General features: G+C 35.6%; 3 protein-coding genes across 5 annotated transcripts in view; 2 read left to right on the top strand and 1 right to left on the bottom strand.

Annotated features, from left to right (window-relative positions):
• Window positions 1-55654: 55654 nt before the first annotated feature.
• Window positions 55655-194300, bottom strand: CCDC102B (coiled-coil domain containing 102B). Of its 3 annotated transcripts, XR_015288260.1 has the most exons (7): window positions 193883-194300; window positions 177531-178151; window positions 175470-175678; window positions 170765-170873; window positions 151703-151807; window positions 136456-136595; window positions 132551-134179 (listed from the first exon to the last, which is right to left on the bottom strand). XR_015288260.1 is itself a non-coding variant. In XM_086893795.1 (6 exons), the coding sequence occupies exons 2-6, from the start codon at window positions 178134-178136 to the stop codon at window positions 58739-58741; spliced, it is 1119 nt and encodes a 372-aa protein (XP_086749921.1). In that variant the 5' UTR covers window positions 178137-178151; window positions 193883-194300; the 3' UTR covers window positions 55864-58738. The 3 variants fall into 3 exon arrangements, 2 of the variants coding, with proteins under 2 accessions (XP_086749929.1, XP_086749921.1); XM_086893795.1 differs by lacking the exons at window positions 132551-134179; window positions 136456-136595 and adding an exon at window positions 55864-58828; XM_086893803.1 differs by lacking the exons at window positions 132551-134179; window positions 136456-136595; window positions 151703-151807 and adding an exon at window positions 55655-58828.
• Window positions 194301-227664: 33364 nt separating this feature from the next.
• TMX3 (thioredoxin related transmembrane protein 3) lies at window positions 227665-257176 on the top strand. The gene is made up of 16 exons (XM_023921137.2): window positions 227665-227811; window positions 228031-228085; window positions 232474-232513; window positions 233537-233660; window positions 237143-237188; window positions 238170-238250; window positions 239111-239210; window positions 239465-239542; window positions 241749-241815; window positions 243798-243896; window positions 245821-245878; window positions 246577-246630; window positions 246953-247009; window positions 250384-250513; window positions 252677-252745; window positions 254130-257176. The coding sequence occupies exons 1-16, from the start codon at window positions 227763-227765 to the stop codon at window positions 254394-254396; spliced, it is 1374 nt and encodes a 457-aa protein (XP_023776905.2). The 5' UTR covers window positions 227665-227762; the 3' UTR covers window positions 254397-257176.
• A 19977-nt stretch (window positions 257177-277153) lies between these two features.
• The window catches only part of LOC111924855 (protein-glutamine gamma-glutamyltransferase 5-like), a 15637-nt gene continuing 4432 nt past the window's right edge, over window positions 277154-288358 (top strand). Inside the window, exons 1-11 of the mRNA XM_086893769.1 lie at window positions 277154-277955; window positions 280233-280412; window positions 280734-280976; window positions 281939-282057; window positions 282594-282722; window positions 282960-283137; window positions 284074-284206; window positions 284906-285009; window positions 285112-285354; window positions 286822-287148; window positions 288018-288175. Of these exons, the coding sequence (XP_086749895.1) occupies window positions 277949-277955; window positions 280233-280412; window positions 280734-280976; window positions 281939-282057; window positions 282594-282722; window positions 282960-283137; window positions 284074-284206; window positions 284906-285009; window positions 285112-285354; window positions 286822-287148; window positions 288018-288175 (1821 nt within the window). The 5' untranslated portion in view covers window positions 277154-277948. The remainder of the gene's footprint in view (window positions 277956-280232; window positions 280413-280733; window positions 280977-281938; window positions 282058-282593; window positions 282723-282959; window positions 283138-284073; window positions 284207-284905; window positions 285010-285111; window positions 285355-286821; window positions 287149-288017; window positions 288176-288358) is intronic.

Raw genomic sequence — 288358 nt, 5'->3', positions numbered from 1 at the left:
TATTGCTGAGGTAGAAAATCAATAGTGCATCAAATCTGCTTTGTTCTTGAATCATTAAGGGCTTTGGTTCCAGATGGATACATAAAAAAATTACTTACCTCAGCTTGCACGTATATATTACAAAGAAAAAAAGCCCAGCCAGATAAACAAGCCTTCACTTTAAAGTATGTTCATTTAAAAATGTTTTATTCATTTTCTACATTATACAGATCTAATCTAACCCCAGAAACACAGTTTCATTTTCCACCAGGAAAATGTCCGTGTAACAGTGGCATATAACCTGGTGGTTATGTTTGAAGCACTATTTTCTCTGTCATTATTACGTATTTCAAAATTTAGCATGATTACTATAGAAATACTGAGAAAGCTATCCTTAATTTTTTCCAGTGCTTCTATGAATACTGCCCTTCACAAATATATCAGCTGGAGGGACAGAAAATTTAATAAAGAGGCTAGGGTGTTGTAAAACTGAAACTTGATTTTAAATTCAGGAGTCTGTGTCCAATTGCTAAAAGTAGCTATTTTTATCACCTTGGTTAATGCATGACTGGCTTGAAACACCTAACTACATTTGAATTGTCAGAAGTTAGGTAGCTGATCTTTCATGGATATGCCAGTTCACAGTCCTAAACTGGGAACTCTACCGAAAGGACTAATATTTCCATTCACCACTGCAAGTCTGATCCTAATGCAAAAGCTTCAGTCTCAAAAAATGGCCTAAGTGTTTGGCTTCTTGTGAATATTTTATACTTAAAAATGCTTTCAATCCCAAAGAATGTAACCATAAGGTTGATTTCATGTAGGAAACACAATTTTCTAGGAAAATCAGCAACCTAATAAGCAAGAGACAAATAGCAAATATAAAAATAATTTAGGAATGGAAATTATAGCTCCAATATTTACAGTGAATAGAGTTGTCTGGGATTTTTGTCTTAATTTTATCTATGATCTGACCTACTTTTCATTAATGTCAATGAAAGTAATTTGTCTTTAATTCAAAATAGTTTGCACTTCAAGCAGGAAGAACTTGGACTTCTACCTAATGAATTGGCAAGTACGTGTTTATATGCTGGAGAAGGAAGAACCTAGATCTTTTTACAAACTCAGAGTAAATGCAATTCATACCCCTAGGTGAAGCCAGTGTCCTATTGTGAGAAATAGAAACTTCTACAGATGCTGAAGTGTTCAGTCTGCAGCCTTAGAAAGAGCTTGGATTGATATAGTGATGAAGGTACACAGACATTGAGAAAAGAAATTATAAACTTATGTTCCTATAATTATAAGTAAGAATATGCCTAGAGTAGGTAAGAAATTATATTAGGTAAAATAGTTTGAAGTTTAAGCTGTAAGAGTGTGAGATATAGGGTAGGTTATAGAACTAGAAACTGTAACAGAGGTGTGTGTATGAGTACATGACCTGTCAGCTTAGTGGCTCAGAGACAGATGCAGTGCAGCAAAATTAAGCAAAGGTGATAGGTTAATAAGTGAAAATGAGATTCGTGACAACTGCCTATTGGACCAAAATGTTATATATTGCTGTGGGAAGAAGAAACTTGTGTCTTCCTTGAGCTATGGCTGACTTGTTGCTCCTCTAAATCTCACTCCTTGAGACTGACACCTTATCTGGCTACTTGAGCAATAAATTATCTCAAAGCAAGGTGGTCCTGTCCCTTGTTCTTCATATCAACACTATGAATACGTTTGGGATTTTCATTCTATCAACTTCTGTATATGTTTACATTTTTTTTTCTTTCCACAGCTTTCTTTTCCAGCTAACAGTTATTTCTATTGAAACTTAAGTGCCATTCTCACCAGTGCTTCTGGTAGTGTTTTTCAACACCCCCAAGCAAATTTGCTGAAGGAATGTGCCTCCTGGATGAGGAGGCAGCAGGTTTTTTTTATCTCATTAGCTGTAGCAAGGGCAACAAGATGGGATCTATTTCTTGTCTTTTCCAACTGAGATATAAATTTCATTTTCTTACAGACATTCTGTCTGTACTGTTACTCTGCAGTAACAAAATCAGACATACACTCTTAGGTCACACAGCTCTATTTATGCACTAGTTGCAATAATAGATAACACAGTTAGAATTGACTTACCTCTAACATAATCTGCCCAACAAATGAACTTCCTGCTGGTACTCTGTCTTTCAGATTTCCCATGATTTAGTGTATAGCAAAGAGAATCATGGTTAGGTTTGCATTTAGACTTCACACTATAAATTCCAAGGGGGAAAAGGGTTATTGTCCAGCAGGGAAGTGAGAAATTAGAAATCTGATATTTTATTTTGTGTGCTTTGGTCATCTCTTGCTTCCCAAAAACTCCCTTATCTCATTTTCAAAATCTATTTTTACATAAATCCATATACTTATTCATAATACTTTACTCTGTCTTAAAGCCTAACATTTGCACACACAATAGTTAATAATGAATAATTAAAAAAGCCAATCTGTGTGGGAAAATACAAACACACTTGCAAAAAGGTGAACAAACACATGGGGAGGAGAGGATGGGTCACCGCAGCATTATGTGAAGGAAGGGAAAGCCTGAGGAGAGGACTGTAAAATCCTTCTGCTGAGATCATAGCAGAGAGAGGATGTTTATGAAACATTAGTGTTTATATTTATGAAACACCTTCCCCTCAAATATACACATCTTGACATGGTTTCTGACTCCCACTTAATTCTTTCTGCTCACTAAGGTACACTAGACTCTTCAGACACACTTCAGATATTGTTTTCATTCTTCCCATCCCTAAGACCTGCTTTTAATGATTTTATCAAGATTAAAAACAATTGGATAAATGAATAGAAATTACGAAGGGACGTATTTGGTTAATGTTCCAGAGAATAGTGCTAGGGGGTGTGCAGTTAGGTCTGCTTTTAGCATTTGGATAAATGGCTGTGTTGACAAAGATCACAAATTTTCATGAACATCTCAACTTTACTTATTTTCTAGCAATAAATTTATGGAATAAAATGGAAATTACCAGTTTAAGGACACTCAGAACAAGAGATCTTGATAAATAAGCAAATATTGCAGTAATTAAAAACACAGGGAAAAGGGTATCAGAGAATTATAGAAACAGAATAGAATTCTGGACTTGCAGATAAAAATGTATTTGTATATATTACTGAATATATGTCAGCTGGTACATAGACATAGAGGAAGATTACACATGTTCATGTGACAAAGACTTGAGGTTGGGCCTTCAAAGTAAGTCAGAATAAATTCTCATGAATCACTACCATGGCTGACACATAAGAATTGTCATGTCTGTGAAAATACTGTCAGCAATTGCATCTGAAACATGGGCATGACTAATACAATCATAAGATAAATACTTCACCCTTAGAAAATGAAACAATACTATGATTTTTTTTTTGTCTGATAACTCACTTTTTGCTAGAGTTGGGAACTCATTAACTTGGTTGATAGTGAAAAAATCCTGTGATTAAAGATAAATTTAAGAAGTTGAATTCAATTTTTAATAGAAAGACAGAGACTTAACGCAGGTGTCATGCATCCAGATTAAAGAGGGCAGTTGATTTCTCCATTAGAATGAATGAAAATTGACTATCAATGATTCAGCACAAGGAACTGGGGTAGAACTGAAGCAATTTGGACCACAGGAGAAAGACAGACCAAATTATAATGTAGAGGAAAAAATTTAAGAAACAGGAATATTTATTTCCCTATGCTAAAAGTACAGCAGGAAAATCTAAACAGACTCAGTACTTGCACAGATGGAGGATTCAGAAATTTCCAGTGAATGAGAAGATATTTGTAGCGTGTTTTCAATCTCTCTCATGACCCGCAAGGTAGGTAAAGGACTCTCTCATTACTCTCAAGGAAAGTAAACTACATTTATTCAACTGTTGTTATTCCAACTGGGTGCATGTAGTCTTTCAGTAAGAAGGACAGGAAACAAGAGTTGTTATCCCTTTGTGTAGCAATTAACACACAGCAGTACCACACGCTGCTGACAATACTTAATTGTCATACGGGGCCAGAATATTCTCAGTGCAAGGGGAAAAGATGATCAATAGTAATTCAGCTTTGCAACGTGGTGCCTTGAAGGGCAATTCAGGTGTGAATGATATGATGGCATCAGCTCTTAGGAGGAGCAATGTTTATAGTGAAAACATAATTAATTTCCACACTCTCTGCAGTGCCTGATCACCTAATCATAATTACGATCACAAGGTACATGCACTCCAGACATGCAGACAAGGCATTGGAATGAGGATGGAACTGTGCATAGAAATGACTGCACCACTTGATTCTGAGAGTCCAGTGGAGCTGTGGCATGAGATATAGATGAGGAATGACTGCTTGCAGGTCCATCATGTCGGTACCTTTCAGTCTAGCATCTCCTTAGGAGAAAGACATCTTTATCGACAAGTTAAGAACCAAAAAGAATAAAGAGTAGTCACATTTTGAATAATTTTTTCTTGAAATAACAATGACCAATGTCATTGGAACTCATACTTTTTTACAAGAAATCAAATGAACTGCAAATGAAATTCAATGATTCCCTTTAATAGTTTTGCAAACCTAGGATGTGGTAAGTATTTTCACCACATCTGAAAAAGTGTTCTGGACTAAGACATGCAATGGCTGTTCAAGAAATTATGTCATGTTCAACCATATATATGAATAATGAAATTAATAAGTGTTTAACAATAGAACATATTTTCATTGCAGTATTTAATATTCATATGTTTTGAAAATACAGGTTTTCTAAGGAAACAGAACAAAATTTTTTTTGTGCACATATATGTGTGTTTTTGCAAGTATAGTGATGAGCCAAACTGTTAAAGAAATAGTTTCAGAAATTATGCTGGAGGAATTAATATTTTCACAGCAATAGAGAACACTGCATAAGAACTCAGAAATAAATATCAATGGGCCAGAATGAAACATAGCCTGCTCTGAGTTCTAGCTGCTGTTTAACTAGGAAAAGATCTCAATTCTGTTAGTGAGGGAGAAAGGGCAGGCAAGGTACAGATATTTCCGGACTGGACAATCTTTCTAATGAGAATCTAAAACTTTCATGACTCCATGACTAATAAGCACACCCAAGTTGTATATTAATAACCTTTATTGCTCAGAAGAAAAATTTGGTTCTTCATGGAAGACTGGCCACTTCGAAACTGCTCTACAGACTTTTTTAACTATACTCCAGTTGACTTTCATTTCTATGAGTAATATAAATGACATTGAAAAGTAAAACTTGCTTCTTAACAAGCTAAAACAAGAATATCACCTCTTCATAATGCACTTAGGTCCATTTCAAATTCATTCAGTTAATTTGGAAAATTTATGGATTTAAATGTTTTTGCAAATGGTGGCTAGATTTCCTCAAAAAATGTTTTTGTTATCCAAAACAATTGAGCAGTTTTGCTTATTTTGCAGCACAGAAACCAATTTCAGAAGAATGCTTTCACAGTAATTGTGAGTTGTGCTAAGGAAAATAATTGCCATAGAAAGGAGTTAGGTTAGAATTAAACCTTGAAAATAAGCAATTTGATCTGCTGAGCAGCTTCATGGGATCAGAGAAGCAACTGCAACATTTGCATGGAGGAAATGCTCCAATCTTGCTGATATTGTTGTACACTCTGGGCTCTGAATTGTAACCTCAGATTTCAAAGTGGTGGATGCCGCCTCCATTGCTCCATAGCACTGCATGTTATGCTGCTTATACACCCATACAGAGGTGGTATTCGATTTCAAAAAGTACTACTCTGCTCAGAGCTGGAATGAAAGTAATAAAATACCTTCTTGGGAGGAAGAAGCAAATGGAAAGATACAGACATACTGGGTGCTTTTAGGACTAAAGCTCAGGAGCCAGCAAAAGGGAACAGAATGACATGGAAAATGTCTATGCGAAAAGAGGTTCCAAAAGCATTATACTTATTCATTATTGTGCATTCCAAGGAGTTTTCTATTTTGTATGCACAAATCATCATTTACTTGCATTGATGGTATGATTTGTGTTTGGTGTTTCCCCAGCCTCATTAATTACTTCACTTACTTAAACATGACTTAGATGAACAGCAATTGAATACAAATGTAATTTGTTAACAACATTCATTTCCATCCCTTCCTTTCAAGAAGATTATTTTACAATGTGACATCATCAGCAAGGTACTCTCAGAGCCTGTGAAAATGCTGTTTTGTGAAGCATCCACTTTTGAATTGGATCCAGTTATCTTCTTGTAGTTTGCTTAGAACTATAGGTTTAGGTTCTTTTCTAAAGGTAGTACTCTTACTCTAGTAATATTATAGATTTGAAAGGGAGGACCTTTTAATTTTTCATAGATCTGTATCATCCTCTTTAATCGATGCAAATCTATGTGATTTCTTTTCCCATTAAAATCATAACTGCCCAGACAGCTACATTTTATCCAGTGTCCAGTGTTTTTTCCAGGAACATTCCTTTGTTTTTTTGCTTTATTTCAAATGTTGTACATTTACATGTTTAATTTCACTTCTTTGGCCTTCAAGTCATAGTATTTTGTCTAAGTGATTTCTTCTCTATCTCTAAGCCTTTCAGCTGAACTGAAATAAAAAAACAAAAGCTAAATAAGTCCTCCCAAACAACTCAAACCAAATATTTTTTTTTAAGTCTTTAAAAAAAAAATCCCAAACTTTTTTCACTTCTGTTCATTTATTTTTTATTGGATATTTGTTTCATTAGCACCAAACCACTCTCTAATCCTCTTTTAATTTTCTTTTTCAATATTTATCAGTTAATTAACAAAATAATTTCTATGTAAGATTTACATTGTTAGACTCTAATTTCATAGAACAATAGAATTGTTTGGGTTGGAAGGGACCTTGAAGAACGTCCATGGGCAGGGACATCTCCCATTAGACCAGTTTCTCAATATCCCAATGAACCTGGCACTGAGCACTGAGTGAGATGAAGAACCAACAACTTTTCTGGGCAAGCTTTTCCAGTGCCTCACCATCCTCACAGAAAATATTTTCTTCCTAACATCTAATTTACTTTTCCCCACTTTCAATTTGTACCCATGACTCCTTGTCCTAGCACACAAGTCCTGATGAACAGTCCCTCTCTGGCTTGCCTGTAAACCCCTTCAGATACTGGAAGGTTTCTATGAGCTCTCCATGTAACCATGGCTGAACATCCCCAACTTTCTTAGTCCATGTTCTTAGAGAAGGTGCTCCTGTTCTCTTATCAACCTAGGGTCCCTCCTCTGAAGTTGCTCCAACAGTTCTGTGTCCTTCTTCTGCTGGGGACACCTGCTACTCCCAGTGGGGTCTCACAAGAGCATAGGAGGAGAGTCACACAACCTTCTCTTCCCCAGAAAATAAATTTAGAGAAATTTAATTTAACTTTTCTATTCACTTACATGCAGTCTTACATTGTCTATTCAGTATCTGTTCTCATGGGATATTTGCTTGTTCTATTTTCAAGACTCCATCAAGAAAGGAAAGCAAAATTAAATGATTAAGATGCAAAAAAATATCGCCTCAAGTAGCAAAATTTAGAGTTTCATTGACACCTCCTTAAAGCAGTGGAGAGAATCACTGTTACCAAAAGTCTCTGAACTGAGTAACAAGTGGTGGGGACAGTGCTCCTCTCTCTCAATATCATCACTTACCTGTGTGCTTTTGGCAGTCATTGATATATAACCTGTGGGTTCATCTCATTTTGGAGAATGAAGGGAGGATATAGCTGAGTTTCATCACCCACTTCATTGCCAGAAGGATGCATTACTGGAATTTATTCTCTGTTTCTCAGCCTGAAGTAGGCTTGTGATCTCTGCCTGAGGCAGGGGACCTGCCCAGTCTCATTTACCTGGGCTCCCCTATTTTGAAGGTAGTGTGAAGGTAGCAGGAGTGTGAGCTCTGCCATCACAGTTGAGTTGGTGCAAGCTGGATTCAGATTCACAGCTTTGGTTTCTTCTTGATTTAATACCTTTGAACTTTTCAGTCATGTATTTTCTAGGTATCTAAATTGCCTTCACTAAATAAGCTTGCTCCCATCACTTCCAATGAAGCTGTCATATCACAGAATCCTGTCATTTCTATACCATTCAATTACATTCCAATTAATGTCCACACATTAAAACAAAATTTTTCTACTCTCTTTTTTTATTATTTCACAATCATGTCACACTTCTCCTGTTGCATTTCTTTCTGTTGCTCTGTGTATCCTTTCCCTACTCTTTTAAATTATTTTCATCTGTGTGGCCTTTTTTTCTTCTTGTCCTTGTCATGAAAGGTATCGTAAAATTAAAAACAATATTAGAAAAGATGGGATTCATTATCATTATCTCCTCTTCTTATTTTCAGCTTTGTTTTACCCTACCAAGGCATTTTAGTCTTGAAGTCTGATGAGCCCTGGACTGCCATCTAGAAGATGACACAGTGTTCTGACACCAGCATTCTGATTTTTGCCCTACTCGTTAAATTCAATCATTCATTCCTTGCAATTCTGAAAACTAGTTCCCAGCAAGCTAAGGGGTGAAGTTCTTTCTTTCATCTAATCAGTTTGAGTAGATGCTTTGCTGAGTTACCTCCAAGCCCAGAAAGAAATGGAGAAAGGAGTGTGGGGGATGCTAGCATTACTTTGTCTGATTATGTGTTTATCTGGAGCACCAGCAACAAAGTGTATTAGAAATAGTACACCTAGGGTCAGCTGTCAGTGTAAGATAATTTTAGTAAGACTCAAATCTACAAATTAGCCAGCCAAACTGGCCATTCTTGTTTATCTTCTCTCTTCATTTTTACTGAGCTCAAGAGCTTCCTTTTTGTATTTCAGATGATGTTTAACCCAGATGAGTTACCTATTGCACATAAACAGCACTTTCCTTTTTTTCCCATGCAATTGATTTTATGATTAAGAGAAGTATGATAACTGAGCACATGGCTATGTGCTCTCACTACAGTTCTCCGTATCAATGTTAGGACCAAAATGATAATCTAATTTGTATACTGTTAATATTTCTAATGAGGTATTCATTAATATTACAAAGTCATTACCTAACACTTTAACCATTTTGACATTAATTAGATTTATAACCACATAAAGCCTGTGGCATCCTGTACTTTTCATAGTCAATCTTCATCTCAGATTGCATAGCAAATGGGAAACAAGAAGATGCTACCCAGTCTGTAAAATCACTGATATAAAAGGTAGCATACTGAATTCTAAAGCACTGAAATAATGTTTTAATTATGATAAAACACTAATAACTTTCTCTTCTTGGTACTGTTAATATATACATTTAATTTCTGTCTTTGAAAAATGATAATGGATTTTCTCTGTAGGATAATTAGCATTTAACAACAATTAGGTGAAAAAGATATATAATGATCCTGATGGAATGAAAACTTGTTACAGGCAATTCATGGGACAAAATGATATATGCCTGTTTGAAAATGTTAAAAAAAATGTCCAGCTCCTCTCTTTCTCACCCAAACATATTTTAATTTCAATTTTTAATTTTTATTTTGATAGTGATTGGCATAATTTCACAAATTTATATCATACACAAAGAATACATACACAGCAGAGGAGCAGTCTTTTTTTTTAAAAAAAATCCAGCTGTTTTTAAATGAGTACACAGGTTATTAGACAGGGTAATAAATCCCAGTCTGTTCTTTTTTTCCTTTTTTTAATTCCTCAAAGTAACAAATCATGTAGAATTTTTATTTATCAATTGTTGATGACAAACCACAAGTACAAAGAACATGTAACTTAAACTGGGACAGTTCACGTGTAGCATTTTTGTGGTTATTATATATGGAGGCTTATTTCTTGCTAATATACCTGTAAGATTATAAATGTTTGATAAAGTTGGAGGTCATTTTTAAGACAAGTGAGATGCTGTGTCTGCTAATTACTCTGAGCTGGTCATATGCATGTCTTTTTAAAAGGAGTAAAAGTCAGGTCACAGTGAAGAGCTCTGAAATTCCACTCCTCTCTTATTTGCATTGGATGTCTGCTAGACATTTATAGGATTTAATCAATAAACTTTCAATTCCATTTTGTTCACATCACAGGTCATAATGACATTTACAGTAGCTAAAAGGTCACTTGATTTCTCTTCGTATTTTGGAGAGAAAAATGTTGAATTATGAGGGAATGTTTTTCCAGAGATGGGAAAATAGGAAATGTCTAAAGTATAAATAACAAATAAACTTTTCTAGCAGCCTTTAACTGATAGCTTTCATGCATTATTCTAAATCTATTTTACTTATGTTTTTAACAATCCTATAGTTTGGCATACAAGATGAAATGTCAATGAAAATCACAACTATTTTTTTATATGTGCATATGGAGACTCTGTTAAATTAGCTAATTGGCCACTGAGTACCAAAATCTGACTTTTAATCTTCTGTAACAATTGTTTTCATTGCCTTCAATATTTTTGCCTTCAATATTCAATATCTTTTCATTTTTGCTGGCCTTTATTCTTAATTCAGCAAGGATTTGTATGAGTAGCTCCCAAGAATGTTATTAGGAATTGCAAGAATGATTCTCATGCAACAGGATTAATACATATCCTTAAAAGTCATTATCCTCCAAAATAAACAAGCTGAAATAGTCTGTTAATAGCAGGTATAATAATGACAGGTTGTCTCTGAATGGTAGGAGTAAAATTGTATGAATACTAAGAAGCAAGTTTCAAAGTACCACTCTGTGTTCATCATAGCCAGATGTTTAAGTAGCTATCCTAAATTGTATATTCAGCTGAAAATTGTTCATTTCTGCTAAACTAAATATTTAAATCAAGTATAATTCAGGTCAAATTATTTTTGGCCTGATGAAAACATAGCACAATAATTCCCTGATAAGTTTGTATTTTTTGGACCTTATGGTCTTTCTATAATATATAGTAACTGGTAAAAATGCACTGTGATATGGATAAATGGCATCATTAAACCACCAGGCCCTCCTATGCTCAAATGTCAAATTTAGATTTTATTATTATGCAAATAAAAAAAAATTAATTTCTTATTAATTTCTTATATAAAGACCCAAATACCTGCACTATCTATTTGAATGATAACCATCATAATGTTAAGATTACAGTGTGTAAGTTTTCAATATGCATGTGTTGATAAGAGGCATATTTCATTAAATACGGTCATTAAAAATGCTCCAGCATACCTGGCACAATAATTCTTTTTCATTTGTTTCTTGGTTTTGTTTAAGACAGAAGAATCAGAAGTCTGAAAGCAAACTGAATTCCAGTATTTACTTGCTAATAGAAAAGTTCTGATTCTCCATTACAGATAAAGACAAATGACAGATGGAAAATTTTCAGATGGCAACCAGTTAAGGGCAAAGAAAGTTCCTTAAGGATACTCCTTTCAGTGAGAAAAAAATGAAAGTTCAAATCTCTTGTGAGGGGTAACAGCTCAGACAGACATTCAGCAATGGTAAAGATCCTGTTGTGGTCATTGCAGCAGTGTAAACTGAGGTGACATAAAAAGGCTGAGGCACAAAATGTGCATCAGGCTACTGAGTCCACCAGGCTGAATTAATTTTCACTTTTTGTTTCTCCAGCATTTATGGCACCTTGAGAGTCATCCTAAATTCCCCAGCAATATCAGACACTGATCAAAACATCTGTGGTATCATTTGCTTTTCCATATATGTATGCAGGTATGTAGGTATGTATATTCTTTCTGTTCAGAACAAGGATATGTGAAATGACAGAGGTTAAATGTTCTTCCATCGGTAATTAATGTTTTCCTACAGGCTGGGCTGTAAAATGGGCATTATTACAACAACTGTTTGATTAACTGCTACATTAATATTATTCAGCCTGGAAAGGAAAAAGCAGAAACAAAATCTTTATCTTTTGACTTTAGAAGGAAAAGAGAGTCTTTCTCAGAAGGGCTGGGCAAGATGTGATATGATCTTCACATCTCACAATGTATCAAAATGATACATTTCTGTACTCTGGAGGATGTTTCATGTGAACAAATGAGTGGGGACAGAGACTGCTAGTCTGTATCTGTGGGATCTGGTGTAAGGAGTAAATAATCTGATGAATGAACAATATAAACATATACTGTATTTATCTTTCAACTTACTGTACACAATGTTGCCACTCTCTTGCCTGCAACTACTTGACTGCTTGTTGAATTAAGGCTTATGCTGTCCATACAGCAGCAATTGAAGTACTTGCCTCCCATGTAGCTGCTTCTTAAACATTAAATGAACTACAGTTGCATTGGTGAAGAAAAACCCCCTTATATCAGGAAATGTTCAAAGAAACATAACACCATCAAGAATGGGAAAGTATGTGAATGAATTTTTATGATAGGATTAGATTTATGGGGAGATGTCATTAATTTTAAAGCTATGGGTTTATCTGTTTTTTTCGATTTTAATAACTATTTTTCAGTCATAGTTCATTTTTCCCAGTGTTAGCAACAGCTCAAATTGAGCTTCAAGCATTTTAATGTATTGTCACCTAGCTGAAGTGAGCAGCATTTAGATCAGAAAGACTGCTAACAATGGGATGAATATAGTGTTGATAAAGAGCGCTAATTTTCCCATCACTGATGCAATGTCAGTGACTAATACTTTGAGACAAATTCAATTATCAGTTCTAAACCAAACTCCACTAAAAGGACATATGGAAAATTAGAGTTGAAAACCTGGGAAAAACCCTAAGATCTCCTTTATAACTAAAAAGGTAAGTGACTACTCTTTAACAGTTAATCATATAATTTTTTTTTTGTAATTTATTACTGCAAGAGAAGCAGCTGAGGTTAAATATATTTATAGTGTGTGGTACCAGAAGAATAGGACTTTTTCACTTCTTCTGAAGAAGCCAGTCAACATTGTGCCAAATTAGAAATTTGTATTGCCATTGTAAATCAGATCTAAAACGGATTTAACAGAATTTTAATTCTAGTAAGGAGAAGAATCATTTCAGTGGTCAATTTTTTTCGCATACTTCTTAATTCTTCCCTGCATTAAAAAAAAAACTTAAAAACAACTTTATGAGGACAGAAGAAAGACATCTTTCTAACCTCTTGTTCTAGTTTGGTTAAAACTGAGAACATTAATATATCTATATTATCTGGTCTGTAGCTAGGCATGGAAAGCAGCCAAGCAGGAAAGGACCTGTGCTGGAAAGGAAAAGTGCTGGTTGTCAGCGGGCTGAGCACGAGCCAGAAGGCCAGTGGCACCCAGGCTTGGATCAGCAATAGTGTGGCCAGCAGAACTCTGGAAGTGAGAGTTCCCCTGATGTCAGCACTGGTGAGGCCACAGCTCAAATCCTGTGCTCAGTTTTGGGCCACTCAGTTCAGGAACAGCATTGCTGGAGCAAGCCTAGAGAAGGGCAATAAAACTGGTGGAAGGTCTAGAGGGCAAGTCCTGTGAGAAGCAGCTGAGGGAGCTGGGCTTGGGACAGCTTAGAAAAGGTAGTTGGATGCTTCAAAAATTTTGATGGAAAATGAGATTTCTTCTTGAAATGTGTTAATGGATGTAGATTTTTTGCTAAAAGCACTATTGTAAGACATTACTAGCTGCTTGGTATGAATGTGAGCAATACTACCATAACGTTAATCAAACAAGAAAGAATGGAAATTACTTTAGTACTTTGGATATATAGACACAACTTAACCCTAGGAAGGTTGTAAATCTGAGGGGTGGGTATTCATCTGCTCATTCTATGAAATAATTATTGCCATTTCCAACTCGACCAATGCTTTACCAGTTGCTGTTCATTTATCCAACTCTTTTCTAGGTCAATCATCATAAACATAGTATTTAGCACTAGGAGCTATACCCACTGTATGGGTCTGTGACATTCCTTTAGTGAGCATTGTGCCGGAAAATAAGTATTTCTGAGCCATCACAGTTTATTATGAAGCTGTGATAAATTTTCATTCAGATTTCCCAGCAGGGATCAGCAGGAAGATCAGGGAAGGCATTAGCATCAGCAGGGACTGCTTTGGAGTCACACTTAAAGAGGTGTTTGCAATAGTGGGTGTTGTGTTTCCAGGTTTTATAGTAGTTTGCCAGCTCTGTCCTGAGGAAATTCTTAAAATCCAGTATTTTTTTCAATCACAGCCTTCCAACAACTTGAAAAAGAATAACTAAATTTAGACTCCTCTATTATATTCAGCTCTGCAATATTTAATTTATCCTTATCACAGTCTGGTGCATGAAGAAAACACTTCCATTTTATTGATAGGAAAGGACAACACTGCCAGTTTCCTGTGAGCTGCTGGCTGGAAAATAACCATTGTGTCTTGTTTACAGTGGTCAATCTTCTTGGAGTTTGTAGGTCTCCTTGAAGTCAAGGAGACCTACAAGCCTTTAAGTGGGAAAAAATTATTGTCTCTGGACATCCAATATAAAACCTGTCTTCATCTGAGATGAAGCCAAGCTCTGAAATTTGGATCCAGATTTCAGCCATTTGCTCTCAATTACAAGGAGGACAAAGCAGAAACAAAAAGGGTGCAAAGAAAGCATGGATCAATTTTGTTGGTCTCATTCAGATACAAGAAAAAAAATATCCAGAGAAATCAAAACCAGTATCTTTTGAAGAAGTGGATCTTTTGAGGTAGTATTCAATAAAACAGCATTTTTCAATGAAAATATATTTTGTTGAAAACTTTTTAAAAGCTCCAAATATTTTATTTACAGTGTTTTATGATGTGATTTTATGTGGCATTTCATTATAAATTCTATGCAGCAGAAGTATACTTTTACCTTTTTCACTGTTAAATATATATTCAAAGGCATTTATCTAGGAAAATAAAGGTGGTTTAGAAAGCAATTGCTTTCTAAGTATCAAAAAATAAAAATTAAACGTATGTTAAAAAAGGCTTAAAATATGCATGTGAACAGATAACTGCACGTGTAGTAGGAATTAAAACTGACTTCAGTCCTAGATAAATGTGGATCTATTTATCATGTACCATAAGACTGATTCTGGGATGCAACATCCATGAGCTCCTTAGGCTAAGGTGATGATAATATCCTGCTGCACATTCAGAGTTATATTAACAAAAATAAGGCCAAGGAAATCAGCATGAAACTGTAGTGCTAAGGCTTTTTGGGAGTGTTAGGGTGCTGAACTGCAGACCAGTGTACCCTAGGTTAGCAAAGATTGACTTTTCCAGACTAAGCTTGAACACAAGAACAAGTGAATTGAAATGTAAATTTCTAGGTAGTAAATGGGAAGAAAGACACTGAATATAAATGATGAGAGAGAATGTAGACAGATATTGCAATGAGCAATCTGCTCACTTCAGTATAAAGATGCAAATAAGTGGGCTAAAGGGAATGCAAGAAAGCTTTTTTGGGAAAAATAAAGAGGAGAGCTTATTGTTTTGTGCTTTCATGCTGTGGGATATTTATTGTGATAACAATACATTAGTAGTCTATTCAGAACCTGTCTACTCGTAACTTTAATTACTCTGCTGTTCATAAGATAGTGGAGAGGAGAAAAAATGTAATGTTTGTGATAAGAGAGTCCAATGCATGTCCTCATTTACTTAATGTAAAGCTGTGCAGTTCCAGATTTAAAGGAAATGAAGGCAGTCAGATTTACAGCATACAGGCTTAAGATATATTTGAAGGAGTCTGACACCTGTGAAAGACAAAAATATACAGCCAGTCATCTGCAGCTCATGTCTTGTTCAACTTTTCAACAAAAAGTCAGGACAGTTCTTCTCTTGTGAGCAAAGATGGTGTTTTAAAGAGTTTTGAACAGTGATGTGGGGACTGCTGCTATTACTGTCATAAGTGTTGTCATTACATGTGCTTCATGCTGTCCATAGACAGTGGAACTGGAACCTAAATTGCACTCTTCTGTGTTTTTGTAGTTCAGACAAGACCATCTTAAGCCTATCAGGAAAAAAATTTGATGAAGTAAAAGGCAGCAACACTAACCTGTTTTATTGGATGTTTTCTTCTAATACTATTAATCCAGAAGACATTCCAAATGAAGCAATGGAACCTTATAGGAAACTAAATTTCCTGCCTATTCATCCAAAATCCTATTGGAATTCAGGCTGAAAACCAATTTGCAGATACCTACTAAATAGGTATGCAGAGTCGATTGGCTCTTTAAGATTTGTTTTCACACCACGGCATAGTTCCTCTAGTTAATTCTTCGCAAACATTTTTTTCATCAGTGCTTTATAAACTAAAAGAAATAGAAATGTATTTATATAGCTGCATATATTAAATCTTTCTGAACCAACATTTTATCACATCACAACAGTGAAAGTATCTACAAAAAGAAACAGCTGTATATAAAGGAGAAATTCAAAGGGAAAAAAAACCCCAACCCTGATTTCTTCAAGGCATTGTGTAAACTATACAAAACATTGGATAGGAAAGGTAAACTTCAACTTTGTCCTACAAGTGAAAGCTCAGCAGTTCTGTCAAGACAGTACATAAGGAGGAAGTAGATCAAGGGAATTTGTCTATTTGCATTTACATCAGCTCTTTAGAATCTGTTGTTTTTGTTAAAGTCAGTTGTAGTATCTGACTGAACAAATTAATTAATTCTAGTTCTGTTGAAAAATTTTGAGGCCTTTATGACCTTACGGTGGTGCAAAAAGTGTTGTAAGTGGCTACAGATCTCTGTCTTGATTTCTGCTTCAGTGTTTCCCTTCTTTCAGTTCCAACTTAAATTTAAAATTTCCAGTCTTGGAGTAACAAGTACTTTTTGAGTGCCACCAAATAGGACGAGAGGGGAGGGAAGGGAATGGCAAGGGAAGAGAGAGGAGGTAAGGAAAGGATGCCAAACTTATATACCTGACAGTAATTCATGAGGATAAGGGGCTTTACCTGCTGTTGTTTATAATTAAAAACAGTAAGGAAGTTGCAAAACAGTGGAAAAAACCCGCTTAATCATATCATGAGCATGGTACTCACTCTCAATGAACTCAAAACATACCATTGGCTGTAGGCAGTACTGGTGCCCACTGTGAATCACACCAGTCTGTTCTTGTATAGAGATCAGTATACATGGGAATGCTTTTTTCTTCCCATTCAGAAGCTCTCCTTCAGGGCATAAGGAAGAAAATTCTGTATCTCAACAATATGAAGTAAGCCTCAAGGCCAAAATGTCACCTTCAGCTTTTTAAAACTTTCTTTGAGAACTTAAAAAAAAAAAAATAAAAAAAGAAAAGTTGTTTGATTTGCAGCCAAGTGTTCTGACACTGCTCAGTAGCACTGAGATGAACTGCAGGATGTTCCGTCAGTGTTCAGCACAGGGTCAGGAGTTCAAAAAGGTACTGGTGCAAGGGGATGCAAAGGCAGATTACTGGAATATATTTGTGTATATTTATTTTTATATGTTTATATATACACATACTTACATGTGTAGGCATATATAGTGTTTTAAAAATAAACAACCCGCCAACACTTATTGAGATTACTTACTGTAAGGAACAAAAATATAATCTGATTCTAAAATATGGATGATTAGAAAAAATACAAGCAGATTTTTCTGTATGAATTAGACTTACCCAAATGGTAAGTCTTACCCTTATGGTAGTCACAAGGAGATAAAAAGCAGCTCTATAGCTCATAAGTCATGGCACACCAGATTTTGAGACATCTTCTCAAGAGATTCAAGGTACAGAATTGTACTTTTACAATCTCTGGTGGACAATAGCTCTGTATTTCATAGAATATGCTGAGTTGGAAGGGAGGAATCAGGACCATTGAGTCCAACTCCTGGACTGCACAGGACACCCCAAGAGTCACACCATGTGCCTGAGAGCATTGTCCAAACGCTTGTTGACCTCTGTCAGGATGGTGTTGTGACTGCTTTCCCTGGAGAGCCTGTTCCAGTGACTGACCACCCTCTGGAAGGAAAACCTTTTCCTCATATTCAACCTAATTCTCCTCCAAGTCACCTTCATGCCATTTCCTCAGGTCCTGTCACCAGTCACGAGACTGAAGAGATGAGTACCTGCTCCTCCTCTTCCCTTCTGTGAAATTTGTAGACTGCAATGAGGTCTCCCCTCAGTTTCCTCTTCTCCAGACCAAACAGCACTAGTGACTGCAGCAGCTCCTCATGTGGCTTCCCCTCCAGAGCCCTCACCACCCTCACGGGCCTCCTTTGGATGCTCTCTGGTACCTTAATGTCTTTCTAACATTGTGGTGCCCAAAACTGCACGCAGGACTCAACAGAACATTTACTCTACATTCCTTTAAAATGGGAGAAACTTGTTTTGGTGAAACAGTCTAAAAAAGGAGAAGCTTTAACCTTTTATCTTTTCCTGGAAGAAAATGAATAAACTCAGTCTTTCAGATGGCAGATTTTAAGAGAGAAGACCTAATGCAAGGAGTTGGAAGTCTTCAGCACAAAGAGAAATTGCTGAGGAGAGCACACAGTAGCTAGGAAAATCTCACAAGTGGCAGCAGGGGCTTTCTAAAGAATTTGTTGAAGTTTTCGCTAGTAAAGTTCATCAAAACTTTCTGTTATTTCTTCCCTTATTTTTATTTTTTATGTTTTAATTTAAATTCTGATAGAGACTGTATCCATTGCTTAATTATGTAATTTCATCTTGGGGATCTCAGTATGAGGAAGAAGTTAGAACACATTCATCCCAAAACACCAGCTGACCTTAGTTTAGTCAGCACACACCTTAAGGATTTTCATGAATCTGTGACTGCCAAAAAAAAAAAAAAAGGTTTTAAATTTTCTTATCTCCCTTACGCTATCTTTCTAGCCATATTCTTGTACCAAGAACCATCAGTAGTATCACTGCCCCTCTCCCTGTTCTTGCTGTAGTTAGTATAATGGTATGTATATAATATAAGAAGGCCTCAGAAATATTCAGAAAAAACAATTACTTCGGGTACTTGAAATTAAAGAAGAAAAAGTACTTGCAGTTAAACCATGATGTGCCCCTTTGTGTTTATATAAAAAATAACCTTTTTCATTTCACTAATGATTGATTCTGGTTTGGATGAAAGATTCTGATATTCCAGGATGGCAAGTGGCTTACAAAACAGCTAACAAAGGTGCTAAAACACTTCATTCCTGAGGCTATATTTTGCTTACACTGGACATTGCTCAATAAATCTAGAATATAATTTGCATAGGAATCCTAAAATTTAAAAATTGGAAAAATAAAATGTGGGTCATTAGGTGCATAATAAACAACATGAATTGTATGATAATATTGTATACAACACTTTTCTCCAGTCACGAGTATGTTAGCTCTCACTTTAAAATTTAACATTTACAGATGGAAGGAAAATACCCCCACCATTGTTTTCTAGGCTAGAATAAGACAAACAGGATTAAAAGGCTTAAAGGGAATAAAGATCTTTCAGGAGAGTCTGTTCTCTGACCACTGGGACAAAAAGTCAATATTAATGAAACAAAATTATATTCCTTTTCAAAATTAATGGCACTGGACTTGGAGAAGTTAACACTTTAAAGTGGACATTGAAGGTTTAATGATTACATCATTTTTCTTAAACAGTAGTGTAACAGTCTTGCTCTAGGGATTAGAGTGGAGCTGAAAGCAAGAAAGAAAAAATGTTAGAGCTTGCAGTTTTCTAATACTTTATGCTATTTATTTGTTTTATGTTTAAGTCTGGCTTCCTGCCACATGAAAAAAAGAAATATGGTAGTTATCAGTAGCTTGAGAGCTATGAGAGTACACACCATCTATTGCAGGGCAGTCAAAGTGACAAGAATGTGGTAGCCTGCCAGAGGGTGAAAGGAAAGGAAGGAGACACTAAGAAGATAGTGAATTAAAGAACATATAAGGGGAGAAAAATGGTAGAATGGTTAATGTAGGTTCAGCACAGTGTCAGAAATCAAGTCAAAAGGCTAAACAGTGAGTTCACTACCAAAAAATGAAATCCAGTAGCAAGCTATGAAATAAAATGGAACTTAGTTATTAGAAACCAAGAGATATTGTGCTACTCAAAATGGCTGGGGAGAGATCCACCATTGGAGCTGGATAGCCAGATAACCAGTGCTATTTTAGCTGATCAATCAGCCATAGTACAGTCAAATATTAAAAGGAAGATGATAAATACATGAGGCATCAGTGATCCGTAGAATAGGTCCTACCAGACTGGCAGATCAGGTAGTCACCTAGGAAAGGAAAATATCAAGGGCAGCAAATAGTCTAGTGACCATGTACTATGCCAGCGGAGATTCACTTGCGTGAACCTCTTCCAGATCACCTGTGGCAACAAAATTATGAGGTAGGTGCCCCTGATTTCAATCAGATATCATTACTAAAATCAGGGATTACTTTTTCTGAAATGAAGGGAAACATGCTTAAATGACTCATAAAAAGTAAAAATGAGAATCATAGGAATTATTTCCCCAAATCCATCTAGTATGTCACGGCTGTAGCTGACACTGCACGTACATGTGTGCTTGAACATGTGTGTGTGTGTGTGTGTGTGCACATCCCTGGTTTCGGTTTGTGTGGTTATTTTTTTACAACAGCTACTCTGATGCCAGATCCTTGCTCCTGGAAAGGCTTATTCTTGTCTGAGTCCTATGCTCTCTCAGAAGTGCAGCCATCCTTAACACTTTTCAAACCTTTCAGTGACCTTGGAATCAGATCAATACAGGCTGAATTAAAGCATTTAGGTTTTTGCATCACACTATTAAGTGTAAAAACCCCTGCTGTTTCCATATGCTGCAGCTATGGAATTTGGAATTTTTATATGCAATGATTATGTGCAGAAAAGTTTTGGGTTCTAATTCTTTCCTATGTATTCCTATATATTTTTTATTTTCAAGGCTCAATGTGAGAAATCGCCTTTACGCTTGAAAATGAGTTTCTAATATTTTATTTCCACTTTTTTGCTGCCTTATTTTATTTTCTTCCAAGTCCAATATTAAGACTTTTGCATTATTTCAGATCAGAGACAGAATTTCTTGCTTTCTGAAACAGACTTGAACTGTTTATGAAACAATTTGCTGAAGATCATTGCAATAATTTTAAATTTCAGTCTCAAAGATTATAGAAAAAAATACTTAATATTCCATTTATCTTATACTCTGTCTTTAACAGAAGCAAACTAACCAGCAATACACAGAGGCATCTGTTATAATGACATTTGTTTGTCAAATGACAGCTACATTGATCATGTTCATCAAATGGTTTCTCCTCACCAAGCCTTTGAAGACTTTTGTAAATAATTACAGCTTTAGGCCACATCTGCTTTCCTGTCCAATTCTATGGTTTACACAATTTAATTAAGTAAACATGATAGACAATTTCTCAAAAGAAAAAAAAAACCACCATTATTTTGAGAAAGAAGTTGGAAGAAACAACAGCTCTTATCTGTCATCAAAACTGTCAGTTTGATGCCCAAAGAGTAAGCAAAAGCTTCAGTGCTGCAGTAATGACCTTAAACATTATTTCTTTGAACTGTGAGTTCTGCCTTTCTGAAACACTGTCCTTTGGTTCTCATGCAGTAGAGAAAAAGAAAAGATAAATAATGTGTGAATACTTAACTAATGTATGTTCAAAATTGATAAGGCAAATAAATACAAATTTGTTTTTCCTCTTTTCTTGTGCTGTACACATTTAAGGTCACTTAGGCAAAGGGGAAGCTTTTTCTTTCCTTAGAGAACAGTGATATTCTATAAAAACATTTAATTTAGAAAGATAAAGATTTATGTAAAATTTAAACGCAGCAATCAATTAAGGATAAGAAAAGAAGTATAGGGAGTGGATACTTGATGAAAGGAATTGGTAAGATCTATCTTTTATATACAAGGCAATAAAGAATAAGAGCAATAATTGAGAATAAAGTAAGAATATTAAGTACAGACACTAGAAAACCATAATATTCTATGAAAAGAACATTAGGGTTTTTTTCCTACCTCTTTTTTTATTGTTTTCTAACTAGAATGCTCTGTGCTGGAGCATATTTCATGCAGAGAATGTTTTTTAAATTATGTGATTTTTGTATGAATTGATGTGCATAATGTGTTAATATTTGCTGTCATGGAAAGAAAAATCCAACTTTTCTTTTTTTCCCCATTTGTCAGATTGATTGTGACATCACTGTGTTTCATTATATAAGAAAAGATTTCTCAGAGTAAGCAAAAGCATATGAAACCTATCTTTAGTGGTATAAATATGTCTGGTTTATTCTTTTCTTATGAAAGATTAATTCATTTTAATACAATTTTCCCTCCACTCTTTTGAGTTCTTCACCATTGGCAAATCCTTGTTGGATCAACTGGAATTAATTTCTAATTTATTGCAGTTTTTCCTAATCAAGGAGGAGCTTTTAATCAGAAATTATATAAAAGATCCTATCACAGGTGCTGTTAACAAGCCTTATGAGTTTGTTACATCCTAGAGGCTGTCCTTAATAGTGCTGGGTCCTGAAAAAACCTTTCTGATGACGTGCACACTGGCCAGACTCCCTGTGAAACAAGCTGGAGTGATTCTGCTGATTTAGGGAGCTAGAGCATTGTTGGAGATTGTAAACAGCAATTTGCTGATTTTGCAAAAGTTTTCTGCTTTGTCTGCTTTTTTGGGAGCTAATGAGAATGTCTCTGCTAACATCCATGTAACTAGGCTAATAGTCCCTGGGTTGGGAAACATAACCCAACAGAATATGGATCATATCAAACCCAGCAAAAATCTTGTGGAAGAAGTATTACCAACTGCAATATATAATGGTTAACAAGCAAAGATACAGGCCAAAGCAAGATAATTTATCTGAAACCACGAAAAAATCCTTAAAGAGCTCTAGAAATCAGACATAAAATAGGTCCTGTCTGAAATTCATGGGCCTTGAAATGACATCAAGCAAAAAAATAAGAAGTTAGAACCAAAATGGAAATCAAAACATGTCTCATTGAAAGCACAAATAAAAACATAGAAGTCAAAATCAACACTGAGATCCACACACAAATTTGAAGCCCAAACTCTCAGTTAATTCATTAACAGGACAGAGGGCAGCATTCTGAGCAGGTGCAGGATTGGAAAATATCTATGGTATACTTTTAATGAAATTTGTCCCCCTGGAAAGTTTTCAAAATGACTTCAAGGCCAATATCGTATCTAGAAGAAAAAGGTCTAACTAAACAGAGAGAATAATAGCACTGATGTTCTTTAATTATCAAGAACTGTCATACCAGATTTGAAGCAATTTTGAGCAGACTGTCAGTTCTGATGGTCAAAAGACATGTGTGTAGTTACCTAATAAACCAGGACAATATATCTATCAAAGACAGAAGGAAGGATCTTATCTTATCTGTGCCTCTAAGTGCTGTCATTTGAATTAATTTAATACTATTTTATAAGCAATTCGGCTCATATGCAATATTTAAATTCTTGTGTAATAATGAATTAGCAGAATTTTGCTGCTGCTAATCCCATTCTGCCTTAATTAACTACAAGCCCAGCTTAATGCTTTCCATCTCTTTTATGGCCTGTCTCCTTTGAAAACAGTGGGTGGGTCTGAACCTTTAAGTGAATCCGGATCAAGTTATGAAATCCATGGAGATCCTTAAATGATGATAATTTAAATGTAAGTTTTTATAGACAAATATTTTTATTTTTTTTAATAACAGTAATCTCATTCTGACTTGTGTGTCTAAAACGTCCAAAAAGACAAACTATCAAATCCATATACGTTTCATAATTACTATATATTTCAGAATGTTTCCTATTTACTCCAGACTAATCCTTTGACAAGTGAAAACAAAGGAACATGAATCTTTGGGTAGTATCATGATACTTCAACTTGATATTTGATATTTGCCATTAGACAGGAAAGCTGAAGGAAAACCATAGTTTCTACTATCATTAGATAGGATATCTAATCATTATCCCTTTTTTTCTTTTTTTTCTTTTTTTTTATGTTAGAGCATATATAAAACATGCAGCAAACAAAAACCTCCACAGACTTAGCAACATTTAGGATTATATCCCTGATGAAAGCATTATTATCCCCAAAATTCACTTTTGTGTGTCTCCTAGCAATCTTTGCATCCTAATTCTATTTAGCAAACAATACAGTTGACTAAAACTTCGTCAACAAGAACATGTTGTTTTTTTTTATTAAATCTCAAATCAAATTTTCATTAAATGTTAGCCTGTTATTTCTTTCACAGGTATTTGTAAAAACCTGCGATTTTGCGGTCTAATATAATGGCAGCATATTTTTATTTTCCTTCATGTGGGAAAGGATTTTATTAGGTTTATGTTTTTTTGTTTTATTTAGGTTGAATTTGTACCCTCTGAGGATTGTATTTTCCTTGGAATAATGATATAGTTGCACACAAACCTCAGCATTAGCTGACAGACATAAAAACTGTACATCTACCACAGACTCAGCCTCAATCAGTAATTCTGTCACTGATCACTATATATTCTTTGAGTTTGAAAATCAACCCAAGTTTTATATTGAAGATCTGATAAGGTTTTGTTCAAAGACCTCAACAGAAAATCCACGGAATATTTCATGATACCATGAAAAAAAGTTAACACAAGCTCTTGGGAAAAACTCAGCTGTGAGAAACAGGCTAACATTAGAAGCAATAGCTCTTTTCAGGTGCTCTCTTTCATTCTAGGCTTGTTCAGCTTCAGAAGGCAAAAAATCTTTCTGGATTTCTTACCAGAAAAACTATTGTGCTGTTGCCTTTTTCCCAACCTGGAAATGAAACTCGAGATAATTTTAGTGAGGAGGTAATATAAAAGGGAAATCTTTATATGAATGCGTTCAGAGACAGTTATGGAAAGATGTCCACAAAAATCCACCTTCCCAGGGGTGAGTACATTTTATAAATTTTAGAAAATTAGCATCATTGATAAAAAGCACCAGTTAGTAGGACAAGTGGTGATGAAATTTCCCCCCAGGTCAAGCCACTTCTCTGGAGCCCCTCCTTGAGCACTAATTGTACTTTGTCCATGAAAATGTATCTCAAAGAATTGTTCTAAGCCTTGGTTCCCAGGAAGAACAAGATAGCATGGAATCTTGTACCTCCTGGGGCTTGCAGCTCTGGAATTTATTTTGTCTTTCTGCTTAAGGAATGGCCATGGAAAAATACTGAGAAAACTAGTCACTAATACAATGTACTACAGAGCAACAAATATATGCATGAAAAATACAGAGAACATATGAAAGAAAAAAGAAAGAGCAAAACCTAAATGCCATCAGTGCATCTCTCCGCTCTGGCACTGAATTATTTATCAGATTTCCCAGTTAGATTTAATTGTATTTCATTCTTTACCAAAGTACTGTGACTACAAATTCAGTCAAACATTTTCCCATTTGTAAGGGTAAACAGAGATACTACTTTTCTTCTTAGTAATAAGAATCTAATTTAGAAAAGCTTTTAAAGAAAATCTTAATCAAGATCCTGGTGAGGATAAAGAGCAATAAGACACACAAAGGCTGAAAATGGATTTCAAGTACTTTAAGACTGTGAGTTTAAAACTCTGTATCACTAGCTACCAAACTTGGGAGATTTACAAATATCTTTAGGGCCACAAGTTTTACCTTACAGTAAACTTCATATTTTATCTTTGCCTGTAGTGAAGAAAGTTCTTCTGCAGGCTGAATTATCTGTCATGTCAGCCTGGGCCATATTTAGGAATTCAGCTCTGAAAATTTATTTTTGAAAGGTGTCCATAGAAGTTGGAAGGAAGGGCCTCCCTTGTGTTTAGAATACTGGTAAACCAGGATTTCTTTCAGCAGGTAACAGCTTACTGGTGCTTTTCTCTTTCTTTCTTAAGCACCTCTTATACATGCACACATACATAAATGCATACATAGATATGTGTGTTGTACATATGAATATACATATATATATAATATAAATAGGTAAGATGCAAAACTAATATTCTGAATTTAAAAAGTAGGAAATTTTTTAAGTACTACATCTCTTGACATCATATGTGCTACTACTTTAGGCCTTTCTCAGTTGATTTCCAGAGGTTGTTAAGTGTCTCTACCTGTGTAAATTTCAGATTGAGGATGTGTTTCTTCATGAAGTGTGTTCTTTTTATAATTGTGCTGCTGTATTTTCAGAGACTTCAATTTCAGAACAAAATATCTTACCGTGTTTCTATATGTGCTTATATTTGAGTTCCAGGGTTCCACTCACAATGAATAAACACATGCATGAACAATTCCAAATATAGGTCTCTATAACTCCATATTTATATATATCAGTACTATAAAATTATATTTTTCTAGGATTATAGACAATAACTTCCATATCACTCCTGATAGCTTGTGGAGAAACTTGGAAATTAATGTCAAATGTATGTACATTTTATAGCAATTGTTTTGCAAAAACTTACCACTATTGGCATCAGTCAAGAGCAAAAACATTCCTGGGGGAAGGAAAAAGCTAGGATAACTGGAGACAAAGACAAGGTTTAATGAGTTCCTTATTTCAGCTGCTGCAAAATTGCAGGCAATTACTAATATTTACAGCTCCTAGTTTGGGGAATGGTGTATTAAACTAAAACCACTGAGAACAGGACTGGGTCCCTGTTCTAGCTGCTTTGCATAGCTTAAACTATCTAGAAAGTTGCCCTAAAAAACCATTCTAGGTTACATCTGAAGTATACAATTATGCTATACAGACCTTTTGTTCAAGAGGCAGTGACAGCTCTAATGCTTTTTAACTAGGAGGAATTAGGAATTTTTGCAGTAAATGTGTGTGCTTGTGCATTTGTTTGCACATGTGCAGCAAAGAGAATATTTAAAGAAAAGCTATTGCACACAATAATAGTTTAAATCTTCAAAGACAATGCCAGCAAGATAAAAATATCAGGTTTTAATAATTTGGAAATTAAAAAAAATTAGATAACGATTACCTTTCCTTTTTCTCCCATACACTTTTTTTTTGGTTTAGCCTGAATTGTCATATGTTCATCCCTGACACCTTGGCCATAGCCAAAAAATTCCTGATCAATGGCTACTGTGCAGTCACACAAATGCAAGAACTTTGAAATACATTTACTAATCCTGACTTTTAAGTCTGAAAAACCCAGTTCTTCATGGTTGTCATAAGGAGGCCTGTAGCATACAGCTATATAATGGGCTTGCACCAGTCATCCTGTGTACAAAAATCACAGGACAGCTGGGATGCTGGAATCTTCTAACTTTCCACTCCATGCTGTTTTCATCCTCATGCTCAGTCATCTCATGCCCTCCTCTCTAACTTTGGCTATAACCAGAACACACTCTCCTGCCCTTAAAATACAGCTGTGTAAAGACGGTGATGGACTCAATGACAGACGGCATGTGAACACTCTGTGCTCTGCAAGGGGAGAATTAAGGCCCAAGGAGTAGGAGAAGCATGAGTGTGTGTGTGTGTGTGTGTGACTCTTACTGTCTTGAGAAGTCAGCCCAAACATACCTCAAGAAGTTCAACAAATGCACCTAGATTGGGGTAATCCCAGAGTGGGAGAACTCATTGGGACCGGTCCTGTGGAGAAGCACTTAGTGGTTCCCATGGATAAAAACATGGACATGAGTCAACAGTGTGCACTCATGGCCCAGAAATCCAGACACTTCCTAGGTTAAAGCCGGGTGGCCAGCAGGTCAAGAGATTCTGCCCCTCCACTCTGCTCTCACGAGACCCCACCTGGAGTTCTGCATCGAGCTCTGGGATACTTAACATGGAATAGACATGGTCCTGTTAGAGCAGGTCCAGAGGAGGCTGTGGAGGTGATCAGAGGGCTGGGACACCTATGTTATGAGACAGACTGAGAGAGCTGGAGTTGTTCAGTCTGGAGAAGAAAAGGCTTTGGGGAGACCACATTGAAGCAGTTCAGTACCATAAGGGGGTTTATTAAAAGTGGGGAGATGGACTTTTTATATAGCCAGACAGTGGTGACAGGACAGGGGCAATGGTTCTAAACTGAAAGAGGACAAGTTTAGATTAAATATTAGGTAGAAGTTCTGTGCTCAGAGGGTGGTGAGGTACTGGAATAGGTTGCCCAGAGAAGCTGTGGATGTTCCATCCCTGTCAGTGTTCAAGGCCAGGTTGAATGAGAAACATGAGCAGCCTGATCTGGTGAACGGCATCTCTACCCATGGTAGCAGGGTTGGAACTAGGTGATCTTTAAGGTTCCTTCCAATCCTAACCATTCTATATGATTCTGTGTCTAAAGTAAGAGCTACCCCTCCAAAAAAATTTTGCAGCCTAATGGCCAGATCAACTCATGATATAAACTGGCTGGAATCTTCCACTGGCAAGGATATCTCAATTCCCCAGGAATGTCCCAGCCACTAGACTGTAGCACAGTGAAGACAAGGTGAAGGAGAGGATTTGTCTTCTTATGAAGAAAAATTGCTCCTATTATTTTATGTGAAATATTTTCTCTCAATTATATCACCCTGAGTGCTCCTGAAGAGGAGGATGAATCATCTAAGAGGTTTTATTCTTAAATCTTCCCCAGAAGATATAAGCCAAAGGGTTGAAAATGTGCCTACACAAAGTAGGATAGAGTTCTCTGCAGCTGAGCTTCTAAGTCACTTACATGTCTTGGACAATTTTCTTTAGACCATCTTTCTTTCAGAGTTGTTGACTGTTGAAAAGAGTATTGATAATCCATAATACTGAGAAATTTGACCCTATGTTTTTAATTTTTCTAATGGCATAATTATTAGGATATCTTTAAGTCTCTGTGCTTTGCTGAGAACATTTTTCTTCTTATATTTGAAGTGTCAAGTATTTGCATAGGGTATAGTTATCAACAAACTAGATATGGGCCAAAATGATTGCTTTACATAACAGAGTGAGTTACAGATTTATGCAATACATTTTATCTTATGGATTATTATAAAATGGTGTCCTCACCCAGATTTTTATAGTATTTACCTATTAGGAGTTTTCCCACCTGTGTAATCTTTATGATAAAAGATCATGGTCCACAAAACCATTGTTAATAAAAACACGGTGATTTCAAAACTTCTGTTCACTTCATCCCAGTTTTCTCAAAGGTCTTTCTTTCTTCGTAATCAGACATAGGAGATTTAGATAATTGCAATAAAGTAACTGAGAAAGAGCAATACATTGATTAATGTAAATCCCTGTACTTTGGCTGACTAATAATAACTGCCTGTGTGTCAGAGTATGGCAATTTGCATACTATGCTAAATTACTAAGAACTGTTCTATCATTATGCAAATATAAGTGCAAGAAAATGACTGACTAAGAAATAAGTATACATGCTAAGCTACAAGGGTGAATCAATCAAAATTGTAACAGCATTCCTGGATCCTTACTGGCAGAAACATTTCCAATTTTGAAGCAATATGCTGGGATAGTTAAAATATGCAGAAATATAGAACAGGAAGGGGATGAACAGAGCCTGAAACAGATTTCAGTGACTTTCCTGGAAGATAATTATCTGTCACTGTTCCTATTGCAAAATGACAATAACATTTGTTCACATTATAAAGATGCCTGGGTTCTTAAATTATTAATGAAGCCAGAGATCCCAAAATGAAAGAGGTAAGCTGGAAGTTTTAGGTGCTGTAACAAAGATTGTTAAAACTAGGAATGTGCTAAAAATTGCTGTTATTTTATTCATCTTGCCATTAAGTTTTTATCTGAGGAAAACTGTATTTTCATGACATTTGGAAATCATGGAATTTTGGCTATGTTTTGAACTTAGACATTAATTCTGGCTATAAATATTACGGTATGGACCAAAATGTATGATAGCAATGAGACTTTTCTTATTATTTACTCATATCCTGTTTAAAACATATTAAATGTTATTTTTAAGTGAACCTTCACTATGCAGTCTAGATATTCTAATTGTAAAGCAGGCCCTGGTCTTCTCAGATGAAATCATGTGGTAATTATTGCTCAGATGATCAAACCTGTTATACATGATATAATGATGGGTTCTAGGAAAGGAATAATTGTGTTGACTTCTGTATGAGATTTTCTTGACATTTAAACAAAATTGTTATAGTATTAGTCTGCTGTTTGTGAATACATCAACAATATTGATCATTAATTAGGCTGTATGATTCAGCATAAAGTTTCCTGGCAGCTAGACTGCAGGACTTCAAGGAATCTCTGTCTCTGGGAGATTCTCCCCTAATCTATTTGCTTGTTTCAGCAGCAGAACAAATAGCCAAGCCCATAAAATCTCCTCGGACACATTAGCAAACACTAAAGGAACCAGTTATAGAAAACTGTGGAGAAACACTATTTATATCATTAACATCCTATATTTTAAGTCAGATTTGCTTTGCTTTTCTCTATCCACTTTTCAAAATAACAATCATGATTTCACTGCCAGGAGCTATAAAGTATCACAATTAATTTTTCTTTGCTAGAATTGTTGTCCTATGCCGCACTCTACAGGGACTTCTCACACTTTATATCTGCACAGTTTCAGTTTATAAGCTTCTTATTGTAAAAGGATTTCCTCTTCTGAAGAAGAAACATTGTCTGAGCTCACCAAGAGGAGCTGGAAAGGGATAGAAATCAGGAGAACCAAAGGCATGTCTGTACATCGTAGCACCCATGAAATGCTATCGGCTGGATCCTGTTGCTGCTGATTGTCATGTCATGTCTACTGCAGGTCAAAACTGTCAAGTATTTTGCTGTCAACATGGCACTTTCCTGTTGCTTGTTACTTTCCCAGAGAAAATGACAGACCCAAACAAGGCATTACTGCAAGCAGCACTCACAATGTGAAATGTTGGTGTGTTGTGCTAACAAAGCACTTCAAAAAGCAGCAGCAGAACCTGGAGTCACCAGTGTCTCTTCCTCTAAAGGCCTTAGTATAAAATTCACATAGTGATGTTAGAGATGCTTGAAAGAGTCTTCTTTTTCAGCTGAAGTATTAGCAGGTGGAAATGATAAGGACATTTAGACTTCAAGGCTGATTTTTTCTCTGTGAAGATTCTGTGAAGTGAAAAGAAATAGTCAGATGCATAACGATGAGACAAATAATCACGAATAATTTCTGAAAACAAATGTGTAAGGACATCATGGGAAAGTGAGGATGGCAGTAGATTGCAAGAAAGATTAGAGGATAAAAATATTGAATATGAGAAGTTTAATTCCTCATCATATGTCTGTCTTGTCTATGCTGTTGGCCAGGGTAAGCTACATGAAATAGAGACCATAAAAAGAGCACTTTAATGATTAACTTCCCATTCTGGAGCTTTGCAATAGCCAACAATGCAATTGCAACATTAAGACACTTGAAAAAAAATTTCTTCTACTGAAATATCTCTTCACAACTTTTATTTTTCTAAGTTATACTGGAGGTAGGATTATATGAGAAAAAAACACACCTGCAAACATTGAAATTCACTGATATTTTAATCTGAATTCCACTGATAATTTAATCTGAATAACACAGTCAGAAATTATGTCTGCTGCAGAAACCTTTAAAGATATGATTCTGGCATGTTGAAGTAACCCAACTTAATTGTTAAATATTAATTTTTGAACAATATGATGTTTCAGATTTTCAAGCTTTTTAGTTTGTTTCTTTTTTTCACTTGTTATTGAAGAGATATACACCTCTATGAGTATTTTTATAAATATGTATCTGTAAGTAAGAGTATGATAAATAAATGAATTATAAATTATCAAAAGCAGGGTTCAGGTCTAAAATACTTATCTTTCAAATTTTTGCTTCTTTTCTTAATTGTCAATTTTTTAAAATTCAGTGTTGACCCTGTTCTCTCCTACCCAGTTTTGGACTTGGAAAGCATGGAGAGATAGTATAAGAAGATGCTGTGTTTTCACTTATATTTGTCAATTCATTCCTTCAAAACAGCATTCAATGCATGTTGAATAATGTTAGGGCAGTGAACCATTGAAAGCTTTCCTGTGATGGAGACAGCTTTTCCTAACAGTATATCAGATTCATTCTGACACAAAAGAAGACAAAGCAATTTTGTTGTCCTTTATTCTCACATATCATGGTGACACAAAAATATTTGGGAGAGAATTGTCATGGGCATATTTCCTTTTTTGATGGCAAGATGAAGTAATAATAACAGTAATTAAATAAATAATGATACACAGCATTCTGATCTACATCTCAGTTAACAGCAACACATAAATAGACAATAGGCAATTTTTAGACAAGCAGGTTGAAGATTAGGGAACTGTACTCAGTCCATAGGTTGAACTAGAGGAAAGAGAGAGTAGACAGCAGAGAAATAGTTAGCAGAAATAAAACCAAGGAATTTTCCTTCAGGAGACTGAGCTGGGATAATGGCTAAGGACATGTGAGAGCAGTCTTCCTCGACACAGCATGGTTGCAAACAGTTTTGAAGCCAGAAACATTATGTTCCTGACAGTGATGTAACTGGAAAGTTTTTATGCCATATTTTTTAGAGCTGCAAGTCAGAGTACAGAAGTCTTCACATAAGTGCTGATTGAAGGAAAGAGTTGTTTCGTATTAGCACTTTTGTGAAATGAAAGTTTGCCCCACAGGGCAAAATGTAATTGGCATCTTTCATATAAGCAGGGCCACTCTTTCTCTGCCTAGCTCTATCTATCATGCTTGCTATTGATCATTCTTTAAAGCAAGGAATAGCAATAGCAATCTAATGTCCTACCTTACCACATCTAGGAGACAAACTGATGGCTTGATGAAATTCAGGCACAATTTTCTGCCTATTTTCTGGCAAATACTTGCTGGTTTGAAAGTGCATTCCCTTTGTTCCTGCAAAAATGCACGTATATTTTTACTATTCCAAGTAGGTAGCATGTTTAACACAGAATTCAGACTCTTTAAACACCCAACAGGCCAGTGACAACTTTCTAGAGGATTGTTAAGGGAACTTTCCTGTGTGACTGCCCAGAAGCCACTCTGGCAGTCACAGTGACACCACCTGAACTCTGACTGAGGCCCCTTTGCCATGGCCAGCTCCACTGAGACAACCTCACTTGACTCCCTACACACACACACACACACACTCTCACATGGTCAGACCAGGATTCCTTACCAGTTGCCCCAGGTTTCTCATAGCAGAATCTCAGATGTATTTATCCTTAAAATTATTTAATCATGGTGCGACAACAGAGTAACAGCTCTGTCTGGGTGCCTCTGAGGAGGCACCCTGAAAAAAAAGAACCCAATGGCCTTTATCATCTTGCTGTCCAAGTGCATGAAACTCTGGAGGTCCTTGGCTCCTGCTGTGTCTCTCAGTGTTCAGTCCTCTGGCTGGCCCACAGGTCCCTGTGACATTTCTTATGCAAAGGGTCAGTGACAGGACTTCTAATATGGATATCTGTCCAATGGCATTGTCAGAGTATACTTAAAATCCACCAGCGTCAGGAATTTCTTTCAAAAGTACTTTAGAAATATTGCTTGAAATATCAATAAAACTAGTGTTCTTTCCACATTTGCTTATATAATTATTATTACAGGTGATCACAGGAAATAAATCTTGTGGTCTAGAGGTAGAGGTTGGATACAAGAGAAATGAGGTGACTACATGAGTTGACAAAAGAGTTAAAGATGTTTTTCTGGGCTTCTATAAAGGCTTTGACACAGCTCCCACAACACCTTTTTCTCTGAATTAGAGAGGAATAGATTTGATGCATGGACTGTTAGATGGAAAAGAAAGTGGTTGGGTGATCCCATCTGGAGTGTGGTGATCAGTGGCTCAGAGCCATGATGGACCTCAGTGACAAGTGGTATCCCTCAGGGGTCCATGTGGGACCAGTTGTCCTAGTTTAGGGTAAAATCAGGAAGGAAAACTCCAAATGGGGATTTCCCCAGGGAAATGCCCCTCCCCACCAACTGGTCTGGGAAAGGAAAAAAAATTCCTTGGAGAGAAGTGGAAAAAGCTGTTTATTTAACAGAAATTGAATAATATTAAATAATAAGACTTCTTGCTGTTTGATGGGATGGCAAGTCTAGGAAGAAAAGTCCTTTTCATGTGGTGCAGCTCGGCTCGCTCAGGTTCTTATCAGTCCCTCCGGCGCTGGAAAAGTGCCGAGGCCCAGGCCCCGGTGGGCCACAGGCCTGAGCTCCCGGGGTTTGGCTGGGTGTTCAGTCCAGAGCAGGCTTGGACAGATCCAAGAGAAAAAAGGGAAAAACAAAGGTCCAGGGAACTCCTCTGCCTCAGCTAGCTAAAACTAACTAAAAGCCAGAGAGAAGCTCTGTCCCGCTGTCTGTCCGTGCTGCAGACACCACAGTCCAGGAGCGGGGTGTGTGGGAGTGATGTTTTCCTTAACACACTGCGCGCTTCTTCTTCCCCCTCTCTTGCTCTCAAAGCCAGTCTTAAAGGTGCAGAACTTAATATATAACATAAACCAGACGACTGGGGATACCAGTATCATAAAGTCACCCCAGGACACCAGTGCTGTTTCATCTCTTCATTAATGACATAGACAAAGGGATCAAATGCACCTTCACCAAGCTAGTAGATGACACCAAGCTGAGTGGTGCAGTTGACACACCTGAAGGATGGGATGCCATGCAGGGGCACCTGGACAAGCTCAAGAAGTGGACAATGGGAATCTCCCAGAGACTTGATGCCCAAAATGTCAAACATGTCCTGCACTGCATCCAAAGCAGGGTGAGGGAGAGGATTCTTCCCCTCTGCTCTGCTCTGGTGAGACCCCACCTGAACTGCTGCATCCAGCTCTGGGGTGCCCAGCATAGGAAACTCACTGATCTATCAGAGAAAGTCCAGAGAAGGGGCACCAAGATGATTAGAGTGCCTTGTACACCCCTTGTACAAGAAAAAGCTGAGACAATTTTGTTTGTTTAATCTGGAAAAAAGAAGGCTTTGGGATGGCCTAATTTTAAAATTCCAGTACCTGAAGTGAGCCTACAAGAAAAACAGAGAAACTTTTTACAGGAACATGTCAAGACAGGACAAGGGGAATGGCTTCAGACTGAAAGAGACTAGGCTTAGATTACATATTATGAAGAAATTCTTGAGTGTGAGGGTGGTGATTTACTGGAACAGGTTGTCCAGAGGAGTTGTGGAGGTCCCGTCCCTGGAAGTGTTCAAAGCCAGGCTGGATGGGGCTCTGAGCAACCTGGTCTAGTGAAAGGTGTCCCTGCCCATAGCAGGAAGGTTAGAACTATATGGTCCTTAAGGTCCTTTACAACCTACATCACTCTGATTTCTATGGAATATTTCTAAAAAACCAGTTCATATGGTGTTTCATCATTCTTCAGTTACAACTTATCTTATCATGTCCCTAGGAAAGCTCAAGAGAATTTTTAGTAACTCAAATAATAACTAAGATTTTTACCAAAGATAGATGATGGAAGTTTGCTTGGTATCTCTGTATTGGCATCTTAAGATCAACAGGGAAACAAATATTTTTACGTATATTTTTAGGAGACAATACAAAATCTTTGCTCCTTTGTTCTGTGATGGAAGGAACAAAAAGATAAGAATTTCTGAAAAAATGGTACTTCTCAATCAAGGAGATATTTATTGCATGTTAGAAAAAAAACAAACAGCCAAACAAAAAACAAACACTACAATTTACTGCATTTTTAAAGCCATTGAAATAAAGACAGAGGATATAAAATGTTCAATTTGTTTATGCCAATAAAAAGCTGGAAGTCCTAGGAGAATTACCTGCAGAGTTTCTGTCAATTTTAAGAGACTTATATGAAAGCAATATGTCATCATTTTTGTACTGAGACATCTATTTCATGCTGCACAAAGTCAATTGTCATAAATGGGAATCCGTATATGAATTCATACCCTCCTGACACTGAGCAAGGTCTGATTTTTTTATCTCCTAACCTCCTGTTGTTCAATGAGTTTTGGAACTGTGGAATTCAGATCATTCAGCTTACTGGGCCTAGGCAAAACTAATTTTATATTTCTATGTAGTCGTAACAGAAATAAACAAGACTATGACTTAATTAAATAAATGCCACGGAAGAGATCTGGCATTACATATTTAAGAAAGGTCAGGTTTATAATTGAAATTTATTTGATCATTTTAATAGTTTCAAGGAATTGAAGCAGTCTTCACAATCAGTACAATTTCTACTTAAGAAACAATAAACTGAGGCTTACCAGGGGAGTAGAATCAACTGGCAAATATTGCAGACACTTGTTTTAAGCTTTTTATAAGATTCTTCATGAATATACAGGTTTCACCTGAATACTTTCTAAAAGAAACCCTCATTATATTATTTCTGTCAGGAATTGTCATTTTAACAGTTAAACCTTGCCAGCAGTTTAATTGTGTTTAATTCATGTAGCAGAGACAGTGGAACAGAGCAATGTCTCCTGCTTCCTGCCTTGAAAATGTTATCCCTCTTCATTGGGATATTCAGAAAAGAGTTCATTTACAGGGCAGAGAGGGAAGTATTAAGTTCTGACTCAAGAAACAGGTTTTGAGCATTTTGCATGTTCATGCCAAAAGTGAGGAATATCGATACTGTCTCCTAAGGTCTTGGGAGTTAAAAGAGAATTATATTACAAAACCCTAATGCAAATCAGGCTTCATACAGATTACTGTAATGGAGAAATACTATATTACTGCAGCTCAAGACATGTTCCACAAATGAATGTTGCACATGAAATACAAATCAATTTTCCATCTCCCCTTTAAATCCTGGAAGCTTGAGAGTATTTCAGAAATCAATCTAAGATCAGCTCCTTCCCTCTGGAGAGAATTATTTCCTATCAGGGGAACACTGAACTCTAATAGAAGGTGAAAAGGATATAATACTGTCGTTCTCCCTGATTTATGGTTTTATCATTAAATAAAACAGACAACAGTGTAGGATTACTGGCACTTCTATATTGCAGTTTTCAGCATGCTACCAGCAGAGGATTGGCCAGAGAGATGCTCAGGCAGCTGTGAGATGTTGCCCTGACCCTGACTGGAAGGAAACTGAGCACAGATCTGAGAGGTGGTGTAGGCTTCTGGCTGTATGTGATGCCATCTCATTGCCCACAGAATCCTGTGCAAGTTGCCCCTGACCTGATATATTTAGAGATGTTGCATTTTGACTAACAGCCCCTGAGGAAGTGTGTAGCTGCAAGCTGCTGTGCAGCCTGTTGTACCTGCATCCTCACCCTGTGACTGCAGTGAGCACCCCACAGGCTGTCCAAACCTGCAGAGCACGAATGGCTTTACATGGTGGGAACGGCTCCAAATGACAGAGGATGGTTTAGATTGGCTCTTAGAAAGACATTCCTTACTGTGAGACAGTGAGACGCTGGAAAAGGTTTCCCAGAGAAGGTGTGGATGCCCCATCCCTGGAAGTGTTCAAGGCCAGATTTACTGGGGCTTTGAGAAACCTGGTCTAGTGGAAGGTGTCTCTGCCTATGGCAGGGGGGTTGGAACAAGAGGATCTTTGAGGTCCCTTCCAACCTGAGCCATTCTATGCTTCTATAATTCTATGAAAACCGTGTTCAGCCTTGTTATGGTCTGTGTCATGCCATGCTTAGAAACTGAAAACTCAGTCCTGAACTGAGGAAAGTGGGTAATTTTTAAACATGAAAACTGCCCAAATATTTACAATGCATATAATTTTAACTTTTAAAGGATATGCACTCTGCACAATTTTTCATTCTTATGAGTGAGCATCTGGATTTAAAAATTGGACAGTTCTGAGTAGTAAACACAACTTCACCATGTAATGTGAAGTAAAAAGATGCATTTGAATTTGAAATAAACATAATAAGTTTAGGTAATATAAACCAAAGGTTTTTTGATTTATAATAGACATAATAAAGAAAAAGAAACACCAAGAATATTTATTAAAAAATAACATTGGTACATTTAAAAAGCTCCCTATTTTCATAGGGTGCTTTACACCTAATTTTAAAGACACCTGCTGTGGTATTTAGAAGCCTAAATTATCCTATATCTAATAGAAGTATAGTTTTCATAATGAAGACAGAGTACAATGAGGAATTTTTTAATACTAAGAGAAACTAAAGCCAAATATTCTGTTTCTAATGTAATTTTATGGATAATTCAATAAAATAAAGCAGTGAAGCATTTCAAAAATGCGGAGAGAGAATATAAAAAATTAGAGGATTTCATAATTTATGAGGAATAATTCTCAAAAGAGCAAAAATTCTGTCTGACTCTTTTTTTCCAGGTTATACATTGAGGAATAACAGGAGAAATTAAAGTTCTCTTAGTATTTCTACTGTCAATTTGATATCTTTAGCACTAACTTTCAAAAATAAAACCTGACTGCAGTTTAGACTGGACCTCAATGATACCAGACTTACATAGAATATCATAATTCTGCAAGGTTTCTTGTACAAGAAAACAGAAATGTCTAATTATCACTATTGTCTGGGACAAAGACTGAAAAGATTTTCTGAGTTTGCTCATCATACATAATCAGCTCTGCAGTACCACTGAAGTATTTAAAACTGTATTCTTTTAATGTCAAAAAAATGGTCCTACAACAACAGCAAAAAAGAGTACAAATATGAAAAGATTTTAGAATGCACAAAAAACACTGATACAAAACAATAATGCTTTTAGAAAAATGTTACAACTAACTACATGTAGAGATTTTCAGGTATTGTAATCTCACAATGAGAGCTAAGCTGAGTCCAAAGAAAACTCCAAGAAAATAAGTCTCTACAATGTTTTTGCCTTGTTCATGTATCTAGAACAAAAATACTTCCCTTCTCTTTTGGTGAACTTTGAGTAAATCACACGGGGTGTTTTAGGACTCAGATTTTGACTGACACTTGAAGTTACCATCTGGATTGCTGTTGGTGGAAAAAAAAAATAACCATATTGTCCTGAGTTGCAGTATATTCTATCACCATCCTCATGTACTGCTGAAACCAGGTGAGGCAGTGCTCCCTGCCTCCCCCCGCCCCCCCCGGGCTACCTTCTGTTAATGAGCCCATCAATGCCCTGCCCCATGACTCATAGATAACTTCCCCCTGTATTGTCCCCTGTTAATGAGCCCACCACTGCCTTGCTGCATGACTCAGAGATAACTTCCTCCTGGACTGTTTTCTGTTAATGGCTCATCAAGGCCTTATCTCATGACTCACCATCCCATTGTGAGATGCTCCTCCCCGAGGGAGGAGCCAAGCATTCCATACTGGATATAAGCTGAGAATTCGAACACCACAGCAGCCCTTACCTACGGGACTTCCAGAGGACAGGAGCTACTGCTGGACTTTCAGCTGAAGACCAGACCCCCTTTCTTCCAGAGGATCACGCTTCAACAAGACCACCTCATCTGGACGACTACCATCACCCTAACAGGGTTCCAGGCTGTATTCTGACTCTGTCAGTGTTTTTGATATTATTGCATTTATTCTTTTTATCATTTTCCTATTAAATTATAATTCTGACTTGCGATCTCTCACTGGTTTGATTTCAAACTAGTACATATTTTGGCGCCCAACGTGGGGCATTAACCTGAGAGAAAGTCAGAATTGCAATTTCATATTAACAGAAACCTATCCACCATGGTGGTTGGCTTATCTATATGAGTACTGTATCTTGCTCTCTATATTTTCCCTCACATGGGGAACTACTTGCCTGTTGTATTGCTCCTGTTGAGACCAGGGAATGGTATGAGAATTGCTTTATTGGTTTATTATGCTTATGGCATGATAACCTGTGAGGCAATGAATACCATTCGGAATATATACTCAATTTTGTTTGCTTGTCCTAGTCTGGGCTGCTACATCTGGGACCTTCTCAACAATCGCACCCTGCCCTTGGTGGGAAGAGTGGAGAGTGGTTTCTTCCAGCCTTTCAGGTCAGGCACAGCAGTTTTTAAAAATATTGAGTTCTCTCTAGATGCCAAGGACAGCCTAGTCTTGCTGTTTTGTTTTCTCTGCATGGCCTGCACCATGTACACCATGCTTAGAAACAAAGCACTGTTTGGTGTGGTACAGCGTCTTCTTGAGGAGGAAGAGAAAAGAACCAAGAGCAGAGCAACAGCATCCATGACCACACAGACTGCCACAGAGGAGAAAGGAACCAAGAGCAAAGCCACAGCGTCCGTGTCTACGCAGACTGCCACAGAGGAGAAAGAAACCAAGAGCAAAGCAACAGCATCCGTGTCCACTCAGACTGCCACAGAGGAGAAAGGAACCAAGAGCAAAACAACAGCGTCCATGTCTACGCAGACTACCACAGAGGAGAAAGGAACCAAAAGGGCCATGAGCACCTCCACACAAACAGTCACCGAACCAGAGCAGCCTAAACCGGTAGAAGTTGCCCCCATTCAGAAAAAGAAATCAAAAAGCAAATCAGTCCGCATAGTGACTGATGAGGGTGAGGCAGGACCTTCACACGCAGCGGAGGAGACAGAACCAGAGATTATCACTCGCTCTCTATCCCTAGGTGAGCTGCGTGACCTGCGGAGGGAATTCACCCGCCAGACGAACGAGTCCATCCTAACCTGGCTGCTCCGCATCTGGGACGCTGCAGCAAACGACACCATCCTGGATGGAAGTGAGGCCAGGCAACTGGGATCGCTGTCCCGGGATGTGGTCATTGACCAGGGGATTGGGAGAACCCAAGAAACTCTCAGCCTCTGGAGGCGACTGCTGACAAGTGTAAGGGACAGATACCTCTGCAAAGAAGACCTCCAGGTGCACCAGGGAAAATGGAGCACAATGGAACAGGGTATCCGATGCCTGAGGGAGTTAGCTGTGCTGGAGATCATTTTTGCAGAAGATGAGAGATTTCCTAAGAGCCCAGATGGTGTCCAGTGCACGTCACAGATGTGGCTGAGATTTGCACGGCTTGGACCAGAGATGTACTCCCGTTACCTGGCAACACTGCAATGGAGAGAAGGTGAGGACAGGGTGGGTGTCCTGGCCAATAAACTAAGAATCTACGAGGACACTGTCACTGCCCCGTTTCGCACCCATGTCTCATCTGTGGAAACAAGGCTGGCTGAGCAAGTCCGGAGCTTGATTGAAGAGGGCCATCAGAAACTAAAAAAAGAACTTAAGGAAGAAATTTACCACGTCTCCCCAGAACCAACAAGAGTCTCTGCTATTAGGAGTAGGCATTCCCCAGCCAGGGAGAAAGGATACACTCCACGAGATAACCTCTGGTTTTTTCTCCAGGAGCATGGAGAAGACATGAGGAAGTGGGATAGAAAACCCACCTCCTCCTTAGCAGCCTGGGTACGTGAACTAAAAAGAGGGACAACTACCACAAAGAGCTCATCTAGAGCCAGCGCCGCTCCGGTCTCTCGTGGCCAGAACATCAGAAGGTATAGAAATGATGATATGAGTGATCCTCTTGAAGAGACATCAAGAGCATATTCACCGGAGGAGAGCAACGTGCACCATGACCAGGATTAGAGGGTCCCTGCCTCTAGCCAGGTAGAGGAGAGGGACAACCGGATCTATTGGACAGTGTGGATCCGATAGCCTCGCACATCTGACCCACAAAGATATACGGCTTTGGTTGATACCGGCGCTCAATGCACTCTAATGCCATCAAGGTATGTGGGAGCGGAACCCATTTCTATTTCTGGGGTGACAGGGGGATCCCAGGAGCTCACGGTACTGGAAGCTGAAGTGAGTTTAACTGGGAATGAGTGGCAGAAACACCCCATCGTGACTGGTCCAGAGGCCCCATGCATCCTCGGCATAGATTACCTCAAGAACGGGTACTTCAAAGACCCAAAAGGTTATCGCTGGGTTTTTGGGATAGCTGCTCTAGAGACAGAAGGCATCAGACAACTGAGTACCTTGCCTGGTCTCTCAGACAACCCTTCTGCTGTGGGACTACTGAGAGTTGAAGAACAACAGGTACCAATTGCCAGAGCAACAGTGCACCGTCGGCAATACCGCACCGACAGAGACTCTGTGGTCCCCATCCATACGATGATTCGTGAGCTGGAGAGCCAAGGGGTGGTCAGCAAGGCTCGTTCACCCTTTAACAGCCCCATATGGCCAGTGCGTAAGTCCAGTGGAGAATGGAGACTGACGGTGGATTACCGTGGACTGAATGAAGTCACGCCACCACTGAGTGCAGCCGTACCAGACATGCTGGAGCTTCAGTATGAGCTGGAATCCAAGGCAGCAAAGTGGTACGCGACCATTGATATTGCAAATGCGTTTTTCTCCATTCCTCTGGCAGCAGAGTGCAGGCCTCAGTTTGCCTTCACCTGGAGGAGTGTGCAGTATACCTAGAACCGATTGCCCCAGGGGTGGAAGCACAGTCCTACTATCTGCCATGGACTGATCCAGACTGTGCTAGAAAAGGGTGAGGCTCCAGAACACCTGCAGTACATTGATGACATCATTGTGTGGGGGAACACGGCAGCAGAAGTATTTGAGAAGGGACAGAAGATCATCCAGATTCTCCTGAAGGCTAGTTTTGCCATCAAGAGGAGCAAAGTCAAGGGACCTGCCTGGGAGATCCAGTTCCTGGGGGTAAAGTGGCAAGATGGACGGCGTCAGATTCCCACTGAAGTCATCAATAAGATCACTGCGATGTCTCCACCGACCAACAAGAAGGAAACACAAGCTTTCCTAGGTGCCATAGGCTTTTGGAGAATGCACATTCCTGAATATAGCCAGATTGTGAGCCCTCTCTACCTGGTTACCCGCAAGAAGAACAATTTCCATTGGGGCCCTGAACAACAACAAGCTTTCGCCCAGATCAAGCAGGAAATCGCTCATGCGGTAGCCCTTGGTCCAGTCAGAACGGGGCCAGAAGTGAAAAACGTGCTCTACTCTGCAGCCGGGAACAATGGTCTGTCCTGGAGCCTTTGGCAGAAGGTGCCTGGTGAGACTCGGGGTCGACCACTGGGATTCTGGAGCCGAAGCTACAGAGGATCCGAGGCCAACTACACCCCAACAGAGAAGGAAATTTTGGCCGCCTATGAAGGAGTCCAAGCTGCCTCAGAGGTCATTGGTACTGAAGCGCAGCTGCTTCTGGCACCCCGACTGCCGGTGCTGGGGTGGATGTTCAAGGGAAAGATTCCTTCCACGCATCATGCCACCGATGCTACTTGGAGCAAATGGATTGCCCTCATTACACAGCGTGCCCGTATTGGAAACCTGAACCGCCCTGGGATTCTGGAAATTATAACAAACTGGCCTGAAGGTGAGACTTTTGGATTATCTTCTGAAGAAGAGGAGCAAGTGACACGTGCTGAGGAAGCCCCACCATATAATGAGCTACCGGAGAGTGAAAGACGATATGCCCTCTTCACCGATGGTTCCTGCCGAATTGTAAGCACTAACCGGAAATGGAAAGCTGCTGTATAGAGCCCCACACGACGAGTTGCACAAGCTACCGAGGGAGAGGGTGGATCGAGTCAGGTCGCAGAACTTAAAGCTGTCCAGCTGGCTTTAGATATTGCTGAAAGAGAGAAGTAGCCGAGGCTCTATCTCTACACTGACTCCTGGATGGTAGCTAATGCTCTGTGGGGATGGCTGGATCGATGGAGAAAAACCAACTGGCAGCGCAGAGGGAAACCCATCTGGGCCGCTGAGATTTGGCAGGACATCGCCGCTCGAGTGGAGAAGCTGATCGTGAAAGTTCGACACGTGGATGCTCATGTACCCAAAAGTCGGGCTAATGAAGAGCACCGTAACAATGAGCAGGTGGATCGAGCTGCCAAGGTGAAAATATCACAGGTGGATCTGGACTGGCAGCACAAGGGAGAATTATTTTTAGCTCGTTGGGCCCATGATGCCTCTGGTCATCAGGGACGAGATGCAACGTACCGATGGGCTCGTGAGCGAGGGGTGGACCTTACTATGGACAGCATCTCACAGGTTATCCACAACTGCGAGACCTGCGCTGCAATCAAACAGGCCAAGCGGGTAAAGCCTCTGTGGTACGGTGAAAGATGGTCCAAGTACAGGTATGGGGAAGCCTAGCAAATTGACTACATCACCCTTCCCCAAACCCGCCAAGGCAAGCGCTACGTGTTGACCATGGTGGAAGCAACCACTGGATGGCTGGAGACATACCCTGTGCCTCATGCTACTGCCCGGAACACCATCTTGGGCCTGGAAAAGCAAGTCCTTTGGAGACATGGCACCCCTGAGAGAATAGAGTCAGACAACGAGACGCATTTCAAGAACAGCCTCGTAAGTACTTGGGCCAGAGAACATAGAATTGAATGGATCTATCATATCCCTTATCATGCACCAGCTGCTGGGAAAGTTGAACGGTGCAATGGACTACTCAAGACTACCCTAAAAGCACTTGGTGGAGGAACCTTCAAAAATTGGGAAGTGAACTTAGCAAAGGCCACCTGGATGGTTAACACCAGAAGATCCATCAATTGAGCTGGTCCTGCCCAGTCTGAACCCTTGCACACGGTGGATAGAGATAAAGTCCCTGTAGTACACATGAGAGGTATGTTAGGAAAGACTGTTTGGATTAATCCCACCTCAGGCAAGAGCAAACCTATCCGTGGGATTGTCTTCGCTCAAGGACCTGGTTGCACTTGGTGGGTAATGCGGAAAGATGGGGAAACCCGATGTGTGCGACAAGGAGACCTCATTTTAAGTGAGAACTGTGTGTAAGGTTCCATTGTATATATATATATATATATATATATGTGTGTGTGTGTGGAGTTTAAGGAAGGTACTGATTTAGAATTATGTAGATGGTAATAGAATAAGGGGTGGATTATGTCCTGAGTTGCAGTATATTCTATCACCATCCTCATGTACTGTTGAAACCAGGTGAGGCAGTGCTCCCTGCCTCCCCCCCCCCCCCCCCCGGGCTACCTTCTGTTAATGAGCCCATCAATGCCCTGCCCCATGACTCATAGATAACTTCCCCCTGTATTGTCCCCTGTTAATGAGCCCACCACTGCCTTGCTGCATGACTCAGAGATAACTTCCTCCTGGACTGTTTTCTGTTAATGGCTCATCAAGGCCTTATCTCATGACTCACCATCCCATTGTGAGATGCTCCTCCCCGAGGGAGGAGCCAAGCATTCCATACTGGATATAAGCTGAGAATTCGAACACCACAGCAGCCCTTACCTACGGGACTTCCAGAGGACAGGAGCTACTGCTGGACTTTCAGCTGAAGACCAGACCCCCTTTCTTCCAGAGGATCACGCTTCAACAAGACCACCTCATCTGGACGACTACCATCACCCTAACAGGGTTCCAGGCTGTATTCTGACTCTGTCAGTGTTTTTGATATTATTGCATTTATTCTTTTTATCATTTTCCTATTAAATTATAATTCTGACTTGCGATCTCTCACTGGTTTGATTTCAAACTAGTACACATATATATATATATATTTAAAGTAATAAAGTGTAAGTTTTCCTTACACTGCAATTCTTTGTGTTTTCTTGGTCATGTTCCAAAACCTAATAGACCATAGCTTGCTTTGATATACCAGCTGGATCTAAGTTCTTAAGTTTTACAAGACATAGACTTGGCAACTCTATTTGCTGTGAATGAAAATATAAAAAGTGGGCAGGTTTCTTCAGTGATCATTTGCACTTTCTGCAAACATATTAATGAAGGTGAAATCTGGCTAATAAGTTCTAATTCCACAAGCAATAACTTTATGAACTTAAAGTTAGTTCAGAACTTCAACTACACAGTACAGAATAAAAAATCTATTATGTAGCTAGTTTGCTGGTATTGATTTGGGCTTGAGATATATTCTCACTCACTCAATTGCACCTCTACTATATTATTTATGGTAATCTATACTTTCTGCTTCAGTGATTCCTATTTAATTCTCCAAATTTCTTCTGGTTTCAAAGATAGGCTTCTATTTCAAAAATAGTCTTTTAATGATGAGTTGAGACTATTATTTATACCTTCCTGGAGGAGAATTTACTCCTATTGTGTCAATCTGTAAAAAGACATAAAAATCCCCAAGCTGCTAAATAGACAGAAAGGGGAACTTATAGCTGGAAACCAAAGCAGGGCTGGTGATACCCAGGAATCTTGTTGCAGGAAATAGTAACTTATGTGGGCACTGTACTTCATTTGTACCTCTGTGAGACTTACCATAGTTTTGAATATCTGGAGTGATGAGGCTCCCTTGAAATGGAGCCTCAATAGCTAACAAAAGCACACTGCTCAGAATGCATAAAAAAATATCTAGGATTTAAAAATTCATAGTTCTTACAGAAACAAGAACAGAAAGAAAAATTAATTTGAAATCACACTGTAATCCTTCCACTAGCTTTTATCCTATTAATATTCCACAAATATTAAGCACTGTTCTGTTACTATCTCACAGGTTTCACAGGTTCTGTCTGTACAAAAGAATAAAACAAGGCCAGCTTTGAGATGGCCCCACAATTCTGGTCTATGATTGTACCATGCAGTCTGTTGTGGCTGCTTTCTCAGTCCTTGGTCCTTTATGGCTCTGGCTGCTGTCAGGTGGCACTGGGCCCAAACAGAGTTTGGCACAAATAGCACATGAGAAGGACCACGTTTGGATACTGCCCACTTCTTCTGGGGGACAAGAGAGTATAGATATGTGAATGTGAGCTAGGCTATGTCATTTTGATCTCAGAGCCAGTGAAAAGGTCCTGACATCCTATGCACTTAGCCCCAGGGACCAATGAATGATCTCTGTCTTCACAGAGAAGAGATCTGTTGGCTCCTCAAATGCTAACAAACCCTTTCTTTCAAGTTTCTGATTGATTAATGAAAATAAAACCATCTATGATTTCACGGATCTTTTGCAGCCTCAATGCCATGTCCTTCTGCTTTTAATACAACTGTTAGTAGCTAAATGTTATAGACCCACAAACTGAAAATAAAATGTGACCATAGTTACAATAGTGTTATCACATGAAGATCATTTGGGAAAAAATTACTTTTTCTGGGTGTTTTGATAAAGCTTTGGAGTTTGGAAAAGATGTATGATCAGGCTGCATTTCTCTAACATGTAAAGTGAGTGCATTATTTTAGAGTCCTGGATGAAAAGGATAGTGGCTGGAGCAAGAAAAGTCTGAAAATTAATTTGGATTTTGAATAGAGCAGTAGAACTTCTGTCAAAAAGGAAGGATATATATTTGTACTAATGGTGCCTTAAAAAGTTATGCTATAATGTAATTTATTCTACTGTGATGAATTCCTGTTTGCCAGCTAAGGAACACTGCCAAAGAGCACAGTGTTTCTTTCTTAATTTAAAGTAAAGATCATATGAACAATTACCAGATTTGGTAAAAAAGGGGACATTCCATTTAATAAAAACCTTTAAATTTAGAAAGCAAGTTCTTTCCTGGGGACTGGAGTGAATGAAAGGTGTGCTGAGAAAAGGCCTTACAGAGAATATTGCTCATGGCTTGGTGCTTATGGCTATCATTTATTCTGTGGGTGGCTGAGGTCCAGACCTGATTATGTAGGAAACATGCAGAATGTTTCAATGGATAAGCATATATTGAACAACTCCCAGAGGGCACCAAATGTTTTAGTGATTGTTCCCACACAGAGATCAATTCTCCTGCTGCTGTCTAAGAAGCAAAATGTCAATTTTCTGTTGGGTAAGATAGGGTTGATGATACTTTACAGCTCTGGAATGAAGATACAGAAGACAAAATTATTAATGCAAGTCTTCCTTTTCGTCAGCCCTGTTGTTGGAGAGGCAGAATTCAGGTTTCTTGTGTTTCTAGTCACCCAAAAATATATTTGAATATTAAGTATTTAAGTATTATGACAATTTATTTCAACAGAGTGACTGTGTTCTGGATTTAGTTGAGTCTGAAACTGTGGGTTATTTCAAAGCACAGAAACACTACACCATATTAGGTTATTATGCAACTTATTAAGATAAAGAGAAGGACACTGGCTCCTTAACAGTTGAGAAAAGCCTCTTCAGCTTCATGAAGTCTCTTCTACCATTGTGAAAGGCAGCAAGCCTCTTCTGCCCCCATGGAATGGAAGGATTTCTTCAGAGTTCCCTCCAGAGCCAGAGGGTGGGGGTCGTACAGCGCGCCATTCCCAGCACTGCTTGACTTGCTGAGCTTCAGGCTGAGCTGGCAGTGGCAGAGCCAGCTGTTTGCTGCATCTGGTGATTAATCCTCATCTGAGATTCAGGGACATTTCAAACATGTCAGGAAGCCTTTTTTGTTCACTCTACAAACTCAGGTAAACAATTTACTCCTAATATCCCGAAGGACGCAGAATTTCAGAGAGAGTAGATGCAGCATCCTTGTAGTTAATAGGACCATAGTACCACACTTTCCCTTCACTTGTATATAATTTAATATTATCATTATTTCTACATGTTTACCTATAATATTTCTTAAACATCTTGGAGAACAGGAATCTTGGAACAGTGTGATCAATGCTTGCATTACATTATTGTGGCAGGAAAATAGTGTTACAGCATGCAGCTGGCTTGATGGATTACTGCAGTCATTCAATCACTTCCTATCTTTCCTAATACATCAGACAAAGCACTCACATTAGACTCCAGAAGGTCTTGCAGTCCACATTTTCATCCCTATTCTAACACTAATTATGTAATACATAATGCTTACATATCGACCAAATTTTTTTTTTAAATTTTATGAAATCATTGCCTCACTCACCTTGTAACTTACCATGACCGCACAAGAAAGGGCAGATACTTGGTTTTAATTGTGAAGACAAATCTTTCATAGTCAATTGATGGTCTAATGGCATGATGCTGTCATTCCTGCATGGACTATATTGTTGCTTTTGCCCACATCTAGTGTATTTTTTAGTCTTCCTAAGCTTTCCAAAATAAAATAAAAGGAGACAGTTCTTCTAGTCAAACATAGTCACATTCTAGTTTATACCCATCTTAGTAGCCCTTGACTGCAAGTGTTCAAATTTGAATTCTATTCTTCTGAATAACCAGAATTCTATGTAGCTTCATTCTGTATCCTTCAGTGCCCCTCATTATTGCTTCTTCTACTTACAGCAAAGTACTTCTGAAACCTTCTGATGGCTTTCTGTATACTTGAATATCTTTTGAAAATTGTGCTGAAAACTTTGTAACTCAGTCTATAGTAGTTGAATACTGTTTTGCTAACCAATGTTGAGCCTAAAGATAAGCTTTAGGTAAGGAAAAACTTTAGGCAAGGAAAATATCTTTTAAGTGATATGCTTCTATACACACGCAAACGCATTCTCACACACACTGTTCTACAAGCTTTTTTCTACATTTCTCATGGATGGAATCCTTGTATGAGTAAGAACAGAGGCAGACAGGAGTTTTGTGAAGATAACAGGTATATTTTGTTACATTTAAGTTCAGATGCATTCAACTATCCTTATGCGGTTCATCAAACCTCTTGCCTTAAATTATGCTAAAAGCATTCAGTATGGGATTGAATGGGACATGCTGGCTGCTGGAGATGATGTACATTTCAAATATATTTGTAGCTCTAGCCAGCCTTTAATTCTTTCTTCCTCACTACAGTAAAACCCCATTCTTCTGGCCTGGACTGCTGCAGTCCTTTGACCCACGAGTTTCCAGATTTTTTCTGTCTTTAGTGCTTGTCCTCCATGCTAATGTCATGCCTTTGGTCAGGTGGCTTTGATATGCATAGTAAGAAATTTGCATTCCTGTACCACTTTCTTACGATCTTTTCTACTTGCATGAAACAACACTTGCTTCTAAAATTCAATGTAAATGTATTACAAGTACAATTTTCAGTGATAAGTTTAGAAAATAATAGTCCTAAATCTAAAAGTTCAGAACAGAGAATAGGGAACTTCTATCTTAAGAAGCCAAAACAGTGAATGACACTCTGTGATATTCCCATTCAGCAAAAAATCTGTCATATCATTTTCTCCTGGTCACAAAACTTTTGCATTATACCTTTTCTAGCTTGAATAAAAAGTGAAATTAGCAGAATATTTTCATATTAAAACTCCTCAATTGTTCTGGTTTGATTTTTTTTAAGTGCACAAAAGCTTTCCTAATGTATGATCATGCTGTACGTACATTATACACCCACCAAATCAATACACTGTATTAGTTTGATATGCTTAAACTAATAGCTGAGGTGGTTGCTACATCAGGACCTAAACTGGAAAATAACCTTGAGAAAAATCTATCCTTTGAAAATATTATAGGATCAATATACTTTTGGCCAAATCAAACAAATGTACCAATTAAACAGTGCTTAAAAAAATTGTGCTGTAAAAATAAAAATATTTAACAAGAAAAGACTATTTTTTTTTTACTTTTTACTGTGTGAAAATTAGTTAAGAGTAAAAAAATAAGTCTTTCCTTGCCTCGTCTCTCCCACAGGGCACCATCTAAGGAAAATGGTTAAATCTTCAGCAGCCAAATATATCTTTTACTATGGGTGAAATGTTTTATTATGGGAAGTCAAGCCTGAAGAAATGGCAATTAAGGAGGACTTTGAGTTATACTGTGCATTAGTTCTAAAGTAAAATGAAGCAATTTTTTTTCCCCTTTAGGATCAGCTTCAAGAGGGGGATACCAGTAACAGTAAAAGCTTTTTTTCACTAAGTAGTGATAATAGTCTTTAGTCAGCTCTTTTCATGTGACCCTTATGCAACACTCATGTTTAGAAACTGATTCTTGTAGATATATAAGAAAATGTAACTGACTTAGCCAGGAGTTGATCTTTTTTTTTATCTACCGTCCTGAATTGATGACTTTAAACATAAAAAGAAATTGTTTCTGCATGACTCAGATCAGTTTGTAAAGAAATGCTTGGTAATACAATAAAGAGACAGAAAGTTTTCAAGCTTCTAAGAAAAAAATACATGTAAAACTGAATCTGACTTTTCTATCACCTGTGTGGACACAAAGGAAAACTACAATGCCAAGCTTTGAAGGATTAAGCTACATCTTGCTGACAGGGTTGGCAGAGCTGAAATGTGAAGCTCATGCTTCTGTATATATGAAAAAAATGTGAACAAATGAAAGAATGGAAAGAAAATTCATAAATAAAATATATCTTTATTATTACTTTTGTGCTAGTGTTGTACCCAAGAATCTTTGTATTTTTTCCCTGAAAAATGTAGGATGATATTCTATTAAAAAAGACTATGAAAATTAAGTCTGTTTAAGAATATATTTTCAGTTCTATGAGCAGTATTTTCATAGACAAATAATTACAGAGAAGTCACATTTATAGTTTCTGTTTATATTTCTTAATGAAAGATATTTTAAACCAAATTTTAAATAGACTTCCAATATCCATCCAACTTATAAGGTTGCCTCTTTCCCTGAATCCATTAAAAGACTCTCATCGAACACATAGATAATATTTTCTCTTTTCCTTCTCATGTAGGCTGGAATGCAGATTGATGCAAACTGTGAGAATTTTAATGAGTTGAATTAATAAAAGTGGAATGTTTACTCCATTATCATTGAAGAACATGGTGATTTTTAGCTCCAAGCTATCTTGAATCTGACAAGTCGTATGTCTAGTCCTCATTCTCATCGAAATCCTGGTTATATTCCAAAAACACTCCTTCATTTTCCGAAACATCTGAACATTTTGTTTAAATTTAACCCAGAATGTGCAAAAAAAGCATGTCTATTAAAAACACAGCTAAGATTTGACTACTGAGATGCCTTTGCCTGAATTAAGGTGCAAAGGAGACCATATGCCAAAGTCAATAATATGGATTTTATTTAACAGTGAATGTGATGTAGAGAGATTGAAAGAAATAGAAAAGAGAGCAAAGAGGGAGATCAAGCAGAAGACAGTCACCACTGTGGATTTGGTGATATGCTGTTGCTCCTTCTTCACCCTGGACTTCTTGGTGGTGAGGGTCCTGAGGTCATTCAAAACTTTTCATTCTTTATACATTTTAACAAATAAAGGAATTGATGTTCATTGGTTACACCATTCTCTAATGCAAATAACTCCACCTGCTCAGTCTTTCTCACCTTTTGAGTCAGTGGTTTCTTGGGTCATTGGTCTGGGAGACGGTGGTCGCAGCCTGCCCCTGCCAAAATTAGATTTTGTCCAGTCAAACTTGAGTTCAGCACAGCTGATGATCTGGCTTTACTTGCGACCCATAAATTCCACATTCTTTGTGTTCATTTTCAGTGATACACTCTCCTCCAGCTATGTTAAACTATCCCTAGGTCTGAGGCAACATCTGGACAATAGTATCCCTTTATCTTATCTACAGTTCCAGGTATGCACAGAGGAATATTTGCAGGGCATTCCAGTGATCATTGGTGTTCAGGGATGCCATCTGTCCCATAACTTGTGGTGTTCCTTTTTTGTCCAGGGATATGAGTATAAGCAGGTGCTTCTTTGCACAGATTCTGTAATTCTGTGATTCTATGATGTAACCTTTCCATACACCTATATATGCTAACTCAAAACTCACAAAGATGGCTAGAATTGGGATTCTTTTGTCTGGAGAAGAGGCTCTGGTGTGACCTTATTGTGGCCTTTCAGGACATGAGGGGAGCCTAGATAAAATCTGAAGAAGGATGGTTTGCAAAGGCACGTGATGATAGAACAGGGGTAATGGTCTTAAGACTGAGATTAGACTTAGACTGGATATTAAAAAGAAGTTTCTTGTTGTGAGATTGGCAAGATACTGGTTGTCCAGAGGAGTTTTGGATGCCCCATCTCTGGAAATGTTCAAGGCCAGGTTGGATGGGGTTTTGAGCACCCTGGTCTAGTGTAAAGAATGGCAGGCAATGTTAGGGGGTTATAACCAGGTGATTTTTAAGGTGCCTTCCAACCCAAACTGGTCTATGATTCTATGAATGATTCTATGAGTGGTTGTATTTTTATTAACAGAACAGAAACACATGGGATGTTTTTTTGAAAAATATTTTACTTTGCTAACAATAAACAAGGTAAAATTTCTCTCTCTGTCCTATGGAGGAACATCTCAATGGGCACCTGGCAGCCAGCCATGGATAACATTCAACATTGCAAAAAGAGAATATGATTGATGATTATTTATATGTAATTATCTGCAAGCTTTCATAGGGTATTTAATTCGGAAAATGAATTATTTTTCCTTTAGATGTAGTAAAAGCATTTAAACTTCCTATTTCTCAACACAGTTTTTAAGAAGACACCTGACAATATATAATAGGAATAATGGTGCAGAATTAGTACACAGTAAGGAAAGAAGAAATTATGAGATTAATTATATGTTTATATTCTAAGTAAAAAAAAAAAATTGGATTAATTTCTTTGTTGCTTGTAAAGGGGGATTTTCCAAAATACATGTCTAAGATACATAAAAGTACATTAAAATAGTTTCTTTTTTTTTTTGCTTCTAAGTTCAAACACCTAAAAGCTTAATATTTTTCCTTATTCTGAATTGTTTTCTTAGAAGATTACCATTTCACTACCTACTCCATACAGGGGTCTTTTTGTTTTCTCTTTTTTCAAAGAGAGGTGCATTATTTCATTGAGCGGTAGTCAACAATTCCGACATTAAGAATCAACTTAGAGTTTCTAGAAATATGTTGCCATTTCAAAACTCCCAAAACTGTGCTTCTTCTATTCTATTTGTGGATTTCAACAAAGTCATGCAATGTGTAATGAGAAGCTGCGTAATATGCCAGCTTTTAAATCCATTTGTATTTTTATTGATTAACTGACTGGAAGAAAAGCATTAATTTGTTAACAGAAATAGAGTCTATTGTATGTACACCATGGCATTTTGTTAAGATGATTAGTAAATCCACTTTTATCTTCTGATGTGTTCCTTGATTTCCTATGGTAAAATTTCACTTTAAACTCTCTTACAAAGATAAACCCCAAAGCTTAAATGGTAAATAATAGGGTTTTGTTTGTCCTGTTCTTATCTACATTCTTTTCCTTTCAAATGTTAATAGCTTTGAGAAATATTTTATCCAATCTTAGCATAAGCAGTCATTCATTGCCCTTTTCTAATTATGATCAATAGATTCCTGAAATGGCATTACCTGGAAAATATTCTATCTGTGATTAAAGGAGGCAATTGAATCACATTTGCAGTCTTACATAGTTATATTTGTTGAATACATTTAGAATAGCCTTTGAAATCACTGTTGGACTTTAGGTGATTTTTATTTAGACTGTACAAAATTATGAATAGACATGTTTTATTTTAATTGACTAAAATTCCCTGTCTTCTTCCTGAAGTCATGTGATAAAAGGTCTGTAATGGCAAAAGGTATCCAAGTATCTTCATGGTTTCTGCGAAATAATTGCTTACTGACATATTTCAAATACAGCATTTAAGGTTTCTTATCCTTTAAAGTGGGGAAAATAGGTTATTCTAAGAAAACCTTTCAGCTGCAAAAGGCATGGAGACAGGTGGATTGGGTAATACAAGGGTAGAGATTTCAGCAGGAAAAAGTCACCAGTTCTTAATGAAGCCCTGATAGCTCCCACCCTGATGGAGAAATAGCTCTGGACTGGTCACAGGCCCACCCAAGTTATTCTCTACTGTTAATCAAATAAACAGTGGGATAAGTGCACACTATTTTGGCAAGTATCTTGAAAAGTGTTTCAAACTACTTGAGAGGGAGAAAGTCCTGTGCAACTAATTTGATAGCTTTCTACAATAAAGCCATCTGCCTGTGCGTGGAGGGAAGGTGGTAGAAGTAGTTTTTCTGGGTTTTACTAAGGCTGTTGATACTGCGCCTCACAGCATCCTTCTGGATGGGTTGTCCAACTGTGGGATGAGTGTTTTTAGGGTCTGCTGAGTGAAGAAGGACTTAAAGGGTTGTACTGAATGGGGCTACATCTGTCTGGCAACTGACCATCAGTAGTGTTCCTCAGGGTTCAATTTTAGGGCCACTTCTGTTCAATATATCTATCAATAATGTATCAATATATTTATTAACTCTCTGGATGCAGGAGCTGAATACACTATTAGCAGGTTTGCTAAAGATACCAAGCTGGGAGCTGCTGTTGACTCTTTTGAGGCATAGGATACCTTGCTGAGGGATGGATTGGAACATTAGGTAATGATTAATAGGGTGAAATTTAACAAGAACAAAAAACATATTTTCTACTTCTAGGTTGGAATAATTTTGGGGACAGTAATAAACTGGGAGAGGAATGACTGGAGAGCAGTCTTGGAGAAAGGAAGCTGGAGGTGCTGGTCTGCAGCAGGCTCAGTGTGAGTCAGCAGAATGCCCTGGAAGTCCTGAAGCCAAATCCCATCCTGGGATGCCTGAAACAGTGTAATCAGCCAGTCAAATGAAGTGATTGTCCTCCTCTGTTCACATAAAAGTCCTTGAATGAATCCAGAGAAGGATGAAAAAACAGGTGAAAAGGCTGGAGGGAATGTCCTTGGAGGAGCAACTAGGGATTTGAGGTTTGTCTAGTTTGGAGAAAAAGAGGTTGAGGGGCCTCATTGCTCTCTGCAGCTTCCTGAGGAGGAGAAGTGGAGAGGAAAGTGCTGAACCCTTCTCCCCAGTGTTCTGTGACAGCATGCATAACAGTGGTTCAAAGTTGTGCCAAGGGAGGTTTAGACTGGATATTGGGAAGCATTTCTTAACTGAGAGTGTGGTGAAACACTGGAACAGGCTTCCTAGAGAGGTGATCAATGCCTTAAGACTGTCAGTGTTTAAGAAGCATTTAGAAAATACCCTTAATGATATGCTTTAGCTTTTGGTCAGCTCTGAAGTGGTCAGGCAGTTGAAGTAGATGGTCATTGTAGGTCTCTTCCAGTTGAGCTATTTTAGTTTATTTTATTCCAAACACAGCACTCCCCGCTGTTTCCATATCAGCTAGGACAGGACCAAAATATCACGTAAATCATTCTTTCCTATCCTTCTGCACATGTAACAATATTAAATAATGCACGTTTATAGTATTAAACAAGGTTTAATTGAGTGTTGTGAAAATTATTTTCATGTCTTTCTATCATTGTGTTTACAACCAGTTTGTAAAATTGATCCACATAAAAGGTTTATGCTATTTATTATCTTAAAAAGGAAAATAGGAAAGACTATTTTTTCTAGTTGCAAGCCACTGTTTTAAGCACTACTCACCTCAAAAGATGAAGAAAACCAGCTCAGTTGTTTGCAACCAGATTTAAGGTTTATTTTCTTGGCTTTCCCATAATTACGCTTGGTGACTTTGAAAAAATCATTTCTGCACAAATCTGCGTATCTTCACTTCCCACATATAAATTGTGAAGAGGAATAAGTGGAAACCTTGGTATATAGCAAATATCATAGGTGAATATTTAAGATCAGGAAACATTCCAGTATTATTATGGAAAGGTTGTAAATTAGCATTCTCAAACATTCTCAACTGCAGCCAGGGTAATGATGCATCATCTTATTTTGACTCATTTTCAAGTGACTAATTTATGGGCTTACTTCTTATGAGAGGCCTCTGAAGTTCTCTGTGTATGTAAAGATGAAATAAATATTTTATTTAGATAATGGAAGTAGCTGAGTTTTCTCTGTCTCAGGGAATAGGGAGAAATTATGAAAAATTAAGGCATCATGTATGATCTATAAGAGGCAAGAAAGAAAACTTTAAAAGTGCTGTTCAGAAGGTGCCTGAAGGTAAAGTATGATCAATAAGTGATCAGAAAGATATGTGTGGGATAAATGTCAGTATTAACTACCCCAAAAAAACCTAAAATTTCCTCATGAGAAAGGATACTGTACTGACATTCTGAAATATAAATTTTAAAACTAGCATCACGTGATGATATTTTATTGTCACCATGACTTTTAGACCAGCCAAGTGCATCCCACCTGCTAGGTAGTATAATACAGTGGTCACATGTGAAAGGGTTTGTGGTAGAGTTAGACAGAGCAGCAGAAACTAGCTTCTGATTTGATTTCCCTCAGTATCCATGTTGAACTACCAAGCAGTTAGCACAGAAATGTTCTCCAGCACCAATTAAATGTTATTTTTTTTTCCTACAGATTTAGAAATAGAGACAGGAAAGACAGAATCCCAATTTTCCCAGTAATTCTTAATATCATTTGACTTGATTTTTAGCCACAGTTATTAGTGTGGTCTGAAAAGATACTCTGCATCTTATAGGTATTTTGGCCAGTGCTGAAACCACACTCTAAAAGAACTATATTTGCAACCATAATGTCTTGTCAGAGGGGAAAAAAAGAGAAAGATTTTATCTCTAAAGCTTATCTGAATGATACAAGCTTTTATCAGTAAGCTGTTGTGTTGCCAAATTCTCAAGTGCTTCAGTGTAACCATAGAAGTACATTTGGCTGTTACAGCACTTGAAAATCAATGATTATGCACTTTCCATTTCTATTGTGCACATCAACATTTTCAATGCAGCCATTTCACACACTGTGCCGTCTTGAGGACGCTGTTATAAGAAAAGCAGAGTTTTAGAGAAAGTCAGTGTGTCATTTCACAATGCATGGAACAAGACCAGAGATCTTTTGTCTAATACAAAACCTTGAACCAGTGAGCTAATAAAGGGAAGAAGTTTGAATTATGGAGAAAAGAATTATGATTCTTATTGTCAATTATTGTAAGTTTTACATGTTGAAACTCCATTTAAAAATAAATTCTCTCACAGTATCTCTGTACCTTGTTGATGAATTTGTGAATCGGCTATTGGCAACAAAGACAGAATTCCCTCACTGTAAATCCCTTAGTGTGTCCTGAGGGGTAATGGCTGGGATTAGTTCAGCATTACAAACATGAAAGAGGGTTAAGAATGTATAAAGGTAGGAAAAGCACAGATACTTCTGCTCTAGCATCCCATCTCCAGCAGCAGCCCAAAGCTCAGAGAGGGTCAGAAGAATATTTTGTTCCCAGCTTCCATGCGTCTTCAGCTCAGACTATTCCTGGGAAAAATATGATTCCTATGTAATCAATAATCTTTTATACTTTTCACTTTTTGTATGGTCTTAGGTTGCAAAAGAAATCAAGAGATCTCACAATTCTGTCTTAGAAAGGACATAGCTTTAAATACAACTGGAGCCCTCAGGTAAGTGTTCAATTTATAGGGCTATAAGGAATGAAACAAACATTGCTGGGCAATTACAGCAATCCTTTTGAAACAGAATCTGCACATACTCATTATCAATTGCACATGGCAAACAAAATTATAATTTATATCTCACTTGATGGCTGAAAGTTACTGACATTTTTATAAGTCGTGAATTTTCTAAAGTTCTCAAAATCTCCTTTTCCAGTTTATCTTAACATATTTATTTCCTACATGACATTTGCAATTTTTTACCTAGACAATTAGTAAAGTAAAATTTAAATAAAAATTTGATATGTAGACAATAAGGTAAATGTGAGATGCATTATTTTAATTATATGATGAGTATAAGAAACACATAAGGAAAGGATATTTCTTTGATCTAAATGTGTATGTGATACTATTTGTTTTTTTTTTAAAAAAATTCTTCTTTTTTTTTTTTAATGAAAGAAAATGTAATATACATGTCACCCTGGTAGAACTGGGGGTCCTGTGATACAGATATTTTTTTCACTGCTTTTACTGAATTTTACTGAAAGTAAAACACACCAGCAAAACAAGAAACAAACCACTGACTTCCATTTCAGATTCAATGCCTTCCCAGGGCAGAATGTGAACCTCTCTCATACACCATTCACATTCTAAAGTCCTTTTTCCCAAGGTAAAATACAGGAAAATTTAATTAAAGTCCACCTTTTGCTTTAGAAGAGAACATTTAGAACAACTGGAAAGGAATGACAATAGCCAACATAACTTCTAAATAGGTGCACCCCGACTCTAGCATATTTTCCTTGGTTCTTATAAAAATCAGGAATACACAGAAATAATGCATACAGTATTCCTATATCTATATGACATGCCCTTCTTCAATGAAATTTTCTTGTGTGTTTTTATGAACAATGTTTGCTTCTCCTCTTTGCTGTTAGCCTTGTTGCTGCAGGGCTTTTTGGTGATCTCCCATATCTTCACTCACTGTCGTGGTAGAATCTCCAACAACAAACAAGGAACTTTGTCTGGTCCCAAATCCCATGTTCACTTTCTTCCACCTCTTTACTCTGAAATGGAATTTTAAAAAAAGTGTGAACATGACATGAAACAGAAAAGTCAGTTAAAGTTTCAATATTTGCAGATCAAATTTCTTCTAAGAAAAAAGATTTCAATAGAGGACATTAGAATTTAGATGAGAAAATAATTCTGTATTGTACACGTTGGATATTTTTTCAGCTGATTCCTTAATAAGAAATGAAAAAGTGTAAGGTTTCAGAGCAATTGGAACTTGCTCTGAAAAAAAAACTTGGAATTGTCTTTTACAGTAAGAAGCAAGCTACACTTTCAAGCTACACTTTTGATGACTAGGAACCATTATTTACTGATTGGCAGTTCTGAAGTTCAGTCCTACTGCCATTCAAGATCCATTTAAAGTACATAGTTTCAACTCAAGAATCGTTTTATGGCAAGAAGGGAAAGTGGGGAACAGTTTAAAAGGTCAAAAGAGGTCTCAAACTCCTCATTTTACAGAATTCTGGCCACTAGTTTGGCATAACACTTTCATATTAAATTAATAACAATAAGGAGATACTAAAAGCACTATAAATATTGCCAATGAACCATGACTATGCCAAAAGTATATAAGTTTTTATAATTTTTGAGTTGATAAATCACATTCCTAAAAACAATGTGCAGCAGATCAAGAACATCCACTCAACCTGCATGCCAGAAACTGGCTATTACACTCTGGGGAGCTTAGAGCACAGTGAACAGACTTGCACAGAACAACAAGAGATTTATCAAAATTTAGGATCTTAAAGTGCGCCCAAAGTAGCTACACTACAAACTGACTCAAGAAGACCATATGTAAGAGTGAGGAAATCATGTCAGATCTAAACTGTGTCTGTATGTTACTTGTTTTCATCTCATCCGTGATTAATTTATTGTGCTTTAAGCCTAGGGACATACATCTCCAATTCTCTCCATATCATCTTTGCACTTTCATTCAAATCCTACCAAAAGCCATGGTGCAATTACTGTGTTTCTTGTCCTCTTTGTGTGTCCAGAATAGGTTTTCAGGAAAGGGAATTTGCAAACACATTGGTTTACTCCTGATTCTGAGACCCCAATAGTCTCGTGAGCAAAGTCTGAATAAAACGTCAAGGAACCAGAGACTCTATCAAAATGTGGAGACTTTGTACCACAGTGATGGAACCCAGTTACTTCTTTGCAACTGTAATCCACTTGTTAATCCATTCCCTGGCAATGTGGACAGTTCAGTTATGCCACTGTGCACACACATCTAATCTAACCTGCCTACTATTCATAAAACAACAATGTTCTTAGAAAAAAACAGCGTCACTTGTCAAAAGCATTTAAGCTGCCAAAGTGTAAAAGCCTTTGAGCTGGCAGAGCAGAGTAATTGTTTATAGCGTCAGGGACCCCATGATGCTCCTGCCTTCTGATTAACATCCCCACTAATTATTCCAGATGCAGACTGATTGCCAAGCCCTACATCAGTAAGAATCAATAAGCTGGCAAGTTCTTCAGCCTGCTGGGTACACAAGACTAGGCTATGCAGCAGCTTGGTTGTTGTAACTGAATTTTACTGGAATCTTTTTGAAAGAGATGGCTGTTTCTTTTTTAATTACCTTAATTTAATGATTTCCAATAATGACTTTGCCTTATAAAAAAGTCTAGGTAAGTTCTATGAACAACTCCTTATTAAAATACTTGTGCAAAATTACTCATAGTTCTATCCTTTCCCATTCATTTTCTAATCAAAGATATATTAATATAAACTAAAAATATAATTACTAAAACTAACAACTGAAAAAGTTTTAAATTAAATTTAAAGAAAATAGACTAAAATATATGAAAAAAATATTAGGTGTAACTGATGGCTATGGACTTAAATTCTTGATTTCCTGGGAATACAAATGGTAAATTTTCAGGACAAATAAAATAATTTGTTTTTAAAATATTTCTTGTTTAAACATTTCAGAAAGAATTAGTCTGGCATTGCTAGAGATCATGTAAGGTTATTGATATCTATAAAACGTTAGAAGACTTTCATTATGCCTTTTATTTCATATTTAAACTGATGCAGCTACACATATAATGAGCTGCTACCAAAACTGCTGTATGAATATTAGAATGGTAAGCTTTGAATGTTTGGACAAAAGTACTCACACTTGCCAGAAATTACTAAATCTTATTTAAAAGAATAGCCATGATATGTAATGTCTTTAAAGAGTGTCTGTTGACTAGCCTATGTACAACAATGTCCTTCTATTTCCACACTGGTTTAAACAGTCTTCAAACACCTCCAGTAAGAAGCCCTGCCACCACTGCTTTAATGAAGGGAACTTTTTGCCCATGTATAACTGGAGTAAGGCACATGTATGTCAAAAGAATTTGGTCCAGTTCCTCTTCTCTGCTACATGATATATTTCCTCTGCCTACTTCTGTAACTTTGATGTGTGTATTCCATGTGATAGAAGCAATGAACAACCAATTTAAAAGTGAACATTTATGAAGACTGGGCCATAAAAAATTAAGGAAACCTTTCCCTTTGGTATTCTGCCAACCATGTGAAAGCACGTGGTATCCAGGAAATGATGTTGCAAGAAGTTGTTCTATTTTGTTCTTCATCTGTAAGGGTACTAGGAGCCAAGTGAAACGGGAAACTTCGCTGCCAGCTGGAGCTTGTTGAGGTTCCTTGGGGCCAGGATATTGGAAAAATTTCCTTCACTCAGAGGGCTGTCAAGCACTGAAACCAGCTGCCCAGGGATGTGGTTATGTCATCATCCCTGGACATATTCAAAAGATGTGTAGATATGACGCTTAGGGACATGGTTTAGTGGTGCTGGGTTAACTGGGGAACCTAATGATCTTGGAGGTCTTTTCCAACCTAAAGGATTCTACAATTCTATGATTCCATGGTTGTACCATCCTGGTTGTGCAGAGCCTGGTGAGCTCTGCAGCTGTTGCTATTGCTTTAGCCATCTGTTTGGCCAGCACTGACAGTGAGTCAAAACCCATCTGCATGTGGAAAGGCTACTCAGCTGTATTCTAAATTACTGCCTGACAGGGACTAAGACTACGGAAAGGTTAAAAATAAAAGAAATAAGGAACTGTTCTTGAAGAAAAATTTTAAAATGGAGCATAAATTAATAAACAAAATAAAGTGCATGGGTTTCAAAGTCCAGATAAATGAGCAAAACATTTTAAAGCCCTTTTCCTAATAGAAGATACACAGAAAATGCTATCAAAGTCAGCTAACAAAATCGTGGAAAGACACAAGCATATAAAAAGGCAGCATACCATATGTCCACCAATATCTGGTACAACAGAAACATTAAGAGAGCCATTAAGATAGCGTCCCCATTGTGCCCAGGTATACAATAACATATGGTACATTTCCTGCTTCACAGTGCATTTCCTTGCTTTTGTTGTTTAGCATCACTAATTTAGAGCTCAATTAACATAGTTTGTGCATGCATTTCTCCACAAAATGTTTTTAAAAATTTCACTGCTGTTTAAATTAATCTCTTAACGCAAGTACACAATAAGTATTAATGGAAGGTAGGATTCTTTCCAAACCTTAATTAGAAGGAAGATCTAGATAGAACTATTTTAAGGTAGCTACACATGATGTTTAAATTATTATTGTCATCTTATTTAATCCTCACACAATTTGCTGTAATGATTCTACAGAGAGACATTACAAGGTTGCTGTTTGTTTTAATCAATGATGACTTCCCAAGGACAGATGTGAGTATTTCTCAGGAGTATAGATTAGAGGCAAAATCTTAAGGGATTAATGTAGTAATGTTAAAGAAAATACAGCAAGAAATATAAAGTGACTATATTCTGATAAATATCTACCTGTACATGTGGAGAGGAGAGGGAAATGAAGATGTATGAAATATTTTTCTCCTTTAAGGACATTTATTCCTGAAAAACTAAAGTTTAAGGAATTCCCGAGTTTCCAGAAACAAGTTGAAATTTATTTGTAAAACACATTATCTCTCTTTTTGGAATTTACAGATTCTATATGCCTCTTAGATGAGCTGAATCTTGCCACACTAGCTCAGTACTACCAATGTTCCTATTTGAATTCAGGACTCCTATGGAAACTAAAACCAATTCTCAAATACTCTTAACTACCTCATGTGCCTTTTTAAAAGGAATATATTGTATCATGAGTTTGATATAGCAAATGAAATAAGAATGAAAATGAGCTCTTGCCACTAAAATCTCAAATACTTGCATCAGAAATGTTTGAATCAAATAATTTAGATGAAATAACTAATATCTTGGATATGTAATTTTTAAATATAAAATATGAGAATTCACTTAGTAATAATCAATAATAAATTTCAGTTCAGAACCACTCCAGTTTGTCACTTACTGTCTCAACAGTGGTGCTATGCTAAGCTGTTTTCATGTGTGGATATAGAAGGAAGGGATCTCTGGTATGAAATCAAATCAGTTAAGGAAGGAAATCACTAAAAGATTCAGCTGGCATCTACTGGTATAAACTAAACTACAATTTTAGACATTTATTTATGAATAAAATAATTAATACTCTGAGTGGAATTACAGGTTAATGCCCAAGTTATAGAACATGGATTTATGTCAGCTTCCGCTTTAATTAAAATATATTTGCCATTTAGCATTAGGGGACTGGGAAAGATCATGAGTGAACATATGTATATTGAATTAGGTTTCATATTTTTACACTGCAGAAATTACTCAAACCCACTGTAAACTCACCCACTATGTCATTCCAATCTCTAAAAATACTATACGTACTCTCAAACAGCATGACTTTCTCTGTAAATGTTAAATGTTGTATTTCCTTTGAGATAAACAAGCCATCTTTTTCTATTTTTCATGGAATTATTTTTACTCACTGAACTCATGAAAAATTATGCTTTTATTTTCCTTACAAGAAAATGTTTATGTGTCACTATATAATTATAACCTCTTTTTAACTTCAAAATTTATGTCAGAATAAATTTCTCAAGTACATGTCTGGGTACCGTGTACTACAATAGGTACCACTGAAATGCACTATACAATTATATGTAATATTTTCCCTTAAATAGAATATGACTAAATTAATATTTTGATCAAACTCTTGCTACTAAACCAAACCATTTACTTCTGTATCACAGTAGATGTGCTGAAATTTTGAATAAGTTACCCACTTTAAGAACATTTAGAATGGTGGAGGATAAACACAACTCAGTGGCTACTTAATAAGAAAGGACTCCTTTGAACAGTCTTTAATAAATTCAGATCTTGTTAACTGTGGTTTTCCAAAAGAAGAATCAGCCTCATTTATAACATAATTATTTTGCTGTTCTTTCTTGACATATAATTCTGACATACACAAAGAATTAAAATGACCTTTAAATAAATAATTTAAATAAAAGCTCTCTTTTTCTTAATTTTTTAATTCTCAGATAATCACTTATTTTTGCTGATAATAGCTTTGAATGATAACATCTTTCTTCAATCATAATATTTTAGGATATGACCATGGCAGGCTATGGAATGACCAAATAAGGCAACTTTTCCTTTCAACTACATGATACAAGAAAAATTCAGTCTATACTCCCCAACAAAATGAAAAAAAGAAGTAAAATTTCCACCTTTAGGGGAGTGATACTAATAGGGGAGTAACGGCCTTTCACCTTTGGTTTCAAGAATACTTTGAACCTCTTGGAATAAACCAGAATATCAGTATCATCTGCTTTTGCAGTGAAAGTATTGAGAAGAAAGTACATTTTTCAAAGCTTTTCTGGAAACGCTTTTTTTCTCCTATGTCCATCTCCATTTATCACTCATGTAATTTTGTCAGTAAATATTTAATTCCTTGCATATTACAATGAGATATCAGAAAATTTCCTTATGTTTTAGAAGAAAGCATGTTTCAGCATTTTTGCTTCTGCTAAGCATACATTTAGGCTAAATACAAACTGATTTTGCCATTTTTCTCATTATTCTAAGCATTTTCTCATATTCAAAGCTTTACATTCGTATTGCAAGCACTCAAAATTTAAATACATTTGAAAGTAAAAATTGAAAGAGAGATATCAAGAAAATTGAAGGATGCAGATAGTATAGGTGGCTGGTTTAGGAGTTTTAAGTAGATACAAGAAGTCTCACTTGTATAACATGCTTTAATATTTCTTTTAAATTCTTTTACTATTTATTTTTTTTTAAATGCCTTCTGATTATGAACACAGGAATAGCTCTTCTGGTCCTACAAAGAAGAAGATGTAAATAATATATGCATTCCTTTTTGTTTTAAGAGGTGTGATTTGCATAAAATATTTTCTGTGAGCAATTTTTGTAAGAATTAAATAAAGGCTAAGAAAGTTCACTTGGCACAAACCCTTTTCTCATTCATTTTTTAATACATTAAGATTCACTTGCCACAATACTATCTTCACCTACAGAATCTCCAGGCCAACAAAAATCATGATCATTTCCCTTCCCAGTAATTATGTGGTTGCCAGCTTCAATTTAGTTCCTTTTACCCTTTCAGAATTCTTAACTTTTACCAGTTGCTCAGCATGCATCTTCATTGCTTTCCTCTCACCAGGTAAGAAAGATATACAGCTCTGAAGCAGACATTGACTTTCCTCCCCATGTCCCTTATTCACTTTCTATTTTCCATCCAAATGTGTCATGAAACTAAATTAGGTATTTTCAAAATTATACTGGGGAGGTTCTTTGTACTTTTCACAATGAAAACACAAAAGCATGCTAATATTTAGATTGAAAATCAAGTTCTCCTCAAAATAAGGAAAAAAACAAACTATGTACACTCAAGAAAATAAATAATTTAATTTCTGAAAAAAAAATCTTAGTATATTGTGGTATTATTCAATATTATGCCTCCTAGTTATAGTCATTGAATGAAAATTATATGAGAGTTCTGGGAAGCACTGGAGAGTGATGCCATAGACCATGTCCTGCCTTGGATCATTGCCCAAAACACTGCTCATCTTTGGCAGTATTGAAGTCTGGTATCTCTTGAACCGGCTGGAGTAGGAACAAATAGCGTAGACAACTGCTGTGCTGTGATTATGAGCTTTGTAACAGTGAAAGAATTTCTTCTAAAACTTGCAAAGCTAGAGATAGAACGTGAATGTGTGCATTACAATTAGTCATTCTGCTCTCTTCCATTCCTCCCAGCTTCAAATTCTGACATGATAGCAGCTGCTATCTCACCAGCTGTTAAAGATACCATGCAGCTAGAGAATCATAAAACTGGAAGGTGGAACCTCAGCTTTCAAATATCACAAAGCACTAATCTCCAGTTCTGTGGCTGTAAGGTTTTGACTGCTGAAATCATGTGGGAGCTGAAGTGAAAAGCAACAAATTGTAATGGTAATCTCGTGACATGAAGGTTTTGTTACCTTAGGACTTACCATGTCTGATAAAAAATGTACAAGGGCTCTCAGGACCAGTAAAATTATCTATGCAAACAGCAAGGGGAAAGCTCTGCTATCAAAATGGCAGTAAAGCTGACAAAGACAAAAAGCAGTGAAAGAGTAAAGCAGTTAAAGATGAGGTAAAAAACAAATAGATAAGACATAGAGCGTGCCATTTTTTTTTTCCCCTTGTCCATTTTTTGTAACATTGTTTTATCTATTTACCAATGTGTTAGGGAAACAAATTAGTATTTGCCAAATACTATTCATAGATCTGGTAAAAATTAACAATAATACTGTTCTAAGTCTGAGGGGGATTTGGTTTTTTTTTGGTAAGAAAAGATACCTGAAAATTTCCATATTTCAATTACAAATGCATTTCAGGGTAAGTTGACCTATTACCTACACACTCCTTTGAAAAGTCTAATTTTAGTGTCTCTGGATTACAAAAGGGCCAGCACAAAATCCATAATGAAATGATTGTGTTTTTACCATCTATTTTTCTGATACTCCTTTAGCATCCAGAATCATTGCATCAAGACTGTCCAAGGATATGTTCCTGCTTAATCCTGCTTTCAGGATTCTCTTACTGTCCTATTGCCCAGCAATTCAGATAATCAATTCTGGATCCAGACAATGCCCTTATTGTCCTCAGTATGCTTGGAAATGGTTTCCAGATTTAGCTGTTACCTTTTCAGGGGTTGAGGTGAGACTCGAGGTGTCCTCTGGTTTCCCATCTCCACCTTCTGTCCCTTTCTGTGCAATGGGCTGTGGAAACTGCTGCCTTTGTTTGCTGTTCCTGTCATCCTTGCTCTCACCCAGGCTTCAGAGAACCCAATTTCTCATATTTGGCCAACAGCAGTGCCATGCTCAGCTCATCTCCTGCCTTCATGATTCTGTAAATCTCATTCACACCCCTCTCAGCACTCTGACAACGAGTGGAACAGTCCAAGACTCTTTCCTTGCCGAGCACCCAATACCTTCACTTGACCCATTCAGCAGCTGGAGCATGCACAACTGTTGGTTCATTGCACATTTATGCTTAAAAGTCAAAAAAAACCCCACCCAGACATATATACATCAGGATGGAATATTGGTAGCTCAAATTGTATGTAATTGAGTTTAATTTCTCATCCTCTGAAATTTTACTTATAACTTCTAACAGTAGAAAAGGTGTTATATCTCAAACATTCTTACTTTCAGTAACAATATAGAAATCTTGTGGTTTTTTTCTTGTTTTTTGATAAATTAATTTTGTTACTGTTATAATTCTGTCTGTTGCTTTGCAAGTCCTTTTTTTTCTCAGATCTTTAAATTTTTTGCTACTTCCAAAGATTAAACTTTTCAAACTATTCTTCAGGTGTCTGTAAATTGCTTTTTTAAAAATATATATATATAATAAGTAAAAAAAAAAGGTTGTAGTTCTATTTATGTCATTAAAATCAATAGAATATTGGACTGACACGCTATGAAGGTCTTCTCTGACCAGAAACAGAATCCAATTTCTGCTGTTTTTTTAAACCAGGCATAGCTGTTTCAATGTATTCTCTTTAGTTCCTGAAAATTATGAATCACAGCAGGGGACTTAGAGTGAGCATCATTCTACTGGGATCGGAAATATCAAAAACAATTTGAGAATATTGTCTGCATGGTAGATTTTCATAGACCTCAGGAATTTTTACAGCATTTTGTAGGAGATAAAGATGATCCATAGAATATGCAGTATTCAGAGGCACATACATGGGCTATGCCAAATTTTAAAGACCACAAGAAGTTAAACCAAGCAAGCTAGTTGTTTTGTCATGTGATTCTGAATCCTGCTCATATCTTGTATGTGCTGGTTTTGATCGGGTTTGTGCCACTATAGTTACATTAACTGCATAAACTGATGCACAGAGTATTAGAATTATTCACATATTGAAATTGCAATAATGTCTGGCCTTGCCATTTTGGTAAAGTAAAGCAGCTCAACTCTTTCAAGCTATATTAGACAGAAAATTGAGCATAATACAATCATACATGAAAATAGAGACATGCTTGTTACACACACCTGTATGCATATGAGTTAATTTACCTCTGAATAAGAAGAGGTATGAGCACAACATTTAATTATTCCTAAACCTGATGGGAGAAATGTATTTTTCCCCTGAAAATTGTGAAAGAAATACCACTGACAGCTCAATGTATCTCTAACATTAATAGAGCTATATTCACAAAACTAATACAGATCCTGAGCATTCATAAATAATTTCTTTGGAACGACTCTTTTTAGCATTAGTAAGAATTTCTAAGTTTTCTTAAGCCTCTCCTCCTTATAACTTAGAAATTTAGGAACAACATAAGAAGAATATGAATAATCTTAGCTCAACTTTAACTTTGCAGTCTTTCAGTTTGGCACAACTATCACTTGAAAATTTTTTATGACAAGTGCAACTGTACTGGGAGGGGAAAGAAGCTCTTTAGTGGCAGTGTCATCTGCAGAATGAAGTACTTAAAGTGTCTCTGAGAGGAATACATTTGCATTCTCCAAGTGTGAGATGCTGTTTTACTTTAAAAATCTTATGTCTGGGGAAAAAACAGACTTCAGCTATGAATCTAAAACTGTAAGAACATTAGAATGCTGGATCTGCTTTTCCCTATTGATTTTCTAAATTTTGGAACACAGCTGAAGCACAACCACACAAATGAAAAATCAGTGCCAAATGTTTTATAGGTAACAGTTAAGAAGCACAAGCCTATAAGCCCCACAAATGCTGACAGACCCATGTTGACAGATCATCCTTGCTTGCTTCTGTCAATTTTGGTAGCAAAATAGATTATCTTCTTTTGTTTTTTAGTAAGGCACACCATGATGGATATAGAAAAATACATTATCATTTCTCTGCCTAAAAAAATAAAAGTTAAAAGTGCAGTATTTGGAGTTATAGACTCAAGAGACAATTTTGCACAACATCGTTCAGGATTTTTAGAGATGATATTTTGAGATCAGTGAAGTGACAGTGAGATCAATTCAGTGAAAGGAATCATCAGACTGTCAGCATTCAAAAAACAAAGAAAGTCATACAGAAATAACTTATTAGTTAGAAATTACTAATTAGTTAGAAATAACTAATTTCTGGTCTTCTGATTAGTTTTAGAGAAGTAGATTATAAACAGATATAATTTATTATAAATATTATTATATTAATATCAACTATATTATATTATATTATATTATATTAATATTTTAATTACACAACATAATATATTATAGTATCATTACATTATAATATAATATTATCTATTGTATGATAATATATTATTAATAGTTATATATTAACTATAAATAGATTATAAATAATTACTACTACTACTAATCATAGTAATAAATGATCAGGAGCTGAAGTTGAAAACTTCTGAAATATTCTATGAATGGCTTTTTTAGTTATCCCATTGTATTCAGTGAGAACATGCTGCTCTCTTTGAAAGAAAAAAGCTGATCACTATGCAGAATTTGGAAAGTGATGGGATACTGTAACAATGCTCTGGAATAGTAAAGTACCAGAAAAAAAAATAAAATATTTTGAACTGCTATAAAATGAGGCACACAATAATGCTACTATATTAATCCAATAAAACAACCACACAATGAATACTCAGTATAATATTTACTGTACCTGACAAGAAATCTTGCCAAACCAAGGAAAGGTTTGCAGAACCATATAGACATGTTAACACATATCTGCTCTGGCTTGAGCAGCAGAGGTGGCTAAGCAAACTTCAGGATGAATATGGTGGAGTGAATAGGAACAGGTCACCACCTCTATCACCACTGAATGAATTCTAACAGAACACAAGTGCTAAGACCTCTTGTAGCAAACTGCTATAAAAGCTTTACAGGGGAGCAGAAAGCAACTGAGCAATTCAATAGAAGAAAAGGCTTAAAAGATATCTGACTGAGGAGTCCTTGATTTTGATTTTCCTGGAATCTTGTGTGGTGCTCCTGGGACACCTGCTTTGTTCTTGAAGTCTTGCAGAGACCTACCTTTTTCCATCCCAGAAAGAGGACACCAGTTTAGATGGAACTTTGCTTGGTATTGTTCTTTTCCACTCATTAGGCACTGTTGAGCATTCAGAGCGACAACTGAAAACAAGTGGGTTTTTTCAGACCCAAACTTGAGGTGGCATCAGAAGAGTTGTAATGTGAAATGAACTCTGCTAGAACTTGGAGGACTTTTTGCTTCTGCTGTTTTTTTTCATCCAACTGAATTTAAGACACATATCCTCACTGACCAGTGAGAAGCATTCTGATTTATAAGGATGGGTTTCTTTTTTACTTTAAAACACTACCCATGTCTCAAAATGCAACATAAGAAAACAAAAAGTTCAGTCTTTTTGATTTTAGATTGTGATTTTTCTGTGTCCAGTAAAACCCAGTGGATTTTTGCCTGTATTATGATTTCAAGGAAAAGGTGAAATTACATTTTTCCTCTCCAGGAAGTCTCCGGGCTATTACCACCTTTACACTTCATTGCAATCAATGTTAAATTTCTTGTTAATGTTCATGAATTTAAGTAATTCAGATAATTGTAGTGTATTTCCATTTTTTTTGAGATTAAAAATGGCCTTAAAAAAAATGTTGAATTAACATCTCCATAGTTGTCATTTGAGAATTAAAATTAATTGGTTTAGCACTGGACTCCAACAAAACTCTGCCTTATTAAAATATATAAAACTGGAAGCATCACAGGTCTTGTAATTTTTGCTGTAGGCTCCAGTTTTACACAGCTTAGCCTATTTGGCACCCTTTTTGCAATATTGCTCCTCTTACTCCACACTTTCCCATTATCCCATTCGAAGATATTTCATTTTTCATATCTTATGAAATCAGCTTTAGCTGGCCTCCTTAAAAGGGACATGACTCTAAAATATGGAAGTAAATCTTTGAAACACTTATGAAAATAATTTATCATTCAAATGATAGGCCTCCAGGCCCTTCTGCAAAGTGCATTATTGCTTATAAATCCCAGCACCTGGTCATATATATCACTTTCTAATTATTTAATTTATACTACTTTCCACATTCTTGTTTTTCTATTGCATATGCTTGTTTTGAATATGAAAGTTAATTTTTAAATTATTCTGAAGTCATATATTCTGCAACAAATTACAAGCTTTTTAGTAGATAGAAGCATTAACTTTTCATTTAGATATCAAACCACAAAAGTTTTAGTGCTTCTGAAGATTTTAAACTTGTCTTTTTAAAACTCCAGTACACTATGTATATTTGTGAATTGGTTTCTAAAATATAATCAAAAACTGATCTGTGTGTGTCAAATAAATAGTTTTTCATAAATATTGAAAATCTGTACTTCCTCAAATTCTGAATATTGATTTTATGATTTGCTCATGTTTAGTCTCTTGATTGCAAATAAAGAAGTTTTACTGAAAAGTAACTTCAGTTTATCTACTGCTGTTATGGAATGATGCCACACCCTGAGAAATTTTCTCCAAAATTGTAGATTGTGTTGTGTGAGACCTACCATAAAATTTTAATGGTGGTCACAGCAGATCTGTAATGGTGCTCCAAAATCATCCATGTTTTTTGTTTGCTTCTATGTTTTTAAACACACCTCCAGTGTGGGAAAGCAGACAAAATCTGTTCCTTAAAAGCATCTAAGGAATTTCTTTGAAGAAAAATGAGTACCATACACTAGTATTTTCTGCAAGTAACAGTAAATGCAAAGCACAGCAGAAGGCTTTCAAGTATGGAACTGATGGATGATAAACATGTTACCCTAAAAAAAGTGTATGAAATGTAAGCTTTAACTTTTTTGGAAATGTTGTTGAAAGAATCTATATAATAAAAACTCTTCACATTGTTGTGAAGAAAAGAAAGTGATTCTTCTGGCCTCCAGAATAAAACATAACTGAAATATGTGCTAAGAAGTGATAAGCACAGCTAAAAGATTTAATTAAAGCTCTCAGGAATAAAGAAAAGAGCTGCTGATACAGAAACTGTCAAGAAAAATTATCTTTTGAGCAATCTTAAGAACCAGAAAATGCACAGTTGACTATAGAAAATGTTTTAAAATTCTTGCTGAAGACCATTAGCTAATCTCATCCATGATACACACTTATACTGTTCAGCATAGAGTCATGCATTCAGAAAAGTTGTTATTTTAACTGCTGTGTAAAAAAAAGTGTGTTTCTTTTATAAATGTTTTGCAACTTGTATGGTTCTTTAAACAACTTCTGTAAAATCATATTTCATGACTATGGTATTTACCATCTCTAGTAAAGCACTTTGCTGTTTAATTACAAGTTAATACTATATTTAAGAAAATCATCCAATACTTCAGGTTAGGTTTCAGACAAATACACTGGTTATTGTTACTGTACATATGAATTCAATATTATTGAAAGAAAATATGCTATTGTCATCATTAAGAAGATTAAGAAAAAAAGAACACACATTCACATATTGAAATCTAGCATTTTGTTGCCTTAAAAACTATTAGTGATTTAGACAAACTCTTTCTACAGTAGTGACCTAATAATTTCTAAATAACAGATTGAAATAGAAAGGATGCATCTTGCCCATGAAATCATATGTCAAGTTTTCCCTTTTGGAACATTTATAGAATGATATCAAAATGCCAGTGCTCACAGAGGTGAATATTTAGTTCAGACATAAAACCCAAAAGAATATAATGTAAGAAAAATAACCTTTCAGATAATTAGATAATAATATATATACTGCTGATATTGAAGGTAATCAGCATAGCATAAAAATATCCTTATACACTGAGCTTTTCCAGGCCTATAAGAAGCAATGTGGTTGATATTGTGGACATTAGAACATTGTCAGTCACAATGAAAAAAAATTAAAAAGGACTTGAATGATTGGATTACTAAATCTTTTTTTCTAGTGTTGAAATTTACTTCTGTGCTGACATAAAATCACGAACACAAAGAGTTTAGCAACTTTTAATGCTTTAAGTGAAAACCTCCTATGAGAGTGGCTAAATGCAGAGAAGCAGGCTGTAGTTTCAGCAGGTCACTGACCAAAGACTCTTGTTTGGCTTTCCAATTTAAGAGAGAAAACAAACACTATTATACTGCAGTAAGCAACTCAAATGCCATGGTAACTCTCCTTCTGTTATGCCCCTTTAAGTTTTCATAAATATCCACCTTTCACCATCTCCTCACACTTTCTTCTGTGTAAGTCCTATTGAACATGAGAAAACTAAAAAATTAGTGATAAGGAGAACTTTTCAGAGACGTATGCATGCAAATAACACAGTAGTATCTTATTAAATGACCACTCAAAATCAGCCTCCATTTTGAAACTTTAGAAATCTCAGACAAAAACATTTCTCACTAATGTATTTCTCAGTTTGAAAAACCTAAAGGTAAAAGCATTCAAAAGATAAGCAATTGAGCTAAGAAACTTTCTAATTAAATTGACAATATAGAATAATTTAAAGAGAATCAAAAGTTACCATTTAATTTCTTTAGCTGATTTTTAAAAAAAAAGACCTGGGAAAACGTGTTTTTTCTATTTGCACCTCACAAAAGATTTCTCATAGACTTTATGAATGAAAACAAGTCATTCAAAGTCTTAACAAATACATTATCAGATATTCATTCATCATTTAGCTAAATTTATCACTGATGTCAGTTTAGAAAAAACATTCAATTTGAGAATGAAGGACATAGAAAATATATGTAATTATGAGTTTAAATTATCTGGGACACGGAATTTAAAGCTATAGAGAAACAATATTTGTATTTTCTTATTTTGCAGAAGATAATAGCATCAGGATACTGCACAATTTGTCTTTTGCCTAGAATTTTTAAACCAGATAGAAGAAGTATGCAAGATCTTGTCTTTACAAAACTGTTATACATTACTCAATATTCTTTTCCCACATTCATTTTGTACAAGATAACATAATAGCTCATGTTCATTGAAATAGTATCCTTGTGATTCCTGCCTGCCACTTTGGTATAGCAAAAATGTGAATAATTTAAGCTCTAGATTAGAGGAAGGTTTGCTATGGTGCTAGAAGTTTAGAATTAATCAATCCCCATGAAGTGACTCATTTCCCAAGACCCACTGGTTCAGAGCTCTTTGAAGTGTCAACTCTGCTATGAAAATTGTGCGTATCCATTATAAAAACCAACCAAACAAAAAAAAAAGTCAACCCCAACTTTATATCCTTTCAAGGTACTTAATATCTCCACTGCAGAGGCAACAGCATCAAATGCAATTTTTCACACTTCTTTGCTAAGGGGGAAAAAATCCTTTTTGAGACCCAACTTTTAAATGAAATTTCCACTTTGAATTTGATACAAGCATGAAAGTTTAGCAACGTTCCTGGTGTTACAATATATTCATTTGTAGCTGTAATTTACTGCTCCTGCAGGATGTAACACTGTAGCATGCACGCCAATCATATTTTACATCTTTCAGCTGTGCCTGTTCCAAGTCCCAAGTATCTGGCATCTGGCTGTATGTAATTGAAACCTTCACCTTTTGTCACTCCCTGAATCTGCTTAAATACATTTTTATTTAGAAGGATGCATTACTGAAATTATTACTACAATACTTACTCTAAAAGTTTGTTGCTTAATGCTATTGGTGAATGGATGATCAATTATAAAATTTTTATTTAAACATTTTTAATTTTTCTGTGTGTGTAAATATCTAAATATGATTTAACTCTCACTGAAAACTTCCATGTATTAAGTACAAAAAATGAAAAAGAAAGCAAACACCGAGTAATTAGTGCCTGAATATTGACTGAATATTTGATGGCTATTTGGGAAGGCAAATTCTCAGTGAAAGAAGGTTAAACTACATCAAAGAACACTGCCCCTGTAAGCATCTGAATAATTCATTTTTCATATCATCAGAAACCTGGAACCTTATTCCCAGATGTCAAATTTAATTTTAAGAAATAAAATTTTTATATATTCTTTTCAAACTGGGCTTCCATAGAGATAACTCATATACTTTTAAGAGAGAACTGAGTTACACTGGATCGCTGCCTTGTAAGATCACAGACTGGAGGTTAGGAAGTCCCTTGATACAGGAAAAAACACCTACTTTGTTTCTTTCAATCCTATATAAGGAAAAAGTTAATTTTATTCAGTAATGATCAGTAAAAATGGAGGTATTGATCAGTTTAGTCAGATACATCATTCTGAATCATTAAGTCTGCCTTCTCCTCCTCCTTTACTCTTAGAAAACATATTGTTACTGACAGAAAGGCAGACATTTTGGGTGCATAGAAGTGGTACAGAACTTCAGGATTTACTATCCACTGAGGACAAGGAAAAAGTGAAAAATTCAAATTGTGGAGGAATTGTATGATGGAAAGGTAAGACTTATGGGCAGGCTCTCCTCTTGTCTTTTGCTACAAAATCCTTACAAGTTTATAGTTGCAAAAATCAAACATCTCATAAGCTGAAAGTGAAGAACTGACACTCACAACTTTTTGGTGGACCCAATTTTTATTTAATATAGTCTTACATTCACAGTTGAGAATTGCATCTCTATTCACATCTTCACTGATAATCACCCCTTCTGCTCCTAATCTCCTTCTGTCCCTACCCAGACTATGTGACACTCCTGTTTGCCCTTCCTATTTTAACTCTGCCCCCAGTTCCTTCATTTTGCATCATGTCAAGCCCAGTCCTGCTGACCTTCTATCTCAGCATGCGGATATCAGAGGTGGGGTGCTGCACACACAGAGCAGAACCTGCCTCAAAGCACTGCAGATTCCACAGTTTCTCTGCAGCTGGAAGAAGAAGTTCTAGCTAATATTATATTACCTGATGATTCAGGATTGATGTATACCAGGTAAACTGAAAGCTATGAAGCATTTTTCTTCAAAACTCTTAACGAGTCTCCAATGCAGGAAATTGATTTCTGCAGGCTTGATCAGAATATTCCACATTTTAACAGGGAAGACAGAAGGCATATATCTAACAGCAGAACAGTCAATTCACCTGATTTAAAGTCTCTACTCTAAAGCACTCTAAAGTCAAAAAGTTTAAACTCAGGTATTATTTTAATGTAAGCAAATATGTGTGTTTTCATGGAGGCTGCAATAGGGGATTTATACAGTTATATACACACACAGACACACTTACACAGCTTCAGGCTTTCCCAGCTCTGCCATGGAAGTTTGTCAAATGTGCAATATAATAAGATGAAATTTTTAGTTGCTATCATCATCACCATCATTATTGTATCCAGGTACAAAGCTTGCTATAAAAAATTAGAGGTTTTCAAGTAAAGCCATATAACATGTATTTTTTTTTTTATTTTGCTTTTTTTTATTATTATTTTTTTGGTACATGAACAATTATCGGAGACTGTGAAAATAAGACTCTCCTTTATGAGATTCTGACCCATCCAATATTCTGAACACCAAGACTGATGTCTCCTGCTGTTTAAAAACTGTACATGCATGCTACTGCGCTGGAGCAGAGTTTTTCAGCATTCATGGGTGCTGGTTTACAGATGTCCATAGCATATTTTTAACCTTCTAAACGCAGAAGTAAAACTGTGTTCCTTGCACAGTTGCATTTTGCATTAATTTCAGAGAGCTGCAGGTTTCTTAATAGCCACCAAGTCCTCCTCTGGCTTATAGTCCAATTTGAATACAGGAGCTAAAATCTTGTCATCCTTTCATTGTAAGCCATAGGACAGAACATGAAGCTATCACGTTCTTTCCAATGTGCAAATCCCCACACTTAAATGTTACACTGTTAAAATTACAGTGGGAAGAATTGAGAGAACAGAAATCTTGATTCATGTATTTCAAAAGAGACTAATTGATTTTGAAGGATAAAGATCAGAATTTTCTTTTAGAGCAAATTCTAAATTCAAATGTAAATTATACTATATTCTGAAATATAATATTAAAAAGAAAAAAATCCGCATTTTTATTGTATCATAATGTGCCAAAAATTACGTGGGTTATTCTTCCAATAATTTGAGAATCATTATACAATTACAAAATTTTTTAAAAATTTTCTACCATTTGTAGTATTTTGTATTTTTCTAAAACTATGTGCCTTATCGTACTTGATATTTTCCCATTATCTTTATATATATTAAAAAGATTAACATAACCTCTATATTAAAATTCCATTTCTCAGGTTTGACACCAGCACTATGTCTGTAAAGGGAATTATCAAATAGTACGGATTTATCTGTGTTTCACTTGATTTATCAAAAAAAGTTTAATCTATTAAAAAAGAGGGCTTTTAGTACCAGGATCAGTGGGTTCTGCCACCCCCATTAACCTGCTGACTCTTTCCCAGATTTAATTCCTTTTTGAGCTAGGTGCACTTTTACTTATTCTGTCCCCATTGCACACAGAAAGAAGAGCAGGATAGCACAGGCAGGATCCTGTGACAGAGCTCAGGAGCCCTCAAGGTGGCAAGGAGGGAAGGGAGAAGTGGGACACTCATCAGCTGAAACATTCGAAACAGCACCGATTTAAAAATGAAACAAAAGTAAATACACTGAATAAACTCTCCTGTTCAGGAATTCAAATGAAAACTTCAAGTTCTCTGAAGAGTAAATGAATTTAGGAATATCGCCTCCCTTGCCATTTCTGGTTTTCGCTACAAACACAGGTATGACTGCAATACCTGAATAAATTTTACTTTTGATAAAGATATATTTTAAAAAATGTTGGAAATCTTAATTGAATTCCAGTAATATCCTAAACAGAATGAGTATTTTTCAGATTTTGTGAAACATTTCTTAAGTTTTTCAATTTTTCATTATTTAGTATATTACTTAGTGTAAACATTGTGTACACAAAAGGAGCTCCAGTATCAGTATCCTAAAGGAGATGTAGCCATGTCACTTGTTTTCCTCCAAAATGATTTTGTGTTTGAAAATGCAGCCGTCTTCAGACACGACAAGAGCTATACCAGATGTCTATGTTGATCAACCCAAGTATAATTTTAGTGTGAAGATACCTCACAATCCAGAGACTATCAGCCATTTTATATATACATATATATATATATATATATATATATATATATATATATGTTCTACTAAAATTTGATTGGAAATCATTGAATAATCTACTTGTTTAATAAAAGATATTTACTTTTTCCTTAATCCTGGATTTAAGAGTATTATACATCCTTTCCACAATTTATTTATGTATGGTGACTGTGTTTTTGTCCATGTGAGGTTCCAAAACCTTTTCAGTCTTGCAAATGCATTTGAAATTGTACTCATTAGTAACAGTGGTGCCACAAGCTTGAAAGGCACTTCCTAATGATTTACAATAGAGGTCAGTCAGGATAAAGATACTAAAAACTCAATTCCTATTACAGGTGCTTTGTTTTTGAGAAGATTCTTCATGTTCTTGGTGATACGATTTTCTTCTCATTCATTTTATCCACTGTTAAACAGACACATGATGAAATGTGCTGCCAGTCCATCATATTTCTCCAGCTACTTCTGGCAGTTCTTATAATGCAGATACATCAACAGCTCAGGACTACTGTCATTCATGGTTGCTGTGCTGTAAATGACAGTAGCTATCACACAAATTGATAAAATTCCATATAGTAACAAACCTCAAATTTTTATTTTTTTTCTGGATAGAAATGTGGTACCTTCTAAAACATTAAAATAACACAGCACTGTTAGAGAACACAGGTTTAAATGTATAACGTGTAACAGAAAATTTTTCTATGGCCTCAGTACATTGAACTAATATTTTGATATTTCTTTGAGCTTGGCTTTTCCAATTACAAGATTAGGAAAACTCCTTTTCCCTTATATAGTTTCTTTTCTTTTGCCTCTAATGGGAGGAAGGAAGGACTATTATCTCAGTTTTTCCTCAGGCTATAAAGACAATGTGGGCATTATTTTGCTGTCACGGATGACACCAATCTGCCTGTAGATTATGTAAAATACAAGAGGATCCCATACTACAGAAGGGAAAATAATGGAGGAGATGTAAGAAAGTTTTTCTGAAATACTAGTTGTATTCACAAGTCTATTCAAACTGGTTTTGTCCTAAAAAATGGAACCCATTTAGTTTTATACACAAAAAATATTTATGTTATTACTCAGTGGGACATGAAACTTGGAGTCAGTGATCACTCCAGGGAAAGTCAAAACAAAGACAGAAGGAAAAGTAACAAAGCATATAAGAAACGCTGAGGACACCTCAGAATGCTTTTAAAGATATGTTTCCAAGCCAAGAAGAAAGTTTGGATAATACAAGGTTTGGATGAGTGCAGCATGCAGCCATACTTTGAATTACTGACCTCTGGGACCATTACAGAGAGGTGATTAAGTTATCTGCCAGTTATGGTGTAAATCTCTTCACTACAGACATGAATACAGTCTAATGATGCATATAGTCTGAACAGTATTTTCTTCATTCATATTAATTAGAAGAACTTGAGAAAGGTAATACAAAGCAAATCAGAATAAAAGATAAAAAATCAGGGGCTTTAATGTACAAAGAAATCAGTAAGACCACCCCTGGAAAATGCTCCTTGGTACTCTGTATAACAGCAGGAGTCAGTCAGTGCATTTCAAAAAGGGATAGGAGGTGGAGAAGGAGCTACTGGTTATGATGCTTTGCATGGACTGTTCCATCAATTTGCCTTTGGCCATACAGCAGATGTGCACTCTGCGCAGTAGCTATTAAAATATATCATGGATATGACCCTACTGAATGTAATGCTCAACTCTCTGCAGAGCCAGCTACTGAGATTCCAGCTCTTCAAGGTGAGAATAGGGCATAGCCCAGGAAAAGCAGAAGTGCTGCCAGATGCAGTAAACCAACTTCAGAGCACCACACAGATGGCACTTTGGAACAGACACTCACATGATGCTGAATCTTTGCTTCTAGGTCTAGGGAGCCCACAGCTGAGACCCAGCTGAGCAGGATGAGATGCTATGGAGAGCAAAATTGTTCATGTCCTAGTGATTGTACAGACCACAAGTAATCAGGTCAAAAATCAGCTGTGAAGGAAAGTTAGAATTGCATTTACAAGAAAACAAAGATTAATTCTATTATTTGCCAAAACAAAAACCAAAACCCAAAAACCAAACCAAAACAATCCCAAAGCAAACAAAGAAAAAACCAAATGAAAAACCACAAAAAAACCCCACAAAAAACAACAACAACAAAAAACAATTATTGAGAAGCTAAACTGCAACCACAGAGAATTCAGATTTGCAAACAGAGTGGATGACAACAAAAGACAGTTTTTTGTATAAGTACTCAGGAAGTATCCAATAATTCTTCTTTCTGCCCTTCTGGTGCCTAGAAATGTATGAATCAGACAATAATAATATAGAAAGGAAAGACTCTAATACACTGTACTAGTCCCTTTTGTACTTTGTTTACCAATAATCCCTTTGTGAAAGGAAGCCTTGACATGGTAGAAAGATTCTGCATGAAACACAAAGCTCAAAAATCTTGCAGTAACATATTTAGGAAATATGTTTCTTGTAATAACATATTTAGGAAAGGAATTTGCAAGAAGGGATTATTCATAAAACTCTAACACGTAAACAGTGATAGTGTATCATCATATCTATTACTTAAAAAAAGTTATCAACCAATAAAGTTTATAGATGGTGAGTTTATTCTTCATTATTCTCTGCCTCTGTTATTCTCCTCATACTTACTCAGTAACACACAATTTTAAATATAATAAACAATTTTTTTCAGAGGATTTTATATGATGAGTTTCAATTTACTAAAACTACTTCTACTGATTTAATTGTATATGGAGTTGCTATATCTCTGTAGAAATGACCAAAATGAAATGTTTTATTAAGAGAAATTATGGACTTAAGATTAATTAAAGAAATCCTTAATAATAATATCCCTCATTTCACCAGGTTCCCCTCTTCAGCTAGAGTGTTATTGATTTAGAATACTGGTGTTATGGTTTTTTCCATGTATTGCCATGTAAGACTCGGAATAGTTAATGTCACAATTAGAGGAATACAAAAACGTTCTGATAATTCGAAGAGAAATATTGTTGGAAAACGACCGGCAGTGTGATGGCCAAGAATCATTAACAATCTGGTGCTTATTTTTGAACAGGTGTACAATTTAATTATCAAAGCCAATGGGCAATATTAATGCCAATTTTAGGGATGCAAAATACTGCTGAAGGTTCTGAGCCAACGAGCAAATAAATATCTCATTTCAGTCAGACAATCTAGGATAATCAGGAGTAGTCAACAGTGCTGCGGAAAATACTTCAGGCAAGAAATAAAAATGGTACTTCAATTCTTTGTAGCAAAAATAAGCAGTACTTGTCATACAGACACATTCCTGCCAAAGTATTTTGCCTATCATTAGCTCCTGAGACAAATCCAGATCTCATGCAGAATTACAAGGGGCAAGATCTAAATAGATAAGATCGGCATAAGTACTGCATGCTATTATTTGGATTATTTTCCATGTTTATGCAATTGTTCTAAGTCACAAGCTTCTAGAAATTTTGGCTAAGAAAAATTTATCCAGGAAAAATATATAGGATATAGATGATGGAATTTCCTTAGTGTCTTAAGGAAAAACATTTCTAGATGCTGGAATGAAAGACCTCTTACTTGCAAACCAGATAATTTTTTTTACAAATACCATTACATTGCAAAGAAAATAATTTTTAGTTAACACTTCTTGAAAATTTTTGGTAAAAATAATATTAGTAGCTTTGGATATTATTCATACCAAAAAGAGGTGCTACTAATAAGGGAACAACCTGTTTAAATTACTTCCTCCAGAAACAAAAATCTTACAAAAACTCTTACAAATTCTTCCATCTTAATTTTTTAAGATTCTTTCAAATTTCTAACTTATATTGTTCATAATATGTCAAATACTTTTGTACACTTTTTAATAAGTTATTTTAAAAAATCACCCTCTCCAGTCTAGTTTCATATAACAAAGTGAAAAAAATAATTATTTTTACAGAGTGTTTTTTCTTAAATACATGTCTTAGTCATGTCTAGAGTGTAGAACTACATCTTCATCTAATGCATCTCAAATTCATATTTGAAAGCCTCACTGGAATTTTGGGGATTAAATAACATGAAATGTGTCCCTTTTATATTTCTGCTTAACAATAAAGATACATCCTCTTGCTTTTATGGGCAAGACACATGGCACTTACAAGGCCCAGTCAAGGCATAATAAATTCAAATGACCAACCATTCAAACCAGACAGCATGGGTCTGGCTCTGAGGTCTGCATGAGCCTTACATAGACAGGGAAAACTCAGCTGAATTAGGTACTCTGTGGTCTGTAATCTGATTTCCCTGTTGCCACCACAGCTGAAAAAAAACTAGTACTGAAGCTGGTAATCCATGGTATTCAAAAAATTAAAAATGAAAAGAGAGAAAGACAGAGTGGGGAAGAGAAAGAAAGAGAGAGTGAGGGGAGGAGAATGATGGGAGGGAAGAGAGCTTGAGGTGAGCTTTGAGAGCTAGGAATGAGCTAATACTTCTCTCTTGGCAGCCTTCTGTTTTTGCATTCTTGCCTTGATCTGGCTGAACTGGGATTTTTCAACTTTCAGGACACACTGAAAAGGAAAATTTCCCCTAAATATTCAGTCATGAACATTTATGAATCTCAGTTCTGAATTTATATGGCTGGTGTGAAACCTTCCTACATCATTACTATACTTATTTTTCAAAACTAAAAATATTCGTAAGTGTATGTAGGTAAATACTTGTTTCTGCATGATTGCACAGTGATCAATTAAATTCTTTCTGTACACGATATTGTCACCAAAATATTCCTAGAAAATATGTTAGAGGACAGCTGTCAGGTTAAAGACCAAATTATTTTTATGAGTTTGTCAAGGGTTTTACTATCTTAAACAGCTTTGCTAAAGACCTGCAAATTTCCTACATAATGAAAGATGGTTTCAAAACTGTAGCTAATAAAGTGCACTAACATAATCCTTACCTAAGGAGTAGATCTCTTTCAAATCACAAAGAAGGTACATCATAGGATCACAGAGGTAGGAGGAATCTTAAAGATCAAGTAGTTTCAGCTCCCCTGCCCTGGGCAAAAACATCTTCCAGAAAGAGCAGGTTGTTCAGGGAGCTGAGATTTAGGGACAGGTTATACTTTTGTTCCAGCCAGACAAGCTGGGTCAAAGGGAATGACTTAAAAGTAAAATGAGAGAAAAAAGTACTATAACATGGTGATGACCAAAATTAGCCTCCTGTTCTCCCCTGACCACTTGGTTTACACCAAGGAAGGTTAGGGATGGTACTGTCATTGATGTATATTAGTTTTTGTGAATATCTGCTCCGCACGGTCATATACATATATCACTTCCTCATATATTCAAATCACTCCTTGTCTGCCATCAAATATTATTTATATAAGGACACAGGAGATATATTAGTTTTAGGAAGCTTGGAGAATATTAGTTTTAGAAAACTTTGAGACCTATTTCACAATCTAATGTGGCATCTTGCCCTAGGTTTTTGTAAAATTGTGAAATTTCAACCCCAGTTTGCTTGTACATTTCAGAAAATGGACTGTTGTCTTAAATCAGCTTTTGAACTACTGAGAAATGCACTTAAAGAAATTACACTGTGACTAATAAACTCAAGATAGAAAGCCTTTCTAATATTATTTTTTTAAAATAAATATAATACGCTATTGTTGTGCCACTAATTGCTCTTTATACAAAACTATGTTTTATTTTAAAAAACAGAAAAAACCTCAACAACCAGACATTACAGATAAATCAGTTTGCTTTTATTATTGTTCACTTGCTGTTTTTATAGAAATATACTACAGCCGCTAAGTCTTAAGAGTTCAATCAAAATTTGATCACAAACCAAGAAAACCTGTTTTGTGTTATCTCTGCTATTGATAGCCTTGGCTGTAGTGATCACAGGGACTTTGGGATCCTGCTGAGCACACTGAAGGATATTTCTAAGACAAAAGTTTCTGGATTTAAAAGAGGAGACTTTAGCTTGAGCAGAGCTCGGCTGGAAGGGATTCTGCAGGAAGCTACCGTGGAGAATAAAGGGGTTACTGAGTACTGGAAGCTTTTCAGGAGCACTCTTCTGGCAGCACAAAAACACTTCATCCTCTTTAAGGTAAGGGAAAGCAGGTAAAGCAAGAGACTCCCTTGGCTTAACTGAAAGCATCTGAGTCTGCTCAAATGCAAAAAATGAATCATGCCAGACATGGAAAAGTGCAAAAAAACACATTGAGAACTACAAGGGCATTACTAGGGTATGCAGAGATGGACTTAGAAATACAAAAGCTCAGCTCAAATTGAAGAAATTGATCAGAGATATTAAAGAATACAAGAAGGATTCTTCAGTTATGTAAATAACAATCAAAATCAGAAGGAAAACCTTAGCCTGATGTTAAAAAGGAGATTTGGAAAAGTAGATGTCCTCAACAGTCTCTTTACCTGTTGGCTTCCTGGCCTTGGGAACAAAAATCCAGGTTGATGAAAACACAGAGCCACTGTCAGTGAAGGAAGAGTTGCATGTGAATGATTACATGGGCGTGACCTCTAAAAACTGATGAGCCCTGACATTATCTACCCAAAGGTGTTAAGGGAGCAGACTGACACAATTCCCAGGCCACTCTCCATGATCTTTGAGAGGTCATGGACATCAGGGGACATCCTAGAAGAATAGAAGGAGGCTAATATCACCCCCATCAACAAGAATGTCTTGAAGGAGGATCCAGGAAATTACAGGCACATCAAGCTTACTTCATCTCAGGGACAGTTGTGGAATGAGTGCTCCTGGAGGTTCTCAAAAGTCAGATGAAGCAGGGGATTGGGAAAAGCCAGAACTGATTCACCAAGGCCAAATCATGCTTGTCAAACCTGATCTCCTGCTACAATGAAGTAACCTGTTTGGTTAATGTCGGGTGAGTGGTGGATGTTGTCTACTCAGTAATATCCACCTAAACCCTTCAAATAACTTATTCTGTAATTAACCACACAAGCTACTTAACTATAATATTACTTTTGTATATTTTGTATATTATATTTTGTATATAGAGTAGTTTTAACTATTTTTCATGCTTTTTGTTTCCCTACGTTATATTTTTTCTCTGTGTTACAATGAAGTTCATTCAAAATATTTGAAATCTTGAATAGGATGAGCTTTTTAAGAGTTTTTTTTTGTATTTCTACATAATCCTGAATAAAATCTTACTTCAATGGCCTGTCTTAATATGGTTTATATCTAGGTTTAATCTTTGTTCCGGGAATATTTTTCACAAGTCACATTATTCATGTCAGCATAAAAATTTAAGAAATTTTAAAAATTTAGGGACCATAAGACGTCACTAGAGTGTGGCAATAGTGGAAGTTAGTCAAGCAGCCTGCCGTATGTTTTCTCATGTTTTTTTAAGATCAAAAACTACAACAAATTCACAAAAGCTTTTCTCATTATGGTATGTAGATATACTTCCATAACCTCAGAAGTGAAGGGAGCTGGAGGTTTGCTGCTTTTGGCATTACAGAAAAACTTAACAACACTGACAATAAAAAAATATTAAAACAAAGTCTGCAACCCAGTTATTCCAAAACCATTTGGATCTGAAGAAGTCAAACTCAGCAATAATAACTTAGACAGTCTGGCAGTTTAATAGATGAGCACAGGTATCATACAAGAAGAAAGGAAAAACAGCAACCCAAAGCCCAACCTTCTCACTCAGCAGGCTGAGTGGTGTCACTCCTGACAGTAATCATACAGTGCTCTGCTACATACAGCACATCATTCTGGGTTTAGCTGACCATTTGGGAATTACAAGAAAGCCAACCAGCAGCTATAGTTTTGAGTCATGCATTTTAATCATTGTTTATTTCAAGAATTTTGGATCATATTTAGATAACTCATGTAAACTATATTCCTAGTCATCAAATGCTTAATTAAAAAAAGTAACTTAGCAGCTCTTTTTTAATTTTTATTTTTTTTTTGTTCAGGGTTTGACGATGAGCTCCAGCTTATGAAAGAATCTCACTCTGAAACTTATACGGTGGGAAATCAAGGATTTAGGCCAATGTTAACTGAAAACTCAAGATGCATAACTGATTTTGCAAGTCACATAAGGCTTGCTTATGCCTATTGCTCACTATATGAGAGTCTTTAGTAAGCCAACAAAATATCACAATACAAGAGAGATAAAATTTTGACTATTCACAAGTGTAGTGATACCTTTATAAAATATTGCCATGGATTTTTCTTAATGTGTCCAAACAATTGGCTGCATGAGAATTTCTCAATACTACTAGAAAAAACATTGTTCTATTCTGATGATATTCCCACGTACCTCTTACATAAAAAAAGAACAAAATCCTCTAAATCAGAACTGCAGATTAACATCCTTTCATCCCTGTGAATGTTTAAGAAAGGTCTTCAGCTTTTGAAAGGGAATTATGGGAAAGTTAATGGATGTTGTAGGCAATTCCTTTACAAATGAATAATTTCAACCTCAAATCAGAAGCCACAGAACATATGACGAGTGTTACATAAAGACTTGTTGATGAAGGTATCAGCTTCAGATGAGAAGGTCTGTAGTCAGTAAGGATACACAGTCTTTCAATGTTGTGAAAATTTCACGTTTCCTAAAATGCCTTTTGCAACACAGTTCAGGCAGCCCATGGAGGCTATGCTATACTTTGATTGGAGTACATATGAAAGTCTTCTTCAAGTCTGTTTTCCTTCATAACTTTATTTCCTACAGATGATACAATAGAAAATGTTCAACTTGTTTGTCCAAACACTAACTGAATCCAAAAACCTTGGATGAATTGGTTCTTGCCCGTGTGTTCATCAAAAGAAAAGAGTGAAAAGAATGTGGATAGATTTGATAATTTATATTGTTTGAAAGCATTTGAAATGTATAGTGAGTATTTTCACATATAATCTATTATTTTATCTCAAATGAGTCTATTCATCAGTATTTTTCTAAAGATTAAAATCAGGGAGGTTTGAAGATGACCTGCTGTAAGTGTGAAACCAAAAGGGACATAATACAGACTGGCACAGTGCGTATTTCTTGTTTTTCTCTTAGTCACCACAATACCTCTTAGACATGCCTCTAGTTAAATCTGCTAGTTAAATTATGAACTACAGCCAAACTTCTGATCAATGCTTGTCATGGAGCACCAGTATATGAAAGTGTCTCTGTTTATTTATTCAATTAATTTGCTGGCAAGTAACTCCATTGTAGAAAAGATGAATTCAAAATAAATATGTACTGTTTTGTGATTGAAAAATATGACCAATGGCTGTAGAAGTGAGCATTTTTTCTATATCTGATGCATTATTACAATTACTAATTGCAAAATAAGTGATTTTCTGTACTTGAATATTCATGCCGAATGTGATTTGACAGACAGAAAATGTTACCATACTGAAACTGGAGAAATGCACTGAAGTAGGAGCTCAAATATTTGGGGGTTATTTTTGAGTTTTACAGCTGGAACAATTAAACTGCTAATCTGATTAGAGCAAAGTAGAAACCAAATCCATAATTTCCTGATGGTGATCCTCATCAATGAGCTATTACAAGGGGATGGGAACACAGGAAATTCCAGGGTACGATACATTTTAAAGGAACAGACATTGTTTAAGAACACTGGATGCAATTGAATTCAAAATTCCAGTTTAAAGCTTCTTTCCAGATAACGTTATAAACACATAAATCTTATTTAACTAATGATGTGGAGCTGAATGGAAGAAATACAATATATACTAGCACATATATTATATTTATTATGATCCTGTCTGAGGCTGTTAACAGATTACATTTGGTTGTCAGTGTTATTTTTCTGAAATGTTACATGACATATATTTACCTCTTGACCTTCAGAATCATTCTTAACATTTTTAGGGTTTCAGTATTAATTTCCACCTTTATCAGCTCCCAGCTCTCTAAAGGACCTAGCCCTAGGTTACAGTTCCTTTTGAAAACCTAATCCTTGCTTTCTTTGCTTTCTGCAGTTTTAAGCTTCATTTTTTGTTCTAATTTTGACATGAATAATTTCTCTGTACTTTTAGCTATAACTGCTATAGTAAAATGAAACACTGTGAAGAAACTGGTTGTTATAACTCCCATTATAAATTCAGGCTGAAAGTCTCTTCATCAATTCTTGCTTCAATTCACATAGAAAAAAACACAGTTTTCAGGTTCATGGCTACTATAATCAGAGAGGAGCAGGAGCAAGAGAAATAGAACAAGACACAAAAGAAAAGAAAAAAGGTTCCTCTTAACTAGAGGATGTGAGAATGAAAGTGAATTCAGGACAATTTTTCATTAAAAAAACAAAATAATAATAATAATTATAATTATAACTAATCATAATCATAGAAACTTATAACATCATCTGAAAAATTCCATAGACAATATTTATGTGCATCCTTCTGATGCAAATGCTTCCAAACTAGATTTCCATACTAGGTAGCTATTTGCTAGCAACCTTTGCAATGACACAACTAAGACTGAGGGATTAAACCTCCTATTGATACATGATGTAGCACTACATCTACTAATATGCCCAAATGTCAGTTTGGTATCTGTTTTTCCCTTCATCATTCTGGTAGTTGGAAGGTACTAGAAGAAAGTTTTTCTTTCAAAGTCTTTCAATTTTCTCCACTTTGCAAGTGCAAATATTCAGTATGAATTATTTAGAGGACTGCATAGTTATAAATAAGAAATGCCAGAGCAAAGTAAGGTTATCAAGCTATAAATATGATAGTAGTGTTCAAATATCTAGCTGGATGTAAAATTTGGATGCCAGGTCCTTCTCTATAGAAGGTAAGGGCTGTTCCAAAATAGCATATTGCTTGCTTGAAACAATGTATAAACCACTTCTAATTTGTCATTAACATATTCCTTGAATCACCACATAACCCTAACCTTCCTCTTTAGTGTGAACTCTTATTTAAGTACTACAGAATTAATATCAGTCTAGGTACATGATTAACCAAAGTCTGACTAGGCATGGAAAAATACTGACTGATGAAAATCTCCAATTTGCTTTTCCATAACTATTTATTCCATGTTCCCTTTCTCAGCAAAAACATCCATCAGCCCAAGTTTCCCTGCCATTACTTTATGTTCTGTGTAGCCCCCCTGAGCATGATGTATTGCCTGCTAAGCAAAGCAAAAGTTCTGAATATCAGAATGTCAGAGAAGTGCAGTTAGTAGCAATGAGACCTCAATTAGTCCTGTACCATATCCATCTATTGCATTCCTAGAGAAAAGATTTTTGCTCTCCAAAAATCTGTGTTCCCAGTTTTGTTCCAAATGACAAGTGGGTTTTTCAACAACTGAGAAGCATAAAACTCAGGAAATTAGATTGTTGGGGATTACAGCTTTTGAAATCTCAGTTCAAGGAGGATAACCCTGCTTGAAATCTCCCTCTGCTGAACTGATCAACTGTGTTTTAACAACTGATATCTCCCTGCTAGCTTGTCTGTTTTCTCAGACTTGCTCCTGAATAAAAATGTCCTTTGCCAGAATGCATATTCCTTCTGTGCAGGGGGAGAGTGGGGGCAATTTTTGTACTGTAGATTTGCATTTAAATTGCTGCTGTGGAATACGGGGAACACATTGTTATTAAATTTTTTATTCTTATTAAAAACTCATACTATCAATATTCATTTGTGCTTCCCTCACGATTAGCACAGCAGTACAGCGAGTTAATTAGTCATTTCAATAAAATGTGACTGTTCCCTAAAAGATAATTATTAAGCAGAAAATTGCAGCTTATCAGCAAAATACTGGCTTTTCTTCCTACAAATTTATTTTTAAAAATTGATTTGTCACTATAAAGATTATTAGATTAACTTTCTCATGCTTTTCCTTTTTTTATGATAAAATTGAACAACCATCATTTTTCCAATCTACTCTTTATGGTTTATTAAGAATCTTTAATAGAAATAACGTTTTTACTCATTAGTTATATATGTTCATTGAATCCTGATGTGAAAATGTTACTTTGGCTTTATGAAATCAGCAGAACTTTACTATAATTAACATTTCATTGCACATATTAATTGGGCATTTTTCTTCTTTCCAGTTCTGAAACAAATGTCAATTGGCACTGGATCAGCCTTCATGTATCCCGATGAATATTGTCAGGAATTGGGAAGTAGCAGCACTTTAATAATGCATATATAAATTTTGATGAAAATACTGCAGAGCGTTACGTTTACACGGGTATTTATGTATGTGTGTTTTTAAAAAATAACCTTCCTGGTTAAATAACCTTTCTGGAAGGAAAACATTGACAATACATTAAGACTAACCAGAATGGCCACCATAGACATATCCCTTTGCCCAGAATTTCTTACTTCTAGCCTTGCATTTAGATTAAGAAATGCAGATTACCTATGAATAGTTGATGTTGATTTAATGTCTGGTTGAAGCTGAAGCCACTATCAAGTAATAAAATGTACATCCTGCTCGACACAACCAAACTTTTCCTTGTCTATAATCCTATATTCTTTATATTTCCACTTCAATACTCAGAATCTGAGGGTGGAGGGGAGAGAAGGATAAAGGCAAAATATAAACCACAGATAGAAATTATATCAAGTACTTGCCTTTGTGCTCTTACTTTAACTTCAGCAAAGAAGTCTTTGAATTTTCATTCAATCAGTTTAGTAATATTCCTCTTTTTTCCCCATTTATTTTTCCTTTTTTTAAAAATTATTTTCTGTGTTCTACATTTTCAATGGGGATGTATATACCCACTTGTTAGCAAGCAATCATACAAAAAACCCACAAGAACATTTTGTTATAGAAAGCAGATATAAAATGCAAAATATCACCAGCTCAAATGGATTTGGGAAATTATTTTGCCAAAGAGGCTGGCCACAAATGTAGGTTTATAAAGCCTTCCATCCCTAACCTCATCACTAATTAGGTCACAGACACAGAATATATCCTAAACTGCAGTACAGAGGTTATACAGAATCCTGCCTTGCATATTTTGTGACAATAGCAAGGAATTCAACACTAATAAAACACAATTTACTGTTGTTTTAAGGATATTTTTTTAAAAAAATATGAAATCAAATAATTTTAAGGTTAAAATGTGGCTCATTCTCATCTACAGTGTCTATTAACCATGTCCCAGGATTAATACAGTCTCTCTGAACATATATGGGACTTTTGTAAAAATATAAATGAGATACACATGTTAAAATGGCCTTATTTTAATGCTTTACTTCCTCAAGAGAAAAAATACATTGACTTAATCATCAATAGCCTAAACATAACCTAATAAACCTAAAAACAGGTTGTCATGATGAAAAAATGTACTAAATTTTACTGATAATGGAATAAATTTGAAGCTTAAGGAAGGCTTCAGTTTATTGCCATCTCACTTTTAGTACACAGTTTCTTGTGGAAATTATTGTAAAAGGCTAAAGCAACAGTGAAAACTAGATTTCACATCATAGAATCATAGTCTTTGTGGATTAGTAGACAATAATATATATAGAAACATACAGTGGGTGGTTTGAGTTGGAAAGAACCTCAAAGATGATGTGTTCCAACCTCACTGCATTGGGCAGAGACACTTTCCAGTAAGACCAAGTTGTCCAGAGCTACATCCAGCCTGACCTTGAACATTCCCAGGAATGGGAAATCCACAAGTTATCTGGGCAACCTTTTCCAATGCCTAGCAATTCTTACAGTAAAGGATTTTCTCCTAATATCTAATCTAAATCTATCCTCTTCCAGTTTAAAGACATTCCTCCTTGTCCTATCACTACATGGCTTTTGTAGTAAGTCCCTGTCCAGCTTTCCAGTAGGCTCTGTTTAGGTACTGGATGGCTGCTGTAAGGTCCCTGTGGACCTTTGTCTTCTTCATATTTCCCAAGATTAAATGTCTTCTATATTTTAAAATTATATTATACTATCTCTTATTAACTTTATACTAAAAGAGTTGTTTTTTTGCTTAGCAGCAGATATTAAAGAAATTGTTGACATCATTCAGAGAGTGAAAGGAAGAAAATTTACAGACAGTATTTCATGGCTGCCTGAGAAGAACAGATGGTAGCTGCACACAGATGTTGCTGAAGGCAGATGACTACTCCACTTTCTTGAAGTAAACAATAGTCTAATTACTGACAATGGTTTGTCATTGTAATAGGAGCAAACTGTAAAATAAAATCGAAGCATCATAATTTTCAGGAGCAGATGCGTGCTCTGATCAAACTAAACAATACTAATTATTACATGTAAATTTTAATAGCGTTACTATTGACAAAATATGAGCTGAGCTGATAGAATAGAAACTACAGAGAAATATTTCCTCCCCTTGACTAGCTGACAGCAAAAGATGTTACTTGTTTTAAAAGGACACAAAAATTCATTCCTTAAAAAAAGACCCACACCAAGAATGACTTCATGTTGTCATATCATGTAAGCCATGATTACATATGAAGGACGAGACAGACTTTTATTAAAGAGAACAGAAATACAGATATCTACTATGGAACATGAGTAGAAAATTAAATTAATTACATTAGGAAGTAATATATGAGATCATATAATTCTGGGGATATGTATATTACTCAGCAAATAAATCAGAAAGGCTAACAGAGATATTTTGCACACTGTATTTACTGAAAATACAAATGTACTTGATGTTTTTCCTTTACTCTTTTTTTTCTTTCCACTGTCAGGTGGAAATTTCTAGGTTAAAATATTAGTCCAGTGGTGATATACAAATTGTCTTCCAGCTCACTAAAATTGTACAAGCTCAATGCTCATTTGTTTCTTTTGAAATATGAATTCATTGAATAGTCAATAGTCTGAGTTATTATTAAAAAAGAAAAACAAACAAACAAAAAAACCCCAAAAGACTGAAAAACCAACAAAACAAACAAAGAAAACCAATAAACAATGAACCCAGACCCTTCCTCCATGATTGTGGAAGTGTTATAAGGAAAAAGGACAAGGGAAGGACATTATTTTGTTTGTGCTTCTTGCTTTGAATATTTGTTCTGTTGTATTTTCTCTTTTAGTTTACCATGCTTTGACTGACAGGAGAAATTGACATAAAAATGTAGCTAAGTATTTGATCAATCTGCTCTCAGTGCTCAATTCTCATTTCAAGAGCATCCATACTTACGAAAAATGAGTACTATGACATTCAGCTCTTCACTTTTGGTATCTCAATAATAGATCCTCATATTAATTTTGAATGACAGCCTCTAATGAAGGGTAACTCCATTAAAATGGAATCATAAATGAGTTTACCTATGAAATCCATTTAATCATTTTGCAGATGGAACATTTATTCTTGGACTACAGGGAAAAATGGTACAGTAAGCATCCATGATTCAGACACCTGCAGAAATGTTGTCTGTTTATTTTGATTGAGAGGTAATTTTTTTTATTCAGAACACAAACTTCAGAATTTTATTTTTGTGTCCTCTTGAGAGACAAATTCACTTTGGCACTGAGAATGTATATTGACCACAGAAAAGTCTAAACAGAGACATTGTATATCTAGGCTCTTGTTCCAGCCCTAGTCCTGATAGGAACAAATATGTCTTGCCCTTTCCTCCAAAGCTAGAGAAAAACATCTTTCAACAACAGAAACAGTATTAGCCCTAATCCCATTATGTGGTATCAGGTATCAGTTTTGAAATTTGAGAGTTTCTTGTGAAAAAGGGAAGTTATATTTCACTCTTGCATCTTGTGGAAATAGTGAAACCACCTCTTTATCAAAGATTTTTCTTCTTATTTTATAACACTGGGCTTGGAAGCCTTACAATGATTCATATTTTCGGTACATTTAATGAACAACAGTTGTCATAACCAATATGAAACCAGTGCAAGAAAAAAATAATCGAAATTATTTATATGAGTCAAGAGGTCTTGAATAAATAAAAAATAACATTAAATGAAGAAATACGTAGATGAAAAAACACAGAACAAAAATAAACTTAGTGTGAGATTACAACTGACAAGGTTTGAAGAAGCTCCTGGGATGAGATAAAAATGTGTTGCTTTGACTAAATCAATGGCACTATACTTGCTTAAAATAGATATGAATTTATTTATTTCATTTACTCTCTGCAAATCTTTGAGAATCCTCTCAAAAACTTTGCTTTATTACTGTAGAACTATTGCAAATATACAGATAGATGGTATCTCAGAAGCACTCTGTGCTTGTTTCCTCAGAAAATATTTACTAATAATTTATTAATCAGTACTGATATGATATACTGTGTTTGGGGGGGTGACAATACATACAGGTGAAGTTCCAAAAAAAGAGCTTGTCTTGATAAGTTGTGGCATCTCTGCTGCTGGAAACATCCAAGCATCAACTGACTCAAGCAACCACATTTATCCTCAAAGTCAACTCTTTGAGCATAGGGTTGGCTGGATCTCCTCCTTTTCTTAGGTCCTTTCCAACCTAAATTATTCTCTGATTCCAAAATGCTACTGAAACTAAAATATTTATGTCTGACTAAAATGTAGAACTTAATTTTTCAATTTTCCTTCTGATGAAAATGTAATGGTTGTTAAGGACTTTGAAAAGTTTTGAAAACACACCAGGTTGTTTGATTTTTGTTACCAAATATTTTAATTAGAAATAAGAGATGATACTGGATTCTCCAGCAGGGACTCTTAGGAACATTTAGCTACGTTCACTACTTCCCAGTGCATTATTAAGTGTAATAAGCGCAAATATATATGAATTAATTTGTTTTAGAGAAATATATTGGATTAATAGAATAAATGTAGATGATTAATTTTCACAACTCAGTTACTGCTAAAGACTTTAGCTTAGGTACAATGTTTGTAGATTGAAGATAAAACACTACCAGTTTTAAACTCAGATTTGTGTCAGTTGCAATTAATTTGGTTTGAAAAATCATAATATCATTCTCTCAAATCTGCATGCATTTCAGAACTTCAATAATCTCCCTTATTAATTTCTGAAGGAGAGAGGATCTAAATTTCCAAAGACACAAGGCATGAATATGGATTTGCTTATGTTAAGAAGTATAATTTACTAAGAATAGTCAGATCTTCTGCTGTAAAAACTGAAAATAAATTATTATATGTATCAAATTATATGCTATAAAGTTTACAGTATCTTTACTTCATATTAAGGAAAAATAGCAATATAAACAGAATTTAAAAAGAAAAGAAAAAAGTGTGTAATGCAATTTAAAGTACATAATCATGCTATAAAAATGAAGACGTTTTTCTTTTTTTCCCTCCTCAAAATTTTTACTAGAATTATTATTTAATTCTTAGTCTCTTCTCCTGAATATTCTGAACTGAATTTACTTTTACTCAACAGTTAATTAGCCATTTTAGAGAAATGTGCTCACAAAGCTGCCTTCTTTAAACAGACTAATTTTTATTTTTGCCAAGAAGTCTTGCAGACTTCAGTAATTTCTGGAAATAACAACAAAGAAAGACTGATAAGGCATGATGTGCTTCAATTTCTACTGCAGACTTCACAGAATTTTTGGAGAATCAGAGAACAGTGAAACCTTCTAACAAGTACAGCTTGAACTACTAAACATGCCCACTTTTACCTAAGCAATTTCCAATAGTTATTGGACTAAGCAAAGTCCAATAAAGAAGAAATCTGAGGAAGGAGAAAAACTCACCGCTGATTACCCAAAACCCCACAGCTAATTAATAAAATTAATACATTTAAAAGTATCTTGATGTTTACTAAATTATAAAAATGAAGAAACACTGATGGCTCATTTTGTTTAGTGGATAACTCGGGAATTATTAATAAAGAAAGATATTGACCAACAAGTAGGATTCTTCTCAGAACAGCAACAGATACAGTATACAACAGTGTACTGTTTTAATTATCTGTTTCAGAGTAAAATTGCATTTAATATCCTTCATCTATCCATATAATGGCAGCAGTTAAGAGTATCTCCTCAAAATTCCTACGTTGCCATTTCTCTATATGTCAAATCTGCTGCTAAGAGCACTAGCCCCAGGCTCACTGATGAAATTACCAAAAAAATCCTACAGAAACAACAAAATACACCACCACTACCACACACATAAAATAAAATAAACAATTCCAGTCCCAGTTCTATACATTTTACATTACAATGCAAACATTTTCTGGTGTTATCTTTCCTGCAATAGAGTCTCTTTTTGTTCCTGTAATAAAAATAAGGCAAAAAATGTTAATGGAAATAATCCTCAAATGAAATGAGGAAAGAAATTTGAGTTCTGTATTTTCACTATGAAATAATGGTAATAAACACAGGCTCAGGCAATTATTCACATTTCTGGAGGGAGTGGCACACAGAAATGATGCAGGTAGCACAAAGCCAAGGGAGAAGACTGAAGAAATAGGTTTGTTCTATAAGTGCTTTCATGTACCAGCCTAACCTTGAACCTGCACCCTAAAATGGACTTTCTGATTTTGTTCCAAGCTGGAATTGCTGGAAGTGGACTGTGTTTAGTTTGACTACAAAATCAGTGTCTTTTGAAGTGATAGAGTAGGTTCTCAGGAAAAGTATCAATAACCAATACTATTTTATATAACAGCAAAATACAAATATTCTATTGAACAGAAACAATTAAAATTTTTAATAATAAAGTCCAGCCTTGGATCTACAGGTTCATACTGCTAAAATTTGAACTTGTAGAGTCATGAAAAAGTGTATTGGAATAGCCAAGTCCCTTGAAGCACTCACTGCTTATAACCATTTTATCTTCACAAAAAATACAAACAGTAAAAGAAATCTGTCAGTGAACTAACAAATTGATATTAGAGCAATGAGAATAAAATCCACTCCTTGGAAGCACTGGTCATACGGCCAAAACAAGAAGAAACCATGAATAGTCTAGCTGTACTGCCCAGAACAAATATTGAACTTGAAGATCTTGAACACAAAAGTCAGAGAAGTGTGAACTTGCAGCATTTTGAATAAATTATGTTTCAATTGCTATGCCATAACGTGAAAAGCAACATTGGTTTTATATGCAATGGGCAGATTTACATGAAACTAATGATCCACAAAGAGTGAGGCTGGAAATCTCAGATGATGTGAACTACAGCTCAGTCTTGGCAACTAAGGCCATGGCACTTAATGCTTTATGAGGGATGTGATAGAAAACAAACAAACCTAGTAATCCCAAAGAAGAAATCACCATAAAGAAGAGGGAACCACCCTCCCTCCCACCCTGATTATTGCATTTATTATACGAGATAATGTGGTAAATGCACAATATGAAGAAATAACAATGGTTACTGTGGTCTACAGAATTCTTCATCCTAAGGACTAGAATTGGAATTTAAAAGCACCCTGAACTATTCTGAATATACTGTACAACATCATATTATTCTTTTATGCCAAAGAAGGTGTCACTTTAGGAGCAGAAGGTATTGGGAATATGAAAGGCACATGAATTACCACAAATAATCTTGAACTTCTGTTGTTAAATATTTATATTATTACTTTTATTTGCTTTAAATTGGCATATTCTGTCATTTACAAGCACCACATCAATTATTTTCTTTCATTATCCATGTGTTCTGTTTACAAGACATTTCAGTTTTTCCTTAAATCTCACAAAATCAATTTTAAATCTGAAAGTTTTTTTGAAAAATCATATGCAAACTGAGTTTTTTCAAGGCAGAACACCCCAAAAATCTCCATACCTCCTTAGAATTGTGCTGTTAAATTATTTTTGATCAATAGCAAAGAAGATGAATCATTTGCAGGATCAGACAAAATAAATTATTTCAAATGTAGAAGAACAGTGAATATAAATTTAAACATTACTGAGATAATTCAGTTTAATCATCATGTTGTTGTATAGTTCATGGAAATGCATCAGAGTGCCTAAATCCATGAGGTCATGAATTCTTTTTTGTCCATGTAATTCTAAAAAAATTATGTATTTTGATACATGAAAGATAATAAAATGTCTAAAAGGATTAAAAATGCAACTCATTATCCATGTTAGGGAGCATGAAACATTATCAGACTGAGAAGTGTTCTGGTAAATGCTGCCTCATTGCAAAAATTATTTCAAATATCTTTGTTATCTTAGAAAAAAAATCTTAGAAAAAGCAATTAAGATTTAAATTACAACCTGATTATTCATTCATGAAGCTTGATTAAGTTTGATTTTATTTTAATTCCTTTGTGTCACAAAGAACCTAGCCAGCAGACCATGGGGTTTTACTTTTTGCACTCTTCCCAGCCAACTCATGCGATAAAGACAGAAAAACAGTTAAAAATTTTAAAAGTAAAAAAAAAAAATAAAAAGGAAAACCCCATCCCTAACACAATTACAAAATGATAGAAAGAAAAGTTTCTTTCCTGTTGACATTTCTGCTAATTGTGTTTCAAAGCCTCAGTCAGTAACAGATCTTTGTCTGCACGTAGAGATTTGTAGCAAATGCTAAACAGAACTCCTGTGCACACATCTAAATCTGTGCTCACCTACTCTGCCCAGCCACACATTTTGAAGATCAAGTGTATTCAGTGAAAATCTGCTCTATTTTTTAAAATTATTAATCACAAGGAGCTTTGAAATACAGAATATTCCATGCTCTGTCCTCACATTAAATAAACATCCACAGATTCGTAGCAGCCTACTGACTGTGCAGAGAGAACTGTATCTGATTAATTTTCAAAGTATTTTGCTTTTTATTATTGTACTCCAGTTCTCAATTGTCTGACTTATTTATGAAAGATCTCACTATGTCTATGATTTTTCATTATAATATCACCGCTTCATGGCGGCATGTTCCCATCTTTCACCAGAACTTTAATTACAATTGAACAGCAGTTCTAGATTCTAAAGACAATATTTTATAAAACTTACAGTAAATTTAAAAACTTTTTTCTGTTATGAGAAGTCCAATGACATGTAAAAATTTCTTTCCTAAAATTTTACCTGAGAATTATGTCCAGACTGTTCACAGAAGCTAAAGAAAACTCATGCCTTTCTAATGCTACAACACAGGTTACTGTTCTATAGTAGTAGAAATAAATTCAGTGTATTCCAATAAAAAATCATGTTTATTGAAGTACAACACTGTGTATTTGAACTCAGCTATTTTCCCCTTGACTTCAAATGCTACAGAAATGTTATCCAAGCAGATGCCACTTAGCATAATGGGCAGAATAAGACACCCAGAGATAAAGGGAAAAATCATCAATTTGAAATAAAACACTCTACTTTGCACTGAAATATTTCATATTTTCATGGAAGAATTTTTCAAATTTAATTTTCAACTAGCAAAAGAGTTAGTTTGGCAGTTTCTGTCTAAATTATTACTTATTTTCTATAAAATTATCTAAAAAAAAATGTTGCACATAAAAAGGCCTACATGAAAACACTTTCTTACCTGGCTTCACTACAAAGAGTCTCAAAGCATCAAAAGTTTGCCATATAAATTGAGCAACTTTAAAATAAACCCCTGTAAATAATAATTTCTTAAGTTTTTCTACTGAAAATTTCTCTCCATGAAGATATGAATGCTATTTCCAAAGTCTGACTCCAAGTCACAGCTGCCACCTTTGTGAAAAGAATAATAAACTTGGTCCAAACATATATTTCACACAACTGAATGTGAAATATGGCAAGTTGAACCATTTTTGTATGATTTGCCTAAAAATATTACACAGTTCATATAGCTGTAATGGCAGGATTTCAAAAGTCCGACTCAAAATATATGAAGATACAGGGGCAACAAGTTACTGAGAGAGTCAGAGAACACCAAATGCCAACATTAAATTATACTGAAGTTCAGAATTATCACAGAGGGAACAGCTTAGCCAGTGCTCACAGATACATTTTCATGGACTCTGACCCTGAGCTCAAGGAAGGAAAATATTTTATATACATGTAAAAATAAATGAACGGTTGGCTATTAAAAAATGTTGGCAGAACAGTGCCGCAATGAGAAAATGGGAATAAAAGTGTTTCTGGATGATTTATTATCAGAATCCTTTCTAAAATGAGATAAAATGCCTGGAGAGATACACAGTCTACTCCCTGACCTTGCTGGGATATGTCATATGAACAGCAAAACCACAAAGCCCATTCTCTGTGGAGACACATAACTTATTTATGATTTATTTGACTTTATTTAGTAGAAACATGGTTTCTAGGTTATCATCTTACCCCGTGAGTAAAGTACTTAGTAAAAGTAGTAAAACCATAATTTTTATTATTGATAGATGTAATTAATATGTGAGTCAGTATTACAAAGAAGACATCAAGTCAGGGAAAAATAAACTTTAAACATATTTATTTTTCTAATTTTCATTCTAAGAGACAGAGATATAGCACAGAAAGTACACACAGAAAATTTATATGCACAGAGAAACTGATCCATGATCAATTTGCAATATCACCTTGCTCACCTAGCTCTGAATTTGGTAACAAGATGCTGTACTGTTCTTGAATTTTTTTTTTAATTTTCTTTTGCAAACATATTAAAAATGAATAATTATTGTTAGACTTTATTCTATAGTGCAAGCTTTGGACTCTTTTCTACAGCAAAGTTAATGTTAGCTACAGATAAATACAACTCACATTGAAATGAATAAGTCAAAATATTCTTGGTCCTTGGCACCCTATATATTTATATGTATCCAGATTATATTGTGTCAAGATGTTGAAATTAGGATACTATCAAAAATAAATATAAGATATTCTCACTAAAAGTATAATTTCTGCCCAGAAGATTGAATATATAAGAACTGCTGTGCTGTAATACTGTAATCACTGAGAACCATAGCAAGATTTGCACAAAATACTTCAAAATTTACCGGTTCTTTGAATATTTTGTGCATGGTTTGATTTTTTTTTTTTTTTAAATGAGGAATTTCTAACTGAATTTTATAGTTTGCATTTAAATATCAAAATTCTAGTTTACATAAAACATCAAAGTTCAAAAATCAGGACCTTTATTTATGCTTAGCACTACTCCAAATCAAAAATGAAGCAGCTTCCTTCTGACTGTACACTGTGCACATCGTTACCTGACAGATTCTCATTTCCACCATGTCTAAACAAGTGCAGAGTGAAATATATGGATATTTTGTTTGCATTCTGTTCCCAGTTGGTTGATTTGGAACTCAGAAAACTCATAAAACTGGCAAAAACGTTTGACTTGACAGGGCTTGGTTTTATGCAGCTTAGCATTTCATTTGTTGTACGCACTGGCACAGCTATTCAAAGCCTGGTATCTGAGTGGAGTATTGTGGCATTCTGTACTTTGGAAAACATCAGTTTTACATTATCTAACTTCCAGCAAAGTCAAAATTCCTTTGAACAACAGCATTGGTATCAAAAGACATCTAATAGCTTCCTGTCTGTCTCAAAGATAAAAAATAACAACAAACCCCACAAAACAAGACTACCAAAAGAGTGAGACTGAAAGAGAGAACAAGGGATTAATACTTGCTGCCAAAACTCCATCAGTAAAGTAGCATCAGTAAGCTACTGTGCAAAAAAGAGAGAAGTGATAACAATATTCTTGCTCCTCACAAATAGAAATTTGCATTTGAGAAAGCAAAAAAAAAAAAGAAAACCAAGACAGGGCTAGCAGTGGGGGAGAAGGCGAGAGAGAGAGAGAAATAAAAAGGCTGAAAGAGTAGTTGGCTGCAATTTTTTTTTTTTCACCCCAAGATCACAAATAAGAAAAGCAGATTTGGAGCATCCTCCAACAATAAAATGAAGAGATGTTCTGAGACAAACTTCACGCTAAATATTTCAGAACTCAGTAGGCTAAATTTTTACAGCATTGACTCAGGAAAGTTATTTTATCTTAAACACTTCATATAATTGCAATTATCACAACCTCAATGATTTTAAAAGTCCTTCAGGAATATTTATATGCTGAAGTGCTAAAATTACAGTAGAATTTAGATCCAAACTGTTCTAGATGTTAGAGAAGTGCATAATAGGGAGTATTTCACAGTCTAAAAAGACAAGAAATTAAAATTAAGAGACAAAGAGAGGATGCAAAAAAGAGACGAAGTGATTGATTCAAGAAGTGAGAATCACCAGAGAAGTGACTGATCTGAGATCTACTGCAGAGTCACCATCAGAGAACAGCATGTCTCAAATCCTTGTCTAATCAGACAACTGATAACCCAGAGCAGCTGCATTCATGTCTCCAACAGAAAATAGTGCTTTCATAACATAATGAAGATATCTTATTCAGTAGACATACATAATTACACATAATAAGAAATGGGAAGAATATTAGAGGCTTGTTTCACATATAGATTCTTTTCACTTTCTTTTTAACATCACTACATTTTAGCTGAATCTTTCAGAGCTATTTGGCTAGAACCTGCCTTTACCTAAAAGTCGCAGCAGATCTAAGGGGAGCTTTTTAGTTTTATGCAGATTTTTTTTGAGTTCAGACACTCTTCAGTACCATTCCCAATATAAAAGTGTCATAATTTTGATGCCAAACCTCAAATTTATCACAGGTAGGCTGTTTTACATCTTCATTGGGAACAAAAATCTGTTTCTCTGAGTAACACTGAAGAGCAAACTGATCTTAAAATATTGACAGACACTAAATTAGACAATTACACAGTCAAAATTCTGACTGTGGAAAGGCTAAAATGCTGACACCTTGTGTCAATAAAAACTGGCTTCAATTGACAATGAAAACTCCTTCAAATTAAATCAGTGAACTTTTACTTAAAATTATAAACTTAGTCTAGTTAAGAGCAATGTGCAAGAGTAGTGGTGTGTCAGCTTTGTCCCTTGCAATCTATTTCCTTGAACTGAACCTATAATTTTACTAAATCAAGTGGGCACTAAAAGAAATATTTTTTAAAATATTCTATTATTTTAAACATAAATCACAAAAAAAAAAATATAAGGCAAAGTTGGAAATATCTCTGAAGTGTACACAAAGGGTTTTGATTTGCATAAAAAATGAATGACATTTAATCTAAATAATACCTGTATTTCTTATATACTGTAAAGCACCTTTATGATATTAGGTAGAACTATTATTGAAAGACAAAAAAATATTGATGCTGTCATAAAATAGTCTTCTGAAGGTGTGAAGATTCTGCTTCCAAAATGCATGAAGGCAGTTCACCTGGCTGCCCTTAAGACTCAGAAAGAAGAAGATTAAACATAATATTTTCATTTATGAACATTATCATATTTGTTAGGTTTCTGGACTACTTTCTGATAAATCATCTTCTCCTTATTATTAATTTAAGATGCTAAGAAACCTTTACTTCACTGCAGGGCAACAACAGGACATTTTCAGTGTGAAAATTGTGGAAAATATCTTGGACTAGTTGGGAGTGTAGGAATACATTTTAAAAAATTGCGTATACAGGAAGAGGCAGGCAAGTGTTAAACACAGTGCTTAACTGCAATAATTCTATTTAAGTGCATATTACAGTATAATTCATATCTTACAAATATATATTTTTTTAGGCAAAATCAGTACTGTACTATTACACACCTTTGTTTAATATTGTTCCATAGTTAGATGTAGCAGTATAAAATAAATAAAGAGCAATACACAAATAATTTTTTTCAAAAGGATGTCTTAACATTCAGGGTAACCATGGATACACAAAACAGCTGGTCATTAAAAGCTCATGGAACTGAACAGCTCCAGCAGTAGCCGAAATTTTTATTGCAACCCTGCATTTTCAAACAAAATCTCATCTGCTGACATGAATATAGAGGTCTCCTAGGTGTTTTGGAGCTTTTCCAATATCTGCAGATTCTTTCAAAAGTACACTCAGACCCCCCTAAATTGTCTGACAGTTTTAGTATATTAGTTAACACTTTCTTGGTTTATTAAATACATGGGCATTCAGCTATCCTGAGAAGGTAGCCCCACAAAAGCAGGAAGAATATTACAATTAAGAGTTTAGCTATTTACTTGTGGTGATCACTTTTTGTAATGCAGCTTTTTTGTAATGGCAGAACTGACATTAAAAAAAACCTTAGATAGCCAGCTGATCAGCTTTTTCATAAGGTAGGTCAAATAACTGAAAGGATCTTTAGAAATGGAGTAAATGTTAAATATTTTGGATCTAACACATTGCTAATTGTCTCCTTCTTTCTTCAAAAACATTTAAGAACAGAATATATAGGTACAATCTGAATTTGCACAATTGGCTGTCCCTCACGAAAGTCCTTCTGCAGGAGCATGAGATTTTTTCCTTTCAGCAGCAACACTGATTGCCTGTACTTTGTCTCAACATTGCTACATTCATCTGACCTAAAAACCAACATTTCAGATTTGAAACACAGATGCAGAACAGAGAATTAAAAAAAAGTCACTTTATCTTTTGGCATGAACTGCAAATCAATATTGCGAAAGCAAATCAATGTATAGTGCATCTTCCCTTAATCTACCCATTTGAACACCACCGTTGAGACCCAACTGTTAATGTCATCTAAATATTTTTCAAATGCCTAGACTGAATTTGCAGATTTTCTTTGGTGTCTGTTTAATCCAGGCACTGTTGCAGCTTTTGAATCTAATTTAGCAAAACACTATGCTCAAAATAAATAGACTGATTTTTAAATATCCCAAGTACATTTTTACTTTGATGCTGATTATAGTACAAAGTAACATCCAAGAAGCTGCTCTCTATATATGTACATGTTTCACTTTTAGAAATGTTTAACTTCAAAGAGCAGCATTCTGCTTCTCGTGCTTGAAATAAAAGTTGTCAGATCTTATAGCATGTTTTATTGCATACCATTGTACAGTATGTTCTAGGCTATACATAGAAATCCTGTTGTCTTAGCTACCTTGAAATTCTTCCATTAAAATGTTACATGACAATTTATGGACAACAGGACACATTTTTCGTTTTAATGAAAGACAAGGACATGTCTTTATCTTAATGTATTTCTCCTGTTTCTGTTTCAGTGACAACAAAACATTCACAAGAGTGGAAATGCAATATAGTGCAGAGGTGGTTTAGAAATAGGTCACATATAACTTTCATTACAGGACTTTAATTTGAACCCTATGAAATCTCTCCAAGAAAAACTAGTAATGGATGAAATTTTTTCTTTTTTTTTTTGGTTTGATATGTTAAAAATCAATATAAAACCATAATTTATTTTTTTTAAAGGAGTCATCAAAAAATGAACTGAGCCTGATATGCTTTCCATGCTCCATAGCCCTTTGTACTTTCATCAACTTTGTACATTGTTGATGGACTGAAGTAGGTATTCTTAGTCTCAAGGAAAAAAATGAATCTTGAAGGAAAAGTGAATAACGTGTCAAGTTTCTCAAAGGCATAACCTGGTGGGTCAAAATCTTCCATTTATATTTCTGAAAATAATTTTGAGTGTATTCATGTGTATACATACCCATAATGAAAATATTTAATAAAATACAGGAAAATCTTTTAATGAGAGAGTTGATATTATGGCTCAGAAACCATTCTGATTCAGGAGATTCTTTGCAACCAGTAGCAAGCTTATTGCAAAGTATTCTGATTCTTTTCTAGACAAAGGCACTAGTAGAAGATGGTGATTGATTGGCATACTGAATTATTTCTGTTTGGTTAACAATATGTTATAATCTTTGGTTGCAATGCAGGATGTAACCAAAAGTATGTATCCTATTACCATCTGTTAAAACCAGGTGGGGCAGTGTTCTTTATCTCTTCCACAACCCATCCCTCATAGCTCCAGGGGAATATCTTCTGTTAATGTGCATTGAGTCAGTCACTGCATGGCTGATAAAATGACATCACCCCATTGTGAGATGCTCCACACGGGGGAGGAGCCAGGCATTCCTACCTGGATATAATCTGAGACACAAAACACCACAGGCAGCCTTTCTCCACTGGATTCCCCGAGAGAGACTGGACCCATCTACACCACCACTGGATCTTCAAAGGAAAACTACACCCTTCTACAGGATCATTGCTTCAACAGGACTACATCTGTCGCTCCAACACCCAAGAGGGTGTCAGGTTGTATTCTGACTCTGTCAGGATTTTTGTCAGACTCAGAATTTTTTTGTACTACTGCATTTTATTTTAGTTTTCCTATTAAGTTGTAGATTGTTTTTTGTTTTTGTTTTTTTTTAAATACATACTAGCAAAGAACTGTTAATCCTATTCTCCTATCTTTGCCTGAGAGCCCCCTTATTTTCAAAACTATAATAATTCGCAGGGAGGGGATTTACATTTTCCATTCCAAGGGAGGTTCCTGCCTTCCTTAGCAGACACGTCTTTCAAACCAAGAGTAATTTTCTCCAAGATAATGCAAAAGTCTTTCATAATTTGTCATACTACATAAAATGCCATAAACCACAATTCTTGAAAACATGTTCTACTGAAATTGAAACTGATATACCAAAAAAAAAAAGGAAAAGAATCTCAAAAGTTCTCAAAAAAGAATCAAAAGTTCTTAAGAATCAATACCAGTAAACAGGCCAGTTCTGAATGGGCGAGAGAAAGGAAACATTTGAGCTATTTTACAGTTTTCTCAGTAAGAGTGAAACTTATTTGTTTAAAAGTAAAGCAAATTAAATAAGCATGGGCAGCCTAGACTTTAAAAAAAATAAATGTTTTTTTAAGAACCATTCACAACTGTGTTGAGGAAGTCATCAGTTATCACAGTCTGGCATTCACCAGACTCAAAACAGAGGAAGCAGGAAACAAATTGTTTGTTTGACGACCTCCAACTTCTTGTCTAGATGCAATGGACAAGTTTTCAGTTTTAAAGTTCAAATGCTCTTCATTTCTTAAACTAACTCCCAACAAGTAGAATGATTCACCTGCCTGCCCAACCATGCATGAACGTTACTGGCAACAACTGGTGACACTAGTGACAATGGCTACTGTGCTGGTGGAAGGGGAAACCACACTGTCTTCTCTTTGTACCGTGTACTCTTTTTCAGTGTACAAGAGAGTTCCTCCTACACATGATGCAGATGGGAAGTTTCATTTTATACAGAATAGACCAATAGTTTATTTCATCCAAAGGATGCCTGATCCATTTACTGCAAGTTCTATTCACACATCATGAACTTACCTGGGGGGATCTAACTATTATTACATAAGGACTATTGTGAACAAAAGCCACAAAATGAGCCATGTTAACAAAGTCCCTCAGAAATAATAAAACATGTCCCAGCCAGATGCTTTAGTCACAGTAAAGGACTCCAGAGAATACAAGTCTCTAAAAGAGAAGTAATTAAGAAAGCTACAGATATGTAACTGTCTTTCCTAATCATGACCTCTGGAATCCCTGAAGATATCCTGTGAATTTCTGAGCAGTTTCAGATAAATGGGTTCAATGGGAATACAGTGTATAACTGAATTCCTTACTCTAGTGAATCTTCATCTGTAAGGAAAGGAATGTAGTCATTCTTAATATCTCCATGAGCTCATATGTTGAACTCCACAAATTCATATTGTTTGCTTCAATTAAATGTAAATGTTAAACCAGAGGACTTTTGGTGGGTACATACTTCACAATAATTAACCTAAAATTTGGCACAAATCTGCAGTTTTAAGCAAAAGTTATTTTTTTTATATTTATATCAGAGAGTCAAGAAAGAGGAGTAGGAATTTTTCAATGACTCTGAAAAGGGTGTTTCTAATGTAACATTAACAGGTATGACAACAGGGCTGTCACTAAATCTAGAATTAGTTCTAGTAAGATATGCAATCATTGTAACTACTTTTGGAAGTACTTTGCTAGCCTTTGCTTACATGCATAAACTTTTCCTCACAAGAGATATTAATTTTCTGTACATGATTTATTCTGGGTATTGTTTTCCTATTTTTAGGCTAGAACTTGCAGCAGAATTTTTTTTGTTTCACATCTGTTGTTCTTAACCATAATTATGAAAAGAGTGAAGCCAGTCATTAGAAGTACATTTTGGAACATAACAGTACTTTGCTAATAAAAAGTGTTTTGTCTTGTTTTGTTCTCTTTTGGTTTGTTTCATTTCTTTGCTTGTTTGTTTGAGTGGTTTTGTTTGGGGGTTTCAGATTAAATAAATGTTGTTTGACAGCAAAATGATTTATTTATATTACACTACAAAGCACACCATCCTTAATTCAGTTTGCTTGCAGAACTGGAAATGGTGGCTCTTACAGTGGCAATACATTTCACATTATATAAACACAGTTGCCAAGCACACTTTAATATATTAGAGCTGTAACAATCTAAATGGACTCTAAGGTTCTCAAAACCTGTATTGTGTTTGTTTCTGTGTAGAAAGATTCTTAGCATACTGCTTTGTTATAAATAAAAAATACTGTTTTAACTATAGAAAAGTATCATATATGAACCCATAAAAAAATCCAAACAGGTTCCTCAAATATGAAAACTGCTCATCAATGAAGAGGATGAGAAATACTGAACAGAACTGAAACTGTACATAACTCTAGCTATGTAGAATGTAATTTCCCAATTTGGAAGGAGGCCAGAGAAAGACAAGACAAATTCTGCCATCTGTTGATGTCATATCATCTCAGTAAAACCAATGGGCAGAGCTTGGCTCAACACTGATTAAACCCTTTGAGTCATGGGTCATAATCACTGCAAGTGGTCAGAACTTTGGCCCTGTGCCTCTTTTGGAGGATTAGACCTTCAACAGATTATCTTTAAAAAACTGACTCTCACAGAAATCCTCCCAATCTTCTAAACAGTAAGAATCTTGAGTTACCACTGAAATGACTTAAAGCATGACCTGCCAGGCTCGAAAGGTTGGAAAGTAGAACCTGATATCACATCTGAAATGGACTATATTTTATACTGATAATCGTTATTCGTAGAATTCAAATTCTGAAAGAAAAGTAATCTGTTATTTCTAAGTTGGTTTTGTCCCTGGTTTGTAGTAAATTGAAATGATACATTGTAAAACATGAGTATATCAGAAAAGATCTGACTGGAGACATGCAATTATCTATTTTCAAGGCTGTCAGTTTGAAGTACAGACAAGTGACTCCCTTGACATCATGATGCCTCAATGGCAGAACTAGAATGAGAATTCAAGGTTTCTGAGTCTTAATTAAGTGCTTTATCATCTGTTACATGACAGTGACATCTATAATCTCAACTATCTCTTAGAAGTTTTTATGACATTTATCTAAAACAAAATATAATAAAATATTTGATTAATCTTACTTTTAATATCTTTCTAAAGTTTCTTTTTCAGTTTTAAATTATTTGTCTATTACTCTCTCAAATGAGAGATATTGTTTTAAAGGACTGATGGTTCAAGACTAAGACAATAAATTTTAATTCTACACAGACAAAAGTGGCCCTTTTTATGGGAAGGAATTTCACAAGGAGAAGAGCCTTGCTTTATCCATGCAACAACTGCTTTGTTTTAAATCTTCACCCACCTTACCATAAAAATGTAACCTAAACTGTAAATGTAGAACAGTGCATTATTATTGCACACATTTGAATACTGTTTGTTATTGAAATAAAGAGGAAGCTTGATAAACTGTATGCCACACTGACCATACCTTTAAACTGTCTACCTTATGGCAATGTTGAACAGAAAATATATAAAATAAGTACATTGAGATTTTTTTTTTCCCTCTCTTTTTTTTTGCTAATATTTGTCTTAAAATGTACAGGGTATAAAATTATAATGGCCCTCAAGTCAGTGAAAGATAAAAATATAAATCTGTAAGAGCTTTTGCTGTTTGATCCTAGTAGGTTTATTCAGATAACACTGATCTAAATTTGAGAGGTATTATATCTCAGGACATGAAAGACAATCTTACCTAATTTCAGGGAAAGAAGTTAAAAACAGAAACAGTGCCAATTTATCTTTTCACCTATAACAATATATGATTCTAGAATGTAGACAATTTATTGGTACTATTCCAGGTATAGACATGTCTTATTTTTTCCTTATTTTGCATGAATAATATTGATCTTAAGAGCTTTGTGAAGCGCCAGATATTAAGATAACAGAATTAATTATAAAAATTATATCCTCTTAGTAATGTCTAAAATCACACAATCATTTCTTATGTTTAGATATAATTTTTTAAATTATTTTCACTCAACTGAAGTCATGTATGTGCAGTGCAAGTTCCTGCTGGAACTTGACTGACTGTCACCTGGAACCTTACAGAAAAAAATTCAGATCTGTTGGGCTGAGAACATTGTTTCCTTTCAAATAAGTGCTAGCATGACACTGTACATTTAGCTTCTCCTCAGAATTCATCAGCTCTCCTAACAATATCTGTGTTAGACATCATTTTGAAATACATGGAGCTGCTATCATGTCTGTTCTTCACCACAACAGCTCACTTATAAACGGGATGGGTTGAAACTATGCAAGAGTTTGGGACAATTTTCACACATTTACATGGTCTATTAGTGCAGTCCATGATCCTAATAAAAATGAATAAAGAAAAGAATTTAATTTTTTTTTTTAGTATTATATAATATTTTAATTTTTAAAATATGATTTATTTCATTTTATTCCTTTCATAGACTTTCTCACTTAAAAGCTATTGAAAACTGCATTTTTTCCCAGTGACTAATCTGCATTTTTTGTCTTTGCATGATGCAGGCCAAAATTATTCATCTTTACTATGTCTTTCCTCATTTGGAGACACAAAATCTAGTAACCAAACGGTAATCAAGACCAAAATCTGAAAATTATGAGTCTTGACTCTGCTTAATAGGAGTTTCATTATCTCATTTGCAATTGAAAGCTTCAAGGCTTCACCTTGAATGACTTCCCAAAAAAATCCTGTAGTACAAAAACCAACAAAAAATGTCCTGAATGAAACACCTACAAGTAAATATTTCTCATGCAATCCACTCTCTTTTCTCAAATATTTTTTATATGAAGATCACCTCACTTGCAATGCATATGTGTATCTCTCCAATTCAGATCCTAGTATTGATAAAATTAACCCAACAGGTTCAGCAGGTTCTCCCTGCTAGCCAAGCATGTGTTCCTCTTTTAGGGTCCATGCTGACTACACCCAATGAACTTCTTGCCCTTACCTGGAAGCTATTTACTCTACCACCTTTCCAGGGACCAAGATGAGGCTGACTGCAGTGTAATTCTCTGTGTCCTCTTTCTTGCCCTTCCTGAAGAGAGGAGTGCCACTTCCTGAAGACAGGAGATCATACAGTCCTTGAGCATCTTTCTCAACCACTATTGTTTTACAAAGATAATCAAGTGGCCTTGACAATGGCAAAAACCAGCTCCCTCAGCACTTGTGGGAGCATCCCATGAACCCAGAGACTTATGTATGTCCTGTTTTCTTATGCATGCCCAGTTTTCTTATGAATTGCCTGAACTGATCTGCTTCCAGCAAGTGTACATTTCTCTTGCTCCAGACTTTTGCCCTACTATTTCTAAAAGCTGATCTTGCTAGTAAAGTCTGAGGTGGACACCATTCAAGAACATGGCCTTTTCCATATCCTTTGTCACTGGAGCCCCCACCCCATTTAATAGAAGACTGAAATTCTACTTAGCTTTTATTTTGTCTGCTATGCACTAATAGAAGCCCTTCTTGCTGCTCTTGTGATCCCTGGCCTGATTAAATTCCTCTTGGGTCTTGGCTTTCTTGGCTGTATCTCCTCATGCTGAGGCAATGTCTCTGTATGCTTCCCAAATTACCTGCCCTTACTTCCACCCCCTGTGGAATTCCTTTTCACACTGGAGTATTGCCTGGAGCTCCTTGCTCACCCATGCAGGCATCCTAGAATTTTTACCCAGTTTCCTGCCAACTGGGTGGACCACTCTAGAGCTCAGAGAAAATCACTGAATATTAATTAACTAGAAGATCTTGGGGTGATTGAAGTCCTCATAAGGACCAGAATCTGTGAATGGGAGACTGCTTCTAATGTACGTTGAAGTCATTATCCACTTGTTCATCTAGTATCCCCAGAGCAAGATTTTAGCCAATCTCCTTTTCCATCCATGGATTTGATGCTCCTGTTCTGTTGCTTCTTAGTTCTTAGAGTATTCCTTTCTTCTCTATTCCCTACCATTCCAACCACCAGTTTTCAAGTGTAAAGAGTCTCATTTTTTGCTGGGATTAAATACAGTAATGATGATAATTAACCATATTTCCAGTATTTGAAAGACTTAATTCAACTGCTTCTGTGAAGCGCAAATCTCACTGTATCCGTAAATGCAGATTATTGTCAGAAAGTACAGGAGATAGGCTTAAGATCACTCTTGACATTTCAGTCTTAAATTTTTTTTGTGTTTGGTTGGGATTTTTTTGGTTAAAGTGGAAACACAACCTGGTAACACAAGGAGTTTTGGAAATCTAAATACAGTTCTACAGTGACTGCTAATGTGAATAAAATACCCCAATTATTTACTCATTCAGGAAACAAACTACAAGACATTTCACAGAGTGGAGCCTAAATGAAAATTCCTACTCACAAGAGAAATAAGTTAATGGAGGAGTATCTTACAATGTCCTAACAGAGATTTAAAAAACATAAGTGTTTCTGATTTTGTTTATTGAGAGAAAAAAATTATTAATCAAAATTCTCTTTGCTTCCAGCCACATTATAATCAACATTATGTTGTTTTAGAGAGAAACATTCTCTTTATTTATAAATAAAGTATAATACAAATACCTTTATAAATAAAGGTATCGCTAACGTCTTATTCAGCATGCATACTCCAGTTGTATGTGTTTTTATACAGCAAAATTTTTTGACGTAAATCTTTAAAGGAGTATCTTTTTATTGTCTCTCGTGAGAAAAATATTGCTTTCCTAACTCATTGTAAAGGATTTAGTATAAAACCACATGATAGGATTCAAACATTTACAACTGTAGGAAAAAAGAAAACACACTCCATTGTACAGGAATATACTATAATAATGAGCTATTACCTCATTGAAAACAAGGAAATATTACTATTTGCAGCAGTGTCTACAGCTGTACATAAACATAATTTCACATACAAAACTCAAGTGCTACATATTTTTAACATGCATTGTAAAATTTATTTCACTTGAGAATAACAAGTCTAAAGGAAAAATGAATCTCTTTATCCTTGAAATTGTAGACTTTACTATCAACTCACTGCCAGTAGTGTTTGGAATCACACTTACTTGCCTTGATCACTTCAATGATTCGTGTCCTAAACAGTGCACAAAATAATGAGAAAATCTGACAGCACATCAGATTGCTGCATTAATCTACATAAATCAGGTTGAATATTAACTGCATGTCAAATATATCTTCAAAACCTGCTAGGTGAGGGTATGGCTATATAAACGTACTCCTAAGAGGAGGGGTGAAAATTAATATGTATCATAAAGAAAGATGAAAAGTAGCAGGCTCAGAAAAACTAAGAACTTTTCATTTTCTTATGAGTCTCAGAATACAAATAATCACGTCCCACATTTCATCTGAATACACAAGATAATTTCCTGACAGTGAAACAGAAAACAACGAACTACTTTTGTGGTATGTTAAAGACATCCTGCCTGTTCCATTAAATGCAATTCCTTTGTGCAACATATATTAACAGTGAATATGTTGTGGTTAAGTGCTATCTAAAGAAAATTGCACTAGCATTAGTTTTATCCCTTTATTCCTACCACTCAGATTTAAAGTAAAAACAAGATCTTCACGCTTTTGCTAAATCACTGATAAATGACTATGTTAAGGAAAAGAACATAAATAAATGTGATTTTTAAAATACAAGTTCTCTTTCCTTTTACATGAGGTTTTTTTAAAGCAATATAGGAAAATATGTTCTTCCAGTATCGTAGGCATTTTTCCTGTGTTTTACCTATTACTCCAGAAAGATCAGAAAGAAGAATCACGGAATGCAATAGGTGAACAATATTATACATTTGAAGCCTGTATTTTCACACCATAAGAAAGGTTCCAGATGAGTGGTATTTTTTATAAAAAAAAGCACTTGCAGTACCACAACATGTATATTTTAGGAAAGGGAGTTAAATTATTTTGTAGTTATTCCTTATATAAACCCTTTCCTGACACTTCTAGGAAATGTGCCAATTAATTTCAGAATCAAAAAGTCATAGAAGTGCTGAGGTTGGAAGGTACCTCTGGAGAAGGTATACTATAGAGATCTCCAAACACTTTTCATCATGTACCCTTATCAATAAAATATGTTTGAGCAGGCATACCAAATATATGTTTATTCATTCATAAAGTACTACTGTGCTTTATTGATGCTGTGCAGACACATAAAAAGATAAAAAGCATAAAGACAGGGCTCCTAATGCATTCTGCAACTGGAGTCTTTTTGCTGGAAAGATATCACTACTGACTGTAGTGATCCTTGTTCTCCTACTTGGAGTTTTAAAGATCTTTCAACCTGTGACAGCTGAAGTCATGAGCAGTTGCATTTGTGTACCTAAATGACAAGCAGCCTGTTGGGTCACCCCTTGAAGTGGTGGTGAGGTGCACATTAAGGCTGAGGAAAATTGTGGAAAAAGCAAGCTATGAGACAAAGTTTAGTTCTTCCAGCTTAAGTTTGAATTGAGACAATTAATGTTTTTACACAGGAATATATATAACAAGAGCTTGATCTTAAAACAGACAAACAAAAAAGCCAAACTTCACTGAACAAAACACCCAAATCCAAAATACTCAAAACGAGCCTAAAAATCCTATCAGTGCCCACCATCCCAACATATTTTCCTATTATTACTGCCATTTCCTATCTTTTCTTTGAAATCTCTTTGCTTTGGTTTGGTCTTTGTGTGGACTTGACTGTCAGAAATTCAATCACAGGAAATGAAAAACCTAACAAAAGCTCAAGGAAAAATAACATTTATTCTTCAGGATAAGGGAAAAACTTGTTATGCACAGTGTTTTTTTACAAAGGTCATATTGTTTGATAAGAAAATGTTTATCCTTACACACTTTATAAGAAAGAAATACTCAAGGTTAATGGTAGTGAGAGGTCTTCTTTACACTGTATCATGACTATGATTACAAAAAGGACTAATACAGGTTTCAAAATACAGCTTGTGATTCACCTCTCCCGGTCCCTTTCCATGAATTCAGAGGAGAGCAAACACAGAACTTCCATACGCTTCTAAATGAAGAGTGATCCTTGAAATGAAGTGTAATAATGGAAGTCCAGGCATTTTGCAGAGCATGAAAGGCAGCTACTTTCACGGTCTTATTAAGGACACTTTACTCACAACAACAGCAACAACAAGAAGCTTTTACTCTGAGACTGGTGTGAGAGCATTTATAAACCAGATTATTTTCAGAAAGAGGAAAGATGGAGAAGCAGGAAGAATAAATACCTTGCACATACAGATTTAAAGATGATCATTGATTTCTTTCACATAATGTCTGTTTTGAGAAAAGTATAAAATGAAGTATTCATGATGATCTTATACCCAAATTAAAAAAAACCCTTGCTAAGTAATTATTTACAATTAAAGTTAATTAACAAATGTGCATTGCTTCTGCCCAATACCATTTTCTAGATAACTAACAATAGTTTAATTCCCTTCTTAATAACAATTTTAACTTATAACTCCTTCATTTCTCCTCAAAGTAAGTAATCCTGAGACTTGAGGAAACATCAGCTTCTTCTGATTTACACTAATATGAATGCTGAAACTTGCTTAAATATACTTTAAAAAGCATTAAGATTTTACCTTAAAACCATGCTGCGTTTTACAGATTACCCTGCTGTTTTCAGTGACTTCTACAAACACAGACAATTCAAATTTTAAACATACATGCACACAGAGGCAGGAAAGCAAATATGTGTACAGAGGAAGGATATAGAAAGATGAGTATCAGCAATGGATTAGTCTGATCCTTGTGTAAATTCAGAGATAAGCCTTGATTAATTTCCAATAAATATATAAATTTTCCAAACCTTGCCAGCCACGTGCTTTGATAGAACAGTATACCACTACTAATTTCTACTTTGATGTACCTCAGCTTTTGAATATTTAACTCCCTAGGATTTCCTGAGAATTATTAGTTTTTTAGCTTCAGTTTCAAGTGATTCTGTTACTTTCTTTGCATGTATCAGTTTTCCTACTTTTTCTTGATCCTCCATTTTTAGCTTGGTGTAAGCATGCTGTAGATTTTGGAGCTACTTTTAACTAGGAACAGAAAACAAACACAACTGGGACCCCAAGATTTTATCAAGTGCTATGCCAATGAATCTAATTACTGATGGGAAAAAAAGCATTTTAATATTTCCAGTATGTATGGACAAAATATAATGATACGTTGGTGGTTTTACTTTTACTTTTGCTTTTTAAAAAGTAAGGTTTTGCTTTTTAAGCTGTATCTGTCCACATTTGCTATGTAGGGTAAGACTTTTAGAGAGAGACTTTTGAAATAATTATTAAAAATATTCTTGCTTTATTTGTACTAATAAAATGCATTTATAATTTCATGTATGTTTTTGTATTTGAAATGTAAGCAATGGCACAATCTGTTAGGAAAAAAAAATATATATTTAAAAAACCCCACTGTGACATTATCACTATTATATCGTGCTAGCCTACCAATCCTGTGCACAATCTGCTATTTGCTCCTGAACATTAAATTATATATGAACATTGAGACAATACCATCCCTCCCTTATGTTAGTTGTTGGCATTTGGACAGAAATAATACTGTTGTACATGGAAAGATGACAGTATGGTTTATTTAATGTTTTTAGTTTGTAGAGGCAGATGATTGAACCAGCTTTTAAAATTAAAAAAAACCCAAACAACAATGTAGCCTATAAATGTGTCAAAGTGACTTAAGAACAAACACTGTGCTTTTAATCACATTGGTTTTTGGTACCATTAGACTAAAAATGTGCAGTACCATTACACTCTGGTAAGAACAAACAGAAAAAGTGACCATTATCCTAAACAACACAGAACAGAAATAAAATGAAACTTGACTGAAATTAAAATTTGAGGAAATCTGCCCCACCAGCTGCAAAGTTGAACAACTATTATTGACTACGATACTGTTAATTTTTATCAATATTGAAAAAAGCCACATTAGTGGTTATATGAGAGAAATGGTCCATATTTCCCATCTCCACAATCTATTACTGTAATTTTCAGCTCCTGTAGTTCAAAAATCATCAACAATACGTCAGAATGACATTTTTAATGCCTTACAGAATAAAATTTGTTTTGAGTTTCTAAGTGCAGTGAACTAATAATTTCTAAACCTTGAACACTCATACCTCATCCACTATATTGATGTTGCATGTGTGACTTGTTAGATAACAAAAATTTTCAGAAACATCCACTTTAGGATGAAATGAGCTGCATCCTAAAATAGCCCATTCTGTTAAATTAAGTTAAATGAGTTTCATTATTTGTATCCAAAGTTATATTTGAAGTCTGAGCTGTGTTCATGCAGGCAGGAAAGTTGGAGACTGAAAGAAGGAAAAAATGGATGTTTCTATTCAATTAAAAGTAACTGAGAAATACTACCATTATAGTAAATAGTTATTACATAGTAAGTGTTTTTTTTTAAATACAGTCTATTTTTCAGCTAATTGCAGTTACCAGATCACATTCAGAAGACCAAGGTCACACAACCCACTCCCTTTCAGCTAAGGTGTAAAAAAATTCACCCTCTTTTAGAGACTAGACACCTATCAGCATTATTAATTATTTACAAACATGAGTTAGAATTCTTCTGGAATTTAGTATTAACGATGCTTAATTCCCTCCCTTACCTCACAAAGATAAATATATATATAGACAATATTGTCAGGAGAAGTGGCTTGGAATACTCTAAGAACCTTGAAATATATTATTGAGTCTATGACTCAATAAGTTGACAAGATTTCCTCCAAAAACTTGAAAATACTTACATCTGATTCTTTAACAGAACCAGAGCACTTTAGAGAAAACAGTGTCTTGTAAAAAGCTATGATTTAGTAAAAGCAAAGATTAAAAATTGATTGTGCAAAAAACTAGTATACAAAATTTCAGTCTGTGAATTCTAAACGCTGAAATATGATTTTAAAAATTGTTTTAATTCCCTTACATATCTATAGTTTACCTGCTGCAAATTTCTTCAGCTGCTATAAATGCATGCATTAATATGTCTAAAAGAGTTTTTAGGATTCTCTTTATCAGTTCTGCATTCCATAGCAATCGATGTGAGAATATTGTCCAGACGGGGGTAGCTACCTTTATTTACCATAAATTAATGTTACATAGATGTATTGAATGCCACGAGACCTTCAAGAGTCACCAGGAATCACCAAAATATCAGTCCCAGAAGATCACTGATTCTCAGAAAAGCAGAAAAATATGCACTAGAGACAAAGAAGAATTTCCTTATTATCTGGAACACAGTGTTTACTTTTGGGGTGACTGAATAAAACTGTGTTTTTCTGATGGTGACCTCTCCTTTTCAAGTCCAGTTGATAAGAGAAGAAATGGGCAAAGCTTAATATTGGCATGCAGAGACACCTTTTATCCACACTAGAGTGTTTCAGTACTACAAACACGTGGGAAACTAACCTTAAAAGTCATAGCTGAAGGAGGAAATAGAAATGATTTCTCAACCTGTGTCTAACTTTCAGTCTAGAAATTACAGCAAGAGCACCTTTTGATCTGTTCAAGTTTTGCAAATGTTTCGTGCAATGCCAAGTATACTGCACGGTACAGACATGCCAAGTAATTGGAGAAACGCTCTCACTGCATTCTTTTGTTTCACAGGTGTGGGATTCAATTACATCAATCTAGACTGTGATAATTAGCCATCATGATAGCCTTAGATCTGTTATCTCCTAACATTTCTGAATGCCTTCTGTCAAAGCAAGCTGTCGTTTCATATAAAGTGGTAAAACAGTGAAAAATACTAAGAATTATATCCCTTTTACCTATCAGAGGAGCCAGCATAGAAGGAATTTGACTACAGATAAGTCATGAAATGCTCAGTGCCAATATGCAAAAAGTCCAAAACCTTAGAGGAAACAAACATTTGCTTGGAAAAAAAATAATGAAAACAACAACAAAACCAACAGGACAGCAGCAGAAAAATTTGACTGCTAATTGCACTTATCTCTACCAAAACTCTTCATGGCACAGCTCAGTGTCACAAAGAACTCTGGGAATGCATGAATGCAAAGATTTGTTTGTGTGTATGTGTGTGTGTCCAGACAGTGAGCAAGAGCAGAAGCTATGTGGGAGTAAACCAGCATGGTCTGTATTACAGTATTCACTCACCAGAATATTGTAATTTCTTTTTGAGCTGTGCAATTCTTCGTAAATGCAAATCTGTACACACATTCTACTGAAATTGAAATCAGTAATTAAAACCTGCCAAAAATCAGGATCAATAGCTCAGCTCTGGTGTATTTAGATGTAATATTTGAAAATATTGATCTTCAGCTTCACTCATGAACACGGACACCCTTCCTAATCCTATAGAGCATCCACTGTCCCCGTTCCAGTTGAGATCCAGCTGTCTGTCTCAGTCTGTTTAACCTTTTCAATGGTCAGAGTATTCATTAAGACATTTTCTTTAAATGCCTGACCATGAGTGTAATGCTTTTTCTTCTGCCATATCCCATAGCTATTTGGAAGATCCCAAGAAATCTGGTAAGAGGAAAAATAAAAAAGATAGTCTACTTCCTGAAATGGTTCTGCTGGCACATCTTCATAGTGCATTAGTGTGATTTTCACACATTTTCTCAAGATCCCTGTGATGTTTACCACATCTGCTGTGGCCCAGCACTGCCCTCAGCAAGATTTTAGCCATGATTGTTAAAGTAATTTGAAAGAGAGTGTCTTCTCAATTGTCAATCCCCTGAGAAATGTGCAATATCTCAACTTTATGTCTGGAATTCCCTACTAGACCAGCCTTAAGAGTGACAGGATTTTTATTGCATCAATACTACCACACCATACCTTGCCTGGCTTCAAGCATGCCATCAGGGTGATGTTAATTTAAAAGCTTGCTGTTAAATACCTTGTGTTTAGAGGATACAATCTGACATCACAAGAATATCAGTTCAAATCCAGTACCAACTAGCCTTTGAATTCATACTTATCCTGCCTAAAGTAGCAGCTCTCACCTAAAATGCATTAGTTAGTAAAATATTGGTCACATGTTTGGTTGGATTGCACAAGAATAAAATATTTCTTTCATCTGTGGCCATTTTATATGCAGATGAAAAAGAAGTGGCAATATTCTCCATCAAAATTACTGTCTCCTTGAGCTACAACGGTGCCAGATTTTGGTGCATTAAGACTGCAGGTGAAAAAAAAAAAGTGAAAAAAAATCTTTGACCCTTCAGAAACAGAACAAAACTTTAAGACCTTCACCCTACTCCAAACACTGGCAAGAACATAAAACTTTTCCAGTTTTTCCTGATAAGCAATATCACTAGTTGCTTTCCAGAAAGTTTTCTGAAAGCCATCACTTACTTTACACTCACTACCTGGTGAATTCTTTAAGAGGGTCAAATGGCTCTAAGGTGACTAGCATGCTTCATGTCTACTTTGCAGGACAGTGTATACTTCTGAAGCCTTAAACAAGACTCCTTAGGGGAAGAACCTGCAGCAGTGTCTGCTTTAACCATCAGTGCTCTGTGGCTGACCTGAAGGGCTCATGTGCTTTAGTACACAACACCCTGCGAGCTTTGCGGGGCAATGGCTCTATCAAATAATTATTAATTATTAAATAGTGAGGGGCAGGGCCTGGGGTAGGTGGTGCATGGAGCAGTGGTGGTGCAAGAGAGGGTGACTCACTGCTAGCTTAAGATAGTGAGGTCAGACCTAGGAGGTCCTGTGGGGTTTGGAGTATAACTCATTTTACTCTCACAGGTAATGTGATAACAGAGAGTGGGGATTGTGGATATTGGAGACATATCTCTGCCTGTTGATGCCCCAAGCTGGCAAAGAGTCAGCTATTGCTGAATTTCCTAAGTGTCACTGCTGCTACTGTTTCCCAAGGATGGAAAGTATTACCCAGCCAACCACAGATGGCTGAGCATAAAAAACTGATGAACAGGAAATTCCACCTGAAAACAAGGAAGAACTTTACTGTTGGTCAAGCACTGGAACAGATTGCCCAGAGAGGTGTGGAGTCTCCCTCATTGGAGATATTCAAGGCACATCTGGATCCACTTCTGTGCCATGTGCTCTTGGATGATCCTGGCTGAGAAGGGAAATTTGCCCAGATGACCCAACTGTGCTCCCTTCCAACCTAAGCCATTCTGAGATTCTGTTATCTGTTCAAGAGAAATTGCTCAATCATATTGGCTGTTCCAGCAACCAGTTAGACATTAAGAATTTTTAAATTTATAAATTTTCCATTCTCCACATTTCACTGTTCTTTATGCTTATAAATTCAATATACAAAAACCTTAATAAAGCTAAGACATTCGAGGTTACTTTTTTTCATTAGCTTCTCTAACACTTTGTATCTTACAAAATAGGTATCTGAATTCTAAGATATTTCCATGTTCATTGAGCTGTAATATTTTAAGGCACGGGGTTTATTACTTTACTTCCATAAATGATTGTCTAATAGCCAAGGAAGCCATACAGAAAGTACCCAAGCTAATATAGTGATAGTTTATAAACACTTCTCTTTTATTGCCTTAAAAAAAGATAATAAATGGATTTTCCTCTATTAGTATCCTGAGACCATCCTCTGTGGACAAAATAAACTATTGATAATAATATTTAAACCACTCAATTTTGCACTTTTAAACTAAATGTTTTTCAAGTCTCAATTTGAATTAAATAAATGATCCATCTATTTAATTTGAACAGTTTAATTTACTGATTTGATCTTTATGATATTTCACTGAATGTCGCAGGAATATGCATATACTTTTTAGCAAATTATATTTTTTAATTCACTCACCTACCCCCTTTTGATGTTGATACTAACATGTAGCCTCAACTTTGTACACAATGGACTAATCAGGAAAAAATTCTTCTAACAATAAATGTAAACCAAACATGAAATTTTCCCGTTGAGACTGAAAATTTCCTGAATGCAGAAGACTGAGGAGAGCAGTGAAAAAATTAATATACAGAATCTGGAAACTAAAATATTGATTGATAAGAGGAGAAGGATAAGATCTTAAATATCCAAGTAACTTGGTGGAGGTAATGTAAGGAGAAGAAAAAGGAACATAAAAACAGTGACTCAGATGTCAAAGGATGTTTGAGAGCGGAGAAGAACAAAGCTGTATTTCATGGCACCATGTATCTCTGGGTAGCAAGCAGGGAAACAGTCTTATGGGATAGGAAATGTGATGATTTGAAGGATCACAGATGTTTTATGGGAGGCAGAAGAGGAAGAAGATGGTCACTAAACTGGAGGGACAATGAAATCTTATCATGAGCTCTTGTTTCCATTAGAGACAATAAATTTTGCATCTATTGAATCTTATTTTATCACACTAAGGAAAGCTTGAACAGGCATATCCTTTCCCACCATTTGTAAGGCAGGAAAGGTAAGAAATGAGTAGGAGTCACACTGCTTGTGTTAGATTTTTTGTGGTTTTTGATACTCCTCCCACACTCTGACACCCTGCAGGTAACACCATGGTATGAGGTCAGATCTTTTAGGAGGGCTAATGTAGCAATTGATCACAAAAGCCTTTGTAACCATTTTCTGTCCTTATGTTTGGCTAGTTACAGTACACACACCCATCAAATCACACACATTAATTTTCCTTTAGTTTTCTAAAGTATCACATAAAATATTACACAGTACATTACACATAAAAGTTTAACATAATGTTCGTGGAAGTTCCAAGTGCAGAAAAATTAATGGCTTTAACAAACTAGTTAATACAGAAGATATGTTTGTTTTAGAGGAAAATAAAAGCACAGAAATATTTCCATCACTGTTATAAATTTTCATGAGTTTATAAAATCTTATATTATGCTTAGAGATTCCCCAGCAATCTGAAATGAAATGGCCTACCTCTGAGGTGCTATTAGGATAAGAATAACTTACAGAATAAGCTTTACAAGACACGCAGAATCAATCATTTTTACTATAATAACCAAGAATAATTCCCATTAGAAACTATGCTGCACTTACAAGCATCTATTTTAAATTTTTATATACTTGGTGCACCCAACGTAGCAGCACTGTGTCTCAAATTACTTTTGTAAATCTAATTGATTTAATAAATTCACACTTAAATTGCTATTCAATTACTTACTCTTCTCTCCAGCAATTTTACAATCTTGAGCATATAGCAGAACGAGAACATAATTAAAGGGCTTATTCATTAAAGAAATTCTTCTGTGCTGGCAGATCACCTGGGTTTTTCTCAGGATATTCAAGCTATGGCAAAAAGGTTAGCATGGAAAATTGGAACATTATAAATATTTGGCACTGCACAGAAGGAGACATGCCTTATCATGTAGCAAATATGAAGAATTTTTATGTACCCCATATGATCATATAATACAGAAATATTCTTGATGTTTATTAAGTATTTATCTGTTGTCAGTTAGATCCACATATATTTTTCTGTTTTTTAGAAAAAATCACATAAAGTTGCAAAAAGGCACCAGCTTTCATATAATTACATATACGAATGATGTAATGATTTTAGTTGAGCTAAAATCAACTTGAAAACTTCATTTCCATGTATGGATATAGAAATGAAAGGCAAAGGCAATGTCACAGCCAATTATGTGACACAGGCAAATTGCTCTAAATCCAAACAAACCAGGGGACAGCCACTTGGCAGAGGTCACGAGATATTAGTATGAAAGTATGTAGTGGTAATGAATATTAGTACTTTAAGTTACTCTCCAGAACTATGGACCCCGAATACTAGAGCCCTTATGAGGAAGTATTTTCGCTCATGGCAAGCTAAGAAAGTAGGAAAGCATCATCTGTTTTGATTGATGAGAAATTTGAAGCAGGGAACTGCTACCTGTCTTCTTCAAGTCTGTACAAAACTGAACATACAGCACAGATAAATTAATCTTGAGGACAGTGCTTTGATCAAGACAACCACATCCTCTTTTTTTATATGTATAAAGAAACTGGTTTCAGCTTGAAGCTGCAATAAATCTTGCTAAAGTGAGATGTTACTCCTCTGAGCACAGACAGATTGTCTTTTCCCCACAAGCAAACAGTCTGCTTGCTCTGCATTTCCAACTTCCTGCACAGCATTGCTTAGAGTGGTTTCCCAAAAAGCTCTGCTACCTAGAGTAAATGTGGGGAGGGAATACTGGCACTACTTGTGCCTGGGGGCAAAATGAAGTATTCCAAAGAACAGCTTGACTCTGCTACTACTAGGCAGTGGATAAGGTAATTCAGTGTTCTCCCTTCCTTTGCACCTTTCAAGAATGTCTGTGTATTATATGTTGTGCTCTTATAGATGTCCCTATAAAATGAAAGTCAGGATACTGCTTTCTGCATTTTACTTTCTGTATTTTCTTACAGCACATAAAAATTCAGTTAAATTCAGAAAGAGTGAATCAAAACAACCCTATATATGGAATATTTCCTTTTTCCATGTGCCCTAAACTAGAGTGCTCAGCCTTTAAAATATGATCAATAGAAAAGAAAATCAACTAAAAAATAATTATACAAATTTACAATCGTATTCTCTTCAATTTTAATAAGAAAATACAAACCAGTGAAACATTACAGAAGTTTGTTTAGAGCTCTCCAAAGACACTGCAACTCTCTAAGATAGCATATATTAATTCTCTAATTATCATATATCCTAGTTTGCTTCAGCTTGGAAAAATAAAAAGTAAAGCAAATTTAGCTTTTGCCTGAATAAACATGCTTAAGATTATTAAGACCTCTTTGGTTTTGAATCACTTCACAAACTATATAGACACTTACAAGAAGTCTGGATTTTAGGCTAGTAACAGGTTTAATGGTACAGTATCTAATCTGGGATTTTGGCCAGAATTGTGTGTTTGAATCATACCTGACTTCTGCACAAAGCTTTTATATAATAAATCTACTTTGGAAAATGGTAGGTTCAGGAGTTTCATATGTTATTATGAGGAAAAGGTTTACTTACTTTGATGTTATCAGTTTGAAATTTTGATGTGCCAGCATTTTTTTTACCAGACCAAACAAATGAAACTTTTTTATGTTCTTATCAGACTGTTAGACAAATCTTGCAAAAGCATTACCGAGGCTATTGAGAATGATGGCTCTGTGCTAAAAAATTTAATCTGGATTGCACCCAAGCATCACTTTTATGCACTTGAAGAGCTTGCAATGAAATTTGGTCTACTTGTAGATGGGATACAGTCTACCAGAATTTTCTTTTTTTTTTTTTTTCTTGAAGTTCTTCATTGATAACACAATAACACAATTGATATAAAACCATATATTTTTAATAAAACTTCAGAAGTGCAGGCAGAAAATCAGAATTATTCTGGCACTTTTGCATGAAAACTTTCTTCCAAAAAAAAAATCCAAAATATTTTGTATCACAATTTAATGCTTTTTAATTTTTTTCAGTTATTTAAGAAAGATGGGTTTACCATCTGGACTAAAAAATGACATCACCTACATTCAAAAATGTATTTTTGGCACCATTGCCAACAACCCTTTAAATAACAGAAAATTAATATTGCAAAATGTTAAGGACAAAGATCTTGAAAAAAATTCTGAAAACACTAATATCTTCATTTTATCTAACATATTTCATCCTCTTTGCCTACCTTCATGAACAAAAAGTTATTTAAGTATTGTGAAGATGACAAATTCCTTGTTTGAATAAGTAAAAAATGAAGGGAATTATAAATCCCTATAAGAACTATTCACAATTTTTCATTTCAAAACAGGGAACTGTAACTTATATACAGAATAAGAATGCAGCTCCTTATCAAAAAGAGCCATTTAGCTAGGACTCAAACTGCTAAGTCATTTTAGGTCAAAGCAAAACACTTTAATCATCACTCAACAAATTGATTAGCAGTCAGGAGTGACTGAGAAACCCAGTGATCTTTTTGCCTGAAACACCGTTTAGTAATTGGACTCCCTCTTATTTTACAAATCTCATCAATCATGAGAAGCATGATGAAATCTCATTTTCATTTCTTCTCACATAAAAAGTGTTGCACAATTGTATTCCACTGAGCTTCTGCCAAGTAAACTTGACCATGTGCAAACATAAATGCACCAGCAGAAAAAAGCAAGATATAAACCAATAGGCAGAGCCTGAATATCCAACAATCCACATGTCAAGTCATTTTTTAGCCCCTGATCACCCCACTGAAAAAGGACAGATGACCAAATACAAGCAAAAATACCCACTGTTAAGTTTGAGGTTGATCAAGTGCAAGGCTCAGCCTTCCTGAAGTTAATGATTGCTGCTGCAGTTTGCAGTTTTGTCAGCAATATCTCATATTCGATTGCTCCTACGGTAATCATGGAAATGGTGGTGATAGAGCAGCATGGAATCATTTATCTTCTTTCAGGATAGCCTTTGTTAGATAATCAGCAGTAGCCCTGCTGCTATTTGTCAATAACCAAAAACATACTTGTGACCAAACTGCCTGAGACACCTGTTAGTAGGGCAATACTTCAAGTTTCCACAACTCTAACAATTTTATCTTTCATTTTTCTTATCAACAGTTTGTTGTAGGACTGCTTTGAATGGTACCTGAAAATGCCTGCACTCCGAACTCTATCCAGCCTAAATACCACAGGAAGATGATGTCACTATTCTCTCCACATTTCTTTTTAAATGAGATAGAAAATTAAGTAGAAAAATTACAGTTTTAGAGAGATAGGCTCTCCATGTTCTTTGCTTCTAGCAGCTGTACTTTGGTCTGGAATATTCTTAAATATGAACAATATATTCTTAATGCTCACAACAGGTTATATTAATTTCCAGCTTTGGTTTCTCACAGTTCATATGAAAGAAAAAAACAATATTCAGAATGTGGAAAAATTAATTTGCTGATGTTAATTCCAAGACTCGCTTAGTTTTTCAGCTTCATTTCCCTTTGTTTAAATTGCAATCTTTGCCACTTTATCAAGTTTTTATATTCTCAGCATGATCAATATTCAGAAAGGAAATGAACCATGTATTTCTTACAACTGAAAACCTACAGATTTGCAGCTTTATCAATACTTCAATTATTTTTATATCTCACTTTATGTAAAGATTGTTTTCAAATCAAAACAATGAAAGTAAGGAGATATCTTTGCAAATAAAATTACTTTAAGAATCAAGATATTGAAAATTGTCTCTTTGCCTAGGAGAATTTTTGGTGGAAACTAGCTGGACAAAACCAAAATATAGTAATTTCAGAACCTATTCTATTTGGATAGTGGGAGATTTCCTGTTAATTCTTGTTGTAATATTATTCAGGTAGACTGATTTCTTAAGGAAAAAAAGTCATTGAAAATCTAGAAACTTTAAATCTGAATTTCTATTTTTTACATATTTTTTCTATTGAAATACAGCAAGCTAAATTAAAGTTTTACTGAATATAACCCAGTATGACTAAAGTACTTAAAGTGAAAATTCTTCCTTTTTTTACTTTGGTAGAACATAAATGTATATACATACATATGGCTGTTACACCAAAAATCCTCTCTTCTTTTATCCTATTTGTCTTTGAGTTTTTACAGCAGCACTCACAAAATAAACATGGAGATTAAAAAATTTCCCCATTATTAAAGCAACTGTAGTAGTAAAACTATCTACACAACCAGAAGTTTAATGCTTAAAAGATCAGTACCTTGCAGAGACCTGCTGATTATTGCAGTTACTGACAGTACAGTATATCAACACCAAAGCAAGCCAAAAATCTTTCTTGCACTTTTATTCATATTTCACTCATAGTCATCTTTTCTTTATAATTTTTTACCTTTGCATGATTTCTCAGCTGCAGTTGACAGATTGAGTAAATATAAATCAATATTAACACCCCTGAAGCACAGAGAACTAAGCACAATCTCATAGATAAGCTTTATTTGTATGGATATTGATTTAAATCTTTATTCATATATTATATCATCGAGTTAGAGTAGATACTGTAAAATGCAGTAAAATTCTTTAGCACTGCTCATACACTAATATTGGCTATTAATAATTGCTGATTAAGATCAACTACTGAGTAACAATTAATTGAATATTTTATCTTCTACGTGTTTCTCTTAGGCATATTGCATTCATATAAAAATTTGGGAAGATTGAAATTTTTGACTCTGCAGTTAATTTTATGGGATGTAAATGTCCAATCACCGTAATTTGAGGTAAACACAAAATACGAAGTTGTGCCGAATGAATGCTGTGCTAGAGATAGAGCAAGCAGTCTGTGTTGATCCTTCAGGCCATTAATGAACTTTCACAGAAATATGTTTAAATAGGATCTACATGTTGTTCAGTCTTAATCCAGCACTTTTTTCCTAAGTGACCACCTCATTAATGACTGACAAGGAATTGTATTCAAAGCTTTAAGGAGCAATTCCTGCAAGAAGATCATTAGGTAGGGCAGGCAAAGGAGAAGTACCATTACAGAGCTCACCTAGAAGTTCTCCTCTTTAACTTCTCATAGTTTCAGAATTTTGGAAACATCTCTGCAGTATGGTTATGCCTTTCAAAATGATACACAATATATTATGTCACATTTATGCCATACAGATACTTAATGCAAATACTGTTGCGACCTCCCTCTAATTCTCCCGATGAGGATTATCGTTGTTTTCATGCTTGGTCAGGAGCAAAAAAAAAAATACAATAGTGAATTTTTAGAGTACTGTAATAAAAAAAATTTAAAAATAAAAGTGCTGCAAATAGTCTATTTATTGATGTAAGTTATGTGCATTTCTCTCACAAAGATTGAAAATTCTCCAGGGCAGGTATAAAAGGCATAAAATACAGTTTACATCCAAATCTTCCATCCTTATTGACTGTCAGTTTGGTAGATGCAGTAAATAAAAATCTCATATCATCATACTATTTACTGCCTTTGAGGCACTGAAAATTTTCTTAAGGTATTATTAATCAATTCCAATAATTACTTCTCCTAATTCCCAGAGGTGTTTTCAGCATCATTAACAGATATGCAAAAAAGACCAACAAAAATCACTGAGCAGGAAAACTACTCAGTATAATTGTCTGTCCACAAAGGAGTGTGAGAAATGGATATTACCACCCTTCTTTGCATAACATAAGATCTCTGAACAAATCGACATACCTTTAATCTGTGTCAAAAGGCAGTTGCTTGTATTACCTTTATATTAGCAAATACATCTACACAATGAATGAATTCAAGCTGAGACATTCCTAGTTTACATGTGACTTTTATTAAACAAGGGCAGGTCTCCACAGATTTAAAATGCCAAATAAGAAATTCTGCTTAGCAAGCATGAAGTACACCCCAACAAAAGCATTACACTTCTACCAAATTTACTGATGCAAATACTGTAAACTTATGAGTCCCTTTCCCTTTTAGATGTTACAGAACCCACAATCATGCTTCATTTAACTTCTTTAGGTCTGTTGCAGCAATTGTCAGAGGAGGAAACAACAAAAACTCTTACACAATCCTCTGACACACAGAAATAGAAAATAAAATTCAACAGTCAATGTAGCTTTTAAAACTGCAGTACAGACATTTATGGTGTACCGTGACCCACACCTGCAAATTTGAACAGGCAGAATCCAACATACATGACCTAAGTTGCAGCATTGCCTTAGTTTTTCTACCCACAGCAGTTTGATGAATCAAGCACCAAGATTTTCAAGGTAGAAGATTTAGTATCCTCTCTGCTCAGAGGACATAAATAATTGTCAGTTTATTGAATAAAAAAAAAATTCTTGAATTTTAATGAATTGGAAAGAGAAACTGGGGAAAGAAATTGCAATTCCTACAACCGTTCTGGAGAGAAATGGCACAAAAAAGCAATTCAGAGATAAATTTTACACCTAATAGTGCATATACACTGAAATTACATCCTTATTTTCTTATTTTTTCTCATATTTGCCTCTTAAAAACAGTAATTATTGCTCAAAGGTTTACATCCATTCAAATCCATAGGAACAGAGCCAAAATTTGTAGGCAAGACTTCTTCCTAACCATTTTTCTTTGTTTATTTTCCACATTTATCAATGAGCACTCTTAAATTTTCAAGACAAACTGGTTCTTTTGACTTTTTTCTCTAACCTCAGTCACAGAAAATTCCTTTTCAAGCACTATCTTTGCAATATCTTAGAAAATGAATTATCTGTGTCCAGATGAACCTTTGCTTGTACTCCCAAGTCAATTACTTTCTCTTATGGGTATCAGCCGAACCACTTCACAGCTTTTATCGGTCACTGTGTGATCAGACTCTGTTGGGATGTATGATAAATAGTTAACTATGGGTTTAAACAAGCTGCCTTCAAAAGAATCCATGGACCTCAGGCCATTCAATTATAGAGATTTACGGCACTGTAGCAAATTTTTTTTAAGACCCCATGTTCCTCAGGCAGCAGAATTCTGAGAAACAGGAGTGTGGGACAAGGTACATAAAAACAACTAAATGCTAGTACACTCTGAAAGAAAGCATTTTAGACCAAAAGGAGAGATAATTTTTTGTTTGTTTTATTATTAGGTAGGAGCTGGAAAAGCAAAATGTGAGAAAGGCAAGCTGTTCCACTGAAGCTGTTTAGTTTCATAATATATCTCTGGAGACACAACTTTCCGCCACTCTCCTTGAATGAAAAGTTACGAAAGGAAAAATGGTCATTGAGTAAGGCTGTAGAACATCAAACCTTGCATATTCTAAAAAACAGGAGCATGGATAAGTACATAGGGTTCCTTCTGGTATTATATATTGAGTTACATCTTACTTTCAATTGTTCAAAGATTAAATTTTTATTAGTCTTTTTCTCCCAAACACTTTTAATATATTGACAGAAAGTATGATGTCTGATGCAACTTGATTTCATAGTTTCTTGGAAGAGACCTTTAACATCATCAAATCCAACCCAGCTAAATACAATAAAAATTATAGTGTATCTTTGCTATAGTTACCTGTAAGAGGATCAACAAGTGTCTTTCCAACGAATTTAACTGATCAGCCCTAAAAGCAGAACCACCACCACACCCCACCCCCAAAACCATACTAAAAAACCCTAAGCCAAACAAAAGATAAACCCCAAAATTTAAAAATCCACACAGTAAAGGGTGTCTACATGAAATATATTTCAAATTTTAAATTGAAAATGTGGGGGTGATGCCAGTCCATGTAGTAATTTGACCTTACTCATGGAAGGCCAGAGAATTTCCATTAACTTGGCAGTGCAACATCTCATGTCTTGTCTTGACCAGAATTGAGTTTAGCAATGTGAATATGATTTATGGCAAAGGTCTGACAAATCAATAAAGCTGATAAGTAGCAAACATTACCCCTATTTGTTACACTGGGGTTGGAGGAGGCCATCACAGAATATAAACTAATAGTTGCTAACTGCCTTCACAAAGGGGCAAACACAGTTTAGGTAGCAATCAACAAACAGAAGTCAATCATTGGCAGGGTGTTTGAAAACATTAAAAAATAAAAAAATCCCATGACAGACTCAAATCTGAGATGAAAACAAATAGTCACCACCAATTATAAAATTCTTCATTTAAAAAAAATCAGGACAGATAGCTTCCTGTAATCCTTGCCCCTACTCCATCCCTCCTGAGGATGTGTACCAACCTAAAATACTGGGCTGACATCAGAAAGATGAGAAAAATATCAGAGAAGTGGAAAACTTGAGTCATTTATGTACCACAAATTTAACAATATTTATATTTAAGCTTTTCTTTATCACGTACATATTTCAGTCTGTAAATTTCAGAGTCATTGTAACTGAGATAGTAGCTACTTATTTGGATTACACAATTAGACTTTAATTAGACTAACCTTGATTTCTACTGGTATTATAGCATAATCCAAAGCATGGATGTGCTTCCTGGATTTGTACCAAATTCATATGATCTTCCTAATTTCAAGATATCCTCATTATGAACTCCTTTAATTATTTTATATTTTCTTTCTTTGTCTTAGTCTGCTACTGTAACCACTCCACAGCATTTAATCAATCACTCAAAAAGAAGAAGCAACAAATCAGGAACAACTTCAAAGTTTACTATGCTTAAAACAATGTTAACAAACTATGGTTTACTCACAGTAGTGAACTCCAAATCTTAAACAGAGTGATAGATAATTTTCAATGAAGAATATGATTGAACAGCATTTAATTAATGGCTTCCTCTCTAATGCCTATTACTATGCTAGTAAAATAGAAACCAAAAAGGATCGGGTTTGTGAAGAGACTACTTAATTTTTTATGCTGCTTCTAATCCCTCTAAGATGAAAAAGAAAATCAGAGAACCCAGAAAAATTCATATGAAGCATTTATTGCTGTGGCTCAAGAAGTAAATGAAATTTGAAAATTAATGTCTTCACTGGTTTAAACATAAATATCCATTTATGGTGAACAAACAAACAAACAAAAACCCAACATTTTTTATTTATTTTTGATGGATAATTTGGCAATTTAGCTAATTAATTAAATTTAGCTAATAATTTGGCGAATGGACAGATACTACAGACCTAACCAGATGTTTTCTGCTTTATTCCAGTCTTCTGATCTTGAGATGTAAAAAATGTAAAAAATTTTGCACACCTACAGAAAACTGCATTGTATGACAACTGCATGTCCCTCAAAACACAGGAAGAGATGGGATTTAATGCCTTGCCAGAACAGTTAAGAAAAAAAAAGCCTATTAAGTGTTTTGAATGCTCTTGATACATAATGAAGTATCAGCTGAAATAACAGAGATGAACTCTACTGGCATTTCATAGAATCTCTTTATGTTGATGGTAGACAGACAAAGCATAAAAAGATTTTAAAGAAAAATCTAAAATACCACAAAAGGACAATAATTGGCAGTGTTTTTCTTTTTTTCTTCTTAATCCTGACATCAGAAGAAACAATCTTACTTCTAGACATAAGTTCCTGAAAGGAAATGCTGACATTGCAATTAAGACAGAGCTATGGCAAACAAAGAAGGAATCATGTTGTAAATGTGAATCTTCAAATATGGTCAAGTAATTAGAGACAACGATAATTTAAAAAAGACAAATCACAGAGGAATTGTTAAACAGGAAGAAAACCAATTAAGAGCAAGCGAAGGAGCTCATATTAAATTATATTGTAAATTCTGTCTTTACCACTCTCAAGTCTGTTAGACTTTCAAAATACAACATTCAGACAGAAAACAAAAAAAATCTGTAATTTTTACTAAAAAGTAAAAAAAAACCTGAAAGTAAAATTTCAGCTCCCTTTCCCTCCTCCCACCCTCAGTATCAGGCTCATTTAATCAGTATTTACAACTTTTGTTGTGCTATATTCTGAACATATAATACTGAAGTGACAATGGAGATGCCCCACATAATTATTTATTAGGAGCACTGAATTTTTGGTGTGGTGGAAAAGGGTTCTTGGATGAATCAGGAATCCCATAATGGAATTACTCCTCTAATAGATTAAAATAAATATGTCAAATGAATACGTGTTTTACTATTTAAATAGTAATAAATTCGTTTACTAGTCCCTGTTTCCTTTAGCTTGCCCTTACTAAGACTGATTCAACTAGAATTATTATACTAGCTATTTTCTAATGCAATCTTGCTCAAATCACAAAATTTCTCATGTTACTAAAACAGGATCATGATATTACCACAAACACCATAGATACGGACCAATAAAATATATATTTTTTTGCCTCTGTATCATATTGTAATGGAATGATAGTAACAGAATCTCACAGTATTATGCAGCAATCCTTAGCTACACAGAGAGATGGTACTTTTACCCCTAGGTATTATTACTTTGTTCTTTTCACCATATGTTACTTACAAAAAAAGAGCAGATGGAACATTTATTTTTTAATAAAGATGGGTACAGGAATCCTGGTCCACCTCCAGATTATAGCTAAAAGGTGTTCTAAAGGCTGTGAATCTGTCAAAACTATTAGAAGAAAATGTCCAATTAGAAATGCATAATGATAGTGTTTCTATTAGCATAATTAAATATGTATATGTCATTCACATAGTTTAGTTTCATCCACTCTTTCTGTTTATTGCCTACATTCTATCAACATAAAGAAGTAAAATAAATTATTGAAAGAAATGCTTCAGACAGACAAATGATGTCTCTTTTTAAGCAAAGTAATACAGCATTAAATCATCCTTAGAAAAGAGATCAGTGTAACCTGAAGGAATCTTTCATAGCTGTACTTATTTTATTGGGATAGAGTTGATTTTCTCCACAGCAGCTCCTACAATGCTGTATTTTGAATTACTGAACAAAGCAGTGTTGGAACATGAGTTGTTTCAGCTATTGCTGAGCAGTACCTACACAAAATCCCAGCCTTTTCTGCTTGTGTTGCCTTGACAGCGAGGGGACTGGGGATGGGCAAGAGGCTATGAGGGGATGCAGCTCAGAAAGCTGAACCCAGCTGGACAGAGATATCCCATACCATGCTGTGCTCAGCATGTAAAGCTGGAGGAAGAAGAAGAGACAGGGCATTCAGAGAAGGAAAGCTACATAACAGAGCTCTGGTTTTGTTACCATTTACCTTTCTCAGGTAGACATATTGCTCTAGTGCTCAGCAACATGTACAGATGTCCTACTTAGCAAATAAGTACAACAAATCATAATTTCCAAGACAGCTCTATTGAGTATGATGTGCACAGATGATAGGAGCACATTCAGGGTAGGCAATACATTTTTCTCACATTAAATTTACAGTGTGAGGTCAAACCAGCAATGCAGAGCGCTGCAGTGTGACTTCTGCTTTTCCCAAAATCAGGGCTCAAGTCTTATGAAGCAGATCTGCATAATGGACCTGCCCTGGATCCTCAGATTTTCAGTTAGAAAGTTTTGTAATCAATTCAAGATTTGTATGTTGAACAAGACCACTACCAAACCTCTATGAACAAGACCTCTGAATGCCGCTTGAATGTAATTTCTGTGGGTGGGGGAGAGAGGAGATATGAACACCTTAAAACCTCACTGTGCTTTTTGGTTGCTTGTTTTTTATTGCACCCTTGTACTACATCTTGAGATGGGTGCTATCACACTGACAAGATCATGTTTTTCCAGTAACAGTCCTTCTGTAAATACAGTCCTTCATATGTCATCATAGGTATTTAATGCATACATTAATCTAGCTCAGTTTACCAATTCCACACAGCTGCTGTATATTTAATACATATGGAAAGGTCAAAAGCCACATTGCCATCTAGATTATCTTACTGACTTGCATAAGAAATTTCATACAGTTGTCCTAAATACACATTAGAACATCATGTTAACACAATATATTCTTATTAAGCTTTTGTTTCCAAAATAAACTTTTCTCTCTTGCTGATCCACGGGTGAGTTTTTTGTGAACAATAGATCTCTGCAGTAACCACGTGGAAATGCTACCTGGCACAAAGGGTTAAAAAAACCACCCCAAAACCATATAATTTTGATTATGTTCCTGAAAGCTATTGAGTTAGTACAGTGTGGTGGCAAGAATTCACAATAAGCAATTTTCAGAGCACATCCAAAGCCACGGTAATGTTTCTATTTCTGATCTTGAAAAGAAAGTATGTAGCACTATTCTTCCCTCAGATCACCCAGAAGGTAACTCTAATATGTGAGCTATGAGAACTGAAAGGCATTTTTGACAAGTCTCCTGAGCAATTTATCTGAGGACTATTCTAAAGCAGCATAATTTTCCTGTCAACATTTGCTAGTGTCATCGGGTGACTTATGCCTGGTTTTGTAGCAGGGGTGAAAAGTAAGAGGACACAATACATAGAACAAGTGAAAAAGTTTAAAGATGAATCTATCACAGCATTCTTCTTGGCTTGTGAGGACAATGCATAGAAAGATAGTACCATATCATAAAAATCTGGATTTAGAAAATATGCTTTCCACCATTTCCCATATGTTTTTCAAATCAAAAATTCCTGTTTGTCCAATCTAACAAGGCCTAATTTTTCCCTTCTCAGTGGGAATTGTTCAAGCATTAAGATGCTGCTCAACCATTTCCTACCATGTTAATGGCATGCTTTCTACCACATATAGAAATAGAAATCAATGATGTTGAGAGGCAAAAAAAAAGTAGATTAGCTTAAAAATATGTTGGGGTTTTTTTAAATCATTTAAATATTAAAGACTCAAAATAAGAAACAGACTATACAACTATATAATTTCAACAACAAAAATTTTGAGTGAAAGGTTATATTTACCTTGGGATGTATTAGAAAAGGCCACCATATCACGGGTGACATTTCTAAATATCAATTTAGCTGATCTTATGGAACAGCACCTCTTTCTCTGCAGCCAAACTGAACAAATACTCCAGTACAAGTTCCTTAGCCCAGCAGCGCTGTTTAAAAATAAGAAAAATACAAATTCATATCTTTTGTCCACAGTTCAAAGGTAGATAGGAAATACTGCAGCCTACATGCACATTCAAGCTGGACTGTATCAGCCTGCTTTTACTAGTCCAAATCCACAGCTCAGTGGATTATACACAGACAGCTCATATAATTTAAGATACTGAATATCTTAATTTATAATAATTATTGTGTTAAAAGAAAAATACATCAGGTAGGTAAGAGATCACAGCAGATAGACAAGTGATTGCATAGTATCTATTTTAGTGTTCATAAATAGCATCTGTAAAGACTTCTGATTCTCTTATGCTGATTTACTGCTTGAAGGTTTAAGAAAGTTGAGTTCACATCGATGTGCCTGAGTTTTGGAGCATTCCATGAACTGGATGGTCCACAATTTACCTATGATTCTCTACCACTACAAAACATTCTTGGTTCTATTTGTATTACTAGTGTAAAACCAAACTATATTTTCTGTACTGGTCTGTATTGGGACTAGTGTCATTTAATATATTCATGAATGACAAAGATGAAGGAATTGAGTTCACTCTCAGCAAATTTGCAGGTGACACCAAGCTGAGCGGTGCAGTTAACCCACCTGAAGGTCGAGATGCCATCCAGAGGGACCTGGACAAACTCCAATGCAAATGTCAGGAGATTTCACGAGACTGAGTGCAAGGGCTGCACCTGGGTCAGGACAACCCCTGGCATCAGCACAGGCTGGGAGATGAACAGATTGGGAACAGCTCTGCCAGGAAGGATTTGGGGGTGCTGGTGGATGAGAGGCTGGATGTGACCCAGCCATGTGTGTTTGGAGCCCAGAAAGCCAGAAGTGTCCTGGGCTGCATCCAAAGCAGCATGGGCAGCACAACAAGGGAGGGAATTCTGTCCATCTGCTCTGCTCTGCTCTGGTGAGACCCCACCTGGAACCCTGCATCCAACTCTGTATGAGAAAGACATGCACCTGCTGGAGTAAGTCCAGAGGAGGCCACCAAGTTAATTAGAGGAAAGGAGCACCTCTCCCATCTCTCCCATGAGTCAAAACAGAGAATTGTGTTTCTTTGACCTGGAAAAAAGGCTGCTTTGGGGTGACCTAACTGTGACCTTCCAATACCCGAAGGGAGCCTACAAGAAAAATGGAGAGGGCATTTTACAAGGCTGTCTAGTGACAGGGCAGGAGGGAATGGCTTCAAACCGAAAGAGGGCAGGTTTAGATTAGACATTATGAAGAAATCCTTTACTGTGGCAGTGATGAGTCAGTGGAACAGGTTGCCCAGAGAAGTAGTGAAGGTCCCATCCCTGGAAGTGTTCAAAAGCAGGGCAGATGGAGCTCTAATGGTCCATTGGAAATTGCCTCTGCACATGGCAGTGGGGTTGGAACTAAATTGTCTTTAAGATCCCTTCTACCATAAACATTCTGTGATTCTCTAATTCTATTATTCCATATATGTTATTTGAGTGTATGTACATAGCTGTGATTTTTACCACAGCTAATTTTTTTTACAAAAAATTAAATTAAAATTAAATTAAAATTTTAAATTTTAAATTCATATCAACATTTTAGGTGAAAAAAAAAAAAAAACAGCCCTAAAATTTGTTCCCTCCTTGTCTCATCCCTCTTCAGATAAGTTATTTTTACCTTCTATGCAGGAACCCTATTTCTAAACCTAAAGAAGTTTATTTAAAATACAATGTACATTTACAATACACCAGCTAACAACTCTTTTTTCATAAAAGAGCCCAAAGTGTAATGTGCTTTCGATCCAAAAAAAATTCCAATCATTTTTAGGGCTGTGTGATTTTAAAGGATAGTTCCATTTTCTTCTTCTTGGCTCAAAACAAGAAGCCTCAAATAAGTAAAATTTTTTTCTGTGTCTAGTTTTGTATGACCATTTATAGAAATAATCAGAAGTGATCCTAACATAATTAATTTTTATATCCTTTTCAGGACAGAGAAAAGACAATGTCTTGTATTTGAACATTCAATAATTTAGAGAATATACAAAGAACAAGTAAAGGTTTGCAAGATTGAACACAAATATTTTTAAAAACTCCTTTTTAAAAACCACGTTGCTTTGATTATAGATATTTTGGGTCTTTATTCATCAACTGATTCTATTTTATCTTTTCAGTATGTGAACACATATTTATAATGGACAAAACACAAACGCATAGTATAAATATAGCTATTCAGAAAATTATAGAAAATTATATAGAACATACTTTATCATTCCAAAGTATTGTATGCAAGTTAGGGAATCATGTCCAAGATTTCAGAGCCAAATCATGTTTTCATTACAAAGAAAAAAAGAGAGGTTTTATTCATTTTTCCATATGAGGAATAAGAATTTGAAACTATTTCTAGACATTTCTCCTCATAAACTCCAGTTTACACAACTTCTGTTTGATTGGCGTATGACCTTCAGCATTCCAAAGTGTAAAACTTCTGCTTCATGCACATGATCCTGATTGGTTCTTATGAAATTTAATATCCTGAGGCATTTGATTTAACATTTCTGTGTGAGTTGCATCCACTGTTCATGAAATTAACTTATCTGCATTTAGAAGCTAGTAAGCACCACACACTTGGAAAGGTCTCCTTGAAAACCTCTTGTGACTTGTCATCATGTATTTGGGTCACTAGTAATAAATTCTTTATAAATAAGTTACAGGCTAAATTTCATGACCTGAAACATTTCAGAAAAATAAGCACTTGGAAGAAAATAATTTGTTATTGGATAAGAACTAACTAATATAGTGAAAAAAATTATTAGAAACTCAAAAAATATATTTTCTAATCCTTCATTACCTAATCAATTAGTAACAGAATACTAAATTGCAGTCACAATGGTATAGGGCATATAATTTCTTTAATATTTCTATCTTCCTATTTCAGGGAATACATACATTCATCACAAAAACCCCATAAACATTCAAGGCTTTGTATAATCTTTACTATCCTTCATTTTTCAGAGTGAGCATTGCAATTTTTTACCATTATTGAAGCTTTTATTACATCTTGATGGAAACAAACTGAACAGTTTATAAGCTACGAATCTGTTGTGAAGTGTTGTGAAAACAGAAAAGGGTCAAATCTAGTTTTGTTGAGAATTAAAAAATTAAAATATGTCTCATTATTTTACTCTAGGACCTTATGTTTTTTTCTCTATATAGCACACTTTCCTATTTTTTTTTTAATTTTTGGAGTCAATGTTTTCTAAATCATAAAGATTATTTTTGTATATAAAATGAAATAATTTATTTATTAGACTTAAGAAGTCCCAGTAAGGTCAATGGAAATAAAGTTTACTCTCAGCACAGCCATCAGTTTCTGAAACAAACAGAAACATCAATAGCTTGCTTCACCTAATCAATGCAGACAGATTGATTTTTCAGAAGGCAGACTATTATATATGTCTGAGTACCATGACCTTTCAGATTTTTCCAACAATATTCTTCATGTAAATTGATCTGCCTTATACCATGGGAGCCAGGGATGCAGAACTGCCAAAAGCATTCACTTCCACTTAGTTAGCTGGAAATATTACTTCTCACGAAAAAGCACTTTCTTCAGTCATGGTGCATCGTGTGATGAGTTGTAAATGTCTAAGACAATTCAAAACTGCAGATACCTTTACACCTAGTAATCATAAAACCACAAGAGTGTGAATGTAGAGTAATTGATTTAAACTTATCAGTTCTAGGCCATTAGATTTGGTAAAAGGTATTTCCACTCAACTATACAGGAGCCCATTATAGTCATTTCCAGTTGAAGGTCAGCAATCACCAGTGTTGACCTTCAACATGACATAAAAGTTATTAATTGATTAGTTTACCAGAACAATAAATAACCACAAAACCATAGCAAAAAACCCAAAATACATACAAAAACAAACAAAAAAAACCCCACCAAAATAAAGCAAACAAACTTACAAAACAAAAACACAGTTAAAAAAAACAAAACTAGCTCACATTTAGTCAATATGAACATAAGAAACTTAATATTTTGGTGAATTAGGGTGGGCTGAAACTATCCCTGTTCAACAGTTTTATAGCCTCTTAGCCAATTTTTAATTCAGATACAGCCATTTGATACTAAGTGATGGACGGTGGGGTTCTAAGGGCAGAGATTTGGCTTCCTGGGCTTTGGGCCAATTTAGAGGCAGTATAGCTGAGGGCATGTCCCTGCTCCCCTTTTAGAAAGGACCTTAAATAAAGCTTGGACAAAATGCTCAGCTGGAAACCAAAAGTAAGTGCTGCTCAACTCCTGGCTTTGCTTCCCTTGGGGAATGGGTGCCTCTCTGACATATTGGGGTAGAGGTTCACATACAGTTTTGATGCTGACACCAAAATAAGAGAAGCACAACATAAGAGGAAATCTGGATTCTAAATACTTACAGCCATTACATGCCTATACAACACTGTCAGAAAAAGCAGTCTCCATAGACTAATCTCTTGCAAAATTACAGGGACCTCTTGCAAACTCTAAGAGAGAAAAATGTTTTCTAGGGTAACCTTTGTAAGGGTGTCTAAAACCCACTTAAGCAAGGTGTACAATAGTGTATTAAATATAGTACACTATCTGGCACTAAGGAAATTGCATCTTCCAACATGGTTGCAACTCATTTGCATTACACATTTGGTAATGTGAAAATAAATGCCCTTGGTAGATGTATGGCTGGAAGTAAGAAATGTAAGTAGTAAGAAGTAAAAATGTCTGGATACCATTTATTATGGTATCTAAGAGTTCCTGCTAAATGACTTCACGATTGATATTTCTGCTTGTACATAATAGGTAAAATAATGTTGAAGATTATTTATTTCCCTTTGAAATTATATGTGAACACAGCTTGAGAATGTCTTGAAATTGTTTTTTAACATATTCACTTCCCAACTATAATTAAATGAAAATACTAGAAATATTAGATGTTATTCCCTTACCAAAAAACCAAAAAGGAATTTCTTTCACAATGTTTTGGCAATAAGAAGTGCAGTTTTAGACTACAATAAAAGTACGGCTTTAGCATCATCAAGTAAAAATAAAATTCTGGTCAAAACATCTTAAAAAGAAAAGAAAAAGAAAAAAACCAGAAAAAAAGGATTTCGCCTTTAGGTAGAGAAATAGCTTTGGTTATCTTACCTAAACTATTATTTTCCCTCATCACAAATTTTCTGGAACAGAAAGAAGTCAATATTCCTAAACTGAGAAAAGCAAAGCATATGGGAAGGGATGAGGTCAGACAAGAGGTGTTCAGATCCATAGGTAAGTATTTATGCTACTAGGAGACTACATGTCGCCAATGTGCACAAAAAAGTGCTGTTTTTAAGAAACTGAATCTTGAGAAAATTATCTTAAATAATAACAAAATAAAAGCTGTTATTTCTGTTTTCTTCTTTGGCACAGGACTAAATTTTGATGAAATTCTTAAGCCTCAAAGTATTGTGCTTTTTTTTTCTTTTTTTTTTTTTTTAAAAAAAATAAGGTCTAATGAAGAAATACCAGATTATTTCCAGTTAGACTTTGATTACTCTTACTTAGATTGTTTAAAGAATTGAAATTTCCAAATGTCAAAAATGTTCAAATCCATGAGTACACATTTTTAAGAGATACTGCTGAGGAACAATTCCTTTTTTTTTTTTCCAAGACTGTTGAAAGATGTCCCAAATTGAAGGCTGAATTAGCCTCTTTTTATATATTTTTTAAAATTTTTCTTAAAAAGTAATTTGAATCACAGAATATCCTGAGTTAGAAGGCTCCCACAAAGATAAGTCCAACTCCTTTTCCTGCAACAAGTGAATTTGAAAGTCTGCTACTTCAAAGAAGCTGAAATTTAATCAGAGGTATTTTAAAATATTCAGTGATGGTAGCAAGTACCTTGCCAACTGAAACAAGCTTTCAGATATTTCATACAGGACCAAAATTTCTATATAATTGAAAAGATTAATCACTGATTACTCAGATTTGACAGGCTGAATTCAAAGGAATGAAACTTGAACAGAGCATTGACACACTTGGACGCAGATTTTCCTCTTTACCGAATGACAACTTAATCATGAGACATAAGAAAAAAAATGAGTAAAATTCCTGACCTTCTATCAACAGCAATAATGTTAAGAAAATACTTCAGGAATTAATAAAATGGGGAAAAAAAAGATAATTGAAGATTGGAATTCTATCTTATTACAGATTTTAGGAATAATCTGAAAACATGTTCAAGTCTGAGAATAGAGAAGAAAAAAGTTAAATCAGTTTCTCATACATATATTCTGGGGTAGGGTCTACAGTGGTTATTTCATAAGGGAACTAGATAAAATATTATATCACATGAATAATGTAACTATCTTTTTACAAGGGGGAAAAATAGATCTTAAAATCTGGCAGTATTTTAAAAAAGATAACTAAAAATGCTCAAATAGGATATAAGGAACAACTTTCAGAAATTGTAAAAGCTATTATTAATCCTTTTTCTAACAAATCAACAGCAAAAAACCTCATAGTCTATTGACATTTCCATAAACAATGTCAAAAACTAAGGAAACAAGAAAGTCACTTGAGTTTCCTCTGTATTCACATGGGAGAAGCATGGAAATAATTCTGTGCTCGTATTTTAGATAGATAGATAGATAGATAGATAGATAGATAGATAGATAGATAGATATAGACAAATATATAGATATGTGTATTGATATATATCTATATATATATAGATTCCATCAGAGGATCTGTCTCAAACTTAACATTGTCATAAATCAAAGAGATAAAATGGGTAATTAGAAAGTCCTGGAACTTCAATGTCTGGAACCAGACATTAAAGAATTCAAAAAGCCTGGAAAACAGTTAATACAAGGACAATTTTTAAAATCCTTCAAGAGGGTATAAAAAAGCCCAGAAAGAACTAATACTGACATTCTTAATTGCAAATAAGATGAGGCATGGGCAAATATGATTTATTGAAGAAGAATAAAAACAATTTTTATTCAAAAAAAATCTTAGGTCTTACTAACTTATGCCAGTTTTCTGAATGAGTCAATAAATTGACTCTGTTAGATCAGAGGTCTAGGCAGGACTTCAAATGGCATTTAACAAAGGTCTTCTACAATGATTCTTAGAGAAACTTAGTTGACACAGAAAAAGGCTCTTCCATACTGAAATACCTAGTTACTAAATTAGGAAACAGTAAGTAAGAAGGGAAAGAAGAAAGGAATAATTGAGCAGTTTCCATGGTGTTGGAAGATCATATCAATGATGGTGTGAAGAAAGAGGGAACTGAATTAATTTTCTATTTCAGTATCATGGAAATTTAAAAGTAGATGTAAAGCAAATAGTGCAAAAGTTTTACTAATGTGCAGCTAAAATTATAATTTTACATGGCAGGGCATTGTGGATGTTAAAAATTTACATGTGTTCAAAAATAATTTTAAAAAAATTACCAAAAAATATTCTGTAAGAAGCATTAGAGTTAAAAAACTCTGATCTCATTCTGGAAACTACTAAGACATGAATTGTTAAGAAGCCATGACAGTTCTCTGAGAGAGAATTCTTGTGTTGCTTTTAGTAAGTATTCTAAACATACATAAAACATTTTTGGTCAATCTCAGAAATGAGATATAGGACTAGATGAAATTTTATTCTGATGGCATGCAAATACTCTCATGCTACTCTGCAAAAATAAAACAGGCAACTAGCTTTTTTAAAGCAAGCTTTCCCAATTGACTGGAAAAACAAGGATGGAGGTGGTGCAATACAGTTGGGAAACTACAGAACAATACTAAATATGTATGTTTAAATTAAATAAAAACATTGTTTTAAAAAGAAAGAATACAGTATTAAATAACTAATTGTACACATGAATCAGAAAAACTTAGAGATTTTCTGTTTTCCATCATCATGATAAAACTGGTAATTAAAAAATATTTGTAAGATCTTTGAAAAATGTGTCATTACAATTTATGGGCCCACTCCAGAAGTTAGAAAACAGGTGATAAAATAATAAAATTAAATGAAAAATTTGAAGCATACTAGTGTTCTTAAAGTTATACCACTAGTCAGATGCAAATGAGAGATTAATTTTTAAATCTGTCCTTTGACTTTCAGCTTTTCTTGTCAGGAATTCAGAACTAAAAATATTTTTGAAACTGGGAACAAATTGGTGAGAAAAGTACAGTGCTGACTGTTGATCTATATCAGCTTGTATTCCAGTAATTTTTTCCCTTTCTTTTATTAAACATCAACATAATTTTCTAGAGGAAACATATCTGTAAAACTCTATTTTTATTAGTTTTAGCTCTACAATTTAATCAATTTTCTAAGGAATTTAAATGAGAATTTCACCAGAACGTAATTAGAAAACAAACATATAAAAACAACTGTACTCTATGTTGTAATTCTGACAAAATATATTGTGTTTTAGAAATCCATTAGGGGAGCAAATTGTGCAGCCTGTACTGTTTTATCATTGCAACAACCAGCCCCAGTGGTTTTTGTTGAAACAAATATATTTCTCCACTGGATGAACAATGCTAGATGAACATCAAAGGGCGTAACAATATTACCATAATTACATCTCCTCTCATGTTTTTTCTGATGAAGAGTAAAAAATATAAAAAACTTAGTCCAAGAGATCCATGACACATAACTAGCAGTGAAACACATGGTAATTAATATAAACCCTCAGTATTTAAATTCCTCTCTTATCATCTAGGCAAATTATAAAACTCCTTCTCTGTACTGTGGTGCCCTCTCAAAACACATCTGGCACTCCCCAGGCATTCAGAGAGCGTGCAGACAGATCACTGCACACTCTCTGAATGTGCTCACTGTTGACAAGGAAGCAGTTTGCAACTCCTTTTGCATTTGGCCCTACTCACACCCCTAATTCAGCACAGCAGAAGTTTTTAAACAGAACAGGGCAGCAAATGTTGAGCCCCACACAAAAAACACAGATTTTTTCCTGCCCCCATGCCCCTTAATCCACATGTGGCATTAGGCCATCCCAAAAATTGTCAGTGCTCCAGCCATATCCACTCTCTCAGGGCTTAGGGACTGTTAATACCTGAAGCAGAACTTCCCACATGGTTTCCTTTCGAAAGAATTAATGTGCACAAAATCACTCTGAATTAAAGCAATACCAATTCAAGTGGGGATGATGAAAGAATTTGCCTTAAAGCCACAATATGTCTTTTAACCAAAATGTAAAGGTATGTTTATGCAGCTGCAGCAGTTTTCATCTTATCTTGCTCCATTTATTTTTCTTGACCACTTCTTAAATTTGATTTCTCAACTCTACTTGCAAAAGCTGTTCTAATTAATAACTTGTGATACGTTTCTGTGGAGCTCAGATTAATAAGGCTGTCTTTCATCAAATGTGTGCTACTGTAGTGGTCTAACCTTTATTAAAAAAATCTGGAAGTGAGTATTGCTGTGTTATAACATCTTCTTTAGAGATGTGCAGACAGAGGATTTTTATTTTGGAATTTTTGTTAATTTGATTTTTCTAAATATTGGAAAAAAAAAGGAACATTTGAATTTTGATTTCTTATTCAACTAAAAAGATATGTTTAGGGAGCATCAATTTAGTCTTATAGCCTTTACTAGTTTTATTATTTTTTAGTTAAAGTAAGGAAGAATGTCACTCACATTGTACCTACTCCTACACCAAAACTTCGTATCCATAAAAATTAGAGTTTACACAGTGATACTGTTAAGAAGGAGGACTTCATGACTACAGAAGACTAATTATTTTCTGCATAGAAGCAAACCATCACCAAATACCTCATATAATTAGGAAGGAATACCCCTTTCACTTTTACTAAGGGAGGAAAGGAGAGGGTCTAAGGGAAAGGAGACAGTGGATAATGTTCCTGTATTTTAGAAATACAAAGAAAACCAATCTCATTGAAGCTGCATCATAAAAAGTTACTTTTGCCTGGGAAACGTGAGGAACACACCCACCTCTGACACTATGATGGGATGACCTTGGCTAAATTCCAAATTCCCACCCAGCTGCTCTCTCACACCTCTCTTCCACAGGACAGGAATGGAATGGAAAATAGAAGGTTTCGTGAATTCAGATTTATCTCATAAGAATAAATAGACTTGACAAGGGGAAAATTAAATATCAGTTAAAAATAGAGTAGGATGGTTAAAACCAGACAAAACTAAAATCATCCTCCTTCTCTGTCGTTCCGATTGGGAACGGTGATAAAGAACGACACGGACCCTCAAGGGAGTCACAACACGAGAATTCCCTCTAGTTTATTGCTTCAGGCCTGTCTTATAGACAGATACGTGGAAAGTACAGAAAAGAAACTCTTATTGGTTAGCAAAGTGCTACATCACCATCATTGGTCAGGGGCACACAACCCCCCTGACTCCCTCCTGCAAGGAGAACAAGAGGACAGACAAACAGCACCTGGCAGTTGTTTTCTGTCTCTGAGGATTGTTTTGAAATCCTCCTTTGAAATTCCCAGGCTAGCTTCTCAGGCAGGACTGAGAGGCCATGGGCCTGCAGTTTCTGCAGCTCCCTGCAGCCTGTTCCAAAGCTAGCATCCATACTTCTCACCCTTCCTCTCAGGCTCAACATCGCTTCTTTACTCATTTTCTCCACTACCTCTTCCCTCTATGCACAGAAGGGCAATGTCAAAATATGGATCAATCTCCAAAATCCTCCACAGCTTCTCTCTGCTTCTCCTTCTTCCTCATGCTGTTCCCCTGTATCAGAGTGAGGAGTGTCACTCCCATGGGATACAATCCTTCATGAACTGCTCAAGCATGGCTTCTTCCTGCAGGCCACAGTTTTTCAAGAATTGGTTGAGGATGGGAGCTTTCCATGCAGTTGTCTTTTAGGAACAGATTGTTCGAGAGTGGGTCCCTCAGGGTCTGAGATTCCTGCCAGGAGCCTGCTCCTGCATGTGCTCTCACAGGCTGCACTTTCCTTCAGAGCAAGTCCACTTGCTCCAGCATAGGGTCATCCATGGGCAGTGAGATGGCCATTTGCTCCACCATGGACCTCAGTGGGCTGCAGGGGCACAGCTGCCTCACCTTGCTCTGCACCATGGGCTGCAGAGGAATCCGTGCTCTGGCTGCCAGAGCACCTCCTCCCCTTCCTGCATCACTGACCTGGGTGTCTGCTGGGCTGTTTCCTTCACACTGGCTCAGCTGTGGCCAGTGGATTTCTTTTGGAGCCAGTTGGAGCTGCTTGTGTCTGGTATGGGGAAACTCCTAGGCTCTTCTAACAAAGCCCATGGATATACAGATTTATTTTTTTTTGCTAACAACATGATAACCTTATCTTACTACAGAGAGAAATCAAACTTAAAATAACAAAAGTAGTTTATGCATCCACAAGCTCTACAGTTCAATATTCAGGTCCACTACAAAACATATTCCATTATTTAATATTTCATAGCCAGCTGTTTTCCATAATCATTAGAGATAATACAAAAGAATAGTTACTATTCCTCAAAATTAATTTATAAGATTGTTTCAAGTTCACAGATTAAAGAGAAAATATATTTCTATAAACATCATGTTTTGGGTATTTATAGCATCAACAAGGTGTTTTTTATTTCGTGTTATAACTTCCTAGATGAACAAGTTAGGTCCATTTAATATTTGTTACCATGATATTAGTCAAATAATACATCTATTAATTTAAATGGCATTTTCCATTTCAAGAAGTACAATCAGTAAAACCGCACAGTAACAATGTCTGATCTCAATTGTTTCATCAATTCTGCTCATCTTGTACAACAGAAGTTAACCTTTTAAAAACTGCACATGGAAATATTTTAAACCAACATACTCCCAGCTAAGAATAACATTAAGGATTCATGCTTTTTGAAATACATAATTAATATTAAATTTTATGTTCAGAACTTCAATCTACATGGTTTACTACTATGAGTGGCAAGAGATTGCACAAATTCTATGTCCTATGGAGGTATGTATACATATTAAAGAGCAAGATAACTCTCAACATGAAATTGTTTAGACAAAGCATGTAAGGATTTTATTTTTGTGTATTAATACCATGTTTTTAATGCTACTAAAACTGTTACTAAACAAAAAATGGTGCCATTATTTGCTTATACCCTCTACAAGTATGAATCAGCTATATATATCAATTAAAAACACTGAATATTGTTTTAAACTACAATGGATGCTCCAAATAATCTCACAAATACAGGTTTTGGAAAAAAGTAAGATACTAGGCAAATGTGTTTTGCTTGGGATTCATGCTGTAAAAAATTACCTGTATATCTCATGTCTACTTGCTAAATAAAGCTATAATCATTCAGATCAAGATGCACAAAGACCTTTAAATATTTAAATTTTTTTGCTGACCTAGATATCTAACCATCACCCACATTAGAACTGTTATTTTTTACTCCTCTAACCCTGCATATAATGCTATTTTATTTGAAGTTGAAATTACTATCCCAGAAATAAAAGGGTTTTGAACCAGAAGTTAAAGTAATTGTTTTCAGGTTTTTTATAGTATTAGGGAAAATCAGAAATAGTCTGAGAATTTAGTAAGGCTCAACAGTGACATTAGGATGTGTCTACAAAGGAGTAGACAGGTTCTATCTAAATTGAGTTAGGCTGGAATCCTTGAAAAATAAACTCTTTTCTTAGCACCTGTTTTGAATTTAATGGCAGCTGCAAGGTTGAAAAGTATGCCAGCTAACCACTACCTTCTCCAGATATGGCTGACCAGGTCTCCAATGCCATGACTGACTTGGAGATAACTCATTGAAAGAGCAATTTTTTTCATAAGATTGTTTCCATACTTTTTCCAGCTGTGAAGGGTCCATTTTCTCATTAGGGCTTTGCCACAACACTTCAATCCTGTTAATCATTAATTTTACTCATCTTGTCAATGAGTGTTTGGTGTCACAGAAGACTGTTTTTGGTGGTACCACTGCAGCCAGAGGCCAGGAGCCCTGGACATGCTTAGGATACTGTGGCAGACTCCAGCAAGGAGATCTGGCTGGAAATGCTGCTGAAGACTACAAGACAGCTCAGCCTTGGGGTGGAGGCACCAGAGGGCATGGCTCCCAGACTAAAATGGAGAGACACAGCACGTGCTCAATTCACAGCTCTGGAGGCAAGCTGCTCCCATCAAGGTCCTGCTGTCTCCTTCCTGAGGGTGCGGCAGGCAGAGGCAATAATCTCGCCTGTAGATGGGATTTTGTTAAACTGAAAGAAGGGGCCAACAAGAACCTTGTGAAATTAAGCAGTTTAGTCCTACACCTGGGAAGGAAGTCCCTTTCATTGACATGGTGATGTTTTTATCCGAAGCAGCTGTTGCTTAGAGACTGGCTAGGCAATCAGTCTGATGGTGGTGTTGATCTCTTCTTCATCACATTTTTTTCCCCCCCTTCTTTTCCCTTCTCCCCCTTTCCAGTTATTAATCTGTCTTTCTCTCAATCCACAAGTTTTTTTCTCAATTTTGCCCCTCCAATACTGTCCCCCAACCCATTGCTGGCTAGGTGGGAGCTTAACTGCCAGCTGGGGTCAAGCCATCACAAACCCGCTGCCCAGAGGAGCATGGATGGTTTTGAGACCTGTTTGACACAACCTTGAATAACTCAGTCTGATTTCAGAGCTGATCTTGCTTTGAGCAGGAGATAGGACTGAAGATCTCATGAGGTCCATTCCAGTTGGACTTGTCCTGTGATTCCATGTTCTGCAGTTATTGTAAATCAGGGTAATAATATAAAGGTAAATATAGGGTTGCCTTATTAAAGGAGAGAGCTGATACTAACAGAGAGTGTTGATCACAGATATCTAATAGACTATGCAACTAATTATTTTTAAAAAAAACAACAAACCAACAATAAACAAGGCAGCACAGACATATAAGCAAAAGAGATTTGTTATATAGTAATATGCTTGAGCATATGAGGATGAGTCTCCTTCTGTCCTTATGTCCTTCTGTCCATATCTCCAACCTCAAGTTACTTGCATTACAAATAAATCAAGAAAATACAGATGTGATATGAATGTGTTATCATAAAATAAATAATAGTAAAGAAAAGTTAAACCCCATTGTTGTGTAAGATAGGTTAGAAAGGTAGCCTTATTTGCATGAGCTTCCATTTGCTATTTGTCATGATGGAAACAGAAAAATCTTGTGACCACATTTAACAGCAGACATCAAGTATGAAATCTCTCTCTGAGTCTTTCCCAAGAGAAATTGCTAGTTACTAAACTCTAAATCTAGTTACTTACAATGTCATTATTCAACAGCAAATGCATGTAAATTAGATAAAAATATTTGTTATTTAGGCAAATGAAGAAAATTACTGTTTCCTGCTACACAACTCTTAGCATGGGATATGTACATTTAGTGATTGGTTGGTGGATTTGGAGGCCTTTTTGGTTTCTCTTTTTTGAACTTTCAGAATCTCAGTGAAAGTGGGAGCCTTCTGGAATACTGTTAATTAACAGCACAGAAAACTATAAAATAAAGGCTAAGAGTCTCTGAAGAAATTATCAAGTCATTTTTAGCAGTACAATAAATGAGCAGATCCTTGGAGAAAAAAAAAAAAAAAAAAAAGAATGGGCGCTTCCTTCAGTTCTACTTCGCCTAAGAAGAGATCTGATGTTCAACAAGACATGAAAAGTATTTCTCAGGTTTTTTTGCTTTGATTTTCATCAGGACTCAGTAACTCACAAAGCTTCCTTAACCTTTTCTGTTCCTCCTAGTCTTTACTTTTGCTTCCTAGTCTTGTTATACTTGCAATTTCTCCCTGCTCCTTTTAAACATGAACAGGTATTATTTTCTCTTTCTGTACCCAACAAAAATTCTAAGCCACTGAGGCCCAGTTGTTCAGGTCTGGGATGCAGTAAGGGCTTCTTTGTATTGTATTATCTTTGTTTTAGAGACAATTTTTGACATTTTGAAATAGTAATTTTGGGTGTGAATGCTCCCTAAATAATCCAACTAAGTAATATTACTAAATTAAGCAAAAATAAGCCTATTTTTAACCAAAAACCTACTTTGTGCATTTTAATGATCACAGCTCAGTTTAGTTAGTGCTGCTTTATTTTTTATTTAATTGTCTCCAGAGGTTCCTGGATTTCTTTTACCTGCATTTTTAGTTTTCTGGTCTCTTCTTCCAATCTTTCTTTTTCTGCTTCTAGTCGCTCTCTCTTTCCCCATTCAGAGGCAGTCTCGCACTGCATTCTTTCCAGCTAGGAAGGTTGAGGTTAGGAGGAGGCATAACAAAAAAAAAAAAAAAAAAAGAAAGAGGAATATTCTGATTAAAACCCCCTGGTTTTCATTGGGTGAGGCTAATAGCTTCACCTCAGAGTAAGGTGGCCACCTTAGAAATCAGCCCAAGGTGTAAGTTTCCCATGTTTCATGAAGTTAAATATATGAATTTGAAAAGAAAATAACCAAGACAGTAATTTTTTCATCAAATGTACCTTCAAAAAATAAAGCACAGATAATTTTTTTAAACAGTAGCTGGTAACAAAATACTATTATTTTCCTTCTATTTATGGAAAGATAGTATTAAAAAAATAATGGAATGTTTTAAATAACACTGAGACTGATTTTGGCTTGACAATGTCAAAGTTCTCTTTTTATTCCCCAAAAGACAAAAAGTCAGTATGTTTTTCTATTTACAGTTTAGAAAGATAGAAATAAATGGTCATTAAACTGGAGAGATTTTAAAGTATATCTTCAGTACTATATACAGTTATCCTCATAATCAGAGGAAAGATTTTTAAGTTTTCATGCTAATCTTTTTCTTGTGGTTATGATTAATAGTCTTAAGGGAAATATTATCTTTTATGGCTAATGCTGTAATCCTATTTTAGCATAACTTTATGAATTTGTTCATCAAACCCACATATAGGGTGAATTAAATATATCAACAAAAAGACAAATTACTAAGTCATATAGAGTAATTATCAAAGAACTAATTTATTTTCAGAGACAACCACATAGTATTTTTTGTCACAGCTGCATTAAATACTTCTTAGACTTCAGATGAAAAAATGGTAAAGTGGATTTATGTTTATGACACAAACCGGGTACTTATCAGGAGTACCTGGAAATGGAACATTTATCAGAAGATTATTATAGGCAAGGACTTAGTGTTAACAAGTTGTTATTATTAGCTGGTTCTTAACAGGAGATTAAAAAAGACTAAAATAAATTAAAAACTATGAAAATAAAAGGTTCCAGTTTTTTGAGGTGAAAAAAAATAAGAGAATTGTTAATATATTAAAAAAGGCCAAAATTTTAAGAACTGTTTACAGTTTTCAGTTCTGTGAGAACTGAAATCGATTATTTGCTAAAAATGGAGACTGAAAACATTGTGAGACTCTTCTTCACTGAAGAAACAGTATATCTGTGCCAACAAGGCTTTAGAAAGAGCCATAGAAGTGTTCTTTTTCAGTTCTATTGGTTACTTTTATTCTGAAATCGATTTCTGGCAAATAATGAAAAGGTACTTCATGTAGAGCAAAGAGAATGAGCTGTTGCAGCATAAAAGAAACATAATTCTAATCCTGTGAATAGTAACCATGTCATTATCTAGCTTAATCAAATTGCAAACTTGTCTGTTCCCACACTGTTTCTGAGTAAATAAAAGCAATTAGAAACCAAATAAAGTTAAAGAGGCTCATTCAGATTTTCAGAGGACAGTAAAAGTGATTGTTCCTCTCTGCTCTGCATTGGTGTGGCCTCACCTCTAGCACAGTCTGCAGTTCTGGGCACAGGTCATCAAACCATTAGAGAGGCTCCAGAGTGACAGACTGCAAGTTGCTAACTCCAACACACAAGTAAATGTTTGATGCTCACGTGTTCCTAATGTGGTCTTTAAAATCTATCCACTGAATTTCTGTACAATAGTTGGAAATTAAGGAATCACATACCCCTATTTAGCAGCAAATAGTTTTTCTTCCCCAGCAAAGTTATGCAAATTATTTGAACACAGTCCACTGGACTAGAATTACAAGCTCCATGTTTTTGCCTAAATAAATATGAAGGCATATTTATTATTACCAGTATCCATGAAAGTTCCAGAACATGAGAAACCTTGTCTTCTTGCAAAGCACCTGCCAAAATATACCGCTGAAATTCTAAGCCTGAAAGCTCACCTTTTCACAATGTTGACACTAATCAATACAAATTCCTTTTTGTCAGACATCAAATAGAGAGAAATCACAGAACCATCCAAGGTTGAACTTCAGTTAAGAAATTAGGCAGAAGATGACTATCACATGAAGATCTGATGTCAAAGATAAATTTATTTACTGTTGCCTGTAAAAGTTCAATTCATTGCACCCAAGATGCAATTATGATAAATTTACATATTTAACAGAATTTAGTATGAGAATAATGTTGATAACAGAGGGAAATTCCCATTGTTACTGAGCACTGCTTACACTAAGTCAAGGCACTTTCAGCTTCTCGTACTGCCCTGTGAGCAAGGAGGCTTGGGCTGCACATGAAGCTGGGAGTGGACAGCTAACCCAAAGCAGCCACAGGGAAATTCCATTCTGTATGATGCTGTTGTGTGGAACTCCAGATTCTGATTTATAAAGAAAAATGAAAGCTTAAGAAAAAATTTGCAATGTGGGAAAAAAAAAACTTGAGATCTTTAATTTTCCCTGAAAATGTGAATATTTTCTCTCCACAAAATATCTGTGCAGACTTGCACTGAATTTCACTTTTTAATAGGAAGATCAGAATAATGGTGGAAGCATAGAATGAGGTCAAGGTAGAGTCAATGAAGTGGATAATTGCAAAGGTGAATGGTGGAAATGAAGTACAGAGTACTGACCTTTTGAAACTGGATAATTACATCTTAGAGCTAACCTACACCATTTTATGACTAACATGAAAGGCAGAACCCTGCAAAAAAACAGACACAGAGAAAGGAACTCCACCTTGTACAGTTCATTAGCAGGGAAATCTTAATGCCCTTGTTCAGTTTAAGGCAATAGAACAGTGGTTGAGGTTCCAAAAGTTTTGTTTTTAAACAAGATTTTTCTCCTTCTCCTTAATCCAGAAGATAGAGTAGGATAAAGGACAACAATTAAGGTGTAATGAATGCAAAAATAAATATGATGGAGATGAAATATAGTAGTCAACATGATTTCAGACAGAAAACAGAAGAAATTGCACACACCCTTTACCTTTTTTTATGTTAGTGAAAACATTTGTTAGCCTCCTATAAAACTTGGAAAAGGTAGTAAAGTGTTTTTAGAGAACTATGATATTCAGCTTTTTAAAGAAGTATTTAAAATGGAGTTGGACAGAGCACAAGCATTATGTTAAAAAAAAAAACAAACCTGCAGTTTTGATCTAATCTGATTTGTAAGTGATGTCAGAAATAAAAAACTGTCAATCTAACCAGAAATTGTCCCCATGAAATTTTTCTTCTACAAGACTGGGATTTTCTTTACCAAATGCATGTTCTGTGAAAGATTACCTACATATCTCAAATAAAAGCTGATTTGACTGAGAATAGAAGAGCTTATTTATTTTTAAAATTTCCAATCTGAACCTTACACAACCACAGCAAATCATTAGCTTCTAATGCTATCTGTCTTTATACTCAGAATCTATGGACAAACTGAATGAGGCCTATGGACTTGTGACCCAGAGAGGCAAGAATTCCTGTTTAAACTACTGACCTCAGGCAGCCTCACTCAAGTACAAATGCAAAACATCTTCTTCGGTTTGTGCAGATCAAAAATGGAAATTTAAAATCAATATGTGCCTTTTTTGTCCTTAAAATGACTATGCAGGTCTTTATTCATGTTCCAAAGCAAGATAAATGAACACTTATTTTCAGGATTCTTGATAACCTCACTGTGTTGTGCATGGAGGTAATTTCCATTCATCTATGCTACAAATTATTCTACAGAATTTAAGCAAGAGGTATATTAAACTGAAAATTTAATAAGCCACAAGTTGATTATGAATTAAGGACCATGGCACCCTGCTAATACAGAAAACCTATTGAAATAACCATAAATCTTCATAAAGTCGCGAAGAATTTGATTCTTGCAGATTTCTTCCCCACAGTTACTCAAAAAACTCAGCACAAGAAGCAAATTTTCCTTTGCTTAACTCAGACAGGAGTACTGTCTCTCAAAAAATGTCATACCCAACAGTCTTTTCAAAGCCAGAGCCAAGAATTCAACAATTGTGCAGTTTTACCAACCACCTTCCAAATAATTGCACATAGATAAGAAATGCAAGGACAGAGAATCTGCCCTTTCACAGTGGTAACTTGAGAGAAGTCATCAACTTCTAAAGTGCGGGATGTGTTTCAGCTGCTAGAAGGAATGGCAAACATGCATCTCCCTTATATATGGCACCTAGGTGGATTGGATTAAATCAATTGAAACCAAACTCTGCCTGAAGATGATGCAAACATAAAGCAAAAGCATCACATTCCTTCATTGAATTAATTTTGAAACAACACTGCAATTCATAACAGAATTATGCAAATGTACTGGGTCTGAAGTTATTTTATCAGAGGATCGTCTGAAAGTAATGGTATCAAATGCTTAAAGACAGTCTCTCACCACAATGGGGAGAAAAACAATCTGTGTTGTAAGATCAGGAAAAAACTCATGCAGCCAGAAGCAACATCAAAGAGATACACAAGAGAAGAAAATAGTTACATTGATGAACCAGATTCTCTTAAGCCACTTCCAGTTTTAGTTCAGCTGTATCTACAGAACTTGGAAGATGACAATGGTTCCACTCTACTTCTCACCACCCTTTGAGAAAGGTGTAAGAGGAAGACGATTTCACATAGCAAGACAATAATATGCAACTGGATAGAAAACAATTCCAAGAAGCTTTGTTACTTGCAAAGTAAAAGCTATTTTGCTATTTTGTTGGGGTATAGCAGAGTCTGGTTTTTTTGGGTTTTTTAAATTTATTTTTTTTTTGAGATTTCTACTGCTAGAAGTCTGTAAGAACATGAGGAAAACAGCCAAAGCTCCTAAGGTCTTAAAGAAAACTCATCAACTTTCCTGCTTCCAAGATTAGCACTGCTGTACACAGGCATGATATGTGATGCTGGGCAGTTTTGCAATGATTATTTCCAGTATGTCTGACATTTTATAGAATTCTTTTTTGTTTTTAATCTAAAAGGTGCAAAGACTACCAGAATCCATAGCACTCCTTCCAAAGGAAAGGGAAGACAAATGTTGGCTACCTTTTTATTTGACAAATGCTTCCATACAGTAAAAAAAAAAATTACTTTGTTTTTTTTCTTATTGTATGCAAGTCTGCCAAGAACACCATTTAGTCCATCAGCAGCTATACTGAAAGCTTGATAAATGTTATTGTGCCTGACAATATCTTGAGACACCAAGCCCTGCAAGAAATTGAACTTTTTAATGAATGCTTATATTCATAACAATGCCTAGCACCAGCATATTTAGAAATCAAATATTTCTTCCTCCTGGTTCTACTCAAATGCTTAAGTCTGCTGCAAGCTGATATCATTGCACTATGCTGACATTATAAGGAAAGTTGTTGATCTACCACTATGTTTTTTCCTAACACCCATGTCTGCATACTGACAAAACCCTTTTGTGTGTTTGACTAATTTAACAGAAGTGATTTATGCAGGAATAGAAGTTATCCATAGATATATAAAAAGTTTTAAGCATGAGGCTTTACAACAATCAGAAATAATATATGCAGAGAGGCATAAAAAATAGGAACATAGGTGGAGAAAATTACCTTTGATCATACAGATCTTTCTTTCCATCTGAATCTGTCACTGCTTTTATCAGTTTCTTGTGAGTTAAATTTCATATGGACTATGTATTACATTAAAATTAACACCTCCTGTTCAGGAGAATCTACTATTCATTCAAGAGAAATACATTTTCTATCAATGTCTACCATATAAAATTATCCATAATGCCTATCCAAAATTAAACTTTCACCAATTATTTGTATATAATTAAATACTTCCAAGGAACTACCTTAACCTATCTAAACATTTGAGATCAGTAATGAGAATACCAACACATCATGCACTCATTTCTGCTTTAAAATTATGAAGGTTTTTTGTGTTTTATCTCGTTTTAGACAAGAGATATTTGCATTTTTCATGTGGAAAAAAAAGATGACTAAACAAATACTGGAAGTTAGTTTCTTGCAGTATCACAGAATGTATAAGGTAGGAAAGACCACAGTGGGCCACCTGGGCCAACATCCCTGCTCAAGCATGGTATGTTAACCTTCTTCATTGTGATCCCAATTCATAACAAGATTGAGACTAGAGAAATGTACCAACTATCAGTGTCTAACCAAGCCATACAGTGCTGCTTGTTTAGTCAGCATTTTCATGTGTCAGAAACAAGTTTGAAAATTATATAGAAAAAATGTTAAAACTAGAAAGGACTGTTATAATGAAGATATAAAAACACATGCTATAAGTAAAGTATCTGATAGCCATAAGCTGTAAGGACAATTTTGTCAAGTAGACATTTTTGTAGGCTTGTCAGAAAAGCATGAGTGTTTTTATTTAAAAAAATGTTTTAATTTAAAAACAAATAAGAGTGTGATTATTTTTGTGATAGATTTTGTGCTGTTCTACTATTCTCAGTTTTCTACTAATATATAAGCCAAATGTAAAACCATTTGTGAGCTGTCTTGGAAACTTAGGGACTTCCATCCATTGTTTAAAATGAACAATTACAAAAATGCTGTTTTCATTTTTATAGCCAGGTGATATATTAAACATATCCATATGTCCTAATCAGCCAAATCACCAATGCACATGAAAGATTAACCACGTACTTTATTATCTTCCAGAACCAAATGCAAGAATCTGTAGTTCAAAATGCAAGCCTCCTACATTACCAATCCATACAAATACCTTTTATTTTTGTTATGAGTAAAGTGTGTTTCAGCTCAGAGAAACAGAAATAGAAGATTCCTTCATTTTTTCACTGGAAAATGTACACTTGATAATTATGAGGAGTAATATATCTTCTATATGAAAATTTAATTAATGAAAACAGTAAAAATAATAAAAATTAAACATCAACATCTTCACCTACTTTTCAAATTAAAACAAAGTATCAGCCTCATCTCAGTGTTTACTCTTGATGCAGCTTTGTCTCATATTTGCTAGTATGAATATATCAATATTCTACCACCATTTCTGGTTGGGGAGCCCTCATATTGTCCAACAGGTAGGAACCCATATATTTGCATTCCTCAAAATAAAATATTTGGGTAAGAACCATTCCTCAGTTTCGTCAATTATATTGGTATTGACTGAACTTCTACATAGCCTAGATAAAATTCCCGTGAGGACATTTTCCAGGCTGAAGTTGAAAGTGATGTGGTTTAAGTCTCTTCCTGAGTTTCTGGGCATCCTGTCAGAGATCATTGAGGGAGTCATGGGAGTCCTCTGAGACACTTGTGGGTATTTGCTGCTGCCACATGAGGAACCATTGAAGTAACTGCCCCTTCACCACCAGAACCTTGTTTGCTGCATCTTAGACAGAATAAATGCCCCTGCAGGAAAAATGAAAACCTAGATTTCTAAATTAGTAAAAAAGGATATGAAATCTATTATCTGCTCCCCTTATATTTTGAAAAAAAATCAATAATAATTAGTACTATTTTTCTTTTTTTCTACAGCTGGTTTCAGATTATGTCTCAGTTTCAAATAGTCTATCTATCAGGATATTGGGAATTTTCCAGAATTACCCTGAAATTCTTCCCCCATAAGATGAATGCAGTAAGTGACAGCTATTTACTCGCTGAAAGAAAAATTAATTACAATTAAATTACCAATCATTCATCAAATCATTCTTCCTTTACTGTTGTTTAGAAACAAATACTCATATTGTCTTATTTTATATATGCCCAAGCCATAGATAACTTCATGCAGACCTTATACCTATATTATAATATGGACAACAGTAGAAGGACTTTATTTTCCATCTCTGTCTGTGACTAAGACCCTCACCTCTGGCTCATACCACAAAGGTCCTCACAGTACAGACTACTTGGCTCTCCTAACCTTCCCTGAACCACTCCAACAGTATCTGTGAGCATTATCTTTTGCTCAACCCTAAGACAAACTTTGTCTGGGGCACAGAACCTCACACAGAATTTCTGTCAGCATCATTCACAACTTCTCCTGCTCTGTATTACTCATTTTAGCTGCTGTTCAGCTATATTCCCCTCCTACTTCTATGGCTTGCTGTACATCAAAAGTAACACTCATGGTAAAAAATATACCAGCAACTGCACCAAATGTAACTTACTCAGCTGCACCAAAAGGATGCTTCACTAGCTTACTTTAGTAATTTGATTCTACAAATTTACTAAATGTTCCCTTTCAATATGGTCTTTCAGACTATCCAATATCAGCTTTCTATCTGGGTTCTTTTCTAGCCTATTTAATACTAACCACTTCCAAAAGTTCTCCCAGTTTCTGGAAATTGCCCATAAGTCACATTTCATTCTTTCCTTTAAAAATCTGAAGAGAATGGTTCTCAGAGTAATTCTTGACTTCAGAAACAAAAGCTGAAGCATTGATTGAAACACAATTCAAGTATTATTTAACCATATCTTTAATATTAGGCACCTTTTAAGCAGCCTTTGACTTGAAGGCTATTTTTCTTAATAATGACAAAAGCAGTCAAATTCAAGTGGCTTCTGTACTTCTGTAATTAGAAACATATAAAGTCATTTGAATGCACTGGGCATCTTTTTGCAGCATAACTTTTACTGCAGGCTCTTCAAATTATCTTCTTGTTGTGTTTAGCAAAATATTCGTGCTTAGATAATCATGATCTTACATAAAAATAACATGTACAAGATGCTGTTTGCTATATTCCTAAATTGCTATATTCCTAAATGAAAATGATATTTGAGATGGGACTAACATGACTAAATTATCAAACTACTTTTCCTACTTTTCCTTTTTTGACTAGAGATAATTAGAGTTCTAACCAAGATTAATCTAAATGAACATTATACGGCGGTTTAGGTGAATATAAAATGTTCTCTAATCTCATTCAAGGAAATAATTCACATTTCAGCAAATCATTTGGAAAATACTGCTTGAAATTTATAAGGGACACATACCAACCAAAACTCTCAAAGCTTTACAAGCCATCACTTATGCAGAGAGTGAGAATTCCAATGTACTAACAAATTACTTTTTCCTTTTGCTACTATGCATGGAGAGGTCAAATTTTTAGTCCAGGGAATTAAGAAGCAAAAATTCCTAATTAGCTAATAGTCAACTGATCTAATAACTGTAGCTTAAGAAAAAATTAAAAAAATTTAAAAAGTAAAAGTAAAAGAAAAAAAATCACACTTTAATATTTATGTTTCACTAACAAACAAGGTAAAACTTGAGCTCTTGACATTTACAATGAAGGGTTTGATTTGTTTTACTTTACAAAGAGTAGCATGCTTTCCTTGCAGTTGATTGGATTATGACAGAACACAGCAGGGGTGACAGTGGTAATAGAATAAACAAACTGCATTAAAAATCCTAAGTAAATGACAAAGATTGTTTTAGGCATAGGATTGCAGTAAATATTTTTCCTAATGTAATTTTAAATTTCAAAGGTCAGATGATTTTGCGCATTCTTAAGCAAAAAAATATGAAGGAAAGCAGAAACTTTCACGTCTTAATTTTCCCCACTGATGTCTTAGCTTTATGAGAGGGGGAGGAGGGGGGGAGGACTCCTCACTGTGTGCTGAAAAGTTCAATTCCAGACATTCTGGTTTATATTTCAAAAGAAGGTAGAATAGCCTCCTGCTGAGATTTTTTTTTTTTATAAATGACACCTGAAACTTCTTATTAAACTCTGCTTAATTCCCTTTTCATTCAAGTATTGTTGCAAGACTGAAGTTTCCCAGTTTAAGAATTTTTATGATCTGCATTTAGCTTACTTCTGTTACTACTGTTCTTATCAGGGGGAGGGGACCATGTGTGTATGTCGATTTTTGGTTGTTTTTCCTACTCAAACCTAATGCAACAAGCTTCTTCCCAAAATAAGGAGGACAAACTAAGCCCTGGGAGACCTGAAACTGACTAATGCAAAACCTCATTTTAATAGCAAGATGAAAAATAGATTTGTATGCCTGTGAGTAGAAATACATGTACAGTCTTTAATGGAAGCAAAAATGAGCTTCTATTGTACTGGAAGAAATGACCAGACCAATTAAATTTTCACTCTTTCAGAGCAATAACAATTTATATATCATTTACAGAAGATAATTTTTATATTTGGTATTTTTACAAATAAACAGCCTACAAATTTAATTGCAGTCCAGACTATAAAAGCTTGCCTCCTGTTACTTCAAATAGTTATCTGCTGCTGTGTATTTAAATAGTTATTATTAGTAATTAATTTAGGAACTAGCATAGACTGTAAGCCATTCTAGTAAGTACTGTAAAAGGAAGATGATAACCCTTCTTCAAAACATACAGAGATTTTTCATAAGAAGATGAATGCAGACATGTAGAAAATCATTGGGGGAAAAAAGAGTAAATAGTGCAATGGGTAATATATTTGTTTGTTTGTTTGTTTTTGAAGTTTTATTTGCTGTACAGAAGGTCAATAACTCTTTTGCTTACAACCAATTTCTTAGCCAACTTTCCATCCTCACTTTATACTGTTGAATTGAGAGAAACATATAGCTAAATAAAGAACTGTAAGGAAATGGGAAAATCGATAATGGTCAGCATGATTAGGAAAGATTCAAAACAAGTTCAAATTGTCCTTGGTCTCAATAGTTTCCTAAACTGTATGGGTATTACATGTTGCAGATCAGGACACTGTTCAACCTAATTTTAATTTTTAATATGAAATTATTAAATTAATAATATTAAAGATATAATAGGAAAGATAATTTGTAGATTTTGATAGAAAATAAAATACTAACTAAAATTAAATTACAGTCTATTTTTTAATGTAACTGATAATGAATCATAACAGAAATACATCAAAATGACAGCAACAGTCAAAGCCTCTACATTTAACTTAGGGACTACACAAGTTCACTTATTTTACAGATGAGGACTGTTGACTTTTCAGATTAATGGTCAAGGGATGCTGGGAATAGGATGTTTTCTGTAGCTGTAGGTCTCTACAAATAAATACATGTCAGATTACTAGAATACTAAAGAGTGTGAAACCACACTAGAATTTGTAATCATTATTTTCCTGTAGGAAAAGCATCCATAACAACATATTTAATTAAAATTTGCAAGTCTGATTTGACATAATGTGAAATATTCAGGAAAGTCAAAATGGCATCAAGGTTCCTTGATGAGTACCAGACAATTATACCAATGTTACTTAAAGTGCAGATAAATTGCACTATAATACACCAGATTCCAAAAGTTGCCATGTTCAGATGCAGTGAGCTTTATCCTTGAACATTAACAACCTATGCTAAAAGGGACAGATTAAACTAGTATTCATTCAAGCTTGTTTTCTCTTCTGAACTGTAAGTTCAACAGGATTCAAGAAATAGAGGAGATGACTTTGTTCAAAGAAGTTTAAAAGTCTTTTGCTGCTTAGAGTTCAGGTAAATATATCATAGGACATTTCTCCATACAGCTCTCCTTTCCTGAAATATACAGTTTTAATCACTTGACATGGATAAGTAATTACACAAAATAATTTCTGTAGAGCAGTGGTCTGGTGCCAGGTGCCTGGTAGTACTGGTTCTACTGCTTACAGTTGATGTGGCATGTCTTCTGTTTTATCTGAGCCATACCCAGAACAGAACATCATACTGGTACTCTGAAGATACAAGTGTCCCTGAAGAGTCTTCTGTTACAATTCCTAATCACCTGTTACTACTCAGTTTAGGAACTTCTGTAAAGATCCTTGACATCAGCAGATGTCTAACTGACTTGGAGGTATCATTCACGCTGTTACTTGAAGAAATATGCAGTGCTTCAACAATGTAAGTATGGAAAGCTTTGTTTCAAAAACAATGGAAGAAAATTATCTAAGGCTGTCCTCCCAATCAAGCCTCCTCCCAAATTAGATTGCTAATTTTTAAGTGACTCGCTGCTATCCTTATTCAGGTAAGGATAGAAGAAAAGAATGGAATCATTAAGAGCAAAATGCTTGAATAGTTAATTCAATACCTTCAATGTCATCAATTTTCAGCATTCTACCTGTTGTTACATTTAATTCTTCAGTGGCTGGTAACTTTTTTCAAGTAGTTTCAGCCCAAGTTGATTTTATGTGACTGAATAAAAAGCAAGCACACTAGCAGAAATATTTACTTTAACAACTAAATGAATGCTAAAATATAATATCAAAAGGCAAATTCAGGATAGCTAAACATATATTAAAAATGAGATATGAAAAAGCCTTTTTGTTTGTTTTTTTTTTTAACTATACACTGCAAAGAATTAATTTCTGATATAGAGAGCCATATGGTCAACTGACCACACTAATACATTATTAAGAAGCAACCTTGTAATAAATTTGGACCATTCAATCTGAACTGTGAAAAATTCTTTTTGTTAAAGATGCGGTCATAGAATCATAAAGTTACCTGAATTGGAAGGAACCTCGAAGATCATCTTGATCCAACCCCCCTGCTCTGGGAAGGAGCACCTTAACTAATCCCTAGGACCAAGATTTCTTCATGTACACAAACATAAAAAAACATACATAAACACAAATCTATAAGTGTGTGCATTTGCACATTCCTCCCTCATCTTCTTCATTTCATCACCAAGTTGTACTTTCTGACAGTGGCAGAACAACAGGCTAAACAAATCTCTTCAAATAGTGTCATTTTGGCATGGTGTTCCTTTCACAGAAAATCTGTGTGCAGAAATATATTTCAGTATGCACACACGTTTCTTCTGAACATACTTTCTCACAGAAATAACTTTTCATATTTCAGTTTTTCTTAAATAAAAAAAAAAAATCTTGGTCTTGATTGGTGTTTTCAATGCAAAATGTGTAATGAGGAAAGAAAATAATGGCAAGTATGACTCAGTGGAGATTAAATATCTTGTCAGAAACCAGTATGAGCAAAAAAGTCAATGAAACTGTAGACTTATCCTGCATATTCCAAATTAGATTTGTGGGGAAATAAACATCAAATGGAATCTTAATTTTATGCAGCATGACAAATGATACTTTATGCTGGACACTAAGAACATTAAGTATGTAATTTCCAGAGATAAAACTAAATATAAACAGGGATGTGATTTATGAAAACAGCAGAAAGAATAGTTAACTCTGCAAGAATTGCTGCTGAAGAAGCAATACAAAATTCTTTCCTTACTCTCTAACCACCTGTCAGTTATTTTAATTTACACAGGAAAAAAAAGTGTATATTGAAAGTCATTTTTAAAGTACTTTTATCAAACCACAAGTCAGATGCATAGCACCATTTTCATCCCATTTCATTCAGTCTGAAAATTGCACCAGCCTCCCAAACAAATGAAGCATTGAAACCAGTAAGGAACACTCAAAATTCTAGACCTAGTCTAAAAATAATGCGATTTTATTACAGTAAAATTAACTGCACCAAGTTTCCATTCTAGTAAGTCATTTGCATTCTCAAATAATTCAGATGTTGTTTACAGAAAATTGCCTAATGATATTTTAAATCTCAGCCTTGAGGCTTCTTGATATCAAACTTTATAAAAACTCCTTTAGCATACTAAAATAGACTACTGGCTATTCTCTAGTGTATAAAAGTGCTATAAACTTTTTTTTTACATAATTTTGTTCCTATGATAACTATGCAAAGTACTCAACATTTCTGGGCATCTTAGCTAAGAAATTAAATAGAGAAATTCACAGTAGCCAGCATAACTGTTCAGGCTATGGGGTTATGTCTGATAGTTATTATGCTTTCTGCAGGATTCAGGGTACAGTCGAGCTGTGTTTTTGAGTCAGATGAAGAGTATGGGACAGAATGGATGATCTTACTATATGTATTTAAATTTTCTGTAAGGTTATGAGTATCACTTTTTCTATTTCATATATGTACTAAATGAATAAAAAAAATTTCACACTATAAGGTAATTTCAGAATAAAGATTTCTGGAGGACATAGAAATCATGCAGAGTCCTTAACAAGATCTACATGTTGGCAACTTCAGCCTCCAAATAGGCTGTTCCATTTTAAAGAGCATTTAAATGTTTACAATGATAGCAGAAGACTTGATTTATCCAGAAGCTTCATTCACAGCAGTGGAGCTTCCTTCACCTGGGAGCAACAGCTAGGGAACCATTCACAGTCTCTTAAAGAAAGTAATGCTCCTAGGTAACAATACATAGATTGCTGTAATATAGTGTAAAACATCTATATACTGAGAGAGAGAATAGAAAACATTTGTTTTAAAATATGTTAAAAGACGGGATTTTTTTGGCTCTATTGCAAAATCAATAGCTGGTGTCTTACTTTCAATTGTAAAAAAACAAAGAGGAAGAACAAAAATGTCTCTGCCAAATATACGAAATGCTCTTTTAGCCTGTTTTCCTTTTTATCTTGGTATACTTTTTTTTCACTGATGTTCCAAAAAGATTTAAGTACCAATTAGTGTAATTTTTGCCTCACATCCCATAAACTGGGATAGGAATTTCCCTCATTAACTACCAAAGCACAAGATAATATAGAGTAAGAGTAAATTCTGTACTTCAGCCAACTGTAAATTCTTTTAAACAACACAGAAGTCTCTGCCTATAGTAGCATTTATAAGTCTACAGTGCACACCAGTGGAATATAGTAGTACATGCATTTTTCCACTATTTTCAATATAATGTAAAATTGTTTTGTAAATATTCCATCTTATTTAACTATGAAATGACCAGAAAACACATCCTTCAGGATTTATAAAGATGGATAAAAAACTATGAGGAAGATTAGCAATGACTATAAAAAAAGAATGTTTTTTTGTACATAAGATAAAATGATCATTCTAAAACCTAAAACTTCAACAGCCTTGCTCACTCCAATTCTGTGTTTAAAAACATCACAGCAACACACCAAAGATTTGCTTTGTTTTCCAGAGTGCAAAGACCTAACTAATCAAATTCAGACGTACTTTTTGTGTTTCTCAGACTGATGGTTAATTGATCTATAAACTAAACTGTATCTGAAAAAATTGGATACCCCATTCCAGGGGACATTCAACAAGTAAAGTTATGGATGTAAAAATTTTCATTTTCTTCAGAGAACTTAGATTTCTACTCTTTTCAACAAAGTTTACTTTAAGCCCAAGTATATATAATGTCAATACCCTTTATTTACTTAATAGTCTTACAAAAAAAAAATTGCCTTTCTGTGGATACTCCTGTAAATACAACAACAAGTACAATTTTATATTGAGTGCTTTCCTATTTTAAAAATAACAAAGTATTTTACAACTTTTAATTCTTAGAACAAAATTCTTTGAACAAAAAAGGAAATTACCAGTTATGACACCAAATGCAAATTCTGTTGTATCTGTTAAAATGGTCTCATTTATAACCCCAAATAGGGCAAGATCAATGCTAGTGGCTCACAAAGCTACGTATAATGCTCATGGTTACTATGATCATAAATTGTCACTTTACTGTTTTTTTAAATTAAGTCAGTACTTTGAAAACTCATTTACAACTTCCAAATTGATGATGATATAGTGCATAGTTTTTTAAACTGATGATCAGCAAGATCACCAAGGCTTTCTATATTTAGTTTATTCCGAGGTGAGCAAATACTTTTTTTTAATGAAAGTAATTCAAGAAATTGATTAGTTATTGGGAGAACTAATAATCAAGTCTTGGCAGCTGTGAAGCTTCTAACATTCCCCAAAATCTCTCCAACTTCCAAAAGGCTAGCAGAGCTATCCATTCCTAAAAGTGGTTTGATTTGCAGTAGCGCTGTCACTTGCAGACCAAGCACTTTTTTTCACATTCACAGTGGGACTGTTAGGCAATTTACCAAAGGAAATTACAGATTAATTTAGTCAAGGACATGAAAATAATCTAGATATAATGACTGATCTGCTATTAATCTAGAAATTCCTTTGTGGTTTAATATTGATGATATAAGTTGGAATCAGGCTCCATGCTTAGCCTAGTAGATGTCTGCACTTTCCTTTATTTCACTTTCAAATATTTCACTGTCAAAAATCTTGTCTGTTGTTCCAGCATCCACTTCTCAACAGTAATATATAGTGAGTAATATTCACATCCATGTTGTCAACACACAAGGTTTGGTTTATTTCAGTAGAGGGAGAGTTTCCACTTACAGAAACCCCCCTCTACTGATACAAATAATTTCATTTGCATTAGTCAGATTCATCCAGACCTGTGTAATTTAAAAATGAGATTTATGTTATAAATATGAGAAGATGAACACAGTGCTCAAAATATCACCTCCTGTTAGCAATTAATGTAATTGAGCATATTCCCAAGAAAAAAGCAGCAACACATATATGCAAGCATTCACATACATAAATATTGTTATCTATCTCCAATGAATTCTCAGAAAATTTTTTACTTCCTGTTGTCCTATTCCTGATGACAGCACCATAAAGTATTTCATAAAGATTACATTTCTTAAGCAAAAACTATTAACTAAATCTGGACCTCCTCTGTTTTGCACAAGTATAACAAGCTAAAATCCTACTTAATGAACATGCAGAAAATAAAGAACTAAAACCTAAAGAAACTCAAATATGAAAGATAGATGCTGGTTTGTTGCTGTGCTGCATATGCATCACCTATTAACTAGAACTTGAGACTTAATAGACTGCTTGCAATTCTTTCCAGAACATGAAAGAAAACTAATTAAATTCCCTCTATTATTCCAAATCTGAGATGTTAAATTCATAGGACATTTTTAATTCACTACCTATGTTTAGTTTTATAGACATGCACTTTGAGTTTTGTTGGATCAAAGATGTCCTCTATCCATTGTCCTGAAAGCTAAAACCTGTAAACTGCAACACAAATATTTCTTATTCTTCTAGTCATGAATGCAGACTGAAAAGAACATGTATTTCCTAACACCAATCCAACACAACCAGGCAATGTTCTTAAATTATTCCTTCAAGGCCGATCTTTGTAAAAGTACATTGCTTTCTGGCATCAGAACTCCACCATGTGTGCCCTGCTGAGCTAAATGAGTCTCCTGATACACCTAACCTGTTCTCCTGAGTATCAGGACAAACCTTGGTAGTACTCCAAGGCCTGACAGCTCTGGTTGACTCCTTTGTTTACCTATCAGAGTTGCCTCCCATGGGACCCTTCCCAGCAGTTCCCTGACTAAGACAATATCCTGCTCTCCTTAGATTCAGGGTTTGTACTTGGCTGCTTGTCTTTCTTCTTTCAGGATGACCAACACAGTTATTTCAAAATTACCACAGATGAGGAAATTATTCATCATCACATCCCCAGCTGGTTTCCTTCATATTCATCAGCAGCAGATCCAGCTATTCACCACCACTTGTTGGCCCTTTGACTACTTTCAGCAAGAATTTATTCCTGAAACCACACTGAAATATCTTTGATTGAAGCAGCTATTCTACCCCTCTAGCAGCTGTAGTCACCCACAAGAACTGGAGTTTACAACTCCGAGATCTGAGTTCTTTAAATGCTTTTGTTTGATTCCTCATCAGGTGGTCTGTAGCAACCACAATGACACCCTTACTGGCCTCTCCTCTGATCCTAGAGTCACAAGTCTGATTATCCTCCTTCCTTCTGGGGACCTAAAAAGACCTGAGCTGTTTATGGGTCTGAGGGCAACTTCCATGGCCTCAGCCCTTCCTTGCCAGTATTTATGGAAGTCCCTCACATTACTCCAGTTGCATGGACTCGGCACAGTATTTGAGTTGTTCCAGCAATATTGTAGTTCTGTAGCCACATACAGCTCTAATTCTCTCTGCTTGTTTCCTAGGATGTGTGCATTTCTTTACCAACATTTAAGATGGGTGTCGCTTCACATAGTTTTATCACTCCTGAAGTCTTTCTTGCTCCTATCAACCTGTGGCCTGAGCTTTCCAGCCAACCACCTGTTCTTCATTTCACTGTGGTCTGAAATCTCTCATTTTCTAGTTGAAATTCTCTTTCCTAGTTGAAAGCTCTCCTTGTTACATTACCCAGCTGGTAGAATCAAGGAGACCAGACCTGGGTCCCCATGACCTCAACCCCAGAGCTTTGTGATCATTCCCAATACACCCCTAGCTGCTGCCCATGGGGATGGCTAGTAGTGTAGCAATCTAAGGACTGGACAGACCTCAGCAATCTCTCTGTAATGTTCTGGATCCTAGCCCACAGCAAGCCTCATAACCCTCCAAAAAAGCATGTGGGGAACAAGAGGTTTCTTTCCCCACAGGAGCAAACCTCTTACTACCGCCACCCACTGCTTCTTCCGGATGTTAATGCATGGCTTGTGTTAAAGCTGGCTCTGATGCTTCACAAGTCATGGCTTTCTTTTCCTACTTCACCACCAGTAGAACATTTTGAACTGCAGATCTAGAAAAAGAGCCATCCTCCAGCTGCTGGAGAACATATCTTTCCAGTGCTCCTACTGTGGGACTCTGTTCACTGTGAAACTCACAGCCTCTGGCTGACTCTCCCATGTGGTTCAGACTTCCTTATCTCTGGGTCTCTGTGGAGACCCTGTTAATCTCTTTGCCTTCTCAGATCTTGCACAGCCTTACTTCATTGTCCAGGCCAATGGGGGCAACACATTTTTCCAGCCAATTTCTACACCTCTACTGTTCTATTGTTCCAGCCTCACAGGAAGGGTGGCAGGGCTTTCCTGAACATCCCCTTACCCCATACGGGCCCTTTCTCTCTGAACACAAGCCCTGCTGGACCCTGATCACAGACTGCTGTACATCAGGACCACCAGCCCCACCACACATGGGGATGGGGCATCAGAACCTGCCTCCTGGAAGCCAGTGGAGCCATCCCAGTGCCACTTCCACAGCTCCCGAGCACCAGTGCTGCCATGGCAGCATCCACACACCCCCATCAGGTCCCTTCCATCTGGGTACACAGAATAACAATTGGTAAATTGCAGATTTATCACATTCATAAACCATGGACACAATTTTACTCTCAGTTACCACACAGGAAATCAGAAGTCTAAATTTTCTTTCTTACTCCATGTGATAACAATGTACTGCTAACATACCTGTTTCAGACTTTCCAGCTTGATTTGTCTCAGTTCTTCATATTTCCATTTCCAAAGAAATAATTCATTTTCCATCTTTTCCATTTCTCTCTCCAGAAATACATTCATTCTAGAAAAGCATTTTAAAATTTAGCATTGCACAATTTTGAAGCTGACAGAAGAAAAATTACTTTGAATTTCCTTCTCATAGTTTGAGTTATATTCTGCTGCCTTTGTCAATGGTATATCTTGATTTTCTAAAAATCTATATTATCATTGCATGATTATTCCAAAAGATTCACCAAAAATAATAGCTAAAGAGAAAACAGAAATCCAGTAGTACAGATTAAAACTTTAAATGAAATAAATTTTTGGGATAAACTGAAGAAAATTTGACTTCAGTTACTGGTTCAGGCTACCTAATTTATCACAGTGTCTTCACAAATAGTGAAGATCCTCAAAGAAAAGGTATTACATCACTTGTATTTAGTATAAACAGAAGATAAAACACATGCATACAGGGGGAAATATGCACCATAAAGACTAGAAACCAAAGATTATTTTTGTTAAATGTTAAAAAACATTATTAAAATATGCATATTTCACATTTTAAAAAATTGCTCCTGGAAGAAAATGCTAGAAGAATTTCAGGAAAATGCATTATTTAGTGCAGAAGTACTATGCCTGTACAATGACAAAAATACAATATAGTTGAAAAGAAAATTCTAATACTAATATCTAAATATTAATATTAATATCTAATAATAATTCTAATATTCATTCTAATACTTTTCAATTAAAGAAACTGTTGTGTGCCACAGTAGTTATTTTCAATTTTAATGGAGGCTAATGGAATTTCTCAACCTTTTTAACAAAGATATTATTGCTGGGCTTACTAGAACTATATTTTGAAAATTTTGTTTAAATAGTCACCTATTAAAACAAAGTGTATTGATGGAATTTGCCTGGGGCATTTCTTTGCTTGCACAGAGGTAGCAAAAGTTGCCACTGACTGGACTGACTCAGATCCTGGAAGCAAGCTACATTAACTAATCAATCCATTATTGTGAAATATCTTCTCTCTTCTTTTATACCTAAATCTGATGCTCTTGAATCAGGAATCTCTTTTTTTCTGTCTAGGTTTAGCATATTGCACAGCTTATATTAGCAAACACCTAAAACTCCCATAACATTATATTTATTTATATTTTATTATATTTATTTATAAAATAAATACTATTATTCACAGAGCAAAGTAGACCAAGATGTACTTCATGCATTTCAACTCAACAGTTTTTCTTTCAAAGTAGTGGGCTATTTCATTGGAATGATATCATGACCTCATTGGGGAACCAAGATAATTATTAGTGGGACATTTAATATAGTAAAAAGTGAAAGCATGAAAGATGACTTTCTAATACTTTGAATAATAGCCTATTGACCTTACTCAATGCAGTGAGAGTCCTCAGAAATGGTCTAATCTGAAAAGTAAAAGAGGACTGTCCAGTATGTTTTATTTATTTAGAAGACACTAGCTTTGTTTTTTGTTACAGTACTTCTTGAGGCCAGCTCCCTCCAATACCAGTAATTGAAAGAAATTATTCTGATTACAAAAAGTTTACTATTTAAGCAAAGAAAACAAGGAATGGAAGAAAGAATATAGCAGACATCAGAAGCAGCTTACTACTAGGTAAAATAATCAGGTTTAGAGATTTTTTCCTGGATCTTACAATGACACATTTTAACTCATTATCAAGTTAAATCACAGAATTACACAGAATGGTTGAAATTGAGAGGGACCCTGAAGAGGTCATCTGGTGCAAACCCCATGTTCAAGCAGGGTGGCCTAGAACTCATTGCTCAGGACCATGTCCAGATGGCTTTTGAATGTCTCCAAGAATGGAGACTCAGAAACTTTTCTAGGAAACTGGTGCCTGTGTTCAGTTCTCCTCACAGAAAAAAAAAGGATTTCTTGTTCAGGCAGAGCCTTTTTAATCCATGGTCTATGTTACCCAGCCAGTCTTATGCAGTTCCTCTTTGGTATTATCAACTAGCAGCGAGCAAATCTGTGGCCTTTTGGTTTTAGAGGAAATAGACACTTTTAAGTTCAAAACAGAACAAATTGCGACCTTAAAACTAGAAGACATTTAGATGAGAAAACTGATCCAAAAGATTACAAAAGATAGCTATTTTAAGCAAATGATTATGCAAAATGCTGAGCCACTCTCAAGGTTTGTAATTTCCATTCATATTAATAGGACCTCAAATGTGTAATTGATATGAGCCATTAGTACCAAGTAGAGGATGTCGGTGTGTAATTTTATCAGGCAAACCCAAGCCTGATATTTTTTGAATGTCAAAACATAAATTTTCATTTCTTTACTTTTGTTTTTTTTTAGACCTTCTTTTTTTTTGTCCTTTGCAAAGCCTGGTCTGTGTGCATAAGGCTGTGTCAACATCACTGATGATAGCTCTAAGCAGAATGCAATAAGCAGAATTTCTCTCAGAGTGAAGAAGTAAAACATCTTATAGAAAGATTAGTTAGGAAACCAAGAAGGTTACTAGTTAGGTAACTATTAGGTAACTTAGGGGAAAGTTCAAACACTGGATTTGCATAAGCTAACTTGACTCTAGAAAAAATGCAGTCAAGAGTTCAGAGTGCTGCATGTAAACCAGGAAACTGCTGAAAAGTCTTCCTCTGTATCAGTAAGATCATACTGACTGCTAAAGTAACCTTTGGCCTTGGGGTTCAAGCTGTCTGTGATCTGTTTGGTTTTGATGCAGTACAGCTGCATGTCCTTGGCTCGAGTTCACTGAGAAAATTGCTAAGTTGTGAGAAAGAAGCTGTGAGAAAGTACTTAAGTTAGAGCCACACAAGATAAGGGGAGTAAAAATGCAAACAGGGGTGAGATTGTTCAGATAGTCATTACTAGCAACTCCAGAATACACGAGTAAAAATACTGACATGAGCAAGAATAAAAGGGAGAAAATTTGAAATCTGAAGTTGGAAATTCAGCAAAATCAGCCAATTCTACTAAGTGGTGGTGACCAACCCTTTCTGAGATAGCAGGTGACAGCCTGCCCAACAAAGATTCATCAGCTGTCTGACAATGATAATACTTATCCTAGAAACATTATTCCTAACTATTTACAGTCTGCATTGCCAAATATAGTTGCTTCATACTTATAAGTTGCCTATGTTCTGCTTACATAACCTCTCTGCATGCAGGAAATGCTGCCCTCCCGGAGAGGGAGTTGTTACACCAATCCCAGCTGTTGTGTGGAAATCACTGCTCTGCAAGCATTTTTGATGCCTGAGGTTTGCATTGTCACATGTTGCATGTTATAGATGTGCCCCAATTCTTACCATCTGCCAGTAAATTTATTGCCTTATACCACAGTCAGTATATATCTAGGCATAAATTGAAAAATCTGTCTCTCTGAAGTACAGCTAAATATTGGTTAGAGAGGCATGTGAACAGACAAACCAAAACCTATTAAAGTTTTGCCTGAGAAGTGACTAAAAGTGAGTTGAAAAATTATCCAATTTCTAAAAGAAAATAATTATATATGTATGTATATTGTGATTGTTAATGAAGTACCTAGTCCCCTAAATATTTCAACCCCAGGAAAATAGGTGAGGTGTCAGTATCCTAATTCACATATATACTTGCTGCCACAGAAAAACTAAATACTTTTTAAGGAGAGAGAGCACAGACATTTTCTGCTATATGATTCAACTAAAGAATTATTGTATGCTTTCTACAACTATCTAATTCATATAACAAAACACATTAAATATTAGTTAGGAATTGAAAGGATTTTTTACTTCAGACTTGTACTAACTACATGACAATTATGAAATAAACTGACAGACAGGAAATGTGAAATAAACTGACAGGAAGGAAATTCTTCAACAAAGTTTACCATTACAGACTCTCTGAACTGAAAGTGTTGAATATATTTGCAATGTTGAGTATATTTGCAATATACAGGGAATTTTATTCCTTTAAATTTCCTAATTAACTTCAACTGACTTTGAAATTACCATCACCTGTAATTACAGCCTGAAGTCTGCTACCACGTCATCATACATCACATGCTGCATATTTTCTTGAAAGGCCTTTTTGGTGACATTCAATCTTTGTCAGTATTGATCATTTATACAACATAAAACTTTTAGGCCACCAAAATATACCAAAATAATTTATGTGAGGCAAATTTGATATGCTACGTAAGTGTACAATAAATGTGTTTCTCCCTCTTTGTTACCGGCTTTTAACACAGACTTTGCTACAAGTGAAGATGTTAAGATTAACAGCATTTTGCATCTGATTCAAATATTTTGAATTCAAAAGCAGCCTTTGTCATTCTGCATTTGGACTCTTTCAAAGGTCTGCCAGTAGAGTATATGAAAATTTGTTATTATGCACAAAGCACTTCAATAACTGGGTATAACATACATTAGATATCACTGTATCTATACCAGATTGCTATTAAATACATATTTGTATGGAACACCTCTTATTTAAATGACAAACAGGCCAAAGAAAACAATAAACACACTATGCTGAATTGTTTCTCTAAATTCTTATTAAAGTCTTGCAAATAGCTATGAATAAAGCTTAAAACATATGAGCTATAAATGCAAACATCATATCTATTTTAGAAACTGTCTTCAACATCTCTATGAGAATTCCACAAATAGGATATATTTTGCACTTACTCTCTTTCCTTCTGTAAGATTTTTCTCATCTCAGCCAAATGCAAATTTAAGACTGATACATGTATTAAATCATTCTCTGTTGTCTTAGCTGCAGTGTCCAAACTTATTTTAGGTTCCCCCAAATAGATGCTGGGAAGTCCACTGGGGAAGAAATCAGGAGGCTTTGGACTAAATTTTTTATTGTCATTGTTTTGGTCTTTGTTTACATCCTGAGGGAAAAAAAAAAAAGACACCTGAGAAAAACATAAATGAAGGAAAAAGTCTAACATAGTTCCATAGACAGACCTACCAAGGCTCTTCTAGACATTTAAGGAACATAGGAGAAAAAAAGGAAGTAGGTTAAATCTTGGACAGTTGGACTGTATATGGGTAGAAGGTGCAGAAAATGTCAGTATACATATATATAATATATACATTCATTATATATATATATATATTATATATATTATATATATAATGAACAACTGTCATTTTATGATATCTAACAGCTTTTGTTATGACACGCTTCATATACAAAATATTTCCAATGTGTCTTTACTAAGGAAATATATTCCATTTCTTTTTTTTGGCTATAACTCTGGTGAAAAGAGAATCCTGGAACTAATAAAACCAGCAGTGCAATTTATCCATACAAATAATGTATTGAGAAACAACATTATGGACTCATAAACTTTTTATGTAAAGTGCGTTGAAGCAGGCTTATACAAGTTTTTCATAAGGAACAAAGTATATAGATATCTATTTTGAAGATAAATGTTTTGCATGCAAAACATAAGAAAACTAGCATCAAAATAGGAAAAAAATTAAAAACAAAATACACATTTTTGAGAAAGACTGAATGTCTCTTATAAACAAGTTTCCCTTAGAAAGGTATTTGCTTTACCATATCTGAGGAATTCTGTTTAAAAGCTAATCTCATTTTAGCAGTTTACTGACAACCATCTCTCACGTCAGCCTGTTCTTTTGAGTTTTTAGAATACCCAAAATTTACATCATAAAATACTAGAAACTGAATAGATAAGTATGTTTGTTATTCACATATAAAATTTCAGTTTTCAAGTGGAAAATATTTTATGCTAAGGAGAAATAGTTAAAGTATATTTTGTGGTATTTCCTTCCAATGGTACATTTGTCTGCCTGAAAATATGAAAGGCATGGGTTTTTTGGCAGAATTTATTCTTGCTACTAATATTACTTTTTTTTTTTCTCTCAGATTTCATAGGAATATAGTATCATTAATATTAAGAGCATAATACATTCAGACCTAAGATCTTGGCAATTTCCCTTGAATCGAAGTAAAAATTTTCCTACTTTCAACAATGCAGGGAAAAACATTTTCCTGCAATGTGTGAAAAAAATTACCTGTATCTAAAATGACTGCCATCTATCAGAAAACAGATAAGGTTTTTACATGGTGCTGTCTATGAAGACTACACAGTGCATTCCAAGGCACAGATTTAAAGTTAGTTAAAGGTGAACAAATACTTCAATTTTTAATGAATATAACTGGATCTTTTGTGTAGAGCTAGGAGCTGTTTAAACAATTCTGAGACTCAGTTTTTTTATTCTATATCATGACTTAATTGATCTCCTTATCAAACAAAAGGTCTTGCAAATTTGCAAAAAGAATTGCCTTACCTCTTCCTCTGCTTTTGAAGTTGAGGGAGAAATAAATTATTTTATTTTAGAAGCCAAGAACCTTATTTGCTTTTTTGGAGGAGAGAAAGAATGTAAGTATACAAAACGTGGTTAATTCTGATAAGAGAGTTAACCTGTTACTGTTAAACATGAGAGAATCAAAACAATATTGTAAATTATTTTTTATAACCATCTGCCTCTGTTCCTTAAATGTCTAGTCATAGTGCAAGGGTATGAATTATTTTCTGTATCTTTCTGTATTAGAAATATTTAGATGGGGGGCGGGCAGGGGGCCATAGGGTTTTGTTAGTGAGTGTATCAGGCATCATTTTGGTCAAAATTCTTGAAAAATCCCATTTCTACATGCACATCCATACTGTGCCACTTCTTCATGAACCACAAAAAATATTTCCCATTCTTTACCTTCTTTGTGTCTTCTGCCCCAGGAATTTTGACGATTTTGTTTAGGTCTTTTGTAGGTTCTGGCTCCAGAAACATTAACAGGTTTTGGTCCTTTTTAATACAGGATATTTCTGAGCAATGGCATTCCGTTTTCCATGCAGTTCCATTTTCTAAGTTTTCTTTCTCAGTTACTAAGTCCTGATTTATTTTTTTAAGCACACTTAGCTCTTTTATCATACTGTCTAATTTGATTCTCAATTGTCTTGCTTCCTCTCGTGCTTTATTTCTTTCTCCTCTAACTTTGCTCCATTTCTCCCTCCAGTTGGCGGTGCAATCTGACCACCAGCGCATGGTCTTCTCCATTTGGGCAGCTCTGGCTTTGACTTCCTCCAGTTCCTGAATTTTTACTGCTTCAAAAATTTCCCAATCACTGCTGTAACTTGCATCTATATGTGCATAATGAGGTGAATTTGGATAGAAACTTTGAGATGGAATATTTGAATGACAGAGAAGGTCACCTGGTTGCCAACATCTATCTAATTTATCGGGTTCTGTTGGTTGGGTCCCAAAAACCTCTATCTCTTCCATTTGTTTCTGAGTGGAGTCTAAATTCGTGTTTTGATCCATCACTTAATTTCACTCCTAAAAAAGACAAAGACAGACAATAATTCATCTTTTAATTTATTATATCGTATGAATAACCTTCAACAGTTGAGGTTTTTACTGCTGTAATAGTGAGTTAAAAATGTTGCTCACATTTTAGAAAAGTGCTTTATCAACAAGAAATAGCTATTCAAATATCTTTTATTTAATACTTTTGGGGTACAGCATAAACAGACATACTTATTACTTGGCAAGGATTTGCTTGCATAGAGTCATTAAATTATCATAGCACTCTCAAAAATGTTTGAGTCTAAAGAGAACAGAACAAAAGCGTTCTTCCTTCAAGACAAAATTGAACTGAATCAATATGTATTTTAAATATCTAGTAAGAGAATGTTATTTGTCTAGGACTGCAATCAAAAATCACTTGACTTCTTTCCCAGACTTTGGAATTTTATATTAAGCAAAACTTACCTTATAATTTGCATACATTAAAGAAAAAAAAAAATATCAAAACCCCTGTGATATTTGGATTTCCTCTTTTTCCAAGAGAAAAATCAAGCATTTTTTATAGGGGGCTTTATTTTCTGCATTCCAGAAGATTTCCAGGTAGCATATTTTTATATTATTCTTGAAAGTGTAGCACTATCTTCCTGCACTGTACAGCCTACCTCATAGTGGTATGACTCATCTAGTAAATCTTGTTGCATTCTTTTTCATTATTTATCTTTTGATTATTTATTACTTATTTGGCCCAGAAGAAAAACGGTTTCTCAGAAATTGCTTCCCTACCCCAGTGCTGAGAAAATGCTGATGTGGACAGTCTGCAGAGACTAGCCACTTACATCTCCTTTTTTTTTTTACCTCTTGGTTATGTTAAAAACAAATCAGAGAAACCAAGCAACCTAAATTCAACAAATAAACAAACTTAAAAATCTTGCAACTTCAATAAAAGACTAAGTTGCTTCAAGTAAAAAAGAAATTGTTTTTATATTGTGATGTCCATTTGTAAAAAAACATGTTTATATGTTACAGCAATTAGTGGTAACACCTGCATTTGAAATGCAGAAGGCCAATGCTGCTAACAAAACACTGAAGAGTAGATAGAATTGGCAGTATGATTCAGTTATAGCTCATTTCAACTGAATAGAAGTTTTTGCAGTTTTTGCTCTGGTTTGCCAGCTGTTTTTTAACTTTTCCATGATTTTCAGGACATTTATTTGCCATTTGTTATAAGCTTATGCAGAACTCTTGTAGTGGAGGACGGATATGAGAGGAGGAAAAGGACAATGAAGGACTCCCAGTTCCCCTCATTATCACTGCCTGGTGTAGTACCATCAAGCCCCACAACACTACACAGATGTAGCAGAGCTGCTGCCAAAGCTTCATCAAAGCTGAGTCTTTCTTGTTTCTTGACCTACTTCCAGATCATTCAATTTGAACAAGCCTTATCCAAAATACAAAGACATTGCAACCCATAATCTTGTATGCGGCCAAATAGAGTCAAAGTAACTAAATATTAAACTCTTGCAGTCAGTTGTTCATTTAACTTCTAGGTTGTGGTAATTCCTTTATTTCCTAAAGCTTTAATGAAAAACTGACCAAACAAAACCACAGTAAATTTTAGATACATAATAATATATATAAAACATTTTACATAATGTAATAAATATATAATGAAATCATTGAAACTTTTGGATTTTTAAGGAGTACTTTTCTTGCATTAATTTTTTCTTACTTTTTTTGCATCTGTCTCAAATTAGTAGATATCTACAGAAATGTTTATTACACTTTTCATAATCAGTACTTTTTTTCAGTGGATTTTGCTAGCTTCTTTGCATATTCACTTAAAGAAGGGAGAACTTGGAGAAGGGAGAACTTGGGAGAACATAATTTACAAATCTTAAAAGATACAGAAATAAGAATGGTAATATTTTTCTTTGACAGAAAATTTGAAAGACTTGAGAATTATTAATGAATCAGAGTAGCCTGCTACTGATATTTTGTTACAAGTTTGAGGTGACTTTGTCTTTTGACATTCAGTAACATTTCCAAAGCTGGAGAAATGTTATTATCACAGATCACAGGATGCTAAAAAGGAAACATTGGTCATGAATTCTTGCTCTCCTCCACTGTGATGGCTCAAGGGTTCTTGAGGCTGGGACACTGCCAGTCAGATCAAACTTACAGCTGTAATAATTGAAGTAGGCTTGTACAGTAAGCTGGTGGTTTCTTATGTTTCTAATCATTTTATGGTAGGCTGAACTTTGCCTGCACTTTTCAGCATGGATAGATGATCCCAGCTCTGTACTTAAAATTCAAAAAAATTAAGAATAAAAAGAATTAAGAATTAAAAGAAGTCATTCCTCCTCCAGAAAAACAGAAGTGCTGTCTCACTCTTAGGTGGTAAAGAAAAGGAGGTGTTTCTATTTGTATTGACTTCTGTATGTCCTTTTCAGAAAATTTAATCTAAACAGTTTTTTAGATACCCTTTTATGATTGCAAGAGGTAGAATAAAATATCATTTTTTCATTAAAAAAGACAGATCTCAACACAACCCATTTCAGTGGCTGGATGACTCAGGATAGAAAAAAAAATAATAGAAATATTTGCTGGAAAGTAAAGCAGGTAACAGAATTTTTATTAAAAGTATGAATTATGAAGATTTGTGCTTGTACCTATTTTTAAAGAAGTGGACTAAAATATGGGTTTGAAAGGAAGCAAAGATTTAAAAATAAGAAAAATGTGTTGATTATTGTAAAAGTTCTGAAACTGTCAAAAATCTCACAGTTCCAGAGGGATGATTAGGAATGGATTTATCTTATTTATAGTTCATATCAATCTACTCTTCTATGTTCACAAAATGCTGCACTGATGAAATTATAATGAAAACAAGTCCAAGAGTCCAACTGAAGACTGTTGTAGTATTGAATCTGTTGATACTGAATCTTTAACAATCTCTATAGTTACAGTGATATTTAAAAAAATAATACTTCTCGTCTCTGGTATATGACCACATCATAGAAAACATCCTATATTCGCACTGAACTCTGAAAACTCTCATCTATAAAATATCTATGCATTATATATGTTCCAGAGGGAACAAGAATAATTTTTAACTTGTATGTTAAAGATAATTCAAAGAAGAAAGGTCCATATTAATGTTCTTAGACACAGATCTCTTAACATCAGAAATATTGCAAATCTAAAATCGACAAAAAAATTACTGTGAGGAGCTAGTTTTAAAGGACTTGAGTTTGCAATAACAGACTGGCTAGCACAGCATATGGAGCTCAGTGTACATAATTACTTCATGAAAGATAATTGGATGGAAGGATAAAATAAACTTAGGGAATTGGATGTAAATGGGGGTTTTCTGATCAGTGAAGCCCTCTGATAGCTCCACTTCTAGCAGCTGAGTGATAAGAAGGAACATGACATCCTTTTTAAAGTTGTTTTTCTTAATGGAATAATTTAAAATAAATATGAACAAAATATATGAAGCAACATTCATTGCGACGTGTGAGTGAGGTGTGATGATAGAGTGAGAACAGAGTGATGATAGCTCTCAGAGGAAAAAAAAGACACGTGGTGAACATGGCAAAGAACATAGGTCTCAAACATATTTAATTTTATTGCAACCTTTCCTATTTACCTAATGATCCTGAACATCAGTAAGAAAAAGAAGAGCTCTTCATTTATTTTTGCCACCTATTGTTTTAGGTAAACAGCAGTATATTTACCCTTGGTGGCACCATTAACAAAAGCACCAGGAGAGAAAATAATTATTGCACTTTCCTCATGTTAATACCTGCTCACTGGACTCAGCTTTTTCAGTCAGTTCAGTAGTTAGGGAAATGTTTGAAGATACAATTTCAACATCCTATTACTGTATGATTTAATCCTTAGTTATACATCTCTTAATTATTAACACCTCAGCCAAACATTTTTTAAGGTACTTTTTTAAGGTATTCTGTCTTTAGAGAAAATGTCTGCTTTAGATTAAACCAATTAATTTTCTTTTGTCTAATCTATGAATTTAATAGGACAAAATGAATCATAGAACTGAATATGTTGTAATATATATGTTGTAATATATTGTAAATGCCACTGAGAAGTCAGAAGTTTCCATGTTATTGCTCCAGTTCACTCATCAACAAACCCTGACAAAGAGAGAAGGCTTTCAGAAAATGGGCAGGGGTGACTCGGTCATTATGGGAAGAATATGGGAAGTGATTTAACAAGCTCCCTGAAAACGTGGCTGTTTACTAAGGGCTGCTAACTACCAAGCATCAACTCTAGAAAAGGAGATCAAATTTTGTGTGTCTGTTCCTGTTGTAAAGTTGGTTTTAATTAGTAACCCTTAGGGGTCCCACCCAGTGGCTAGATGAAAAAATACTGCCAAGTAAATGATTGATATATATGGTGAAAAAAACATCACGCTGGAAAAGTGATTCATTATATAGCTCAGTCTAAAATAATACCCATACAAAATTGTATCTAGTTACCAAAACCCTAAAAATCTTAGCAACATGCAGCCAGGATGCTGACATTTGGTTAGAAATAATACAGCACAAAACTCTGAGGCAGAACAAATACCTGGTTACAAGAGTGACATAGACACACAGGGTCGTAGGATTTATTTCAACAGCTAATAAGACAAAAAAAGAGGAGTGACAAAAGTTCTGGCGAAAAGAATTGTGTATTTGTGCCACTTCTTTTAAACAGTGATACAGAACATCACCAACATTCTTCCAGCTTCACAGAAGGTAAGGTAATCTGGGAAACATCTCATGTGTATTACAACATCTGAATGGTGGAAAGAAATCCTTACTGGAGCAGAAATAGTGATGTCCAGAATACATTCCCTGCCTAACCTATCACTGGTCTCACAACTGCTTTAAGACAGTGGTTTGCTTGCTACTTCTCCCTTATCCAGAGAAATATAATCTTAGCATCAATAATATTTTAAGAATAAAGTAGGACAAGCTTGGTTTAGTTCAAATCTTGTACAATGGATTTTCCAGCTACTGCATCAATCTCAAAATAGCGGGACAGTAGATCAATGGAATAAACTACTAAACCAGTTTTTTTTTATTTTACCTTATTGTGTAAAATACACAATAAGGGATCTATTAATACTGTGTGAGAATCATATGCATGAGACCTTGTATGCTGGCTACACAAGTAACAAAATCTCACAAGAACCACAGATAAGGAATTCATATCAGTAGCTGCCCAAAATCTTGTTCAAACAGAAATAAAACCCTCTGAAGTCCATATAATGAGGTTAAACATTCAGCTCAGGAGTTATCCATGAGCCTCTCCTTTTACAATAGGAAAGGCAACCAGTTAAAAACAACTGAGGTTTGGGTTATGTCCAAGACCTGAGTGTCTTCTCTTGCAGAAAGTGTCACTCTCCTTCATCACTGTGGCAACACTGATAATTGGAACATATACCTAGAACTTATCTACAACAGATCCTGCATTTTGGAACAACTCAGGTATTGCAGGTCCATGATCTTACACCTTTAAACTAGTTACAGAAGAATATAATCTGCAACATCACAAGGACAGGTATTGACAGTGGGTAATAATGTTCCATGAACACTGAGATCTAAAGTTAACCTGAAATTACCTACATGTAGTTAACACTGGACATGAAGCTGTACATGATTGTGACAATAACAGAATGAAAGGGGTACTACAGGCACGTAAGGGAATTAATCATATACTAGTGGCCCAGAATACTTACAGCATATGTACACAATGAGAAAATACACAGCAGTTATTTCATAAACACTCCTAATAATCACTGTGCAAATCTATGTAAATGGACAAAATTAAGCTACCATTGCTCACGGCTGTGTATCTTAAAAAACAATCCAGCCTACTTCTTCTTACTAAAAGTGCCCTTCACTTAATGTGGTTGCATTATGTACAAGAGCCTATGATTATGGCCCCAAAATTAATTACAATGAACATTCATTGAACATAACCAATGTAAACAGTCCTGCATGGAATGAAACCTGTACTGATTACAGCGACCATCTCTATCATAGTGGCTGCGAAGTCGTTGGCCAAAAGGACGTGTACATTAACGAGATATTATTCAAAACCTATTGGGTGAAATCGGTCTATCAACTGAATTAAATTGATACTAAAATCCTACCTAATAAATTTCTTGATATTACAAGACACTGAAGCTAGGATAACCACAATGACTTGGAAAACTCTTGGAGGAAGGAAAAGTGACGATAATGAACATACAGCTGATCCTAAAGTCTGACATATGCTGAGAGCAGTGCCAATGTAAGTGGTCAGTGGGAGAGCAGCCTGTACATAGAACTCAGTGGATAAAGGGCTGATATTACCTGCAGCCAACTCCTGCATCTTCAAAAAGCAGCTACCTGCCAGTTTCTTCAGGTTATGCTAACTCGTGGAAGTGCTACAGGCCAAACTTCTGAGCTGGAAAGTGCAAATGCCTAAGCTTACCCCCAATATTTTTGTAGCAGATCCAACAGCAGGCTGACTGATGAGACCTTTGTGTTTTTCAGTGTGGTATGGGGGGATAGTCATTCCTCCACAGGGGAGAAAGAATGAGCACTGGCATTGACAACTTAGTAACTAGTTTGTTCATGGAAAACATACCATTTAGACAACTTGTAAATAAGAGAGTTTGTGAATTAGGGAAAGAATGAATTTGTGAGTTCCTGTGTTGGACTAGTCTGTACAAAGATGATTCCACCATTGTTTGATGTCTTTAGGTTTTGGTGGCATTGTTTGAGGCAGAAGATTTTTTTATTTTTTTTTTTAATGAGCTCATAAGCTCATAAAATAAAGTTACATTTACAAAGTACAATGTGCTGTAAAATTGAGAGATCCAAACAAACCATGACATCATATACAGATTATCTTACTTCATGAAAATTAAAAGATAGTTTTTTCAAGATTTTTAATGCATAGCCAAAGATGATTCAGTTTGTTTCCACAGCTATAAAAAAATATTAACAGTATTAAACCGTATGACATATTTTTAAGTTATGTTGTTTCCAAACATTGTGTTCCTTACATGTGTCATAACTAAAAATCAGCTAAAAAATGGCTTGAAGAGACAAAAAATACTAGTTGTTTACTTCCTATTAGGAGTTAAGTGGTAATTTTCCCTCCTATTCATACTTCTCTAGTTTCCTTTTAACATAGAAATGTCAATAAAGACCTAATTTATTTCCAAAGCCTGTTTTCTTTCCTTCTCATACCCAGTAACTAAAACCAGTTATGCTATGAAAACAACAAAGTATAAAGTTACATTTTTAACTTCACAAAGAGAAATGTTTTTGTGTTTGTCAAGTTTTATTTTAGTGAGGTATTGTTGTTGTTTTGAGCTTTTTTGATTAGGGAATCTTAAAAATGCCTGAAAAAATCTAGTCTTCTTAAGACAGCAATTTGGATAGTATGATGTGTTAAGTGTCACTTTGAGAGAAAATGAAATCACAGTGGCAATTCATTTATGTCCTGATACATAAGACTAAAATTATGCAACCTCATGGTCCTTCTACAACATATCATCTGCCTCAATATTTTAAGTGTAAGAGACTAGGTCAGGCCTAAATCTTAGTTTCCAAGTTGTTTAATCATCAAAGTTCCTAAAGGCCAGGATAAAGACTCAAGTGCTTTACCATAAAAAAAAAAAAAAAAAAAAAAAAAAAAAAGATAGAACTGAAGAACGTAAACACATTTTTTGGAGAGGTTTGAGAGGAAACACTAAAGAGAAAAGTGCTAGGTAGTGTTCCACATTTCTTATAGGTCTGACAAAATTTACAATCTTGGGAACACAGAATATCACTATTTTCCTCATTATTTCTTTATGGTATAGACACTTTTGCCTTGAAAACAAATTAATAAATTTAATCCCAGGAGACACTAAAATACTCCAGAGGCAGAAAAGGTGTAAGACCAAATACAAGTAAGCCCTTGATAGTAGAATTTATGCAGAACTGGAGTCTGTTCCCACTTCTGAGTTGATCAACACTAGATGATGTGATGGAATAATATGACAGAGAGGGAAGGCAAAAGGAGAGACCCAAGCTTCAACTTGACCTTCTTTTTAAAAAGCCATAAACAAAGTTTGCCAGCTACCCTATCAGGCCTAAAAAGTTAAGAGCTAGGAAGTAACTTTAGGAAAACAGTAATTCCTCAGGGAAAATTGCATTTTACTGTGATACAAAACATTGTGACAGACAAGGCATTTCTGAAATACACTCAGAAAATGCATCATTATATTAGTTGTCCTTGTCTAGCTAAATTCCCAGGAGAAGAGGTAAAGGATGAGCAGTAAAGATAGTGACTGAAAGACAATTATCCATGGAGGAAGCAGTAAGTGAAAGGAAGACTCAGAAATGGTTTAATCTCTTTTCTATTTCAGAAGACTATCCAGAAACCAAAGGGAAATAAAGCTATCACCATAATGCAGAAATAAGCATTATATACTATGCAACAGGATTAAGTATATTGTTTCTTGATATTCCAGTATCCCTTGTGATAACCAAAATTCTCTGACTCCAGAGGAGGAATTCTTTCTATTATTAATAGTAATTTGCTTCTCCTGAAGGTTTTAATAATTCACAAGAAAGCATGTAGGGTAAAATTGTATACATATAACTTATATATTTAAGAAGTTAATTTATATATTAATTTATATCTTTAAAAAAAAAAAAAAAAGTGAAGTAGCCCTAAGTGAACCTCAGGCTGGCTATACTAGTCACATTGCCAGTTTGTTCTCATTTGCTATCCTTTTCCATAGCCTATTTCGATCCTTTGAAATATGATTTACAATTCTAGCTGTAAGTAGTTCCACTCATATAAGAGAAAATAAAAACTCTAGCGTGACAGAAATTCTTGTGAAACAAAGGCATGCCACGTGGAAGTCATTCATATCATGCTGTGAGCAAGAGGGATGATCTCAAAGGTTCCCCCTAAGATGATTCTCTGAGCAGTGTGATTCTTGAGGTGCTCCAGAGCTCTGTTTCTCCCAGTTTTAACAATGTTGCCATGACATCCAGGAAATGAGACCAAATTAAGATCACAGATTGTGAATCTCAGAATATGTAACTTTTAGCCAAATGGGTTACAAAACACCATGTAAGTACAGAAGAGCCACAAGAAAGAAGCCTGTTTTGTGACAACATTGAACTGCCTTAAAAGCAGCAATTCTGCACTGTTGTCAGGAATCAGATGTAAGGAACATGGAAAAAGTAGAAAAAAGGCTTTATCCCCCAAAACTATTCTGCCAACAGAAACTTCAAATATGAGAACACTGTGTATGAAGGACAGGGATGAACCATGTAATCAAGCATTCCCAGATATTTCCCAGGCTGAAGGTCAGTTTTAAGCACAGGGGAAAACAACACAGAAAAAATATGCTGGTAACAGCAACAATTAGTGTCTTGCAGGAAACATTTACTTCTTCATGAAGTTTCTCAAAATTTTACATTTGGACTGATACCTTTATTGAAATGATTGCCTACACCATGGTTCATCTAACCATGAGGTATTGTATATTTCTCTAAATGTGTGAATTGCTTCTGTAAAATGAAGTGAAACTTTCCATGACAATAGGAGAATTTAACCCCAGGACTGGTATAGCTGACATGGCTCAAAGCTTTTAAAAACTGAGTGTTTATTTCTTTCCACCAAGCACAAACACCTCTAGGTAAAGTGATTTTTTTCTATTAAGTTATAATATGACAAAAGGTGTCAATAATTAAAAGCAGTAATTTAGTACAAGATTTCCTTCACAGAGTATTTTACTTTATTGTTGCAGGTGGTGGGGTGGTGTGGGAGTGGTCTTAAATCTTGCTCAAATTGAAATGCTGTAACTAGCTCTGAGAAAAGATGCAGCAAAAAAAGGTCATGGTTCACTTTGCTGTGGTGATATGTATGGTTTTTCCTTTTTTTTTTTTTTACCATTTTCTCTCCAAGTATCCATTTTAAAGTAAAATCTAATTCAATGTTTCAATTGTTTTTTTTAAACACATGCATATAATAGATCTTGTATAATATTATACAGACTATATACATACTCTACATACTATATATACATACTGTAAACACGTGCATTCATAAAAAAGAACAACTTGGAAGGTAGTCACGGATTACAATAAATGTAAAGAATAAACAAATGTTACTCTTTCTTTAACTTTTTGGGGGTTTTTTTGGCTGCCAATTTTAATAAACTCTAAACAGTTTGGAGACTATTTCTTCAGATGAGAACCAGAATTATATACTTACTTTGATTTAGGTCTACTGGGTAATACAAGTGATTACATATCATTGCAATATATTTCAAAGTCTTTTACAGCAACAAGCTGATGTTTCTTCACATCTTTGAAGTTGTATTCAAATCCTTAGGGTTAAATACGGGTAACATAAATATTTGTACATAGAGATGTCGCCATTTACTACCCATAAGGCCAAAAGAAGCTCTGAAGTACTGTTTTAAATATAAGTTACAGTAACTTCATTCCCCCAAGAATGTTTTGTTTGATCACAAACTTTCATAATATTTCACCCATATTTTTATACAGTCAAGTCTGTAGTATTGACACTCATTACTCAGCCACTGCACTTGGAAAAAACATATTGTATAATCAGATTATGCAGTCAGGGAAGGGAGTGTTTGTGACACCAACAACTTTCCCAGAGAGTCTCAAAAAGAACTAAGTATTAAGAAGAAGCTAAACCAATCATAACCCAACAAAATTCTGTAGCTGTGGCTTTTGAGACAGTTTGCTTGGCTAGCTCCCCTTTGAGATTTGATTATCACTTTTTACTAGGCTATGTTCAATGAAAAAAAGGCAAAATAAACTTCCTAGGTAATTAGGATAAGTATGAAGTTTTAGATCCTTTCGGAGTAAATTACTTACAAACAAGCTTAGAAAACCTAGCATAAAATTCTGAGTTAAACAAGTAGCCAAGTCCCCTAAATTCTAATCTAATTTCAGTGATTCTGTGTGAAGATTGGTATTGTCCGTGGAATATATTGTCTGAATTATTATTAGGAAAAACAGGTTATGAATCAGAATATTAATAACAACTTCAATTGAGAACAGATTCAGAGTGTATTTAAAATAAGGCAAGGATAAATTCATACAAAGTAATTCCTATCAGTTACGCTATGGTACAGTCTAATTAGGTATCTTCTGAATAGCATAGAGAGATTTCTCTAGAACAAGAGTAACCTGTTTTTCAAACTCGAAACAGGTAATAGCTTCAGAAGAGTAGGGTTCTCATTAGTTAATACTAGTTCACTATACCAACACACTGTATTTTTTAATGCTTATAGCTAAAGATACAAGTGAACACTTCCTGTGGTTTATGGAAAAAACTATAGACATCTTGTTCTGCAAGCACAATGAAATTTGCTCTTAATAACATTAAAATGGTATACTGTTGCTATTTTTTCTTTTTTTGTTTGGTTTGTTTTTCAGCAGTTCCACTGCTAAGACTAAAAATAACCGAGTGCATGAGTCTTCCTCCTGTTTACACAAAAAGCAGAGTAAGTTAATTTCAGTGAGTTTAGCATGACAAACATTTTTTAACCCACACTGAAATGAGCTGCAGTGCTAACAGGATCATTCCCTTTACTGGGAACAGCTAGGGTAAGCAGGTAGCTTCTTACACCACTCAGCTTAGTTACAAGAGAACCAGTAGTCAGTCACAATAGAGACTCAAAAACTCAGCTTGATGCGAGTTGTCAGCATGTTATTACAGGATATGAGCTCAGCCAGTGCACACATGTCTTGCTTATACTTACAGGCAGCCCTTTAACAAAACACAGAGGAGTGTCATGGAAATCCTTGCATGGATTTCCTCTGAACTTTTCAGAAAGAGGGAAGACTATAGAAATGTAGGGAAATAATACCCAAGGTATACATCATCCATAAGCTTGGATCTGCCTTTGAGTATATAAGTCATAATTGGTCTTAGAAGTTTTTACAAGCATTAAAGCCAGCAGGAAGTTAAAAGTCAAAGAAGACAAGAAAACTAGAAACATCTTATTCAGCTGGTGATTTTCATCCAGGGTATTAGTTAAGCAACTTAAGCCATATGAAACACAAATATTTGCAAATAAGCTATAAATAAGCTTATAGCACACAATCAGGATAAAAGACCATTGAATCATGTCCAATTTTCAAGGGTTAAATTCCTTTCCCAGCTATTGATAATATTAGCATTCTACTATTTCTTGTTTCATCTGCTTATATTCAAAAGTCAAATTCACCTCTTTGTGGGAGCCACTGTAGTTTCTTATTGCATATAATGCAATATTCTTATTGCAACTATAATGCATACAGTTGAGGAGGCTCAACTACTCCCAAACACAACTAAGGACTTCATAGATCTGTGGGATTTTTATCACATTTTTAGACTGGGCTATAGGTCAGGTCAGCTGGGCTTCTTTCAGCCTCAAAAGGAAGTTAAAAAAAGGAAACTGAAGACAAATTAACCATTCTGAGAAGCGCTTTACTGAACAAGAATTAGGTCAGATGCAATGCTAGAACATGTTCATCCAAACAGTAGAGGTCACTTAAATGTATAGAGAAGCTTCATTATTTAGACAAAATCATCATAAATTTATTTTCTAGAGTTTGTACCTCAATTCTATGTTACTCATTTGCAAAGTGACCTTGAATGGGATAGCTTCACTTTCATTTACAGGTTTGTTTTTTTTAACTAACAAAACCCACTGGGTTGGGGGGCTTGTGGTTTATTTTTTCTTTCTCTGTGTGTGTGTGTGTGTGTGTGTGTGTGTGTGTCTGTGTGTGTGTGTGTGTGTGTGTCTGTGTGTGTGTGTCTGTGTGTGTGGTTTTTTTTTTTCTTTACTTTATTTTCAGTAAAACATAAAGATGCAATGGCATATCTCAGAAAAAGTTCAGTTTCTAATCCTTGCTTACTCTGAGAAATTCTTCAGATTTTTAAAAATCTTGACAGTATTTTAAAAAAATATGCTTTATGATATGAGAGATCAAGAATTGTCTTGTTAGAGTTTAAATCATTTATGATGCTTTCCTGTTCAAAACATGACCTACTTTTAAAGAAAATTTCATAACACTGGGAGTAGGGAAAATTAATCACAAATATCTGATGATTTGTTTCAGACTAAGATATAAAACATTCCAATGCTTATTAGGACACAAAAAAATTTTTCTTCAAAACTCTACTCAGAGTCTAGAAACAGTGATTTTCCCACATAAGTAGACAATTAAGAACATTCTCGAATATTTTGTTTTCTCTGGGTCAGAGCATATCCTTTTGGCTGGTTCAACTACTCTGATATAGTTGTGTCAGAATTAACAATTCTGTTGTTGTGAAGATGTTTTTGGTTTTATCAGAATAGTTTTCGAAGCTGTATCATATATAATTAATTATTTTAACAATGTTCTTTACAAAAATATTGCTATTTGGACATTTATAGGTAATTATTCCTATTTTTCCCTAACCAGTCTAGTATTTTAACACCATCCTATGTCTTTCAATAGCTCAAGGACTGTGATTTAATGTTTGTGTGATTTAATGGGGTCCTGTGATGACCCCAACTCCACTTAATCATCCCTGAGGGAAATTAACAAAGGAATAATCCACATTGTGACTTCAACCTGGATTCCACAGTTACTAGAGTGACCAAATAAAATAAATCAGAGAGTATCATCTGTTGTATACTAGATGTCACTTAAACACACAGAAAAGCAGGACTATTTATTCTCTCAGTGCCCATTCACTGTAGGCCAATATGTAGTCCCACTAAAAGAGAAGAAATTATTTGAATAATTGGTGACTACTCAGCGTGGCAGAAGGGAAGTTAGCATCATTTTGCAAAAATAGACACCTACAAAAGTTATGGAGAAACATCCAAAATAACTAAAAATACATTTAAAAAAATACTCAAAACAATAGGAGCTTTCATGAAGATTCCTCCCTGGTATTCCTCCAGTAATGTGTTGATGTTAAATAAGAATGGGCTTGGTAAAAAAACTAGTCTTCTTTAACCCAGTGTAAATCAGATTACTTAATCAGTGTAAATGTAGATTACTTAATTAGTATGAGCAGAGAATCAAACTGCTCAGGAAGGATCATTTTCATAATGAACCAGTCAATTAAAGATCATAATATGGACTAGAAAGAGAGTAGGAGTGATTAGGTGAGCCATTGGAACTGGCTTCTCTAAGAAGTTGTGGATGTCCCATCCCCAGAAATGCTGGCCAGGTTGGATGGAGCCTTAAGCAACCTGCTGTACTGGGAGGCTCCCTGTCCATGGTGGTGGGATTGGGACTAGATGAACCTTAAGGTTCCTTCCAACCCAAACCTTTCTAGGAATCTATGATTCCATGAATATCAAATTCATACAATTCAAATGGTTCCAATATCTACCCCTCTTGTGTTAACAGTAATTTAAGCCTGCTCATTAACAGCTCCTTTATCACATTCATTTTCAAGTGATTTATTTTTCAGATTTACCTGAGGTTGCCATTAGTATTTTATATTTAAGGTGACAGAGTGGCCTCAATTAAAATCTGGCTACATGCAAATACACAAGAAAACATCCCCAGATATCTAATTTCACGTTTTTCAATTTCAATTTTTTGTAGGAAAAAGTCACTTCTGTGGAAGTGACTAGTTCTATTAATGATACCTAATATATTTTGGAAATTCATTTTTCTTCATTATATTATGCAAAGAACTGCATTCAGAAACACAAAAGTAAATTTTTTAACAACACAGGAAATCTAAACCAAAAACTAGGAGTCTAGCTATACAATTATTTATAGCAGTCTGCTTCATAAAATGTTTGTGTGAATCAGTGAGAATGAATAGAAACAAAATGCAGCTATCTGGAGAGTCAGTACGAAGCCCATTAGTACTATTTGCTATATCTGATTATTAAACTCATGAACATTGCTTTTGAAATTTGACCTTAGTTCTCATTGTTGAAGGATCATCCACAATGTCTCACACTATCTCTGACAATTCCCTTTAAAATAATGACAGACTGAATATATTTGTCAAGTATCAAAAAATCATAGTATCAAAAAAATATGTTTCATTGCATTAGAATAACATCATACAGCTAAAAACACATTTTTCTTATCCCAGCTATTTTCTGAAGGAAGTTAGGATTATACAAGTAACTACTGAGTTGCATAATTTATGAAAATAGAAACGCTGTGAAAACACTGCTTTCCAACTAAAAAATGTGGTACGAACATCTGCAAACTCATAACAATATTTTCATGACACTTATATCCATAATACCACACCCATGAAAAGGTACCAAAGTTTTACTAGTTTATACCATTACATATGCATTTCACAAAGTAATTTAAAAAAGGTTTTCAGTAGTAAAACTCTAATCTGTGAAATATCTGGATTTATACTAATTTCTAATCAAAACTAAGAAGTAACTTTTTAACAACCTGTCACTTAGAAAATTTTAAAAACTTACCTGTTTATGGTAAGTAAAAATTCTATTACACTTGAAACACAAATTATGTTTGATGGGATTTTAGAAGTAGCAAAATACATGAAGAGAAGAATCAAGCTAGACATAACTTAGCCACATACTTCAAATACTATTCTCTGATCTTCAGGACTTTTGCTGGGCATTTCAGACTGTTTTCCTCCTTTCCATCAGCATGTTAGTAACCCATACTTTGTCCCTCAAGAGATTTATAGAAATGAAACATTAAACCCACAAGCTTAAGACCCCTTACCCTCTCAGTTTGCTGGGCTTCTCTTGCTTCTCAGTGTAACAGACACATGTGTAAACAACAGAATTTCCTGCATCCTTTTCTCATCTGCACTGTACTGGGACTTGGCCAATTGGATTATTTACAGCATTAAGGCCACTCCACAGAAACTTGAAAAAGATTCTCATTGGTCAGGCATTATCAAAACTAAAACCACATTTTTAAGTACAAGTCATTTATACAAAATAAAATGTTCTGTCATACTGTTTGTCAGTAAGCATTATTTGTTCAGTTTTTATTTTTCCCTCCTTTTCTAAACTGAAGATTGTGATCCCAGTCCCTCAAAAATTATGTATAAAATGAAATTAGCTATTTGAATCACAGTACTTGAGCACAGGTCCTAGTACTCATACAAATTGGTTGGATTCTTATGCCACTACCTGCTCCTGCCATCCCTCCTGAGTTTTAAATAGCCTAAAATAAGAGTAGTTTTTCACTCAGCTGGATGATATAACATTGAAAATACATGTACTTTCATAATTAGCTCTGCAATTAGCCAGGGGCTCTTGGAAGTTATTACGAAAAAACTAGAATATTCTAGATTATCAGAGAGGTGAAAGACCAAGGCAAGGAAAGCCAGTAAAAACCACCCAAAACTTTGAAAAGCTCTTTTTGCATTAAAATTTACAGTTACATATTAAAATATAAGGTAAGAAATATATCTTTCTGGAATACAAACTCCAACATTTTTGTAACCAATACGACAAAGCATGACACCAGTGTCCCAAGCCTGATATCAGAGGCTACAAAATTGGCAGGTCCTCAAGGCATAAAACTGATATAGTTAGACAGAGCTGGGATGGTTTGCCATAGCTGTGAAAAGCCAAACATTTCTCATTAAAAAAAAATCCCTCATAATGTACAGAATAGTGACAACTCCTGTGCCACAGTCTCAGACTGAGAAGCCAGATTTCCTATAGCTTTAAGGGACATATCTCTACTTCCCTGCTAATATCCCAACACTTTTAGCAGCATTATAGCAGGTAGTCTTTCCATCAGGAATAGTAGCTATAGTTGCATGACCCTTCTGTTGTCTAACACTAGGACTTTCAAATTTATGTTTTAAAAATTATTTTAGGGAAATGAACTAGCAAATCCTCCCACTCTTCTATGACTCATAAAATCTTTTCCACTGCCAGGAGACAAAAGATATTGTCTCCCAAAAGACGTAAGTAAAATAGGTGAAAAAAAATCTCTCTATACATTTCTGTTAAAAACCCAAACCAAGCAAAAGCCACAAACCAAAGCAAACAAAAACCCAAAATCCAAAGCAAAAAATATGACTCCACACAAAACAATCCCAAACTGAAGCACAAAACCCCAAACCAAACCTAACACCGCAACAAAACAAAACCACAAGTCTGCATCATATTAAAAACACACACACACAAAAAAAAGCCCAGCCCAACAAAACCCAAATCCAAACAATAAAATATGGCAACAGCTACTTCATGCATCTTGCATGGCTCTTTAGCAACTAAATAGACCCCATCTCCCACTAGAACACTCTCTGGCTACATTCCATTACCCCTACTGAGGGAAATTGCTTCACATTTTAAGAAATCAAATTATATACACATCATAACTTAAGCTTCTAACAACTCACATTTGAACCCATTCATGAGATTTCCCATTCATTTTTCACCATTCTTCACTTGCTATGATCTCTGAGTGCATCCAAGAAGGCTGTTCTATTGCCCATATTCAAACAAATTTGTGGTTTCTAAAGAAATTGATGCACATTTTTTTTGTCTGAAAGAAAGTGAAGAAACTTGGTCATGCAAGTGAAGATATGTAACGGAGAATTTATCATTCAAAAATAAATAAGCACAAAGAAAAAAAGTGTCATTACAGCATGTGAAGGAGCTAGTACTCCTGGAAGTGTAATTTGATTACCTTTTGGGAAGGAAAAGTGTATGCTTTCAAGAAAATAAGGCACAAAAAAGAATTATTTATGATAGACCAATAGTAAATAGTAAAGCCATAAACCCCCCTCAGCTTCTATTCTGTTGCATTCTGTTGTAATCAGCAATTCTTGGAGGAATCTTGATTTTATACCATTGTTAAAAATGCATCCAAATTTAACTGAAAAAATTACAGCAAAATTGGGAAGTAACCATGCTATTTTTGTATCTTTATTTGCAAATATAGTCTTGGTTTTTAGTCTCATTTAACCATTTACTTTGATGTTGTATCACTGATTGCAGAACTGCAGAACAGATGTAGCCAGTATGCAAGTTTGCTAACTCATCACCTTCACATACAGAGTTGAATTGTCTTCCTAGAAGACTCCATGTATATAAACAATTCTTAGTTCATACTAAGAACATTCATATATGCTCATGAAGAGAATGATGAGCAACTCTGGTCATTATTTTTGTAAGAATATTGTACTGAGAAAACATGATAAAGCCTATAGACAGCATCAATAATCTAGAACATACGTTTCCATGTATGGCCTTAGTTGTCAACTGTGCTGTTGCACTATTGATTAGGGTGGGATAGACTCCCTTCACTTTGAGTCCATTTGAACTTTGGCAGCATGCCTGACCTGCTTTTTCCAAGATACACAGAGAAATATTAAGGGAACATGAAAGCCAAATTCTGAATTTTTAAATGTCAAGGCTCATCCCTTTGGGGGGTCACAAAGGAAGAGACCTGATCCTTTTCAGGATCAATGAGCCAATGAAGAAGATTAAATAATATGTCTCAGAGGAAAGTTAGAGCAAGTCTTTCTCAAAACATGGAAGTTTACAATATTTACTGTATTGATGCAATTTCCTTAGCAGAAATAAGAAATTATCATTCAAGCCAAAAACAATAAAGCACTTCAAATACAAATGGCAATAAACCAGAACATTCCTACTATTGAAACTGGAAAAGGGAGAGGGATATGAAGCACTAAAATTGCAACCTTTTGAAACTGGGCTTCCTTAAGTATTTTTTAAAAAACACATATATATGCAAGTTATTTTTTATTGATAGAAGGAATTTTTAATCTTATAACTTCATAATATTTCACACAATTTCCTACAAGTGAGACAATAAACATCACATTTAATTTGAATATATAAGAATAGGAGGTCATCCTTTACTGTACCTCAAGCCAGACATGCTGCCTTAGGTGATAGATACACATAAAAGACAACTTAAAGTAGAAGGTACCTTCAAGGCAAGAAGAAGGAGAAAATAGAGGTGAAAAGTCATATAATTTTGAATCCCATCTCTACAGCAGCAGTAGGAAAGCCCAAACAATATATATAACAAAAAACTTATAAAACAAAAAAAAAAACAAACCTGAAGATATAAATAGTTACAGAAGAGATAAATCAATTAAACAAAATGACCAAAAATTGAGACTCCACCAAATCTCATGCATAGTGTTGGAAAACATACTATAGTTCCATTTGATAGACAGACTAGGAAAAAGGCACAGGGTAATTATTTCCTAGAATATCTCTAAAATTAGAAATGCAATAAAGGGATAACATTCTCCTCCCATTTTCTTTTAACTTCTAACATATTCTAAACAAGTGATCTTAGCAAAGCTTTGCTTTCACAAAGTTTAGGTTGTGTATGTATTGAGGGGAGCCCTATAGGGATGGCTTCTGTCAGAAGCTGCCAGAAACTTCACCCAGAGCCAAGATGGACCCAATGCTGGCTAGGGCTGAGCCCACCTGTGATGGTGGCAGTGCTTCTGGGATAATGTGGTTCAAGGGAAAAAGCCCCACCCTGCACAACAGCAATTTGCACCTGAAGAGAGGAGTGAGAATAAGTGAAACAGCCCTGCAGACACCAAGGTCAGTAGAAAGAGGGAGAGGAGGTGCTCTGATCACTAAATCAGAGTCTCCCCTGAAGTCTGTGGCACAGACCATGGTGATGAGCAAGGTGTGCCACGGAAGCTCGCCAAGGTCCGCGGTGGACCACAGATCCAGCTCTAGGCTGTGGAAGATCCAGTGCTGGAGTAGGTGGATGTGTGAGGGAGGCTGTGAAAAGCCTGAACTGGGGCAGTTTTCTGGCAGGACCTGTGGCCTTGCAGAGAGAGGAGCCCATGCTGGAGGAGATTTGCTGGTAGGACCTGTGACCTCCATGGTGACCCACGCTGGAGAGCCTGTTCCTGAAGGACTGCACCCTGTAGAAAGGACTGACACTGGAACAATTTGTCAAGAACTACAGGTCATTGGAAGGACTCATGCTGGAGAACTTCATGGAGGTTAGTCTTCCTTGGGAGGACCCCCATATTGAAGATAGACAAGAGTGTGAGAAGGAAGGAACAGCAGAGATAATGCATGGTGAACCGACCACAGCCCCCATTTCATGTCTCTCTGTGCTACCTGGGGGAAGAATTCAACAACAAAGTCAATCCTGAGAAGAAGGGAGGGGTGGGGGTGTCACTTCTTATTACCACCCTATTCTGATTTGGTTGGTAAGAAATTAAAATAATTTCCCTGAGACTCTTTTACCCAGATGGTAATTGCTGAGTGATTTCTCCCTGTCCTTAACTCATGAGCCTTTCATTGTATCTTCTGTCCCCTGTTCAGTTGAAAAGGAGACGAAACATTGGCTTTGGTTGGCACCTAGTGTTCTGCCAGAGTCAATCCACATGCAGGCAAGATTTCATCAATAAAACTATGCATGTAACACTTCACTCCTAGCTAAGTAATTTTAAAACAGATGATAAAACTTAAAAGCAACACCTAACAGCAATGACTTAAAAAAGAATAAAAAATCTTAGTTTTAGTCCAGCAAAGTGATAAAGCAAAACAGGAAGAAGCTTATTTAGGACTAATACTTTGCTCAGCATCTTAGTTTTCAGTTATGACTTTGCCTGTGCAAGTTATTTTGATTCACAAGTGTAAACAGTGTTAGCAGATAAATGTAGATAATTCATCTTGTACAGATCTATGCTGCTGATTGAACTTCTTTGCTTATTAGAAGTGAAACAGAAAATAACTGTATTACATTTGATGTGTTAGCCTATTAATACTTTTCAGCACATTTTGTGGTAGCAAATATGTGGTAAGCAAAGTTGTGGTGAAATTACTTACATGCTTAAAGATCCTTGATAAATATAAGCTTCACTTTCTGTTGTTCATTACACTCTAGTGAAAATTATCATATAGCACCTGAAAATTGATTGCTTATTATATATAAGTATACTTCAAAAAGCTTGGTAGAACTACTACTGATTCTCAAAAATATTAGTAGAGCAGGTTATAAAAATAGGCTCTAAATTTGAAGATTCCTCTTCACTGGAATTTATTTTCACATAATACCAGAATTTCAGTGTTTTCTGGTTAAGAAAAAAAATAAAATCAAGACTAGCCACTTCAGTTATTTTGTCTGTTTGTATTTTTATTCCAGGTGTCTCCTGACCAACTGATGGTTTTTTTTTCAAGAGCATGTAGGAATAGGGCAAGGGGCAATGGTTCGAAACTGAAGGAAAGTCAATTTAGACAAGATATAAGAAAGATTTTTTTGTTTGCTTTTTTTTAATATTGAGAGTGATGAAACACTGGAATAGAGTGCCTGGAGTGATAGTGGATGCCTTCCCCCTGGAAACATTTAAGATCAGCTTGGGTGGACCTCTGAGTCAACTGATCTAGCTGAAGATATCCCTTCTCATTGTGAGGGGGAGGTTTTAGGCTAGATGGCCTTTACATGTCCCTTCCAAACCAAACTACTCTATGACTTTTAAAAGAAGTTATGGAACTTGCAAGAGTATGACACTCTAGCAGTTTCAAGATGAGAAACAGAAGTAAAAAGGAAAGAATATTTGATCTACTTTTGTGATATACACATTATTTTCTACTGAATGCCTACATAATGTTTACCCTTTCCATACATTATAAATAACTTAGCAAAATAGTTTCTAAGTAAAGTCTCAGTAAAAATATCATTACAAATTTCTGTTACATCTGATGAAAAATTCATAATTTATATTTATGGCTACAGTTTAATGTCAAAGTCATGTAATGTTGAAATAGCAGCAACATAATTTATAAGAATTTAAAAAGAAATTAAATTAAGAATAAATTGAGAATTTTCTTCTTTTTAATGAAAGAAAAAGAATTGCTTCTAATCTGACATTTCAATATGTAAAACTAAAACGAATTGCATCAAAAGATATGGTTATCCCTGCTCTTCAGTGGAATGCGAAAGTAAGGAGAGGTCACCTTGCCAAATTATTTATTAACTGCACACAGGTGTATGCTGCTCTGGTGTCTAGATTTGTCCACAAATGCACTGATTAGAAAGACTTGCAAAGGTGGCTACAAAGAAGGCACAGACAATTGACAGCAATTTTCACAGCATGATTTTTCAGTTCACCACCTTCAAACCCCAAAATATGATTTTGAATAAGGCATACTAATCAGCACATTCCTATAAAAGAAATCAAGTGATTTCTACATATATTTCTAATGAAAAAATACAAAAGCTCCAACACACAAATAAAAATTATGAAGCCTCATAGTTTTAGGGGAAATATATTTCTTGATGAATCTTCTATATGCTTAGGCTTTGCAATTTTTCCTCCTCGGATATTAATTATACAACAAATGTGGTTTTGATTTTTTTCTGAAAAAGCTGACAAATACTGCAATGAGATGTACAAGAAGCATATGTATCTTCAAGCATCATGTTGGGAAGGCTGCAGGATGAGATGCTATGCTGTATCCTTAGAATATGAGTAATATTAATAAGTACAGCATTAGAAACAACCTTTTCTTTCCCCCCTCTCCTATATCTTAAGAATAACAGTGTCTTCCACAAGTATACTCCTGGCTCTACAGAAGGGATTGTAACAGCAGGGTGATGTAACTAGTGTGTCATCTGACCATACCTGAAGCAAGAAAGATGTCTAAATTAGTACTACAAACACTGCCTATCCCATTCTGGAAAAAAAAAATTAAAAAATAAGTATTTTTTCACTGTAGATGAACATTCATAATTTTCCTATCTAATCTAAAAGTAGTTATTCCTTTTACTAGGATAGCATTACTGCTGGCACTCAATATTCAAACAGCAACAGTCACTGCCACAAAAACCTTAATCACTCTAAAACAGTTACTGAGTTAAAAAGTAGTGGTTTACTCACTTTTACATGAAACATTATCTCTCTGTCTTTAAGGCTGCCATTTTCAATAACGAAAATGTCTTGTATCTTCAGCACTTTAAGAGACAAAATTTGGCAAGATGGAATCATGTATGTTATTAATAAAAAGGATGTTTTTATTTAAGTTTAAATATCTGGACTTCATCTGTATCTGTTTCAGAAAAGAAGCTTTAATAATTAGGTCTTTGAATCATCAGATTATAAATAACATCCGAAGAAAGATGTGTTTCTGATTTTTCCTGTAGTCCAAAATGAAGACAAACATCAGCAGCATAGAGATGCTGAAAATGAGTGTCTTAGTACTACTTATAGGTAAACAGCAGTTAAAGAAGCCAAGAAAAGCAAGAACATATTTCAGATCTTTCTATACGTTCCTGTAATTATCTTGATTAGGCCAGTTGTCCTTACCCAGGATTAAATGGAAATTTGAACCCAGAACACATTTGAATGTAGAGAGTCAAGCATCTGCCTATTTTTTTTTTTGTTTTGGGTAGGATCGGTGTAATTTTGGTTGGTTTGGTTTGCAAAACTCTTCTTGCAAACTTTTACTCTATTTCTTGTTATCCTATATTTTATTGTAAGAAAAATTAACCACAGCTTCAAAGCAATCATGATTAATCACTTAAGACTATTGTATGCAACATAAGAGAGTATGTTCTACATATATATAAAATATATATGTTCTATATCAATGAAAAAAAGAGAGGTACATCTACTTCCAACAGTATTACTGAAGAGCATTGGGAAAATAAAAAAAAAAAAAAGGTCTGGGCAGAGTGTCAGGCAGATGTCTTGAATTAAAGTTGTGGTGCAAATCACTTTCAGTTATGACAGCAGGAACTGTATTTGTGGATGTACTCGTATGTCGCAAATAGGCCGCATGAATTGAAGGGGTTGTAAAAGAGAGCTGACATTCATCTAAAGACCTTTTTTTTCTTTTAATAACTTAAAATACCTTCTTTTTAAAACTACAATTAGCGGTTTTTCTGGGTCTTTCCATAGTGTCAAAGCCTTAATTACAAAGGCTTACTAATATTTCAATGTTTACCAGTCAGCAATGGTCTAACAGATGAAAGCCCATGATAATGAAGGACACATCTGAGGGTCAAGATTGCCACAAATGTTGTGCCCCTAAGATAGCCCACACTTTTTTGGAGTACATCTACTCTAAAAAAACTCATCCACATAATCCCTCAGTAATGAGGAGCCCCTTGGTAGATGAAGCTATTCTAACTATATTCGTGAGAGCCCTAAAGTTAACACATATCCAAGGGACTGCTCTGGGTTAGCCTGAAAAGTATATCCATTTCACTGGAAAGATTACTACTGAATTGACTGAATTTTATTTTGAATGGTTATGTTCAATGGGAACATATCAATGAGAAACCTGAGTCCACTTTAAACTTTGTTATTTCATACTGTGACTAATTCTATGGCTATGTTGTTGTACAGCTTTTTTTACAGAAATGGAATAGCACATTGCTTATTACCAGTGCTCTGGTTTTGTCAGGGACTTAAGTATCTTCATCATTTCTAAACAAATACTAAGGCATATGTATATACATTAAAATATATTTACTCTCTCTTTTAACACCTTATTTAAAGTTTAACTTCTTTACACTTGTCAACAATTTAGCAAACTGATCACAATTTTGTACTGCTTCAGATTATCCTCTCTCTAATGTATTATGCTTAATCTAATTCTTTCTATTCTTAGTGACTTTCCATCATACTTAAGCACAGGAATGCCCAGCAGAAGTGAAAGGATGAACTTTCCCAATATCCAAGATCCTGTCATAGATAAGCCAAAGAAATACATTCTGTACTGTTTAACTTGACCTAAGTTGATGGCTAGCATTTCTTTCGAATGAGAAGGAAAGGGCAGAGCAAAAGAGACAGAATAAAAACTGTTCTGTGGAAACTTCATTCATTAATGCAATTCAGACAGATAATGTGAGCAGCTACAAGGTTAAATATAAAATGTTAGTAACTTAATCCCTCACTCAAATATATGTGACAATGAAATGAAGATGTGAATAATATATGGAAATTGTGTGTGCAGGAGGGGAAACTAAAGACAATCAACCATATTTATGTATGAAAATATTTGTAAGTAAGGATCCCTTCACTCTTACAGCAGCATTTTTGCATGTAATGTAACAAAAATAGTTTTGTCTTACAGTGCAAGTATACAGTCAGAAATTGTTCTTTGGTGAGGCTTTTCCATTCCTGGTTCTGTTAAGTCTCCACTCCATTCATTGCCTACATTTGAGAGACATAATTTCCTAACACAAAACGAGTTCTGTTCTCTACCCCTCTTAATTTAGCTATGAGGACTTTAATAATCATTAAAAACTGTGTTGTTAATGAAAAACACGCTTAAAAATATGAATTTGCAAGAAGAAGAAATATGCAGGCCAATTTAGATATCAAATTAGAAATAGAAACTGTCTATAAACTAATATAAGATTAACTCAAGTATACTTAGATTACTGATAAATTTATTTTTATATATGGGTGGTGCCTACCATCACCCTATCCCAGTGATAAGCCTTGAACCTCTTGGAGTCTTGAGTTCTACTGTTCTACAAAGAGAGACTGAAAGCTAAGGCCTGCTTATACCTGAACAGGTGATCAGCTTTTCACCTGTCAGAGTTGGGCTAAGGCCAACATCATTGTGATTGATTGTCTTAACCAAGTATCACTTTGTCTTGTGTTAGAAATCTAAGTTCTAAGTAAAGTTTTCCACGTGATATAGTCTTGAAAAGTGTAGTAATAAAAATTAATTACAAAAAGTCTTACAGAAATGCTTAAGGAGATTTGTAATCATATCTGTACATCTGGAGATTTTTAACTAGAAAGATCAAAGGTTCTGTATAAAAAGGTTGCTTGTGATTTATCTCTAAAGACTAAGAAATATTCAATATACAGCTTCTATACTGCACTTTGCTGCTCAATTTTTTGTTTTCTTTCTCTCCGCTCACTCTCCAAGAGAGCTAATAAAGACAGAAATGTGGTAAGAAAGGAAATCACAAGCAGTTTTTAAACCAAAAAACTTCAACATTATACTTTTCTGGTATTTTGATATATTATTGCATTATAACAATATAGTTTACTACAATGAAAAGATTCAGTGCCAATTTCTTTCATCTTTTTTTGGTAAAGCAGACAAATTGAAATGTAGACAGTATTGTGAAGGAATGACAGGACCAAGTAAAATGGAAATTATCTTTTAACTTCTCAAATACACAAAACAAGAAACTTTCCAAGAAAGTGATAATTTTATCTAATGTATATGATGTTTAGAAAAGCAATTATAATTCTGCTTTCAGAATACTGGAGATAATAACATTTTTCTTAAGAAAAAAAAACAATGCTGCTTTCTGTTAAATTTGCCAGCATTTGCTTTTATTCCTCTGGCAGTAAAGAATGCAAGTGGTAAAAGTTTGCCTTTGGCTAAGTATATCTGTTGGCAGCCCTGAATGGGCTGTCAACAGTCCCATGACTAAATGAACAGATTTAAGAAATAAAATATTTCTTTTCCCATTTTTTTTATATACACATGTTTTCTATGTTTATGTGGGGTTTTTTTGTTTTTGTTGTTTTGTGGTTTTTTTTTTTATCTCTGGCTGATTTGAACCACTGAGGTCAGCCCGAAGAAGTTAAATCTGTTAGTTTAACTTATGTGTGGTTTTGACCTAGTCTTTAGTCACAATTAAATGCAGTGTTCTGCTATGTATGTTGAAACAAAATTATCTCTTCACTGTAGAAAAATACCCCAAACTCATGTGTATGACTGTGGGCATATTTTTGTTAAAAATTAATGTTATAGTCAGGCTACAAAGTATTTTAATTTATATGAAAATATAAATTAGACAGCAAAGTGATATTCACTGAAAAATGAGATGAAACCTACTGCCTGATGATTATCATTCCTGAATGTTGTGTGTATAAACAAAAGGAAAATATTTAAGATTCTAAGGCAGAGATAACACAAATTAATAAAAAATATTCATAAACATGAAACTAAGCTTTCATAGTCAAGAAAAAATGCAGAAAATAACAAAATCACCTCATCTTTGACATGATTTTTTTCCCTCCTTATTAGTTTTAGCAAGAGCTAGATTCCAATAGGAGATGTGATCTCAGCTTACTTAAAATCCCCTGAATGCTTTTGGCTTTAAACTGTCCTTTATGTAAACTGAGATCTGGCTAACAAATAATAAATTCTGCTTTAGAAATCTAAATTAAATTGTTATTGATTATTATTGACTTTAGTTATTGATTTTTCCAGTTTCAGCATCATATATAATTAGAAGGAGGAAGGGCAATGAAGTTTGTGAAGGGTAAGTATTTCCTGTGAGGTGTGGCTGAGGGAGCTGAGGTCGTTTGTTGGACAAAAGGAGGCTCAGGGGAGACTTTATCCCTCCCTACAACTGCCTTGAGCTGGGGGTTGGTTGCTTTTCCCAATAAATAAGTGGCAGGACCAGAGGAAATGACTTCAAGTTGCACCAGGGGAAGTTTAGATTGGGTATTAAGGAAAAAATTATTCACTGAAAGGGTGGTCAGGCACTGGAATAGGCTGCCATGCAAGCGGTGCAATCACCAGCCGTGGATGTCTTCAAACATGGTGTATGGTTTGGTGTATGGAGATGTCAATGTATCAATAACCCTTGAGGGCTCCTTCCAGCTCAGGGTATTCTGTCATTCTATCTTGCACCTGAAGATATGGTGTAGTGGTGAACAGAGTGGTGTCAGGTTATTGGTTGGATTTGATGATCTTAGAGATATTATACAATTTCATAAATTCTAATTTTATCGGCTCTGAAAGATTATTGTCTTCCACAGCTTGAAATTCTGAGCAATATGGGAAAATACAGGTTTAATTAGCAAGCAGGACAGAGAAACGGGAAAAACTGCTTTCAGCAAATTATAATGTTGTGGAGGTCTGATTGTCATGTTGAGGGAGAACACCTGCTTTAGTGTTAGCTTTTACTGCATTTCCTGCTGTGGGTCTCTCTGGGCAGCTGTGAGGAGACTCAGCCAACTGAAGAGCCTTTTTGTCAGGGAAAAAATGCCAAAGGTGCCTGGCTTGCACTAGAGCTCTAGATTTCTCCACAAGAATGGAAAATTACTCTATCCCAATCCTCTTCCAGTCAATTAATACATCCTCCTTTGTTTTCTCTGACTTATGTAATGTTTAGAAGAAACCAAGGAGATACTCAACAAAATTTCCTCTCCTAAAGTCCATTCCACACTTTTTTCATAAAGGGCTGAGCACACAGTTAATTTGTACTTTTGTAGTTTTACTAGCATGTAACATTTCATGAGAGTTATGTTTGACTAAAATAAAATATTTTCTGTGCCAGAGGAAGACTAGTTTAAACTGAATCAGAAAGAACACAGATAGAAACCTTTTAACTCCTAACTGAGTCTAAAAGGTAGAAAATATTATGATCATACTAATGTTTTATGCAACAAAGGAATTACTGTCAACCAGTGCCAGCAACTGAAACTAGAAAACAAGTGATGAGAGCTTGTTCCTACTTTACCTACGTATTGCATTTTTAATGTTTGAAGACACTACACAACTTTGCATTTTTAATAAATATTCTGATTAGGTGTCCTGTTCAAGTGCTCATCAAAGCCCTGTTAAATGTATTATCACTTGAAAACATGATGGAAGATCTTTGGGAGAGGCAACATATCTTCAAAAAGCTTGCCCAAAAAGATTACTATTCTTTCCAACAATATGAAAATGTCTATCACAAAATATTAATTACCTGTGAAAATAGTTTCTTACTCAAAATTTATGCATTTATAGATTTTATAAATCTCTTACTTAATATATATGATGTGTCAGTTGCCATACTAACATAGCAAACAAATATAGGGTCATAAAAGTCAACAGAATACATCTAAGAAAGAGAATAGGTTATCTTAATATTAAGGAGGATAAGATTGCAAGCAGGCTTTCTTTATATGTTTCCTGAAGTGGACTACAACTAAGGTTAAAAGCTCATCTGGTATTTGCTTTTTCTGTGAGCACATAATCATATTTAGCTCTAATTTTTTTCTGCTAATAATATTAATATTCTACAAGAAGAAGCAATGGACAACTTTAATAGATATAGCTAATAAAGAAATTTAACAAGTATTTATGTTATCTATATAAAATTTTGCTGAAATCAAGATAATCTTTTCTGCAATAAAATCTTCCACATATACTATGACACAAATCATTTGCAAGCTTGCAAAACTGAACTGCATTGAGTAGTGGAAATAACTAGAATTTTTGAGAATAATTTTGTATTTATATTGTTGTTTATTGAATATTTAAAATAACTATTTTCCTATCAATTTATCTTTTTTTTTTTTCTGATCTGACCAAACATTCTCTATTAAAATTAAATACTCGCTTCTGAAACAATAATTTTACTGCCTAATTTTTTTTTATTTTTTTTTTAAAGTCCAATAAGGTATGAAACTACATTTTTGCATTTTGACTAAGAAATCCTGCTTATAGTTACACTAACATGACAGGTTTTGTCACCATGGCAAAATACAAAGAGAAAATGTTGTAAATGGAAAATTGGTTTATTTCTCAATTAAACTGACTCAGCAGAAAAAATGTTCTGGGACAAATCAGGACATGTGCCAACATTTCTATCCATGTGAAAAACATCTGTCACCTTCTGAAGGCTGGACTTGAACATATTGGTGCTTTCAGATGTTTCTTGCTCAATTATGTGGCTACATTCTGTGAGGGACGTTCATGGATATTTTGAAACAAATTGTGTTTTAAATTGACTCTACGTGGCTCCTGCATGGGAAAAGATTACATCAGCTCCTATATCAGTTGTACAAACAATTTTTATAGTTAAGAGAGTCCTGATTGGAGCTGACCAGTGAAGCTGAGACAATGGTACAGCCACTTCAGTTTAAGAACAACTTGTTTTAAACAGAGGATACAGAGGAAATTTTGATCAACAATTAAGTAACTTGATAAATTATTTATCCATAATTGTGTTTACCAGACTCAAAACTTAGTAACAAACAATGTTTTTCTATTCTGTGGAACACATTGTACCTCATACACTCTGAATCAGACTATGGTATCAAAACTCACTGTTACTGTATGAGCATATATTTATATACATTTATGCTGTCAAAATAAGCTTAAATATAATATCATTAATAAGCCAGGAATGTTGCCTAGCTCATTTCCAGAAACAAACACTGTGAGCAGACACTGAAGTGTGAAGATGAACAAAACTGTTCAAGGAATTACACCCAGTCCGAATCTGCCACGAGACCGGGACAATATTGTATTTTTTCTAATTCACTTCTTATTGGATATTTTAAAACAAATTAATGAAAACAAAAACTGTATTACAGAAACTAACTTGCATACAGGAATTTAAAAATGTATTCTTAGTCTTTGTTACCTTTGACAATTACCTTTCATTTATCAAACCTTGATACTTGGTCATGACTTTATACCTGCATTCAGGGACATGAAATTCCAAGCTAGATTTTGAATAGATTATACTCATTTGATAAATCCAGTGTCTTAAAAATTTATATTATGTTCTTTTGCCCTTTTTTTCCCCCCATCTTTGACTTTTTGTTTCACTGCCTTCTTGGCTTCTATACCAGTACTTTTCTCACAGTAATTTTTCTCATTAGTAGCTGTGTGACTCTCTGCTGCAGGGTTCAGCTGTCCCTGGTTTGTACAGCCCCTCTGCCTGACCTTGGCTCTGGCTCACTGAGAAAATTCTTGTTGAGGTGTGAGAAAGCAGGCAAGCTAAAATAAGCAAGATATGGAAAGTAAAAACAGATGGAAGTGCAACTGTTGGAGCAGCGACAGCTAACAGCTCCACAGCTCTAAAGTACAGAGTAAAACTGCAAGACCTTCCCCTCCTGCCAGCTCCGGGGAAGACAATAACCCAGCAGCAGCAACAGAAGCAGCAGCAGGGCAGGTCGGCCCGTTTGGAGAAGCCTGGCCCTTCCCCAAAAAACAGCTTATCTGGTCCAAGAGGACTCAGCTGTTTGCAGAGGGGTTGCAAACACCTTACCTAGGAGCTTACTACTTCTAGCCTGTTTGTCACATGTGCTCTCCAACAAAAAAATCCCTCAGCTGTATCTTGCTGGAGTCTCACGATGAAAGCTGTCCAACTGATGGAAGAGGGTTTTATGGTATCTAAGAAAAGATGCTGAGGCTATTGTGCAGCTAGCAAAACTTTTTCCTGTCCTATGAGACATTGAGCTCAAAAGCAATTATTTTCTGGAAATTTCTAACAATCAAATGAAAAAATATAAAGCAGAAATTTAGAAAGGAGAAAATAAGAGCACTCAATGTCCTTATGTAGCCATCTCAAAATTCTAAGTTGGTGACTGAAAAAGTAAAGATATTTTATAAATATTCAAGGTAATACAATTTTTAGAATTTAAGCCCCCTTCTCTCTGCATCCATGACACATTTATTGAAGACAAAACTTTTGCATCGACAGTTTTGTTGCTGACATGCATTCTCAGTGAAAAAACATTTTACTGAAACACATTTCTATCTATTTGGATTTGGTGTGGGTGTTCCATTAAAATAAAGGACTAAGGCATGCTAGCCATAGAACACTGAATTTTTTAAAAGCTACCTAACGTTACTGTGGAAAAATCCACACAGAAACTAATTTTCAGTTACTGGCACCTATGTTCTCAATGTAAGCAGCAAATAAAAGTACATCTAAATCAGCATGAAGTGATTCATACCATGCTAATGAAATCCTGTTAAGAAATTCCAGCAGGAAGGTGGAAACATAAGATTCTCAGAGTATCTAAATTCTTGCAAATTAATGTTAGAACACTGCTTCCCATTCTTGAAACTAAGACCATAAAACAGTGACTGTGACTTCTCACAAGGAAAGCCTCTGGCATAGCAGGTTATTAAAGTCTGTCCTTTAAATCCTACTCCAGTTTTTCCATGGGGCACCCATCTCTCACATTTTCCTTGATGTTCATGTATATTTCAAATTCATCCATATGGTATTATGAGGTTTAATGATAAAACTATACTTATAAGGACAGATGTTATTACAAATACAAAAAAAGTTAAACTGTACTTTACAAACAACGGTATCATGGAAAATTTAATACCTGGGATAAAAGAATGACAGAAATAAAAAAAAAAATCCCTTTTTCACATAATGTGTCAGCTTCTTCCACATTCCCCTTTCACTATGTAAATGCTTAAACTCCTTAATACTGTTTTTCAAATTGATATTGGTCTAATGCATGGAAAATCTATAGATCATATATAATACTGTTTTAACTCATAGCCAATGTAAATCTTCTTATAGTGCAATTTTTAATTAGATATTTGGATTATATGTTCATATTCTTTGGAGCTAATGACCTGAACACCATAAATTTTCTCTCGTGAGATTTCTCAGTGGAAGGGATTAGAGCAGCTTTTATAAATATTAGATCCCATAACAACCTTATGATAATAAAACTTCCTGTGCCTTTGCAGATGAATTAAATGCATATAATCTGTGTCACACAGGAAGTAAATGACAGATGATATGGAATTCAGACTCCTAGACGCTGTCAGATTAGAATCTTTAAAAAATGTGCAGAAACCCAAATCTCAGATATAGGAGAAAAAGAGAGTGCCAAAAAAAGCAAATAAATTTGAAAGACTATAAGCAAAAATGCTGGGAGGGTCCTTTTATTCCTGAAACTCAATAAGGACTGTATGATTGCCTGCCAGAACATAATGTTTTCAGGTCAATAAAAGCAGAATAACTTCTCACATGAACGGAAGAATCAGAACAGGATAACAGCAACCCTCAAAAATATCTTTAGCAGCTATCTCATTTACTCTCATATTATGTTAGCTCTTCCAGTTTCTGCTGCTGCTAATAATCACAGGATGCCGACATGTGTACAACTAGTTTCTGCCAATCCAAGCAAACCATAGAAAGCATGCTATAATTTACAGTCCCAAGATGTTGACAGACTGGTTCACCAGCCAACAAAACATTACTTTCTTTTACAGCTTCAAAGCCTGGAAGGAGGACATAGAGTTCTGTGAAAATCAGTGGGATGCTGGAAAGCTAAGGCATAAGCTACGCTGTTCGCTACAAACTGGCCATCATTCCGGAGGGGATATCACAGATCTAACCTCAACAAAACACCTGGCAACAGGGCTGTTTTCTACACAATCTGTAAAAAAACAGGCTGAGAAAGCTTTTCTTAAGGGCCTCGCCCTGGTGTCCAGCTGTGTGTCGTTTTTGTGCACTACCAGATATGTAAAACAGTAATATTTTATTCATGTCTATGGTCTATCTAATTCTGTATCTTGTGCAGGTGTTTTTCTGATGAGTACATTGCTTTTGAAATGTTGGTAGTTTGAGACAGCATTTAGATAATCCTTCTGTAATTGTTTTTATGCAAACTACATGAGGTTGGAAACCCAAAAATCTCTCTAGATTGCTGTTAAAATTCCTGTCTAGCAAACGCTGATTTTTTGCACATTTAATTGTGTCTCAAACCCTAAAAGGGACAGATTATATGTTAATACCTTCAGATTAGATCAAAGAAAAACAAATCTTATTTTTTGAACCATGGGAAAACATAATTCTAATTTTAATTCTAAGCGTCCAACCTCAGGCCAACAGAAGATGACAAAGCTAGGACAGAGCAAAGGCCATCCCATTATGGCACTGGATGCTTAGTGCTGAAGATGCAGAAAACCCATGTTATGTTTTGTTGAATGTTTCAAATACAGAGAATGACCTCTGTTGGTTCTGTTGCATCCTTCTATTCACAGAGAACAATCCCACCTGCAGCAGCAGAGCTGCTCCCCACCTCCCACAGCCCTGCTCAGCCCACCCGTGGGTCCAAGGAGGTACCTAGTGCTGGGGCAGTGCGACAGGCACTGGCTGACATACCCTGCCCTGGCAGACCCCCACAAGGAGCCCCTGCCCTGCCAGCCCCCCTGGGCCACCAGCCCTCACAGTGGCATGAGGGTCTCTCCCTTGGTGTTCCACAGTCTCAGAGGCTCGGGCTGTTGCTGGATGCCCTGGCATTATTCAGCTCTCCTGTCTGCAACCAGGGAAAGATGTCCTGAAGGTAAGATGGTGAATGGGACATGGTTAAAGCTCTGCACAACATAATGCAGGGACTCTCTTTTAAAAGAGGACAACCCTTCTCAAATGGAAAGTATACAGAGAGATATAATACAGAAAATCATAATAGTTACCAGCCCAAGAGGCTGGTTTTCTTTAATACAGTGTCTGTTTTTTATCACAGCTATTACATTAGCACCCCACAATCTACTTGCATCCTGTTGGCTCTACAAATAGAGCTCTGCAGATGTTTGCTATTATCCATAATTTAGAAACTATTTCACCAAAGACAAAAAGAACCCTGGGAATTAATCACCCTCTTTGTCAGAGGGCCCTTGAAGAAGCAAAAATGTCAGAACCATTGCAAAGAAATAAAAGTGTTTGGATGTCCATCTAAAACAATATAACATTGTTTTTATTAAAACAAAAATTTATTTTTCCTTTTTTTTTCTTTTACTATGCCTGCATATTACAGCCCATGCTACACTATGTATAATAACCCCTTCCATCAGAAGGAGAAAGAAAACACATAGGTAATTGGTGCAGATCTAGAGTAACAAATAAACTTATTCAATTCAAGAAGGGTGGTATTGATCATATGCATAGTGATATTTGCATAAACTTGCATGAACTAAGTGATTTTATTCTTGTGTGGTTGATGAAATCTATAGGAACTAAAATTACAGTGGTCAGTATTACAAAGTTATTCTTACTCACATTTAATCTGATATGGAACCTTACCCTGAAACTGCAAAATAATTTTCCATTTTAACTGTAGAAAATTTTAACTATGGAGTTACCAAAAAAAGACTAAGGAAGCTATAGAACAACTGTAATTACATTTTGTCCTAATTCTTCCTGCAGGTGTTGGATAGTGTCTCATTTACAATATTTTCTGCAAATATGAGGGACAAAATCAGATTATCAGGACAACGGAAAATATCAAATTATTAAAAAAAAGAAATTTGATCTCTTTTTCCTTTTCTTTTACTTCCAGTTGTTTTCTTCAGTCCATTTATCCTTTACATAACTGGAAATTTGTATTTATGCACTTTTGAGTTTACATTCTGATCATACAGTTAATTTTGAATAATAACTAACTGCTTTGACTGGTAGGATCAAATAAAATGAAAACTCAGGCTCTAATACAAGTGCTTGTTTATTACATTTTACAATAGCTCAGACATTAATGTAGATTTGCTTAATGAAGACTATAAAATTAAATTTAGTACATAAAATGTTTCAAAATTGTTAAAAGTATATTTTAAGCAGATAGATTAATACTGAAAACTGTTAGGATACCTCATTATTCACCATATATTAAATCAAGATTTAAGAAATAAATAACCAGAATTCACTTGCTCCATAGGTACTAAACCTGTCTGATTGATTGAACAGACATAAGTAATTTTTTCAATTGAAAATGATTTATTATTATTATTATTATTATTATTATTATTACTATTATCACTCTGCACAAGCAAAATGTCCATGTCCCAATATCAGTGCAATAAGAATGAAGTCATATATAGCAAAATGCAGTATTTCAAACCAGAAAATAAAGTTTTCATACTTCAAATGTGTTTGTCACTAATTTTGAGATACAATGTACATAAGCTCTAAACATATGCTGTGACTATTTTCAAGGCAGTGTAGCCATCACAGAAGAAAAAGCCTTTGGTATAATTTTTGTAAGTTTACATCTTTCTTGTAAGACACTCCAGGCTCCTATTACCATTGCAATGTATTTCCCAAAGATTTAGCCAAATGGCTCCTTCTTACAATTAGTGATTTAGCACCCCAGGTGATAGTTCTGGCTTTTGACATGGTCCTGTTACAGGGCTCTGGGTTATCTCTTAAAGCCGTAGTGCATAGACACCTGTTTCTCTTATGTGCCTCAGATTTCCCATCTCCAAATCAGGAAAATGTTTTAAGATTTTCTAAGATTTTTTCTTTATGGAATCTATGTACTGTTACCTTTAAGGGAACAAGGAGGAAGCAAGAGACTTGAAAATCTGAAATATTCCCTGCATCTATGGAATCTGGTAAACATGTAAACTTTATCATCAGAGAGCAGCTCTGTTTTGATTAATGAAAATGTTACATGGATGTCCTAAACCAAAGAAATATGGTCTTCAACATGTCCAGACCATTCATGCAGAGAGAATTCCTCTTCTGTAAAGGCTATACTCAAGAGTAACTCCTTCTGACGGCATTACCATGTGTCAGCTGACTAGAACATGATTTATCCCAGAGGACTTTGATGTCCATCTCAGTCCCTTTAATGCCACTAGTCCCTCTCCACCAACCTCTTTCATCCCTAGGCCATGACTGGAATTCTTATGTAACCTGCAGTGCACCATAACCAGTGCATTTGCTTCTTGGCCTCATGAGCAGCTGTTACAGATCTGCTCTGGTGTGGCTGCTGAGCAGCACCATCAGACACAGGACACTGCCTGGGGAGGCACCAGCTGGTACAGAAAGGTGCACTGAAAGGAGGGGACAGATGCTCTGCTGAGAAGAGCCTTCCCGTGTTCAGCAGTGGTGGTGACATCCCATAGGGCACAGTTCCCAAACTCCACTGGAGGAACTGATCCTGCACAGCAGAGCCCTTGATCTAGGGTGAGCTCCCAAAGGAGCTCCAGCTTTGCAGGGATTTGGCTTCAGGGATGCCTGGGCCTTCTAGCTGAGACTGGGACAAGCTGGGCTCCTTGCCTACCTGCTCTTGTGACCAAGCAAAGTGTCTGCAGGAGGATGTCACCAGACTGTGCAGCATCAGAGAAAATGAGAAATAGTTTAGTGTAAGGTCATGGGAAAGGGGAGAGTGTCTGTTTCACTAAGATCATCATTTGATCAAAAACCTCTTCAATACATTGACTATTCTTTACTCAGTAATGAATAAAAGAGGAAACCATAAACAAGAGCCCACAGAGACACAAACCTAGTCACAGAAAGGGTCAATAGAGACAGTGCCAAGGACCAGCCTGGGACAGAGAACCTTGTCTGTCTTGGCACACTGGGATTGTTATAAACTGTCGTGACAAGATAAAAGGGACAATTTAAATAATCATTTGTGAAAGCAAATTTTATTAATTAAGCAAGCGGTTTAAGCAAGCAAAAGGCCAGCTAGCTGGGACGGCTGGGGGTGATGCTGCTCCACTCAGCATCTCCACCCATGGTGCGCGCTTGGCTGAGGAGTTTTCCCTTTTTATATAGTTCTTGCATCTGTGTCTTCCTGGATCGCATCAGCACCTGTGCCACCTGCTGCTAGGGGGTCTTCTTCTGCTTCCTGATGGTCGTGGGGTGAAGGCTTGTAGTCTTCCTTGGTTTGTGATGGGCGTTGGTTAGGCAACCTTCCTCCTAATAAAGAGATGTTCTAATTCTTGTTTGCGCAGCTGGATATTGTGGTTTTTAGCTTCTCTGCAGCTTCAGTTTCTTGCTTTTACAGCAGGATGTTTGTGGTTAGGCATTTCTGCAGTATTAGCTCCTAAAACAGCTTTAGCAATCTTATTATATTTAGCAATCATATTAAATTTGATTAACAAACAATAGCAATCTATTACAGGGATGTTCCTCAGTAGCCAGGCAGGAGGAGCCCCTGTGCCAGAAGTGGATGGACATGATGGTCACTTACCCTGTAACGCCTGGGTCAACTCCACCTGCAGCTTCAAGAACTTAACAGCAATGAAGGAGGTGCAGGTAGACTTTGTGCCTATCAGGTGTGAAAATGGAGTGTTCCATGAAGACAGAGGCTGGAAGATGTTTACTTCTGTCACGCAGAGGATGGCTCCTGCTCCACTTTTAGATTTCCAGCTTTCTGACATGCAAGTTCCATCATTTACATGACATCACCCAACCAGACAGTCATCAGGATATCAGAGAAAAGCTGTTATCAGCAGGGAACCTTTGCTCTAGGAACACTATCATGTCAAATACAGATATAACTTGCTATAATTTCTAATGTCCCCTGACTCTCTGCCACTACTGTCCGCTCAGCAGCAGCCAGGGAGACAGGGGAGATAGTTTAGCTTATCAAAGAAGAACCTAAAAACAAGGCTTCCCTTGCTGAGGTGGCAGTTACAGCTTTATTTCTTGGCATCCTAGGGAGTGAGGTAGCAGGAGGGAAAGAGGAAGAGGTATCGATAAGCAGTCCTTTTTGAAGACAGGGGAAAAGGGGTGGAGGGAATTCACACAACCAATAAGGAGAGCTGGGGAGAAAAAGATACGGGAAAGAAACATGCAATTCTACATTTTTGGGGGTACATTCTTTGGGTCATACCATTTTTCCTAACTGCATTACAACAATAACTGAAAAGTCTGAAAGGGGAAAGATAACTCTACTAGTTCAAAGAAATAATGAAGCATTTTTTAAAACTGAAAAAAAAAACCTAATGGGAAAGTGTATTCTAATTTAACTTTACATTTAATGTGGGTTCAGAGTGTATGAGGCATGTAAGTCATTAATTTCTTAGCATGGGGAGACATTTCCTTATTGAGTGACAATAACAGAAGCTTGCTCAAGTCCTGGATTCTGCACAGTTCCATCAGTTAAAGAAGAACTCGCCAAACAATTTGACGTGAATTTCAAAAGGATTACTTGTTTGCAATAATCTTTACATGTCAAAAAAAAGCAATACTTGCAAATACATGCATTCAGTTTTCTAGGCCAGGTCTAAAAGTCATCAAGATGTACAGGTAATCTTTGTTTAAATCACTCTGAATTGGGTCCTCAAGAATTCACTAATTACTTTCTCCATGTGTAATTTAAAGTTTTGGTCTGTGTACTGACTCAAGCTGCAAGGTTTTTATTTTCCAGGTAACATTTGCACACCGAGAATACTTCTAATTTTATCTGACCACACTATCACTAATGTGCTTTGACTTAAATTATACCAGCAGCTAAGTGTCTACGTTAACTAACATTAATGTAAAGCACATTTTCTTTTGTTTTCTTGTTCTTGCTTCCTATATGCTGAATATTTTTGCTACAAAAAGATGTGGTCAAGTTAGGAAGAAAATACTGTTGAATAAATCTTTATATTTCCTCTGTATCTCCCGAATATATCTGTGAATATTTTCTGGTTCTTACAGTGATAGGTAAGCATTCTGACAGCCAGCAGAAGGGTGAAAATTAAGGTATAATAAAGCTAAATGCAAATCTTGCAGAGGACTGCTCCCTAGAGTTTCATACATTTCTTTTGCATTAATTATTCTCTCAGAGTTTCAAATTATAACAAAACAGTGTGGCAACATACTGAAAATCACTGCACTAAGCAGAACAGAAATTCAGATGTGAAAACCACTCCTCAACTAAAGTGTAAATGTAAGCATTGCAAAAATTACTTCAAAGTGTCTGTAAACTTTTCTTTAAAAGAAAAAAACAAAAAGAAAGAGAAAAACTGCATTAATTAAATGACATCATGGGCACAGGTCTGATAACTGTTGAATGACAAAAAAAAACAAAACCCACAAGGATAATTACCAACAAAAATACAACAGCAATTTTTTTTTCACTAAGGTAAAAGCTGTAAAAGCACATTCTACATTTGGATAAGAATGTTCCCATGTTATTTGTATTTATTGAAGTGAATAGTGTTTGTTTTAGCACCAAAAAATCAGTTTGACTCCCACCAACAACACTATGACTAAAATATAGATATCTAGCACTCAAAACTTTGCAGAACATGCCTATGAGGAAAGAGTGGATGGAAGGGGTTTTTTTACCTAAAATCCAAACCTAGCTGCTGGTTACAAATGCCATGGCTGGATGACAGCACATGTCCACCTAAATGCAGCTGCTTGTGGCCGTGCCCAGCTTCATTACAAGGAGGCCAGGAAGCTGCTGGAGCTGTGCAAGGAGGGCCCTGCTGTGGGTGGATGCCAGGACTGCTGTGACAGGGCACCTACAGCCATGGGAACTGGGAGAAGCTGCTGTAACACCAGAGGCATTGCTCCGGGACCTGATCGACGCTGCCTCACAGTCTGGGAGCGGTGTGAGAAGAGATCTAACATCAGCATCCCATGTAATTACCTATTATACTGTGTAATTACCTGTAATTGCCTATTACTTAGAAACTGCTGTATGCATGAAGTACTATTAAAACTCTTCTGTAGTAGCATAGTCCTGTTCTTGCCAGTGTTTCTAGTGTAGAAACCATTTCCTTTATGTACTAACACACTGAGACATTAAACTCATTCTAACATAAATTTCGGTCCTCATTTCAATCTCTTAGAACAGACAAATCAGAAACAAAACACAAACTGAATGCTCAAAACATGAAACCAAATTACCCACTATTCCAAAAAATTAAATTTTTTAAGAAATATATTTTTATACCACTTAGTCAATAATATGCTCAAATCTCTCCTCCTTATAGCTCTGATAGGAAAGAATCAAGAAAAATACCCATGATCAGCTATTAGAATCAATACTTAGTGCATACTGGATAATGTGTAAGTGTTCTCAGACTGATTTTGAGATTATAAAGTCCTGTAATATAGGAGATCCTAAATAAGTGATATGTTATAAATGATAAAGCAAAGTTTAAAGTAGATCCAGACATAAAAAAGGAAACTACTTTTGTAAATACACCCAAGGACCACCAGGTGTCTCTGTAATAAAAGGAATGTATATAAAAATACATGAAAAAAGCAAATTATTCTAAAAAGTAGTTTTAAAAAAATTAAATCTTCAACATGTATACACACACACAAACACAAGGGAAAAACAAACAAACAAAACCCAAAAAACCCAAAACAATTCCAAACAAAAAAAAATCTCTTGTGATCAGTTCAAATTGTTTTAGAAACCAGGGTTACATGGAAAGGTAAAATGTTAATGCAACCAGGCAAATCCTACTGCCAGTGTCAGCAGTATTAACATCTTCAAAATGATGCTTTTAATTCAGATTGTGCTTTATGTTGTGCCTTGTAAAACTGAAAGGAATCTTATGCAAAGCACATTAAAAAATCTCCAAAGTGCACGAGATCATGTGTAATTGTCTGTTCTTCTAATTAGAAATTAATTTATCTCACTACAAGTTTATCACTAATTTGAATTTAATTATGATTTATAACAAATATGTTACTGGTTAGTTCATTTTATGCCACAGACTTAGGTACTGATAAAGTTATACTGCTACAAACCCATAATCATAGATACATTATGGGAAGATACAACATATCAGTATAGCTTATTCTTGTACCAAAAAAAAAAAAAAAAAAAGTACTGATATAAACTCTTATAGCAGCATAAATTTGCATATTTCTATCAAAATAATACTGAATGATGAAATCACTAATAACCTTGTTTTTGATAGTACTGGTATTAAACACAAACACTCCTTAGGTGGCATGTAGTTATAAAAGTGCATAAAAATATAACAACAGAAGAAGTATTTGTTCACAAATGTGCACTTATCACTTTCAAATTAAAGTACATATCCTCCTTTCCCCTTCCTTGCTGCAGTCTGATACATGTGAAAGGCTATTTGAGTAATATTTATTTAAATTATCGTCCTGCTTAACATGTCTTTGACAGCAGTTCTTAATTGTGAGCTTTGCTATTTTAACCATTTGATATCAAATAAATACCAAGGAGGTGAATATTCTAAAAGTACAGAATACCTCTACCTAATTAAAGAGAAAAAATATATTTTTCTATACTTTCAGAATATCTTTTTATTTAGAAATTAGTAAATTAATTCTTGGATTATTAGTAAAAGTGAAACATATTTTTCTACACTTTCTCAGATTTCACATAACAGCAAAAGCCCATGAATAGCTGGAAAACTTTTTGTATAAAATCTTTGTTTAGATGTTCAGAAATAGCACTTTTTAAACTTAATTTTGATGTTAACACATTTCATATAATAGCAAATATATTTACTAAATAATAAACAACGAAGTAAAATGTATATCAAACAATTATTAAAATACAACCAAAAATTACTGGTTTTGTATTTTTTGTATTATACTGGTTCAATACCAAAAAAATTGAGGATGTTACTGGATTCAATATTAGAAAGTGTGTAACTTCCTTGGTTTGCCTTCTTCATTAGACAGCATCTCAGCTTTTCATGACTTCTCTTTCTTCCTCACTTATTTTAAGTTCTTGGTGAGGGCTGCGTTACTACTAAACACCAAACCTAGCTCTAAAATTTTGTCCATATCAGAACACGCCTACATCTTTCTCTATGCCTCTTTTTCCTGTTCAAGCTCTCATTTTGCTTATTTTGCTTTTTTTCCTCCTTTTCCCTTGCCTTTGCCACTCTGGGTTTAGATGGGGGCTCCAGAGGCAGGTGTGGAAAATTACTCCCAGTGTGCCAGGGATTGGTGGCCACTGCCAGCCAGGGACATGGGGTGTGCTCAGCAGGGTATTGCCTCACCAGAGCAAGGCCCAGCTTGCCCTTCCCTTCACACACATGCATCCAAAATGTTCCCAGCCAGCAATCTCCTCCATTCTCTCACAGCTGCATGCCCAACTGTATAAATGTATTTATGCATTTATGAGTCCTTATTCAATATGGCACCAACTGTTCCTGTTTAATTGCAGGAAAGCTGTCATTTCTGTCCATGAGATTCTGATTTTTGTTAATTACTCTTTTTTACATGAGCACGAGTTCCTGAATCACTCTGTTGCTTGCAAAAGTGGAATTTCAGTGCCCTTTTCCCCATACCTTCTATTACCCAAACACAGTCTGATCTATATGCAATCATTCTGTGTGTGTGTGTAAAGAAACATCACTAATGTGCCATAAGAAATCTGGAGAACTTTCCCTCATTATGGAATACAACCCTGATGGTGTTGAAGCACAGACTTGGCAGCAGCTGTACAAACATTTTAGGAAGGCAGTCCATTTCAGTCTCTTGTGCCACGTGCTGGCAAGAGCTGTAAATTACAAGAACAGGGACACTGTCAGCTTGAAGTTGAAATATGGAGCTCAGGCACTCAGGGTAATGGAAAAATCCTGACAGCAGAGGCATGGGAGGATGTGCTGACACACTGATGAGCTGTGCAGGACACCTCACGTCCACAGACCTCACATCTGACACAGCTGATGCATTCCAGTCTCTGTACTGTGCTCTGCACCACGCTGGCAGGGCGTAGTTGCTCACATGAAACAGTACAAAAGCATATTTTTCAGAGACCTATGCATACTTCAGCTGATTCCTTGCAGGCCCACAATCATGGTGTTATTTGTTCTGGTGCTGCAAGTGGTCACAGCTTCCTCTCTTGGGCTGTACAGGCTATGGAGGTGTGTGCTTGCCTTTTCCCATTCTTCAAGCTTCCCTTTGAGGCTATCTATGCATTGTTTCCAAACAGGATTTATCACAAGCTGAAGGATGCCACCTCTTTTCAAAATCTGTACAGTATATCATATTTGTATATCAGCCTCTGAAACAGATAAATGAGCAGTGTATTATTAGCAAGTGATATGATAGGACTTGGTTCAGAACCTACCGAAATTGGATAATTGGATTTTTTCCCTGGGTATTGAAGGAAAAGAGTTGTGCAGACCAAAAAAAAAAAAAAAAAAAAAGCAGCCAAATGATGTCTACTCAGTGTCTGTGACATGCTGTACCACCAAACTATTTCTTAACTGATTAGCAGCTTCTCACATCAATGTGAAAAAGACAGAGACTGAAACTCCCCACTCTTCAAGCTGTTAGCAAGTAAGGAACACAACCTTCTACTTTGCAGTCTCCTTACCTAAAGGACAGTCATAGGAATTCACTAGAGAAAACCCAGACTTTTCTTTCCTCTCCCTTCTTCTTAAAGTAAATTTTTGGCAAAAGCATAGGGTCATGAGCGATTACAATGGCACAGGTACCAAGTGCTGCAAGTGAGGAGAAAGGATCCATTGCATCAAGTTTCCAAGGGTTATAAGAAAATGATTTTCAAAAATCCTCATACAAGCCCCTGACATGTCTCTCTTTTTGGTATGTGACAGATTGGACTGAGTTTTGAGCTGTACCAAAAGACAAAGTTCAGTGTTTCAGGAAATAAGAAGCAGCAATGCTAGAAGAAGGGTGTAAGGCTCCTATATAAATAGGATATGCAAGAGCTGAGAGGTAACAGAAGTTTTGATACAGTGAAGAGACAAGCTACAGTTTCTTTGAGAAGAAATTATGTACAGGTAATTTTCCCCACATTATATTCCTCCCTTCCACATACACACATACTTGTACATAATCTGAACACCCACAGCCCTTTTGGTCCTCCGTTAGACATCACTAGCCAGGGTTAATATCTGTGCACCCTCCTCTCCTGCATTGGGCTTCAATACAGCTCTCATCCTCCCTAAAATACTGTAGGCTGGGAGATCATGGCCAGAGTGTTTTGTACAAAAAATCTGGTGGCAAAGAAGAAGGAGAGGAAAGAGCAAAACTGTCAGCAATTCACTTTGTTCTTCACCTTGTCATTCTGCCCATGCCTTCCTTCCCATCTTCTGTTTCCCACCTCATCTGTTCATAGGCTCTTGATGTTAATGGTGAATGTCCTGTCCCACTCAGAGCCAGTGCTGAAGGTCAGAGTCACTCCTGGGGTTACCCACAATAAAGCAGTTATGTGCTCTACAGCCCGTACGTGCCTCCTTCCTCTCTGCCTGTCTCACGACAGGATATCATTTCAGCAAAGCTCAGTCAGCAGGAACAGGGGAAAACACGCCTTGCCTTGCCTTGCCTTGCTTTGCCAGCAGAATGGAGAAGATGAGCTGTGGCTGTTCCTTCCAAGGCTCCTAGAGGCCCAAGCTAGACCAACCACAGGGTACAATGGGCAGAGCCAGCACAGGTGTGCCCAGGGTGGAGGCTTCATTACTCACCTCTGCCACAGGGCTTGTTTTTGCCTTGACTCCTGAACACCAAAAACTCCTGAACATTGCCTGGCAATGCCAGGGAAACAGCACTGAGCCAGGGTAGAGGCTTGAGCCTGCTAATGCCTTCCCTTCCAGAACCACTGAGGCCCTGGCTAGAGGACAAGGACATTGGAAGGGGCAGTGAGGTGCCCTGGCCTTGGGGGAACTGTGGCCACGCTGTGCAGTGGGGAGGGATCGGTTAGGGCCAGGGCTCCCATGGGAAAGGCAGGGTGTGAGCCTGGTGAGTCACAGGGAGAGCTGCCATCTCTGGCTGCTGGAGTTCTGTACACAGCAGCCTTGCAGAGGATTGATGGGGGGACATGAGGATTGGTGCCATGGTACAGGTCACAGAATCATCTCAATTGGAAGGGATGCAGAACGATCATCGAGTTCGACTCTTTCAGTGAACTGATGAAAAAGACTAGTTGAGTTAATGAAAGATCAAAAATAAGGAAATCTGTAATGTGAATTTTAGTGATTTTTGTGAGTCTTCTTAACGCTCTTTTCTGTCTTCATCTCTTTATCATCAATGTGACTTTCTGCTATTTACCATCAAAAAAAATGCTAGAATTGAGACTCTTTGGTTCTTTCAGTGCTAGAAAATAAGTTCAGTCTACTGGCTGATGTGCGTGATAGAGATAGGACTGAAGACATTATTAATTTATGTAATACTTACACTAAGACAGTCCTCAGTCATGTGTGGGAATGTTAGAGTTATTTTAGGTTCTCTACAGCCAAGCACCTCAGCTTTTGCTCTTTTAATTCTGAGGGACAGCATAAAAAATGGATGCACAAGTTTTCTGGCCAAATAGAAATAGAATGTTTTCCCAAGGCAAAGGAGGAGATGGATGTGCCTGAGATGACCAAAAAATGGGTGTACACACAAAAGCTTGGATCAGACTCCTAACAGGCTTAATTCACTGCAAGAAGTACACACATGTCCTGAAGTGCTCTTGACTTGGCCTAGCAAGGTGGTGGCTGAGAGTGTATCGACACTAACAAATAATTTACTAGATTTAGACACTGGCTGTTTTCATGGTTCTCAGGAATGAAAGAAGGCATCAGGAGCAGGTTATAAGCCAAAATAACCTTTGGGCTACAAAGATGTTTGTAGGCCTGGAGCACACCTCCTGTGGAGACAGGCTGAGAGAAATGGGGTTGTTCAGCCTGGAGAAGGCTCCAGTGGGACCTTATAGCACCTTCCAGTACCTGAAGGAGACCTACAAGAGAGCTGGAGAGAGACTTTTTACAGGGGTTTGTAGTGACAGGACAAGGTGGGGTGGCTTTAAACTAAAAGAGGACAGGCTTAGATTAGATATTGGGAAGAAATTCTTTACTGTGGCAGAAGTGAGACAATGGAACATGTAGCCCAGAGAAGCTGTGGATGCTCCATCCCTGGCAGTGTTCAAGGCCAGGCTGGATGGGGGCTGTGAGCAACCTGGTCTAATGGAAGCTGTCTCTGCCCAGAGCAGGGGAGTTGGAATTAGATGATGTTCCCTTCCAACCCAAACCATTCTGTGATTCTGTAACTGTTCTGGTGAGTCACATCAAGCTCACAGGCCACAAGTTTAGCACTGTCAGTACAGGGACAGAAGTAGTGTCGAGATATGCTTCCCCCATGCCTCATTTTAAGTTACCCTTTGTATTGCATTGCCTTTGGTTTTCCTGGGCCCTTCCCCCAGCAAAGTCTCTTTAATATGGTGTCATGGATATGTTATCCACTGTATAAAAACACAGATTTGCACAAAGAATTTTAATTTTCTAAGTATTTCATTTATGCAAATGTGTATTGAAATCAACCTAGATATTCCATTTACAATGTCAATGAAACTTAGACAGGCAATTATTTGAAAGGGATTATTTCTCTTCAAGCAGAAGTTCACAAATTCCAGTAAAACTAAGTCTACATTGTATAATTCAGTGAGTGTTACATACAAATTCTTTTCTATGCCCTTCATACAGAGCAAGAAGAGTGCACAACCTGCATGATCAGACTGAAAATCCTGCAACAGCAAGATTCCTCTGCAAATCCCCCTTCGAGGCAAGGTCACAAGGCAAAGCTTGGCTCTTGTCTTTGTTGAAATTCCCCATCTATCAGGTTTGAAATAAAATGGGACAGCAGGACTATTAAATCATCCTACACAATATGGATTGGAAGGAGTCTTTGAACTCTTGTATATTCAATTTCCAATGTTTCATTGTTTGCTAATTTCCCTATAATTCCCACTTTTTCCTGCAGTATCTCCCAGGATTTCAACATTATTCTTTGTGCTTTTTATTCCTCACCCTTCACTGTTTTTTTTTCTGTTCATATCTCCTGTTCAGTTCATATACTAAATCATCCCTATTCTGCACAAAATTCTCCACTGAATTTAATAATCTATTAATAGAAATACATTAATCCTGCATTTTCTTCAAACAAAATGTCCATAGTAGAAAAAATAAAAACACAAAAACCCCTTGACATGTCTCTGGATGTCATCTATCATTATCCAGCTTATTTGGTTTGCATGTTACATGCTTTTCCCACGATACTTTTACTTGGCTGCAGTGCAAGCACTGTCTTTTATATGGATTTTACTCAGTAAAGCTTCCGCAAAAACTGTATAAATAAATACAGCATAGACTTGTCTATGTGAATGTAAATTTAGTTACAGAGAAGTAAATACACAGCAACTCCTTCAATTTCAAGATGAAATAGCTCAAGAACACTGTACAGGTTTTGTTTTTTTCAGGAGACAGGTTCAGCTCACTAAACGCAAAAGTAAGAACAATCATATTCCATTACCTGCAAAAAGAATTGAATTCAAAGCTGATAAATAGAACCTTGAGGGTGTACAAAGAGTTTCATTCAAATCTCTACAAAGCTATATAAAGTGTTTATTTCCCTTTAAAAATTATTTAAAGCCAGTCATGAACTGTCTGCGCAAGAGAACAGGATTATACTAATTTAACAGTTACTTGGCTATGCCCATTTTCTCCCATATGGATTTTCTACTAATGGATTGATGGAGTAAATTGTTTTCATTGTCTCAGTCTAGACAGCAGTTAGATTAGGATCAAAAAGATGCCATCTCTCATTTGGTCAGGCATACAGACACCACTTAGCTAACTGTGTTGAACAGAAGGTGAAATGCTGTGGAACAGAAATTCTCTGCATTCAGTGAATAATTGTCACGGTTTATCCAATGCAGATGTCAGGAACTTGTTAGTTCTCCCATCACTGGAGGTTGAGGGGGGAGGGAAAAAAAAAAAAAAAAAAAAAAAAAGTGAAGTAATCTTAATATTGCAAAATTCTTCAGTAAAATATGAGAAGGAAAAAATACATCTACCATAGGCCAGAGACAGATATTTTAGAATTCTAATGTGAGCTATTGTATATACTCTCAGGCTTTGATCTATTTCTCAGCCTATGATATGGAAGTTGGATTTTGCAAAGGTTTGGACAGCTCTGGGGATTATTTGATGAATCCAGCAGACTATACTCATAAAGCATTAAGTGAACAGACCAGGTATTTCCCAGCGTGGAAGGTAATGAGTAGCCAAGAAAACATGTATCTACATCCACGTAAGTTCAAGCACATGTGTGCACACACAAGCAGAACAGCCCAAAAATGAAGCAACTTCAATGTCTGCTGCTTGTAGACATTATTCAAAGGGATGAAAGATCCTATCATTAGACAAAAAGGCTTAAACAGTTCAGAGGAACTGGATGGTCCCTGGAAAGATTCTATCCTTTTCCGACAAAGATCTCAAACATTTGCATGTACAGCCGAGGAGAGTAATTCTAGTATAGGGAGAAAGGATAAGAGTTTACACTACAGAAATCAAAACTGAAATGGGATAGATCACAGAGTCATTGAGGTCGGGAGGGACCTCTGTAAGCCATTTGGTCCAAACCCTCTGCTCAGGCAGGACTATTTAGAGACGGCTCTTCAGGACCATGTCCAGCTGGCTTATGAGTATCTCTGAGGTGGGAGGCTGGTGGGGAGCACTCAAATCACCCTCGCAGTGAAGTGTTTTCTCATGCTTTGAGAGAATCTCCTGTGTTTCACTTTATGCCCATTCCCTTCTGTCCTATCACTGGGCACCACTGGCAAAGCCCAGCCTTGGTCTATTTGCTACCCCTTTCAGGTATGTACAAACATTAATAAGGTTCCTCTGTCTTTTCCAGGCTGAACAATCCCAGACCTGCTTTAACTGAAGTTTTTAAATAAGCAGGACTACTTGCCCTACCAGGATCTGCAGATCTGAATTGATAGAAAAAACACTGTAGCTGAAGGCAGGGAAGACTGTAACAGGTTTGAAAGAAGGAGGGAATGACACGGACATTAAAGTAAGCAAGTTTCGAGCCCGTGCTGAAGGAAGGCTGCTGATACAGCAGCAGGACAGGGGCTGAGCTCTACCCACGGCAGACAGCCGGCAACACGACAGGCGGCACACGTGGAGGTGCAGGGAGGACGAAGCTTATTCTTCCAAAGAAGCAGAGCACCGATTCAACTGAACGAGATTCTCCCCGCTGGGGAGAAGCCAGAGTCCCTGCACCCCGCGTTCCATCACCGTGCCGCGGTGCCGCGGTGCCACGCCTGCCTCCCTCCCTCCCGCCCCTCAGCAAGGAGAACCCGCAGCCCGAGCCGCGGCCGCCGCTGCGCCCCGAGCCCGCCCCGAGCCCGCGGCTCCGCGCCTGCGCCGTGGGGGGAGGTCGGCGCTTCCCCTTCCGGCCGTGCCGCGGCTCTGTCAACATGGCAGCGGTGCCGGGCGGGCGGCAGCGCTGCCTCCTCTGGGCGGCAGGTGACGGGCGGGCGGCGTCAGCTCCGCCGGGCTGGGCTGCAGGGCAGAGGGGGGAAAAGCGGTGCGGTTGGGAGGCGGGCAGAGCTGGGGAGACAGGAGGGGAGGGAAGCGCTGGGGGCGTGAGGAGCCGGGAGGGAAGGGAGCCCGTCAGCTGGTGTGGGTGAGAGCCCCGGGTTGGTTCGGACATCACTCATGAAACGCTTTTCCTTTGCCTCGCAGTGCTTGCACATGTGGTGGCCTCAGGTGCCGGTTTTGTGGAGGATCTAGATGAGTCGTAAGTATTGGGGTGTCTTGCCTAATTGCCGAGATACTGTCTTCTTATGGGGAACATGACCCCAGATTGTGCGTAGTGTGCTTGTCAAGAAAGCTACACTGGAAAAGACTGTGGCTGTTTTATTGCAGGAAGGACAGAAAAATGGTGGCCTGAAATATAGAATATCCTCTGTTGGAAGGGACCCACAAAGATCATTGAAGTACAGTTCCTGTCCCTGCATAAGACTCCCAAAATGTCACACCATGTGCCTGAGAGGGTTGTCCAAATGTTTCTTGAGCTCTGTCGGGCTTGGTGCTGTGACCACTTCCCTGGGGAGCCTGCTCAGACCCTAACCACCCACTGGAAGAAAAATATTTTCCTGATACTCAACCTACACCTTACCAACACAGCTTCATGCTTTTCTCTTGGGTATGTCACTGGCCACCAGAGAGAAGAGCTCAGTTGCTGCACCTCTGCTTTTCAACTTGAGGAAGTTGTAGACTCCCATGAGGTCTCTCCTCAGTCTCACCTATTAAGGAGGTTCAGTTAATGAAGCTGAGAAGCAATGAAATTTTTCAGCTTCTTTAAAGCTGGTGATGTTGCCAGAAGTGTTCTTGGGCTTCCTTGCTTGTTCTTTCTTTTTGGTAGAGTAAATACATTGATATGTTGGTGCCTGCCCCAAATAAAAGCTGATTGCATTTAACCAAGGTCTTCATTAGAGTTTGAAGCCAAAGGCTTGGGAGAACAAGTCGAAGTGCATTCACACACGGGCAGAAACAGAAGAGAGGAAGAAGCCTGCAGGACTAGTTCATGGCTGCTGGAAGCGCCAGTAATATTTGTGTAAAAATGTGCCTTAACAACAGAATTATTGCTGAGACTGTGCAGGAGTTGAAGTGGGTAGTCCTGCCATGAACTTGACTGTGTAGTGTCAGTGTTGATGCACTGGTTTGCTGTAGCAGTTTGATAGGTACATAGTTGCTCTTTCCCAATAAAATTACCCAAATGTTTTTGGGTATTTTGTCATATTAGCAGGTTTATATCAAGTGTTACAAAGCAGCACAATTATTGGAGTTGAAAGAGAAGATATGGAGAATAGCTGGCAGGGGAGGAGAAGTTGGCATTAGATGATTACCTTGGGATAAATTCAGCTAGTTAAAGGTGATGTTTTCATGAGGGTTCAATCCCCTATGAATTGTATCAAAGAGCTAAACTGTCGGGAAACCAGTCACATTTTTACAATATTGCTTGTTAATCATAAGATCAGATGAGGCATAGTGGCTTTATGGGTGAGGGGATGGGAACATATGGAAGGAGTTCTCAGGAGAGACACAGCAGTGTCTGGTGAAGCATGGGAACTGTTTGGACTTGATTTTCAAAGCTTGTTTTTAAAACATTGTCACATAACTTCTGTAAGTAACTGATAAAAGGAAATTTTATTTTAGAACACTTGGATTTTTTGATTACAAAACTATACAGATGCCTGTATTTGCAGTTGAGAATAAGAATTGGTGAATTGTTCAGGACAGGGTTTGTGGGGAATTTTTTGAATTTTTTTTAGCTGATTGACAAGTGGTGAGACAGGTCAGGAAAACAATTTAAATTTAATTTAAATTTAATTTGAACAATTTAAATTTTAGTTTAATTTTGCTCCAAACTGGGGAGCAGTGACTGGTGAAGTTTCAAGTTTTCCATTTTATAGATGCCTGAACATTATGGATGTTCTGCTGTTGCTGAAAGCTTTGTGTTCTGTTTGAATTTTAGTGGTTGTAGACAGTGTGGACTAGTACAAGGCACAGGTCCCTTTTCTAAGATTACAGTACAAAGGAAAACAAGTAGCAGAGCTGACAAAGGTGCCCAGCTGGGCTGCAGGAGGGATACACAAAAGGAGTTGTGGTTCCTCTTGGCTTGTGCTGCTCTGATAGCAGATTTGCTGCCTCAGGTCAGTACTCATTTTGTGATGTGTGTGGACTTGTTCTAGTGTGATAATGAAGCAGATTAGTAACCTGACTTAAAAAGGAAGTGTCTTTCTGTCTGTGGGGTGGCTCAAAACAGGTTCAGAAGCATCAGAAATGGTGCAAGTGGGAAGCAAGGAATAGACAGAGCTGCTGGGTAGTTCTGAGGCCCTTGGAATTCTGACCTTGGTGTTCAGTTTTGCCTCATGCTGGTTTCTTTTAACTGTTCATGATTGAGTGGAGTGCTTGGTTTGAGTGGGGTTCTTGGTTTAAGTGGGGTCTGAGACAGCATTTGATCATGTAGTTGGGAAGATGTATGGGTTTGAGACAAATAATTTTGATTCAAGGACATGCAACACTTATAACCACCTTTCCACCAGTGTGATTGTGTTTCTGTTAGCTGACAGAGGATTGCACAGGACAGTTAAAAAGAGACTGAAATTTTGAGTTTGGAAAGCATATTTATAGGGCCTACAAACAGCATCTTCAGAAAATGTTTGATTGTTCATTTTTAGAGAGATTTCTATATTTCTTCAGCAGTGTGTTGAACTTTCTCAATATTGTCTAGTAATTTAAACATTGACTTTAGCAATGCTAGAGTGAGTTTGATGGCTGGGGTTTTGTTAAACTTCAGATTTTAGTTTCTGTGGAAGTTGGTTAAATAGGTGCTTAGATGAGAAGTACATTGAAATTTTATATTATAAAAACTACAGTATTTTTTATACAATCTTAGGTCAAGCTTATTAAACTGTTGGAAAGCTCAGCCTCCAGATGTTTAATTCTTTTTCTCTTTTCTTTCTGTCTGCTGCCAAGGTTGTGGTCTACCTTTCTCAGTACTTTAATGCTCTTTACAATTTGCCATAACAGTTGTATTGTGGCAGAGGAAGGAGAACATTTAACTGTAAATTCTTCTTATACGAAACAAAAAGTGATATTCTAAACTGAAGCACGGCCTAAGATCTTAGGATTCAGTAACTACTTTTTGCCTCTTGCATCATAGCCAATTACTTGTATTTGGCATTGTAATTGAAAGTTAGCTGAGGCTCAGTTTGAGTCCTCAGGAGATGCTGGGCTCTCGCTGGTTCTCTCATTAGACCTGTAGTGCTTAGGGTGGTGAGGTGAATTTTTAGTGAGGTTGTCAACTAAGCAGTTTTGTGACTTAAAAATGCTGCTTTCCTTTAGCAGTTCCATAGCAAAGTCTCTGCAAATACTTTTCCTGCTGCTGTACAGGCATTGCAGCCTTGGTGTGCCATCAATAAAATAGGCTGGAATTTACCAGTGAAATGCTGCAGTTCTAAGTTTCGAACATTCAGCACTGTAATTAGATTGTATTCATGATTTATTTTTGTCAAACAGTAAGCATTAGTATTTTGTATTTTGTCAAGACCATTATGGACTATTAAAATTTAAAGAAATATAATAAATTTTGCCTACTGCTTTTCAACCATTTTATAGGCATGCTGCATATTGGAAACTGACAAGTTGGGCTATAACTTGTATTAATTGGATCTTAGAGTATAGATCCACACTTACTGTATAATTATATGTAAGCATCTAATTTTGCAAGAAGAGTGGTGCAGTAAGGATGTTGTATCGTGTATGTTATAGTGTGTGACTTTAGTCCCAGTCCTAGTCACTTTTACAAAGCCTGTCTTTTACAAAAGTAAACCTTAGGTTAAAGTTCTAGCTAATTTAATTATCTACATAGAGCTAGTTAACTAATGCAGTTATCCATATTGTAGTGACAACAGTGAAATGCGTAAGCAGCATTTTGGGAGGTACCAAAGAACTCTGATTTATCAAGCTTAGTTTTATCAATAACTTGACCATTTTTATTCCATTAAGTTGGTTTTTTGGTTGTGTGCAACTTTAATAGAACTATAAACTGACACACCTATAGTAGAATGTTTAGGGAGGTTGAGCTCAAGTTGCTTCACATATTAATATTAAAGATAATTTAGTTAGTTTACATTTACTAAAGCTGAGATTAACAATTTAAACCAATGCTCAAAGAGTCTGTATTAGTTGATATATAAAAATACAACAACTGTATTTAATATAACTAAGACAATTGCAAAATACTTCTTCCCCCTAGATAGCACATGCTAATCAAATATCTTCTCTGTGTTTTGATGTGTGTTCTTATTTCTTGCTGTTTTTCTATTTTGTTGTTTTTTGGGGGGTTTTTTGGGGTTTTTTTGTTTTGTTTTGTTTGTTTTTTTGTCTTAGGAAATAGAGAAACCTAATAGGCATAGCTGTGTGTGTAGTATCATGTACAGAGCAATTTTACTAAAAAATAAGCATCCTCTCTGTTTCTCCATGCTCAAAGAATGAAACAAAACGTGTATCTATGGTTTTATCCTAACCTTTTTTTAGACTTTGCCTGTTTTACACATGCACTTCACTATTTTATTTTCAAATACATAATTTATTGATATCATTTCTTTCCCTTTCTAGGTTTAAAGAAAACCGTAAAGATGATATTTGGCTTGTAGATGTGAGTATATAAGAAAAAACGGGAAGATCTGCTGGTGGAAATCAAAAGACAGAATGCACGGCACTACACACTGTAGTCAAGCTGCTTCATCGTTTGGAAAATTTTTTGTACATGATACAGAAAAACTTCATGGCAGTAATTCTGACAGGATAGATAAACAATCTGTCTGCAGTTCAGGGTGAAGCAGGAATAGGCTGAATAGACTGCTGAACAGCCTGCTGAATAGGCTTCAGTCTATATTTTGCAGTCCTTAAAAAGGAAAGCAGATTACCTAACACACTCAGGAGGTGATAACCTCTGTTGAGAGTTTTTATAGTTCCTTTCATTTATTACATCAGTTGATTTGTGTTCTAGACTTCTGTTAGCACTGAAAGATCAAATATATGAGAGCCTTCTTAGTTTTCTAAATTGTTTGGAAAGGTTCAGTGCCCCTTACTTCAGGGATAAATAGTTTTTAAAAACATTGAGCTTGTTTATGAATGAGTTTTAAAATTGTATTAATTTTACCCAAATAGGTACTATAATTCTCAAAATTGTATTATCTAGATTCGTGATTTTTGAGTGGGAAAAACTATATGTGCTAATTTGGAGTTGTCAGTAGTATATAGCAAAACAAAATTCATCTTTTGTTAAACTGTGGCATTATCTTGTTATACCAAAACATTGATATCTTCTGCCTGTTGACAAATACATATTTCTGGATAGTTTGGATATTTATATGATCTTTTAACTTTCAAAACAAATGTTACCATGCAGTCTATTCCTAAATAAGAAATCATATAATATTGCAGCATTTTAATGTATTCTTTTCAAACTTGTGCTTTCTTATTAAAAGTAGGACTAAATCACAAATGCTGCTTGTCATGCTAACATTGTAGCTAACTTGCAATTTTATTAAAACATAAGGAGTACCATGACTGGAAAAGAAGTCTTGCTAATGATTTGAGGGTTAATTGTAGAATCAATTTCTACCAATTTTTTATTTTTTTATTTTCTTTTTAATGAAATGTATTTGCTTTGCAGTTTTATGCACCTTGGTGTGGCCACTGTAAGAAACTAGAACCTGTGTGGAATGAAGTGGGCATAGAAATGAGAAACATGGGTTCTCCAGTAAAAGTTGGGAAGATGGATGCAACTTCCTTTTCTAGTAAGTATGGTTTGTTTAGGGGTAATTTCATCACAGCCTCTGTGTTGAAGCTATTCTTAGTTTATTTTCTTGTTATTGTTCTTCTGTGTCGTAGCACAAATACACAAGCCGTAATTGTAGAAAAATTTCCTGATTGTTTTTCTTCCCAAAAGTGACAACTTGCTGTAGTATGTGTTTTTTATCACATTTGTTTCTGCTTGAGTAGGGAGCTCTTCCTGACAAATGGAAGGTAATAGCTTTTCAAAGATCTGCTTTTGATATGCCTCTTAGAGTACTGTTATATAAGCATTTTTATGTGGTGTGTCTCTTGAGAGCATCCAGTTTTAGGTTCCTTCTATTACTGCCGGAGGAGTGCCTGTGTTCTTGCTCTTACTCATTTCAGGTAATCGGTCCTGAAACTGTTACACAAAGCCTGCTGAGATAAGTGAATTCATTACATCAGTGATCACTGCTCAGCCAATTTCTTCCCATGTTTCTCTGTAAATGTCTTCTCAAAGAATCAAACTGAGTACTTGGAGTATTTTTTTTTTGCTGATGCCTTTCATATGTATCGACCTCTTCAGAGAAAACCCCAAACCTTTGGTACTCAGAGAAGTGGTTTCGGTAGACATGAGAGGATTATTGAATGCTCAACAGTACTTCCTTTGTGTTTATGTGTTTCTTTATTGTCAATTCACTTAAATGTATGTTGAACCAGGAGGATATTTAAAAGGAAATGTATGGGGAGGAGTGGGGCCCAAATGAGATCTATATGTCATAAATTTTTTTAAATACACGTAGTATTTTTAGTTAATATCCATTTAATCTGATTATCCCAGTTTGTTGTATTTGCCTAAAATATTTTGCAGAATACTTTTCTCAGTGGTATTCCAGTTTTTCCTGTGCTTAGATATGGTGAAATCAGAAAGTACTTTGGACTTGATTAGCATAAGAGATCTGATAGCCAGAATGCCTTGGCAGGAACAAATAGAGCTTTGAAGATGGCAAGAAGATTGAATCAAGCCTGTGGACAGGGAGAAGATTGAACAAATGTTGAAATATGCATACATTTGTTTATATGCTTGTATGGTGTTTAACCCAATCACTGTAGACTTCCTAGAATATTTTATAAGCTTATGTAGCCCACAGTAAAATGGTGTTCTGATCACCAAGTCAGTTGTCCCCATCTCTCTCCATCATCGATACTTAGATATTGGAGAGTTTGGTCTTTTGAGATTAAAATGATTTTGCCTCAAAGACCAGTTTATTGTCTATATCATTTTCTATAAAACCAAATAAATAAGACTTCATGTTTCATCTTAAATATACTTATTTTCTATTGAAAAGTAAGCCTGGAGAATTAGAAGTTTCAATTTCATGCAATCAGGTAACTGCAAAACTGGGAATAGATTTCATGGTTCTATAAATTTCCAGTAAAAAATTTTAAATTCCAGAAAAAAATTCCAGTGTATAAAATTCTAAATCATATGAATTGTATAAAAGCTTACCTTGAATTATTTATATTTGTCATCCTGTTACTATATATGTTACTATACCTAGGACATAATTGGTACTATGTTTTTGTTATATCAGTCATTTTTACTTACATAAAAATTACTAAAAGCTGCAAGGGTTCCTTTGTGCCCTGGAAAAGTTTTTGTTCTCAGATTTGCTACTGTTTTCATGGTGTCATGATAAATCTTTTTAAATAGTTTTATACTTTCATTTTCAACGTGGAAATCTTACATCTGGATATGAAAAACTCAAGTCAGCTCTGCTTAATACCTTTTCAATCTAAAGATTCTCTGAAATCAAAGTAGTTCAGTCTTGAAAACATCAGAAGGAAATGCAGCTGTAATGTCTATGTGTCACTAGGAAGGAACGTGAGTGGTTTGCTCTGCATAGTTTGTGTTTATAATAGGAATATGAAGTGGTGTGAAAGAGCTGAACTTTGGCAAGTTTGGTGTCAGAGAGCTGAGATCTTATCTTATATGGTGAACATATAAATCATCCAGTGAATATTGCCTCTGGTAGCTCTGTGGAATGAGGATACAGCTCTTGCATCAACAGAGCAGTCACCTGATGTGGTATCAGTTGAATTTTCAGGGGGTTCAGCCTCAGGAGTCCACTGTGTGTGAGCAGAGGAGAAATACATCACACGTAGGGGTGATGCAGTTGTTGCTGTTTGCCTGTACTGTATTCTTCATACCAAGAAGTAGAGGTGATGATGTAAATAAATAATTTCCATGAAGTTGATAGAATTTTGGTAATCCCCATGGCTGGAATGTGTAAAAAAAGTATTAAAAATTGTCTTTTCTAGAGCTGTACAAGGAGAAATAAACTGTTGATGGGTCTTGTGATTGAATGTTGTAATACACATTTTAATGCATTGTAGTTCTGTGTAGTAGAGCTGTAGTAGAAAAGGGTCAGAATCAAGTTGATTCTTATATGCCTATTTCTTAGAAGAGGTGTCTTTGGATGCCAGTAGGTGAATTGCTAGTTTTATTTGTAGTGCTGTGCAATCAGGTACTTGCATCTGATCCAGGTGCACAACCAAAGTTCTAAACTCTTACTGAGAGCTTTGCACACAAGATGTCCAACATCTGCTTGCTGTGGCATGTCGTTGGTAGCTTCAGAATGGTTTTATAACAAGCATGGACTCTGTTTGAGTCAGGGATTATTATTCAACAGGGAATTGCACAAGTATTGGCACAGTTTTAGACTTATTTAATCTTTTTTTAAGACTGTGTAGTTTAACATTTGGAAAAAAATGGATTTGCTGGAAAGTGTAGTTTAAGGTGTCAGTTGTTTTGTTCACTAGTGGAAGGGTGGTTGCAAATTGTACTCCTCCAATGGGACCAAGATAAAAAGTTTTAAGCAAATCTGAGGTGGGGGAAAAAGTTCTGCAGTTGTCTTACTTTTTACCACTTTAGTAAGCAGCAGGTATCTGCTTAGAAAGTGCCTACTTCTGGTGTTCTTGACAGAACATGTCAGAAATGACAGTAGACATTTACTTGTGTGGAATATGATTTTAAAAGTATGATACTGCACTTCTTGTTAGCCATTACTCTAGCACAGGAGTAATTAATTGTCTTCTATGTTTCTTTAAAGCATTAGTATTTACAGCTCTTCATCCACGATGCTTAATTTTTGCCTCTTATAGTTTCAGTCAATTGTATGTGCATATTCAATGCATGCTACTTTTGGGGAAAGCAGACCAAACATGTCTGTCCAGAGGATTCTCATGACATTTGAGTTGTGGCACATGAATTGGGAGGCTGTCCTGTGACCCTGCAGCACCTCTGATAGAAGTCCAAACTTTAATGATGTAGCTTAATAACAGCAAGCTTTTCCTTGAAAGCAAGTAAAGTAATTCATATCGAGCTAAGTGGTATTTTTTTTATTTGTATATGTGGTGTGAATAGTAAACCATGCTTAAAAAGAGACAGTAGGAGAGGAAAAAAAAGTCTTGGTTCACTTTGGCATTAATGCATTTCTTTCAGGTATTGCATCTGAATTTGGAGTGCGAGGCTATCCAACAATTAAGCTGTAAGTTGGTCCTTCCTATTGAATTTCTTTCAATGATAGAATGAGAAATTAAAAACTAATAAAAATAAAAGAAAATAAAAACAAAACTTAAAAATAGCCCTTTCCATTTAGAAGTCTCAAACCCATGTAACGTATAGTCCAGTACAATGTCATGTTAAATAAAGACACAGTAGTTTTGAGTACCTTTTAGTGTGGACATACTGGGTATTTTAGCAGGCTTAAGCAAATAATATTCCTAATAGGTGATAATAAATCTTGTCAAGTTAGTTTTCTCAAAATAGGAAGCAGAGATGTTCAGCTTGATAATTTTTAAGGATGAAAAATTTTCATGGCATGTAGAGGTACTGAAAATTTCTCCGAATTTCTTAAATCTATATGGATTCAAAGAAAACTTGTTAGAATTAGTAAAAGTTACTTGAATACTCTGCTAATGCAAGCAAGCTACATCCCCTCTCAGCAGAGTACCGTAAGCTGACCAGCACTTCAGTGAAGCTTAATACATACATATGAAAGATTTTGCAGATTATTTGATACATTTCAATTATAAAAAAACATTAAAGAAGTTTATATGCTTTCCTTTTACAAGGACTTACCCCTGAGTAGTATTAAGGTGAGTGTGTTTGGTTTGGTTTAAGTGTGGGGTATTTTGTCATTTTCAAGGGGCTTTTTAATATGGTCATAAATAAGTGTTCTAAATGATCTGTATGTTTATAAAATAAATGACAGCTGTGCACTAGGAAAAAAAACTGTAAAAGAATGTTAAGTATTTCAACAAGTCAGTAATTCAGATAGCGTGTAAATAAGCTTTTATTCCATAATTCCATTGTATTGCATTATTGAGTTTTATATTTTTATCTTATCACTTGCTGAAAGGTGACTGTAGTAAACATGTCAAGGTTGAGAAATTTTACATGTATGAATGTAGTTTAGATATTGATTTTTCTGGTTTGTTTGGGTTTTTTTGTCTTTCTATTTATCTAGCTTGAAAGGTGACTTGGCGTACAACTACAGAGGACCTAGAACCAAAGATGATATAATTGAATTTGCTAATAGAGTGGCAGGGTAAGTATACTCTTCTCAGAGACTTCTTCTGCTGACTTCAAAATTACATGAGACTTTGAGGTGGGCCAAGACTTATTTAAAAAGAAAAAAATATTGCTGTTAAAAACTATATATACTAAATGTGTAGGTGCATGGTGCTGAGTTAAGATGATTTGTTTCCAAGTCCATATTTCCTGGGTGTTATGCTTACACTCAGAATTTTCTCTCTCAAATGGAGAGACATTATTGTGGCCTTCCACTATATAAAGACATCTTCTAGGAAAGACAGAGTTTTTATCATGGTCTGTACTGGAAGGATAAGGGGCAGTGGTTTTAAACTGGAAGAGTTTAAAACCATTAAAGTTTAGAATGAATACTAGGAGTAAATTCTCTGCTGTGAGGGTGGCAAGATGCTGCAACCAGTTTCCCAGAGAAGTTGTTGATGCCCCATCTCTGGAAGTGTTCAAGGCCAGTTTGGGTGGGACTCTGAGGAACCTGGTCTGGTGAAAGACGTCCTTGCTCATGGTGGCAGGTTGGACCAGATGATCTTTTAGATCCCTCCCAGTCTAGCCCAGTCTGTGATTCTGTGACCAGTAAAAGGCATCATAGCAGCATTTTGTAGTAAGATTTGAATTTCATGTTTAATTGTGCTGTTTGAAGAACATAACATGTTATTTGGTAGAGGGAGGGTGGGAAGGAATATTCTTTTTTCTTTTAGTATAAAATAATAACTCGAAAAACTAAATTAATTTGCATTTTGGATTTTTTTTTTTAAAAAAAACAGCACAAAAAACTGTATGATATTTTCATGTGAATTTTTATTTGTTTGGGTTTTTCAGCACAAACTGAGATTTTTCTATGTCTTTTTTTTCCCTTTCCAGACCTCTCATCAGGCCACTTCCTAGCCAGCATATGTTTGAGCATGTGCAAAAGAGACATCGTGTGCTTTTTGTGTATGTTGGTGGTGAATCTCCTTTAAAGGTTTGAAGCTCGATTAAGTAAAATTACTTCTTTTGGCAATTTAGGGAATAATTTTAAAAATCTTTCAAAAGACTGAAATGCATGCTTCTAACAAATTCTTGGGGTTTTTTTACATTTATTAATGTGCTTTTACAATCTTACACCATAAACATGTTTTATAATTGCTCTTTAAAGATAAGGTATGTCACAAAGCTTTTGTTTGACACATACTAAAAAGTCAGAAATTAAAAAAAACATTGTTTGTATTTTTTCAGGAAAAATACATTGAGGTTGCTTCAGAACTAATAGTTTATACGTACTTTTTTTCTGCCTCAGAAGATGTGCTACCTGAGGTAAGCTGTTTCCATTCCTACTGCTTCCTCAGAAATGGCATTTTTCTCCTCATCTCTGCAATTTTGCTGTTTTGATGGCTTCTTACAGTATGTTTGGCTTTGGTAGATATCTAAGTAATTACACTGAAACATGTAATGTTTCAGTAGTGTAATGTTTGAGTCTGTAAGAGGAAAGAATGCAACCCAAGTTTCAATCTGTCATGTTTTGTTTTGACCAAATTATTTGTTCAGTCATATTAATAAAATTAATCAGAGGCTGAACAGAACTCAATATGGGCCACACAACTTGCTCAAGAAAGTAGATACTTGGATTTTTAGGCAATGCAAAACTCTTGTTGCTCCTAACAGTTCTTCCACTAAACACTTTATAGCTAATTAGGGGGTTTGTAGCATGAATTACTACTGGTACCCTAGTAATCAGAAGTAAGTGAAGAGACAAATTATTTTCATCTTGTACAATACAGCTGATCAACACATTAGTCTGCCCAGGGATCAGCCAGTCCAGTCCACTGGCTGCAGAATTCTCTTACTGCTTTTTTTGAGGATTCTGTGACAAGGAAATTTCTTACAGTTCATCACAAGGGTGAAAAAAATTGGTATTACTATAGTGAGTCTAAACATTGTTGCTTATTTGTTGTAGCAAACTTAAAAGACTTTTTCATTTATTGTTCTCTCCAAGTGGGACCTAAGTCTGCCCCATGCCTACTAACTTTTGACTTTGAAGTTAGTTGGTGATTAATGAGAGAATGTGCATAATTTGGTTTGTTGTTTTGTTTTGAGGCAGCTGCATTTTACATCACCATAAGTAGAACTGGTTTCATTATAAATAGTGTATTTTTAGTTCTCCAGAAACCTTGTATCAAAAGCTACCTTAATTTAAATTGCTATTTGCACTTCAGCTCCAGCTGAGCAAAAAAAGTACTGTTCAGTTGTGCAGTGGAAAGAGTAAAAAAGGTTGGAAGTGTTTGAGGTTCTGTGATCACACTGATGTAAGCAGTGAGCTTTTTTTTTCCTACAGAAGGTAATTTCCCACCAGTGTCATTTAAGCTGAAGTAGTGATGGTATTCAGTATTCTATGGAGAGAAGCAAAAATGTTAAGAAATCTGACTGCGAGTTGTAATGAGCCTTTGCATTCCAGTGTTCATTGTTAGGCTTTGTTTTGTCACCTTAGGTAATATTGTTCCAAGATTTAGGCATCTTTTGCAAACTTTAAACTGCACACTGATTGATTTGTCCTTCAAAGATGTTGAATTATGTTTTGAGCAAGTAAGAGAACAAATATCATCTGGGACTACCTTCTTGCTTATTCATATCAGCTATAATATTATAAATTACTGCTTTTACAAGAAAGGTAATTCAGAATGACAGAAGGCATGTCATTGGAAATGATGCTGTCCTTACATTTCCAAAACATATCAGTAAATCAGAAAATTCAGATGACGTGATCAAAACTAAGCTTATGATGCAATTCTTTCTTATCAACGAATGCTGTTAAAATTTTAGCTTAGAATGCTAGCAAGGATTAAGAAGCAGATGCAGTATTTTTCCTATGGCAGTTCACAAAAAACATGAGCTGAATAAAATTGAGTTCCAAGAAGAAAGGTTCTACAGCTTTTTTTTTAAAGTATGTTCCTGATCATCTTAAATACTATGTTTAGCATGGTAATACAGGGTATTGTTACTTGTCTAAATACGCCTGTTTGCAGCCTTGTGTGCTGAAGCTGTTTCTTTATATTCCCATCAGTCTGAAGCACGGGAAATAGCCCAGATTTGGTGGCACATGTTGCCAGTGGTACTATTTTACTCTGCAAAATTGAGTTTCCATTTAGTAGAAGTAGCAATATGACAGGTATGCTGACAACAGCACAAACTGGGAGCTGAGAGCATGATTGATAAAACTCTCAAGCTACAATTTCATATCTAAAGTCCATGTCCAATCCATAAACTATTCTTCATGCTACTCCAGATATCAGTAAAAATCATGTTTCTTTTATGCTTTGAGAGATCCACCTCTCAAAAATATATTTATGTTGTGTTACTTTTAATATACAGAAGTTGATAAATTATCTTAATACATGTTGACAGAAAATATTTAGGTGTCCATAGAGATTTTCCCCGTGAACTACATTTACATGTTTTCAGATGGTTTATTTTGTTTAAAAATCTTTTAATCTTCCATGGATTAATTGAAACCTGACTCTTTCAGTACGTGACACTGCCTGAATTGCCTGCTGTTATGGTCTTCAAAGATGGAACTTACTTTGTTTATGATGGTAAGTAAAAGTAGATATTACTTTAAAGATATTTAAAGCATATATGGAGAAACTGGAGGAGTTGGGATTTTTTGAAGGGTATATAGGGATGCTGAGAAATTCTCCAGTTTTAGGATAAATGGCAGCTCCTTCATGAAGGAAAAGAGAAAAAAAATTACTAGTTCTTTCACAACAAAATGCAAGGAATTTGGTTTACCAGTACTGAAGTAGAAATGATGATGTTTGCTTTTTGTTTTCAGTAAGATGTAGCTTCCTGTATTACTGTTTCACCAGCATTAATGTACTTAGAAAAGTTACTTCTTCCCTCACTGTACAAATTCATCATATACATAGGCTACTTTACCTGGCTTGTTGTGTAGGCTGTAGAATGGCCACCCAAAGCTGGTAGTGTTTTTTAACACTGCTATTTCTACAGCGTATATCTGCAGTACATGAGGCCAGTACACCTGGAACTTCTGTGTATATCCACATACAAGAGTATTTTTTTGTACTCAGACTGTACCATAAGGCCTGTGCATGTTAGAAGCATGGTACACACACTCATAGTTACATTGCATAGCCTGGGCTTATAAGCACACCACTTACTTGCAAAAGCATCTACTCTTGATTTAGATTGTTTTAAATGCTGGTTTTCATTTTAAGTTGAAAACATGTCACTCAGAAGATTATTCTTATGGTATAATTTCTTAGGATAAGTAGTACCACAGCAAAATATTTCAGGTCGACCATCAAGGGTATTCTTTGTCTTCCTAGAATGGATGTATCTGTCTTCCTCTTCAGTTTGATGCCTCCAAATAAAAACCCACTTTATAGCCTCCTTGATTTGCATTTAATATTTTTTTATCTCTTTTAGCAATTCTGGAGAAAGAAAGCTTTTCAGAGAAACACTTCTTTTGCTCTGTAGCCTGCTTGCTTTTTCCACATTTTCTAAAACAAATGCAAAAGCTGTAATAATTCAGGCTTTTAATTTACTTTGTAAAAAAGTTACTTTTTCGTAATGTACCAGAAACAGTATTGGAAGTCAAACAAATCATGAAGACGCAGTGTAAGAGACTGAATAAGGTTTTATGTGCAACTCTTATGACTGGCACAAATTTGAAGAACTCACTATGAGGAAAAAATTCTAGCAGAATGCACTTCAGTGCTCTGACCTCTGTCTGGTGTTTTTGTTTGGGATTTTTCCTTCTCTGTAGTAGGGGAAATGGATACAGATCCATGGGTTGCATTATGCTTGGAATTACTTGCTACTACCTTACAGCAGATAATTGTTAACCTGAAATTATTTGATACTTCAGTCTATGCAATAGGATTTAAACCAAATTAATTATTGTGCATTTATTCACATAAAATGCAACATGTATGTATATATGTTTTTCTTTTTTACTAGTGATTTAGATCTAATTGATGGTACGTATTAGAATTTAATTCTTAATAGGTTAAAACATCTAGCATCTTAAACTAGCCTTTGGTAAAAACTGATTGTCAGTCATACATGATTATTTGTTCATTTAAGTTCACATCGCTGTTTAATGCATCTGATTTTTCTTGATCTTTCTTTCCATTTTTCATTTAAGGTCTCTCACAAATACTGCTTTCTGTATTTTTATATCTCTACTTTGTTTGAAACCTGACAAGTTATTCACACACACCCCTTTAAAAACAGGGTTTGAACCTGTTCCTTTCTGCACTGGGTCACTGTTAGCTTCTCATACAGCATCGTTTATCCTTGATTTAGAAAATAAAATCAGCAAATCGACTTTTCACACTTTTCTATAATGTGCTTTTTGTTCAGCAGTTAAAACTAGCATTAGAAGTTTTCAAACTTGAAATGCCCACACAAGTGTGATGATTAGTCTAAAAAGAATAAAGGGAAAAAAGGAAAAAAAAAATAGTGGTTGCCTCCATTTTACTGAAATAGCAAATCTGATGGCCCACCTCTTAAAAAAATGTATTTCTCTCTTTTTTTTTTTTTTTAATGTCAGAGTATGAAGATGGTGATTTGTCATCCTGGATAAACAGAGAAAGATTTCAAGGTTACCTTCATGTAGATGGCTTTACACTGTATGAACTTGGAGATACAGGTGAGATGATGCTGGTCCTAAACTTCTTGACATTGTGTACTAAACAGTAAGAAAAATCAAGCAAGTACTAAGAACATGTTTTTAAATGTCAGAAATTAATCAATATCAGGGTAGAGCTGATAGTGGCAGTATTATGTTGATGTTGGACTGACCTGTGACTAGAGGTTTCATCCACAGTCTTCATAAGTCCATTCCTCGCAACATGAAAGTCAGTGTGTCTAATCCTGTAGTAATCACAAAAATTAGTAGGACTTTTAATTTAAGAGCACCTTATATTTTGTCTAAGTTGCATATTACTTCTTGGAATACATGCAGGGAATTTTAAAATTGGATTTAGAAGTTATCAAATATAGATTGTCCAGATATCTTACATCTAGTGGATTTAGGTATCTTTGAAACAGATGCAGAAAGAAAGGGAGAGAAGCATGTATTGAAGTGGGCAAAAACTTCAGTTAAAAATGAATGAAAACTTCAGCTTTTCTTTAGCAAAAGTTCCGCAGGCCAGATGAAACTTTTGCAGCCAGGTGACCTCTGGAAAAGAAAAATTAGTTGTACTGCTCTTAAGGTGTATAGACACTGTGAGGTATCAGAAAAAATACTGTAAGTGTTGATTTTTCCAGGCCAAGACATCTTATCATCTATATTCCATTTCAAAATATTTACATTCAATCAACATTGAGTTCTCTCAGGTTTTAAACATATTCTTTAAAATGTTTATTTCAAGAAGAAAAATGTTCTTCCTACATGTTTAGGAAGCTAATATTGTTACACCTACATTTTAAATGGTTATTTACAGAAATGCTGTTGCAAGTTGTTTAAATATAGCGTGTTTTTTCCTGTTATATTTTTAACTAACAATTCCTCAAGTTCCAAATAAAAAAAAAATTGATTTTATTAAGCCATCATTTATTTTAAAGAGCTTTATGTATTAATACATAGTACTTGGAATTTATTTAGATCATCTTTTGCAGTATAAAAGGTCATTAGTTGTCTCCTAGTGTCATTAGGTAGTGTCTTAGGGTGGAAAGAAATGGGGAAGAAGTGAGAATTGATGTGTGGAAGAAGTAGGGTGGGGAGAAGCTACTGCTATTTCACAAGGAAGTATGGGAATGAATCATAGATCTTGCCCTTAAAACCCAGCATTACTTGAACAAGAGTGACTTTCTGTTTTTGAGGGGAATGCTTCCTGTGGCGTGGTGGTAGGTAGGAACTGAGCAATTGGTTGGCTTGGTGGGGAGGATTTTGAGTGAATTGTGGTATCTGGAGAGAGCTGAAAAATCAGCCTCTGGAGTCTTGTGTTTGTCTGATTGATGACTGCAGTGTTAACAGATCTGCTTTCCTAACTGCAACGGCTTGGTCTGGAGAAAGTTTGGCCAGCTTTTTTAACACATTTTTATCTGATTGGCCATAGCACTCTTTGGGTTTGGAGTTTTTTTTTCTTTTAATCAGAAAAACTTCACAAAGCAAATCTTGAAAAGATTGGTATATTCTGGCGTTGACCTTTTAGATTCTCTGACAGAGGGCTGTCAAACGTTTAAATCTATAAAATACTGATTTAATTGCTTAGAATCAGTTTGTAATTGCTGCATATCTCCATAACCTCGTATTTAGGTATATGCTAATATGCAGCTTGAGTAGGAAATTAATTATCTGCATTTTCTTCCTTTTATCTTCTTTCTATAGATAGGCTTTTCATACAATGCTAGTGGCATGGCATTAAGCCCCATCTTGATTTATTTTCAATAGCTTTAAGACCACAGGATGGTCATCTTGTAGAGGCTCTTTGGCTGTGAGGCTGGTTTATATTCAAAAACTGATTTCTGTCCCTGGAGGGGATTACTGGATTTTCTAAGTTGACATATTTCCCATTGGAGTATGTGTGCTTCTTTTTAAACGATTTCAAGAATGTTATTCATTATTTTAGGAAAACTTGTGGCTATTGCAGTCATTGATGATAAGAACTCTTCAGTGGAACATACCAGGTACAGAATTGAGTATTGGTGACTATGGGAGAAATGTGCTGGTATGACATAGGGAAGTTTGGATGTTTCTTAAATACTGAGAAATACAGGTTAAATAAGTGGGTTTAATTGTAAATGTTCTTTAATTTCTGACTTAGTGTACTAATCTTACTTAATTTATGGCTTGGTTGAAGCACATGTGAATTCACTGAGATGCTTGGGAGTTCCTATATCACTGTTCTGCTATTTGTTAATGGGATCACTGGAGTAAATGGTGATCTCATAGCTTTTCAAAGCTATTGTGTCACCTTTTAAACATAGACAAAAGTGCTTGAGTTTGGATGACTTCGAGATGAACTCAGTGAGTTTAAACATATGACTGTGCTTCAGTTCAGATGCATTGAAAATTAAGCTAGTGATGCTTATATATTAGTTGTCTGTGGGATTTTAAAGAAGAGGTGTTTTTGCTGGGGTTGGAGTTTGCTGAAGAGACTGAGAGGAACAAGACCTTCCCTTGTCCTTTTCCGATTGCATATACAGACTAAAAAAATACTGTTCAAATACTGTGTAGCTATTTTCAACCTTTAGGAACTAAGCAAGATGAACAAGGTGTTTTTTGTTAGTCCTTGTTGCTGCATACTGGAGAAATCTCAATGTTTATTATTTGTATTTAGAAAGAGTCTATCCTGGATTATCAATGCTAATTTTTTTTCTTCCAGATTAAAGTCTATTATTCAGGAAGTTGCCAGAGATTATCGAGATCACTTTCACAGGTAGGCACACATGGTACTCTGATGTTTTAATTTGGCTTCTACATTAATCCTTCTAAGACAGTACTCACTTATTTTTCCTAAGTGAAAAACATTACAGTGCCTGCTTTTGTATTTTTATACTGATATTTAATAGGACCATTTCATTAACTGACTGTGTTTTATAATGCTGTGTTCTAGATCATGACTCTTTTTGAATTACATTGCTGGGTGTGTGCCCTCATTTTCAGGTATAGGAAAAATACTTAAGGAAGAACTTTTGGTGAAACCCACTTTTGTGAAATCCACTTTTTCATTGTTTTATTTTTAACCACTTCTCTTACAGGGACTTCCAGTTTGGCCATATGGATGGAAATGATTACATTAATAGTTTACTAATGGAGTAAGTAAATTCTTATTTGAATATTCTTTCTTCTCTTGCATTTGTTAGCAAGTGTATTTAATTGGAAATAATCTTACAAAAAATTCTTGGCTTTCATGACTTAAGAAAAAATCACTGTCATCAGAATTCAGCCTGTACCATAATATCAGTTATTTGTGAAATTAAACTGTGTAAATGTATAGTTTATTGTTGGATGTTTGACTTACTGATAATGCTGATTGAAAAAGCTTATCTAACTGTTAGAATTGTGAGGCTTTCATTCTTGATGTATTTTTAAGACTTGCATAGAAATGCACTTTCTCAGAAAAGCGTAGAATGCATGGAAGATGCTGTCTGTGCTTGATATGTACATGGTATATTTTGAAAAATATAAGTGGTTTAACAAGGTGCTTGGCAGTTGCCCTTACTATGATCCTGTTCTAAAAAATGCATAATTAGAGAGTTGAGTTGCTTGGCATTTGTAGTTAACTACTTCTCTGGCCTTTGGAGTTCTGAAAGAAAAAAAAGCCAGGAGTCAGTGTTACAGTTCTGTAAGTTTTCCAAATCCATTTCTCAGGGATCAAAACATTAATTAAGCATGCATTCATGCCCCTAAAAATTCAAGAAGCTTCTTGTGGACCCAAAAGCACAAGGTCTGTATTTTTGTAGAATGTCTGTAGATTAAGACCTGATTTAAAAACAAATGTCTCTCCATTAAAATTATGTGATTATATGAATTTGATTGAATTATAAAGCTAGTGCTTTATAATTGCCAAAAGTGAGGCCTTCCTCGCTTAATTGCTTCTCCTGTGCAGGCTCTTACGTCTGTCTGCTGAGCTGTTTCATCCTGTTTATCTGTCACAAAAGTGTTTGGCTTTTTGTCTGGGCAAGTAGGGAAGTTATTTTGCTGATTCAACAATGTTATTCGCTCTACTCTGCTGAGTACCAGCACAAATGTGCAGAGATGTAGGGGAGGGAGATGAGATGAGATGAGATACCTGGGAGGAAGGAAATGAAGGGAAAGAAGACAAAACTGCCACTTGGAGTGGTAGTGATGTAGTCTGGTCTGGTTGGTTGGGTTGTTTAAGTGAATCTGCAAAATGCCTAACTTTATTCTTTGTAGTATATGGGAAGTTCTGGTTCAAGTACTCACCAGCTTTGAATTATTTTCTAAACCCAGTGTATGCCTTTCAAGCATAAGTAGGAATTTGCAAAAGAATGCAGTCAATTATGTTCAAAGTAGTGGCTCTTAATGTGGCTACATGAGTTAAATTTGAATTTTAAAAAAAAAAAAGTATTGCAACTGCTTCAGTTTGACACCAGATGGCAGCAAGTGGAAATAGAAAAAATATGAATGAGAAATGTATCACGAAACACTTTTTACTGTGTGAGATGCACATAGGAGCAAATTCTGTGTTCTTTACAAAGAACAAAATATTGTATGGTTTCTGGGGATAGAATTAGACCTTGACAGAAGTACATTTATGGACTTGGCTGTAACTTCATTAGTAGACATTATAATTCTTCTGTTTTTTCAGCAGTGTATGAACATGCTTTTGTTGGATTAGAAATAGTACATTTAAAACCATGCACAAAATAATAAATAAGAATATTATGTATTTTAATTGAAATACATAATTTTACCTAAAATTTTACCTAAAAAAATGCTTTTCAGTATTTTACTGAATTTTTATAAGCTAAGGTACATAATATCACTGTCAGCTATAGGTGTATGTTGAACTCTCCACTGCTCTTGAAAGTAACACATTAAATGTGCTTTTGTGAGCTTTTGTATAGCATAACGAATCTGTATATGGAGGTTACCTTTCAGCTGCACTACAACCACATCCAAGAACATCAGTTACCAGACTGTCAAATGAAACAGAAACTCTGCATCTAATTAATAAAACTTGTTCTGTTTTGGCTGGGAGGGCATATTTTGGCAGAAATTGATAACTTGTTACTAGATGCTTCCAAAAACACCTGACTTGGTTTTGAGCACCTTATACTTAGATTTCTTCTCTGTCCCTAGTAAGAAAAGAATAAAAATTTCAAGTGAAAACATTATATTTAGTGACTCTTATGTTGCAGGCTGCCTTGATGTACAAAGTTGTGTTATTTGGCTGTTTTTTGTAAAGTTCCATTTAAAGGATGGCCTTATTTTGTTATCCTGTAATTGCCCTTATGTTTTTTGAGGTGCCACCATGCTTTCAGCTTCAGTAGTGGGAACAGAGTCTGTACCTTAAATCTTTAAGTATTCAGATTTCTAGAAGTTCAGAAAATTGTGATACATAAGTATTATAAACTTTTTAACTTTTATGTTTGCATTTGAATTAAAACCAAAAACTCTAAAATGTGAGAGAAAATTTAGGATAGTTTCAGTGACTCCAATGAAAAATGGGCATCTTGAGTAAATAACCAGTATTTTCATTAAATAATTTACTACCAGTTGATAGCCACAGGTAAGACTGAAATTGTCATCGATTTTCCAAGGATTACAAGGGTACATGGATGAGACACTATTAGACAAGGGTGAAAACGTACAAAAGCAAGGTTTGCATTGCTTCTGCTTTGAAGGAAGTACTTGAATTCATTACTGACAGAATTGTAGAAAATTGATAAAGACTACAGAGATTTTGTTTAAAGTATTTAAATCTTCCTTTTTGAGCAGTGTACTTTTGCAATATTAAAATTTCCTAAACTTGATCTTATGTTGAATTTGGTGCTGGAGTGAACAGGAGATTAAATTGGTTTGTGTCCAGAGATAATTTCCAACATTTTTCCTTTGTTTTTCTTTCCAATTATGATGTATTTATTGCACATGCACATGAAGGTTAACAACAGAGTAATAATTCTTTAAAAACTCTGTTCCTCATAAACCATATCTAAAAGAGCTGTGGAAAAGCTGTGCTTGGCATGGTTTATTCTTTTGACTTGACCAGCAGAGGCTGATTGATAAAGGTGATGAGTTAGACAATGGTTGTGTGGGATTACATTTTTGAATTACACTTCTGCCTTTGCGAGCTTGTATACTTAATGCATTTCATGTACAAGGCTGCTGTGATCTCTTACTATTTGGAAAGTCATAAAGTACTTGATTTACAGTTGCTCTGGGTATGTAAAATGCTGAAAACTTCAACAGCATCACTGACGCAGATGTGAAGGAAAATAATATTTATAAGAAACATGCCCATACCATTCATGTCCATACCATACTAGGCCAAGTATCTTTCCCCTTTTCTCTTGCTTTCTTGTTTTTAAAGAATTCCTATGAAGAACAAACATGAAAGGAAGATTAATGGATTTCCTTTTGAAATGATGTAGGGATTACTTGAATTGCAGTATTTTATATGGTAGTTCTTTAAATATATAAACTTTCTGTTTTGTGTTTCCAGTGACTTGACAATCCCTACTATTGTTGTATTGAATACCTCCAATCAGCAGTATTTTCTACCAGATAGGCACATTGAGAGCACAGAAGACATGGTTCAATTTATTAACAATATCCTGGATGGTACAGCTGAAGTAAGTCTTCATGTTGGCTTGGAATATACTGGTTAGTGTTTATTTCCGTAGATGCTAAAGTAAGGGAAAAAATTGGTTACTGTGATAGTTATGCATGTGTTTAATATTCCTGTCCTGTCTTACTGTCTTGGGTTCTGTTGCTGAATATGCCATTGTAAATTCTGGAGTCATGCTGTTGCATGTTGTACAAAGCAAGCTTTCTTTTGTTTATAGCGTAATATTAGCTGGCTTCTTTTGATACTCCTTTTACTGATGCAGTTGTAGATGGAGAGATTTTTATTCATCTCCTGGTTTGCATTAAACGCATTTGTTTAAAATTTTGAATTATAGTGCATAATTCAACTGCACCCTTTCTTTTCGATGGAAAATTAATAAATTAAATAGCTGGAGGAAATTACAACTTCAGATTCAGAAAAACAGTGTTATACTTGCTTTGAATGTTAGAAATGGACACAAGCTTTCTCCTCTCTTCTCTAAAACTAAAATAAGAGCTGTCTTTTGTTAAAATAACAAAATTAAAACAATTGGAATTGGTGACTGGGATAATTTCTTAGTATTTTTTTCCTCAGTGTACCATAGGTTGGACTGTTGTGTGGATGAGGAAAGAGGTCATGGAGCAGAGCTTTGACTTGTGCCTCTGGGGAAAGAAGGCTTTACCACAAAGGGGAGCTGATAGCTAACAATTTGGCTGCCTCCTGGGAGAAGCCTGTTTGTGGTTTAAGCCAAAGGTTGAGTGCTTCCTGTGTTAGCTGAGTCCCACTTTACGCCAGCAGTTTTAGGTCATTGGTTGGTAATGACAAATAATGCAGAAGATGTTTGTCATATGGGGTACTTGGGTTTATTTAATCTCTCTGATTGATGTAGAACATGGTATAGTTGGATTTATGTGTTGTTCAGGACTTCACTGGCCATGCTTTCAGTTGCAGTGTTATGGGTATTGCTATAACTTGGTGGTTCTTTGTTCACTTTTTGAATGTTTTTTAAGTGCATTGATTTATCAACATCTGTTAGACTCTATTTGTATGTACTTTTCTGGTTGAAACAACAAATGTAATTGGTTTCTGTCTGGTTTTTTTTTTTTTACTTGGAGAAAAATCATTTGTGATGCCTTGTGTTTTTTGCCATAGTGTCACTTAGGTCTTTCTATCTTTTGTTTGCAGTATCTCTGCTAGAGTGATTAAAGGTCAGTCTAAATTCACATCTCTGTACAATACAAAAATACAGGATATGACTTCATTTAAGCTGGTCTATATTTAAGGTGTCTATAGACATAAAATGGCACTACTTTGGCTGAGTTCTCTGCCCAAGAAGTTGTGCAGCTGTTGAGGAATGAGAGTCTTCAAAGTATGCTGGTAAACAACTAATAGGATGCAGACTTTCTGAATCACAGAGAAATTTATGAGAAGTGTGTTATTCCCCCTTCTCTTCCTTGGAAAGTGTTGGATTATTCACCTGGACTTTATTGTTATTCTGTAAGACTCTGTAGGTAACTTTTTGTGAGTCTGTCTCATCTTTGTAGACTTCTTTTGCTATTGAGGGGTTTTGGCCAGATCATGTGCTGATGAGTTGACTTCCAAACATTGAGTTTGTTTCTCTGGCTACTCGAGGAAGGTGAAAACTGGTACTGTTCAGCAGACAAACTGCCTTCTGATTCATGTAGTTATTTCAAACACTGCTCAGTTAGGGGGCAGTGTAGGTATAGTCTGTCATTGCTTGACACATGTTTTATTTATTACACCTTCATATCTCCTCTGTGCTTAGTTCTTAGATTTTTCTAACTGTGCTGTCATAATCCCTAAGTGGATGTTCAACAGCTGCAGGAAAGTTCAGAAGAGCTCTGCAGTTTTACCATTGTTACATTGGGACAGTTGCTAGTTTTTGTTAGTGTTTCTTTATGGTAAGAGAGAGAGAAAGAGAGTCAGCCCATTGTCCAAGTTAGCACCGATTGTTTGAAACAATAGTAAGTGACTTTTTCATGAGACTACTGAGTAATCTTTGTCCAAGCTTGGCAAGTTGGAGTGTCTGGGCATCATGAGATGTAAGAATAATTACTTTTCATTTCCTTCTAAAGGGCCTTAAGATTGCAAGGTCTGAAGAATGAACTTTTGGAATCATAACTGAAAAGTGTCCGCAGTTTTGACATGGTTCCATTTGAAATTTCAGGCCCAGGGTGGTGATGGACTTCTGCAACGAATCAAGAGAATAATCTATGATGCCAAATCTACCATAGTGGTGAGTTTTATTTTTCATTGAATTAGATGGTGCCCTTGTCAGGATACAAATACTTTCAGAGGGTTTTAGAACTATTTTTATATTTACTGTTTTATATTGTATATATTGCATATATATTACATGTATAGGTTTAAGTCAAATTAACTTCTTGATTAAAATTTTTAATAATATGTGTAATAAATATTCAACATATTTTGTTTCTTCATTTTTCACTGCTCTTCTGTATGCCTGACATGTATTAAGGGATAGAACAGAGAGAATTCAAGATCTTTTCCTTGACCCTTTTGACATCCTTTCCTGAAACTGATACAATTTCACTCTTCTGAGGAATGTTACATTGTTGATTTAATTGCTTAGAGCATAAGGGGATTAAATACTACTCTTTGTGTAGTTTTAAAGAAAACATTTTTTATCATCTTTCTCATAAGTTAATTATGCTTAACAAAATTTTTGTTGGGAAGATGTACACAAATCCATTTCTTCACTTGTCCTGCACAAGCAAATAAACCTATGCTGTGAATTTAAGTTGAAACTCACTTGTTTCTAAATGAGTGTCTTCCAAACTTCTGTGAAAGTACAATATTTAGCCACCAGTTTCTGAGGTTTCTGAGGTTTCCTTCTTCCTGTGCCATTAAGCTACTCCTCAACAGGAAGAATTCTCAACTAGAATTTTTCTGCAGACTAAATTTTGAGAACAAGACAGAAGTAAGAGATGAAACTTTTTTCTTCAAAGTGTTTTTTAACACTCTTAGACCAAGTGTTTCTAAAGCTTCAAAGAATTCATAGCATATGCATTGGCATGTAAACATTAACTATCCCAATGCAATATCGTAATATTTGAACTTCTGTGTCATTTTTTGTGACAGTAGAAATTGTTGAAGTTGAGGACTCCTTGCTGTTTTTGCAGAAGAAAGCAAACAAACAAACCTTATTAAAAAAAACCAAAACACAAAGCAACAACAATAATAAAACCCAAATCAAACAAGCAGAAAAGCCAAAACAAGAGATCCATTAGGACAAGAGGACACAATCTTAAGCTGTGCCAGGGAAGGTTTAGGTTGGACAGTAGGAAGAGGTTGTTGACAGAAAGGTGATTGAGCATTGGAATGGGCTGCCCAGGGAGGTATTGGGATTTACCATCCCTGGAGGTGTTTAAGAAAAGACTGGATGTGGCACTTAGTGCTGTGCTTTTGGTGGTGGTGACATTATGTCATAGGTTGGACTTCATGATCTTAAAGGTTTTTTCCAACCTACTTGATTCCATGATCCCTCTAAAAAATACTGATTCTCATTTTGGATGTTTTTTGAATAAATACACAGAGTGATAAGAGAAGTAATGCATTATATATTCACCGAAAGTGGTTTTTACTTTCTCTTTCAACAGTCTGTGTTCAAGAGTTCACCACTGCTGGGATGCTTCCTCTTTGGGTTACCCTTGGGGGTCATCAGCATCATGTGTTACGGAATCTGCACAGCTGATACAGAGGGAGAGGTATTTGAGCATGAGGGAGCTAAAAAGGAAAGTGGTGATCGGGAGCTCACAGATGAAGGCAGTGAGGAAGAACAAGAGGAGGAAAAGAGTGGAAAATATACAGAACTTTCAGATGGAGAGCTTAAACAGAAAGACATTATGGAAAAGAAAAAGGACTAACTTGTTTAGCAAAAGAATTCTCTAGAATTTCAAAACAGACTTATTTATTGGCGGTTGTCCGTTTATTGATTATCTTCATGAAAGAGGACTGTTTTATCCGCATAATGGTAGTTTTGGCTTGCATGTATTCACATTTTCTCAGAAATTGACAGAAAAATAATGGATGTTCTCTTAATTGTCCTTAGTAGATTAACAAAGAGCAATTTAAACTGATGAAATTTTCAGGTACAGTTCTACACCATTTTTGTAAGAGTTTTGAATTGTTCATTTCCCGAACAGAGATGATGTTACTCGACCTTACTATATGCGATGAACTGCTACTGATATAGCCCAGCTATGCACTCATTCAAATTAAAACTCATAAAATTAAAGCTGAAAACAAGGAAAGGTTAAGAGAGCTGTAAAATGTTTCAGAGCCTGATAGCTGAAGACAGTTTACAAGTTTTCTAAGAAGTCACATGTTGTACTTGTTAGACATTATAATGGGAAAAGAAAAACAAAACCAAAACAACAAACTTTTCTATTTCCTGAAATTAAATATAAATTTCTGGGAATTGAAGGATCGTTCTACCTTGTAATAATATAATTATTAGCAGTCAAGAACGTTTACTAGATACAGGATGTGGGAATTATATGCTAAGTTAAGTGTTTATTAGTGCTTTAGCAGATAAAAATATTGGGAAATTACGTTAAAAAACCTTTTAGAACATGATTGCCTGTTAATTACTTTCTGTGAGTGCTTGCACACTTAGAGTGCAAAAGATCTGTAAGTTTCCTGAATCTGCAGCACAGCTTGGTAAAGGAAGACATCAATATGAACACCTTCTGACTATTTGTATAACTCTCTAATGACAAGCTTTTTGAATGGTATATATTTATTTTATAGTGTTTACTTGAGATTGTTATATATCTTTGAGCTAGGTAGTTTTGTTTGAGACTGTTACCTACTCTGGAGGAGGGAGTTAATGGAGCTTAATATTAACACTGATCAGTATAAAACATTTTTGTTACCTGTTTCATCATAAAAACCACTTTTAATACAAACCTGTGATTGCGAAAAGGACTAATTTGTGTTCAGGGCTAAAACACTCCTGTGATAAGCTATAAAGCAGCCTTTTGCATCAATGTCATGGAAAATACCAGGAAAATATAACTTGTATTGCTCCTCCTCAAACTATTCATGCTGGGATTTTCCCTTTTTTTTCTTTTTTCTTTCTTTTTTCTTTTTTTAAGGCTATATTAGTATATAATACAAAATATTAACATCCTCCTTATAAGGAGGAGCTTGATCATGTAAGAAATTGCTATGCTGTAGCACTAAATTAAGGAATTTTAAATAGTAACCATGAGTAAGCTTAAATAGACAAGTTCTGTGTTTGAGTAAATTTGATGATGCTGTAGAATCATAACCAGGGAAAAAGTATTGCATCATTTTTCTCTGTGGGAAAGAAACTTGTTTCTTCTGTTTAAGTAGTGTGGTAACAGCTGGCTTCAGGTAGCCATGCAGAGTACCTTAAGTAGATCTCTGATTTGAAAGAGTTTGGTTATCAAACAGTATAAACAACATGTAAACAGATTAAGAATTTTTTTAAAACAATTCCTTGTCTGATTATGAATACAAGTCTTTTCTTTTTTGGAGGAGAAATTATAAATAAGGTCACAGAACACTGAGTAGCAGGTATTTGATACGGTTTTTTTAATCCTTTTTTTTTTTCTCTGTTTTCTTTCTATGAATTACCTTTCTTTAAATTTTTGTCATTATAACCAGTTGTACATAGTGACTTGAGTTTTCTTGCTTTTTGTTGATTTTTTTTTTTTGTTAGAACCTTTGAGATGTATAGGTTTAGCGTATACATGAGGAATAGGTGCTTAAAAATGTGTTTAGAAAGGGGTATTTTTTTTAATGGTATTGAGCTTCTGAGTTGTTTATTGAAAAAAAATTTAAAACTTAATGAAAAAATCTGTAAATTTCTTTGGACTTCTGCACAACTCTGCTGATAGCCAAAATGTAGGACTGTTAAGGCAGTAGTATGTTTTCTTTGTCTCTTTTCTTAATATTTTCATACAGATCAGTTGCTTATTTAGTGTTGGCTCAGGCTGGAAACCTGCAGCTATTGACTAAAAAAAGCCTGAAGTGATCACTGGAATGGTGCTGTTCCTTCTCTGGAGTGTAATGAAAAGGAAAAAAAAATACCTGAGTTCTGCTGCACTGCTAAGAACTATTTCAACACGGAGCCTTCTTTTTTTGTGGTTATTTTTGTTTGTGTTTATAATCAGTAGTAGCCAGTTGACTTGCTGGGAAATATTCTGAGATGTGGACCCGAATAATGATAAATATTGTGGAAAAAATGGATCACATTTGGATCTGTTCAAACTGTAGCACTTAATAGCTGGAGTTAGAAGGAAAGCCTGTATGTTGGTCACTTCTGAACTCTAATATCTACCAGACATGTACTGAACTGTTGAAAATTTGACTTGAAATGTACTGTTGTTTTCATCAAGGCCTTCCCTCAGCTACGTTGAACAAGTCATAGGGAGAAGAAACAGGGACAGGTCATATATTAGGTGTCAGAAGTGATGTGAAATTAAGGAGTTTGGTGTGGTTACACAAATAATCTAGAATGCTGTCTGAGGAGGGGCATTTTATTCTTTCCTTCAGTCTCTAGAGGTTTCTTAAAGCAACTTGACTGTAATAACTTTGAATTCAAAAAATAATGCTGCTTTTTTTTAAGTCAAGTGTAAGCCTTTTGTTTTTTCTGTAATAAAAAGGATTTAAAAGAGCTTGTTTCCTTTGGATTAATTTACAGTGCTGAGCTTTGATGTTGCATGTTGTGTACATGGCTGTTTCCTGGGATGCTTGTTGTAAGTGTACTTTAGGCCTCCAGTCATGCAGTACTGAAATGCAGATTTAAAAATCTGCAGGATTTTTAAAATAGTCTCTAGAGGCAGGAGTTTATATTTGCTTGTCTGTGATTTAGTGAGCACTCTGGCAGTATAGCACAATTGAATTTCTGAAAAAGAGGTTTTAAAATACCCGACCTACAGGAGTTTCTGTAATCTGAGTCATCCTGTCCTAGCTTACATTTCCTTCTGGAAGCACTTGAGTAGTCTTGGCACTTGGACGTGCACGACCTCATGCTGCTTCATTATTTACCTGGGCTGTTTTAGCAGCTCTTGTCCACACTGTGGTGCTCACTGCTTAAAGGATGGGAGGATGGCTCTCTCAGACATCAGATGTGATGAAGATGGCACAAAAGTGCTTCATTCTTATTAATTACTTAAATAAAACTTTCAGCTTGCTCTGTTTTGATCCGGAACTAATTTACCCTGTTCCTCTTTTGTCAGTATGTTTGGAGAAGCAGTTGTATTTGGAGGAGTAGGAGGGTGGAGAATTGTTGACAGCCAAAAGCTCAAGTCAGTGAAAAGGGTGCAAAACCAGAATGTATTTCCCTTAAGCTGTTGAAATTTCCTGAGACTACAGATGTTTCAGGCTGCATTATCCTGTGACAGACTGGTACTGGCTCTCAAATCTCAGGGAGCAAAGCATTTTCTGCAGTTTTGTTCTCATCACTGAACACATCTCTAATGGATCGAATCACACAGAGTTGTGGCGCCTGACATTGCTGGAACCAACAAAGACAATTTTGACAGTATTGTGCTGAATGCTTTGTTTGGCTCCTGGGAGGTTTTCCCAAGATGCATAGGCAGTACATGTTCCTGAAACAATTCTCTGATTTCTGAAATTTTAACCGTTTTAAAGGATTACCGTGACTATCCTGTATACAGTTTACTGACAAAGCACCATTTAGCAGTTGATGTGAACTCTCCTGTTGCTAACAAACTTCCTTCTGCTTATACACTGAGGAGTAGAAAAATGCATACATGGATACATAGACTGCAAGTATTTTACATAAAGCATTTTTTGAATGGAGAATTGTGACTTTCAACAATAAAACCTTTAAAGAGAAGCAAGGAAACCTCTAAGGTGATTACTAGTAAGAGGAATAGAATTTTTTTTTAGCTCAGTTGCAAAGTTGGTGTAGTCTTCCTCTGGGTTGATGACTGTCCTGACCAAAATCGTGGATAGTTTTGGGCTGTGTTAAGAGATGGAAGCTTTTCTAAGCTCTATGACTGACACATGAAGGGAATGAAAATGTACAGACAGAAGTAATGGGAATGAGAGAAAGGAATGGAGGAAGGCCCTATGTTTTCATACCAGTGTTTTGTCCTATGAGCTATGTTTAGCATAAACTCCCACTGGTATGCATATAAGTCCTTCCAAATGAAATCTTCTGTTGTCTACTTACTGTACAGAGAGCCTTTGGCTGTTAAATTTGTGTGCCATACAGCCAGCAGCATTACTACCAAATCAAGGTTATTTGTGGAAGTTTTTGCTGTTTTTGCACAGAAATCTACACCCCAAGTTACTGAAAATAAGATGTTTTAATGGTCATCATTTGTACAAAACAAGACCCAAACCCCAGCTCTCTTTTGTCTTAGGTTGTCACACTGCTGCTTTAAATGAAGGATAATTTGTAGTGTACTTAAGTTTGTTCTAAGGTGGCAACCTGTAGACTTAATGCTTTCAGGAATTAAAGATCTAATCAACAATGTAGGGTGTGTAATTTCATCTTAAGTGCCTTGGGTTTTTCTAAATTAAAATATATATGTATATATATTTTACAATAGTGGCTGCAATTTTATTCTCTTTACTTGAATAGTAAATGCTGACTCTTAATCTAAAACAAACAATATGCTGTTCATAGACTGTTAAAACTTTGTCACAACATTAAAAGAAAACAATAAGACTTTATGACTTCAGTACCTAAATTTTTAATCCCCTCCCAAAATAATTCTTTTTTTCTTTTGTCATTGAGTCATTTTTACTTGGAACTGACTGTAACTTTTCCAGTTTTTTTCTAAGCATGCTTTTATAAAAGCATTTGTTTGAATATTGTGACAGCATGCTGTACTTGAAAAATTGAAATGCAGTTTGCTTTCTTAAAGTATGTATTTTTTTGATCTTAACTTTGCATATTGGGCTAGTTGAGCCACTTTTCCTTAGTGCTTCTTGCAGGATCAGACAATTCTTTTCAACATATGATCACCATATCCTGTTGTTTTAAGGTCTATATTATAATCTACTTGATAACATTTTCTGAAAGCAGACTATAGTTGAAATAAAATAAAATCTCCATACAGATAGCACTATCAAAATATCAGAGTGTTTTTGTAAGACACTTTTGGAGATTATTTTGTCAACAAACTTAAATCTTCAAGTATCAGAATAATTTTCCTGTCCCTGGACAGAATATCTGGTAGAGCAGGAGATATTTCAGCAAAGGGGTGCTTCTATGGTAGATTGCATCTCAAAGGGTGTAGATGGTCTGTATAGAAATGTAAGGTTTCTAGGAATAAAATTCAACTGTGAAAAAAAGAAATCTTCTTTACATAAAATGGCAGAAAGCTAAGGCTTCCTTCTTTTCAGTCACTATGAAAATTAAATTTAAGGGTATTTCCTGCAGAAGATTGGAGAAATACTTGTTGGCCTAGGCAAGCCCTTGCCAATGGATTAGTTGCTTCTAAGATGCAGGAAGAGATATATTGCCTTCAGCAGATTTAACATGTAAAAGCTGTGTCTGGCTCCCAGTGGACAAAATAATTATAAATTATGCTGTGCCTTCATGCAAAATTTTGCTTTATGCAAATAAACACTTGAAAATTGAGCTAAAACTTGAGATGACATTGTCATGGTATGCATCTTCTCCCTTGCGTTCTCATCTTTTAAAAATACCTTTTTTGAAAACAAATGCAGGAGGATTACATATTTTTAGTCTTCATGGCTCATTTACAAAATCCCCAAATGCTTCAATTCCATCCAAAAATGCTGTGGGTTGCAAGAGATGGTTCAATATATTGTGGTGTGAGCTTGTCATTAGAGAGTTCTTAAGATTTATCTGATACTACTGTGAAGTAAGAAGATCAAAAGTGTTTTGGGGTGAGTTGAAGAGGTAGTACTTTCTGAAAGGTAAATAGCAGTATTGTTCTCAGTTCCTTTGAAAGACAGAAATACCAGAATATGAGAAGTCCTCTTTGGATCTTTAAGGAGCTGGTAGCTCCTTGTATCACATTGTCATGATTTAAAATAGAAGGATTTCTAGCAGAGGAATGGTAGGGAATACTTGATTTCTAGAACAGGATTTAAATGAAGATATGGGTCTGGAGCATAGTATATTTCTGTTTTTACACATTGCATATGTGGTGTTATAGTTTAAGTGGTCTGTCTTAGGAAAGCTGTCAATGCATTGATGTGAATCTGTGTTGGATTTCAGTTTCCAGAGAGCACCTGGAATTCAAGCATAATTCAGAAGCACGGGGTTCTTTCTGTGGGCTGTAGCTGGCTCAGCTTCAGATGTCAGAACTCTAAATGCTAAGATACACTAAAAATAACGCTTTGAGTTGCTCATGTAGTTTGCAAGGCTCAAGCCATGTATGGAAAATTCATCCAACTCAGGCATTGTGTGTTACTTAATGGAGAATGATTATCTGTGACTTAAAGAATCATAAGAGAAGTTGCAAGCCTTCTTTTAGTTTTGCAAATGGGTGTTACGAGGTGGGAGGATTTTTTCATACTGACATCCTTAACTGTTATACCTAAAAGGTGCGATCTTGGCTAGAAATGTGCAGCAGGGCTTGTTAGGGAATGAAGTTTTCAATAAGGACTAAAGGTATGGTGATCTTGAAGTAAGACTCTTCTTCCTCATGTTTAGCTGCAATGGAGGCTAGGAAAGAGTTGTAAAGTAAATAGATAATAAAATAATGACGCTTGTAATATCCATGTTCAAATGATATGCTGTTCTACCGTGCCAGGCATCTTTAAAGAGTGTTAATAAGCCTGCAGTTGTGTCAGGATATGATGCAACGTGTTGGTAAGAAAAATGGAAGTTTCCACAGACTTGCAGTTCTTTTCACTTCCCTCTGGAAGAAGGAATGCCTGCATGCTGACCCTTGGTGTGAACTAGCACTGCTGATCTCCAAGCCAGTTGCTTTTCCCATACCATTTTCCAGTAGCAGGAGCTTGGCCGCACAAAGCAGCATCTCTGGTGAACAGCTTTGGTAGTCTGTGTAACACATGTGTGGGCCACCTCATGGTGGTTTTCCAAAAGAATTAGAAGTTGGCCACAGTGAACAGGAGCCAGAGAAGTGGTGGTATCAGAGACTTGAGGAGCCCCAGCTTTGACACCCAGGATGTGTGCTGCTGTGGACAGCTTTGATGGCCATCTGAAGGCACAGGGCAGGGAAAAGGGCGCTCTACACGCTTCAAAAAGTCACCATTGCATTGCTGTGATGATGTATCATAAGGTGAGGAAGAATACATGAGGTGCAGAGGTGAGCAGACACAAAAGCCTGTGGGGTGTTTCCTCTGCTCAGGCCCAAGCATGCTTGTTTGAAGCTGGGACAAGGCCACTGTTTTGGGGACAGCCAGTTCATGATCACAGACGGAGGTTGGTCTGTTCCTGTTGGTCCTTGGGCAGTGAACTTGCCCTGTCATGTTTCAATTAGAGTGTAGACATGCCATGGAGCATTAAGTTCAGTTTCTGGCCATCTTCCTTTGACGTGAAGGGCAGTTTTAAGTGAGTTACTTAGGCCATAGTTTCATTATACTGCAACTTTAATGACAGTGCTGGCTTAAGGAGTTTCTATCCTCATACCTTTGTAGGCTGTCCTTCAAATTATGACCAGCCAGGCTATTGGAAAAGCAGTGCTGTGAGTAGAGCAATAAACTGATCCAGGTGAATACAATTCCTTGGACAGAACATTGTGACAGCGTGTGAGAGAGCAAGAGTTTGCAGGAAGCAGCAGAGTGGGAAACATTTTAATGGTATTTCATGGCAAGCTGGCTTAGATAGATTTATTTTGCCCTTTGCTTGCTCCTTCCAGAAAACAAAGGTGCTTTGGCCAGGTCTTTACAATGAAGAAACTGTGGGTTGCTATCCCAAGATCCCTCTTTCAGTAGTGAAGTAATATTGTTTGTAATGTCTCTTAGTATCTCCTTTCTAGAAGAGAGTTAAAATGGAAGAAGAAAAATCTGAAGCCTTTTCATGTTAGACGTGATGCATCTTTGCAAAGGATATAACTGGGTAAGAGTGGGAAGGATGTACAGAGTATAACTGTGGGGATACTCTGGGGAGCTGTCACAGGGATAAGATGACTCACTGGGTTATACATTTGTAGACAAATTCTGCTTTACAGCTCTGCATGTGCATTTCAAACCATAAAAGGCCTGAAGTCTGAGTCCAGACTCAGCAATCCATTTCATTTGTGCATGACTGCTTATGCAAATAACCAAGAGAAACAGGAGCTATACTATAGGAATGAACAGGATTTTCAGACCTGCATTTTAAAAGAAAAATTTCTTTCATGTATAGAGAAAACAACTAAAGGAATTTTAGACCGATCCATCTGGCATGTAGCACTTGCAAAATTTTTGGTATAATTTTCTGTATGAGAATCTAAGAGCTTTGTGAGCTGGATAGATTTAGGGACTGTTGCAAGAGAAGGTCAAATGAAAATCTCAAATGTCTGAAATACTTCATTTTGGAAACACCAAGTTAGATGAGAACAATGTGGTCGTAACCTTGAATAAGGAGAGGAGACAGTACCAAATGTTATGTATTTTACATTCCCAGTAACTTGACAGAAACAGAAAAGGCACCTTTAACTAGCAGTGGTCAGAGATGGCTGCTGACTGCTAGTGACAGCATTGACCCCTCCTTGTGACTGAAAACATCACTTTCTTCAGCCAGGTGATCACTTGCCTGTTACATCTAGCATTTTAATTTCTTTCCCTTCTTTTTCCCATTGCTCTAATTTTCATTGTCTCTTTTTGTATTTTGCATTCTTATTCTTTTACTATCTTGTTTCCCCTGCTTTTTCCCATAGTTGTTTTCTTTTTTTCCTTAATCCCTTTTTATTTACCTCCCTATATAATAGCAGTGATAAATATACATTAAAAACATATAACATTGCAAAAATAAATAGTTAGAAATCTTCATTCAGGCTACTGTGTGACCTCTCACATAAGAACTTTATTTCCTTAGTGGTCCAGCATGCACAATATTTTAACCTATTTTACATAGGTTTGCTCATTAATTTTGACTGGCCAGGTTGAAAATAATGGGCTATTTTATTATTAAAATAAGATAAAAACTTGTTCCAGGTAACTTGCAGATTTGAGATTGAACATATTTGCATGCAGTACAGAAAACATGTTGTCTTTGAACTTTTTGCTTAGGAATTACCACATTTCACTCCTATATTTAGAAAACTGTAGAATTTTATTCTACATATTGTTCCTTTTGAATTTTTGCTGCAGTTAATGTAGGATTTAGGGCTCCTTTCAGTGATGAACTCAGATGATAAATATGGTCTTGCAAGCTACTTTCTCCCTAGGCGTTTATTAATTTCCACAATTACTGTAGAAACAAACTTATCTGCTACTCCTGGTGTTCGTGTAGTTAATCTTAGGATCAGCAATTGATATCCCGTTAATTAGAATATGTATGCAGAGCATATATTTTTCAGATATAAAAAGCAATGTGGGTTTTGATTTTTTCTTCATAGTCCTTTTATTTCTTCCTTGTCTCCTCTTTTTATAGTTTTGAGTGAAATCTAAAGAAGATGTGACCTAGAAGGGAATAATTTTAATTTTCCACAGTGTCTGTGGAAAACACAATGGTTACTTTCTAAGAGTTGATGTTCTCTGGGCAGAACTATTTTAACTGAGAAGAACTAATGTTCTTTGTTTTTCCAGACTACTGTAAGGGTGCTCTGATTCTCAAATAGCCAAGATGTATTCATGGAGACCTGTGTCTCCTTCCCCTTCTTTGTTAACATAGATAGAAACAAGCTACCTTAGAAACAAACTACTGTGTTCCATGTGACTGATAAGCCATGAGAGTAGTTCTCAGAAAGAAAATATCTCGTTTTCCTTGTTTGAGATATGACCAGTGCTTACATAGTATTTACAAGAATAATGCCCATTTAGTCCAAATAATTTATGCTTGAATAGAACTTCAAGATCTCTGTGGATTTTTCAGATGTTTCTACCGCTGTACTTTATTACCTTTCTGTAAGATATTTTTTTTTAATTGCTTGTTTGACAGTGGTATTGCTAGCAAAAAATAAAGGGTTAGAAGTTAGCAAACTTCTAGTTGTGCAAGCCTTAAATTTCTGTGCAACCTACAGAAATACAACAGGAAAAATGATGATTCAGCAAACACTGTCTTGTAGAACACAACCCCCAAACATCACAGAAGTTAATTTGCCTATAATCATTAAATTTTAGAATTAAGACTGCTAGTTAATGTAATTTCTTGTATTCGTGTCTGCTGCAATGAGCTGAAATATTAAAATTTTTTAGCGTGCTGTTTAGTCTATGCCACACCCCAAGTCTTTCAGAAAAAGAAATGTATTAACTTGGTTCTGCAGCACTATAGTTGCGGTCTGGTAAACTGTGGTTCCTTGAAATATTGGAACCATGGTCCTGGGAGATAAAAGACTAAGGTAATATGTAACTTAAACAGAAGTTTATCTACAGATTCTTCAAAGCAAAATAACCTCTCCCTTTCAACTTCCTAAAATGCATCTGGTTGAAACAGAATTCTAAACTAATTTACTTCACTCTCATTGCTTTTGCATTCCATTTAACAACCAATGCCCTAAAAGCTTTTCTAGAGTAAGTTGCTGCATAATGGTAAATAATCTAAATTTATAATTTTATAGACTCCATATAGCTACATAGTTGCTATGAAATGTCTTTATATGTGAACAGAAGCATAGAAACAGTTGAACTGCCTTTAAAACTGAAAATTCCAATGAGAGACAAAATATAGAGAACTTCAAAGTAAATTCATGATTAATAAAATAAAATTTTATACCTAGATCACAGGTGTTACTGTCAAACAGGTAACAATGATAATATGCCTATTTAAATTAATATCTCTGTCTTTCCAGTTTAATATATTCATATGAGGGAAATATTAAAGGATTGTTTAATTATCCATTCTTTAAGTCTTCTGAGATTTGGGAAAAAATCACACTAATGAATAAAATGAGAAAAAGATTATAACTGTCAGTAATTTGTATAATTCAATTCTTTAACAGTACATGATTCAGTTACTAGGGAGATTAATAGAGAAAATATAGATTTTTTTTTTCGCCCCCTAAAAATACCTTTAGAATGCCATGGCAACATCTCTGTAGTTAACACTTTGCATTTTTTAACAAAAATTTAGGCAGTAATGGACAGTTGGTTGTGAGAACAGACCATGGAATTTAATTGGGATTTCAAGTCCTAATCTTCCAGCCATTTCTTTCAGTTAACACAGTAATACTAGTAAATACCAAGTCTCTGAATCTGTGTGTAAATGTGGGATCTTAATAATCAACAGCCTAAACCAGTCTTCCTACTTCAAGGCAACTGAAATATAATTGAATATTTTGAAATAATTCAATTGGGGGAATAAAAAGCATAACAAATTAAAAAAAAAAAAAAAAAAGAGAATTCAAATAGTAATCTTTTAAATTCTTTTCCTTTAATGTTTTCTCTTTTCAGTGTTCTAACATTTATTCATGATCTCCACCACTCAGAAGGGTCACTTTGTGACTCTAACTAAAGTCAACCAGTAAACGCAGAAGTGGCTTTTAATGCTTTAAGTTTGAAAATAATTGGTCAGCAATTTAAATAGTTTGTATAATTGGTCAACTGGTCATCCGCTTAAAACTCTAACATATATATTTGAGAGAAAGATGATTGCCAGTTAAAAAATCCTACTACTCAGAAGAGGGACCAAATTGCTGCAAGGAATCACAGGTTTGATTCAGTTGTAAAAGAGTTCCATGTGTTTAAGTTAGGATTGAGTCAAAGTTGTAATATTAGTTGTAGAGCTAAATTATCTGCTGCAAGCCGTTTGCATGATTTTTATAAACAAGCTTTCAGAAATGCTTTGATTACCCACTTCAGCTGTCTTTTGAGTAATCCAAAATAATACCTTTCTGTAGAAAGGTTATGCACCTAAAATGGTACATTTGCTTGAAAATTACTTTGCTGTGCTGTTCCAAGTGGGCTTACAAAATGTCGATGATGCTATTTCCAAATCAAAGAAAACAAACAAAAAAAAAGAATTCAACCCTATTTTTCTTTATTTCTGAAGCATGACTACTGTAACTCCATGCATCTGGTTTTACAGTTGTGACTCATCCATGAATATGCTATTTTCTCCATGCTGGGATACTCTTCAGTAGTCTGTATTTGGGACACAGGCAGCAAAATAAAGTGGATTATATTTAGATATTTTGTAATTTTAGTATCTTTCTCCTCAGAAATTCTACTCAACTGTAGTTCATGCATGTAGGCATTTCTAGTATGAAGATGTTCTGTCCTATTCTAGAAACATTTCTTACGTGGTGCATTATGGAGTTGTCACAGAACTGAACCTCTTACACTATATTTTCTTCTAAAATGCAACTTTTAGAGCTGTCTACCAACTTCTTTTTATTCAAATATACTTGAAAATGGTAGAGTGTGGGTTCTTTTTGTGAGTACTCAGTAGTTCAATATGTAAGATATTTAGACAGTTCTTCACCAGTTTAAAGGAAACCAAGAGCCTCATCCACTTAGGTGCCTGAATGCTCTTCATAAACATGTCTTAGAGCTGCATCGTGCTGGTAAAACATAAATGTTAACTACTTTGGCAATCTGACCATAAACTCTGTATGATTTTTGTGTAGGAACTCCTGGAAAGACAATAAAACTTTTACTCCTTTTGTGTATCCCCCAATATTTTCTATTTTAATGCTTGTTTTCTTTGCCTGTTTGACTAATAGGAGAAAAAAGAAAAAAATCCCCAGGGAAATGAACAGTGCACTGGCTGAGATATGATTACACTTTGCCTGTTTCTTTTGAAATTAATAGTTAAGTAACTAATTAATGATGGGAAAATAATTCATCAAATTATTCAAAAATGTGCTATATATGCCTTATTTGGGCCACATATTTTCACTTCCAATATAACAAATAGTTTATATTTTATCATGACATTTTATAAAAAAGGCATTTTATTCCAGTTGTGTTTAGATTACATTTTAAGCTGTGTTTTATAGTGATTCTTAATAAAAAAATGAGAAGTTATATTCCAACTTTGAGTTGGTACAGCAACTCAAAGTCACTCTTTTTTAAAATAATAATAATAATGCTTTTTTCTGTTTTATGGAAGACCTTTCTATTTTTATTTTCTTATTAAACTTATTTATCTCTTTAAATTTGTCTTAAGGAAAAGTCATTCAAGTTAATAATATGTCTAGTAAGGAATAGTGTTATTTTTTCTGTCATTTTTACCTAGTCTTTTTGCCCCAAGAGTTTCTGTATATGTTTTTAAATAAGCTTGAAAGACTGTATGCTGAATGTTTCAGAAAGTTAACTTGGCAGATATAGCCAAACTTGTGTAAATTTTACAGCATACTATGGATTGTCAGAACAGATACTTTTGAAAGGTCAGTATAGAAGCAGGATACAGATTTAAATACAGATTTTTCATGATATAAACAAGGATTGATATATGAACAAGATAAATTCATATCAATAAACACTGAAGTGCAGGAAAGAATTATCTAATTTTCAGCAGATTGTAAATGACTACAAATAAAATATAAATGACTTATAAACAAATGAGTATGGTTCATTACTTTGTCATGATTTCCACCAAATTATAGATACTAATTGAATATGTATGGGAAAAACTATAAGAATATATTTTGGTCAGGGGTCTAGATAGACTTTGAAGGATGTATTTGATTTACTTATTTAAAAGATCTAATAAATCTATTTCTCAATGTGGAAAATCTACTGAAATTTTTAGCATAAAAGGGAGAAAATTTGGCAACAGAATGCATTAGAAAGGACTGGTAAAGTGTCTATGTCCTAATATAATATGCAATTTATAATATATATATGCCCATTAAAAAATGGGTAAAGAAAAAGACTGCCATAGTGGCAAACAAGCTCTGAGATCCAGATCAGCCCAGATGTTTTCCTAGATTGGAAGCTCTTTGATGCCATAATGAAAGCAGAGGAATTTCAGTACAATTGTGTAACCTGTTCTGCAAGAGTGATTTGTTGACAGTGGTAAATGACAAATGTTAGATAGACGTGCTCTTGAGGTGCTGCCGTCCTGTTCCTTCTGCGCACGAGGTTTTTATAATGTGTTTGCCATTCTTTACGCACAGCTAAATGGGAATATCCCTGTAATTACAGTTTTGTGTGTCCAACATCAAACATCTGAAAAAATACATATCTCTGGTTATTGTCTTTGGATTAAACCACGGGCTGTGTGTTATTAGCTTGCTCGTAGTGCTTAATAGAGATTGTGACTACATTGTTTGTAAATCTTGCATAATATCCTAAACCATTATTGTTCTTGTCCTGTGTCCTATCTTTTATCATGCTTTACTGGGGTTGTGTTTAAATTATATTGTTGTGGAGGGTTATCTGTTTCAAATTTTTTATATTATGAGTATGAGTAGCAGCCATATCACTTTGGGAATTTTTTCAATGTGGGCAATAAAATACTCCAGGAATATGTACAAACCAGCTTCATCATGGTGAACTTGATGAATTGTTATGTGTTTCTTTGTGTCTTAACATGCCTGTGGTTTCTGTGCAGTATATTGGCTTAAGAAATGCAAAACTTGAAATGTATTATTGCTTGGCGGAAGAAAAACAAATACTTGCAAGGGGAATAGTTTTTAGTAAATTTGATGACATTTACTTTTTTGGAAAAGAAAAAAAAAGTAAAAGATTGATCAGAGTATTTGGAAAATGGGGAAGTGTTTTTTAATTAAACAATAATATCTCAATCCTGCTTTGCTGTCATCATCTTCACTGTTTTGTTACGTTTTCTCTCTGTGCTGATGTGTCTTATGTTCTAAAAATTATTTTTCTGAACAAGTTCAAAATTAGCAGTAGATGAAAAAAAAAATTATTTGCTTTGGAACGTGTTCACCCATTGAGGCTAAACTCACCTAAGTTTGCCATACTTGCGATTAGAGAGAGAGAGAAAAAAAGTGCTTATTTGATTAACAGTATGATTTTTCACTGAAATTGTGCAGAGGATAAAACTTTGCAGTAAGAGCTTTAGGATTAGGTCACACATAATTTGGAAGATAAGAGCTAAAGTCACACCTCCACTGTTAGGTTTGAAGCAGCTTTTCCCGTGTATCTGGAGTCTGGTTCTCCTAAGTCCCAAGAAAACGTTATGGTTACTGGTGCATTGGTCATATAACACACTGGTGTGTATCACTCCAAAAATGCAAAGGTACCAGTTGCAGTTGGTAGTGTTGATTGCAAAATAATAATAAAACAAATAACAATTACCAACTCTTGGTAAAGAGTTGGTAATTGTTACTCTGTTAAATATTTATTGACGCCATGACATTAAAGCTCCAGATTTCATGTCCATTAGGTACTTTGCTACCTGTGCATGTAACAGGCATGATTCTTGCTCTCAGAAAAACTGAGCAGTGTGGCAGCCTGGGAGGTCTTTTCCATTCCCCTGGCAATCAGTAGGTGAGCAGTAAAAATTGGTCTGGCTAGAAAGCCAAAGGTGATGATTATTCTAAGTCAGTTTCAGAGGGGTATATGCCTGAGATCTTAGGTGGTGTCTGAAATTATTGTAGTACTAATAGATACACTGCTACATTTTCTGTGAGATGGTTTTGACTCCTTTTGCCCCCTCATAATAGGAATAGTCTGTCTAATACAAAGATGTTTTCCCAGATCAATAAAGAGGAAGATATTTGGTACCAATAAAGAATAACAAGATTAATGATCTATGCTTGTTTTCTTCTCCAAAGAAGCACAAAGAATTTGAACTTTGGCTTCATCGGGCTTTCTCTTCCAAAGGAGGATGACAAAGTTTGGGGCTGGTGAACCAGGCTGATGACAGACACTACCCACACCCTTTGTCATTTTCCTTTTAATGATTTACTATTTGGCTGATCATTAGCTGGGAAGAAAAAATGTTTCCATAAGCATACAAGACATCCAGGCTCATATCCTTAATTACTATTCTTTGGAAAGATGACAGCACATTTCACTGTAATTACTGCTCAGCTGGATGTATGCTTATGAAAAAGAACTCATTTCAGATTATTGTATGGGATGTTAGGATGGCACTCTATATTGTGTGGTATTTGAAACCAGCAACAAAATGGACCTGATATTCTTACTGATTTCTTAGTGTAGCAAAATTATTTGTCATAGAACTTGTGAGTATTCAGTTTCTTTGCACAGAAACTGAGAAGCTTGATGTTAAAGAAAAGCTTTTAAACATAATTGAGCTCATGATTAGACCAAAACATTACTAAAGGCAGCTGCATTAGTTTAAAATGCAGCAAACCAAGGTTATGGCTGTTGTAACTTCAGCAAGAAGAGAATCCATGCTTGTAGGTAGCAAACTTGCCCAAAGCATTTTAGTACGTCCTTAAAATGCAGTCATATTTAAAAGCTGACTAGAAAAACTGGAAGGTGCTGCTTGAAGTATGTGATATCTGGGTGTGTAGGTGTCTCCTTGCTTATTTTTATGATGCAATTAAGTTGTCATTCCACTACTTTCATCATCATGAAATTTTGCTCAGATGAATTAGGAGAAGTTGCCCATGTACAGATGGGAACAGTACATAGCCAATAATTTCTGAATTACTGGTCATCTTGGTATAAAAGAATGCATATTCAGTCCTATGCTATGTTTTTTCAATGTGTGAAGGAATTTCATTAAAAATTGCAAAAACAAGTTGTCCATGCCAATTTTCAGGATAAAACAGAGCATGACACGATGTAACTAACACCTTACACTTGTCTAAACCCAGTTAATGAACTTACTTAAAATTCAATCCAGTGAGGATAATAACGTTATATACTGCATCTTTCTAAAAATCTCTAACCAAACAACCAAAACAGCTGTCTTCCTGTGAATTCTGTAATGTCTTTTGATGGTATAAGTTAATGCTGAATCAAGAATAACTACACAAAGTTTTGCCAAAACACTTGCACTGTGAATACAACAGCTTACTGAATAACAGTTGTATATAGAATATAAATTAAGCTAAGGTATCTCCTTAATCTTAAACCTTTCTTAAAATAATATTGCATCTTTCCATTTTGAAGATGGTAGCACCTATATAATCTAATAGAATATATTCATGGGTATTTTGCTTAGTAAAACTTATTCAATATAAAATTAGGTGTGTATCAGAAACTATCGTAGAGAAGATAAAATACTATGAAGTGGTCATGTTAAAAATCTGATTTTTAGCTCCACTCTATGTTAAGGTGCTTTATGACACCTCATGTGTCATCACATATGACGTCAAGGATCTTCTTGCCAAAAGACAGACACCTCAAAGCAGGCCAGGAATGTTTATTGCAGTAAAAAAAAACCTACTGACTCAGGAACTTCTAGTAAAAGGGAGACAAGGGCCTTCAAAGAAATGTGTTGGTGTTTGTGTCTGTATCTGTAAAGCTAGATTTGTAAGAGTTGGAAGTATTTGCTGCATCGTTCTAAGATTATGCTTGTATGCCACGCTTGTACAGGAGCTGGAAGTATTTTCTGCTTTACATGAGAGACGTCAGCTGTGCTCATGCCAGTCCTGAACTTATGTTTTGACCTCCTTTCATACATTGCCATTAGTGTGGTTGAGGTGACCTGTCTGTTGCATATGACAAAGTAATGAACTAGAAATAAAAATCTGTTGCAGGGATTGAGTTGGATGAGCAATCAGAAGTGGAGTGGAACCTACAACACGGCTAAAAAAATAAATAAAATTCTTCCATCGAGGGGGAACAATAGCTATTGCTTTGGTCTGTGCTACTGCTCATGGCCATCTAAACCAGCACTTCCAGCTCCTTACCCCTCTGATACTTTTTATTCTGTGTCTGGTGCTTATACTGCTAAAAACAGAGCTCCATGTTTCACTAAAATTAATTGCTAATCCCCTACTATTGGGAAGACTCTAAAAGCTGAGGCAAATACCATTAGAGCAATGCCATTGATTGGTATTCCAGCAAATGTGTTAGCTCGTCTACCCAAACCTGCTGTTTAATTATTCCTGAACAAGCAGACAAAACAGCCCCAAAGTGACACCAGAGCCTACAAGTGAGTTAATATGCTATTTCTTGTTGTAGAAAGTGTACCTGTATATGTTTAAAAAAACAACTAAAAAATTGGGGTTTGCATTTCTGATACAAGACATCTTCCTTACTCTTCGTACACATTACTGTCTTCTTTGTACACCATATTGTGAATATGTGTAAGATATCTACTGTAGAGATCTGAAAGAATCTTAAGAGTCTGTCCATGTTAATTTTAACTTATGTGTCTTCTACTCCCAGCGGCTTAAAATTAAACCAGATGATAATTACATATTTTTAAGTTCAAAATAAGCTGAGTGGAAAATTTTAGAAATCTTGAGAAAGTTACATCAGACAGGTGTTGAACCCAGTTTGTTAGAATAAAGGTATTTCCTTGTCTCTGTTTTTACATTAAATACTTTCCTGCTGAATTCGAGAGCTCTTTATATTGAAAATATATTGTATTTTGGACCTGTGCCCCCAGATGTTGAACTCTACTCGTATATAACAAAATTTTAAACAAACTTCTGCTAAAAAAGCATTAGAGAAGAAAATGGATATTTTTAAACAACAAACAAGCTTCATTAAAAAATAAAGCTTTAAATTAAAGAACAGAATAGGAGCCAATTTGCATTCTTCAAGAGAGCCTACAATTCAACCTGGTAAATGTCTCACCTCGTTTTATTCTTTCAACTCCCACTGCTCAGACTGAGTCTCTTCCAATCAGGATTGCCTGCACAGGCAACAGATCCATGGTATCTACTGGATTGTTGGGGCAGTTAGACTGGTGGGTTATAATCACAGGCTGGGTGATTTATAGGTTTCTGTGTGTGGGAAAGTTACTGCTCAGTGAGCTGAGGTTTGAATTTACAGTAGTGCAAGGTTATTCCAGTTCCGTTTTTAAATATAGTTGGGAACAAGTTCATTTGAAAGTGAACTTACAGTACTTAGAGTAGGTTACCTGGCAAATTACTCAGCTATAAATTCTAGCTTCAGTTTGTGAAAAGGGGTTGGAGCCTTGTTTTTTTTGTTTTGTTTTTTTTTTGGTAAACAAATCAAATTTTTCTTTTTATTATTACCTACTAATTGAAACTTATGTAATGTTTATGGTTGTATTCTATTCAGTTAACCTGGTCATTGCTGTTACTGTTATTAAGGTACATGGCTTAGCATTTTGCCTAGGTTCTGTTCTAAATATACTGACAATATGCCTTAAGCACAAATGATGTTGCCTGCTGTCATGAGGTACATGTCCTGTAGTTGACCTTTCTGAATATACTGCAACATTGTAGGTGTGTGTGTTCCTCACCTGCACCACAGACATTGAAAACACATCCTACTGCATGGAGCAAAATAGTGGCTTACAGTTAATGAAAAACCAGTAAAAAGGCTGAGACCAGAGAGCAAGTAGCTCCATCAGAACTCCAAGTGATGGTCCAGCTTGGATGGTATGGGAGCTTCCTTGAAGGAGTTTTTGGTTTCTTTGTATGAAGACTGGTGGTTTCGTTGTGTCAGAAACCACCTATAATTATTTAATGCTACTAATTTCCTCCAGCTTCTAGAAAGACAAAGCTGCCATGTACTTCTTTTAAAACACAGACTTCTTGTTTCAGATTTCATTTGAAGCATTTCTTTGTCCTAATTCATCTGTAAATATGATGTTGTAATGCTTGTTTACACTTAACAGAGTACCTGCCAGTGCTTTCAGGCTCTTTAATGAAAGGCAACTTCATTGCAAATTAATTTATGAATTTTAAGAAACTCTGGGTGTGTTCTGTGACAGACTTCATGTTAGTTTGCCAGCCTGTAGCCCTTGTAATATGAAGCTTCTAAATGTCAGATGTGGATTCCTAACAAATGTGCTTATTTTAGAGTTAACCTGTGGCATCTGATTTTTTCTTCTCTATCCCCTTTCCTTGTTAGACATGCATATTCCTGAACTCTCAGGAGCACAGGGTGATGCTACTGAATGATTTCAAATATACTATCTTGACATGTATCTTTTAATGCTGTCAGTCATTGTTATAAGATCAGCTCCAGGTCCAGTGATCAAAGGAATACAATTATATGACCAATACAAGAAATGAACTTCAGGGCTGCTTGTTGAAACATGCCTAAGTTGAAAAAATGCTTTTTAACAACTGCAGTTACCCCAGCTTTCCAGCAGATGACACTTTCACCAAAATGCATTAATCTCAGTTCCCATAATTTCGGATTCCTTCCTTTTCCCCCTGTTGAGCTGTCATTTATGTACCTTTTTCTTGAAAGGATTCCTTGCTTGGATGCTTGATTACTGTGACCTCTCTATTGTTCCCAAATATCTTAGTGATGCAGTGCCATTCACAGATGTTTTTTTCAGTGATTGCAGTGCCCTGTTGTTCAATCCTCATCCTTTCCTGGTGGTTTAATGGGCAATTGAAAGCTATGGAGGTTTTGGACCCTTAGTCCCACCACTTGACTTTGTAAATGCTCATCACATGTCAGTCTATTGCAACGTAAGTAATATTTAAAAAGAACACCAAGCCTACTGTAAAATGTAAGTGCAGTCTTACTGTTGTAAGGCCAACTTCAAGGTCAAAGAAACTTAATAACCTAAATGGCTTAAATTCTGGAAGTGTCTAAATCCTCATAATTATGCTATCTTGCAGAATTTTCAGGCTTGCATCAGGCGTATCATCCGCTTTGTACATGTCTGAAAATTTTGGATGTGTAAGAAAGATACTGTAGTAACCTTGAGGACAGCTTGTGTGAAAGATGAGGAAAGTGAGGGAAAAAGATGGAGTCAGAGGAGAAAGCATCCTCAGCTGACACCAAGGGATCATCAGCCTCAGCTTGGCAACCTCACTGTCTGGCAGGGAGGGGAGCAGTTTCTATCCAGGAGGAGACACTTTGGACAGATGTCAGCAACCTGCCTTGGAAGTCAGCAGTCAGGACACATCAGAGAAGCCATAGACTGAGAGGAGAAACCTTTCTCTGAACCATATCTGTGTTTCCTGTTTGTGCTCAGTTTCCCATGGCTCTTTTTTTGGGTGGTGGCCCTGTTGCATGGATGACACAAATGCAAGGAATATGATGCAGAGCTTAGTAGGCAAAAGGAGTAAGAACAGACTGAGAGCATCAAGAGGGTCAGTGTTATGATTTTCTGCCTTGCTGAAGATTCTTACTTTAGGTGCATGAGGCCTGGGCTTGGGTGAGAGGACCAACCAGTCTGATAGCTGTGAGCTGGCAGCAGCAATTGGATGGCTCTGCAGACACTGATAGGCAGGAACTTGGGTATCTGGGAGGCTTTGCTTTGGGGCTGGGCATCTATATAATGATCCTGCAGAGACAGATAGGCACCAAAGCTGCTTCAAGGATCTAAGCAAGCATACTTACTAAAGCCAGTGACTCATATCCATACAGAAAGTGTTCTTCTCCTGATTCAGGTCTTTATTATTTTAAACGCTTAATTAAGTCTCTTTGAACCCACAGGTGCAGCCACTTACTGATGCTTATTTGTTTTCTTTTATTTGTCACAGGCTTTCATTTACCAAGATATTTCAGTCAGAAGGTTGAACTAGATGTATTTGAGGGGATTTTAATATATTCTTGGAAACTGTGACCAACTTCATTATGTTTCTGTTCTGTTCTCTAGATGCTAGTATGTGCATCTGCTTGTAGGCAGGTCTCTGGTGGCTGACTTGACCACTATCATTCCAATTTTGCAGGCCGATTTAAAGTTGATTATGTGTGTTTGGCTGCTAAATTATTTTTTATGAAAGTGTGGTGTTTTTAGTTTTTCATTTTTCAGTGAGTTGAATTTTAATAGTCAAATGGCAAATACTAAGAAAAAGAAATCTTTCAGGTATATGAGAGGTGATTGAAATACTTAGGATTCAGGCTTTTTTATGTCTGTCTCTGACTAGCCAAACATTTATAATTTTCAAAATATGAACACATTGAAAATTAAATTCACTCTCTTATGCATCAGTCATACACATTTTTTACCTGCTCTCTTCCAAACCCACTGTTGATGTGCTGATTTTTTTCTTTGCTTTAATTTCTCTGAAGTTATTTCACAATACCTGAGCTTTTAGGCTATGCTTACTAAGTTATTTCACTGTTTGCTAAGCTTTTTCATTCTATGATTTCTTAAAGCACTGTCTAGAATCCAGGCAGTTATGCAAATCACTGAACTTCAGTCATTGTGTCTGAATCTTTCTATCTCAATGAATGATTTTTGTGTTTCGTTTTTCTTGGTTTGTCTGGGGTTATATATTGTTTTATTTTAGGGTGAGATTTTTTTCAATCCAAAGTATAACTTTGAGGGATTCAAAAGATAGCTTATGGAGTAAAGCTTGGCATAGAGGTATAAGAAGGATAGGAGGAAACTAGTACCACATGTTCATTCTGGTTTTGCCAGAAGAAATTTCAGTCCGTGTCTCCTATTTGCAGGCTAAAGTATTCATCACTGAGAGTGCAAAGAGAACACTGTTGTTGTTGTTTTGTTTCATTTTATTAAATATGATTGGAACCTAAATAAAATAGCACAAATTTTTTGTTAACACATTAACATGGTTTTTGTTCACAGGTGCTGTTGGAAATGGTTTTCAAAATTTCAGGGGAAGGGAGGTGGAGTAAGCTAAGTAAGCTGCAAAACTGTGTGCTAGGAAACAAATACATATGAAGTATAAACAATTTTTAGGTTAAATTTCATTGTCAACTTCAATTTAGTGCACGCTGTCTGCATATTTTACAATTTAGCTGGAAAAGTTTGTAACTGATCATTTTGTTCTGACCTCCCCTCAGAGGGAGTGCTGTGCAGACTTGCTGAAAGCTGGGCTTTCTGCTTATATTACGCTAAAAATGTCCAATGTTTACCATATTCTGAGAGTGTAAATTCAGCTTTAGCCTGGTGTGCCTTATTGTTTTCCATAGCTGTCTGAAGATGTCTAGCCAGAAGGGAACAGTAGGTGCTGGCAACTTTGGATGGCTACAAATAATGGCTAACCCTGAAATGTGTTTAGATTCATCCTGGCTTAAAAGTATTTTGGAGACAGGGCAAGCTGTGGGACACCCAGAGCAGTGTGCTATAGGTGCCATGATCTCTTCCCTCCATTCAGCCGCAGGACTCTCCCTAATAATGCTGGAAGTTAAAATGAATCATTTATGAGCATCAGTAGACACATGGGTGGGGCCTCTTTTAAAACAGGTATTTTGTTGATGCAACACATGTGACAGCCTCTTAGTTCTGAATATAAGTGTTACTGAGAGGAAATTAGGTTGGTTGGCAGAGGAGATCAGCCAGACCTTGCAGTGCGTCTTGCTGAGGAGCTGGTATCTCCACCAATACTGTGCTTCAGATACCAGTACATGTAGAAGAAAAATGGAAGGTAAGTGTCTCAAAACTTTAATATCCCTTAAACCAGGACTGAACACAGAAATAATTAAATGATCATGTGTACAGACCAAAAAAATTGCACGTATTTTTGTGTAGGGATTACTTGCATGTGTGGATGTTCTTTGTGGAACTAGTGAGAAAAGGGGAAAAAACAACTTTTGAAAAAAACTACTATGAAGGAAAAAGAGCTATGGAAAAGATTTAGTGAAACAACAGCCAATTCTGAAAACAGGAAATAGCATGGAAAAGAATAAATTTTATTTCCAGCATAAGTTACAGAATGCTAGGTTTCAGTATTCTCATACTATAAGTAATTATCTTCCAATGGATACCTGAAGTATTCTGTCTTGAATGAAGAAAAAAATATGAATTGATAGAGAAAAACCTGTGGCTCGTCTTGATGGTCAAGTTTCTACCAGAGGCAGAAAACCAGTAAGAAATGTGAAACTGAATTGCCTTTCATATTTTTTCTGAGCTGTCTATGCTTAAGAAAGCAGTCATTAGCTCCTTTGTGATCCAGTTGCAATACTTAAATCTGATAAGCAAACTGTGGGCTGACTTTAGAGAACTTCCCTGGGAAACGTAATATCTCAGCTCCCTGATGTTCCAGTTCAGCTGGATTACTGAGTGGATGAAGAGTAGTTGTCTTGGTTTACAAACACCTCCAGAGACCAGGCAAGGATCAGGTTCTTTCAGTGTTCTTCACCACAGGAATTTGCCATGTGTGCTATAAGAACTTTTGGTTTGACCAGAATTCTTTGTGTTATGGTTGACAACAGTCATTAAGATATGAGATTTTCAGTTCAATTCTGTTGCTCTTTCTTGTTAGCAGGTATGTTGTATTCATGAGCAATAATGCTGTAATGCACTCCTGTATTTTTTGGTTACTGTTGATTGTGTGCATTTTTTTATCATCGGTAGCACTCCGCTCTGCATTTGTTGCATCTGAATGACCAATGCATTGCCAAACTTAAATAGTTAGATGAGAAATAAGATTATTTTTAGTCAAGGAAGACAAATCAGAAAAAAATGCTTTTTTTTTTTTTTTTTTTCCCCCTGCCCCACTTACTTTAAATTACTATTTAATTCAAGATGTGATCCTGGGAAACTACACTTTTTTTGTATTAAAAATGTCCTGGTCCCAAGGGCTTAGCTATGAGTGTCCCCTCATGTGGATACACCATTGGATCTGGATGGGAAAAATTATTTTCCCTTAAATATTAATTCTGTATTCGGTGAACTACCCATGTAGTTAGAGAAGTTGCATTGTTAGATCTTTCTGTAGGCTTAGCAGGACCAAATTTCACTCTCTAAAATTATGATAATATACAAGACTTTGTACATCAGTAAAAACAATTTCCAAAACTGCTGAGAATCTGTAGCTCCCATCGTCTTCAATTAGAGTGAAGAACTTTGGAAAATAAAATGTTGTATGCAAATAAATGAAGATGAATGTTGCCACCCATCCTTCTGGCACCAGTGTCATAATTACTCCTATGAAATGACTGATATGCAGGCAGGATGCCTAAGGGGGAATCAGCCAAGATTTTTGTCAAGCTAATCACAGCACCTGGATTGCCAGCATTTTAAAATGTCACAATTTGTGAATATTTCCTTTTCCATTAAGTTCCTCAAAGATATCTGCAAACTTTTTTATGACTTTGGGAGTACAGACTGAGACATTTGCATGCATCTTTAAAATTATTTAAAGTTTTGGGTAGATATTTTTTCATAAATCATTTAGAGTGCCACTTAAGCTTTCAAACACATGCACACGTTATCAAGTTTTTTATTTTTTCTAGTGAATTTTTAATTTATTTTATAAAACAAATGCAAACATTTTTAAATGATAACATGTGCAAAACTGTATCTGTCTGTAGACAGTATGTTGTAATGTGCAGAGAGAATATTACAATGCAAAGTCAACTTTTCAAGTAGAGACACTAATATTGTCCTTTAGCATCAGGTATTTATAATACAATCAGGCACAATTTAAAAGAAATGGAACTTGTAGCACAGCTTTTAAAATCAAAGAGTTAGACAAGTTTCCATCTGCAAGCTAGGAAAGTGTTGAACTTGTAAAGGAGCTTTTATGGATGAATGTCTCAATTTCAGTCTTGCTGAATTTTGAACAGTCTTGAATGAATTTTGAAAGAGTTTTCTCTGTCTTTCATCATTGTCTCCTCTTTCACCTAATCTTAACCACAGTCAGAGCTGGGAAGCTAATTATATGGGGCTTTTTCTTTGTGCTCCTTTCTCTGTCCTGCAGTTATTGAGCTGGGAGAAGTCGACTTGAACTGTCCTTCCAACTGTCAAATACATAATACCCATTTCTTCGGAACTGACAGACAGATAATAAGGAGAGGGCAAGCCTTCAGCTTTTATGCTCGTTTCCAAAATCGGGAATGGGATGACTCCGTGGACCAAGCTGTTTTCACCGTGGAGACAGGTAGTCACTCCCAAACACTCTGTAGTCTTTCCTAGTCCTTTGCTGGTTAATAATATTTCCCATAGTCTTCAAAAGACTTCTGTCATAATCTTCATATTCCCATAACCTACTCATGTTCCATGTGAAAAGACTACCTTCCCCTAAATCAGGCAGTTCTTCTAATATGTAAAGTTTTCTCACTCTGCTAGAGAAGTGACAAGTGGAAAAGAAATCCACCCTTGGGAGCTTCGCCTTGCAAATGATGCCTTAAGCAAATTACTCCCCTTTTACATGTGCTTGGTTTAGTAGTCTGATGGAAGTGGTTTTTATTTTCCTGAACAGGCCTCAGACCCTGTGAATCAAATGAGACAAAATGCACCTTCCCAATGGGCAGATGTCTGGATCAAACCTGTTGGAGTGCTTCCTACAAAGTTCATCAGCCAAAATGCATCAGTATCAGCGTGTTTCCTCCCTCCAATGTCTGCATTGGCCGTTATATTCTCAATATGCAAATCACATCTTGTGGTCACACATACCAGCGGTGTCTTGGAGATTTTTATGTCCTTTTTAACCCTTGGTGTGCAGGTAAGAAGTCTAGTGATAATCATTTTGTTTTAAGAAAAATAGCTGGTTTAAGATTGTTAATTGTTTTAAGAAAAAGAGTAAAGCTGTTGAACATATTTATTATTTAGCTGTTATGTAAAAGATATAGTTACAGAAAGAATGAGAATCAAGGAGAGATTTAATTTTGTTATTTTTGATTTTTTTCCTCCAAGTTCAAGACTGTCTCAAGCCATTGTTTTGATTTGTTTTCTTAGTCGTAGTAGGGGTGGAGTATCATTTTTTCCCACAGCTTTTACAGTGTTGTGATAAAAAGACTAGGATAGAAAGCATTGGGAAGTCTTCTCAGTTCATCAGAAACACATTTTTGCTGTGAGAGTGACTGAGCACTAGCACAGGTTTCCAGAGAGGTTGTGGAGTCTCCATCCTAGGAGATATTCAAAAGCCATCTGGATGTGGGCTGGGAAACTGGCTGGAGGTTGGACCAGATCACCTCCAGAGGCACCTTTCCAGCCTCAACCACTTTGTAATTCTGTGAATACTATGTTATCATCATAAAATAACATAGTACAGATACAAAATAAATTCTGTAGATCTGGCTCTGGTAGCAAGGAATTCTGGAGTCTGTATGACTTTGCCAAAATCATTACATGACAAATATTCACATTGTCTGTGCTGATTTGATCGAAGTCAGATACACAACCCTATGTGCTGAGTGTTTGACTTGTAGAACAGCTTAGTGTGAAGATAAATTTCAAGCTCTTCCATTCATATGTTCTGCAGCAGGGAGAGACTTAATAAAGATATTATCTGGCCTAAGTAGGAATGAATTGTCTGTGAATGCTTGAAGAGCCCATAGCCTTCAACATGCTTAAAAGTATAAATCAAAAATTGGTAGGAAAGGAAAGAGGGATCCAGTGATGCAGAAACACAGAAGTACTATTAAGGTACATTTTGTCTGAATGAAAGCTCTTCATCTTTTCCAGATGACCCTGTGTATTTGGACAGTCAGGCCCATAGAGAAGAATACATTCTGAATGAACATGGAATACTGTATGAAGGAGTTCACAAGCACATAACCTCTCGACCGTGGCACTTTGGACAGGTACTTTTTTAACACTTGCTCAGAAATAGGTGTCATCCATATACTCAAAAATGAAGTGTTGTCTGTATTTTTGTATTTTTTCAGAAATGTATGCTCTATTTGTAGTGCAAAGGTTTTTAGGATCAGTACAGACTATGCATACACAAACCAAAATGTCTGAGAATTTCACTGTAGTCCAAATAACCGGAACAAAGTTTTATCTAGTAAAATGAGGGAAATTGCAGAATGGTCTGGGAACAGATGAAACAAATATTGTGCTTCTGAAGGAAAATTATTCCATTGGTTAAACATAAATAAAAATTACATGGTTTTGCCTTTGGTTTTCCTTCAGGCAGATAGGCAACACCATGCAGACCACTAGGAGCTGTGCTTGATTTAACAAAAGGAAAAAAAAAAAAAAAAAAGAATAAAAGGAAAAAGGGCAGGAGAGGAGAGAGGGCAGCTCATTTAAGTGAAAAAGACTAGATTATTGATAAGAAAGGTACTTTAGCAACGTCAGCATACCATGATGCCTTTGTTAACCTCTTTTTCCTCAGTTTGAAGATGGGATTCTGGATATCTGCTTGAAGATCTTAGATATGGGTGCAAGTTACCATCACGGCTCTGATCGTGACCACTGTTGGCGTAATGACCCTGTGCATGTCAGCATGGTGGTGAATCACATGGTAAGATCTGTAGGGGTGTGAGACCTCTGAATAGATAAGGTCACACTACATCATACTGTAGAAGGATGAACTGCACATTAATCTAACACAGCAGGGGAGGAGGGAAAATCCTTCCTGTGCTCAGATTAACAGGAAAGTTAAACTTTTAACACTAATCTCTGCTGATTTTGAGACATGTTTAGAATGTGAACACATGGTTGGCTATTTGAAAAGTTTGTTTTTCTTTTTTCTTTTTAGATAAGCAGCCATACCACTAGCAGTATCATGAAGATTCCAGAAAACAATGATTACCTGAAAGGAACAAAGCCATTTTCCTGGAATGGAAGCGTCCCTATTCTACAGCAGTGGTACAGTGGCAGATGCAGGCCGGTCAGATATGGGTACTGTGGATCTCTTGCTTCAGTAATGTGCACAGGTATGATATTTCAGTTTGCCCTTACCTTGTTTATAGATAAAAGAAGAGAGAAAACAAGGATCAAAAACCCCTGACGTTAAAAACTACTTGAAGTATTTAACTCATAAACATTTTACTGGAAAAGAATACGCTCCAGCTATAGTGTTTATTATCAACCTTTTGCATTCCTATACAGGCTGAAGAGCAAGAAAAAAAGTAGTTCCATCTTCTCTGTGACCTTCATATTATGAAGTTATCAATATTGAAATTTTTATTAAAACACAGAAAGCACAAGTGCAGCATCACTGAATCATAGAATAGCTGAGGTTGGAAGAGACCTTTAAAGGTCATCTAGTACAACCCCATTGTGGAGCCAAAATGTATGCTTAGGGTGATGTTTGAAGGATGAGAAAAAACACTAAGTTATGAACAGGAAGACCTCTAGTAATGTCTCCTCCACAACACAAAAGCATTAGGCTATATTTTGCTTTTAATGCAAAAGATTAGATAATAGTGCACTAAACTCTACAGACAGAAGATCTGAGTTCCAACTTCATTTATCTACTGAATCTGCTCCTACATTGAATGAAGTTTTATTTAAGTCCTGTAGATGAATCTATATGTACCACACTATTTATTAAAAAAAATAAATTATGTTTTATTAATGGAGAATCAGGTTAATGATTTCTGAACTTAAAACATCTGGTTTTTCAAACTGCTTTTCAAGAACTAAGAAGAATTTTGAAGATACTGCATCCCAAATATTGCTTCCTGTCCACTGTGTTTCTATAACTATAGAAGAAGTATATATATAAGTGTATATATATATATATATATATATATATATAAAACTATATTTTCTATAGCAAATTAGAATATAATTATTTATAAAATAAGTGAAGGATTTGCCTGATTAATTGTGATTTGTAATGATTCATTCATATTTTTTTCTTACAGTGATGAGGTGTTTGGGAATTCCAAGCCGTGTTGTCACAAGCTTCTGTTTTCCTTGCTCAATTGAGAATCCCCTTGGAATCAATGAGATTTTTGACTCTACTGGTAAAAACCTATGTGGCAAAGACAAGCTATGGTAAGCAAGAAAAATATATAGCTCTTTTGCCCTTTCAAAAAGTTATTTCATAGGAAAACTGGTATGAATTTAGCAGATCATTGTTTCTCTTTGGTGTATGCCTTTCTTTAGTGGGGTTATGGTCTTCAGTTTCCTAATAATGCATTTCAAAACCATGAAATTACTAAAGAGGCAGGCTACTCAATGTAGATTTTCAAAAAAGAAAAAATCAACACCTCTTGTAGGAATCCATGCTTCCTACTTACCCTTCTCAGCTAAAAAGAATAAGGCCATCAAACTTAGGAGCTGTAAAAGTAGATTATTAAATGCTAGGGAAAATTTATCATTAATTTGGACTTTTATATTCAGTCATAATCACTTGGTTGATACCTCTGTTGTCCTCCTGATGTTCCTTGTAATGGATTGGTTCATTCTTATAAACCTTTTAATTCCTGTTAAACAAAGGAACTGTGGTGTCATGTTATCATCCCAAGGAAACATATTTTGCAATCAGGTCTGTGGGGTTCTGGAACATATTTCCAGTCTGAGTGATATAAAGCAAATAAAACCACTCTTGTCATGAACATCATTAACGGTGTTAAGATATGCAAAATCTTCAGCTGATTTAAAGATTATCATGGGCATGGTTTTCCTCAGTCATAGGCATTAAACTTGGTAATCCAAGGGACATCTTTAATCATATATTCCTTCATTCTACAGGCGATACCACTGCTGGAATGAGTCTTGGATGGCTCGCAGAGACATTAATCAGTGCTGCGGTGACTGGCAGTGTCTGGATCCAACACCTCTGGAAACAGGCAGAGGTAACTTTACTATAGTTGTAATCACTTTCCTCAGATTATGTTGCTGAGATTCCCTGCTACTCGGGTTATGATGTGTCATAACATTTTTGTTCTCCGGTTTAGGTTCAGCTTGCAGCGGTCCTACATGGGTTAGAAGCATCAGGGAAGGGGAACTGGACTTGGATTATGATGGTCATCATATGTTTTCTCGAGTAAATTCAAACTACGTTGGCTGGCTTTCCCAAAACAATGCCAAAAGAACAAAATTTTTCTGTGACACATGGCCATGTGGACAACGTCTAATCACCAAGAGTGTTGGCAGTGAGCAATTTGAAGACATCACAGGCGCTTACAAGTATGAACTAGGTATGTTGAAAACATATTAAATGCATTAGAGGAAGTATCAAAGTAATCTCTCCTGTGTTTTCATGTGCAAAACACTCTGAAATTGTGTTCTCATTTTTGAGAAAGAGTCAGATGCTTTTCTCTTTAAAGATTTAGATTTTAAAACTTTTAAACATATTTAGATGATTACAACAAAGCACATACTAATTAGGATAGGATAGGATATAGGATAGGATATAGGATAGGATAGGATATAGGATAGGATAGGATAGGATAGGATAGGATAGGATAGGATAGGATAGGATAGGATAGGATAGGATAGGATAGGATAGGATATTTTAGATGGAAGGGCCGACAATGACCATCTCATCCAACTGCCTGACATGTCAGGACTGACTGAAAGTTGAAACATACTATTAAATACCTCTTCTTAAGGCACTGACAACCATGGCCCATCAACCACCCCTCTAGGAAGCCTGTTCTAGTGTTTGACCAGCCTCACAATAAAGAAATTGTTCCTAATGTCTAGTCTAAACCTTCCCTAGCACAAGTTTGAACGATTCCCATGCTTCCTGTGACTGGACACCAGGAAAAAGAACTCAGCACCTCTGCTTCCACTTCCTCTTCTCAGGAAGCCGGGAAGAACAATGAGGTCACTGCTCAGCCTCCTTTTCTCCAAACTAGACAAAGCCAAAACTCTTAGTTGCTCCTCACAGGACATGCATTCCAGACCTTTAAATAACAGTGTTTGTACGTATATGTTTTGATCTCACCTTTAAAGTCATTTAAAATATTGGCAGACTCAAGAAAATCTGAAAAAAATACCACAAATTCTTCTAAACCTAGGACTAACACCTTACTTGTTGCTTCTTGTAGTAGGTCTGTCAGAAAATATATACTTGCTAAAAATACTTACTAAATTCATGTTTTTTTAGCATATTCTGCTGTTCTTTGGGCCATGGATTACTGATTTTCATATTCCAGTAGATGGGAGGAGTTCAACCATCAAAATTGCATTAGGGAATGGACAGTAGATCACAGCTGATTGTACATTTGCAAGCTCTGTGGGTTTTTTTAGTTTGTTTTTGGTTGCTCAGTTGGAAAACAATAGTTTCTTTGTTTTAATGGTATATTTTGTCTTTTGAACGGTAGCATCTAATATTCACCCTTATCCTTTTAAAGAATTATATTTTGAGTTTTGTACTAACTATACATTTTAAGATTTACGTGACCATTTTTATATTTAACTACTTAAAAGTAAAATAAGGTTTTAATTTTTTTTTCCCCCTGAGGTGTTTATTTTCTTCTGTGCATTCAGTCTGCTGTATCTCGTATTTCATTATCTGGTGCATTTGTTCTACAACAACCTGCTACTTTGGGTTCCAGGAAGAAGAAGCAATAAATTTAATTATCTTTATTATTTGGGTAGAATAATAATAGGGTTCTTGTGCCTCCAGCAGATTCATTATCATATATCTTCTTCAACAGGTTCTGTGAAAAACAAAGAAGCCTATTACCGGGCTTACAGAAGAATTCACCCAGGGTATTGCAATGCTTCAAACTGTCATATTGACAGAGAGTTATCATCTCTGAAAAACCCATTTCTGAGCGACTCCGGAGTTAACATGAGGTTAAAGATGGCTAACTGCCCAATGTATGGTGAAGATGTCCAACTGAACTGGCTGCTTGAAAATTTGCGTAATGAGACCAAAACCCTGAAGTTTAATTTGTGCGCACAAATTATAACCTACAGCGGTTGTCCAATGGATCAGTTTTGGAAAGACTGTGTGAATGTCACATTGGGTCCAAGGGAAGGTAAGAGGGTGAAATTCTATAATACCCTGTTCTTTTTTAGGAGATAGTTAGTTTTCAGGATTTGTGGAGACTTCCTAACGGTGGTGGGAAGTGAAATGTGTACAGTGTTAAGTATCGACAGCTGAATTCCCTTTAGGGTGATCTCTCAAAAATCAACACAATGTCAATACTACATGTATGGTGACAGGTAAATTGTAGTCTTTCTTTAATTTCTCAAGGTTTAGAGATTCTTATGATAGTTTAAAAAATTGTTTCATTAAAATTTCAGCTCTGGACCCTATGCTCAATACAAAGATAATGTTGCAAATCTGCAATTCTCTATCAGAACAACAATGCTTTCTTTGACCCAAAGATATCAGCCAGTGTCAAACACTTGCTTAGACCACCTAGACATACCATATGCTGAGAAGTGCAGATGTGTAGCAGAATATAAAAACCTGTTTCCATGGTTAATGTCTTTTTCTGGAAGAAACAGGATCCCTTTAATTAAACTACATAAGACAAAATTTCATACTGATATTAAAATTCTATTTTATGAGGCTTTAATTTTCCTATATTTTAATTATTGCTTTAAGATTTCCACTGAAAGGAACAATTTCCAAATTTTGCTTAATAATTATCATCATCATCACCACCACCCACTAATCTTGCAAATTCACTGATAGATGAATTGAAAACTGTGAAGCTGATTGCTGAAGATAGCAATGAATCACCCTAAGTCAGGAAAACTTCTGTCTATTTTCAAAGATGCCATGATAACTTAATATTTAATTAAGTCATTGTAAGAGTGAGTTAAACTTTATGAGGAAGTAAAGTGAGAGTGTTAATAAAAAAATTCAGAAAAATAAAGAAATATATTTGTTTTACAGTGAAAAAAATTCCGATGTGTATATCATATAACCAATATGGACCTTATCTCTGTGATCACAACATTATGAAAGTAGTTGCTGTCTCAGACCCAGAGTGTGGAGAAGTTCTGATGGTGAGCAGGGATATTGTGGTCAACAGACCACCTGTTATTGTAAAGGTAAGAAACTTTATGGAATTTGGTATTTAAGGAACAGACCTGGGGACTCTTATTTGCCACTTCCTAAGTACAATGCCAATAAACTTGAAATACTTTACATTTTTCTTTCATCTTATTGCCTTTTTTTTTTTTTTAATAGCAAGATTGGTGTGACTTTTAAAGTAAAACAGTTTACTTAGTAAT

Source organism: Cyanistes caeruleus, chromosome 1, assembly GCF_971803275.1.
Source record: "Cyanistes caeruleus chromosome 1, bCyaCae1.hap1.1, whole genome shotgun sequence".
In the NCBI taxonomy this organism is placed as follows: domain Eukaryota; kingdom Metazoa; phylum Chordata; class Aves; order Passeriformes; family Paridae; genus Cyanistes; species Cyanistes caeruleus.
This window is presented reverse-complemented; position numbering and strand designations above follow the sequence as displayed.

Excerpts from the sequence above, each read along its gene's own strand:
- CCDC102B (XM_086893795.1), bottom strand. The coding sequence starts at position 178,136 with ATGGATCAAAACACGAATTTAGACTCCACTCAGAAACAAATGGAAGAG. Across the intron at positions 175,679-177,530 it reads GGGCAGAAGACACAAAGAAG|GATGTAAACAAAGACCAAAA; the intron begins GTAAAGAATGGG and ends TTTTTCCCTCAG. Across the intron at positions 151,808-170,764 it reads AGCTGGAAAGTCTGAAACAG|CTGGAAAGAATGCAGTGCGA; the intron begins GTATGTTAGCAG and ends CAACCTTCCTAG.
- TMX3 (XM_023921137.2), top strand. The coding sequence starts at position 227,763 with ATGGCAGCGGTGCCGGGCGGGCGGCAGCGCTGCCTCCTCTGGGCGGCA. Across the intron at positions 232,514-233,536 it reads ATGATATTTGGCTTGTAGAT|TTTTATGCACCTTGGTGTGG; the intron begins GTGAGTATATAA and ends TTTGCTTTGCAG. Across the intron at positions 239,543-241,748 it reads CAGAAGATGTGCTACCTGAG|TACGTGACACTGCCTGAATT; the intron begins GTAAGCTGTTTC and ends TGACTCTTTCAG.